The sequence below is a fragment of the Moschus berezovskii genome, chromosome 15, assembly GCF_049115385.1.
Source record: "Moschus berezovskii isolate FMDL1 chromosome 15, NW_MosBer_1.0, whole genome shotgun sequence".
Classification (NCBI taxonomy): Eukaryota; Metazoa; Chordata; class Mammalia; order Artiodactyla; family Moschidae; genus Moschus; species Moschus berezovskii.
Window position 1 is genome coordinate 72446628 of NC_142474.1, and position 242987 is coordinate 72689614.

At 42.5% G+C, this 242987-nt stretch overlaps 4 protein-coding genes and 1 non-coding gene across 8 annotated transcripts; 1 reads left to right on the forward strand and 4 right to left on the reverse strand.

Annotated features, from left to right (window-relative positions):
* Positions 1-12585: 12585 nt before the first annotated feature.
* On the reverse strand, positions 12586-133338 carry TAF3 (TATA-box binding protein associated factor 3). Its single transcript, XM_055427275.2, has 7 exons — positions 132976-133338; positions 127929-128171; positions 45923-47751; positions 38243-38325; positions 18597-18852; positions 15428-15534; positions 12586-14482 (listed from the first exon to the last, which is right to left on the reverse strand). Exons 1-7 carry the CDS (start codon positions 133139-133141, stop codon positions 14368-14370), a joined length of 2799 nt encoding a protein of 932 aa, XP_055283250.2. The 5' UTR covers positions 133142-133338; the 3' UTR covers positions 12586-14367.
* TRNAG-UCC (transfer RNA glycine (anticodon UCC)) lies at positions 15787-15858 on the reverse strand. Its single transcript has one exon. It is a non-coding gene; the product is annotated as a tRNA-Gly (tRNA).
* A 6126-nt stretch (positions 133339-139464) lies between the features above and the next one.
* Positions 139465-154486, reverse strand: ATP5F1C (ATP synthase F1 subunit gamma). Of its 3 annotated transcripts, XM_055427248.2 has the most exons (10): positions 154378-154486; positions 148181-148215; positions 147563-147694; positions 145341-145545; positions 144653-144796; positions 144468-144532; positions 143339-143494; positions 142840-142936; positions 140587-140623; positions 139465-139952 (listed from the first exon to the last, which is right to left on the reverse strand). In XM_055427248.2, the coding sequence occupies exons 1-9, from the start codon at positions 154431-154433 to the stop codon at positions 140617-140619; spliced, it is 897 nt and encodes a 298-aa protein (XP_055283223.1). In that variant the 5' UTR covers positions 154434-154486; the 3' UTR covers positions 139465-139952; positions 140587-140616. The 3 variants fall into 3 exon arrangements, with proteins under 3 accessions (XP_055283223.1, XP_055283233.1, XP_055283240.1); XM_055427258.2 differs by lacking the exon at positions 140587-140623 and having other exon boundaries at positions 154378-154481; XM_055427265.2 differs by lacking the exons at positions 139465-139952; positions 140587-140623 and having other exon boundaries at positions 142836-142936; positions 154378-154481.
* Positions 154487-154644: 158 nt separating this feature from the next.
* Positions 154645-183979, forward strand: KIN (Kin17 DNA and RNA binding protein). 2 transcript variants are annotated; one of them, XM_088844200.1, is made up of 13 exons: positions 154645-154815; positions 158897-158991; positions 161040-161083; positions 161167-161289; positions 162164-162345; positions 163713-163761; positions 164675-164732; positions 167770-167899; positions 170042-170092; positions 170892-170960; positions 172083-172182; positions 173653-173753; positions 178733-183979. In XM_088844200.1, the coding sequence occupies exons 1-13, from the start codon at positions 154702-154704 to the stop codon at positions 178736-178738; spliced, it is 1122 nt and encodes a 373-aa protein (XP_088700326.1). In that variant the 5' UTR covers positions 154645-154701; the 3' UTR covers positions 178739-183979. The 2 variants fall into 2 exon arrangements, with proteins under 2 accessions (XP_088700326.1, XP_055283211.1); XM_055427236.2 differs by lacking the exon at positions 178733-183979 and adding an exon at positions 176808-177891.
* Positions 183818-213709, reverse strand: ITIH2 (inter-alpha-trypsin inhibitor heavy chain 2). Its single transcript, XM_055426120.2, has 21 exons — positions 213626-213709; positions 211465-211539; positions 209573-209605; positions 207095-207264; positions 205246-205350; positions 204214-204376; positions 202738-202845; positions 201968-202096; positions 201546-201662; positions 199509-199677; positions 198451-198576; positions 197608-197789; positions 196451-196636; positions 195962-196101; positions 193221-193390; positions 192621-192758; positions 188796-188909; positions 187968-188166; positions 186812-186984; positions 184905-185016; positions 183818-183974 (listed from the first exon to the last, which is right to left on the reverse strand). Exons 1-21 carry the CDS (start codon positions 213707-213709, stop codon positions 183818-183820), a joined length of 2850 nt encoding a protein of 949 aa, XP_055282095.1.
* Positions 213710-242987: the final 29278 nt, after the last annotated feature.

Genomic DNA, 242987 nt, shown 5'->3' on the forward strand with positions numbered 1-242987 from the left:
CCACACCTTTAAAATGCTGAGGATCCCACATGCCGCAACTAACAGCCAGTGCAATCAAATAAATAAATAAATACTTTTTTTTTTTTTTTTTTAATGCTGAGGGCAAGTCAGCATTTCTTATGGGGTTCCTTGCATACAACACATATAGTACTTCACCCCTGGACCTGCTATCATAACAGACAGTGGTTAGATTTGATGTGTCACTATCTCTGAAACGGAACTAGTTTATTTATAATATTTCAATTCTCGAGCCCAGTGTGAGAGCTACAAGGAACCGGTAGATCTCATGGGACCTCTTCATTTCAAATTGACGGGGCTGAGGCCCTGGGGAGAGTTGGGCACACACTTAGAAAATGAGGCTATGATGTCAGAGCTTCCTGGCTGTGTAGAAGGTCAGAGCTCTGTTGAAGGAGGAGCAAAGAACGTCCACGGTCATGCGTGTCCCAAAGCTGCAGTGATGCCCTAGCGACTGGCCGCCTGTGGTCATCTACATTTTAACTGGTTAAAATTACTTTAAAATTTAAACGTTACTTTAAAAGTTACTTTTTTTTCTTTAAAATTAATATATCTTTTTTATTTCAATTAGTGAGAATTAAAACTAGGGATTCCCTGGTGGTCCCAGTGAGCTGATAAGACTTTGTGTTCTCAGAGCAGGGGATCTGGGTTTGATCCCTGGTTGGGGAACTAGATCCCAAGTGCTGTGCCTCAACTAAAAATCCCACACACCACAACTCGGCTCAGACAAACAAACAAATTTTTTACTAAATAAATATTATTTTAAAGTTAAACAAAATTAAACATTCAGTTCATTAGCTGAAGTAGCTGTGTCTCAAATGCTCCACAACTCATGTGGCGGTGGCCCCTATATTGGACAGAGCAGACGTGAAAAGAAAGACTTAGCCCTCTTCACCGTCTGAGCCAGGAGATAAATGCAGTGACCCTAGAACACAAATGCTTGTGTGCGGGAGAGATTCCTAACCACAAGGGGAAAGGGTGCAATGGCAGATCCTCCACTAGGGGGTGCTCTAGACACCAGAGCACCCTTCTGGCTGTATCACATTCAGAGGGTTCTGAGAAATTCCTCTTGATGAAGAGAAAGTTGAGTTTCCTTCCTTTCAGTTCAGTTCAGTTGCTCAGTCGTGTCCAATTCTTTGCAACCCGTGGACTGCAGCATGCCAGGCTTGCCTGTCCATCACCAACTCCCCGAGCCTACTCAAATCCATTGAGTCAGGGATGCCATCCAACCATCTCATCCTCTGTCGTCCCCTTCTCCTCCTGCCTTCAGTCTTTCCCAGCATCAGGGTCTTTTCAAATGAGTCTGTTCTTCGAATCAAGTGGCCAAAGTGTTGGAGCTTCAGCTTTAGCATCAGTCCTTCCAATGAATATTCAGGCTGACTTCCTTTAACTGGTTGGATCTCCTTGCAGTCCAAAGGACTGTCAAGAGTCTTCTCCAACACCACAGTTCAAAAGCATCAATTCTTCGGTGCTTAGCTTTATGGTTCAACTCTCACATCCATACACGACTACTATAAAAACCATAGCTTTGACTAGATGGACCTTTGTTGGTAAAGTAGTGTCTCTGCTTTTCAATATGCTGTCTAATGGCACCCCACTCCAGTACTCTTGCCTGGAAAATCCCATGGACGGGGAAGGCTGGTTGGCTGCAGTCCATGGGTCGCTAAGAGTCAGACATGACTGAGCAACTTCACTTTCACTTTTTACTTTCATGCATTGGAGAAGGAAATGGCCACCCACTCCAGTGTTCTTGCCTGGAGAATCCCAGGGACGGGAGAGCCTGGTGGGCTTCCGTCTAAGGGGTCGCACAGAGTCGGACACAACTGAAGTGACTTAGCAGCAGCAGCAGCAGGTTGGTCATAGCCTTTCTTCCAAGGAGCAAGCATCTTTTAATTTCATGGCTGCTGTCACCATCTGCAGTGATTTTGGAGCCCCAAAATATAAAGTCTCTCACTGTTTTCATCGTTTCCCCATCTATTTGCCATGAAATGATGGGACCAGATGCTATGATCTTAGTTTTCTGAATGTTGAGTTTTAAACCAACTTTTTCACTTTCCTCTTTCACTTTCATCAAGAGGCTTTTTAGTTCCTCTTCACTTTCTGCCATAAGGGTGGTGTCATCTGCGTATCTGAGGTTATTGATATTTCTCCCAGCAATCTTGATTCCAGCTTGTGCTTCTTCCAGTCCAGTGTTTCTCATGATGTACTCTGCATATAAGTTAAATAAGCAGGGTGATGATATACAGCCTTGACATACTCCTTTCCCAATTTGGAATCAGTCTGTTCCATGTCCAGTTCTAACTGTTGCTTCCTGACCTGCATACAGATTTCTCAGGAGTCAGGTCAGGTGGTTTGCTATTCCCATCTCTTGAAGAATTTTCCAGTTTGTTGTGATCCACACAGTCAAAGGCTTTGGCGTAGTCAATAAAGCAAAAGTAGATGTTTTTCTGGAACTCTCTTGCTTTTTCGATGATGCAGCAGATGTTAGCAATTTGATCTCTGGTTCCTCTGCCTTTTCTAAATCCAGCTTGAACATCTGGAAGCTCATGGTTCACGTACTGCTGAAGCCTGGCTTGGAGAATTTTGCACGTGACTTTGCTAGCGTGTGAGATGAGTGCAGTTGTGTGGTACTTCTGATCCATTTCCTGCACTGAGGCCTGAGGCTGTGCAGGAATGGACAGGTTAAACCATGAGCATGCTGAGTGAGGGTGAAGTCTAGCAACTGCTTGTCCTCTATGATTTATTATTTCATTTTTTTTCTCAAACTTTAAACTTTTTATTTTGTTTTGGGGTATAGCCATTAACAATGCAGTGGTAGTTTCAGGTAAACAGTGAAGGGACTTAACCATCCATATACCTGTATCCATTCTCCCCCAAATCACCCTCCCATCCAGGCTGACACATAACATTGAGCAGAGTTCCCTGTGCTATACAGTAGGTCTTTGTTGGTCATCCATTTTGAATACAGCAGTGTGTACGTGACCTTCCTAAACTCCCTAACTATCCCTTCCCCCAGACAACCATAAGTTTGTTCTCTAAGTCTGCGAGTCTCTGCTTTGTAAGTTCATTTGTGTCATTTCTTTTTAAATTCCACATATAAGGGATGTCTTATGATATTTCTCCTTCTCCGACTTACTTCACTCCGTGTGATTCTCTCTAGGTCCATCCATGTTGCTGTAAATAGCATTATTTCATTTTTAATGGCTGAGTAATATTCCATCGACCATGTGTATCACATCTTCTTTATCCATTTATCTGTTGATGGACATTTAGGTTGCTTCCAAGTCTTGGCTATTTAAATATTGTTGCAATGAACATTGGGGTGCATGAATCTTTTCAGATCATGTTTTTCTTAAGATATATATACCCAGGAGTGGGATTGCAGGGTCATATTGTTTTAGTTTTAGTTCTCTGAGATTGTTCCACGTTAGAATTAGAAAGTGCCAAAGTCAGATCCATTGCACTTTGACTTGCTGTGTATTAATGTCTGTTGTCTAGGCCTGCTGATGGAAGCACACCGCTCCCTCCACCGCCCACCTCTGGGTGCTGTTCAGATGGGTATAAAGTTGAGCTGGAGAAAACAGAGCCTGGGATGAAGTCTCTCTCCTAGTGACCTTCTGTATCCAGAAATCAAATCATTGGATAATAAAATCAAATAATGCCTTGTCCAACTTTCAAACCTTGATTGTAAACCAAGTTTGCCTTTTTAAAATAAAAAAATTGAATTGAAGTATTGTTGGCTTACAACACTGTGTTAGTGTCAGCTACACAGTGAAGAGGTTCAGTTATACATACATGTATATGTTTGGTTCTTTCCAGTATAGTTTGTCAGAAGATATTGAGTAGAATTCCCTGTGCTATACAGTAGGTTCTTGCTGTGTATCTATTTTTATATAGTACTGTGTGTACATGTTAATCCCAAATTCTTATTTTAGTCTTCCTTTTCCTTCCCCTTTGGTAAACATAAGTTTGTTTTCTATCTGTGAGTCTGATTCTGTTTTGTCAACAAGTTTCATTTGTACTATTTTTAGATTCCACATATAAGTGATATCATATAATACTTGTGTTTCTCTGATTTACTTAGTATGATCGTCTCTGGGTCCAACCATGTTGCTGGAAATAGCATTATTCATTCTTTCTTTTATGGCTGAGTAATATTGCATTGTATATGCAGATGACACCACCCTTATGGCAGAAAGTGAAGAAGAACTAAAGAGCCTCTTGCTGAAAGTGAAAGAAGAGAGTGACAAAGTTGGCTTAAAACTAAACATTCAAAAAGCGAAGTTAAAGGCATCTGGTCCCATCACTTCATGGCAAATAGATGGGGAAACAATGGAAACAGTGAGAGACTTTATATTTTGGGGCTCCAAAATCACTGCAGATTGGTGACTACAGCCATGAAATTAAAAGACTCTTGCTCTTTGGAAGAAAAGCTATGACCAACCTAGATAGCATATCGAAAAGCAGAGACATTACTTTGTCAACAAAGGTCCGTCTAGTCAAGGGTATGCTTTATCCAGTGGTCATGTATGGATGAGAGAGTTGGACTATAAAGAAAGCTGAGCGCCAAAGAATTGATGCTTTTGAACTGTGGTGTTGGAGAAGACTCTTGAGAGTCCCTTGGACTGTAAGGAGATCCAACCAGTCCATTCTAAAGGAAATAAGTCCTGGATGTTTATTGGAAGGACTGAAGCTGAAACTGAAGCTCCAATATGTTGGCCACCTGATGCGAAGAACTGACTCTTTGGAAAATACCCTGATGCTGGGAAAGAGGGCAGGAGGAGAAGGGGATGACAGAGGAAGAGATGGTTGGATGGCATCACCAACTCAATGGACAGGAGTTTGAGCAAGCTCCAGGAGATAGTAAAGGAGAGGGAGGCCTGGTGTGCTGCAGTCTGTGGGGTCCCAAAGAGTCAGACATGACTGAGCAACTGAACTGAACCGATGTATGTGTACCACGTCTCTTTATCCATTCCTCTCTTGGTGGATATTTAGGTTGCTTCTGTGTCCTGGCTATTGTGAATAGCGCTCCTGTGAACATAGGGGTGCACGTGTCTTTTTGAATTAAAGCCTTCATATTTTCAGGGTATATGCCCAGGAGTGGGGTTGCTGGCCAAGACCTCTCTTTAATGGGATATCAAGATCCAGAATCTGAGTCTCATAGTAAATCCAGGATTTATATAGCACTGAAAAATTATTGGAAGAGCAAGATAATACCTACTAACAGATTAAAAAACAATTCCTACAATAGATACTATGGCTCCCATTTGTTGAGCTCTTTCCATGTGTTAAATGCTTTGCGTCAGATCTTGTTCAATTTTTGCAATTATCAAAAGAAGACATTCTCATTCTCCTTTGACAGAGAAGGAAGCTGAGATTTAGAGAAATTAAATATTTTATTCTATTTCATTCAGCAGTTGAGCAACACAGCCAGGATTCAAATCCAGATCTCACACACACACAAAATGTGTGCTCTTGGCTACCATCATGCTGCCTAGATTCCTTAAAATTCAGTTAAAGGTCTAAACACGATTTGAAAAAAGACACATAAAGCAGAAAATATGAATTTAATGCATGCAGCTCATCAACCAGTCTGTAAGCTCTCCTGTGGGGGGCCATAGGTCTGGCCAATTCTATTCAATTTCTAAATTCAATTTCATTTCTAAACATTGGTAAAAATACGGTAAGTAAAACATATTGTTATCATACTTCCAACAATATTTGACTTGGATTGTTCTTCCTGGAAGTGAGCTTGATTCCTAGGAGTCAGGGAGGTAATCTGCCCGTGTCACAAGGAAGTTCACCGTGTGGAAGTTCAAATCATCCAAAAATTTCCTCAGGTTATATTTTGATTATTTCTTTTCTTATACTGTTTGGAATGTTGACTAAAAATTTTTTTCTAGCTTTTAGAAAGTGAATTCTCTAGAAGGAGGTTTCTGAATGACCGGTTCCTCTTCTCTCCTTCATTCTCTTACTGCTGACGTGGCTGTTTACAATAAGGCTTCCCTGTTGGCTCAGTGGTAGAGAACCTGCCTGCCAACGCAGGAGACGCGGGTCAATCCCTGGCTCAGGAAGATGCCCTGGAGAAGGGAATGGCAACCCACTCCAGTATTCTTGCCTGGGAAATCCTATGGATGGAGGAGCCTGATGGGCTATACAGTCCATGGGGTTGCAAAGAGTCGAACACAACTTAGCAACTGAACAGCAACTAATGTCAACATTCACAAAAACAAAGAAGGGGCTTAGAATGTCCTGCGTGTAGCCACATCCACACACATCCCCCCAAACACCATTAGGCATCTCCCTGGGCTGCTGGAATACAGAGATGCCCTGAGACACGTCCCTAGAGTTGCAGAGAGAGATGACAGAGAATTACATTAGAGACGCGCTCCACACCTCAGAAATGGATCCAAGCCACAGTGCACAGAAAGATGGCCAGTCCTAACTCCCATTTGACCAAGTTTCGATTATAGGTCCACGAGACCAAGGAACATCACACCATAAGACACTGTCAACCAACACAGACGTCAGACTATGTATAGCATGAGTCCTTGTATATAAAATCCTCAAAAAGGAAAAATGGCATCAAATAAATGGGATGAACACAGAAGTGGGACAGTCAAGAGAGACCCTGATAAACCCAAGGATGGTGGCTCCTCTGTCAGGAGAGAGGGGCGTGGATGTGGGAGCAGAAGCGTAGACTCAGGCTGCTTCCAAGCCCTGCAGCTGTTGTTTAGTCTCCCAGTCACGGCCGACTCTTTGTGACTGCACCGACTGGAGCCCACCAGGCTCCCCCGTCCCTGGGGTTCTCCAGGCTAGAACACTGGAGTGGGTTGCCACTTCCTCCTCCAGGGGATCTTCCCGACCCAGGGACTGAACCCTCATCTCCTGAATCTCTGTAAAAGGCTTATTCCTCATCTGGGAGGCGGCCATCCTGACACCACCTTATAGTCATTTGTTAAAACTCTGCATACGTTTTAACTGTTTTTGTGCTTGTTCCTCTTTAGAATAATAATAAAAAAATCTGAATTGGGAAAAAAGAAAAGCAGTAAGTTAACAAAATTACAACCTTCCCAGGAACTTTCATGCATTGGAGAAGGAAATGGCCACCCACTCCAGTGTTCTTGCCTGGAGAGTCCCAGGGACGGGGGAGCCTGGTGGGCTGCCGTCTATGGTGTCGCACAGAGTCAGACACGACTGAAGCGACTTAGCAACAACAACGTGGTCTCACCAAGGAAGTATGATAAGAGAGGAAAAAACATTTATAAACACCTGTATAGTTTTTTTTTAAAGTATGAGGAAAAACTTTTTTTCCTGAACTTTGAACACTCGGGGGCAATCAGAGCTTCCCAAGGAAGCTGCCGCAGAATGTGTAGAACGCAACTTCCCCGAAGTTCAGCTAACAACCTCTCCAATGTCATTCTCCACAAACACCTCACGCGGAAACGGGCCATGGGTGAGGTTATTAGTATTTTGGTTTCACTTTGGGCAAAGCATAGAACCGAGCTGTAAAAATCTGAAACTGAAAACATTTAGGCGAACCACACGGTGATCTTTCCTGTGACACGGGCAGATTACCTCCCTGACTCCTAGGAATCAAGTTCACTTCCAGGAAGAACAATCCAAGTCAAATTTTGCTGGAAGTATGATAACAATATTTTTGACTTACCATATTCTTACCAATGTGTAGCAATGAAATTGAATTTAGAAATTGAATAGAATTGACCATATCCATGGCCCCCCACTGGAGTGCTTACAGGCTGGTTGATGAGCTGCATGCATTAAATTCATATTTTCTGCTTTATGTGTCTTTTTTCAAATTGTGTTTAGATCTGTAACTGAATGACTACTGATGACTACTTTTATTATAGATTTAAATAAGCCCCAGAATCAGCACATTTTCTTCAAACCATTGAATTTGGCAGTAGTTAACTCATTAAGGCCAATGAGTCTTCAGTTTTGTGTAGTTTTGCTTAAGATTGTTCTATTCTAAACGTTTCACTAATCAAAAATAAGATCAAGCTAAAAAAAACCGAAAAACTCCCTCAAAACTTCAAAAGGTTAACAAAAGCTTGACTAAGTTCCAAGGATATAGTAGGAGGTAATTGCTAAGGGGAAAATGTCTAAAATGATTGCGTTCTGAAAACCCCAGACCTTTATGTCTTGTGGCATCCATCTCTTCACAAAGAAATGCATTTTTTCATATATTGTCAACTCCGCTAGTTTCCAGAATAGTTAATGTAACTGTGCGCTAAGCTTTTCAATATTCTGTTCTAAATATAAACATTTCAAAATATAAAGCTGTGTCCAGATGAAGAGCCACCACAGTCTAAGATGAAGTGGAGGAAGAACTAGCATAGAAGGGGCTTCAGGAGTCAGTGAAATGCGAGTTGATACGCAGACGATTGTGGAGCAAGTACAAAACGGTGGCGGCCTGCTGGCGGAGGCAGACGGAACCTGGGTCTAGCGCACATACGCCACTTTCTGCGCGTTGCCGTTTTCATGAAGTGTGTCCAGCTAACGTTGGACAAACAAATCCAAGTGTTTCCAACTGTCCTTCTAGAAACTAACCTAAAAGCTGAGTGGTCTGGAATGAAAAAAGGTAACCAGTGGTTGTTTGACTACCTCACGTGTAAACTAAATGCTGTGTTTCCCTGATAGGAAGAAGAAAAGGTTCAGCTATTCGCCGGAATATCTGATTCCCAGTGTCACCTCCTGGCCGGCACTTGGGGATTAATAGTTTCTTTAGGTATTCTGGGCCGCGACAAATTCAGGATTCTCAAAGAGTTTCCTAAGAGAATGACCGTTACTATTGTGGAGAGACGTTATTCAGAGCATTATCTGTTTCATTCTTCAGTTGGGACGACTATCTACTTCTAGACTTGGACTTCTAAAGAAGACTGCTATGATCTGGAGAGATTGGCCATAAAACTATTTGTATTGAAAACTTAGCCCGTGTGCCTTTAGTGGACTTCATTCATTAGCATTCTCACCGGCCGGGTTTCCATATCTCAGTGTTCATTTTATACTTTAATTTGGTTACCAGGGCCTTTGTTGAATCGTCCTATTCAAGGGAGAACAAAGGCAGTTGAGGTGATACCGTGGAGTGAGGCAGTATGTTTTATCTTTGCGAAAAGCCCGACAGGGCCAGAGTGCTCCGATGCCCTCTGATTTTCTGCAAGACATTTGGAGCCGCAAATCATCTGAAGGGTAGGGCTCCTCGCTGCACTTCGGTGCAGACACCTTCAGAAGACAAGCAGCTTGCTGGTCAGAGAAATGAGCTTCTTGACCCCGTGCGGGAGGGGAACGTGTCCCACTCCCGCAGGAAACACCCTCTGTGCCTTTGCATCACATTTTCTCAGTCCTGGAAGTTTTTCCAATGCTTGCTGCTCTGTGACCTTCTTCTCCCTCAAAAGTCGAAACCCACTCTCTTTCAACCCTCCTCCACTGTCGGTGGAAATGTAAATTGGCACAGCCGCTGTGGAGAACAGTAGGGAGTTTCCTTGCTGCTGCTGCTGCTAAGTCACTTCAGTCGTGTCCGACTCTGCGTGACCCCATAGACAGAAGCCCACCAGGCTCCCCCGTCCCTGGGATTCTCCAGGCAAGAATACTGGAGTGGGTTGCCATTTCCTTCTCCAATGTGTGAAAGTGAAAAGTGAAAGTGAAGTCGCTCAGTTGTGTCCGACCCTTAGTGACCCCACAGACTGCAGCCTACCAGGCTCCTCCGTCCATGGGATTTTCTAGGCAAGAGTACTGGACTGGCTTGCCATTGCCTTCTCCGGGGAGTTTCCTTAAAACACTAAAAATAGAGCTACCATATGACACTGCAATCCCACTCCTGGGCTCACATCCAGAGAAAAACATGATCCGAAAGGATACGTGCACCCCAATGTTCAATGCATCTCTGTTTACAACAGCCAAGACATGGAAGCAACCTAAATGTCCATCAATAGATGAATGGATAAAGATGTATGTGGTGTGTATATATATATTTCATGTATATATGGAAATGAATACTACTCAGCCGTTAAAAAGAATGAAATAATGTCATTTGCAGCAACATGCATGGACCTAGACAGTGTCATACTGAGTCAAGTAGATCAAAGAGAGGGAGAAATATCTTATGACATCCCTTATATGTGGACTCTAAAAAATGATACAAATGAACTTAAAACACAGAAAGAGACTCACAGACTTAGAGAATGAACTGATGGTTGTGGCGGGTGGGGGAGAAGGGCCAGCAGAGAAGGAACTGATGGTTGTGGCGGGTGGGGGAGAAGGGCCAGCAGAGAATGAACTGATGGTTGTGGCGGGTGGGGGAGAAGGGCCAGCAGAGAATGAACTGATGGTTGTGGCGGGTCGGGGAGAAGGGCCAGCAGAGAATGACCTGATGGTTGTGGCGGGTGGGGGAGAAGGGCCAGCAGAGAATGACCTGATGGTTGTGGCGGGTGGGGGAGAAGGGCCAGCAGAGAATGAACTGATGGTTGTGGCGGGTGGGGGAGAAGGGCCAGCAGAGAAGGAACTGATGGTTGTGGCGGGTGGGGGAGAAGGGCCAGCAGAGAATGAACTGATGGTTGTGGCGGGTGGGGGAGAAGGGCCAGCAGAGAATGAACTGATGGTTGTGGCGGGTCGGGGAGAAGGGCCAGCAGAGAATGAACTGATGGTTGTGGCGGGTGGGGGAGAAGGGCCAGCAGAGAATGACCTGATGGTTGTGGCGGGTGGGGGAGAAGGGCCAGCAGAGAATGAACTGATGGTTGTGGCGGGTGGGGGAGAAGGGCCAGCAGAGAATGAACTGATGGTTGTGGCGGGTGGGGGAGAAGGGCCAGCAGAGAATGACCTGATGGTTGTGGCGGGTGGGGGAGAAGGGCCAGCAGAGAATGAACTGATGGTTGTGGCGGGTGGGGGAGAAGGGCCAGCAGAGAAGGAACTGATGGTTGTGGCGGGTCGGGGAGAAGGGCCAGCAGAGAATGACCTGATGGTTGTGGCGGGTGGGGGAGAAGGGCCAGCAGAGAATGAACTGATGGTTGTGGCGGGTGGGGGAGAAGGGCCAGCAGAGAATGAACTGATGGTTGTGGCGGGTGGGGGAGAAGGGCCAGCAGAGAATGAACTGATGGTTGTGGCGGGTCGGGGAGAAGGGCCAGCAGAGAATGACCTGATGGTTGTGGCGGGTGGGGGAGAAGGGCCAGCAGAGAATGACCTGATGGTTGTGGCGGGTGGGGGAGAAGGGCCAGCAGAGAATGAACTGATGGTTGTGGCGGGTGGGGGAGAAGGGCCAGCAGAGAATGAACTGATGGTTGTGGCGGGTGGGGGAGAAGGGCCAGCAGAGAATGACCTGATGGTTGTGGCGGGTGGGGGAGAAGGGCCAGCAGAGAATGAACTGATGGTTGTGGCGGGTGGGGGAGAAGGGCCAGCAGAGAAGGAACTGATGGTTGTGGCGGGTGGGGGAGAAGGGCCAGCAGAGAAGGAACTGATGGTTGTGGCGGGTCGGGGAGAAGGGCCAGTCAGGCTCTCTGGGATGCACATGCGCACACTGCTGTACTGGAAGTGAATCACCAGCAAGGACCTACTGCACAGTAGAGGGGACTCTGCCCAGTGTTATGTGGCAGCCCGGATGGGAGGAAGCTTGGGGGAGAACGGATACATGCATGTGTACGGTTGAGTCCTTGAGTCCCTTTGCTATTCACCTGAAACTATCACAACATTGTTAATCAGCTATGTCCCAATACGAGATTAAAATTTTTGTTTTTAAAAAGACCAAAAAAAAGCCTTGAATTTTCCAGTCAAAAAAAAAATAAACCCCAAAACCCACTCTCTATTGCATGGGTGCCCTCAAGGTTTTCTCCTGATTAAAACCATCATCTTTCCCAACACAACCCTTCCTCCTCTTGTCCAACACAGGCTTTTCATTTCCCTGTTTAGTTTGACTGCATCAGGGTGAGTGAATTCACCTCCATCCTCTTCGTGGCGTCTGTAAAACTCTTTTTCTTCAGTGCAACTTTATGTGGGGTGATTCAGCCCAGCTTTCTAACTCTGCTTCGGAACACCGGGGTTTTATTCTCTAATCCACATTTCCTTCTGCAGTTTCTTGGACCCCTTTTGGTTGGTGTACGGCTAGCCATCCGGTAGAGACGGAGACCACCAGCCCATTTCACACAGGCCGCTGAACAGTCAGAAGACAGTAACAACTCCGAGTCTCTGGTGACCTGGACTGGATTCAGCTCACTGACCCAGAGGTGAAAGGCTCTGTATTCCATTACTAATCCCCCGAGCTCTTCGGCCCCCTGAAAATGATTCTTTGGTTTTATTATTGCAAAGGCCATTTATAAAATCATGAACTGGATTTAGGAAAGCAACCATGAAATAGCAAAAGACAACGAACTGATTGAAATTCCTTCAGTGTCCTGCGGGCTGAGGTCTCTCAGACAGCGGGACTGGGGGAAAGTTCTATATCGGCACTGTGTTCTGATTTCAGTGGCGTGACCAGCTCACTTAGATGTGGCAAGGTCAGATCCACTGACCATGCCTTGAGGAACTAAATCCTAAGTAAAGAAAATGGAAAAGCCAACTATGAAATAGCCAATAATCCTTTATTTTGCACTTCCCCACCCTCATCCCTCTCCAAAAAGCACTAATGGGGTAGATTCTGTGCCTGTGAAAATATTGTATAAAGTATTTAGGATGATCTCAAATTAATAGAACAAAACCACGTATCTCAACATAGATGCTTTCTTTGTAGGCATAGAAAAATGTTGGCTTCTAGAACAAGGAGGGCAATGAAATACTGCACTCGAGAGGGTGACACTGATCTGCAATTTAACATTCACGGCAGAAAACCTCATTTCTCTAACCACATAATATGTTTTAAAATATGATTAATTCATACACTAATATCAATTTACTTGGCATTTAAAAAAAATCACAATTTCTATTAATATATTTGTATTAGGTTCAAAGCCTATATTCTAGCATTCAAGATATCCATTACACTGGCCCAAGACGGGATTATTTCAATCAAGTAAAAGTCCATATTTATTCCAAAGTTGCTAAAATATGCTAATAAAATTAAATTTGATGTTTTACATTAAAAATAAAATATTTGGTTTATCTCTCAGACATCTATTAACATATAATAAATAGTGGGCAGTATAGTAATATAATAAAGTTTTGTGATACCCTGAAATTTGATGAGTTTTCTTTAAAAAAAAATTGCATAATATACTTCATTTCAGCCTTAAACCACAATATCAATGAACAGATTTGCAGAAATAAAACAATATAAACACAAAATGCTACAGTATTTTTTTTTTTTTTTTTTACTTTCGGGGAATCTACATGTCCTCTGAAACAAAAGGAAGTCAAAGAAATTTACAGAAATAGAAGAGATAACAAAACAATTTCAAATCATAAGCCATAGATTTAAATTGCCTTGTTTTCCTTCCAACTGCTCAGGTCCTCCCCACAGTGTTCTGCGAGGGTTCAGCTCAAGGTAGGTAAGTTTGAACTTACGTATGGCTCTTTTTTTTCCAGCCTTCTTTGCTTATGTACAGCAGTAATTACAGACGTGGCTGAAACCGCAGCGCATTTCACAGAAAGCCAGAATTAAACACGATAAAAAAATTTTAAAAATAACTACTTCATAAATATTTATTATTTACATTAGGGGAGATCTCCTGGTGTGCAGAGTTTTCATACAAGCTGATGAGATGGGTAAGCCATGAGAAGACCACCAGCAGTTTGGAGGAAAGGGCAAAGTCGGGGACGACAGAGAGAGAGAGGACAGGTAAGAGTCAACAAAAACAATTTGCAGAAGAGCCAACAGGACATGATAGAAACCTTTTTCTTAAAAAATATAAGGTATTTCACAAAAAGCCTGAACATTTTACATGTTAGTACTAAAAACAGGGGGTGGGGTGGGGGAAGCTTCATATATTTTTCATCACAAAAATATTTACTGACACTCCCCCTGGAGTTTTCTTTCATGTGATTACGATTATCTGACTACAGAGGGGAGGAGGCTGGAGACACATACAGCCGACCCACGTCACCCTCGGGCACGGTCAGGGCAGGCCACACGCCATCTTCTCAGCTAACACCTTAAGGAAAAGGCCCTGGAGAGAACTGAGGAAAATCGAAAGGAAAGATTATAGTCTTTTTATTATTAATACTTGTCACTGGTAATAGGAAATGGAGGCGAGGCCCCCCAGCGTGAGTTTTCCTCCAGGGGCGACCACGTGGCCCTCGGCCGGGGCCCTCGCAAGGCCCCGGGGGTGGGGGCGCGTTCTGTCCTCAGTCTGGCCGGGCTCGGCGGCCGGGCGATGCGGCGCGGGGCGGGCGGGCACCCCCGCTCCAGGATCAGTGCGCCCGGTGCTTCCGCTTCTTGTGCTTCTTATCCTTCTTCCTGTTGGAGCACTTGGGGCAGAACCACTGCATCTCTTCCGGGGGCGCGGCCATGATCCCCACGCAGGGCCTACACGGGATCCAAGCAAAAGGAGCTTCAGACAAACGGGCTTCAGCGACACACATCTTCTTGTCCTACGTTTTTCAGGAATTTCACATCATTCAATAATCTGTTAGGTTTATGGGATCGATCCCTGGGTTGGGAAGATCCCCTGGAAGAGGGAAAGGCTACCCACTCCAGTATTCTGGCCTGGACAATTCCACGGACTGTATAGTCCATGGGGTCGCAAAGAGTCGGACAGGACTGAGCCACTTTCACTTTCAAGGTGCATTTACCAGATGCCCAAGTCACCAGCTCTGGCGGACAGACACTGCTGCACTCCTGCTGGGTGCGTGGGTGATCACCTTACATGAGCCCCTTCCCCAGGCCCTGCTGGAGACATTAATTAGCTCATTCATCCTTTCAGCCAGAAATAGTCTAATTCTTCTGAGCCATGGCTTTGTTTTTATCTCAGGAATATTGTATAGCATGTGACTAAGTGGATTCCTATCTTTTCATATCTGTTATTTTCAAGATAAAACAGCAAGACTGTTTGCATACACCCTGATGCCGTTCCTTCCGTTAGGGGAAGGCACTGAAGAGCTGTGGAAACCAATCAAGCTGTCCCTTTACTTCTGCACTTTATGGCAATGTTCACGGGGTTCCCTCAGTGTTTCTACAGCTGCTACAGAAAATGACTAACAAGAAAGGGAAGGGAACCAATCCCCTGTATCTCCTTTTCCCTTTCTAAAGAATACGTGAGCTAAGCGACACATCAGAATTTAGGCTGAAGAGTCACAGTCTAAAGACTAATTTTTGCAAACAATACGAACGCCATTCTCTTGGCACAGGGATTCTGCTCCAGATGCTCTTCCTGGGAGACGAGGTGCCCTGGGAGAAGAGCCTGCACGGGCCGGGGCCATGCATGTGCTGAGCCTCTCCGCCCCCCTCCCCCATGTCCCGCAGGGGACTCACCAGTGGTACCAGTCATCACATTCATCACAGCCAATCATGGGGCTCCCATCGTCGGGCTTATTGCAGCCGGGACAGATCCAGATTTGGTTTCCCCACTCGTCTCGGATCTGGGGGGAGCGAAACCAGAGAGGCATTGAGAAAAAAGAAATCCCAAAAAGGGCATGATTACTACACCCTGTGGAGCTAATAAACTGACAAACTAAAAGAACAGACAGAAAAACCCAGGAGCTAACAATTAAAGTTGTGATCATGGTCCTCACTATCCTGGGATCACATGGAATAAAAAATGCTACTAAAAGTTCAATGATAAGACCTTTCTACTTTTTTTTTGCCACGTTGCATGGCTTGCAAGATCTTAGTTCCCTGACCAGGGATTGAACCTGGGCCCTGGCAATGGAAGTGCCGAGTCCTAATCACTAGACCATCAGGGAACTCAAAAGACATTTCTAATGGCTGTTTTAAACTGTCTTTTGAAAGTCATAAAAACAAAACATTTGATAATTATTTCTGTGAGCCATGTGACTTACAGTCACCTTTATCTAAAAAAAATACTGAAACACATAGGTTCTGAATCACTAATGCCTGATACCTCTGAAAGCTACCTAACTCAACTCTGTTGTTCCCTCCATTGCATTCACAGGTCTGGAATTAATAAATACGGCCTATGTGCATATATCGCCTTATTACTTATTAGCCAAACCCTCCTCCTGAACTGGCTGATAAGATCAAGGATATAAAAGAGTTGTTACTAAGTAACTTTCCATTCCCTTTATGACATTTTCAGCAAAGTACAATCAACTAAAGGGCAAATGAAATAAGGGACGCAGGAGGCCAAAGAGCCACACGTTGTCACGTTATTTTGCAACAAATATGCTGTGCTCTGGACTTGACTTAGCAGTTCCAAATAAGAAGCATTCCCAACTGAACCACCTCCTCAAATTCCACATGAACAAGACCAATCTGGAAGAGACAATTCTATGACAGGCTTTCAAAGCCAGCAATAACTAAGAGTTAATTTTTTAAAGTTTTGCTGATCACACAGCATATAATTTTGTTCAGTTGATTTTGCAGGCTGTGGTCTCTCCTGGTACGTTCAGATACAACTCTGACTGGATGTGCAGAAGAAAAACGGGTTTTTGTTTGTGTATGATGGGTGTATGGGAGGCAGAAACGGTTCATTCTAACTCACGGAATTCTAACTATTTTAAGGTCTGCCATTCTGGAAAGTCTCTGCAAGAGCAGACAAGGCTGTAAAGGTTTCCTGAACAAATCTGTGAGCAGTCACATCCCTGACTCGGGCCTAGTCTCCAGTTTCAAGCAGAGAGACCACCAGTCAGCCTGTGCCAGCCGTCTGCGGTGAAGGCCAGCCCAGTACCCCGAGCCCTGAAGCTGCCGTGCATGCCCTGTCCTGCTGCTGATTCTTGAAATTAGGAGGCCGTGACCCTGAGACGTGAGAAATCTGCTACAGTGCCCATCTCCTCGCAGTTTACTAAGCTCTTTCGAAAACACCTGATTTGGTTTCATCCTCCTAAAACAATGCTTGGGTAGGTTAGAAATGGGGAGCCTGGAGCTGAAGGAATGTCAGTGCCAGTTCCAGTGTCACAGATTGGGCAGCAACAAAATCAGCCTGTGTCCTTCCTTCAAATCACAATTTTGTCTTCTGTCTACAAAGTGTCTCTGAGGGGACAGAGGCTTTTCATCTAAGTTGTATATGCAAGTCTGATCTATCTCCAGGGAGCGGACTCAAAAATCCACGGGAGGATCAGATTTTAGAGCTAGAACACACCACAGGGATCACCTTGTCTAACAGTCCCTGGTTACAGCTGAAAAAAATGGAGGTCAAGGAGATCACGCATAAAGTCCTCCCCGACTGACCCATCTTGGGGTGATGTGGCTTCAATTAAACACCTGTGGCAACTGGTCCTTGAATGCACTGATTTAATGACCACAGATCTTTGTACCATGTCTTCCACTGTTGTCTTGAATTGCCAATTTAACATTTTCTCGTTACTATTTCATGTCTTTATATCCTCTCTGAAGACTTCTGAGACTTCCTCCTTATCCTCTGTATCATGATAGTGCCTCAGACACTTAATGATTCATTGAAATTTCCTTTCAAAATGCCCGTATAGAAACGTAATACTTGTGTGATTTGTAACAATGGCAGGAGTCCGAGTCTGTCGCCTCCCAGGCACATCTATTCTGAAAGATCCGCGCCACCACCAGGCCGACACGTCGCAGTCTACACACTCGGTGGCCTCACTGTGTCAGCTCACTGAGGACCGCCGTGTGCCTGAGAGCTTCTTGTCACGTGCTCGTGTGTCACACTACGGAGCCCAAAGAGCCTATTTATTACTCAACTGAATGCAGGGTTTGAGTCAGACCTGATACTACTAAGTAGGGACGAAACATGAGAAAACGGTCTCGTGACAACTGTGTGAATGCATTTGTCAAGGTGAGTTTTCCCACCTGAAGACAGGCTTGGACTCGGGAAGTTCTGTGGTTTACAGGTTCATTTCCTTTCATTCTGCAGGCCCTGATATGTTCTGGACCTCAGCCAGTGAGATACTATAATTAGTGCTCCTGCTCAGAAAGAGCGGCTGGCCCATGAGATGTGTGCACGTCATGCTAATTATTCTCTGAAGTGAATCACTGCTTGTTCAAAAAAGTCAATGAGGAGTTTGACTGTCACTGCTGCTGCTGCTAAGTCACTTCAGTCGTGTCTGACTCTGTGTGACCCCATAGACGGAAGCCCACCAGGCTCCCCCGTCCCTGGGATTCTCCAGGCAAGAACACTGGAGTGGGTTGCCATTTCCTTCTCCATTGACTGTCACTATTCACCTCTATATTTATACACTGACTATGCTAAATATATGTTTATGTGTGTGTGTGTGTGTACAGTTATATTCCAAAACAATGACGAGTAACAAAAACAATGCTCTGACATTATTTATGGAGACTAACTATGCAAACATCCTAACACAATACTTTTCAGGCAAAGGCTTGAAAATGCAATGAACATGCCTTTCCAGTCCTCAAGAATTGCTTCTGAAATCCAATGCTAATACATCTGACACTGCTTTTTTAATTGGAAACATGGTCATGAGCAAAGAGTGAGCTCTTAAGTGACTTTCTCTTAAATGCTCCCCCAAAACAGAAAGCAGCTCACCACGTAAGTGCTGACCGTCTCCGTGACCACACTGCGGACAGGGGCTTTGGAGCTGGCGGCTCCTGAAGCAGCAGGGGCCGGGGCGGGCATCCCCGCGAGGGGTGCGCTGGCCGGGGCCAAGAGGGGCAAAGGCACTGGGGCAGGGGTGACATGCATGGGGGCCGGGGCGGGGGCTGCGGCAGGTGGTGGCGTCTTGGGTCTGTTCAGAGAAGGCGCCGGCTTAGCCTCGGGGGCTGGGACCACTTTGCTGATGACACTGTCAACAAAAGAGAGAGAAGAAAAAATTAAAACACACAGTTGATTCAAGCCAGGTAGCTACAAACATGATGGCACAGTCAGTTGATTCTTCTAGCAGTGAAAGACTTCTCGGAGAGTACAGAGAGAGGCAGAGCTCAGGATGCAAGGCTCTTGCCCAAGCTGCTTCTCCACGATCAGGGGAGGAAGACAGGCTGGGTAGCAGGAAACAGGCAGGGGCTCCAGCTCCTTTCCATGGTCAGAGCTGCCTGCTGCTGCTTCTGAATCAACACTGCCTTCTTCACAGAACCCAAGCTGGGGACGAAGAACTAGACTCAGAACCAGGAGGTTGGAGGTCAAACCCTACGTCTTCCACAGGCTGGGGTGTGACCTAACGCAAGTCATTTAAAAGCACTAGTTGCTGAGCACCTCTAAGCAGTTAGGTGTTATACTAGGTACTTCCCATACACATTACCCCATTCAGTCCTCAGGGCAACTTCAAAGAAGCTGCAGTGACCCTTGTTTTATAAACAAGGAAACAGGAGTAGAGAGAGAAAGGAGTTTGGGTAAATGAGTGGCAGGCTTTGAACTGAGGCCTGCCTATTTGGCCCTCAAATTATTTCTTCTTTTTTTATACAAAGTTCCTTTATTTGGCAGGGGGCAGTATATATCATTTCAAGTATAGAGAAAATGTATTTATTTCTGGTCTTTCTCCTTCTCTCCTCCAGAAGGGTCCACTGGCCCCTGGCTAGCAGGTATGTTTCCATATTTTTGTTCTTTGAATTTTTTCTGCAGATACCCATAAACAGTGCATCCCACTGCTGTTTTAGGCATCTCAAGTATATAAACAATTCACATTATGTTTATCGTTGGTAACAAGCTTTCCTCATTTAGTTTTTTGTAACTGAGATCTAACCAACAGGTAACCTTGTGTAAGTCTCACTGCACAATGCATCCGTTTGACACTTCATATACTCCAATCTGATTACTGCCGTGGCTTCAGCTAATGCCTTTAACACATCATGTCATGTAATTATCATCTCTTTTTTCTGAAGAGGACAGTTTGGATCTAGTGTCTCCCTTACCTTCAAGGCTTGTGAACTGTACCCATGAAAATGGTTTAGCAGTGAAGCCAATGGATGTAAACAGACTGCTGATCAGTTTATGGGGCAATACCTGAGGTCTCAGAAATACCTACCTGAACAAATCTGCTTATTTTCCAATTTAGAGAAATGGCACTTGCATGAAAATAACTAATAAATATAATCCTTCCAAATGCCTATTCCTCCAATTCAATTGAATTACTCTAGTTCAATTAATTACTCCTTTAAATATGGTACATATTGATATATATTTATATATATATATTTCGCATTCAAATTTTCTGAGTAGCAAAAGAAAAAACACTAAAGTGGGTACTCAGTGTTGAAGAGCAAAAATATGTACTAATTTTTTGCTTCCAGAAGATCAGACTGGAGTTCAGTTCAGTTCAGTCGCTCAGTTGTGTCCAACTCTTTGCGACCCCATGGACTGCAGCACGCCAGGCCTCCCTGAAGTGAAGTGAAGTGAAGTGGCTCAGTCGTGTCCAACTCTTTGCGACCCCATGGACTGTAGCCTACCAGGCTCCTCCATCCATGGGATTCTCCAGGCAAGAATACTAGAGTGGGTTGCCATTTCCTTCTCCAGGAGATCTTCCCAACCCAGGGATCGAACCCAGGTCTCCCGCATTGGAGGCAGATACTTTAACCTCTGAGCCACCAGGGAAGCCCCTTATCCATCACCAACTCCCAGAGTTTACTCAAACTCATGTCCATTGAGTCAGTGATGCCATCTAACCACCTCATCCTCTATCGTCCCCTTCTCGGCACACCTTCAATCTTTCCCAGCATCAGGATCTTTTCAAATGAGTCAGTTCTTCACGTCAGGTGGCCAAAGTATTGGAGTTTCAGCTTCAGCATCAGTCCTTCTAATGAATATTCAGGACTGATTTCCTTTAGGATGGATTGGTTGGATCACCTTGCAGTCCAAAGGACTCTCAAGAGTATTCTCCAACACCACAGTTCAAAAGCATCAATTCTTCGCCGTTCTGCTTTCTTTATAGTCCAGCTCTCACATCCATACATGACTACTAGAAAAACCACAACTTTGAGTAGATAGACCTTTGTCGGCAAAGTAATGTCTCTGCTTTTTAATATGCTGTCTATGTTGGTCATAACCCTTCTTCCAAGGAGCAAGCATCTTTTAATTTCATGGCTGCAGTCACCATTGGCAGTGATTTTAGAGCCCAAGAAAATAAAGTCTCTCACTTTTCCCATTGTTTCCCCATCTATTTCCCATGAAGTGATGGGACCAGATGCCATGATCTTAGTTTTCTGAATGCTGAGTTTTAAGCCAACTTTTTCACTCTCCTCTTTCACTTTCATCAAGAGGCTCTTTAGTTCTTCTTCGCTTTCTGCCATAAGGGTGGTGTCATCTGCTTATCTGAGGTTATTGATATTTCTCCCGGCAATCTTGATTCCAGCTTGTGCTTCATCCAGCCCAGCGTTTCTCATGATGTCCTCTGCATATAAGTTAAATAAGCAGGGTGACAATATACAGCCTTGATGTATTCCTTTCCCTATCTGGAATAGGGAATAGTCTATTGTTTCATGTCCAGTTCTAATTGTTGCTTCCTGACCTTCATACAGACTGGTGTTACACAGGCTCTAAAGGGACTTGCCTTTCCTACCTCTTTTGAAATTCGAGGTAATTGGAGGCAGAGTTTTAAGAACAACTGTTTTATTATTGCTTCAATTTTGAACATTATCAAAAAAATAGATAACGGTATCACATGATATAATTTCTCCTCAGTTGTAACACAAACTGTCATCCCTCAACCTAATCTTATCATTGTAAAAATAATTTTGGGTTCCCACTGGTCTTCACTGTCAACCTTTGTGGTTTCCTACTTTCAGACATTGCCTTCTCTGTTCTTCCGGCCCCAGAACTCTATCAGGAGGGAGTTAAAGATCTTCACCAGTCAGCAATTGTGCGCAAACACTGTGAGGCCAGCCATCAGAATCATCATAGTCTGAATGGCAGGCTACTCACTGCTCGAAGTTCACAAGTTCCCCCACAATGGCTCACTTACTTGCCCTTAGAAGCCAAGAGCCATTTTTAAATGGCAACAAAATGATGCCATAGGTAAAATCTACTGTAAGTGCCTCCGTGAATTTTACATCAGTTTTTCAACAGGGAAGTTGTTCGATGTTTTGGAGAAAACTCACTTTGATAAAGCTACAACTTGCTTTTCTTCTTCAGATTTAAACTTCTGATCAGTCTCAGCAATTCTGTGCATCTTTTGAGATACACATGAAACAGATTCCCACAGTGCATTGTAAACTAACCCTTCCTTGCCAAAAAGAGACCACTGGGCTTTCACTATGTATTAGTGTGGTTGTCGTACGAACATTGTTGCATCAGTGTTTATAAGACATCACAATTTTGCTTTCTTACTTTTCCTTTAAAAGTCCCAGAAATACTAGGCCCAAGAGTGGTAGGCTGCCTCCAGCGGCCCCTCCCAACCCTGGGGCAGTCTCTTCACAGCCTGGGTGGGCTCTGACTTGGACGGCTGCTAACGGGCTATTGTGAAACAACTACACGTGATGTCCAGCTAGGTCATGAGAGACACTACAGCATCTTTCTTGCTCTCTTTCAGATCAAGCTCTGGGGAAGCAAGAGGCTAAGTCATGAGGATGCTGAATCTGCCTTAGAAAGAGGCCCGCATGACCAGCCAGTGGGGCCTCCTGCCCACAGACATGTGTGAGCCCACAGGCCATTCTCCAGCCCCGGGGAGGCATCCCGGTGACCGAGGCCCAGGGCAGTGGCTTGATGGAGACTGGAGTCAAAACCACCCCAAATTCCTGACCCACAAGAAACTGGGAAGTAATATATGTTTATGGCTTTAGCTGTTAAGTTTTGGGGTCATTAGTTATGTGGAAATAGAAAATTAATATACCAAGTATTTAATTAGTATTTAATTCATCTCAATTAGGAACAAAAATAAATACCTAGAATTTAGGGGAAATTATGTTTGAGAGCATCAGGACTTAAAACAATGAACTGTAACACAGTCATTTCCATATTTCACATGTGATCAAAAGGAACAAACACCCAAAGACAATTACAAGAACTGGTGTTATGTTGATTCTTCAAATCAGTCATTATCCTCCTCCTTCTTGATCCTTACAGCTCAACTCTGAGTGCTCATATAATTAGCACATAACTGCAAACGGAGTTAATTCCTCAAGCTCATGGCTTGCCTCTTGAATATTTACATCATCTTATCTTGTCATAGCCCAAGTACATACCAAGTGGCAAATATTTTATCTTTTAATTCAGGCATGACCTATTTGAAAAATGAAACAGATTGCATGAGGTAATTAGAGGAAAATATAGCCATTGTAGAGTGTTCCTTTCCAAAGGAGATCCCCAAGTGATTAGACTTCTATTGTCAGATGTTCAAAATCTGTAAAATGGCCTAGAAGGACAAGAGTGCTTAGATAAATTCACAGTATTTTCAGAAAGATAGGCAAAAAGATAATTTAAAAAAGAAACAAAACTGGTGAGGTGTAGGGTCAAGAGGATGAAAGGGGAGCGACGGGATGGAAAGCAAGACTTCTCTGAATACATCTCATTATACAGTCTCAACTTTGGAGGCAAGGAGATGTCTTACATATCCAGAAAGTTTAAGTTACAAAACTGCCTACAAGCAAAAAATAAACAGAAAAGAATGAACCTCAATGTATAACTTGTTGGTGACACAACCAGCCACACACACACACACACATAGTGACTTCAGGAGGACAGTCCTTGAGACTCCTCAAATTCAGCTCCACTCAAGTCTTTTCTGATCCTTCTGGGCTGGAAGTAAACAACCTGAACATCTGGATCAGTTGAGATGTATCTCTTAGAGACTTTCACACTTTCTACCTTCTGTTATGACTGTTTATATCTATCTTCCTGAGAGAAGACACAATATCTGATCCAAATTTGCCACTTGCACAAGTGTATTTCTGACAGTGTTACTATCTATATAATCAAAATTAGTATTTTTCAAATGCAAAATAATTTTTAAAACATGTAAGACCATGAAGGTGTTTTCCAGGACAAGGCCAGGGTTCTTTTGGAAAAAAAAACAAATTACCTGGAGTCAGAACTTGTAAAAGATTTTGTGATGTTAGAAAAGCTTCTGCTTCTCTCCAGCAAAGAAAGGGTGCTTCTATAAGAAAAAGCCAAACCAAATGAAACTGAACGGTCGGGACTGATGAAACCCCAGGACCTCACTTTTAATACTTCTGGGCCGGGAGTCTGCAGAAGAGGATGAGATGCTTTTACATGAAAGTATGCAATTTAACTATAAAAGATGAGCAGGCACTCATTCATTCATTCAGTTCAGTTCAGTTCAGTCGCTCAGTCCTGTCCGACTCTCCGCGACCCCATGAATCACAGCACGCCAGGCGTCCCTGTCCATCACCAACTCCCGGAGTTCACTCAAACTCATGTCCACAGAGTCGGTGATGCCACATTCATTCATTGTAGGGTTAAATAACATCCCAGTTATATGAAAACATTAAAAGCAGGAAGATGATATTCAGTGAACTAGAAAAATGAACAAGATTGTGATTAAGATCTGTGTCTCACGGTAGTGTTGTAATATTCAGTTATGACCAAGGTTGTGCTTGGAAAACCCATCGATACTACTTTAAAATATATTAAAATTTGATAATAGCTGTTGTGTCTTTATGCAAAATGATCATGCTTTACATGAACTTTTACCTTCCTCTGTAAATAGCATGAAAAAAATATATATTTATAGCCTATGCTACATATGTAGATGTATGTTGTTGTTTTAGTCACTAAGTCATGTCTCTCTTGTGACTCCATGGACCGTAGCCCACCAGGCTCCTCTGTCCATGGGACTATCCCGGTAAGAATACTGGAGTGGGTTGCCATTTCCTCCTCCAGGGGATCATCCTGACCCAGGGATCAAACCTGCATCTCTTGCTTAGCAGGCAGATTCTTTACCCTGAGCCAGCAGGGAAGCAGAGAGATAAATACACACATATATATGTACTGCCACCTTTGTGGGCTAAAGAAGCAAAAGGAACTGATTAAAATTCTAAGCACATGATTGAAATACCTGTCCGGTCCTCCCACTTGGGCTTTCTAGCAGGTAACTGGGCAGACTAGGCCGCATCTTGGGGAGAAATCTGAGCTGGAAGGAAAGATTTGAGAATCACCATCGCCTAAATTTGAAAAGAACAAAAAAGAAAATTTAGGGAGAAAGAACAGAGTGGTGGATCAAGGGTAAGAAGAGAAAGTGATCAAAGAAAAACAAGCAATGATGGAGAAAGAGAGCATCGTGTCATGAAAAACAGGGACTAGAGGTTTTCAAAAGGGGCTTGGGGGGAGAAGGTATTGGAAGAACAGGAAGGACGAAGTCTCAGGGCTGCGGCATTGTCTCAGGATGCATTTAATCATTTTAATGAGAAGCTTCAGCAAAGTTTCCAGAGCAGAAACCAGGATGTGGTGAGTTTAGGAATAAAATTGGGGGGGGGGGGGCGGAAAGGGGAGGAATTGGAAGAAAGTCCATATAAGGAATATGTTTTGAAAAGTGAAAATGAGAAGAGGCATCTACCTCACCTGGAGGGGAGGCTGGTGGGCGTGTGTGTGAGGGTTAGGATGGCAGAACCCAAGGGAAGACTCGAGAAGGGAAGAAAAGAAGACACAGATAGGAGGAGGTAACAAAGGGGGTTGGGGGAGGGCAGGGCCAGGAAAGGTGGGGATGGAGAAGGAACGCCTCCTGAAGGTCAGGAGGGAGGCTGGGCTGCCTCCTGGACAAGGCTGAAGGACAAGCCGTGAGGACAGGTGCAGTTCTGGAACCCGGAGGAGTGAATCCAAAGAGGGGTGATGCGGCCAGGCAGTCCCCGCAGCGACGAGTCCCTGAACCCAACCCGTGTGGGTTCTCCGTCACAGAGGTCAGGCAGGGACGCAAGTGTTCCACAAGGAGGCCGGAGCAGGGACAGAGAGGAAGAAACATCACACTGTGCCTCTAAAGTCCCTACGGAAATATTTTAATATTGAAGTGAAAGTGTCAGTTGTTCAGTCGTGTCCGACTCTTTGCAACTCCATGACTGCAGCCCACCAGGATCCTCTGTCCATGGGATTCTCCAGGCAAGAATTGTGGAGTGGGTTGCCATTTCCTTCTCCAGGGGGACTTTCCCAACCCAGGGATCAAACCCAGATCAAAACTCTTCTGCATGGCAGGCAGATTTTTTACCATCTGAGCCAGTCCTATAAAATGACAGGAAGGATAGGATGTGAAGGATTTAAAATTCCTGTGTTGTTGTCGGTAATAAGAAGAATGTTCTCATCAGGAGGCATACATTCTCTTTAAACACTAGAAGTGCAAGTAGTTTGATCTTTAGGGGAAATTATAGGTAAGACACTATCCAAAAGGTTACCATGATATAGCTAAATTACCTCTGCCTGTCACAGGTTAAAGAACATTTAAATTCTGGAAGTTCACATCAGCTTTTTCTAGATAACAAATCTTAAGTACCTTCCTATATTCACTCAATTAGTGATCCTGGACCTTGATAACACGGCAGGGAGGAACTTTCCAACTATCATTCAAATCATATCTAAAAAGGTGGTCATAAATATTTTAAAACCTAAGTGAACTAAATAAGACCTAGACCCATTAAGGATAAGATCTTTTACAACAAATTAAATAAAACAATTTATTGAAGTCTGGACGCAAGATAAGCTAGATTTACTAGCTGACCTTTTATTCATTTAAAGAACAAAATTAGCTCTAATTGCATTAGAATGGAATCCAGTAAATTTTCTCCAGTCTTCTAATGTGGCATCCGTGTAAGGACCGCTGTAATTGTTTACAAGTAAGATGGAAATGCTTTGATTATGATCTTTCCACTTGTTTTACTGAGTAGTAAAAACATTTCCCAAAACCTGAAGCCAGTTTTTCTGACAGCATACTACTTTTTTTTTTTCTCTTGGATACACTTTATCTTTGGTGATAGTCAACAAACTACCATGAGTCAGGGGAAGAAATCAAACTTGGGGATTTCATCTAAACTTTAGCTGGGTAAAAAAGAGAGCGTGCTCTAAGAAGGTCAAGATCCTCCCAGTCTGGAAAATATCAGAAAAGGGCTGAAGACCCGAGCAAGAAAAATGTTAACGACCTGCTTCCTCTTGGAATTATAACTGAGATATATGGGTTTGGGTCTGTTGAATTTATCAATATAAGTACAAAAAGTAGCAAGAATAATGGATACCACCCACAATTTGTGTTCTCATTGTTCAGCTGCTAGGAAATTTCATTTGTCATGGTACCATATTTCACTAGCATTAAAAATAAGTTATTTGCCATAGATTTTAAATACAGTCATTCTTAAGTTTTTTATTCTTATTAATTTTTTGGGGGGTCACTGTTCTTGTTAGATAGCTTCTCATACAGGCAAAATACCTATGAAATGTTTCTGTGTCAGCGGCAAGTTAACCAGGGCAAAACAAAGAAAACTATCAACACTTTTCAATCTTTTTTTTTTTTTAAATCAAAGCAGACAGTTTTACTGCAAGGGAAACACATTAAAAATAGAAGAACAAAAGGCCTTCCAAGTCTGATGGGATGATGGTCTGATGTTCTTGAACTTTATTTCTAAAGGATCATCTTTTTTTTTTTAAACAACAAGCTCCCTTGCTCTGCCTCTTCAGCATGCTTTTATAAAAACATGGACTTGACTGCCTTTCTCTACATAAAAGAAAAGCGTATCAATCGTTTCTGCCTGCCCCTCCCCCTTATTCCAGTGGGAGCACCCTTTTCTGCTTCTGGAACCTACCAGCCCTCTCCAACAGGGTTCCACCCCCTCCCACTGGGGCTGGTTCCAGGATGGAAGCCAACAAGGGGTGCTGTCAAGTCGGGGGCTGGGGGGGTGGGGGGTTCAGCCTATGAGCACAGAAAGAACCACGCTGGCCAAGAGCAACCGGGACCATCTCTGCCTCTACACAGAGGCCAGGCAGAGAAAAAGAAAGTGAGCAGAGTCTTAATGACACTTTTTGAACCTTGGTTAAAGTCACCTTGCCTAAAGTCAAATAAACCACTCTAACCATGGTTTGAGCTAGTCTGATGAGGGTTTCTGTTACTCGCGCCCAGAGTCCTGACTAATAGAAAGCATGAGAAGTGTTTCAGCTGGAGAAGGGAAGACTCTATGAAGCACCTGCACTGCGTGTGCTCCGAGGCGACACCCTTGGACTAGGGGTTGGTCTAAGAAACAGCCAAAGAAAAAAATGCCTTTTATCTGCTGTAAAAGCTGCTATGGAAGATGGCTATTTTGCCATCAGGTTCCTATGGAAATAAAATTTCAAATTTAGCATCTTGAAAAACGCTGTCTCTCCTGAGAAACTAAGGGGTACCTTCTTTTTAAAAAATGTATCTCAATCTGCCCTTATTGCTAGGAAGTCGTGATCATATCTGATGTATAAATTTTCCTTTTTCCTCACCTTGTTCTTGGTTTCCTAGTATTTTCCAGGATCTTTATTTTATGGTCTCTAAGTCTGCAAGGAGATCCAACCAGTCCATTACAAAAGGAGATCGATCCTGGGTGTTCATTGGAAGGACTGATGCTAAAGCTGAAACTCCAATACTTTGGCCACCTCATGCAACGAGTTGACTCACTGGAAAAGACTCTGATGCTGGGAAGGATTGGGGGCAGGAGGAGAAGGGGACGACAGAGAATGAGATGGCTGGATGGCATCACCGACTCGATGGACATGAGTTTGAGTGAATTCCGGGAGTTGGTGATGGACAGGGAGGCCTGGCGTGCTGTGATTCATGGGGTCGCAAAGAGTCGGACAAGACTGAGCGACTGAAGTCACTCTTAAATTTATTTAAACTAGAAAAAAGCTAAATATGAATAAACAACATTTTAAGTGTAGGAAAATATGCTGAAAGTGAGATAAAAATAATTTGCTATTATTTTTCTAAAGAACTTGACACTAAAATACCACTATACACATTTTACCTATTAAATGTCTTTCAGTTAAATTTGGTTACATAAGAACATAAAATGCTTTCTTTAAAAATGCTTTAAATGGTTATTTTTGTAATTGTGCATAGCTATCCTCTATTTCTGGTTGTACTGTCAAAAAGAGTTAATCAGAAAAGTTTGGATCACAGAAAAGACAGCAAATATCTATACTTACATTTTAAAGGTTAGCCATTTATTTTTCAGGATTAATGAGCAAAAAGTTTTAGCTTCCATTTTTATGGTGTATATATAGATAATTTAGAAATTACAACTATTAAGCAGCCTCGGTTCAAGAGGAAGAAGACATATGTATTCCTTTGGCTGATTCATGTTGATGTATGGCAGAAACCAACACAATATTGTAAAGCAATTATCCTTTAATTAAAAATACAATTTTTAAAAAAGAAGCCTCCTCCCAGGCATAAACTAAACTCTATAAACTACAACAAAAAACTGAACTACTTACAGGAAAAGGAAAGCATCCAATTTTCAGCACCTCTGCTAAGAGAGGTCTGATTAATGAAAGAATTTCCTGAATTGTAAGAAATCTGATAATACTCATGGCTATGGTGACAAAGTGTTAGCAGAAGGAAAACTCTAGTTGCCAGCAGTAAAGTGGTCAATGAAAAATACTTTGGCAAATTGTGTGCATTTTGGGAAAAGGATTAAACATGTAACAGAGAGTATCTATTGTGTCCTCTCGGCCAAAAGGAAATTTAGAATTATTAATGGTAATGATATTGTTTTCATGAAAGTGACACAGAACGATTCTGGGTCACCTGACCAAATACAGTATCGGGTATTACCTGGAACAATGACTGAGCACGACTGGATGTGTGTACGCTGTCACTCAGTCATGTCCGACGCCTTGTGACCCTCTGGGCTGTAGCCCACCAGGCTCGTCTGTCCTTGGGATTCTAGGCAAGAGTACTAGAGTGGGTTGCCATTTCCTCCTGCAAGGGATCTTCCTGATGCAGGGACTGAACCTGCGTCTCTTATGTCTTCTGCATTGGCAGATGGGTTCTTTACCACTAGCGTCACTTGGGAAGCCGGCTGGATGTGTGGAGGGGCCCAATTCATTACCCGTCCCTGGCGAGCTCTCTGAGCCAGGGCAGCAGCACCCTGAGAGCAGGACCAGCTCCAAACTTCTCCAGTATAGCAGCCCCACCAACCAGACCAGATGATCCTGCTGGCAGGACAGCCACTCGGCCCCATGCCCCCAAAAGAGCCTCAGGACAGACAGAGAAAAGGACAGACCCACCTCCCCAGCACCAGTGAGAGGAGAGCCTGAAGAGGAATGTGAGGAGGGGAAGACCGCATAATCCCCAACCACCACCGTTACCCTCGAATCTTTATAGACAAGGGCCTTTCCTCTTAATACTCCACCAATACTTTAAGCTGCCTTTTTAAATGAGCTGCTCCTTTAATAGAATTCTGAGCTTTATAAATATAACCACACATTTAATGCTCTGATTGTCTCTCTGACAATCCTGTCTAAGCAGTCCCGCCCCTCAGATGCTCCCTCGTTTACACCACTATGTTCTGTTTATATCCTTCATAGAAATGACTAAATGCATGGACTCCAAAAGTTAGCCCAGTTTTCCTAGGCTTACTCAAAATAAACTGACTCAGTAAATGACAAGACTGGGACAACAAATAACACGGCGACTGTGCTGCCACTTGGCCAGCCCATAGCGCCTCTGATCCCAAGGGACACTCACTGTCCCTTCCGGCACCAAGTCCAGGGGGACATCAACAGCATCCATACGGACCTGACCAATATGACGTTAGGTGCTGCTCCCAGGCCAGCTAAACCTATCTGCTCTCTTGGCTTCAAGGCAAAGCTTGGCCTTTAGGCCAGACTCAGTTACTTATTGATTTACTTGAATGCGTTCTTTCTTCCTGTTCACACCACCCCTGCAAGCTACAGATGCTGAGTCTGTAACTTCTGGATCAGTATTTTAGTTTCCTCTTCAATATAGACTAAGGGGAACTCTGGGTCCTCATTCCTGGGACACCTGTTAAAGGAATCTGAGGTGCTTGGAGAGTCACCTTGAACTTTAACACAATCAGGAGGCGGCACTGGATCCCCACAGACCCTTCAAACCACACTTGGCAGCAGTGTTCAATCAAGGGAGACAAGGGCCCTCTGTCTGGCTTCCAGGAACAATAACAGAGGAGAGAGGAAACAGCCTAACCTCAAAGCACTTTCCTGGATCACGGGTCAGAGGCATCATTTCTTTATATAAGATTTAGAAACTAAATATTGTCCTAGAGATCTTCCAACAAGAGGGTATAATTTGAACCCTGTAAAGTGCTTTCTTTTTCCTATGGTTTCAAAAGACTCTACTCTCTGCCTGTTCTTCAGAAATAAACAACTCCTCCCCCTAGACTATTCAAACCCCCCTTTGAGTCCTAGTCTACTCATTAATTCCACTTCAAAAGAGCATCATTACAGCCCCAGGTGAATACAAACTACATAAAGTCATGTTTATATGAATCTACCGTCTCTTTTCCATCATTACTGCCAAGGAATAAGCCATGATCCCTACACTACAACAATAAAAGATTACTTTTAATTTCATATAATTTTCAAGTGCCATAAAGTGCTATCCTTCTTCTAATTTCTTTCAGCCGGGCCATAAAAAACACACAGTGGGATGGACTGGCCCATGGCCGTAGTTTGTTGACCACTGATTTAGATTTAAAGAACAAAAAACAAACAAAAAGACCCCTCTTCACTGATTATGTTGTATTTTATATAAAACCCTATTGCTCATGGCAATGGGGCTTGCATAACTCAATGAAGCTATGAGCCATGCCATGTAGGGCCACACAAAACAGGTCACAGTGGAGAGTTCTGACAAAACATGGTCCACTGGAGGAGGGGCTGGCAAACCGCTCCAGTATTCATGCCGCTAGGATCCCACGGACAGCATAAAAAGGCAAAAAATATGAGACCAGCAGATGAGCCCCCCAGGAGGGAAGGTGTTCGGTATGCTATGGGGAGGAGTGGAGGGCAATTACTAATAGCTCCAGAAAGAATGAAGCGGCTGGGCCAAAGCAGAAGCAGCGCCCAGCTGTGGACGTGCCTGGTGGTGAGAGTACAGTCCGATGCTGTAAAGAATAATATTGCATATTGTTTATTGCATATTCAGGCCCATGAATCAGGTACGTTGGATATGGCCAAGCAAGAAATGGCAAGAGTGAACATCGATATCTTAGGAATCTGTGAACTAAAAAGGATGAGAATGGGTGAATTTAATTCAGATGACCATTATATCTACTTCTGTGCGCAAGAATCCCTTAAAAGAAATGGAGTAGCCGTCACAGTCAATCAAAGAGTCCAAAATACAGTATCTGGTACAATTTCAAAAGTGACAGAATGATCTTGGTTTGTTTCCAGGGCAAACCATTCAACATAGTAATCCAAGTCTGTGCCCCAACCTCTGATGCTGAAGAACCTCAAGTGGACCAGTTCTGTGAAGACCTACAAGATCTTCTAGAACACCAAAAAAAAAAAAAAAAAAAGATGGCCTTTTCATCATAGGGGACTGGAATGAAAAAGTAGGAAGTTGAGAGATAACTGGAATAACAGGCAAGTTTGGCATTGGAGTACAAAATGAAGAAGAGTGAAGGCTAACAATTTTGCCGAGAGAACACCCTGGTCATAGCAAACAACTTCCAACAACACAAGAGACAACTTTACACATAGACATCATCAGATGGTCAATACTGAAAGCAGATTGATCATTTTGCATCAGTAGTCAGTTCAGTTCAGTCACTCAGTTGTGCCCGACTTTTTGCAACCCCACAGACTGCAGCACACCAGGCTTCCCTGTCCATTATCAACTCCTGGATTATTTTGCATCTTTGCAGCCAAAGATGGGGAAGCTCTATACAGTTAGCAAAAATAAGACCTGAGGCTGACTGTGGCTCAGATCATGAGCTCCTTATTGCAAAATTCAGGCTTAAATTGAAGAATGCAGGGAAAACCACTAGGCCATTTGGGTATGACCTAAATAAAATCCCTTATGATTGTAGTGGAGGTGACAAATAGATTCAAGAGATTAGATCTGGTAAAGAGAGTGCCTGAAAAACTATGGACGGAGGTTTGTAACACTGTACAGGAAGTAGCGATCAAAACCATCCCAAAGAAAAAGAAATGCAAGAAAGCAAAGTGATTGTCTGAGGAAGCTTCACAAACAGCTGAGGAAAGAAGAGAAGTGAAAACCAAGGGAGAAAGGGAAAGAGCTAACCAACTGGATACACAGTTCCAGAGAATAGCAAGGAGAGGTAAGAGGCCTTCGTCAACGAACAATGCAAAGAAATAGAGGAAACCAATAAACTGGGAAAGACCAGAGATCTCTTCAAGAAGCAGAAGAGATTAGGAAGAGGTGGCAAGAATACACAAAAGAACTATACAAAAAATATATCTTAATGACCAGGATAACTATGATTGTGTCGTCACTCACCTAGAGCCAGACATCCTGGAGTGTGAAGTCAAGTGGGTCTTAGGAAGCAATACTACAAAGTTAATGAAGGTGATGGAATTACAAATGAGCTATTTCAGATCCGAAAAGCTGAATTTGTTAAGGTGTTGCCCTCAATATATGAGCAAATTTGGAAAACTCAGCAGTGCTCACAAGCCTGGAAAAGGTCAGTTTTCATTCCAATCCCAAAAAAGGGCAATGCCAAAGAATGTACAAACTACCATACGACTGCACTCATTTCACATGCTAATTTCACATCTCACAAGGTAATGCTCAAACTCCTTCAAGCTATGCCTATGCTTCAGGAGTATGTGAACTGAGACCTTCCAGATGTACAAGCTGGGTTTAGAAAAGGCAGAAGAAGCAAGCGAAGCAACTGACAAAGAATTAATCTCAAAAATATATAAGCAGCTCAAGCAGCTCAATACCAGAAAAATAAACGAACCAATCAAAAAATGGGCCAAAGAACTAAACAGACATTTCTCCAAAGAAGACATACAGATGGCTATCAAACACGTGAAAAGATGCTCAAAATCACTCATTATCAAAGAAATGCATATCAAAACCATAATGAGGTACCATCTCATGCTGGTCAGAATGGCTGCTATCAAAAAGTCTACAAACAATAAATGCCGGAGAGGGTGCGGAGAAAAGGGAACCTTATACTGTTGGTGGGAATGCAAACTAGTACAGCCACTATGAAGAAGAGTGTGGAGATTCCTTAAAAAACAAAACAGAACTGCCATCTGACCCAGCAATCCCACTGCTGGGCATTCACACCCAGGAAACCAGAATTGAAAGACACATATGTACCCTAATGTTCATCGAAGCACTATTTACAATAGCTAGGACATGGAAGCAACCTAGATGTCCATCGGCAGACAAATGGATAAGAAAGCTGTGGTACATATACACAATGGAATATTAACTCAGCTATTAAAAAGAATGCATTTGAATCAGTTCTAATGAGGTGGATGAAACTGGAGCCTATTATACAGAGTGAAGTAAGTCAGAAAGAAAAACACCAATACAGTATATTAATGCATATATATGGAATTTAGAAAGATGGTAATGATGACCCTATATGGCAGGCAGCAAAAGAGACACAGAGATAAAGAACAGATTTTTGGATTCTGTGGGAGAAGGTGAGGGTGGGATGATTTGAGAGAATAGCACTGAAGCATATATGTTACCATATGTGAAATAGATCATCAGTCCAGGTTCGATGCATGAGACAGGGCGCTCAGGGCTGGTGCACTGGGATGACCCTGAGGGATGGTATGGGGAGGGAGGTGGGAGCGGGGTTCAGGATGGAGAACACATGTCTACCCATGCTGATTCATGTCAATGTATGTCAAAAACCACTACAATATTGTAAAGGAATTACCTCCAATTAAAATAAAAGAATTAATTAAAAAAAGATAAAAATCCACCGAAAAAAATTTTTTATTAGGGTATAGTTGATTTACAATGTTGTGTTATCAATATCAATTTCTATTTCTAATATTGATGAATGGAAAAACTGAGAAATCTTGTTCACATAAATAAGCAAACAGAAATGAAAAGTGATTTGTTATAGTAGGGACACTCAATTCTTTGAATTTCTTCTGAATTAAATGCCAAAAATGAAAAAAAGGAAAGGCAGAGGAACCAGAGATCAAATTGTTAACATTCTTTGGATCATGGAGAAAGCAAGGGGATTCCAGGAAAACATCTACTTTAGCTTAACTGACTACACTTCACTGACTCTGCTAAAGTCTCTGACTGTGTGGATCACAAAAAAACTGTAGAAATTCTTAAAGAAAAGAAAATACCAGAAAACCTTACCAGTCTCATTAGAAACTTGTATGTGGGTCAGGAAACAATAGTTAGAACCTTACATGGAACAATTGACTGGTTCAAAATTGGGAAAGGATTACATCAAGGCTGTATACTGTCACCCTCCTTATTTAACTTCTATGCAGAGTACATCATATGAAATGCCGGGCCGGATAAATCACAAGCTGGAATTGAAACTACTGGCAGAAATATCAATAACCTCAGATATGCAGATAATACCACTCCAACGGCAGAAAGCGAAGAGCAACTAAACAGCCTCTTGATGAGGGTGAAAGAGGAAAGTGAAAAAGATGGCTTGAAACTCAACATTCAAAAAACTAAGATCATGGCATCCGATCCCATCACTTCAGGGCAAATAAAAGGGGAAAAAAATAGAAGCAGTGATAGATTTTCTTTTCTTGGGCTCCAAAATCACCATGGATGGTCACTGCAGCCATAAAATTAAAAGATACTTGCTCCCTGAAAGGAAAGTTGTGACAAACCTAGACAGCATATTTAAGAGCAGAAACATCACTTTGCTGACAAAGGTCCATAGAGTCAAAGGTGTGGTTTTTCCTGTAGTCATGTACGGATGTGAGAGCTGGACCATAAAGAAGGCTGAGTGCTGAAGAACTGATGCTTTCGAATTGCAGTGTTGGATAAGACTTAAGAGTCCCTTGGACTGCAAGGAGATCAACCCTGAATATTCATTGGAAGGACTGATGCTGAAGCTGAAGCTCCAAAACTTTGGCTACCTGATGCAGAGAATCAACTCTCTGGAAGACCCTGATGCTGAGAAAGATTGAAGGCAAAAGGAGAAAGGGTAAGCAAAGGATGAGATTGTTGGATTGTATCACTGACTCAATGGACAAGAACCTGAGCAAACTCCAGGAGACAGTGGAGGACAGAGGAGCCTGGCGTGCTGCAATTCATGGGGTCGCAAAGAGTCAGACAGGACTTAGCAACTGAACAACATGTGACTTGGGCCTCTTTCTCTTTCAAGTTTAAAATGCAATATATTTCACTTAATTTATTCCTTTGTTCATTATAAGTATGTATTTCCTTGGGTCTGACTTTGGTCAAATGATTGATTATTCATATGATATGGGAGTTATTTCCCTAAATATCAGAAAGTTCACGTTACATATTATACTTTCAAGGACAATTTGTCCAGACTCTCTGGGTACTATAATTTCCCTAATACTGGACATTCTGTTCCAGAGTCATAGGATCTATTTCTCACAACTTCCAATATCTTAGGTATATGAGTGATTTATCAAGAGGAAAAGGAATTAGTCAACAGAATAACTGAAAGATGCTTAAAGGCAGATGTGACAAATACTACTATCAATGACTTTCTAAAAACCTTACTCCTCTAAAGGAATAAGCAAGCCGAATTTATATGTGTAAGGAAAGGTAAAGTAATGGTGATTTAGGACAAAACTGGAATAAAATATGAATGGGGAGGAGAAAAGTATTGTCCAGAGATAGGTAACAGTATCTTTCCTTCAGAGAAATGAACCCAAGGACAGGATTTCTAAGGAGATGGCAGGTACAGGTGCTTTGGGTGGGTCCCTGTGCTAACTAGCCCTCTGCTCTCTAATGGCCGAGGGACAGGACATGACCACAATTTTTGTAGGGAAGATAGAAGGGCACCAGCACAGTATTTGGTTTAAAAAGAGCTCAATCTATGGTATTTCTGTTCCATTTCCTAAGCTTGTCAGTAACACTACAGCCTACTGTCTGGGTCTCTGCTGGCATAACCAGAACAAGCAATGTGAAAATTATGTAGATAATTTAGGCAAGAAAAGCACTAACCAGATTTTCTTCTTTCAATCTTCAGAAGAACACACACTCTCCTAGAAGGCCACATTTGCCCTACACCATCATTCATTGGAATGACGCTGGACTTTTTCTGTGTTACGTTTGGAATTAACAGAAGCAGTGGCTGCATAAAATACATGCTACACACAAACTCTAAGATGGAACGAATGAAGAGAATGCAAAGCAAACTTACTATTGTCTACTCTACCTACTAAATAAATAAGTTCATGGCTCCTACTTTGATCTTTATGGTTAAAAACTAAATGAAAGTTAAATGCCTTGTAAACCTATTTTCTATATAACATTTGATTGCTTGTGATGTAAACTAATCCATCTTCAGGCTTTACTGGTAAAAAATACAGTTGTAAATCTGTACTCTGACCTTGTAAAATTCACTGAAATGATGCATAGTATGATTTTTAGACGAATGATTTTCAGCATGATTTGCAAAAATAAAAAAGATCAATGTTCATCACCTTATGAGGATCGCATAAGAGCACTGTAAGCCTTAATTCATATCACAAAAATGAATAAAAGAAACAGAGCCAACAAATATACTTTGAAGGATAGGCTGATGTGATGATTCCACGAAATTAAGAAAAAAACCCAGTAAACACCAGGTCTACATTTCCAGTTCTCTCTTAAAAAAAGGGTGGATAATTCAGACTTCAGTTGTCACGGATGCAGTGCTTGACCGAGCTTTTGGCATTATCCTTGTTTTATATGCACATACAGAATAAAACCATGTGCCATCTGAGCAAGAAGAGAACCTTCATTCTTTGTCCTGGTGACAGACAACACACGTTTGAGAACGTTTAATACTACATCCACCTGGATGTAATGTGGGCTGTCAGTCCATTCAATACAGTTTCTTACTTTTCAGGTAATTGGGGCCTCACAAACTAAGCAGAAACAATGTCCTGTATTAAGTCTTTAAAAGAAGAGAAGAACTGGGGCAAGGGGGTTGGGGGTGGGGTGGGTAGAAAGGCTCCTATATGTTGAATAAAGCAGTAAGCATTTACTCTGAGAAAGAAACCAATAAACATTTGAGAATGAAGACTTCTCAAAATAAAGCCTGATTGTACATGTTCACACTGGAAAGATCCGTAGAGTTCTAATCCATTAGGGAAGAGGAATGAAAGTTAAGTCAATCTCTCGCCCTCTACACCGAAACGTCAGTACTTACATCTTGTCTTGGCCAGCTCCAACTCTGAGAGTCAGTCTGGGGATAACGGGGCTTGGGGCTGGGACCACGGGCTCCACTTTGATCTGTTGAAGACAGTACATTACAGTCAATCACACTTTTCTCAACAGCAGTACCACCTCCTTTTTCTCCTACTTCCTCATCCCTACAAACTTGATAGGCTTTTGAGTTTCAAATGTGGCTGAGGTGCTAGAGGTAAAGCTAACGTGGGGCTCTTCTGTTTTCATTTCTCAAAGACTCAGGCATCATGAGAAATTCCCCAAATTTTAAACACTTCAAATATGGGAGCTATTTCTGTATCTGCAAAGTTTTGATTAATTTCTTGGATTTTATTGTCAGAATTTTTAAACAAGAATTGTTGCCTCGGTCATTCAGTGGAACATTTATGTGACTGCCAGACTTAATATATAATAGGAAAAAACTGCAGAAAGAGCTTCATTGTAAGATAAAATTTATGGGTCTTGAAAAACATTAAGCTCATCTTACGTTTATCATGCCACATAAGAAAACTGACACACCCAGTGTAATTACAGCACTGAACTGCTTCATTTTTTGGCTAGTAGAAAAGTGATCTAAAATACTGTAAGAGACAAAACATATTTACTTAGAAAGGATTCATGGTGAAGGCAGTGACTGCTGAGTAAGTTGAAGATACCAGCTCAAATAGTTGAGCTAATAATCAGAAAGGGAACATAGAAATTATCTATGGTATTGAAAGGGCTTCTTCACAATTTCTGACTTGAAGATCCTCTATAGTAAAATCAGTATTTTAAATGAACAAAATGAGAAGAAGCTGGTATCTTCAACTTACTCAGCAGTCACGGCCTTCACCATGAATCCTTTCTAAGTAAATATGTTTTGTCTCTTACAGTATTTTAGATCACTTTTGAACTGCAGTTCAAATTATCATCTGCACCACGGTTTTTCAACAGGGTTTTTACTGGCATTCTCAGTGGGGTGGTTTGCTGTTGAGCGGATGTCCCAGGCACTGCCAGGCGTCAACATCCCTGGCTTGGCAGGAGGACGCTGCTAGTCACTGCGACAACTGGCCCAAACCTCTGATTTATGTATTTCAAGCTCAAGAGAAATTAAGAAAAGAAATTGTGCAGTGGTTCTAAAGGGCAAGGAGTTTATAACACAATCCTCAATATATTGCCATTGGCCAAAAAGTTCATCATGGTTTTTTCCCTACAATATTAAGGAAAAACCCAAAGGAACTTCTGGGTCAACCCAATAGTATCTCACAGAAACAATATATAGCACATTGATCAAATCTACCATTTTTTATATGTTTTAACCTGTCCCTTTCTTGAGTTTTGTTTGTTTTCTGTAAATCCATGGTCCCATCAAGATCTATGACTTTGTTCATTCTCTTGAGCAGTGCATGATACACAGGAAGTACTCAACCAACATCTGTTGAATGAACCACTTATCCTGCAAGCACCCTCAACTCTTTGCCTCTCGGTCATTTCACCATTTGTTCAGGAAAAGTCTGAAATCATTCCCCAGAGCACTAATTTCAAGGAAAAAATTTAAAACTGCTCCAGTTTCTGCCATCAAAACTCCAATGTCATCTGTGCCTTTAAGACTGTCTGCCTATTTGGATTCTCTGCTAAACTAGTTAAGAGTAGAGACCATGCCTGCTCTGTGCATTGCTATTTCCCAGTGCCTGTTGTAGGGTCTGACACATAAGTGCCTAAGATATATTTTAAGAATTGATCGGAAGCAATGATTTAAAACATTTACAGCTTTTAAGACCCATCTCATGATTTCCTTCCCCTTCTGCTCATCAAACCCCACAGGAATAAATGCTGAAACCACTGGGCACAACTGCTTCAATTCCCTACAAATGTCTGCTCCCACAATTACACTGGAGTCCATCTCCTCCAGTCTTTGAAAGAAACTTCCTCCTTATTTGCGGCATCTTCACCTTCTCGGTTCCATTATTTTCCTCTAGCTTTCTAATGCGCTCAACTCTCATTTAAAAACTTCCCTCCCCTTTACCCTCTAGTTAATGACCTCTCACACGTTCTATTCTTCACTTCATCATCTCCATAAATTCACTCCTCACCCAACTTCACTCTACTTTCTGGCCCAACTAAAGCCACTCTTTCTAGACACTCACTCTTCCCTATGTTCCTGTCTATTTCTCCATTGAGATCTTCACCATGCTCCTTCCCTGACCCTAACGAAGTCTTCTTTGCTTGCTGGGTCCTCTCTCTTGTCACTCGACACTGACTTCACTCACATTCATGGATTCAATCGTAAAAGTTTTCACTATGTCATGTCTTCAAAATCATCCTCTCTATACCAGCACTGACTGGAAGTAACACCAGAATATAATGCTGTCTACTGGACATTTTCAACTAAATACTCTGTAAAGATTTCACCACATCTAAATCTTTTCAGTTTCCCCACAAAAACCTGCTCCTCTAAATGGTCTCACTTTTACTCGATTCTTAATCCAGTAGTTTTCTTGAGGCTTCGGGGACCAAAGGTCACTGGGGTGGGGGCAGAGAGAGACTCAAGGAAAAACCTCTGAATTCACTTTCTCTGATTCTTTGAACACAGAGGTCTGTACCTAACACAAACCTGAGAACCAATGGTCTAGCCTGCTTTGTAAACTACTAAGGTTTCTATATTTTTCTCACCATTCTGTTTTACCTCTGGGAAAATAAGTATGTCCCAAGCAAACAAACATTTTTAAAACACTTAATGCTTGCCAGGCATCATTACATCTGGTTATTTTTCAGATGTTCTAATTCAGGTTCTTTAACAAACAGGTGGGGTAGGTATTATGGTTTCCATTTTACAGACAGAATGATCATACATGAAGCAACCATTTTTCTTTTCTGTTTCCTTTTCCTTTTCTGTTTTAAGGTCACAAAAATGGCAAAACTAGGACTGAATACAGTTTTTTTTTTTTTAATTCAGAGAATGAAAAATTATATAAAGTTCCTAAATTTCAATTCTAAAATATTTTAGGGTCTCACACATACACTCATAAGTGATGCTAGTATTAGAAGTAATATTCCATATTCCTTTAACCCACAATACTATTATTGAAACCCCTTAAGCTTTATTAAGAAAATAAAGCTGTTTGCCCTATCTTTTAAAAAATCTTCTTTAGTATCACTATGCTTCTCACTTTCCTCGGGTCCATTCCTATTACCACACTGCACAATAATTCCAACTTACCTGCACGGCACTTCACCAAGCGTGTCCCATACACACAATCCCACGTGATTTCCGTAACTCTCTAGGGTAAGTGTGGAAGGAATTATTACTCACATGTAACTGAGGGCTCAGAAGGATTGAGTGGTTTGGCCAGAGTTACAAAGTTAGTAAGTAAATGACTGAAATTCAGTTCTCTGCCCCCAAATTCATCCTCTGTTTCACCACACTATTTGTGACTCTTTGCCACATATTTTGGGACTTTTTTTTCTGGTAATGCTGACATCCTACACGGAACTATTCAGTTTCTTTGTCAATGTCTTTTATGATGAGCAACATGTACTTGTGAGATGGCTAGGGTAGACTGTAAAATACAGTTTTTTCTCCTATGGAAAACTAATTAGCTTATATGGAAACAGAGATGAATGTTGGCCTCACCTCCATTCAACTGAACTTGCTGGCTTTTTGAGGCTGACTGCAATGACTTGGCAGGATAAAAAGAATCAAGGCATGGTCTTTTTACAACCTACTATTTTTAAAAAAGTTAAATGATACAATATGTGAAAGCAAAAGGAAACAAAAATGCAGAGCTATTTTAAGAGTCGGATTAAAAATGGTATAAATGTGCCCTGAGGACAAGAGATATTTAGCAAAACTGCTGAATTAATGAACGACTCAGAACCTGTTACCTCGGCTCAAAGTTTTCCCTGTAATTAGGGTGACTACCCCATCCATAAAGAGCTTTGACAGCAAAAGCAGGAGCTGTTATTTACACCATGTAACAGGTGTAAACTGGATTGTCCCAGGCAAGCCAGGACATATGGCAACCCTACTGAAAAACAGTTACTTTCATTTCATTCTTAAAGAGGTTAAAGCAGATTTAACTGGAAGATAAAGCTCAAGCAAGCCTAGAAAAAGACTAATAAGGATGCTAACAATGTCGACAGAGGAAGCACACTTTCTAAATAAAAATTTCTCTCCAGACTTTTGTTCACACTGACTTTATCTGAGCGGCCGCCCAGATAAAAACACAGGGACGTTTCCTACAATCATGCAATGACTTCTCATGTGCCCATCCCGTGGCAATCAACACACTGGATGACAATGGCTTCGATTTCTTGAACAGCAAGACTGACGCCATCTTTTAAGGGCATGAAGCCAAAATCCAGGGGAAAGAGGAGCTTGTAAGGGTTAAAATAAAAGAAGAGTACTTTAGAGTGATGCTGAGAATTGGGGCGCGTGGAAGAGCATTTACAGTGGATTACTAAGCTTCCCAATTCACTAAAGAAGCAAAGTCCAGTAATATAAGACTCCTTTGTAGCTAACTAAAAATACATTGTCAGTGGATTTGTCCAGTTTTATGTATAAGCAATACTTCTTTCACCTGAACTAATACTAGTAGTCATATAAGCCCCTTATTGCCATGTGCTGCATTTTTTTTGCTAATCTTCAAGGATTTAGCTTCTTTGCCACATACCTCAGGGCACCAACTGATAAAGCTCTAACTCTCCATTTTTCCAGGACACCAGCAGTGCGGCCTTGCAAAAAATGAAAATCGCTCAAGAGATTTAAAGGGGAAATTTATTTTTAAAATCCTGACTTGAAGCAAAGAGGTGGATTTTTAAAAAGCTTATCTATAAAGAATCAGTTTAAATTTAAATTCTATCTTGGAACTCTTTCATGCATTCCAGCTTTAAAGTTTATCTTCTGACAGGGACTTTCTGCAAAGGTAATGGGCAGCTTTGTCAATATAATCTGGCCAAGTTTTTACTTTCTATTTTTTTAATGTTAAACTTCTTTCATTAAACACACACACACACACACACACCCCTATATATGTGTGCCACTGGCAGCAAGTTCAGCCAGCACCGGTTCAGATATCTATCTATGCTAATATATAAGAAAAGACCCCGAAATAGTATGTGGAAAGCTGAATTTAATAACCTAAAATTTTAGATGATCAACTATGTCAACTGGTAACCATTCTGCTGTCTTTCTTAACAATGAAGGTCTTTACATTATTTCCATTCAGAAACATAGTCTAGCTAACACTGATAAACTGTTTAAAATATTAAACAGATGGTCAGAAGATCTACGGTTGTGGTTAGGTATATAAAAAGCGGGATCCAGTGGGGACAATGAAACAGGATTCAGGCTCTCAGTAATCGTGCCTCCATAGCCTTGAGCGTGGGCTTCAGGAAGCACCTATAAACTCAAACAGACTCATTTAACATGAAGTTACTAATTTATTTGTGGAACAGACAGTTATAAGAAACAGGAAGGGAATATTCCCCCCTTCTTACTGAGGTTAGATTTTATTTACTGAAAGCCCCTCATTTCACTAGTTTGTCATGAAAGCTGATGCAAACATGATGGAAATGAGTCAACAGTCTCCTTACACCAGAATGGAAAGACGCCAGGGACCTTCTGTCAAGAGGCGTGAACCGGGGAGACCACTCTTCAACCCCTCAGTCTGATATGTGCGTAGAAGTAAGATAACGAGAGTACAGTGAGCGCAGCAGGCTGCCCGGGAACGTGGTGAGGACAGCACCCACTGGCACCCACGTTGCCCAGGTGCCCAAGCTCATAGGCTGGAAAGGTCAGGGTGGGAACTCGGGCTTAACTCCAAAGACAGCAACGTTTATTAATTTTAAGGCCCTGATGGCTGATTTTGATAAGTTTTTATCTTTAAAAACTGCTCCATAACCATCAAAACTGATACAAGTACCTGATTACCTCTGTTAGATGAAATATGTGTGGCTTGTAACTGAGCCTCCAACCACGATGGTCTGAGGAACTGGTCCTTCCCAAAGGCAGGGGTCGTTTTGCCAGGTAACCTGACGCGCTTTACTCAAGTCACAGTGGCCACTGAAACCCCACCATAGACTTTTCAGGCCTGAGATGGTGATGAAAGCAACCGTACTCTTGATCTGCTAAGGGCTGCTCTGCCAAGTTACTACATACCTAATGGACAAGCAGCTAACTGCTGTAAACATTTCAAAATGGGAAGTCAAGTTTGTGTGTAAAGGACCTGGTTCTTGCTGGCTGTGACCTCAATCCTGGACAAGTTGCTCAGGCTGTTTATCATCCATAAACATAAACATCCATAAACATGAGACATGTTTATGTCTTATCCATAAATGTTGATAACAATACCCACCGGACCCATGTCACATGGATGTCAGGGGAGAAACTAAGGCACGTGGAAGTGCTTTAAAATCTTCCAGGTACCATGGAAAAATAATGCAATAATAAAGCAATGTCAAAAATGGCCAAAAAAAAATTGGATTTCTGTGTCTTGTTAACCTGTTCATGTTCAGTTATTAATTTCAGAATTTCCACTCTGCTTCTTTATATTTTAGAATAATAGCCAAGGGGAACAGAGAAAGAATAAAATTAGGCAGGAAAATGTGAGATTATCCTGGTTAGCTCATCAGCTAAACTAATTTTCCCAGTTAAGTCTGAAATGAATAATCAGTGCAAAAGTATGGATTATGGAGCTCATGTAGGTCAAATACAGCATACTTTACCATGTGGGAAATATTACTGGGTATGATTTTGCAGCCAACCTCAAAGAGGGATGCTCCCAGAGGGCAGGGAGAGGATCTTTGAGGGTCTGCAATGTATGGCAGCAGGAATACTTGGACACTTTTTAAGCAAGTTTAAAAGAAATTGTCTAATCAACCAGTCAAGCACTGTAATGCAAAGAATGGTGGGGGAGAGCAAAGCTATCAAGGCAGAGGTCACACCCTGTGCCACAGGGCTCCAGGTCCTTCCTACTACAAACTGCAGGATGTGACAATACATTGATTTCTTAGACTGTGTTCTATGGAAGCCTGAGCTATTTACATGGAGAATATTCAGCATTAGTTTCTCCCCACTAACCAGGCTATAAGATGAGCTAGATACTCAAGAGACGTGTCCTCATCTTATCAGAGCAGAAAACAGAAGGATAAGCCATGTTACAGAAAGTAGAAGACAGACAGGCATGATACGTCCTGCAGTTTGTAGCAGGAAGGACCTCGAGCCCTGTGGCACCTTGCCGTCCTCTTAGGAGGGCAGGGCCATGGTTTCACCCGCTCTGAGAAAACACGGTGCTGCCTTTTCCAGGCATCTACTATTTGGGTACAGATTGGTATGCAGCAGACTTGATAATTACAAAAAAAGAAAATACTATTTACAATTGAAAAGATTACGGATCTTTTTAAACTAGCCAGAGATTAGTGTGGCTAACAGAGATATGACAGCCTGTGGATCAGATTCCTCTCAAACTATGAATTTTGAACGTTTTCTGGTGTATGGCGGGGCAGGGCAGGGGAGGGGGAAGGCTGATGACAGGTTTATGGGTTTGAGAATTAAAATTAAATTTTGTAAACACATTACAGACCAGCTTCCAGTTAAGCCGCGGGTGATTTACACCCGGAACAGGCCCCACCTGCGCGCTCCACCAGGACAGGGCTCAAAGGGGGCCGGAGGTAGAGTGCTTACTTTCTCGTGCTTGTGCCTCTCCTTCTCCTTCTCCCTCTTCTCTCTCTCGCGCCTCTCTTTCTCCCTCTCCTTCTCCTTCTTCTCTTTCTCCTTCTCCTTCTCTTTCTTTTTCTTCTTCTCCTTTTTGTCCTTCTTCCTCTCCTTCTCCTTGGGCTTCTCCTTCTCCTCGAAGAGTTTCTCGGGGAGCACGGGCGTCAGCGAGGGCAGCACGGCCGTGATGCGCATGGCGGCGGCGGGGCTGAACAGGGGCAGCGCCACGTCCTTGGGGGGCAGGACCAGCGGGGCCGGGGCGGCCTTCAGCTTCTCCTCGCGGCCCTTCTCTTTCGCTTTCTCTTTGTCCCGCTTCTCTCTGTCCTTTTTGCCCTTTTCTCGGTCTTTTTTCTTGTCTTTGTGCTTCTCCTTTTCCTTCCGCACAATCCCATCTTTCAACCTGGCTTTTGGATCCACATCTTCAAACTCTCTTATCTTAAACTTGTAGGGATCGGCCTCTTCGTCTTTGAGAAAGTCCTTCCAGGGATACTTGGCTTCCTTGCTGGCCTCCCTGTCTTTCTCCTTCTCCTTCCCTTTCTCCTTCTCTTTGCTTTTCTCCTTGCTTTTGTCCCGGTCCCTCTCCCTATCTCGCTGCTTCTCTTTCTTCTTCATCTTCGTCTTCAGTTCCTTTTTCAACTTCTTTTTGACGTCCAGGGAGGCCGGCGGTTTGGGTTTCTCCTCATACACCTTGTGCGAGGGCTCGGGGGTGGGAGGAGAGACCGAAGGGGAGGAAATGTAAGGGAAGCTGGGGGGCATGCTGGGAGGGGTCCCCATCTTGGCCTTCCGAACCACCTCGTCGATGGACGCGTCCATTGTCCATGAATTGTCCGAACTTGAAGTTCCACCTGAAAGAGGCAGAGGGGTGGACCCGGACTTGGGGAAATTATTGGAGGAGGTGGAGGCTTTGGGGGTAGCAGATTCTGAACCTGAAATTCTCTTAGGGCTGGTAAAAATATCTCCTTCTGATTCGGACCCAGAAGAGAACTCGAAAGGATCGGGCTCGCGTTCTGCGCAAGCCCGTGCGATCACGGCATCGATGGAGTCGTCGATGGTCTTGTCGGTAACGACAGCCTTTCTGATCTGACTCTCACTGTTCAGTCTCCCAGGATCAGGCAGTGTCTGTAACTGTTTCACCTGGATAGTCTCTTTACTGATTTTCTCACTTATTGTGGCTGAAGGAGTCCTGTTGGGTGTGTCAGGTCTGACAGGTACTTGGGGAATGTGAGTCATGACCTTGGGGCTCTTGGGGCTCTTGGGGCTCTTGGAACGTCCAGGAGATTTCTTTTCTTTGGATATGGTTTTTGGAGACCGAATAGGACTTCCGACCATGGCTGGTGACGGAATCATTTTGGGTGATTTCGTCTTTTGTCCTGGAGAACTGGTTTTAGTCTTTGTTTTGGGTGTAAACGACTTTGCTTCCAATGGTTTTGCGGTTGGCATCTGTGATTTTGCCACCGGAGCTAACATTGGCGGCTCTGGTGACGGAGGAGCTGGGTCCGTGCTGTCCTGGGTGTGGACGGGGGACAGCATGGGAGGGATCTTCTGGGGGTTCAGCGAGCTGAGCGGCTCTCGAGCCTCCAGTAACACCACGTCCAGGGCATCCCCCTTGGTGCTCAGCAGGCGTGGCCGCTTCATCGCGGGCATTTCTTCAGCTTCGGGACTGTCCAGAGGCCTCTTACCCAAGAAGTTCTCATCATTAATAACCTCCTCCTCCTCGAGCTCGTCGTCTTCTTCCAAGGGGACCTGCATGGCTTCCGCTGATGTGCCTCCATCGGTGGGCACCTGCTCCTCTTCTTCTTCTGGGGAAGGAAGAAAAAAGGAGTGTTATCAGAATATATATATTTAAAAAATACCCTAAGGAAAAAAAAACAATGCTTCAAACATGAGTTCTAGGAAAGAAAGGAAATTATTGGCAGTTAGAGAATAGAGTGGTTAAGTTTTCTAGGACCTTCCTAACACACATGCTGTCTTTGAGGAGGGGCAACCAGCAATGGGAGACGCACGAACTGTTTTCCTTTTGAGCAACGTGGCCCTAAGTGCAGGATCTGAAGTCTGCTAAGGATTCCTTTTGCCGTCTGCTTCCTTAATTCTCTTCCTAACTTGACTAAGTACTGCCTTGCTCTTTTTCTCTTCCTCTTGTGTGCATGCACACACCCCCCTCTAAAAACCAAGAGACAGGTTAGCATGTAAACTACTAACCTCAGAAATGACAGAAAAGAATACTTTTTTAATAGTTCATACGCTACTTCTTTTCCCGTCTGCTGACTTAAGGACAGCCATTTTGAGAAGTTGTGTGCTGACATGGAAGACACTAGGCTTGGCCTTAGAAGTTTCCACAGGCGTTCAGGCGTTGCAGAGCAATGGGCCCGAGGCAGTCTCTCAGCCTCTTGGAGGCTATTTTCTGACCTCTCAAAAAGGGCTAACGTTACCTGCCCTGCCAACCTGACCAAGCTGTCATGGGGTTAGATTCTTTCCTTCTGCACATATTAACTAAGCATCTACCATGCACGATATGATAAAGGCTGAAAGGGCTGGTGGAGGAAGTCAGGAATAAACCACGACCTAAAAGACCTTACAGTTCAGCAGGAGACACCATGTAGGTGGACTGCATGTAGACAGTGATCAGGACCATAAGACAAAGCCTCATAGCAGCTAAAATGAGAAACAGATTACCTCCATGTCAAAGATCTGACGAATGAGGTAGTGTTTTGGATATTTGGAGACTGGGAATGGATAAGTACAGGATGAAGGAACAGATGATGCAGAGATGGGGGGGGGGGCATAAGGAAATGGTATAAGAACCTCAGAAAGTATTAGAAAAATTTATGATGGCTGCTTACATTTAAGTGAAAAAATTTTCTTAACATAATGCTTGATTCAAAGTGGGTCTCCAAAGCTAGAGAGGTTCATTCCAGTTCTGTTATTTTAATGTTTAATTTTCATTTTTTTATTTCAAATCCCTATTAACTTGTATGCATCTAGAAGCTTTGTGTAGTTTAGAGGAATATAAATGAATTATAAAAATACTTAAAAACACACATGCTTCTTTTTATTAATTTAATTTACAAATATTTTATGCTTAAAGATTTTATAAGAAAGCTTCAATGGTGGCATCAAAATTAATCAAAATGGAAGAGGGAATTTTGCTGGAAGAGAAAGACTTAAGCTTCAATAAGAACAGGAAAAGTGTGAAAATATTTATAACAGTTTTCTGAATTAGAAACAGATACACAACAGAGAGTGCAATTGCACGCAAGGCATAAAGCATAACAATGAATGAATACCTGTAAAACCACCACCCAGCTTCAAGAAGACAACCCTAGCAGCGCCACCGAGACACCCCTTGGGTACTTTCTGATGGATGCTCTCCTTTCTCCACTCCACCCCATTCCAGGTAACTCCTCTTCTTTTTACTGTCCTTCCCTTGTTTCCTGTACAGTTTTACCACATTTGTATGCAGTGACTTGTTTTTGAGCTTTATGTAAGTGGTATCATACTATAATATCTTTCAGCTTTTTTTCCCCCCAACATTATGTTTCTGGGCATCTCCTATGTCCATGCAGGTAGCTGTAGTCAGTTCATTTTCACTGTTGCAAAAATGTACCATGCTTATTTATCCATTCTCCTGGTATTGAAAGTTTTCCACTTGAGCAAATATATTTTATTTTTAAAATATTACAAAGTGCAAACAAATGAATACAACTGATCTAGCTTATGCTTGTTCAAACACAGACTTAATTGATGATTCTGTATAATTAGTATCTGGTTTTCTATTACATGAGTTATTTTAATTCTGTGGTCTAAGAGTCTGGAATAAGATAAATCTGTAATAACTAATGAATGGTTTATTCTCTACTGTCACCCAAACCCCCTCTTGCAGATTAATTTCAGCTTGATTACAGGTAAATTGCAATGAAGTACTCATTGTGTATATGTGTATAATGAGCACAATTCACAAAAAATCTGGAAAATACCCTAAAAGTGGTTTTTAGCATTTTCCTACACTTATCCATGAAAACAGCTTTATTATAAAATAGCATATGGTTAACAGAAGTTTAATATTACAAGATACCTGATCTTTTGACATGTTACTACACAAAGGTATAAAAAAAATAGTATAAAAAAATTGAGTCACAACTCTTTCTAATTTAACACAAATACAGATACAAGAACAGAAGCTGTGCTCCAGAGTCAAACAGGTGCTGTTACTTGATGTGAGAAGTATTTTAAAGATTTTTTTATTTCCAGAGGACTAAGAACTCACTTTCTACTGTTTAAAAATGTTTAGAGGGACTCTTATGTATCCATGTGACAAACAAATATTTGGGGGAAAAAAAACAGTTCAAGGAAAACTACTGTGACATTTAAAATAAGTTCTTTTTGACTTCTCAGTGCTTCAGGTCCTTGATCCAGAAGATGGGGACACCCTACTATTGCTTATCTTGTGAGGACAGTGAAAAGTAATTGTTAACTACAGTTGGGTAAGTATTCAAACCACTAAATAATAACAATGAACAATAATAGAGATATACCTTTTAAAATTGACTTTACAATCCTTTTGAGAAGATTTAAAAAGAAAGCAAAAAAACAGCTCTCCTCACTATAATCTCTCTAAGACCACATAACAGGGCAAGTCCGGAGTTAGCATCTACAGGTCAAGTGGACAATCACTGCAGTCATCTGCCCTAATAACTCTATCCTACAGTGAGAGCGGTCTGGAGCTGTTGGGGAGACCCTGGAAGGATAACAGGAATTTTACTCAAGGAGGCTAGTTCTGCGGAAGTGTTACGGTCATGCTGCCAAAGGTAGGACAAGAAATCATTTACAAAACTGGTGTTTCCCTTCCTGCTTATGCTAAGATTTGCTAAAGGTAACAGTGATGACTTTTGATCTGATTATTCTTTGTGAGAGCGTTTACTCAAAATGCTGATATGTGTTATAATTGACTACTAGTACTGTCATTCATCAAAGACTACCATAAATTATGATGTAAGTCCTTTACTTCTAAGAGGAAAAAAAGGCCATAAAAAAATGACATATGAAGAACAACATAGAAACCAGGGTAGGAACCCCTATTTTTTTTTTAATGTTAAATTACTGGGAGAGATTCATGTCCACTACCAAGAACCTTACTCTTCATATAAATTCACTAAAATGTATGAACACTATAATCTAATCTAAGTAAAAACCTGACATATTAAGAAGTAACTTATTCTGTCAAACGTTGTCCATATATAACAATACTTTTTCATTAGTCAAAAAGGGAACAATAGGCAATAATATGAGTGATTCAGCACAAATTTATCTGCACAGTTAGAAATATCATTTAAAATATATTTAATTGGTAGCAGAATATTACAACACGCAGAAAAAGACGGAGTTAGAGATAATCTCTCTTTAAACAATCAATGATCTCAAGTCAACATCTGATTGTGAAAATTTTTCAACTTGAAATAATTTCAAACTGATGGAAAAGTTCTAAGTGTTACAAATTACTCACAAATAGATTTTACCCATATTTACCAAATCAATATTTTGCTAATGCAGAACAACTGTCAGATTCTTTTAATGATATGGAAGAAAACAGATGGATCTATATTGATGTGCACTGTTTTAAAAATTCCACAGATATTAAGAGAAGTCGGGGAGATACTACAAACACCACTCCAACTTCCTTCATTGATGACACAAATAAATAATCCACACTTCCTACATTTCCCAGGGGAGTGACAAGCAAAACCTGCTTCTTCACCAAACTTCTCTGCGGCCGCCTTTTGGGTCTAACACATGCAAGTATACCTGCCCCCCAGGTGGCTCAGTGGTAAAGAACCCGCCTGCCAATGCAGGAGATCAGGGTTCAATTCCTGGTTTGGGAAGATGCCCTGGTAGTAGGGTATGATTGATTACCCACTTCAGTATTCTTGCCTGGGAAATTCCATGGACAGAGGAGGCTGGCAGGCTACAATCCACAGAATCATAAGAGCCTGACATGACTGAATGACTAACACACTTCTAAGTTATTAAAAATATTGATTCAGAATACCTTGTTTTTTTTTAAGAAAAATCTTTTAAACCAGAATAATAAATGCCTTTAAAGACATACTATAATTTTAAAAACTGATGGATGTTAGGAAATTGTTTGCATGGGCATGAAAGGTTTTTATCTCATTAACTATACAGAGGCGTGATCTCAAGCAGAAAATATACTTGTGCTTCTGAACTTTATAAGGACAATAAAATGCTACCTGTACATCTCACCAAAAACTAAATGTACTTAAAACTAGATTTGTTGTAATTTTTTAGAAATGTACATGCAGAAATTAATTTCTAGCAGCAATGACACAAACTTTCCCACTGTCTAATTAATAAATTAATAGCAGAGTGAAGCTGTTTTCATAATAGATATGAAAAGATGCCTTTAAACTGGACGCTTTTCAGAAAACGTATTTCTATGTGTTAGGCATGTCTATTACAACCAGCTGGAGTGACTCACCACTACTTACGCTCTTTCATTCACTCCTCACTCACCACTCATTTATTCGTTCACCTTCCAAGTGCCTTGTGAACACCAGGAGAGAAAGCACCACGTTAGGTCCTAGGAACACACAGTCAAATGAGACGTGACTTCCTGTCCTGAAGAAGCCATCACATGTGTGGCCATTGATTCAAGTGCCGTGGCAGGCACTGGCATACGGTACACAAGCTGTCACATCCAGGGACGTGGGAACAGAAACCCCAAGGTCCACCAGAGAGGAAGCCTGATGGAAACTGCCCCTGCCTGTTTCCAGAGCCACAACTTGACCTAGCACAGCCCACTGACTTTCTCAGACCTGAGTCTCCCCACCTGCAAAATATAAGATTGACATCTGACTCCTGCTTCGAAGAACTGAAGATTTCTAATATTACGGCCATCTCCACGTGCAGGGGGGTGCTCTACAAGGCAGGACAGAGCCCTTTCTGCCCCTAAATATCTCTCTGATCACACGCCTCAGAGCTTGGCATTCTGACCACTTGATCCACGTCTTGGATAAGGGCTGTATTTTTTAAAATGCTGCTGCCAGAATATTTTTAAGGCTGTAAATCTGACAAATGATTGAGTCTATGCTACTTTTTGAGGTAAGGAGACTCTGAATAAGTGAAAGTTCAGTGAAGCGATTTGATGGAATGCTGAGGATGGAGAGGGTCTGGTACGGAGGGTGCCCTGAGGAGGGCCAGGCTCTAGCGGGATGCCATGGGGCAAGGACAAAGACCTTGGGCAGCTGGAGAATGACAGGCAGACACGGGACACCTTGGAAATGCAGGAAGAGCAGCAGCATTAAAAACACCCAGTCCAGCCAACATTTTCTCTCAGTTCCAAATGAGGCCAAAAAAATTTTTGCATCCCATCTGTCTCTTCATAAGATACTTTAAAAATTGTCCTGTCTATAACATGACTGAAATTAGACCCTTTGAAACACAGCTCAACATGTATGAGTGGGTAGGTATTTTCAAAAACAAGCTATTTACCTGAAAAAGAAATGAAATTACTAGCAAAGACAAGACAATTAGGCCATGACAATTCATACAGTACAACCAATCAATAACACAATAAATTAATAGCAGAGTGAAGCTGATGCATTACAAATCCCTATATGTACACTGACCTGCAGAAAAGCACTTTTTTCACTAACATTTGGCGCAATAAAAAACTAAAATGCTATATAAGCAGGCCAACCTGAAATGACACCTGGTATTATAAATGGCCTAATCTATATGTTAATAGTGCTGTATCACATAACTGCAGCGAGGCCAAGATAACAGTATGACTTTGGGGTTTCTATGGCTACACCCTGGGCGAGCGCGCCTGAGAGGGCTGGCTGCTGACACCACACGGGCGCTGTGAGTGCTTCTTCTGGGTTATTTATGATATGATTTATGATAACAACAACATCTCCTATTTTCTCTCCTCCTCAGATACAATAAATTGCTATCGTTAATCACCCTTCTTGGTGCAACTATGATTATAACAGCATAATAGGGCCTAGCTATGGTAATATTGTGGATTTTTTTTTTTGAAAGAAATAAATACAAGGAGATCTCTTCAGACAACGTCAATATCTCTAATATTTTAATCATCTGCCTTTAAGTCTTTCAGAATAAATTCTATTACAACTAAGATTCCACATCCCAGGATGTAAGCCTTTCATGCAGATCAAATCCATGATCGAGCCCCACACATTCACAAGTCACTCCCACCAGGACATTCTTCTACTCAAGACAGTAAGACTACGCACAGGGTATGGAATCCTTTCCGAGACAGATGATGGCAGTTGTTGCTCTCCTGTAGCAATGAGGCTAATCTTACTGCTGATTCTCCATCCCCAGAGCTAGTCAAACAAGGCAAATCAGCCAGTAGTCTATCAGAAGGGAAAAGACAGAGAATAGAAACTCTGCCATCATGTAGACATGTGTGACTTGCCTTTGCCCACCACTGGTGGTGTGGTTGCTTAGTCTTTCTGAATTTCTGTTTCCTTTCTTGCCCACTCCAGGCAACAGTCAGCACTGCCTCTTTGGCTTCTGAGTATCAGAGGGATCCCTTCCTCCCTGCCCCAATGCCCTTTCTATGGGTGACTCTAGGTCTCGGCAGGAGGTGGAGCCTACTTGATCTGGGTGGCTGTATGACTTGCTCTGGCTGATGAATCAGAGTTGGCAACAGTAACACAAGCAGAGGACTGAAAACCACTTGCAGACTGGGGCTTGTCCTCCTGCTGCTCCTGGGAGACCTGCAAACCCCTAGTGCGAATGAGCCTGGGTTAGACTCTGGGAGGTGAGAAATGCATTGCTCAGAGCCCCAGTCACACCCGTCAGACATACAAGGGAGGCCATCGATCACCAGCTGATGGCAAAAGTATATCCAGGCCCAGCAGAAGAACCGCACTGCTGAGCCAACCCCAAATGCCAACTCGCAGGATTATGAGTGAGTAAACAGTTGCAATTTTAAGCCACTAATCTCTGAGGTAGCTTGCCACAGAGCAACATGTTAACTATGTGTTCACACGAACAGTAGATTTGTGTGATCTGTGGTGGTTATGTTCTTCAAAGGGGCTGCAAATACTAAATCAGTGAAAACTGAACCACTGTTCCCAGAGGAAATACAAGGCCAGGTTCCTCAGAGGCTCTGGTCACATTTCTGACAGCAGATCAATATGTAATCTTGCTTCATGTGTGTTTCTGTCTAAAGGCATCTCATTTAATATATATGTGGATTCACTCACAGTGAGCTCACTGCCAACAGCTCTGTAACCATGACTGCATGGAGCTGCTCTGTTCTCACCATATAGCACATCACAGCCCTCTTGCATGTGGGAACGCCAGCCAGCATCCTGCCTGGGGGCCACTTTGGAGAGCAGAATCACCAACAAGCCAAAAACGCGAGAAGCATGGCAACAAACAGACTGCGAAAGTACATCTGTTGACATTCTGAGTTGAAATAAGAAGGCAGGGTGTCGCCATGTGTGGACTCAGTTAGAAACGTGCACAACCCAAATGTCCTGCCAGCCGTGCACCTGCCCATGAATGACCGGAAAAACAGTGGTGGTGGAGGTGAACACAGGAGGGCAGTAGGGTAAGGAGAGTGTCACGAGATAAAGACTATTTCATTCATTCCTTCCTTCCTTTACCCAGCAGATGTTTATTATGATCAATATACAGCAGGCCACACGGACCTAAGTAAACAAAAGACAAGGTTTCCCTTCCCAGAGACTTTACATGTTGGTAGAGTGGATAGGCAACTAATAAGTATAAACAATATTTCATAGTGATTAAGTGCTCAGAAGTTCATAAAACAGGATCACATGTCTGGGGAGGGAAAGGTCTATTTTAGACAGAACATTCACTGAGGAAGTGACATATTGGCTGAGACCAGATTCCTGAGAAAATAACAATTTCCTAGCCCACTCAGGGGGAAATATGTTAAAGGACTAGTCAGATTTAACACAACCACACTCAATAGAAAATGAATTATTATATGAAATTACACACATGTAAAAAGTCACTGAGCTTGCATATCAGCACTGCTTTCCCAGTTTACACAGTGAAGCACACAGACACGTGCCAGAGGCCAACATACTTAAAGAAAGTGGATCAAGAAAGGACGTTTATCCTTGGGATGACACCTCACTCTACTTTGCACAGCTTGCTACCATTAAAATAAAGTAAAAAATAACAACTACATTTAAGCAGTTGATGATTGATGCTATGCTTTTACATTGCGCAGGCTTCTAGGTGTGGAGTATATGTGCTTTCAACCAAACCTTTATTCTAATGCAGGGTTGTCCTTGTGCTCTAAATGACCTTGACAAAATTCTGGAAGAAATATCCCAAGACCTGGGGCTCTGAAGCTATTTTAGAATTAGCTCTGAATAATTGTCCCACAATATGAGTTTCTTGATTAATTGCTTCAGATAAGGTCTCCTTTTCGTCGCCGGCCTCCAGTGGCTCCCTCTAGTTCCCATAATCACTTTTGTCTCATTCTTCTGAACCCTGGAAGGCCAAGAGAAAAATCAGAGATACACCAATTCCATTACTCGAGAATTAGCTAAGAGATAACCCTTTGTATTCCATTACTGACCATTATTTGAGTAATTATTCAGTAACTACCATACGTCTGAAAGATGCACTAATTGTTTTCTGAGGCTCACTGCTGCTCTGCACCAGACAAATTGTGAATGTCATGTTCTTTAACCCCAGAAATCTACATTTGGGTCACAGGAGAAAAATGGCTAGTAACTTGGACTGGATTTCCTTTTTCTTGGATTTCTTTCACTACCTGAAAAAGAAAAGCTGAAACAAGAACAATTAGTCTGCTGAAGGTCTTACTGACTAAATAGAAAATTAGGACTCTATTTTTGACCAGATTTCTGTCTTGCAAGAGTCAGATTTCTGCATAATTTAGACAGAAAATTGGCAGGGGATGGCTGTTCCATCTAGTTTCAGCAAAATTAGTATTCAGCCACCTGAATTTTTGGCAGCATTCCAGTATATTTATCCAAAGCAATAAGTAGACAGAGAACAAATGAAAATTAACAATCATGCCTAAATAAGTTAGTTTCTCTCTTTACCTCTGTTTTCTCTCACACACATCAACATAAAAAAAAAAGTGAATAACTTTAAAAGCATATTTCATGAATGGATTCACAGTCTTGTGTTCTCCCCTTAGTATCAAATGCAGACAGAACAAGAAAATCCACCCAATTTTCAAAGTACAAAGAACGCGAGGATGGTCAACAGACTTAAATGTAGTCCTCAAAGGGGGAATGGGTCATTTTTCACTGCTTATTCTCCAAACAAAGCACATCGGTTACGTCAGCTCCTGGTTACCCTTACTAACAGATGGGAATAACAGAGACAGTGATTCCAAACTCACTAGAAACTGTTCTGGAATGCATCCTGAAGAAAGCTGAAAACCCAAAGAACTCATGTTTGCTTTCCTTTGTTTCTTCTAGAACTCTAGTAGGCACCAGGAAAAAAAACAATCAAAAAACCCAAGAGGCACAAACCATGTGTTTAATTTACCAAGCATGTACCATCTGCAAGCTTTGAGCTCAGAGAAAACTGGAAAGTGTCTGAGTTTGGCAGCTCAGAGATGCCCCCGGAAGTGAGCAGGGTGATGGGTGGCATGAAGACTGGTGGAAGGTCTGGAAGCCACGTGGAAAAGGTCAGCAAAAGGGGCGCTTCCCTTCACCAGCTTGCCATGCACCGACTACACACCAGGCCCCAAGTGCTAAGGACTGAAGTGAAATATGGGAAAGGTACAAGCTGAGAAACACATGCATCATTCAGAACAAGACAGTGTGCGATAATGAAACATAAGCAGAGTGCTAAGGCTCTCAGAAAAACAGTAAGAGCTGCACCATCCAGCGGAAAGTAAATGTGAGCGGACCAGAGGGAGGAGGGCTGCTTGGGGCAGTGGCCACCGAGGCTGCAGCCGGTGAGTCCGTGCAGAGAAGACCTGCCTGCCAGCCCCGCCTCTCCCACCTCCCACTCTCTCCACCTCTCTGAAGCCATCAGAGAGTTACTTGGAAGCCTGTATTTGTCAGACTGCGATCCAGAAGAAGAACCAGGAGGTGAGCCTGACATTTGGTTTTTGGCTCCAGGAGCCTAGAAAAGCCACAGTCCAGAGCCTGGGCACAATACGTAGCAGGCTCGTGGGACAAAAAGAACAAAACCTAACTGACACGTGGTCTCAGCAGAACCCCAAGAGCCACTGTGTTGAGAACAGACTTGGGGGGGGACGGGGGGATACAGGGGCACAGAGAAAAGCTGGGTGGCAATCGTGGTGGCCCGGGGGTGGGGGAATGACTGGGGCCTGAGTCAGGTGATGGAGACCATGACAGGTGGTCACAGTCCTGTGAGAGAAGAAAGAAGTTTCTAGAAGTGTCTTTGGAGGGGGGCAGCAAACGGAAGGGGGTGCATAATGTTTCTAAACATTTTCAGTTAGCTGCCAGGATTTGAGAATCCAGAAATGCCAAGAAAATAAAAACCTAAAGATCTAAATGTTCTGCCTTTCCAAAAACATCAGATTTAGAGCCCTACAGCCTCATCCCCATGAGGCTATAACCCACTATAACCTCATCCCCACGGGGCCACCTCACGGTCACCATACCCGAGCTTCTCTCGGGATCTCCACCTGCAGCCCCCACTGGGAAGCCTGGAACAGACTGGCCCCCAAGATAGTCTCGGTTGGCATAACCTAGGACTTGGTTAGAATCCTTGAAGTTTCCTCTAGAACCTGGTTTAACTAAAGAAAGACAAAGCTTAGGGTTTATAGGCACATCAACACAAATATCCTGTTCACATCAACACGGTCCTGTTATCTATGTGAAACAACGTAATACAAACACATAAATACACTAAAAAATGTTTCTGGCTGAAAAATAAGTGCTATAATTTTAGGCTGAAAAAAATCCCTGAACTCCCAGAGATGAGTCTTATAAATATGCCAATGAAATCCAATTAAAGCAAATGGATTAAAAATATATTTGATAATAAAATGTTTACCTTAAAGTATCTCTTCAGATAAGTAATATTTGTTGACTCACTGAACATGGGAAACCCTACAGAGAACTATAAAAGGCAATGTATGTATCACCATGGATGTCTGAGGCTGACTCCTTTTCTCTGACTCTCAAAGGGATTTCTTCCAAATCAGAATTATGAATTATAAGAACGTAACTAATAGAGCACTACAGAACTTAATAAAAATGTCAATCTGCCACCTTTTGAAATATAACTAAAGAGGAGTCATACAACACAACCCCATTTGTGAAGAAACTGACCTCAGAGCAAATGTTCCCGACTCTTTGAAGCTATACTCAATGTGATACTTTTGGGGGAAGTGACAAGATGTAATTGAAATGGACCTATTTAAAAACAAAAAAATGTTCTAAAGTTAAATGTTATTTAAGAAAGCAGGAACACAGGGCGACGTTCCTCATATACTGTTGTCTTTCTTCTTCACTGTTTACAAATATGTTCACAATCCTTCTCGATCACGAAACACCCAAGATCTCAAAAACTCAGACAACAAGCATTTCCCAGCCCCAAGAAATTCAGTCGAGCAGGGAAGACACACAAGAAAATGAGAGCTCAGGGAAGCTAGGGAACCATCAGAGTACAGAAGAGGGTGCTCAGTCCTTCGTCAAATCACTCCAAAAAAGGAGTTTTTCCCTGATTATTCCAGTTCACTACTTATTTACTCTTCAACTCTTATCCTAAGTGCCCCAACAACTTGCCTGAAATGCCCTTCGCTGGTTCCTTGTAACTTGCTCACCTCTCACTACAGAGAATCCTCTTTCTGCCCGCCCTCTAGATGAGTAAAGGCTGATCACGCTTCCTTTTTTCTGAAATTCTCTTTTGTTATATTCAGTTCAACTTCAGTTTAACAAATACTAACTTATATCTGGCAGCCTCTTTGAGAAGGCAGGGACTATCTAGTAATCCCTCTGTATCTTGTACCTCTAACTGCCCATGAAGTTTTGACAACAAAGGAAGTAAGTATTGTTGCCTGATGGTCTAGGATCAGCTGGCAAAATTAAACTGCAGGATGTACAATGTTGTCATCATCTAAGATTTGAAAACATGGGCTCTTAATCTTCCATTTTGAAGACTTCAAGTTATAATTACCATCTTATGTTTTAGAACCACCATGATAATCCATGTTCTATTTATTTATAAAGTCTTCTTGTAATTAGAAATGCGGAATAACTGAGGGTGTGCTCTGATGGTCTATGAGAACTTAGCTTGGGAGCTGAAATTCCCTGGACCCAAGCCCACAGTGAATCACAGCTTCAAGATACTTGAAGATCCACAGAAGGTCTCTCCCAGGGTGAGAAAGGGGACTCTGTTGTAAATGAACTTTAGAGTCAACAGAAACATAAACAGCATAGTGATTAAGAACAGAATTATTGGGGTTCGAGGCCCAAGTCTGCCACGGATTAGCAGCAGCACCTGACTTCTTCATGCTCTGGTTCATCATCAGTAAAATGGTAATGATAATAAAACCAACTATGAGTTACTGTGAGAAGCAAAATAAATGCAACAATTCATGATACATAATAAATGCTCGATACATTTTAACTTATATGAGTTACTAGGTGAATTAATCAAGCATAACACCTAAATTAAAAAAAAAAGAAGAAAACCAAAAACCAGCAGAAGAGCCAGGCGATGCTACTGTTAATATGTGCTGGTGATGCACACGTTAGGCTTCCATGCTATTAACATATCTGCGGTGCTACCACAGAGACACAGCTCTGGAAAGGGAAAGTTGTGGGGTTTCTAAAGATAAAGACCTCTTTCCCTGGTAGAGATATTAACATATTGCATGTGCTACAAAAATACAACCCACATATTTTCCTGAGCTAATGGTACAGTATTAAGAAAATGGATATCAGCATTACGCACATTTATAATATTACTACCTATAAAATTAATTATTCAAAATTACTTTTCTAGACGAACTTTGTTTCTTAGGGAATATGTGACCTTCACAACCCATTCAATGATGGTCAAGAATCAGTTACACATAATTCAAGTAGGTACATATTTGCCCATTTTTTTCCTTTTCTATCTACTGCTGCTGCTGCTACTGCTGCTGCTAAGTCACTTCAGTCGTGTCCGACTCTGTGTGACCCCATAGACAGAAGCCCACCAGGCTCCCCCGTCCCTGGCATTCTCCAGGCAAGAACACTGGAGTGGGTTGCCATTTCCTTCTCCAACTCCTACCTAAAAATCTTGCCTATGTAACTGTTAGCCTTTTAGGATTTCTCTTAAGCTATATCCTTTATATTTACACAGAAATTTAATTTCTTACTTGGGTTTATCATTCTGGGTGATATTTTTACAATGGGTTTATTTTTCCCTTTTCCCGTCTTTTTTTTTTTTTTGCGTCTTATTATTTTAGACCACTAAGAAATTAAGCCCAACTCTTAAATGAATATAAACAGTATTCTATACTCTTCTTATTTATTGGTAACGTATTGTTTAAATAATATAGGTTTATTATTTCAGAAAAGTAGAAAACACAGATAAGCAATGTGGAACATCAAAACAAAACAAAGCAAAACAAAATGCCACACATAATCCTAAATCCCAGAGGAACCACTTCCTTGTGTTCGTCTTAATTCACACAGTCATCCTTAACTGGAAAGGACTGAATTGATAACAATTATAGAGACTGGAAGAATGTGATCAAAAATAGAGAAGAAATTTACATCTCTCAATTAATGAAAATGAAGAGATTCTTGTAGTTCTAGTTACAGGAAGACTTGTCTCAACATAAAACATTTTCCAATCAATAAGAGATTGTGGAAGAAGGCAGTCAAAAACAAGAGAAAAAAATTTATATCTCTCAATTAATGAAAATGAAGACAATTTTGTAGTTCTAGTTACAGGAAGACCTATCTTGGTACAAAACATTTTCTAATGTTTAGAAATTAATTCCTTCTGAGTGGAATAAAATGCAGAAAGAGAAAAATCTGAAAGGCAAAAAAAAAAACAAACAAAAACCCCAAAAAGCCTCCCTTAACTATGAACTGCAGAACAAATGCAGTTTTATTAAATTCAAGTTTATAAGAATTTTGCTTATGGTAACTAAAGACTGCTTATGATAACTAAACATTTCAAACAGTGCAAACAAATGGGAAACTCTAAAAAACAATTCTCCTTTGGAGATGAAGATTTTATCATAAGCACATGCCTTCAACTACATGGTGTAACCTATTTTATAATATGCCTACTTCTCTAGAGGTCAAGCATCCAAAAAAAAAAAAAGAAAGAAAAATCCTGATTTTCTAGATTTTCCAGACAGTTCTCTGAACCTGAAAACAAAAGCTACTAAATAATAACTACCTGCCAAAAAGATTATTTGCATTTCCTGATAAGACAAAGGGAGCCAGTCTTGGGCTATTACCCAGATAACTGTGGGTAGGCAGGTCTACAAAAGCCATTAGAATGTTAGTTTTTATCTGTTCTAAGTCTCAGTTATTACCACAAAGGCAGTTCCACAGGCTTTACTTGTCTACATAGGAATTACACCAATTAGTATTCATAATGACATCCTTGAGTCAGCAGGTGAAGTATGTTTGGATGGAGTACTCCAGTATTAAGAAATTAAAACAATGCATAATACAATTTCGAAATGTCCATGATGCATTCAAATGGCATTTCTGACACAAAAGTAAAATTTCATGGAAAATTCATTTATGGAACCCCCCCTCCAAATACCTAAATTCAGGTCAAGGGTAATTCTGTTGTGTATAACTATTTTAATTAGCTCATTTGACAGCTACTGAGTGTTTCCTGTACCCTGGGTGGGCACTGTTCTAGGTGTTGGGGACCCTGTGAAGAAGTCAAGGACACACGTGGAGTCTTGACTGGCCAGGGACCCATGGGGTCACACACATGAGGAAACATGAACTTCTCTGTTCAACTTTGAGAGCCGAACACAATTCCTCCAAAGATCAATAAAGAACTACAATTCTCGGCAATTAATTATACATTTAAGAAGTTAAAATGAATCAACATAAGAGATGCTTTACCCCAAGGTTCACGGGGAGCTTGCTAGGTTGCCAATATTAGTTCATACCTCTGTGATCTCCTTGGGGGGTACAATTGGGTGCCCTATGCATTCAAACAAGTTAATTCTGAAAAAATTATTTATCTAGTTTGAGTGAAACAATACTAAGATAAGCAGCAGGAAACTAAATCGACACGATTACTCAAAAAGCAGAATCTTTAGCAAGCTATGATTCCTCAACAGCCTACCTTTTCAGTGAGATTTGGACATACTTGTGTCCTTCGGTAGAATGAAACTAACGAGACAACTAGAAAACTAGGATTTCTCCTCAAAGTTTTAATTCTGATTTCCCTCCTCTTCACCCTTTGCCCCCCCATAGACAGGTGCACTGGGGTACAAGGTTGTGGGTGTTTTTCTTTTACACTCTCCAATCTTTCTTTAATGCTGTGCATATTTAAAAAGAAAAAAAAATAACCTGAATAGAGTTTTAAAGAACACTTCATCGCTTACAGGGTCACCACCAAGAGAGTACACTTTGCACTTCCACCAAAACAAATGACTTTGGTGTTGAAAAAGGTTAAAGAGAAAGGAAGTAGACATAGTCCCATGAAGATGTGTGAATGACCTACATGCTTGACTTCTATGTTTGTTATGGTTTGATAGGCAGGTCACTGGGCTTAACGACGGAGGCTAGAAGGGAATTTTAAATTCCTGAATGATAAACGAACACAGACACTAAGGCAGACCAGTTTCCTGACTGGACCAAGTGCTTAAGACTGCTTGGATGTACTTGAAAATCAGAACATGCTAGCAGAAAAAGTGTCACTTTCTTCAGTGTTTTTATACCAATATATTTTCTCATCAAGTCAGCACAAAATGAAACAAACTTCATGTACAAGAAAACCAGCTTTGGCTTCTCCATCCCTCCTTGTCTCTCAAACACCCTTGCACAAAGTACAAAATAGTAATTAATAAACACTAAACATGAGCTACTCAAACTTCCTCACAATGACAGAGAAAGGAATTTTTTAAATAAAATTATAGCCTAAATATTGTGAACTGCATAGTTCAACTGTCCTAGTGTTTCTATCAAATTTCATAAACTTCAAGTATGAAATATACTTTATATCTTGGAGTGGTCCTTTATTTTTAAAATGAAAGCAAACAGTTTGTTATTACATCACATCAAATGTTAGCTTTATAGATTTCTTGTTTGAGATATCTAACCTTGGCTTTGTATAAAGGACCAATCACATGTGCAAAACTTTAATTCTCCTCCCAATTATTCAAATACAATGAACTATCAACTATAGTAGTATTTGTATAGTGAATAAAAAAAACTGGGGAAGACGGTCCACACTTTATTTATATTTAAAGTAGGAAGGTGTTCCTTAAAAATACATTTTATCATGCATCAACTACTGTATTTAATTCAGGATGAACATCAAGTCAACAAGGGACTAATGTGACAACTAGAGGTGGAAGAAAAAAGACAAGATTTGTTTTTACTACACAGAAAACACAGTAATACTAACTCCAAAAATAAGAAGAAAGTCAGAAGAAAATAATGAAGCTCATTCAGACTGCTTTAAACATAAAGATGTGGTAAACACGAGAAAAATTAAAATTAGTTTTCATGCAAGTAATATTACAGATTATAGTAATAAACAAAGCCCTCCTCCAAAGTACACAGGAGTCCATTTTCATGACATACACACATAGAACCCATGACAAAGAGGTTAATAAACAGACACATAAACCATATATTATTACTTAAGATGTGACATGAAGCAATTTTCAATTACATCTGATACTCTGCTCTTGCAGACTCTTTATTTTGGTTCATACAGCGTGAATCAAGGATATAAAATGTCAGCCTTCAACCTGAACTGTTTTGCTGTTGGAGATTTCTGTCATAATAATAATAGGATTTAGACAAAGATGCTCTTTTTAATGATTTGGATTTACTCACATAGAAAGAAAAAACTTTTAATAAAGGTAGTATGAGGAAATAACTGTTGGATAGGCTGACCAGAAATCTTATATGAAGATTTACACATATTTAAAGAACCTAATGTTACTAAGTGGTTTAAACGTATATGCTAGGAGATACAAGTTTCCTAATAAACCTTTTATGACAGAACAATACACTGCTCCAATTATGAATTTTAATCTGCTTTTGTTTTCTCTAAAGTGATATATGGCTGAGATAAAATGAACTGGTTTCTTAATGTTTCAAGGAGTAGCAGTATTATTCTAGAATACTGCTTTAAAACAGAACTTTTCTTATGTACCAGTAATATAAAACTGGCAGTTGTTTGGTCACTAGGTAGTGTCCGACTCTGCAACCCCCTGGACTGCAGCACGCCAGCCTTTCCTGTCCTTCCCTATGGACAATAAGTAATCAAAATATACACTGAAACAGGAATAACTAAGTAATAAACCATGATCAGGGGATTGCTAGTCATCTGCTTTAAAAAGTGATTATTTAAGTGAGGATAGAGAACAATTGCTTTGAATCAACAAGTCTTCCTTGCCTGGCACAGTCTTTATCTCAGTTATGTTGTACTTTTATCCAAAAAGTACTTGACATAAAAACACCAAGCTGGCTATTACTAATCACTACACTGTCATTTATAATGTCTTGGTGATTCGTATATTATTTTAAATTGGATACTGAGGCATCTGTTTGATATCTGGAGTACTACCTGATTATCATCTACAGTCTCCTAAAGAGGAGAGACATCTGGAGAAATTAAAGGATGAAATTAAATAGTACAATTATCACACTTGAAAAATTGCACAAGTTTAAAACACAAATCGGTCCTCACCTGATTCCAGAAAAAGCAGTAAATATATCCACCATATTGGGACCCCAATTCAAATCTAGTCCAAAACCATTCAACAATTAACATTAGTTCAATGACAGTTTATTTAATAAGCAGAAAAAAATTTCAAGCAGGAAGACGTATCAATACTCAATTATAGCCTGGAGAAATCTGACAAGGTTCCAGGGACAAATATTCCTTGTAAAAATTCTTTGAGTTTGAATGAAGAGTTGAACTTACTAAGTAAACAGATCACCATTTTTAAAGAGAAAAAAATAAAACATATATAAACACAAATATATTTCAACACAAGCTTGACAAAAATTTGACTGTGATTTCCTGGGAGATGGAAAACTATACTTTATACAGTTCAGTACGTCTATTACCTGGCATGAGATCTTTAAATGTTTACTGAATTAAGAGAAGCATGGTCTTTGCTTCGCTCTGGCATTTCAGTTCTTGATCCATAGGATAACGTCCAAATTAGAAAATAAAATTCACTTTCAAAAAAACCAAAAATTTATCTTTTAAACTTCTAAAATATTCAACTAACAATAGTATTGGCCATAGAGCTGAAAACTCAAGATGTTTTCATCTTGAAATGTAAACTTACAAAAAAAAAGAACTATAAAACCTTTACCTGAACTCTTCTTGGTAGTAAGACGGCAAGCCACAGTAAAAAATATTCCACATCTTCATTTATACACACAAATCTATTTATAAGTACAGCAAAAGTGTCGTGAGACAATACTTGCCCTCACTCTGAGTGCAGAATTCTATAAAAAAACTTTAATGTGTTTTCAACCCACTAAACTGATTTAACAATCATTAATGAGTCATGACCTGAAGCTGGAAAAACTGCTCAGTTCGTCTGAGAAAGGTTTTCTAAAAGGGGGGAGGTGTCTAAGGGAACTGATGTGGGTTTTAGCTTTGAACAGAATATTTTGGATAAGTAACAGAATATTAAGTAGGAATTTTTAAAGCCAGTAGGGCAGTAACCTCAAGCGTGGTAGTCTGAATACTCTTAATTTTTAGAAACTAAATAATGTGGAAAGGATAGAAAAACTACCTTATAAATAAAACTACCCTTACTGTCCTGCTTCAATAAGGTATGTCTTTTATTAGTTTAGATTTCCAAGAGGAACAGTGTGCATTATTAACAAGACCAAGAAAGAATGAAGAAATGCAGAATGTCCAAGATAGCTTCTGACCTAAAAAAGAGCTCCTGAGAATTATCTGGGGATTCCAACTTCCCTCAAACAGAATACCACTAATATCCTCCAGATTGTCTGGCCCAAGCCCTTGCCATCTCAAGAAGATGTTTACATTACAGCTGGGTTCAAATGCAAGGTCAGTTAGCTTTAAGATTTGGGAAACCACCAAGAGCTTTTTAGCTGCAGCATAAATCACTGCTAACAAAATTATTAAGTTTCTAGATTGACAAAAACAGTTGCACTCTAATTCAGTGCTACCATGTTTCATTAAAATATATGGCGAAAAGATAAGCTTTATTTCAAAATGTTTTACCTGCAAATCAAAAGGCTTTTCAGGTTGAGCCATATTATGTTAAAGAAGGACAACAATTAACTGTGATTTTTATCTCCCTTCTGCCTTCAAAAACGCCAGTTTATGTCAAGTAAACAAGATAAGGCATTTATATTGTACAAATGCAGACTTGTTCTTTAGAAATTGTTTCTGTGAATAATACAGAGTAGACACCAGGAGATTATTTTCTATTTCATTATACGCTACACAAAAATCAATATGACTTTATTGGGGATAAGATGGCTAGGAATGCATTTTATCATTTATATCTCAGAACAAAATGGACAGCATGAAAACCTCAACATTGTAAACAGAGATTGGGATCATGCAATTCCCACAGCATTCATCTGGTGGGGGAGCAAACCCAACAAATGACCCGAGTATTATATAGATATATATGTGTGTATGTGTGTATATATATATGAACATAAGCATATACATGTTTTAAATATGTATATGTATTTAGGATAACGTTAATAAATGAACAAACCATTATCAAGTACAAGCAAGAACTGGAAATGCTTAAAATGCCTTTCTCTGTACATGTAGGGGGGAAACGTCACGCAGCACTGCTCTAACTCCAAACCCCACTGGGTTCTATATATGCATCATCTCTAAATCTTAAGTACAGGCAAGCCTGGATGTATCCCCATTTTACAGGTGAAAACTCTGAGGCTGGGGAAGGCCCTATGACTTGCTCGCATGTACAATTAATCCAAGAAGCAGCAGGTCCACGTACTCTGCCCGACGGAAGCAGGACCACGGAGTTCCTGGTGGGGCCGCCCCCCGCTTCCCTCCACGCTCAAGACCGTCCACCTCGCTGGGGCCAGGCGCAGAAGAGACAAACCCCACAAGGAGCCCATCGTCAAGCAAGACAATCAGCTCCCCAGCTCGGGATGGAAGCACGGCTAACGCCTCACAGGACACCCCCGTTACCTCCGCCTCCTTCCACCCCTGAAGCCGAGCCTCCCCGGGTGTCCGTCCATCGTCACCTGGCCGCTCGCTCTCGGGCGGCTCTCCGGCCCCATCTGGCCAGACTCTGCGCCTCCGAGGCTCAAACCCCGTCACAAGCAGAGGCCCCTGTGGGACCAGGGTCTTCTGCCAAGGCTTCCCCGAGCTTTCTGTGGAATCCCAGGGGACACCGCGCCCATGATGGCCATTGCAACTGGTGCCATCTTCTCTCCCTGGACTGCACGCCAGCTGTCCCCGGTGAGCCGGGCCCCTTCCCTCATCCTGCTCCCCCCCATCCTCCCCCTCTGCCCTGCTCCCCGCGGAGCAGCATCATGACTGCTTTCCAGAGTGCTCATCCCTGGCCCAAGGAGTTAGTCCTCCTCGTTTTGGGGAGATTCTCATCCCCGCTCTATTATCTCCACCTCTATTCAAGTGACCCAAGTAACATCCATGTAATGCTTTCAACGGCGGAATGACAAGATCGGCACCCCATGCGCCCCATCCTGGTGGGCTGCTGCCCGACTGCGTAGAGCCTCGCCTGTAACCGGAGGACGACGGCGGGGTCTGACCCACTAGAGACCCCCACCAACGCTGTCCACCCCCCTTCCCAGGTCGGCCTCCTCAGACCACACCTGAACTGCAGCTGCAGGCTCTCGACTCCCCACTCACTGTTGCATCATCACACTCACCTGGCCAAACCCCATCCCTGCTTACAGCCAACTCCTCACTCACCCCCAGCCTCCACCCAGCCGGCTTCATCTGGACCCTCTCTGGACATGGACCCATTCATGGCAAATGGGCCCCCCCGCACTGCCTGGCATTCCTGCACTCCTCCAGCTCTTCCTCTCTCCCACCCCCTTGGAGAGTGCGCCATGCCTTTGCCTGTTTCTTCAGCCTGCCCCGTCCCCCTACTGCCTCCCCAGCTCTCACTCTGCTGTGTCGCCAGGGGAGCAACCAGCACCCCCTCCTCCGCAGCCAGCTGGTGTGCTCTGGGCCTATGCTCCTCCACTTATGCTCCCTTGCCACCACCAACCGACTTCTCTCCAGCAGATCTTTCCTAGGAGCGAACACTCTGCCATCTCCCATCAGAAACACAAAATAAAACTAACAGAAGGACCTTCCTCGGGCCTGCCACCCTCCCATGTGTCTGCTGCCCTGTCTACACCCTTTGAAATCCCCCTGCTGGCTGTCTCTACTACTCACCTCCCACCTGCTCTACAAGCTCCTCCAATCAGACTTTCATCCCTACTCGGGATGAACCACCCAAACCACTCTGGTCAAGGCCAACAACAGCCTCTGTTCTGCCAAATCCAATGATCCACTTTCAGTTTTCATCTTAGGTAATTTCTCAGGAGTAGTTCCTTTCCAAATGCCATTTTCCTCATTGGCATCCGAGTCTTCTCCTCACACCCTCACCCAGTCCATGAGCGGGCCACTCCACCAGCTCCAACTGCTTCTCCTGCTGCCTGCTGACAGCCTCCTCATCTGACCCCACCTGCTAGTCTCCTAACAGCAGCCAGAGTGATCTCACCAAAGCGCAAATGAGATGATGTTCCCCTCCCGCCGCATGGGAACATCATCTCCCTCCCTTGATCAAAACTGCCTTTAAATTAGAAGAGATCCAGACTCTTTCTTGGGGCTTCCCCAGTGGCTCAGTGGTAAGAGAATTCGCCTGCAATGCAGGAGTTGCAGGAGACTAGGGTTCGATCCTGGGTCAGGAAGACGCTCTTCAGGAAGGCATGGCAACCCACTCCTGTACTCTTGTCTGGAGAATCCCATGGACAGAGGAGCCTGGCGGGCTACAGTCTATGAGGTCGCAAAGAGTCAGACAGGACTGAGCAACTGAGCACACACAAAGGATACGAAGGAACTAAGACTTCAAGGTTCCTGTTCTCAATATTTCTGTATAATAATACATTTCAATGTATTTGGAATATATGCAATTACATTTTGAGTTTTACTAGAAAACTCTCTCATGTAGGGAAAATTGTATTAGAAGATAACAAATGTAAATCATATCACCATGCTACTCAGTGAGCTTCCCAGGTGGCTCAGTGGTAAAGAATCCACCTGTCCCTGCAACTACACTCGGGAGATGAGGTTTTGATCCCCACCTCAGGTAGTTCCCTTGGAGGAAGAAATGGCGACTCACTCCAGTATTCTGGCTTGGAAAATCCCATGGACAGAGGAGTCTGGTGGGCTTCAGTCTATGGGGCTGCAAAGAGTCAGATGCAACTCAGCACATGATGAGATGGTGGCTTACCAGCCTCTCCACTCCCACCTCTCCACGTTCAGCTCCTACCACCCGTTCCAGGCTCTGCGCTGCCACAGGCTACCGCATTATTCTAGAAGGCGTGCCCGTCTCCGGTGAGGCCACAGCAAGCACCTGTGCTGCACCCTCGGCTTGAAATGTTATACCTCAAATGCACATGTGGCGGGAGGGGAACATCCGCCAGGATAGTCTCCTCAGGTCTGCTCTGATGCCACCCTGACGGCTCCATTCAAAGTGTCGTCTCTCCAGATTCCCCGTCCTCATCCCCTTTCCTTCTTTGCTTCATTCTTTTCACAGTACTTACTACTATCTGGTGGTGGTGTTTAGTCCCTCAGTCATGTCTGACTCTTTGCAACCCCATGGACTGCAGCCCGCCAGGCTCCTCCGTCCATGAGATTTTCCAGGCAAGAATACTGGAGCAGGTTGCCATTTTCCTTCCCCATACTACCATCTGAAATTCTGTCAACTATCTCTTTAGTTACTTTAAATTAGTCCATCTCTCCAACTAAAATGCCGGCAGAACTAGTACGTGAAGCTGGTATGTTTTGTTCACGGATGCACTTGTCTGCGGGTGGAGCACACAGCTGGGATGCAGCGAGCATCTGTTGAGTCACTGCACTCTGTCAGCAGTGGGGGGCTGAGAGCCCAGGCACTTATCATGCGGAACCCTAAGCTTCCTAGGATACAACACGCTACCTGTATTTCTCAAGAAAATTAGACAAATATAAACCCAATTCACTTACTTTTTGTCAATCAACTTACTTCAAAACTATGTATTATGTTTTAAGATACAGGATATGTCTCGAACAGTAAACAAAACAGAAAAGCAGGAGTTTTGAAAAAAAGAAAACTACATACACTCGTGAGTTGGTTTAAAGCTACGAGATACATGACAGTTCGAATGTATAAACACAAGAGTAAAACTGAATTTAAAAGATTCCTTTAACTGCAGTTAAACTTAGAGTCACAAATTAAATTAGCATACTGCAAAATCTCACCTGATATGAAAGACATGCCTTTCATCAGCTCAGCTGGCTTAGAGATTACTTTAAATAGAAAATTATGTAACAGACATGGTGTTCATTATTAAAACAAACTACCTAAACTGAGATACACGTAGATATATCAACAGATATACTTAGGTTTTCAGAATTAATCCAGTTCTTATATTCTTAGAATTAATTAATGTCTTCTATTTATTACATGTTATAGCTACAGTCCACATAGGACTGATGGGCTGAAGCTGAGTGATGGTTCCATGAAGTTAATTAATTATACTATTCTACTTGAAACTTCCCATAACGAAAACCTTTTTAAAGTTTTTGAATATTCCACACTTAGTTTCTGTGTGTATGCAACTGAAAAACATGGTCAAGAGTGGAATATCTACTTTAATTACCTGAAGAAAAAGACATCATGAAATGATCCATCAACAATGGAAACTGTAATAGCTAGGTGACTGACAGCCAGGTTTCTATTTTGTGTGGTGTTTTGACAAGTAACTACTGGGGAGTTTCCAAACCGAACACTTTGGAGTTAAGTGAAGGGACCACACTGGGACGATTTACGAAGCAGTCACTCACTCTGACACAGCAGACACAGAGGACCGCTCAGACGCTCAGCAAGACCGGGGCTTTACAAGCTATGCCGCATTCATAAACTCAGGGTGACACAGGTCTTTGGGAGCCTAAAAAGTCGTCACCCTATACCCTACCAGGAATTTACGGGTGACAGTGCGAGCAACTGTGGCCTTTCCTGGGATGGGAGCTCAATGTGCTCTGATCTTCCAGTCTTCAAGGAAAGATCTAAAAAAAAGTTATGTGGTGTGGAAAAAATTATCCAATTTAAAAATTCTGGCAACAAAAGAACAGAACTTTTAAACATTTTTTAAACATACGTGTAAGTCCACCTAAACACATCTGTGGGATGAATGAAAATTATGCCCCACCTAAGAAAGTACGCATTATTCCTGGTTTGAACTTACAGATGGTATATTTTTAAAATTCTGACCTGGCTCATGATTCCACATACAAACAGATATTTAAATTCAGGTCAGAATCCACCAAATTATTCCGAGCTCTTGGGTAGTAGTCAGGCTAATGTTCCTGAAAAGTCATTTTAACTTAATACTCAGAGTTATTATACTCAGAAACATGCTTAAAATTCACAAAGTATGGCAGTAATTTCAAAATTCCTGATATTTAGGAATTTTTATGCTGCAGTAGTTACTACTACCTATTTGCAACACGTCGTACCATATATGCAATATATATATATTTTTATTAGATACATTCTGCCAAGTAAAGCAGAAGAAATTCAGTGGGTACAAACGGTAAATGCTCAGCAACAGGAGATTAGGGCCCCGGGGGCTCAATGGAATGATTACCACCACAAAGTGCAATGAGCACAGGCTCTAGTGTCCTAAAGGTGCTGTGATTTAGTCACTCAGTCGTGTCCGACTCGCGTGACCCCATGGACTGCAGCCCACCAGGCTCCTCTGTCCATGGGATTTCCCAGGCAAGAACACTGCAGTGGGTTGCCATTTCCTTCTCCAGAGGATCTTTTTGATTCAAGGATCAAACCCGGTCTCCTGCATTGGCAGGCAGATCCTTTACCACTGAGCCACCAGGGAAGCCCAGTGTCATAAAGACCTGGGTTCAGATCCTGCCTCTGCCAATTCCCAGCTGATTCCTCTTTTCAAATGAGGACATCCTCACCTGCTTGGCAGTGGTAATTCTCTTCACTGTTAAGAGAATTAAATGTGACCCAATAAAGCGCCTGGCATATGTTAGGGTATTAAATCATACTAGTTTCCTTTTGCCCTAAATTTGCAGTCATCAACCACAAATATTTCTAAAACTTAATTCATCACCCTTTCTATATAAATGGATTGTCATCCCATCTCATTTCCCATAATTTTAATCATTTTTTGAAATTCATTTGTTAGCCAATGCAGCAGTTTATCCAGGCCAGGGAAGCTCCTGGTGGAACCAGAGCTGTTCATTTACCATTTGTGGCTGTTCATTTGCGGCTCCAAGAGGTGGGGAGTAATGGGGAGCCAAGTCCTGAAAGTGGGGAACACAGCTCTACCCACAGGCTTTTTGTAAACTACCTACAACTCCTGAGGAGGACCAGCAATTCTCAAACCTCAGCATGTAACCAGAACGCTTTTAAAAAGCACAGATCCTGGGCTCCCAGGAGATTCTGGTTCAGTAGGTCTGGAAGGAGGCCCTTGAACTTGAACTTCTAAAAAGCTCCAGGAGATGCTGCTACTGCTGGCAGGTGGACCAGGCTTTGTCTAGACCACCAGACATTCCAGACAACAGGCATCGGAGGAAGAGAGGAGGCCACAGCCATGGCTAAGAAGTAACACATATGCTCAGATTCTTTTCAACGCAAGGCAAGTGATGTAAAAATGTAACCCCGAAGCACAGGTCTCAGCTGTGGTTTCCCTAATCCCACCACCAGTAGCACTTGTGAACTTGTTAGAAACAAAAATTCTTGAGCCTATCCCAGAGCCACTCACTCATAAACTCTGGGGTTAGCCCCCAGAAATCTGAGCTTTAATAGGTCTTCTAAGTGATTCTGACCTAAGCTAAAGTGGAAGGACCCCTGCTCTATTCAGTTGCCCATAACCACTTCCAACAGAATACTTCCAAGTTCATCCTTCTTACATTTCAGGTTTCCATGTCAGCATTTGCTGAAGAAAGGGACCTGTGATTTGAACAATGTTGGATATTCACTCCATATAGTTCTGTGCTCCGTGACTCTGAAAGCACTGGGAGGCCTGGAAGCTTCATGGCTATTTTCCTCCAGTAGCTCTTGGCAATGCTGAAGTAGAAAAGAAGGTTGCCATGAATTTGGGGATGAAGACGATGGTGGTGTACAGATGACATTTATCAGGTACTACTCTAAAAGACCTTTACATTTATGAACCCATTTAATCTTCATGGCCACCCCGTGAAATAGCTATTGTGAGAATTTAGAGTATTAAAAGCTACTAACACTTAAAAACCAGGACATTTCTGGTTTCTGTTTTTAAAACTGAAAAGCTTGACGATGCAGGGCTTGCATTCCTGCCTGAGGATAATCAGCTGGGCGGAGCAGTGGCCTCCCCGCAGCTGCCTTCAATAGGAAAGGCGCCCTCGGGTTCAAAGGTCCCGCCCCCCACCCGCAGGCTCCTTCCCCAAGTCCTCAACTCCTGGTCCGGAAAGGCAGGAGTCTGTGGCACCTGCTTTGGGGAATAAAAGAGGGGACTGGGATGGCGAAGCAGAGGGAAGAGTGGAGTTAAGGCTGGAAACGGGGAAAGGCTTTGACAGGGACTCACCTACACGTGCGGGCACAGGGCAAATCCCAGGTGGCGCTGGCTCACTGGCATTGTTAAGCCCCAACTATCTGCTGAGCCCTCGCCTTTTAGCAGTTCAAGTACTTCTCCAACTTTTGATTACTGTAGAACTCACTTCACCGGCTCCCTCCCTGCAAACTTTTCTAGCTTCAATCCAACCTCCACTCTGCCTTCAGAGAGCTCTTTCTAAAACACAAATCTCATCACTTTGCTTTCTTGCCCAAAACCCTTCCACACTGTTATAACATCCGCTTTCACACAAAGACACGGAACCATCTCTGTGATGAGAAAGTGTACTGGGGAGATACATGTATTAAAAGGACGCATGTGGAACAGCTCTAATTGTCCCTTACAACCTGATTCTCACCTTCTTCCTGGGCACCTGCAGTGGTCCAGCTGGGGAAGCCGGGTGGAGGGGAGGGTTGAGCGGTGTGAACAGCAGGGTGATACCATCGGGGTCACTGCTGAGTCAAAGCAGCCCCGCTGGACTCGGGGAAACCCAGCTGGCAGTGACCCAGCTTCCCCCCTTGTGGACTGGGGCACTTCTCTTAGGAGATGGCCCAGTGACACGGTGGCAAGAACCCAAGTTCCCCAAGGACTTCGGGGAAGACAGCTGTCCTGTGGGCCTAGACCAGCCACGCTGGGAGCGGTGGGGGCTGAACTCCTGTCTTATTTAAGCCACTGTTTATTTGGCCTTTTTATGACTGCAGCTTAACCTTAATCTTAATGAATACAATTTGATATGTGTTTTTTTTCTAACGTAGACTTTCAACCCTTTTAGAAAACAAGTCAATGATAAACTCAAGGTCCTAGGTTCTAAAAAAAAAAATATTCTATGATCCCCAAAGTTAGAAAACACTAATACACCACCCAAACTCACAAAAATAATTAACCTGCTGAATATTCTGGAAAAAGAAAAGGAGTTGGTAGAAGAAAGATACCCACAGGGCTTCTTTCCCAGCTAGGAGTTAGCCTGACTGCGATTTATTTTCTAATTTAAAATGTAAAGCAAAGCAGAATCCAACAACACGGAGAAACTGTGGGGAACAGAAAAGTAGGATTCCCTCCCTGAAAAGAGGCAGAGGGAGACCTGGCAGCCGTGTGAAACAGCACCTCTCGGGAAGAAAGTGGGCAGCTCCAGGAACTTACTGCATCTCCCCCGCTGAGGTGTGATCAGCTCGTAGCAGCCAACACACAGGATAAGGCACCGCACGGTGACGCCGCAAACTGCCCACTTAACCTGCGGAAGACCGCTTCACTGTTCTGTCTACCTGTGGTTCAGCTGCGTCAGTATTTACCAAACTTCTGCTACTTGTACGTTACCTTTATAATTTTTTTTATAACATTGGTATGACACGTGAATTACTACCCCTTTATTTCTCTCAAAATTTGGCTAGTTTTTGACTTGTGTGTGTGCTCAGCTGTGTCTGACTCTTTGTGACCCCACGGACTGTAACCTACCAGACTCTTCTGTCCACGGGATTCTCCAGACAAGAACACTGGAGTGAGTGGGTCGTCATTCCCTTCTTCAGCAGATCTTCTGACCCAGTGGTCAAACCTGTGTCTCTCACGTCTCCTGCACTGGCAGGCGGGTTCTTTACCAGTAGTGTCCGAACTTATGTACCCATTTTATCCTTGTCATAAACAATAACACCTGTGAAATCACCCAATCCTGTGTTAATTATATTTTTGTAGTATATGTTAAAATACAAAAAATAAACATTCATTCGTCACCTGTCATAACCTTGCTTGCCAGCAGGGATATACACACACACTCTGAAGCACTGGATTCAGACAATCTCAGGAGCATGGCAACTGTCCTCTAGGTGGGGTCCCAGCAACAGACCCCGGAAGGACCCCGGGCCTCCTGGTGTCCAGAGCACTAAGGCGACAGCACAACAGCCAGAGGTGCAGACATACCTCCTTCCGCTTTATCCCCAGAGCTTTCACGTGCGCTGGCACCCGCGCATGCCAGAGCCTGGGTTCAGAGCACAAAGCCTGCGAACAGCTATTCCAGCTACCCGAGTCTACAGAAGGCTAAGCCGGTTGGCCCAAGGAGCACTTTTCTGCCCAGAGACAGTCACCTAAATCCAGCCCAGGATGCACGGGAGAAAAGCCCAGAGTCCCAGAAAGGCTGGACCGCACATGAGCAGTGTCAGTTACGAAACATGCTGCCAGGCTGGGGGTGCAAACAGCCACAAGAGATCAACAAGAGAATACGATGTCCTTGTCGGTGCCACCCCGGTTCCACACGGCAAATAAACAGCAACGCAGCAGAAATCTTCAGGTTTTCCCAAAACGGCCACCTTTCTAAATCCTTCAACATTTTACTGGTTTTTTCAAAGTTTACCTCTGAAAGGAGAAGGGAGCTTCAGAGTGGTAATCTTAATGGGCAAACATCAAGTTCTCCCACTGACCAGGAATCGTGCTGCTGTGGTTAAACCTGTCTCTGATGGCTCTGTCAGAAAGGACATCAACTGAACCAGGCCTGCTCTCTTTAAACGTGGGCATTATTAGATGTTGTGTGAGTTCTACTTCTGGGTGATGTGCCTGTGATAGAGAGGAATCTTACCACCCAACATTCAAATTAAAGACAAGACACTGTGAAACAGTAACTTCAGAAGGAAAAGTTAAAGGAGAGTTGAGTGGAAAGAGGAATTAGACAAGAGAAGAAAAGCAATGCACGTACTTACTTTCTAAAAAAAAAAAAAAAAAAATTAATGTAACTGTTACTGGCCTTAGTTGATCAGGTGGAAAATTTTTCATGCTATGACATGTTTGGAATGTTCTGATATGAAATACTAATTTAGGAATTTTTCTGATTATTCCCAATAGATCTGACAGGTTAACTCTGTTAAACACTAAACACTCAAAATAACTGGGCTCAAGGCACATGGCACAGTGAGTCTAACATATAACCTTAGCCCCTGAATGCACAGATTATGGGAAAGAAGCTGAGGATCCAATGATACCAGCCATCTGAACAGCTACACTCAACGCTGTTTTCCACTCAAGCCCGATTTCAAAGGAAAGTCGTTCTCAATGGTTGGCTGGTCAAAAACAACATTAAGTAGCAAGCACTAAAAAGTTAATTGAATGTTTGCCAGAAAGAGTATGGCTCGTTTTTTGTGCTGGATAATTAATTTCTTTGTTTTTATAAGAATTTTAAAGAGTGACCAACATGCACCCCGTGGGTAATTAACTTCACTCAAACAGACTTCTCACTTTTGTGGCATGGGCCTCAGTGTGGAAACACTCCAAGGATGGTTTTGTTTCAAAATTTTGCATCTTCTAGTATTTTTTCTTCTTTACCTCAAGGCTATACATTTAGTGTAATATTCAGATTCCATTACAAATAGCTTTTAATAATATCACTGACAGTACACGCCTAAGTAAATCCCCATAAAGAAAACAGGTTTTAGAATATGAGGCATTCTTAAGTAAATTATAATCAAATGTAACAATCTTAGTAACTTTATATGTGCAAGCCAAAAATTCATTTGGGGATTATTGGTCTGGGTCTTAAAAAAAAAATCTGAACATCTGGAAAGTTTCCGTAAGCCTGCTGAAAGAAATTATAAATATTTATATACACTACTACTTTATGAAGCATGACTTTAAGAAATCATTTTAAAGATTAACAGGGCATCCTAAATGTGAATTATTTTGTGATGAATTTGCTATGATTTAACAAATTATGATTTCTTCCTGAGGATAAAATTCACATGCTCCCAATCAAAATCTTTATTTTGTTAATATTAATTCTTAAGAGAAAAAGAACTTCTGTAAAACAGAATAAGTTAAAAACAAACAAGACCCTACGACAAGTAGGTGTACCTTCCCTATGAAATCTCCCTAAAAATTGGGGTCACTGCTTCTTAAATACATCCTACGCGTGACCGTTTCTACAAAAATGTTTCTCAGTTGTAGTAACTCAAAGAACCTGAACCACTTCATAACTTTCTATTTTCTGAGACTGAATCTCAGTAGACACAACACACGTTTTCATGGTGCCTGCGTTGTAATATTTGTGCCTGTTTCCTGGTTCCTCTTAAGAGTCACACAATAAGCAGCTGGCTGACCACCTCGCTGTTCACCCATCCGGGTGGCTGCATATAAAACAGTCATCCATCTTATCTGTAACATCCTAGCTCCCCCAATCAATCAAAATCCCTAGAAATGATGCAGTATTCTAGGTATTTTGTCACTCACATGACTGTGAGACAAAAACCTCTATTAAAAGCGTAATCCATCAACACCTGTATATGAAGCTACTGGACTCTTCATGTTTTCTGGGCTTTTAAATTTTTTTCTTTTAAAGATTATAAGGCTTACTTTAGCCATTAGAAATAATGGGAGGAACGGGAAGCAGTGGCTAAATTAAAACCCTTAAGTAAAGGCAAGAGTGCAGAGATGATTGGCCAAGTTACCCAATCAGTGGATTTTTCACTCTGGCATCCCCAGTGGCTCAGGAGTAAAGAATCTGTCTGCCAACGCAGGAGATGTGGGTCAGATTCCTGCGTTGGGAAGATCCCCTGAGAAGGAAATGGCAACCCACTCCAGTATTCTTGCCTGGAGAATCCCCATGAACAGAGAAGCCTGGTGGGCTACAGGCCATAGGGTCTGAAAGAGTTGGAACAACTTAGTGACAAAACAACAACAAACTTAACATCATTATGCAAATACTATCTACTCCTCTCCAAAATATTTCAACAGACAATTAATGGGGAGGCAAACAAAGAAGCAGTGATATAAGTAGATGCCAGTTTTTATGTCAATTGAAGAAAATGAATGGAAAAAACAACCCTAATTATAGGTACTTTTCTTTTAAGATTACCAAAACTCCATCTAGAAAGACATGATACAAATGACCTTACCTACAAACAGACGCAGAATCACAGACTTAGAGAATGGGCTTATGGTTGCTGGGGATTGGGAAGGGATAGAGGGAAAGGATAGTTAGGGAGTTTGGATGGACTTGTACACACTCTGATCTTTAAAATGGATAACCAACAAGGACCTCTTGTGCAGCACATGGAACTCTGCTCAGTGTTATGTGGCAGCCTGGATGGGAGGGGAGCTTAGGGGAGAATGGATATACGTATATGTATGGCTCGGTGCCTTAGCTGTCCACGTGAAACTATCACAACATTGTTAAACAGCTACACTCCTATACAAAATAAAAAGTTAAAAATAAAATAGCTAAAATTCCACAATCTGCCGGCAGTCGGGGGTGAGGGGAATCACTGTTAATATAATTAGGGTTTTCATTTTCTTTTACTATTTTCTACTCATATTTAACTGAAATCACACTAAAGAGTTTGCACACTATTTTTACATAACATTACAGCCCAGAGCATGTTCCTACCACTGGATGTTTAGTTTTCCCTCCATTTTTTCTCTCTGTTTCTTAGTGTTCAACATCGACAGAACTGGGGAGCATCCTGAGGCCACAGACTGCCCCTCCGGTCTGGCTCCCCAGCGTTAGTACACTACTGCACACGGAACAGACATTTACGTTTGTTGGCTTAGAAAGGAACCACGCTGTAACCTGGTCCTCTGTGATGAAAAACTGAGCTTTATAGTGGAAGCAAGATCAACACTCATGATTGAACCCTCAAAGGAGAGTCGATTCGTTGCACCAGGTGGCCAGAGTATTGGTGCTCCAGCACCAGTCCTCCCAGCGGATATTCAGGGTTGACCCCCTTTAGGATGGACAGGTCTGGTCTCCGTGCTGCCCGGGGACGCTCATCAGGCTCAGTAAGCGCTAACTGACTGATCCAATGAGTAGAGACAGGTCTCCTGGAGATGGGCTCCAGGGGAAAGCTCTGGTCAACAGCAAACCGCGCCTCCATGTCCACCAGCTCAGCGTTCACCGGCCACCCAGGGACCGGCACACTGCTCGTGCTAGGGAGACGGGGCACCTCTTCTCCCCCAGCCAACCCCAGGCAGCACTGAGACGTGACACACGGGCAACAACGACCTGGTGGCTTCTGTTTCTCGGTCTTGTCATTTTCTGCCTTTCTACCATTTTCTACCTCTGTGGCCATTTTCTTCTTCTTTGCACTTATGATCAAGTGCATTCCTTGAGGGCTAAGGCCCTCTATGGACAGTAGGGACAGTATTTATAACACTGAACAGTGTATACTGGTTAGGCGAAGAAGAAGTTCGTGAAATATGCAACATTCCCAAGTCAAATATCGAGAGTAATCGCAGCTGTGGATTGCATTCCATTGTCTTCATTGGAACAGCTAATAGTCAACTGAGAGTTTACAAGACAACATAAAAATGGAAAAGGGAAAGGAGGATTTTAGGCCTAGTAAATTTAAATGTGCAATTCCTTTGGTAATACAGGGCAGGAGATTATGACTGGAGAGAAGATATGTATTTTGAGCTTAGTACCTACTCTGCTGGCAACAGCATTCAGTTACAGATAGAAGAAGACTAAGCCTTGCTTCCTTCTGTTTTTCTTCAAGGGTTCCTTGGAGAAGGATGATTAAAGAGATATGGCGTACACAGAAATATTGAAAGAGGTGACACTGTAATTATGAGAATGAATTTCTATAAGAAAACTGCTATTAAGGAGTAACAATATCTGATAAAACGTTGACCTGGGCAAAAGGGAGGTAGGAAGCTGAAGCTGGACGAGGAGGAGGTGGAGATAACCTTGGATACACACATCAGATAGGTCAGGACGGCGCTGGGAGTCAGGGCGTCAATGAGGAGGAAATGGCAGCAATCGGAGCGGAAGATGGCCAGGAAAGAGGCGGCCACAGGAATGACAAAGAGTGACAAATGCAATCAACGGTATGAAGGGAAACAAGCAGCCGAGGCACAAAGGCCAGATGAGACACCAAAGCGCAGAGGAAAGTACCTGAGAAGGTGAAGTTCGGTCTAGTAAAGCCAGCTCCTAGCTCTGTAGGGGTTCTGATGGGTCACCTCACAGGACAACCTGCTGCAACCTACACATCATGTGGCTCCTCCCTACTTCTCACATGTTTATCAAGTCTTAAAGAGCACAGACCTTTCAAGTGACAAATTCAAAACCACAGATAAGACACTTCTCCCCATGGAAGTGCAGTGTTAATTGCTCAGTCGTGTCCAACTCTTTGCGAGCCCATGGACTGTGGCCCACCAGGCTCCTCTGTCCATGGAATTCTCCAGGCAAGAACACTGGAGTGGGTTGTCATTTCCTTCTCCAGGGGAATCTTCCTGGCCCAGGGGTCAGTTCGCCTGCATGCAGGCAGATTCTTTACCATCTGAGCCACCTTCAGTGTTAAGCAACAAAGCTTTCTTTCTGTAATTTAGCCCTTGATGGTTTTCTCTGAAAGCAATTAGTAATATACATCTCAAGTGCTCCAAGACTGTATTTTAAAGCCTATTCTTAAAATAAAATTTAATATATTGAAATAATATAATGAAGAATTACTTCCATTTTCAGTTCAGTTCAGTCACTTAGTAGTGTCCAACTCTTTGCAACCCCATGAATCACAGCACGCCAGGCCTCCCTGTCCATCACCAACTCCCGGAGTTCACTCAAACTCATGTCCATAGAGTCGGTGATGCCATCCAGCCATCTTCTCTGTCGTCCCCATCTCCTCCTGCCCCCAATCCCTCCCAGTATCAGACTCTTTTCCAGTGAGTCAACTCATCCCATGAGGTGCCCAAAGTATTGGAGTTTCAGCTTCAGCATCAGTCCTTCCAATGAACACCCAGGATTGATCTCTTTTAGAATGGACTGGTTGGATCTCCTTGCAGTCCAAGGGACTCTCAAGAGTCTTCTCCAGCACCACAGTTCAAAAGCATCAGTTCTTCGGCGATCAGCTTTCTCAGCTTCTTAGACATTTCAAAGAAAAGATGGGTAACTGACCAACTGAAGATCACCCAAGAGACACAAAGGCTGTTGGGATTCTTCTCAAAAGAACCTAAATTTTATAGCAGAACTGATAATTACAGGTGAAAATTTTTTTGTTTTAATAATCTGATAATATATTCTATTTTACCATGTTAAGATTTAATATTTTAACATAGTTTTAAAATTTATGAAATATTTTGTGCTTCTTTTAAAAAAACATCACTTTTTACTGTAGCTGAAGAAAAACTAAAGCAATTAAGTTTTCTTCTGCTTTTTTCATCTATTTTATATTCGTAAATTTTTTTCAATCAAGTAGAATAAAGCAAACAAAATTAATGGTGTTTTCTTATAAAAGTGGTATCTGAAAAACGAGTGAAAAGTCCCCCAAGTTGAAAACTCAGGAGCTGATACACACTGTCTGTACTGCAGATGCTTACAGACAGAATATGCTGAATTTGATTACTGATATATTTAGTTCAGCTCAATTAATTAGTTCTTAGCCAAGCAAGCCCTTACAAAATAGATTAAGGTCCACAGAAAACCCAAAACTCTTCCAGAGAAAAGGGGCAAAATAAGCATTTACAATGTATATCTGAATTTTGTAATAAATAAAGTTGTATACATGGAAATTGCTTAATAAATATTTAATGACTGAATGATTAAACATCCAGGTTTTGAAGCTAAATTGTTAAAAGAGGAAAATCTCTTCTTTGTTAATATGAAAATTGGTTATAAGTTAACTATCAGCAAAAGTCATTCACTGTTACAATTTATACGCATACTGTAAGACCACATAACACCATTGTGCTTGAGTTAACAAGCAAAGTAGCTATTCCATTTATACTGGCAATGTTCCACAAACAACAGAGCTAAGTCCAGTAGATACAACATTTTCAAAATGCATGTAAACTATTTAGATGAATTCTTTCTGCTGACAGTCCCCAGGGAGAAAAAGAGAAAATGATGTGTTTTACCCTAAGAGCTCAAAGCCCTCTTGGGAGGTAATTCAATTGAAATTTTACATTCAGTCTAGCCAGGCAGTGATAAACAGATGCTTGAATTAGCTGCCATATACCATAATCAAATATCTTAAGGAGAAAACTTTCTAACAAAAATACAGAGAAGAGGGTGAAGAGAAAAAGAAGAGGGGAAGAAAATATTTTTTTAAGCTTACTGCTATTTTTAGGGGAAAAAAACTGTTTTTCTAACTACTTCTGTAAGTAGTATACCATAAGAACCAACAATGCCTTTCAATACATTTACTGGTTAGTTCACAGCATGGGGCCAGTTAGCTCACAAATAATCAGAAATAACTAAACTTATACTAAGTTTTTTGAAATTGATATAATTTGCTGATTTTTTAATGGTTACGTGTACAAAATGTAACTTGTATCTGTGTCTTTTACAATAAGCATCTTCCAATCTTTGCTGAAAGTAACCTGTGGTACAAATAGTAAATAAATAAATGATGAAAGCTTAAAATTCATTCAAAAAATTACTCCCATGTATCAAAATGGGCAAAACCATAAAAGCAGCTAAAAAAACACAAATTATGACTAGCAACTAACCAAAGAAAGATCACTTCATCTCTATCAAAAGTCCGCAACCTTCATTTAAGTGACTCACTAGATTAACTAATACTCTTCATTTTTTTCTTTAAACCATATCCGCTGACACTCCCCGTCTGTAGAGAGCACGTAGCGAGTAAAGCCTGGAGCTACTCTCCACCAGTCACTTACAATATTTACAAACATTAGTCCCCACTAGTTGACCTATGTGTTTATCAAAATCAGTTGTGCTGTTCTCAAACTAGTGCCTGCCAGTTATACTTGTTATTGCAGCTAGGTTACTTAATTAAATATTAACCAAGGAGATATGAATGCAAAAAAGTGACTAGTTTCTAATGAAAATTAAATCAAAACGGTTCAGAAAGACTCAATATAGACTCATCAGTGGAGGGGAAATGTCTGTTGATGTAAGTGTGGGCAGGGATTTAAAAAATAAACTAGAAGGATTAGAAGTTAAAAATCTAGACGGATTCTACACTGATTGCTTTGTAAGTTTTTAAAGTTCTAACTTCAGTTTAAAGAAAGTGACACTGGAGATCACAGATGATGTACAAGAGGGGGTTTGATGCACAAAAAGACATGTTAAATTCCAACCAGAAAAGCAACAGTCGATGAGCCTTGACCCCCACTGAGAGACACAGGTGGAGGGACATTTATATGTCTCAGCTCAATACCGAGTGCTAAGGTTCTCACACGTCAATCTTGTCTTTTAAACAATTCTCCGCTTTGACTTCTTTTCTGTGATGAACTGACCAACTGAGGTCTGATAAGAGCTTCTCTAGGCTCAGCTGGGACCTGGAGCGCAGACGCAGAAGCTCGCTTGCAAGCGATAAGGGACCAGCACAGTCACGGGGACAGGATGCTCCCAGCTCCCAGCCAGGCCTGGCCAGCAAGGAGAGGTCAAAGAGAACTTGAAAGGGGTTAAAGCCTAAAAAGGATATAGAAGTTCAGCAGGCAGATAGGCAGAGGAGGAGGTCTCTGAAGCAGAGGAAACCAAGGCGGGCAGGTGAGAGACCCCCGAGCATTGCAGGCTGGCAAGGAAAGGGCAGAGGAGGGGTGTGGAGAAGGAGGCTGGTCCTACCCGCCATGGAGAAGCCTGTGATTTTTATCAGCAAGGCAAAATAATGTGAAGAACTGTAAGCAGAGCAGTAACTAGATCTCTGTTACAGAAATACTGCTCGGGCCCAGGATGGTGGACAGAGGAAGCAGGAAGGGTAACTGCGAAATCAGAACTGGCCCTTGGGGTCACAGAAGAATGTGGACTTAATGTTGAGGAGGCAGAACTGGTAAGAATTCAAGAGAGAGGTGATGAGAACAGTGAGAAAGAAAAGCTGTCAGAGGACCCTACAGGCATCCACCAGGGGGATGAGAAAGAAGATGGTGGCCCCTGAAGCATGGACATGCGGGGAGACCCAGAAAGAAGGGGTGTGCTCCTTGGCCTGGAGGAAGTTAAAGAAGGGCTTCAAACGTCTGTCTTAAAATGGGAGAGATCTGAGAGTGTCTGCAGGCAGGGGAAGCGGGGCAGGAAGGAGCTGGAAACATGAGGTGATGAGATGCAGAGCAATGGACCCAATGCTGGCCAGGTGGGCCAGATCACTGCGACGGCAGGGTCATTCTACAGTATGGACTCGGGTGCCTAGAAACCCCTAGTTTAAAAAGCCCCCCAAGTTATTCTATTGTTGCTCTGTGGAATGGAGCTGGAACCACTGGCCGAGAGCTTGGATGCAAGACTTCAACGCTCTGTTTTCAACTCAATCATTTCCTCTGACGTTCTGTTTTAAATGGCCAATTAAAATTATAAAGAATCTTAATTTTAACCTAAGGGTACAATCAGGTATCTCCCTCTCTAATCCTTAACTCTGCGCTTATCAGCCCCAATTCTAGCGTGGACTGAAAAGCCTTTCTTGAGGTTTCTTCTCAGACTTCAGATGATTCAGCATCAAAACACTCCCGGGGTTCTTATCTGTTTCAGTCCCAGGCAGTCAATTCATCTTCCTAAACAGTTCACAGTCATCTCGGGGAAAAGTCTTAGGTTGCATTTTCATCTGCTCTGCTCTCTGATCCTCCTGCTTCCTTTCCCTCTGAGCAGCAGAAGTGGGGAAAGAAAAAAGAAAAGAGAGAGAGACAGGAAGAGGAAGAAGAGCTGTACACGCCGTCTTTTCACCGTGAGGAGAAAGCCTTTCTTGACTCTGCGATCACAAAACGTTCTCTCCACACCCGCCACAATTTGTAAGCGCAGTTCCACGTCAGCCTCAGAGCGGCACTGTCTGACACAGGACAGCACATCCCAGGGGAACTTCATTTTTCCAGCACCCCCTTCACAGTGGGAGCTGTCCAGAAATGGCTTTAGATCCTGTTCCCCTAACCATTTCCTCCACCAGCTTGCCTTCCTGACACGAAAGAGAACGTTTCAGGCAAAATTTAAGTGAAGTTGCTGTCATGTCCGACTCTTTGCGACTCCCATGGACTGTAGCCTACCAGGCTCTTCCATCCATGGAATTTTCCAGGCAAGAGTACTGGAGTGGATTGCCATTTCCTTCTCCATGGGGTCTTCTTGACCCAGGGATCGAACCCAGGTCTCCTGCATTGCAGGCAGACGCTTTATTGTCTGAGCCACCAGGGAAGCACCATTTAAAGGCAAAATTTAAAGATACTCCTAAAGAAGTTATTTAAAATAATTTCAATGTGAGATGACTCTGGTCTGTATATTATTTTCCTATTCATGTCAGGAATATAAGTTTTGCTTCCTGATTAAGACTGACAGAAGTTACCCGAGAGCAGAGAGCAGGCTGTAAGTGTCGGAAGTACAGAGAATACTGGGGTAAGATGAGGATGAACACTTACTGGCCGTCTGGTGTGTGCTACGGTGGATACATGAGGCCTCAATTTGCTTTTACGACCACCCTGTGAGACCTGCTGACACTCATCTTGCTGATAAGGAAACGAGTTCACAGGGCTTGAGAGAGTCATCCAGCTACTGAGGGGCCAGGTCAGGATTCTCATAGACCTCTCCAAGTGCCAAGCCCACACTTTTCTTTGACATATGGTGAGGAAATATCTATTTTCAGACTAAAAAAAAATTAACAGGATTCTACAGAAGGGTGAGATAAAGGAAAGAGGCAGGAGAAAGAAAAGAATCCACTTGAGAAACAGAAGAGGGACCTGAGGTCCAGGTGACGCCAAGACCCCAGGATCTGGGGAGGGAAGCGGACAGCATCGGGTGGGAAGGGTGGTTGGTCATGTGGAGAGTGGCCGACTTGTCCTAGAGCACCAACATGCAGAAGATCTGGCCTCGAAGGGATTCTTCAAATCTAAAACCCCGATGACAGGTCATCAAAAACAACCACCTGGGGCAGCGCCCATGAAAGTGCTCAGCTCAAAGAGCCTCCCTGTGGCCGCTAAGCAATAACCCTCCAGCCCTCCAAGGAACTTCTGAACACAAACTCTTGACTATATACCTTCAAACAAAATATTAAACAAGTGAAGTAATCGTGAATAAAAGCTGAAATCTAGTTAGGAGGACTGTTTTTCATATAGCTGTGCTAAGTCACTCAGTCGTGTCTGACTCTTCGCCACCCCATGGACTGTGGCCCACCAGGCTCCTCTGTCCATGGGATTTTCCAGGCAAGAATACTGGAGTGGGTGGCCACCTCCTCCTCCAGAGGATCTTCCCGAGCCAGGGATCGAACCCTTGTCTCCTGCACTGGCAGGTGAATTCTTCCACTGAGCCACCTGGGAGGCCCACATTGCATACTCTAGAGTTGAACAAATACGAGAATAAACTCGGTTTTGGAGCCAACTTGGAGCTGGGAGTATAAACTTCTGCTCTTACTACCTATGAAGAGAGAATTATAGGAACCAGATACAGATGTGTGTGCAGGACTCTGGAGAAACAGCTGGTTCTTGAGCTAGAGCTGGGAAGTACAAGAAGAGATGGATCATGGTATTGGGCCAGAGAGCAAGGAAGTGCTCTGAGAATGATGGTGATGGTGGTGGTTTAGTCACTAAGTTGTGTCTGACTCTTGCCATCCAATGGACTTCAGCCTGCCAGGCTCCTCTGTCCATGGGATTTTCCAGGCAAGAATACTGGAGAGGGTTGCCATTTCCTCCTCCAGGGGATCTTCCCGACCCAAGAACTGAACCCAGGTCTCCTGCATTGCAGGCAGATTCTTTACCAACTGAGCTATGAAGGAAGTCCTCCAAGAATGATGGGAACATGTTAAAGAACACCAACGCAGCTTGAGAGGCTCACATGGGCCAAACCAGAGAGGATTTAAGCACCAAAATAAATAACCATTGACTAAATTAGAAATTCACAAGTGTACACTGATATAAATACATGAATAAATAAGTGGGAAAGAAGGAAAAATCTCCCTTAGCATAGAACGCCAACTAATAAATGTAGAAGGATGGATTAGAAATTTACCATCTAGCAACTCTGACGGTAATAACTGGTCCTAGTAAAAATCATCAGTGGGCACTAAAAGTGGTGAATAGAATATCTGCATCATTTCAAAGCATCTCCCCACAAGAGTGTTAGCAACAACAGAGAAAAAAAATAATAACTTGACAGTGGAGAGACCTGGCTGACACCATCTTAACCAAGGAAAGTCAAAATGGAATCAACACCGCTGAGCTCACACGGCCCACAAGAAGAACACACCACCACTTCCATGGGGTTCCGGACAAAAACACATCACTGGAACCTCATAAGGAAACTGTGATTCCTAACTGGACGCTGGACCAGACATTCTCCTTTCCTTTTGCTACAGGGGATACTGTTGGGACAAGTGATATAATTGAATATGGCCTATAAATCAGATGATAGCATTATATCAACAGTAATTTCCTGATTCTGATGACTGTATTGTGGTTACATATCAGAAACCCCCCACCTTTTTTTTTTTTTTTAAGGAAATACACACCAAAATATTTAATGGGAAAAGGGCATCTTGTTGGCACCTTACTTTCAAATGGTTCAGGAAAAGACAAAAAAAAACATGTGTGTGTGTGTATACACACAAATAGAATGATACAGTAAATGAGCTAAGATGTTAATGTTTTGGGAATATGAATGAAGAATACAGGGGATTCTTTGTGCTGTTTTTACAAGTTTCTGTAAGTCTGAAAGGATCTCCAAGTAAAACAAAATCATCTTGCATATTAAAGCAGCTGCTGCTTAATATTTTTGCAAGAACCTCAAGTGCTCTCTTGGGCAGTTCCTGGACCCACCAGTGGCCCCCCGCTCCTCCTACCAGCCTGGGCCATGAACCATTGCCTCTTCAGACAACTGTACCTGTTAGATAGTTCCTCCTTACACTGAGGCACAGTCTATGCCCTGGGTATTTTTCACCCCTCAAACCTACGTGCCTTTCCCTGTGGTTACAATCTTTTTCCCCCTAAATTATTTCAAAGGCTTCCTACCATCTTTAGGTTTAATGGTACCATGTTCTTTTTTAAAGACCAAACTTCTTACTCTCATTTTCTTGCTTCTGAAGATTGTTTTCTCAGTCTCTTAATATTATTTCTTCTACTGCAAAATGAAGTAGATGGACTAGATGGCCTGTCAGATCCTATCACAAGACTGTGAATTTCTTAGAGCAAGGGCTGTGCAGTGTGCCTGGCACTGACACGTGGTAAGTGTGAGTGCATGTGTTGGAGCAGGCAAACCATCAAACCCAACACGCTAAGACCAATGGTTGGCTGACATGCTTCGGTAAGTAGATCTCTGCACAATGCCAACTATATCTAATTTTTCAAAAGCTGAATACAAAAACACCTTTAAATGTTTAATTGCTTCCCTGAAACCCAGTAAAATATATAATGCACCCACCACTTTAGGATTTGCTGGGGGAAATTGAGGGCAAGAGAAGAGGGCAAGAGAGGATGAGATGGTTGGATGGCATCGCAGACTCAATGAGTCTGAGCAAACTCCAGGAGACGGTGAAGCACAGGGAAGCCTGGTGTGCTGCAGTCCAGGGGTCACAACAGTTGGACATGACTTAGCGACTGAAAAACAACCACTTTAGGAAACAGCTGTGTCTGTGAAAACGTGTGGATTAATCAACCTGCTCGATTTCCAGTTTTGAGCACACTGTACCCAATCGATGGCTGTTCAACTGACCTCACTACTTCTTTCCATTATTCAACCTGTGGCACACCTGTGAAGTTACAGGAACAGCCCACAGGAAAGACGATCAACATTTAATATATACAGTCCCTAGTGATGGTATTTCTGCTTAAGAATCACAAAATGCTGTTCTGTAATTAAAAATAAACCAAAAAAATAGTCATCTAGGGCAGAGGAGTTACACAGTGAATTAGATTTAAAGCTCGAACTAGAACTCAACCTAAGGTGTCCTGGTCAGAGTTCCTTCTGTCATATCTCATCTCTCTGCCAACTTGACCCTGGAATGCTTCCTTGAGGCTAGGTTTTTCATTTACATTTAAACACCCAGTTGTTAGTCTATAATGCTTTGAAGGACCTCTTTAGAAACTGGGCGTTGTCTTGCTCTTTTTATTTATAAAATGTATAAACAAATATCTGATATAAAAGATGTAAAGTTTAAGCTTTATCGCTAAATAAGTATTTTCTAATCAATCTGTATATAAAAATATATGGGGTTCCTCTAAGGCTTCTATGGGTTTCCCCGGTGGCTCAGATGGTAAAGAATCACCCACAATGCGGGAGACCTGGGTTTGATCCCTGGGTTGGGAAGATTCCCTGGAGAAGGAAATGGCAGCCCACTCCAGTATTCTTGCCTGGAAAATCCCATGGACAGAGGAGCCTGATAGGCTACAGTCCATGGGGTCACAAAGAATCGTACTTCACTTTCACTTTAAGGCTTCTATATCTAATTTTTTAAAACTTTAAAAGTTAGAGATCATTTTCATTGCTATATAATATTCTACACTATATTTATCCATTCCACTGTCAGTAGGACTTCAAATCTGCTTTTTCGTATTTGTTACTTTCTAGCGACTTCACTTTCACTTTTCACTTTCTACTTTCACACATTGGAGAGGGAAATGGCAACCCACTCCAGTGTTCTTGCCTGGAGAATCCCAGGGACGGGGGAGCCTGGTGGGCTTCCGTCTATGGGGTCACACAGAGTCGGACACGACTGAAGTGACTCAGCAGCAGCAGCAGCAGCATTACTTTCTTATAGAAGACTCCTAGAGTTGTAGAAGCCCTATGCATCACAAAACCAAGATCTGCTCCTGGGTACATCCACACGATGAAATGTCTTACATTCTTTTTAAAGGGAATCTTTTAGAATAACAGATAGCCTTGGAAAGCCAGAAGCATAATACCTCGGACCTACCGTTTTGCAGTCCAGTGACACGTAGTATGCACTCATGTCTACTGAATAAATGCCACGTTGGAAAGTACAGTAAAAGTCACTGAAGGGAAACCGTGACAAGATGACAGAAACATCAGCTCAGATATATTTCATATTTGAATTGTCATCACACTGTGGGAACTACCTCTCTAGCTAGTCCCTTCTCAACATACCCGGTGTGTAAGAGGCATCTGAAGGGGACAGAGGGACACTGAACTTATCGTGTAGTTTTAAAAAGTGAAATAAGAACCAAGAAACTTCATTCTATCATCTCTATTTGTCACTAGCTTTAAAGACTTCATTACTATGGGCCTGAACCACCTTATTTTTTTACACTGAAGGACTGTAATCTCCGAGTCTCATCAGCTCTACGATTCTGAGACACTCTCACTGTAAGATAACAAGAATAAATGAAATATATTTCTATTTTTTTTATTAAAAGAGTATTTGAAAATTCTAATAAAGATTGAGAAAAAGGGGACGACAGACGATGAGATGGTTGAATGGCATCACCAACTCAATGGACATGGGTTTGGGTGGACTCCAGGAGTTGGCGATGGACAGGGAGGCCTGGTGTGCTGCAGTTCATGGTGTCGCAGAGTCGGACACAACTGAGCGACTGAACTGAATAATACATTATGGTATAATATTGTATTCTCATTCATATTCTGAATATTTAGGAATTAAGTAAACAAGTAATTTAATTTTTTTAATGTGTCTAAAGAACAGAGCAAGAAATTCCAACTTAAAAACTTTTGCTGACAATTCTGGGCTAGTAAGTGTGTCCACCGACTACTGAAAGTTTTTTAAACCAAGAAATTAATCATGTAAAAAACATTCCAAGGTGGAAAAAAAGAAAAAGACCTCCTAGGTATCTATACCCTTACTGCCCACTCAATCTCTACCAATGAATTCTAAAGTTACAAATTCAGGTATCTTTAAAAAACTTATAAATTCAGGATTAATTACTCCTAAAGACTCTTAAAGACTGACAACTTTCTCATTTTTCTATAAGATTCTCAACAAAGTTTGCAGTTACAAAAAGGGAGTAACAAGCAGTAAACTGTAAAAAAAAAAAATCACAAGAGGAGAAAATAAACATCAGATGTGGAGTCTCCATTAAAAAAAACACGTAGTGAGCAGATAGGAAAGTGAGCAATTTGGGTAAAGGAAGTTCAAAAAGAGATTTGAAAATCAGGGTGACAGTTTTATTTAGATTTGCTGAAGATAAAGGAAGCCAGCCAAAGCAGAAGTGATAGGTGAGCCACATTGTCCTATTTCCAGCACCAGAAACAGTCTGGAGGCAGAACTGGGTACACACTGAAGTTTAAGCATCTATGAGGGAGCTGAGAAAAACAGTTTCAATAGGTGGCAGAAAAGTTAAAATGCGGATCAAGAGTTCAGTAAAATAACTGATTTTGGCTCTGTATTTCAAAGGTAAAGAAAGTAACCAACAGGCTCTATGACTTTTAAGACAATACATTAATACTTACAAATGAGCTAATTACAACTAACTGCACAGAATGTGACGTAACAGTTAATAACACCCACGGGCTCGTGCACAGACCCCACGCGCAGGGACCGAGACCTCACCGGCTCCTCTCTGCCGTGCGCACAATTAGCGCACTGCTGACAACAGCATGTCAGTAGCTACTGTGACCATAAACACGCTGTTCCTTCAAACATAATCCTTACGAAACCAACAGGAAAACTTTCCAAAAGTGATCTGCGCTTCAAAACACCCATTTCATTCAAAAGTAAAACATCTCTAGATGACAGTTCATGATTAAATTTAGAGACGACAAAGTCCACAGTCAGGAATATGCAGACCCCTGAACACTGCACGTAAGGCACATTTTTTTTGGTAACAATTTTTTGAATTAGAAGTAAAGCACTTTACATTATTTTGGAAAATTAACCCTGAGCAACAGTCTCCTCTTTCTCTTGTTGAAATTTTCTATGTTTTGACTATAAGGAAACAAAGAAAAGAAAACTATCCATCATTTCACCAACTAACTTATACACATGTAACATTTACCTTTTAGTCATTAGGGGTCTCCCTTCGTGATACAGAAGACACAAACGATAAATAAGGAGGAAGGAAAAGAAAGAAGACTTTCTTTTGTAAATACAGATTTGAAAGTTTAAGAGAAATAGGAGATTACTATTGCTTGTTTGGAGTTTGATTATATTCTGTCCGTAAAACAGTCCTATGAGGGAGGGGAACTTATTTGCTTTTGAAACCAAGTTTGCTTTTACTGCCTCCTGATTAAAGCAGAATTCACACAGGGTCCTCCACGAAGAGAAGTAAAAACCTGTACTTTTTGCAGTGCACTTTTCTGCTGGTAGATAAGGATTTCTTCTTTACTCTCTTCTGTTTGGAGTAATTAGACACCAGAGGTGGGGGGAGAGTGGGCAAATTCACTAAATTATATATATTTAAAAAGGACCATTGTTCTATTTCTTAAGGCTCTGACTTTGTTCATAATGCATTCGGACCACCCTACAAAGGTAACTGTTGAAGAGCCGTCAACTTCTATTTCACATGACTGCCCCCGCCCCACCAGGAACGCCAGCAGTGTCCTGGTTCCACTGAGCCTCCAACCGAGACCGTCTGCCCTCGGTGGAGATGGCCAAAGCTTCCTCCGCTCGTCTGGGTCTTCTCTCTGTTATAACACAATCTGCATCAGCCAGCAATAAAATAAATCGACCTACCGTTGATGGAAATGTGTCATTATTCAGCCAGAAAGAGAAATGGCTAAGTAGGTGGAAATGTAGACCCATATTAGAAAGATTAATACACGTGAATCTCCAAGACCATCATTTATAGGAACTTTCAAAGAAAACGGTTACAGTTTCCAGAAACGGTGCCAGATGTTTATATTACCTTCAATTTAAATGGTTAAATAAATAAACGGTGTGTGAAGTAGGAGAAGGGGAAAAGGGAAGAGGGGCCGATTATGACAGCATAGCGTTTTTTATTTACTACCGTGTAAATACCGATGGGTAAATAATACCTAAAACCAGCGGGAAGGCTGTTTTCAGTCTCCTTATTTCAATTAACGGCTCAGATAAGCAAGAGTCATTTAAAACAAGGAATACTTACAAATCAGTACCTTTAACTGAGGGCTAAAGGAAAAACAGTGCATTTTGGAGAATTAAGAAATGTAAACACGAGCAGGGACGGCGTAATCCCAACCTATAAAACCCAAGCAGTTACTGAAGAGGGAAAGGAACCAGAGTTCAGTTTATATAGCTTCTTTAGCATGTGTGTCCTCAGTAGTTCAGGGTATCTGTAGGCAAGCAATCTGGGGGAAAGTTTTGAGAAATCTGCACCTTAGGAGAAAATTCCCTCAATCAACATTTCTCCCAACACTGTGGTGCTATTTCCACAGAAAATTAATTGAAAAAAGCAACAAGACAAACATATCCTTTTAGAGCCTTTATTTTCTAATATATTCATGAACACGTGTCATAAAATTATTCCTCTGAGTAACACAGAAGACAAAAAAATACTTTTTGTCTTTCAACATATGAGCTCATACCTAGGTGTGAAAAGAAGTGTCAAAATCATGAAATACCATCACCTCTGGTAAGGTAAGGTTTCTTTTTTCCTACCACCAAGCAACCAGACATCTGATGTATACAGGAAAGCCCAGGGGTAAGGGACATATAACTTTATAAAAACAATTATCTTAACAGGTATACCCAATTAATACTCATAGTTTATAAATGGATTGTAATATTTATTCTTTTGCATTTCTTATAAAAAAATATTAGCCTGTAAAACTTCATCAGTACAGGTTTAAATGTAGGGCAATTAAGGATTTCTAAAAACATTAATCTGTTCTCAGTTTCTTTTCTTTAAAATGCCTATAAAATTAATTGCACTCCTGAGCTCCATACAAATAAATAAAAATAGTAAGAGGTATATTTTCTATGACAAGCTCACAAGCTTTAAAAATTCATTAAGAGCTTGGCAATAATATTTTCAGAGCATTTTACTATTACATATCGATCCTAATGCACTTGACTTATCTGGAGAGATAAAACTTATCTTGACCTTGCTGAATACAAATAGCCTCGACTAAAACCTGTGATGGCCTCTCTGGGGGAAAACACAGCGACAGTCATTACCGAGAGGACACAGGAACTGCGAGCACGCTGCACAAACGCTGCCACAAAACGCAAACTCTTTACTCTCACTGTGGCCATAAGAAGTGAGAAAACAATAGCTCTGTATCTACGAATAATTAAGCGCTGAGTTACTTTCTTTAACTGACTTGACATATTTTAGGTTCCTGGCAAGAATCTGGTACAGTTTCTATATATTCTTCTGTCATGTGACTGCTTTTTCAAAATACCTGGTCCAGTCTGCCTCACGATGCACCTAAAGCCCAGAGCTTGGGACTGATGGGAGGAAGGGAGAAGACTCCAAAATCCTCCTCTGCCAACTTCTATAATGTCAGAGACATTTAGGGGAAATGACAGAGAGCCTGCTCAAGGTGCATTTCAATTTTCAGCTCACACTTGATTCCAATTCCACCAAAATATTCTAAAATTCTAATGCAGTGACTAATGAATAAAACGTATTTCTAATTTTTTTTTTTAATTACATGGTAGCTCCCCTCAACCATCTTCCTCCTCTCTCAAATTTTACCCCTGCAATTTTACTGTCAGGGTGAATGGCTAAGTCAACATTAAATCACCTATTCAGTTTTTCAAAGTCTGTGTTACACAAAGTAAGCCAATGCAAGTCCTTTTTCACCTTTAAAATAGAGGCCTGTTTTGAGATTAAACACAATTTCAACAGTCGATTACACCCTTAACTAGAGTATTAAAGTTTTAAAAAATACAAAAAAATTCCTTGAAGAAAATGCTAGTTAATTCCAGAATATCACATGGCTGCCAATTAGAGACTCAAAAATATACTAAACCATTAAGATTTCTAATTCTCAAATACTTTCCTTTTACAAACATTAAAGTATAGAATAAAATTAATTTCAAGCACATGAAAGTTTTACTACTTTTTTAAGTTCCTGAAAAATATACCACTAGTAATCTACAATTTGATTTCAAATAAGGTCCCTGTTTGTTTTAAGCGACTTTAGGGTTTATGGATAAATTATGATTTTATGACTCACAGCCCTGACATAACTTCAAATTCAGTCCTGGGTTTCCTCTAACCTCCCTGCCCCCATAGGCAGCCAGGCAGCAAATGCACACTGACTGTCATTTTATGTAACATTTATGTTCCCTTAAGAAAGAGAGAAGTAACTTTAATTGTGCTTTAATATTCACTATTTTACCAACTAAATATCTATATCAACAGTGTTTAATTTTAAGGAGGAATGAAAAAGAAATTACATAGAGAAGTGGCTAAGTAGATGAGTGGTTTCTTAAAGCAGCACAGTAATGCTGATCCACTCCTTAAAACCCTGCAAGAATGCCTTGTCCGCTATTATTACTCAGAGCACCTGAACCTAAGACGTTATGACTATGGCACATTAACTCTGCTATTTCTCAAGACAGAACCAGGTATTTTAAACGTTCCCTATCGAACAATTTGCTCCGAGCACCTAAATACAACACTGTGATTTTATATATTTCCATCTACAATATTGCTTGGTGCTGATAAACCACAATACAACTTTCTGTGTTTTAATAGGCGACAGTTTTTGGCACTGGCTATAGAACAGTTCAGACTTAAAAAAAAAAAAAACCACCATCCACAAACTCTGCCACAAAGAATAAGGCTCCATTGCTAATTATACAGGGAACTGATTTTAATTACACAGAGAACATTACTTTTAAAAACACTTTCCAAACGCAAAAGCAGATGGGGGAGTTTGTGAAGCAATAAAACGCCTCTACTGCAGTACAACAGTGCCCTCTACTGGTATGTGTTAAACTTTGCAAAGAAAAAAAAGTTAAAAACTAAAGCCGTAAAGAGAACAGACTGATTACTGAAAATTTTGCTGCTTTAACACAAATAAATTCTATTTGTGCCACATCAATATTTAACTTTATATTTTAAAAGCTTCTTGATGAAATTTAGAGTTTTAAAATAACTAAATTTAAGAAGTATGACTTACAACGATACCATCTGAGTAAAAGACAGTTTTCTAAAAAAATGATGAATAAATATTAAAAATATGTGGGGACTTCCCTGTTGATCCAGTGGTTAAGACTGCTCTCCCAGTGTAGGGGGCCTGGGTTCAACCCCTGGTCAGGGAACTAGATTCCACATGCCGAGGGAAGTAACACCCAGCATAGCCAAATAAAAGTAAAAAACAAAACATTTGGATCATCCATAAATAATATTTCTTAACGTAAGACTTGCGTATTTAGCAGAAGAAACTAAATTTTCACTCACTAACTGCATAAGTTTTACTTGACTCTGTCCATCAAGCATAAAATGTCTTAATATCAAGGTAGCAGTAGTTATTTGTAATACTTATTTGTAATAAACTTATAGTCAGAGAACATTTATTTCCTGTACTTATTTCTTTTAACCAGCTACTGTTTCTGTAAGAATACCCTTGGTTTCAGCAACAATTAACAATCTATGTTTACTTAGCACATGGATCTCAATAACAAAGTATCATTACTATTACAGTTCTTGCGTTTGAAGTAAAAACTCAACCATGTATGAAATCTGATTTCCAAGAAACCACAATATGAGACTTAAACTACACGGTTCTTTACAATTTTTGAATCTTACATTTTACAAATCTTACATTTGGAAGATAGAAAACCTTAAAAAAATAAAGTGTAAGGACAAGCACATTCAACTTACCTCAGTGTATTAATATTACAACTTTAATCTCTAGCAAAAATAAACTATTCCTTGTGTCTAGAACTGAAGAAACTTTCCTGTTGTCTTTCCTTTTAAACAGTTTATTTCTATTACAGATACACACAATCTAAGTTGTGGAAACTACTTTAAAAAACAGTTCAAGAACTTCTAACTGTATAGGAAATTGACTTGCTTTACATAACATGAAACTCTGACCGTCAAGAAAGGTGATGCCCAGGATACAGTCTCAGCAACTTAAATCCAGCCAGCAGTGGGGACGGGACACAGGAAGGGTCAGAACAAGGCAACTACACTCAGGAAACTCAGGCAGGTGTGGGGTAAAGCTTTTGGTGGGGGCGGCAGGGAGGGTTGTTGAGAGGTCCAAGAAACAGACTTGGAGGAAAGAAGGAAAAGGCAGAAATGTGTCAAGTTCTGCTACTGGACAGGGGTTAAAACTCAAAGTGAAAGGGTTTGGTTGGTAGTTTAACTAGTTACCATCCTGACTCTTCTTCAACAAAAGACCCACATGTCTCAGCAGCAGTTAATTTTCAATTTTATAATGGACGTCAACAGAAAAAATATAAATTACTTTATAAGCATCGCTTTTATAATCAACTACCAAAAAGTATGTTCCGTTAGGAAAGAAACTGTATTCAAACTGACCACTGGACAAGAAGAAACAGAAATAATTATGAAAACAGCAGAGACTTACATTAGACGTGAAAATGGAGGGAGTATATCCTGAAGGACCTGAGGATTTTTTTAAAGGATATACTTCCTGAAAGAGTCAGAACTGGTGTGTCCTTAAAGCACAACAGTACAATAATGACCATTAAGACCTTCACAATTAAAGAAAGAGTTATGAATTACAAAAAGGAAAGGACCCACCCAGTCGATCACTCTTGGGATCAGAGTTTTACAGTTCCTACTCCTGAGTTCAAAGTTATACCTCATTTAACATTCAAGAGAAAAGAGCAAGTCGCCCTTTTCTGATACCTGTATTACTATGTGTATAATACTACAGACCATCTGCCATTTCTCCCCATGATCTTTAAAAAAGAAAAAAGGATGTGCATATGAAATCCCTAAATTTAAACATTTGTAAAGTGGAGTCAAACACAGTCTACCCAAGAATTTAAATTCCTGAAAATTATTTCTTTGGGCTGACCAAAACTCAGAACAGGCATGGATAAGAAGAGGCAATTTACGATGAAAAGAAGACAAACAGGTCACAAACAGGTCACTGTTAATCAAAGGCATGTAAGATATAGCCATTTTTCACCACTCTGGCAAAGAGCAAAAATAACTCCCATGATGGAGGCCAAGTGACAGGGACAAAGTGGACCCGTGCTAAGAGAAGACACTGGGGTTACCTCACTGGAAGGCAATTTGGAACATGTATCCTTAAACATGTGGCAACCCTTTAACTGATCCAGCGATGCTGCTCTAGAAATTTTCTCTTGAGGAAATTATTAGAAAGTGCAGATAGATATGTGACCGAAGGTGTTCTTGAAAGCAGTTAAGATGGTGAAAAATCCTAAACAACCTAAGGGTTACCACAAGGACTGATGGCAGACCTATACAGGGCAATACTGCAATAATGTCAGCTTCCACCAGAACAGAGCTACAGACACAGAAAGACATGCTTAATGGAGTTGAGAGTGGGAGGGAGACCAAATCAGAACACAGGACAATGGTGTGATCTTACTCTGGGAAAAAAGGAACCCCAACACTTTGGCCACCTCATGCGACAAGCTGACTCACTGGAAAAGACTCTGATGCTGGGAAAGGTTGGCAGCGGGAGGTGACGGGGACGACAGAGAATGAGATGGCTGGATGGCATCACCGACTCGATGGACATGAGTTTGAGTGAACTTCAGGAGCTGGTGATGGACAGGGAGACCTGGCGTGCTGTGATTCATGGGGTCGCAAAGGGTCGGACACGACTGGGCGACTGAACTGAACTGAAAGACTATACACATATACACACACCCAGGGGGAAAAGCCAGGCGGGTCCCATCGTGAAATGTGATGATAAGTGATGCCTCTTTTTTTTATATGGATTTTAAATTCTTTCTGAAATTAGTGTCTTTCTTATTTAATAAAGTTTTTATTTTTAAAATTCAAGTAGGACATTAGAGTAGAATGTGAAATCTTCAATTAACAAACAAAATAGGGGAGTCATTCTACAATGTGCTGGTTTATACTCTGAACTCTAAAACCAATGATCTGAATTCTTATCTTGGAAGGATCTTTCTAGAAGATGATACGGGGTTAAGATTAAAACACATGAATTCTGAAGTCACATCTTCGATTTAAATCCTACCTCTGCATTTCCTAACTGTGTGATCTTAGGACATTTCTTAAGGTTCTCAAAGTTGATTTTTCATCTGAAAAATAAGAATATTAATACTTGCCTTATGGACTTTACTATTATGGCTTCCCTGGTAGTTCAAAAGGTAAAGAATCTGCCTGAGATGCAGGAGACCTGGGTTTGATCCCTGAATTGGGAAGATCCCCAAGAGAAGGGAATGGCTACCCGCTCCAGTATTCTCGCTTAGAGAATTCCATGGACAGAGGAGCCTGGCAGACTATAGTCCATGGGATCACATAGAGTTGGACACGATGGAGCGACTAACACTATGGATTATGAGTAAATAGATAACAAAATTATAATGATTACTAGTTACATGATTGTTGATTGCTCAGTATTGTCTAGGGCCCAGAAGACAGGACACTAAGACCTTTACACAGACTACATCATTTCATCTTCTCCACTTCCCGTGAGGTAGGAACGATTTGTGGTGTATATTTCACATATGAGGAAATGAGACTTGGAACATTAAAGCAACTCATCCAATGAAATGGCTATGAAGATCTGAAGAATTTGAACCCAAGACTGTGTGCCTACAAAGCTTATGGTTTTACCTACCATGTTGTACACCTCCACCCCTCAACAGTCACGCTAGCTGCGCTACTGTTGTTTTTACTACTTCTGCTGACTGACATTTTCTATTATTTTACTTCAGAATATTTCACTTGTCAAACAATAAAATTCCAACTCTGTTGTGACTAACACACCAAACTTCCCCCCTGTTCAGAGCTGTGCAAGACCATACCCCTGACCTTTAAACTTCCAGTAGCCACCCTTCCTCCTCCACGTGGAATGAGCATGTTCTTCAAATTCTCTATATATTCTCAAACACCATGGATCTGGTAACGGTAAACCCATTTCCCGGCTGATTCAGAACAAGGGTGTGATTTTTAAATGAGTCAGGAAATACCTGTTTTTAAGCTCAAATTTAAACACTGGATTTCAGCCTTAGCATCAGCAGAATAATTCTCGAAGAAGGGACTAAGAACTAGTTCCTTACTCTAAAATATAAAATGGCTTTTAAATGCACACTTGAAATCATATCTCTAAACTGCATTCCTCTCTTTGGGATTTAGACTGCATATTGATCTAAACCCGAATTTATCTCTGAGATCTGGAGTTCCCATCTCGGGCAGATTACATCTTAGAGTGCACAATTAATAACTCTTTCTGGCCCTCCTCCTCCGCATCAGCCTGCTGCCTTGAACGCTGCAGGGTTTTCTTCAAAATCGCTTCCAAATGGGCTTTCCAGGTTCTCCTCCGACTCATCTGTTAACTCCAGCCTTCTCTATAGCTCTTTCTTTCTAATAACTTGAAACTCTTCGATGGGTTCCCACTGCACTTAGAGTCCTGTTTCTTCTCCCCGCATGCCATATCGGGACTGAGCCTAGCCACATGTTCTAGCCTACTCCCTCTCAGAGGCACTGGGTCTGGAAAACAACCCCAGTCTTACTTCCGCCTTCTGGCAGCAGCTCGCTCCCTGACCTGCAACCTCTTCCCTGACCGTCACCAGGGAGCGAAGGACGCCGCCCGACGCCCCAGGGCAGGCCAGGGTCTCCCCGCTTCCTTTCAATCTCTGCACAGAGGACATGTGCACTGCACCTCCTCGTTTCTCCTGTGCTGTCAGCACGTATGAGGTGGGACCCCAGCGCCAGGACGTGGGACCCTCCGCCTGTTCTATTTGCTGCCACATGCTTAGTGTTCAGCATGGTGACGGTGTGCAGGAGACGTCTGGTGAAAAAATTATGTTCGTTTTCCAAGTTCACTAACCATAAACGTGACACATACACACTGCCAGCTTCCCTGGTGGCTCAGTGATAAAGAATCTGCCTGCAATGCAGGAGACCGGGGACTGATCCCTGGGCTGGGAAGATCCCCCGGAAGCTCTCTTGCCTGGAGGACCCCATGGACAGAGGAGCCTGGCAGGCTGCAGTCCACTGGGTGGCACAGAGTTGGACACGACTGAGTGACTAAGCAGCAGCAGCAGCATGCACGCAGACGGAACTTAGAAAATACAGAGGGACATTTTAAAAATGATTTTACATTCCAAACAAAACTGCTTTGGCTATTTTGGCATGTCCATCACGAGAAGGACTCAGGAGTTCTGAGCTAGTAATTGGGAAAGAGTGGGAGGCTGTGCTGTGAGGGAACGTCGAGGCAGGGCAGCACCTGTGCAGGAAATGAGGGTGGTAAAATAGGGTCACAGTTGCTTTTATCTGCATAAACTAATGCTGAGAAGAGAGACATAAAAGGGAGGCCCTGCAGCGAGCAGAAGGGAACGAAATGGAGAGAGGAAGCCAGCCGAGAGCCCTACTCAGTGCGCGCTGCCTTACGCTGTTCTGATTTTTGAGCTAAGTGACAAACACCTTTGCTAACCTTCCTATTTGCTTTTCACTCTTGCCTGTGAGAAGCCCTCCGTCTAGGTGAACCCCATCGCCACCTTCCACGGGCTTGCAACTGAACTGTGAGACACAGCGACACAGCGAAAGCCAAACAGCGCAGGCAGGCCTGTTCCACTGCCAGTCTCCAACCAGGCCTGGCGCCAGCTCAGCCGTCAAGCCGTGCCCTTCTGGTCGGCCTGCTCTCCTTCTCTCTGAACCACTGGTTATGCCTCCTCCGCCCTGCTCTGCCTTCCGACTCTCGCTCCTGACTGTCCAGTCTCTGCTCATCACTCAGAAGCTCATGATTGGGTACTCCTCCCTGAACCCCTCTCCAAACCTAGGAATCTCCCTGCATTTCTACCAGACTCTCTTGTAACAGGGGAGTAAAGTCTTATCAAAGGTCTTATCGCCACACATCCATGGTCAGCTGATTTTCAACAAAGCACTTGAGGCAATTCAATAAAGAATGGGTTACTTTTCAACAAATGATGCAATAAAACAGTATATCCATATGCCCCAGGGGAAAAAAAACCCCACAAAACAAAGCAAAACCATCTCAACCTATTTTCACTCTACATACAAAAATTAACTCAAAATGGATCACAAACCTAAAAGTAAAACCTAAATCTATAAAACTTGTAGAAGGAAACATGAAAAAATCTTTGAGATCCTGAGATAGGCAAGGACTTCACAAGATAGAAAAAGTACAAATCATTTTTCAAAAAAGATAAGATGGACTTCATCAAAATTTGAAACGCCTGATCCCTGACAGACATGGTTAATAAAACGAAAAAACAAAGGGTGAGAGAAAATATTTGCCCTCCAAAATGTTCATGTCCCTACACAAAAACCTACACATGGATGTTCATAACAGTTCTAATCATACTTGCCAAAACCTTTTCTAAAGGGTCCATCAATTGGTGAATGGATAAATAAATGGTAGCATATTCATTATAAGAAATACAGCTCAGCAATAAAAATACGGCTACTGGTAAGTATAAAAGGGATGAATCACAACAGCATTATGCCAAGTAAAAGAAGACAAACCCAAAACGTTACACAATGCACTATCCCATGTATAATGTTCTAGAAAAGGAAAAATCACAGGACTAGAACACAGGGCAGTGACAGTAGGGAGGGATGCCAGGGTGGGGTTTGGAAGGAAGGGAGGAAATTACAAAGCGATATGAGAAACTTACTGGGATGATTTGCATTTTAAAAAAATTATCTTGAAAAGTCTGGGGAAATGGTTGTACGCAGCAGCAGCATAATTTTGGTATCTCTCTGAACCTCCACATGAAAACAGCGGAACCATGAGATAGCAAAATCAGAAACCCATAATAATATTTACAAGAAAACTAAGGGGTATCCCCAACAATTCCAAAATACAAGCAGATGTGGACAAGAATACAAGAAACAGAAGACCTATTTATCATCAGCATGTTATGGAAAAAACAGAAGCAAGCAACAGAGCCTTGGACTTAACCTGAGAAATAACCAACAGACATTCACGGGAAAGTGCAGGGGCCACGCTGAGAACAGCGGCTAAAACTTCAGGGGTGCTGGTCACTCCAGACCAGACCAGTCCCCGAGCCCTGCGGTGAAGTCTGGGCACCCTCCCAGCACAGGGCCCTGAAATCAGGAGAACCTCCGAGGGCTGGTACCAGAACTGGAACAGAACAGGGACAACAGAGATGAAGGAAAGACGAAGGCAGACAAGATGGACGAGGAGAAGCAGCGAGGGGAGCTCAGAAATCAAGCTGCAGGATTTCTGAACACTGCGTGCAGAGACCAAAAGAGGGCGCCCTGGGAAGATAGAAAAGCCATCTGAACCAAGTCCTCTCCTAAGAAAACGAACCTCAACAAAAATGAGCATCCTAGAACTACCAAGGTCAAAATCCATGCAAAGCTACTACAGCAGAAAAGGGAGAAACAGATTAACACCCCACTGAAAATGAAAGAAAAACTGGAAAACATATGGAAAAAAGACAAACAGTTCAGCACTGAAACATACTATTTAAAAACAAGCTAAGGAACGTTTGGAAAATTATATAAGCTATGAAAACAAAAACATAAAGGAGAATTAGAAAAATTCAGAAACGAGATGATAGAAGCAAGACACTTCAAATTTTAAATTTTAGAAATAAAAACCAAAAAATAAAAAGGGCAAATAAACTCTGAAGAGAAACAGAAAGTGAAAAGGAAAATTCTAAAATCAAGTAGTTAAAAGGTCAGAAAGAATTAAGAAGAAAAGACAAATAATGGTGAAAGGCAAAAAAGCCCCACCATACAGCTAACAATAAGTCTTGAAAAAGAAAACCAAACTAAAGGAATAGAACCAACACAAAGACTTCAAGAAAAATTTCCTGAAGATTTTAACTGCATATTTAAAGAGGACAAGATGTACCTGAGAACATCAACCAGAACAACCAATGCCAAGATATTCTGATAAAATCAGTAGACTTCTTAGAAAAACAAAAACAAACAAAAAATCCTCTGAATGTCTAAGTAAAAAGAATAAAATATTTTTTAAAAGAAACATACAAGACCAGAATTGACAGGCTAACCCAAGAGCAAGGAGCACTCCAGCGCCCAGACTGTGGTTCTGAAATATCATTTCCAAAGAGAAAAACTGCTGCTTGGAGTTCAACTTCCAGGAACGGCAGAACAGCATGAGCCAGACAAGACTTCCCCAGGTAACAACTGGGGACTCTGTATTTTCTGCTCAATTTCACTGTGAAGCTAAAACTGTTTTAAAAAATAAAGCCTTTTTTTTTGTAATGCCGTGTAAAACAGCATCAAATATGTGAAATATTTATTCACTTTTATAAACACAAGTTTACAAAATATGTATAAGAGCTCTGTACACTGAAAACTACAAAACTCCACTGAGAAAAACTAAAGAAGGTCTAAACAAAAGGAGAGCTAACCCATGTCAGTGATCAGAAAGCTCAACAGGATTAAGATTTCAATTCTCTCCAAACTGGTCTACAGACCTGATGCAGTCCCAACACAAATTCCAGCAGTGTTTCATGTAGAAATTTATAGGCTGATCCTAAATTTCATATGGGAAAGCAAAAAAGTCTAGTGTCAAGTACTATAAAGCATCTGAAATGCTACTCTACTTTCAACCAAGAAAAACAAAAGCAAAAGGAATGAAACACAAGTGGCATATGAATTTCCTTCCGTCTCCTTACCTCATTGTCAACCGAGGACGGCCTCAAGTTCCTGTCTCTCTCGAGGGCAAAGGCGTGGCAGGAGGAGTGGGTGAGTGAATGAGGTGAACAGCAGGCAGTGTCATCTCACGGATGTGGCACCAGGAAGTGGGGAAGTCGGAATAGGGGTCCTGTTATCCTCACAGCCCAGGAAAAGCCCATAATCACGGCTGCCCTCCGGAACCCAGAAACCACACGGCAGGACCTGAAGACAGGATGTGTATGGATGGAAAAGGGCTCTGATTTTCAACGAGGTGTTCCAGAGAGTCTTGAGGTGACGTGTGAATGAAGAACTGAAGAAGGTGAGGACGCAAGCAGGACACACATACACAGTCGCGTGTATACACACAGTCACACACACTCACATACACACACATAGCAAAGGCGCTGGTGTCATCCCCACTGACAAGCCTCAGGTCACTGACCTTAAACAAGAGCGAAAGCACGGCAAATTCCAGGCTTTCAGAATCCCTATGCATCCCTGACTAATCCTGTACACTTGTCTGATACGAGATTAATTAAGAGACAATTAAAAACAGACACATGGTGAGTCCCATAAGACCAGCTCTCAGACTTGGCTCTGCCACTTGAGAAAGGATCTAACTTCTCCGGGCCTCAGTTTTTCACCTAAAATGAGGACTGAAGACTGACCTTACAGTGATGCTCTGAGGATTAAACAGATGCTGTGTTTGAGGGGATGACCGCTGTGAACACATGGTGGATGCTCAGAACAAGCTGGCCAGTTCCTAGCTGTCCAACAGAAACTCGACTTCCGGCTCCGCTCACAAAGCAGACACACAAGAGTGCTGCTGCAACAAGGTGATGCTGCCGACAGACCACACCTCACGATCAAGTGCCTGAAGGCACCGCAGGTCAGAGTCTTACCACAACAAACCACAGGTGACTGTGTGAAGTCCGCGTGACGGCTGGTGTTCTGCTGTCATCTTTCTTGAAACAAGTGGGCTACAAGGCTTCGGCCACTGTCCATCAGACAGTATTTTCAGTAGAAGACACAAGGAAGGGAGGGGGTAAATCTACTTCTCTGTGAAGTCAGTAACTGCAGCCTGTTTTCGTTGTTTGGGGAGGCAGAGAAGAGGCTGCTTAGGGTTCACCCCTTTCTATCTGAGGATACCTCTCTCCATCCTGAAGAGAAATGCTTCCAGACAAGCAGCAAAGCCAGGGCCGTAACTCTGCATACGCTTTCCCACTTTCTGTCCTACAAGCAAAGCTGTATCTTGGATGATCTAATCAAGCCAACAGGCAAACAAAAGTGAAGAATAAATGCTGTAATGTATCAGCGCATATAAGGATGATGATAATGATGTTGATATTAAAACAAATAAAGAGCTGGGTGCTTGACTAGGTTCTAAGCACTATTCTCATTATGCTACTTGCATTAAACTCTCATTAACCCTACAGTAACTTCTATTAACAAAAGACGTATCTGAGGGTCAAAAGAAACAAAAAGATAGAACTCAGTTAATAAGCTAAGACTTTTCAACATAACGCAGTGAGGCCCATGTGAGAAACTTCAAACTCCTAGTTCCATGTTCCAGTCTGCCAAGACATTGGAAAAATAAAGTCTGGAGTCTTCCTAAATAGTCAGGAACGACCAGAGCTTATGAAAAACTAGTTAAGTATATATCCAAGAATAAATCAATGTTGTTAATGATATTGACTCTAGCCCAGTTGATGTGGGAGAAAAAATATCACCTGCCACATTAGCAAAACAAAGGATGCTGCAGCTGTCAAGCCATCAGCCACTGTGACGGCCTGCCCATGCACCTTGAGGTGATCCTTTAGGATGGAGAAAAGCAGGATGCTGGCCCTAGACAGTCAAGGTGCACCTTCAAAGGAATGATTTCAAGGAGGCCAGACTCTCACATCTTCCCATACGCAGAAAAGCACTAAATTTATTAACTCAAGACATCTGGTTTTCTTTAATTGACATCTTTTGATGTTCGCACTACCTACATATCTTGGATTCTCCCTTACCGCTTAGGAAAGGTTGCGTAGAGCAACCTGAGAAGCTGTTTTCTGGGTTTAAGTCCTCAGAAAATCTTACATAAATGATTAGGTCATGCAGGAGGTTCTAAGGTACCAAGTGCTGGGAAGAAAAACTGAATGTAAATTCAGTGAAAGAACTAGAATCCAAATCCAAATTATACAAAATTACTGGAAATCTCTAGTAATATCACTCATTTCTTTGATGATTTGTAAACCAGCACCTTTAGGATAAAGATAAAGAGTTCACGATTCTACCATTAAAATTCTTTGGGGAAAGACTGTTTTTAACGGCCAGGTCAGTTACTATTGAAAGAGGAGTTCTTCTATGAGGTGACAGGATATAAGGCAGTTATATAATCTCACATCCCCATTTGTAATAAAATAGAGCTCAACAGTTAATACGCTGACGCATTTAAACCTATTCGTAATGTGTCAACCCCATAAATCCTCAAATTCCACTCTTCCCTACTCCCACCTCCCCCCAAAATAATTCAACTGAAAAGTAGATAAAGTTTCTGAAAAATCCCTAAGGTTGGTAGGAAAAAAAAAACAACATATTTCAGAAATGCTGAAAAGGTCCCGGGGGTGTGGTATGGCTCAAAATCAGAGTATTCCCCTAATGAATTTAGAAAACTAATAGTAGTTTCGTGATTTCTCTAATTTTCGCCTAGGTTTTCTTTCTTAACCTTAACAAAACAGAGCTTAAGGTGCTGAGGTAAACAGTCATGCAAAAAGCTACGAGAAAGCTCAGAGCTTTCCTTGGATGATATTCATACCCGTGTGAAAGAAAAAAAGTCATTATTCCTCTCAAATCAAAATACAATTCCCCTTTCATGAAATAACTCACAAATAGGATGAAGAATTCAAGCAACATAAAATCAAAATGCCTTTTAAAACTCTAGAACTAGTCTGAGTGGAGTCCTGTGACGGTCCCCCAAATGATACCCTATCCAGTGTCCACTTCGACGTCCCGAAGACTCGCCGGCACCAAGGCGCTGACTCTCTCTCTGGGAGTACCCGGTGCTGCCCCGCAGGCACCCTGCCAGCTTCTCCTCTGATTCCAGACAACTTGCTCCCTGATAGACTGCCTGTGAGAGCAGTGGTGAGAATCAGCTCAAGTCTGCTAATGGAATAAAACGATGTATCCATGATAGGAGAGACACCATTTCAGAAGAAAGTTTAGACGGCTGGCTGAAGAGTCTGCATTTTCATTAATCCTTATTTTTTTTTTCTTTATCTTCCTTACTTTCTTCCACATTTACTTATTTTAGGCACCAGCATGACCACCCAAATAATACCGCCTTAGAAACAAAGTGCCTACTTGCTCTGATTGTTACTCAAACAGAAAGAGGAGCGGATCTGATTCCATTAAGAAGTAAATCCAGAAGAAATTTTAGAACATTAACAGGGGAATTTCTAGTTCTCATAGTCCTTTTGGGATGGAACAGTAATATCGTTATCATAATATACTAAATACAAAGCAGGATCTATCTTCCTTCCAGGGAGCTAAAAGTTCAAGAGAGTTCTTTTGGGTTTTAGGGCCTTAGTTATATATATATACATACATACATATAGATCAATGTCCCTCACTCTGAGAGTGACATGGCCACTTGGTTTTCAGAAGGATTTATCACTTTACAAAGGATAAAGAACAAGTATCCTTTAAGTAGGGAACATTCTGGCTTTCTTTTAAATTTTATTTTTAAAAATTTGAGTGACATTTTTTTCCAGATATACACCTCTTGGAAAAAGGGAGAAAATTAAATTAATTAAATTAAAATCAGATCATATAAACTTGTGACTGATTAAATTATATAAAAACAAATGTAATGAATGACTTAAAATTCATCACTCCGAATCACGTTCTTCTTTGAGGTACTTACATCTACTGCACCTGCTTAATGAAAACATTATTAATAACATTAGTCACCAGCTCTCTTCCCCAACATCACATCTCTTTAGTGCTTGAAACCAGCCATGGTGGGAGTATGAAAGTGAAAGTGAAAGTTGGCTCAGTCGTGTCTGACTCTTTGCAACCCCATGGACTATAGCCTGCCAGGCTCCTCTGTCCATGGAACTCTCCCAGCAAGAATACTGGAGTGGGTAGCCATTCCGTTTTCCAGGGGATCTTCCTAAACCAGGGATGATCCCAGGTCTCCATCATGGAAATAGGTAAACATCATAAAACATAGAAAGATTTCTGTTAATTGTCTAGACTTAGGAAGATGATGGAGAAAGTGCTGAAAATACAGATTAGCACAAACAAATGGGAAAATATTCTTCCAGCATTTAAAAACCAGTATCCAACTCAGCAATGGAGTCTTTCCTGTTACTAACAAATGAGCCAAGTTTCAACACATATTATTTGCTTCACTTTTGTCTTCCTTGTTAATATAAGGGAAAACATCAGCCATGCATGTTGGAACTATACCCACTAGGCAGCTGCACCTGTAGTTTGGTTATGGATATGGAAGTTTAGCAAAAATTGAGAGCATTCAGTAAAACTAGATGACTATATAGAACTTACAACTAAGAGTCTTATTTTTTATCATTATTTGCAAATGGTGTACTACACATTTTTATGTTAGGAAAATGTATGATAAGTCTGAATGCATATATATGCATTCTTTTCTTTTCTCTTCCTTCCTTCCTTTTTTTGGAAGAGGTTATGAAACATCTGTCAGAACACCAGTGAGTGGGACCGTCTCTAAGCTGGCCTCTGAGCCCTTCTGATTCTAGCCATCTTTGATAACTTGCTGCCAACTGTATAATGTTCCAGGCTGCTCTGTAGACGTACTGCCCCAGACTCGGAAACAGCCATTTTTCTGAGGCACCCTGGCTTTCAGAGACTCCACCAGAAGCCACCCAGGATGCTCCTTTCCAGAGTTCCCTACCCAACCTCCTCCCCCTGCCTCCACCCCTCCATCACCACTCCGGACCAGTCACGCTCACCTCCAGGGCAAAGCCACCAGACATGCACTCCTTGGAAGGCTTTGCACTATTTCTCTGCTGAAGGCTCTTTCCCCAGATGTCTTGCACAGCTACCTCCCTCGCTTCCTTAACATCTTCTCTTCGATGTCCCTTTATCAGTGATGTCTACCTGGCTACCATAGTTTTAATTTCAACTATCTTCCCAGCCCTAGCATTTTCATTACTCCTCATAATGCCCTATTTTTTTCTCATAGTACTTATCCCCTTTCAAGAATACTATATAATTTGTTTTTCTTATTTCCTCTCTATTCTACCCACTAAAGTATAAAATCAAATCCCTTACGATTATACAGTGGAAGTGAGAAACAGATTCAAGGGATTAGGTCTGACAGAAAGAGTGCCTGATGAACTATGGACAGAGGTTAGTGACACTGCACAGGAGACATGGATCAAGACCATCCCCATGGAAAAGAAATGCAAAAAAGCAAAATGGCTGTCTGAGGAGGCCTTACAAATAGCTATGAACAAAAGAGAAGCAAAAAGCAAAGGAGAAAAGGAAAGATATACCCATTTGAATGCAGAGTTCCAAAGAATAGCAAGGAGAGATAAGAAAGCCTTCCTCAGCAATTAGTGCAAAGAAATAAAGGAAAACAATAGAATGAAAAAGACTAGAGATCTCTTCAAGAAAATCAGAAATACCAAGGGAACACTTCATGCAAAGATGGGCTCGATAAAGGACAGAAATGGTATGGACCTAACAGAAGCAAAAGATATTAAGAAGAGGTGGCAAGAATACACAGAAGAACTACACAAAACAGATCTTCATGATCCAGATAATCATGATGGTGTGATCACTCACCCAGAGTCAGACATCCTGGAATGCGAAGTCAAGTGGGCCTTAGGAAGCAGCACTACCAACAAAGCTAGTGGAGGTGATGGAATTCCAGTTGAGCTATTTCAAATCCTGAAAGATGATGCTGTGAAAGTGCTGCACTCAATATGCCAGCAAACTTGGAAAACTCAGCAGTGGCCACAGGACTAGAACAGGTCAGTCTTCATTCCAATCCCAAAGAAAGGCAATGCCAAAGAATGCTCAAACTACCGCACAATTGCACTCATCTCAAATGCTAGTAAAGTTCAAAATTCTCCAAGCCAGGCTTCAACAGTACATGAACCATGAACTTCCAGAAAAGGCTAAGGAACCAGGGTCAGGAAGCAGCAGTTAGACCTGGACATGGAACAACAGACTGGTTCCAAATAGGAAAAGGAGTACGTCAAGGCTGTATATTGTCACCCTGCTTATTTAACTTATATGCAGAGTACATCATGAGGAATGTTGGGCTGGAAGAAGCACAAGCTGGAATTAAGAATCAATAACCTCAGATATGCAGATGACACCACCTTTATGGCAGAAAGAAGAAGAAGCCTCTTGATGAAAGTGAAAGAGGAGAGTGGAAAAGTTGGCTGAAAGCTCAACATTCAGAAAACTAAGATCATGGCAACTGGTCCCATCACTTCATGGGAAATAGATGGAGTAACAGTGGAAACAGTGTCAGACTTTATTTTTGGGAGCTCCAGAATCACTGCGGATGCTGATTGCAGCCATGAAATTAAAAGACACTTACTCCTTGGAAGGAAAGTTATGACCAACCTAGACAGCATATTAAAAAGCAGAGACATTACTTTGCCAACAAAGGTCCATCTAGTCAAGGCTATGGTTTTTCCCGTGGTCATGTATGGATGTGAGAGTTGGACTGTGAAGAAAGCTGATCGCCGAAGAATTGATGCTTTTGAACTGTGGTGTTGGAGAAGACTCTTGAGAGTCCCTTGGACTGCAAGGAGATCCAACCAGTCCATTCTAAAGGAGATCAATCCTGGGTTTCATTGGAAGGATTGATGCTAAAGCTGAAACTCCAATACTTTGGCCACCTCATGCAACGAGTTGACTCACTGGAAAAGACTCTGATGCTGGGAAAGGTTGGGGGCGGGAGGAGAAGGGGACAACCAAGAATGAGATGGCTGGATGGCATCACCGACTCTGTGGACATGAGTTTGAGTGAACTCCAGGAGTTGGTGATGGACAGGGAGGCCTGGCGTGCTGTGATTCATGGGGTCGCGGAGAGTCGGACACGACTGAGCGACTGAACTGAACTGAACTGAACTGAACTCCTTGGGAGAAAAGTAATGACCAACCTAGGCAGCATATTAAAAAACAGAGACATTACTTTGCCAACAAAGGTCCATCTAGTTAAGGCTATGGTTTTTCCAGTAGTCATGTATGGATGTGCGAGTTGGACTATAAGGAAAGCTGAGTGTCAAAGAACTGATGCTTTTGAACTGTGGTGTTGGAGAAGACTTGAGAGTCCCTTGGACTGCGAGAAGATCAAACCAGTTCATCCTAAAGGAAATCAGTCTTGGGTGTTCATTGGAAGGACTAATGTTGAAGCTGAAACCTGATGCAAACAACCAACTCATTTGAAAAGACCCTGATGCTGGGAAAGATTGAAGGTGGGAGGAGAAGGGGATGACAGAGGATGAGATGGTTGGATGGCATCACCGACTCAATGGACATGAGTTTGAGTGAACTCCGGGAGTTGTTGATGGACAGGGAGGCCTGGCGTGCTGCAGTCCATGGGGTCGCAAAGAGTCGGACATGACTGAGCGACTGAACTGAACTGAAAGCATAAAATCCACAAGGACGAAAACTATTGTCTGTTCCGCTCACACGTATTTTCTGTGTTCACTGGCACACACAATCACTAAGTACATGCTAAATGAATTCAGTAAGTGAATATGTATTACAAGGCCAATATTTTACATAGTATCCATTTTTAACTTTAAATCAATGTCTGTATGGATATTGCCTCCAGCGTGACTCCCTGAATTAATAGCATGAGCTGCCCTACAATTCCAAAATATAATGAATGCTCATTCATGAGAGCAAATCAATGAAAGGAGTAGTAACCATCAAGTGTGCTCCTCAACTAAAACATTGTACAGATTTAATCTACAGGTACATCCCTGCAAACAGAAAATAACACCGGGTTTCACTGTCAGCTGAGCAATTCATCCTGGCTCAGACAGGATTCATCCGGAGATGTGGATCCTGAAGTCAGTAGCTTGATGGTTCCCAATCATTTCTAAATAATGCCCTCCTTTTTAACGACAAAAGATATCATGAATGCCCACAACAACATAGCTGTAATGTTAGTATACACTAATTAGGGAAATGCTCAGTTCTGTCTGCCTCTTTGCGACCCCATGGACTGTAGCCCCGCAGGCTCCTCTGTCCATGGGATTCTCCAGGCAAGAATACTGGAGTGGGCTGCCATTCCTACTCCAGGGCATCTTCCCAACACAGGGATTGAACTTACATCTCCTACATCTCCTGCACTGCAGGTGGATTCTACACCACTGAGCCACCTGGAGAGCCCTCTTAGGGAAATATGTAATAACAAAAGACTATGAACTAAATGAAATTGTATGTTATTAACCACAACTACTGTTCTACACACTAAAAATATAGTTACATTATATGTCCAGATAAGTTCTTTTGCTTAGGCTACATAGGATGCTTCACGCTCAGCTCAGGCAATAACCTCAAGTCTTCCCAGAAGTCCACCATCAACAGGGTTAAATTAGTGGCATAAAGTAACCAAAAGCTTCATTATGGATATTTGAACCTTATAAACGGGAACATCACAGTAATACAATTTAAGCATAAAAAAATGAGCTCAACTTAAAGAAACAAAGAAAAAAACCAGTCCTCTGGAGTCAGACTTTGGATCCCCCAGTTACTAGTGTGTGATCTTAAAAGTTTCCTACCACCCCTACACCTCAGTTTGCTCATCTACAGAAAAAGGACCAACACCAGCTCTTAATCCTCAGGCAGGGCTACGATGAGGATGAAAGAAGGCAGTATGTGGAAGCCCCTCAGAAGAGTGTGCGGCACCTCACTCAGGGCATCTAAGTGCTGCTGTTTCTCGCCAAGTTCCATCAAATCCAGCACTCAGGCCCTTGTCCCTCAGAGTCTGAGATCAACTCGCCATGTGCGTCACCTTTTTGCTACTAAAATTTAGAAAGACAAGGTTGAAAAAAAAGATCTCAAGAGAAAACAAACCCTTCCATGAACATCTGTGGAAAGCTTGAACATCTGTTAAACTATAAACACATGTACACTGATAGGTTCTGCGGCCACGGTGGGTTAAACACCACTTTGGCGGGTGCAACAATTGCACAGTATTTGTAAGAAGACTTACGATGTGTACCATATAGACACGTAAAGATACAGAATTCTTTACCATTAAAAAAAAAATTTCCCAGAGCATTTTTGGTAACACCAAAGAGGACAGTTCTAAACAATCCTTTTCTTCCCAACAAAGCAGCTTTAATAATAATGAATTCACTCCCAGCCTTCACTGGAGGCTGAACTTTCAGAAACCCTTTAAAGGCAAAACTAAGTGTATCCCTGTTTCATACTGAATGTGCAATAGGATATGAAGCAGCTCTCAGGGGACCCAGCAAGGTCTGTGCACTGACAACTCAATGCCTGCTGAGAGGGGCCCCAACACGCAGGCAACGGTCAACTGCAGACAGAATCTTCCCACCTACAGCTCAGGCCCCTTCAAAGTTAATCTGAACACACTGGACAGGAGAGGAAACGAAAAGTGAGCTTTTCTCCTCTCCCGTGGCCCTGGGACTTCCTGAGCTTTCCTTTCCAATGCTGATTGGCCCAGGACTACTGCTTCCTTCCAACTATTCCCAATTGTGTCTGTCAAGATATAATTAGGGCTGCACTCTAAAGAGAAGTGCTCAAATGTAACAGCGCCATTAAATCCGACAAATGTTTCTGACTTTCACCCTCAGGATAGCAGGAAAAATAGCTATTACCATTTGACATCTTGGCTCAGTGGAAGCCTTCATATTTTTAAGCCACTTTATACATAATTTGCAGAAATATAAGTAAAAGCAGAGTGAAAACAAGGCAAAAAATGTTGCTAGCTCTGCGTTTATTTCTGATTTGTCTAATAATTGTGAAATGTTAGTTTTTTCTCTTTTCCAAGTGGAAAATGAAAAATTTTGCATTTTCAACTGCGTTCAATTAAACCTAAAAGTTGGCTAGAACGATGCTTCCAGTCTTCTTAATTACATTCTTGAAAACAGAATACACAATTAGAAAATGGCCCCAAAATTAGAAAAATGAAAGGTGACAATTTATTTCACTATTGGATCATCCTTATCTAGGTGATTTCATCATTCCATTTTACTAGCATATTTACATTTCATATTCTTCCATTTTTAAGCATATTTGGGAATAACTGATGAGTAATGATGAGTCATAATAAAATAACACCTATGATGATTAAAAGCAAGATGTTTCAAAATACAGAAAATATGATCCATAAGATCCCATATTGTAACTTAAATTTATACAAGGGTGCAATGGACCCATATGGTAATGGCAAGGCAGAAGGAGTTTTATTCAACTAAAAAATTAAATAAATTTTCTCTTTGTGCTTTTGACAACCTCTAAGAAAGAATAAAAACCATGAAATGCCAATCCTTCCAAATAAAAAGAACTGCTCAAAACTCAAAACCAAAAATTGGAGCTAATAAATTCTAACAATATCCCAAAGGTTAAGAACACTTTTTCTCAAATTGTGTTAAATGTTAATACCAGAATAATTTAAAATTTTAAATGTAAATAATATCACCTATTAAGTTAGAAACACTGTTTTAAATGAAAGATGGAATAAAATGGATATCTCATATTACTAGTAGTACTGTAAATTAATACAATATTTTTAGAGGAATTTCATTAAAATTTTTTAACTTCATAGTCTTAACTCAGTAATCAAATTTTCAAAAGTCAATCAGAAATAATCTGAAATACTGAGAAAACTGTATGAATAAAAACATGTATTACAGTGATATTCGTGTAAGTTAAAACTTAAAAGAGGCCTAAATCTTCAAGACGAAGGGGTGTCCCATCACACAGTCACTTAAAATGACAGTTAAAGGGAATTCCTGGGTGGTCCAGTGGTTAGGACCACTTCACACCCTTATTGAGTAGGGCCTGGGTTCGATCCCTGGTTGGGGAACTAAAAATCCCACAAGCCTGTGGTACAGCCAAAATAACTTATAAATAAAATAAAATGATGGTTATAAAGACTATCCAGCAACATGGAACAAGTAATACTCTTCATCTTTCATCTCAGACGAGACCTCTCAACCATCACTCTATAGCTCAACAGCTAACTGCTATGGGGCAGATACTCCAAGAAAGCACCACAAATCAAAATCTCTGACAAACCAGCAGCATCTCCACACCCCCATCCTACTAACACAACAACAGAATGACAAACCCACACCAAATCCCCTGAATCTATCATGTACATTTCCTGTTCACGCTGACATCTGCCACCATCCCCAAATAAAAACTACTTGATGGCTAGCACATAGTAGGTGAGTTAATTAAATGAAAAAGTACAGTATATAAAATTTTATGCTGTAATTAGCCTATGTTAAATGGTCACAGGTAAACACACACACACTTTGAGGACTACATCATAGTAACAGTTGTAACATGTTACATAACCACGTTTCAGTCGGAGGTTATTTTTTTTTAGTTCCCAATTTTTACCTAAAAACAGAAGTGTTCCCCACCATTTAAAATACATTAATACAAATGTATTTTATTCTAAATTTTTAAAAATAGACTTTGAAATTCAATTCCAGTGAGACCTCTAGCATACTGGTATAAAAATCATCATAAAATGATGATCATAAAAGCATCATAAAATGGTAACTTCTTTTGGAAAGCAGTGTGCAATATCAAAAGCCATACATGTGTATATACCTTTGATCTAAGAACTCCTCCCTTGGGAATTTATCATAAAAAATAATATAAAAGAAAAATACCTACAAAGACACTTGAGATGAAATTATAATACTTAAAAACAGTAAAAGTCTCTAAAATTAAAGAGATTGGTTGAGTAAATTATGGTGTATTCTTTTAAAAAAAAGTAAATATAAAAATAAGAACTAGGAAAAAAGATGACAGAATGTTAAGTTTAAAAGCAGAATATAAATAATGTTGAATTAAGAAGAGTTATTTTTTCAGGTCTCTATTAGAGAGCTTTAATTTTTATTTTTTTAAATTATGAAAGTATGATAACACATTTACAGGAGACTTGGAAAATACAGAACAAGGTTACATATAGTTCCACTCTATATTACAATTATTTTTTAAGTAGATAAATTAAGATTTTTAGTTGGAGTTTTAATACCAAACTTTCAAAAATTAACAGAACGAATATACAGAGAAGTAGAAGGATATAGTAAACCTGAAACACATTGTGACCCAATTCAACATAATTAAGATTTACACAATTTTCAAACAACAGTAAGATACGAATTGTATTAACTATGTCAATTAACCAAAACTTCTCTTCATAAATGAAAAATGGGTGGATACATAAGGGGAAAGTGAAAATGGGGAAAATATGCCCACATTAAAAGTTACCTTCTAATGGGACTTTGAAGATGTTTAAAAATCAAAACAGAGGGAAAGGTAGATACAGATAATTTCAAATTTTTTACAAGAAAAGCTGGAGTTTCAGAAAGGATAAATAATATAGGACTTTGCTAAATGATAAAAAGAAATCTTGGCCAAATGCAAAAGTTTCCTTAAAGAAAACAAATAGTCAATATATTCATGTGTAACTGCTCTAACAAAGTTCCAGAGACATTAAATTACTAACAATGCTGTTGTCTTTATTTCTAAAACAAGCCACCTATGGTTTAAGTTATAAGATTTTTCTTAAGACTTTTTCTTTAAACTTTGGGGGGCATTTAATTGGATATAAAACATTAACAGAAAAGGAAAGAGTGCCACCTACTGAACTGTAATCCCTTCCACAGGAAAAAAGAAATCAATATTCTTATTTAGACTGCCTAGTTTAAAGTCTCTACCAGGAATAAAATGATCCTTCCTCTGATGGCACCACCAGTCAGACCATCACCTTCACCTTGGATGACCAAGTTCACCCAGACTCTTCTCTCTCAAAGCAACCCTCCGCCCTCACCATCACCATATCCTGGCCACTTAAAACACAGCCATCACGTCCTTCATTCCTTACAGCATAATTTGAAATCATAATTTGAAATCATATATAAATATTAGTCTAGTTTTTCTCCCACCCCCTCTTAGATTAGAAACTCTAGGAAGGCAAAGTTGGCTCTTTCTGGAGACACACCCCTGTATCTCCCGAAATAAGCAGTTTGCCTGGCAGACAGTAAGCTCTTCATAGCTATTTGATAAATAAATGAAAATACGATTCTGAATTTTCTTTAGCACCAATGGTACAAGATCGATATACCACCATTGTAAGTGAAGCAAATAACTATTCTATCTGAAATAGAAAAGTATTATTCTATCTGAAACAGAAAAGCTCCATGCAGCCATAGCAGCTAATTAGTTAAATAAAATGCAATTACTGCACTGTCACAGATAAGATTCGAATTCAACAAAGCAAAAGAGAATAAATCCTAATTTACGACAAAAGCACTCACACTGGGGTCTTAGTCCAAGTCAGCCATGTAACATCTATTGCCCTATTCACCTCTCAAGCTCTCCCTCCGTTACGTATGGGAAATTTTCCAAGAAATTTAACTGTGGATATTAGAAACTTTTGAAATTTCGAAAATTTTATTAAAATCAACAAAATATTTTTCTATCATGGAAGGGAGAAACAGACAAATGTGGTGGTTAAGGTATATAAAATACCAAATGCTTAATTTTCCTAAGGCATTAGATACTCTGCTTATTTAGAAGCACACAAACTATTTTACTTTATCATTGCAAGTGTGCTCTTATTTTTATAAATCCAGACAGATTAATGGAAAAACATTTCAACCAGGAAGAGAATTCTGGCCTGGTCCACTGTACAGTGGAGTCCATCATAGCTATGTGTGCTGGAATCTCTTCTCTCCACTCTGAAATATATGCACCTCTATTTAAGGCCTGAATGCAAAGCTGGAGACACCCATATATTTTAAAACTCTTAACTCAAAAACTTACACTATAGGTACAAACCCACATCTGTCTTGCCAGAGGCAGGAAAATGAAGTCTGATCAGTCCTTATAGATCCTTGCTGCAAATTTCAAAGAAGCACACTGAACTGCACCATTGATAGTACAGAGTACATAGCAAATTCAGACTGCAGGAAATCCTAAAAGTCCAACACCCCAGGCTCCTCAACAAATACAATGCATTGTAAGAGGGGAAAAGGAGTAGGTGGGGGCAGGGAATTAGAAGCCGGGCCTCTAGATTAAAAGAAACTTAAAAGATACGAAACGCTGGGCTGGAGGAAGCACAAGCTGGAATCAAGATTACTGGGAGAAATATCAATAACCTCAGATATGCAGATGACACCACCCTCATGGCAGAAAGTGAAGAGGAACTAAAGAGCCTCTTGAAAGTGAAAGAGGAGAGTGAAAAAGTTGGCTTAAAGCTCAACATTCAGATAACTAAGATCATGGCATCTGGCCCCATCACTTCATGGCAGATAGATGGGAAACAGTGGAAACAGTGGCTGACTTTATTTTTCTGGGCTCCAAAATCACTGCAGATGGTGATTGCAGCCATGAAATTAAAAGACGCTTACTCCTTGGAAGGAAAGTTATGACCAACCTAGACAGTATATTAAAAAGCAGAGACATTATTTTGCCAACAAAGGTCCGACTAGTCAAGGCTATGGTTTTTCCAGTGGTCATGTATGGATGTGAGAGTTGGACTATAAAGAAGGCTGAGTGCCGAAGAATTGATGCTTTTGAACTGTGGTGTTGGAGAAGACTCTTGAGAGTCCCTTGGACTGCAAGGAGATCCAACCAGTCCATCCTAAAGGAGATCAGTCCTGGGTGTTCACTGGAAGGACTGATGTTGAAGCTGAAACTCCAATACTTTGGCCACTTGATGCGAAGAGCTGACTCATTAGAAAAGACCCTGATGCTGGGAAAGATTGAGGGCAGGAAGAGAAGGGGATGACAGAGGATGAGATGGTTGGATGGCACTACTGACTCGATGAACATGGGTTTGGGTGGACTCTGGGAGTTGGTGATGGACAGGGAGGCCTGGCGTGCTGTGATTCATGGGGTCGCAAAGAGTCGGACACGACTGAGCGACTCAACTGAACTGAAAAGATACGAGAAGTTTAAAAACAAAAATCGTGGTGGATGTGAAAAGAAATTAAAAGTATCTAGGGATACACATTTGACTGATAAAACTATTAAGAAAAACAAAGCAAATGTAAAGTAATAAAAAAGAAAAACAAAGCAGTATTCCCTATAATAAAGCGAGAAGAGTGGAAAAGAGAGGGGTGGGCACAAAGCGGGGCTCTGGAGTGGTTAGTAAAATTCTGGGTACTGAAATGGGAGGTGGTCAAAAGGTATTTGTTGTTTAGTTGCTAAGCCGACTAAGCCGACCCTTTTGCGACCCCATGGACTATAGCCCTCCAGGCTCCTCTGTCCATGGGATTCTCCAGGCAAGAATACTATAAAGTGGGGAGCCACTCCCTTCTCCAGGGGATCTTCCCAACCCAGCAATCGAACCTGCATTTCCTGAACTGGCAGGCAGATTCTTTACCAGGGAAGCCCTTTATAAAGGTATTTGCTTTGTAATAATTCACTAAGTTATACCTACTCCTCCAAAAAAACAGATCAGTAAATAAGGATGAACACTGCCTTTAAGTCAACTAGTCAGGTGCTACTTGGTGATCTCAATGAGAGCGACTTCAAGAGAAGGATGGAGGAAGTCAGACAGCAGCAACTTCAGAGACAAATGGTGGGAACTGAAGTGGACACACATCCTTGAGTCAAAACATTTCTTATTAAGAAACCTAGAAGGAGTCATCGGAGAAGGCAATGGCAACCCACTCCAGTACTCTTGCCTGGAAAATGCCATGGACAGAAGAGCCTGGTAGGCTGTGGTCCATGGGGTTGCTAAGGGTCGGACACAACTAAGCGACTTCACTTTCCCTTTTCACTTTCATGCACTGGAGAAGGAAATGGCAACCCACTCCAGTGTTCTTGCCTGGAGAATCCCAGGGACGGCGAAGCCTGGTGGGCTGCCATGTATGGGGTTGCACAGAGTCGGACACTACTGAAGCGATTTAGCAGCAGCAGCAGCAGGAGTCACACCTTAAACACATTTCTCTTGGCAAATGAGAGTATGAGGAAAATGAGGAAGACCTTTTGTTTTATACTTTTTTTTTTCAACATGCTTGTGTTACTTTTAAAAATTATTTTGAACCTATAAATGTTTATTTTTGAAAGTGCTTCATAAAATTAAGCCCTGAGAGAAGAGACAAATGGAGAAGAATTTCAAATAATTTCTGCAGGGGAGTTTAATTTGTGGAAATATTCTACTTTAAAGGGGGGGGAAGTATAACTCCCTACTCCTTAACAGTGGTCTACGCACAGGGGATCCTTTCCAAAGGTGACAGTGTGGGAAGAGGGAAAAGAGGGTACCTTCAGAATGGATATACCGAGAAACACCACCTCTGCCACGTGACCACGGTCAGCATCAACAGTGATCAATCACATTGATAGGATGCACCTTTAATAAGATACGATGAAAATGGCACTTCACAACTGTGGTCTTCCTCCCCCAAAACCTGTCACTCCAGTGCAATTATGAGAAAAGCCTGACAAATTCCAACAGAGGGGCATCTATATACCTCTGACCAATACATCTCAAAACTGTCACAGTCATCAGAAATGGAAAGTTTGAAAACTGTCAGAGTCAACAAGAGCCTAAGAAGACACGACAACTAAAGTCACGGGCATACAATACAGATGGAACAGAAAAAGGGTATTAGGTAAAAACTAAGGATAATGGACATTAATAAATAATATATCAATGTTGGTTCATTAACCGTAATAAACATCCCATAGTAATATATTAATATTACATGAAACTGGGTACAGGATTTTCCTATAAATCTAAATCTATTCAAAGAAAGTTAACTTAAAAATTTGTAAAAAACCCTAAAAGTAGCAACATCACAGTATCTTGACCAAGTTTCCGAGTTTGAGGTTGTTAAGTTTCCTGCAGTAAGTAAAGCAGAGTAAATGGTTTCCATTTCTTTTTTCCTTCTGGACTATTACGGACCAATCAACAGATCACCTAGAAGACCAGTGATCTATTGAGCATACTTTTGAGAACCGAACAATGACTCTGGAAGAGAATGCTACTTTTTCATGCATTCCTTGGCAAACAAAACAGAAAAGAAAAGTATGTTACTGTTGTGAATCTGAAAATACATATGGTGGGCTGGCAGGTGGGTAGTGTTCCTGGGTAAAACACACTGGGTACTGGCTATCAGAACTGTAACAGTCTGTGCAAGATATGCATCTATCATATCCTTTCAAAAAGGTTTCACTTGTAAACACATAATGAGTTATAACAGGTAGGAATTCGTCTCTCATGTTCTCCCACCCCATCTTCACATAGCTGACAGTCAGAGAGCTCCTCCATCAAGCACACACCCCAGCCCAGCTATTAAGTCTGTCTCCTTAGCCCCTGCTGCTGCTAAGTCACTTCAGTTGTGTCCAACCCTGTGTGACCCCACAGACGGCAGCCCACCAGGCTCACCCATCCCTGGGATTCTCCCGGCAAGAACACTGGAGTGTTAAAAACATTAACACTGTTTTAGATTTATTCTTATTGTTGAGTCACTTCCTCAAATGTATATTGTCCTTCAAGGGAAAGGAAATTCCTCAAGAGTGAAGCAGCAGGATGGGAAGGGGACCAACATGCGTATTATGTGTTGCACACTGTCCTATTTCACATGAATGTCTTACAGGATCTCTCCCCTAGTCCTCACCACCACTCTCGTGGCAGGAATCAAATCCCTGCCTTATGGACGATGGAAATGACACTGGGAAAGGTAAAGCAACTTTGGGAGACTGTAAACTCAGAAAGTAACTGAGTCACAGCTGAATGGCTCCATGAAGCCCTGCTTTCTCCACAGTTCCCCAACCAGCGGCCGAACGCACACCCTCTGCACTGGAAGGCGAAGTCTTAACCACTGGACCACCAGAGGGAGTCCCACGCTCTTTTTTTTTGACGGAAACCAGGCTGAAAGATTGATAAGAGGGTAGCTTTGCTAGTAAGATTTTATGACCAAAGCCTGACCATGCCTGTGGCTCTTAGGAAAACAAAACAAAAAACTTGGTGAACAGATGTTATTATCAAAGTTGCTCACGTCTGTACCACACTGTGCGCCGCTAACCAGAATACTAGATACCTTCTAACGTGCTGTGCCGGTGGAAAAAAAGACTTCAGGTTGTAAATGACTTACTAAGCTGACTTGTGTGGCTGTATTAAAAAATGGGTAACCACAGGACTGTATTTTACATTCTTTTCCCTGAATAACTACTCTTGCCTGGAAAACCATGGATGGAGGAACCTGGTGGGCTACAGTCCATGGGGCCGCAAAGAGTTGGACACAACTGAGCGACTTCACTTCACTTCACTTTCCCTAAATAAAAGGTTTTAATAAGCATCTTATTGTACTGCCTATCATTACTATATCCTTATGAACAATATGCACATTATAGGAATCAGCAATATTTCTGCGCCAGAAAATCTACAAGTGTTCGCTGGAAAAAGAAATGGTCAAGGCTTACGCTATTTTCCTCCTAGAATGTCTCTAATTTTTATTGCAGAAACTTCAAATAACATAAGATTCTTCTTTTGCTTCAAATAATCCACAAGAGAAATTAAAAAATGTACTACCATAATTTCAGAGAGCAGTCAGTAGCTAAAATCACTGAATCATTTTTCACTCTCCTTCACTACCCAGTACAAATCTGCTATCTTAGCTACATTTCCTTGGCAGTATTTAAACATGATTACCATATCACTTTGAGAGAATTTCATTGTGTATAATTTGCGTGCCATAAAAACGAAACAAGAAGGTTAAGCATAGACTATAATCAAAGTCCTAGCTTTCATTCTGAGTCGTGAGCTCATCAGGGCTTATTACAATATTAAAAATAATTAACTCTCCAAATTAATAAATGCAGGCCATGCAATGACCAGAGAGGAACCTGTGTGTGAGCCAGGAAGTGAGATTAATTGAACCTGAATTCAAAAAAAAAAAAAAATTTAAACAATCTAACTACTAAACAGGAGGTTGAACAGGAGGTAAAATGATATGAAAGCTACAAAACAGAGTTAGAAAGCTCCAAAGTACATAGAGAAAATGGACTGTATAACTCTATATGGAGACAACAGTAGTTCCAGCTCAAACACATGCCAACTGATAACAAACACAGTCTTGCTGTTACACTTTACCAGTGTCTGACTCGCTGAAATGACACTCGTATCACTCTGAGAATCACTAATGTGCCACTTACTTACAACACTGTCTTTCCTTCAGGTTCCTCCTACGTAATGCCTTCCATTTTCTCCCAGCATTTGATGACCATTCATGTTTTCTTAGCACAATTTCAAATTCTGTGTACTTCTAAGTAGCATTTTAAGCATACTTGTATACTTCTAAATGGCATTTCATCTAAAAAAAATTTCAGAGCCATACAAAGACTATTCTTAAAGTACAAGAGGACACATCACAGACTAACTTAATGCTACTTTCATGAAGAGGAGTTTTTTTCAATACAGTTAGTACCAGGTCTCGGCCCAAGAAACCCTCCTTTGAGGATGTTAATATTGAAATTCATTTGTTATTAAAGTAAATATATGCTTAGAAAAGCTGTAACAAATATAAGTTTCTAAGATCAAGAACACAGACATAGGGAATGAGGGGTTTAAACAGAACGCCTTTACACAGGGGGTTACAAACAGTAAGACATTCTCCAAGGTAATAAAGGTTACAAATACAAATACATTCAAAGGTGGGAAGGAGACAGATTCTTAGCAGCTACTGAGGAACACTGGGAATGACTGATTTCCAAGTGTGAAGATTTCCAAGCTGTGCTGTTAATGTACCGTTAGTCAGGAAAGGAAGACAAACAAGGAACTTCTATAGGCAAGACCCTACAAACAATGCTTAATTCAACTCTGTTCAAGAACACCTACTGAAGGCATGCTTTTATCACATTTACTGGTGAAACTGACTGCTGCCTTCAGTCAGGATTAAATCTCTAAGAACTTTAAGCAGAAAAGGGCTAAGCTGTCAAGTAGAGTCTTTTTCCAAGGGACTCAAACCAGAAAGCTATGACAGTTTTCCATGTCTAAACTGATCCTCAAACAATATAGAATTACCATATGATCCAGCAATTCCTCTTCTGAGCATAGACCCCAAGAACTGAAAAGCAGGGCATCAAGTATTTGCAATGTTCATAGCAGTATTATTCACAACAGCCAAAAGGTAGAAACAACCCAAGCAGCCATCAATAAATGGATGCTTAATATGCACAATGAGGTACAGTTCAGCCTTTAAAAGGAGGGACATTTTGACACTTGGTACAACATGGATGAATCTTGAAGACATTATGCCAAGTGAAGCAAGCCAGATAAACAGATATGTAAAATCCCACTTACATGAAATACCTAGAGCAGTCAAATTTGCAGACAGAAAATAGAATGATGGCTTCCAGGGGCTGAGGGGAGGGGGCAATGAGAAGTTATTGTTCAGTGGTTACAGAGTTAGAGACGAAAATGTTCTGGAGATGAACAGCTGTGCTGGTAGCATAACAGTGTCAATGTACTTAAAGCCACTGAACTGCACATTAACAAAAAAGTTATAAAGTTATTTGTGCCATCATTTGCATTATCCTGAAGCACATCTATAGTTTTAGAATTTTAAAAAAGAAAGAAATTGCAACTTTTCCATTTTTTAACAAGAAAAAATGTTTTGTATCTGCATTAGAGACCACAAATTACATACGTATCTCTTTAGAATCTTAGTGAACCTAGAAGATCAACATGTAAAATCATGCAGGAAAAAAGGAACTCTTCAAGGATTGACTATGCCTGAGAAGGTATTATTTTGCAATAAAAATTCTGTATGACAAAACATAAATATTTCTACTCATCATAAAGATACAGATAAATCTACACAATATTAGTGAATGTTCACCCACGTTTCCAGTATCATCCAACTCACGTCTACAGTAAGTGGGGAGAACCACCCCAATTTTATGCTTCAAAGCTTTTCTCATTTACTGAATATCCCATTCTCATTTACTATGTCTCCTGACAGGCTTCTCTCTGAGGTCACCTTCAGTTCTCCCCTACTTAAAATTTACAAAGGAAATTAATGCCTTGATTCCAGGGCTCTGCCTGCTGAGGCCGGCTGCAAGTTTGTTGCCTTAAAGGTTAGAACAATTTGTAAGTAATATTAAAATATTTTTATGGCATTTCCAGAATTTATATGTTAGCATAACATTTTATACAAGTTAGAAAACCTAAGCAGATTAAAAACCCATTAAAATAGTTACAAATACATGAGCAAGAAACAAAAACCCCCACAAACCTTCTTGAGAAGACACAATGGGTGGCATGTAATCAGGGATGTACTCTTTTCTTTCTTCTGCATCTTTACTTCCGGGTTGAGGAAACTGAAGAACATTGTTCTTGCTAACGGGAAATGAAGGGATCTGATGTGGGAAAGTGACGGGTTCAATATTGTGGATATAGTCTTCTAGTTCGTGAAGACTAACCCCCATGAGTTGGAAGGCTTCACCAACATCATCCAAAATTGGGTCTGTCCGGCCATCTGAAACAAAAGTCAAAAGCAGAATAAATGAGTTTAAGAAAATTCCATGAATATCTTTTAAAGCAGTAAGAAAAAAGTATTAGGTAAATATGCAGCTCAGAAACAAATATACTATACACTTGCTGCTGCTGCTGCTAAGTCACTTCAGTCGTGTCCAACTCTGTGCGACCCCATAGATGGCAACCACCAGGCCCTGCCATCCCTGGGATTCTCCAGGCAAGAACACTGGAGTGGGTTGCCATTTCCTTCTCCAATGCATGAAAGTGAAAAGTGAAAGTGAAGTCCCTCAGTCGTGTCCGACTCTTCACAACCCCATGGACTGCAGCCTTCCAGGCTCCTCCATCCATGGGATTTTCCAGGCAGGCAAGAGTACTGGAGTGGGGTGCCATTGCCTTCTCCTACTATATACTTAGGACTCAGTTAAAGAGTTGAATAGAGTTTCAACAGAACATCATATTTTTTAAAGATCAGAAAGCTGACTCTGAAAGTCAATTTAAATACAATCTGATAACCAGCCAGAACACCACAGACAATTCACACTAACAACCAGCCAGTACAGAACTAATGTCAAAAGTAACTCAAGGATGGTCAACAGCACCTGGAACACTGGCTGACACAAGGTAAAGGTTGCTATTATTTTTTATCAAATATGTAGAATGCTGAGCTAGGTAAATGTCCATTCTATTTTCGCTGTTAGTGATACAATGCTGGAAACTACAACAGTGGTTGGCATACAGCTGGCACTCCATAAACATCTGCTGAATGATTATACCACTAAATCAATTTTTTTTAAATCTACAAAATGTGTTGAAAGGACTTAGATCATACAGGTCATTTAAATATACATTTTAAATGTATTTAGAAGATACTATATAAAATGGGTAGAGATAAACCGATAAAGCATTAGATATAGTGAGATTCTCTTTCGAAAAAGAGGTTCCTTCTCTGACCTGCCCTTTGCAGAACTTAAGGTCTCTACATCTTTTAAAACTTCTATGTAAATTCCAGTTCCAGATTTCTGACAGTCTATTTCTTTCTTTTTTTAGTGTAATCTCCGATAATCATATCAAATTCAGTTTGCCTGAAATTAAATCATGATGTAAAATGGAAAAGAACAATATACAGTTTGCAAAAACTAGACATGCTTGCTCACACCCATTCAGAAAACTTCTGGAAAGATACACATTCAACTTTAACAGGTTACAGGGCTGAAAGCAGCAGACGGGGAAGGGAAGCACTGAAGCATGAGACTCGCATCTAACTTCAAGAATGTTGTAGTCTGAATTTCTGTACAAGCACAGGTTACTTCTATGATGCATAAAAAAGAATACAGAAAATGAATACCTGTTCTTCCCCTTAACGACAGGCAGGCATTTTCAACTCTCTTAAAAGCACTACTCTTTTCTTACTCTAGACAGATGTGCTCCTCTTGAATTCCTCCACATTTGTGCAGTTCAGCCCAAGACCTTCCACTCCTTCCCCCGCACCATCCTTGCTGGCCCTGGCTTTCAGCACTTCTCCTTTCCCTCTGTTCCCACTCTCCCCATCTCATCACTGCTTCAAGCCCTCCCCAGTGCACCTCTAGTGCGTTTCACCGACAGCGCAACCCTCTTCAAGCATCACTTTCAGCACCCCACACCCCGCACACAGTGTGCAGTGTCTCCTGCCTCTACCTGTGAAGTCCGTCCCTTACCTGATTTCTCTCCATTTAACACTCTTCTCTAGCACCTTCCAAATGACCTGGTTACATATGCCAAGCTGGTCGCCTCACTGAATCCCACTTTGTCATCTCAGGTTATGCTTTTCTTCTACCTGGCGTGCTCCCCACCTCGCACCACTGTTGTGTGTCGCGCTTCAACTTAAACCTCGTCTTCCCTGCGAAGCCGGCCCTGGAGCCCAGAGTGCGCGAGCGTTTCTCCGCCTCTGTATTCCTTCTGCAGTTACTGCCGATACCGTGCACTACTTTCAGTGTATACACACAATGTATAGCAGAGTGCATCCGGAAACTTCTGCTCCTGAGTGCTTTGGTAAATTGTTACCTTTGGAAAATTTTTAAATATACTATTTGTTGAATTAATAGTAACTTCCGATACTTACTTTACTGAAAGAGCATCTTTTTAAACAGGAGCAAATGCCATCATTTTGTTTTTACTGACATTTCCACACCCTTGTATACGCCTTATGGGCAGGAATTATGCCTAAGTAATCCTACGTCTCCCTCAGGTAGCACAAACATAAATGGTGCTCAATAAACGCTGCGTCAGAAAGACGAAAGAAATAAAGAAACAGAAGACAAGATTGCATAGCGGGGACCTGACCTTACAGAATTCCAGTCTGAAATAAGAACAGTGGAGAAAAAAGAACGTCTGTAACCAGTTAAGTATACCAGGAAGTAGCATTTTTGAAAAGTCACCAAATCACAATGGGGAGTAATGAACCTGATCATCCTATTCTCACTAAAAGTAAGACAATCATTACAGAGACTGGGTAATTATCAACGAGGTTCACATGAAGGCAAAACAAGGCTCATGCGATGACTCTAGAATACCTGGTTGCTCGCAGTGCCAGCACCTATCTGGTTCTGTGTGAGTCAGGAAAGGCAAGTATGTATTCTGGGGATATTTTGACCTAAAGGTACAGAACATCCATCCTCATTTAGGGAATTTGGGAGCAAAAAATATAACCGGGACCATGCATACCGTAACAGTAAACTCAGTCAAGGGCCAGGAAGGGAGGAGGGAGGAAAAAGCAGCAGAAGCAGCGAGCAGCGTGCTGGTGGTGCATGAGCAAGATGACACTGAATGAGAGCCACTCGGCAGCTTCAAGTCGAGTGGCTACAGAGGCAAGCGGTCCCAAAAGACACACCTTCAAAACTCAAAAATTTAAATGGCTAAATAGTTATCATGGTAGCGGCTTATCAGTTCAGTTATTTATTCAACAAGTATCTCCTGGATGCCTATTATATTATGGCACTGTACTAGGTTACTGAATACAGATACAATAAACTTGTCTCCTGGGGAGGGAAGAGGAGAGGGTGAGAGACACACACAGATGATTACAAAATAAGGCATTCAGGGACTTCCACCGACTAAGACTCCGAGCTCCTAACGCAGGGGGCCCAGGTTCCATCCTTGATTAGGGAACTAGGTCCCAAAAGCCTCAATGAAGATCCAAGATCCCGCGTGCCGCCACTAAGACTCAGCACAGCCAAATAAATAAATGTATTTAAAAAACAAACAAGATGTTCAGTTAACAAGGCAGAAATATGCACAGAATTATGAGAAGACATATGATGAGTTTCCTAAAGCAAATGATAAGTGAATCTCAAAAGAGAAGTCATACTATCCGTGGACAGGGGGCGAAGGACACGCTAGGAAACAGCATGCAGGCAGGAATGGTGGGCTTAAAGTATTTCAGGAAAAGCAAGTTGCATGGCTGCAGATTGAGGGTGACAGGACAGCAGAAGATAAGAAAATGTGAACTCACAAAGGAAAGCGCGTGCTGCTAGAGAGCTCAGATTTCCAGCCTGTAACTAAGTGGAATATTTTTAAGAATGACACAATCAGGTTTGTGTTATGGCGTGACTAACAGGTTATTCTGATAGCACTGTGGAAGTTGGAATGAAACTTGGGACCTAAGAAGTAAAGTGTATCCATGTGTGTCAATTTTTCAGTGGAGTAACCACCTTAACAAAACAAAATGTTCCGTGAAACACTTCACTCAGTTCTGCAGCTTACCACCTGAAAAATAATGCCCTGAAACTTCAGTGAGGGTCAGTTCCCTCTCCACACATAGACTTCCCATCAATGAGAGGATGTGTTGCACCTATTAGATATTCCAACTGTGTAAATGCCACCAGCTATAGATACTCCTGGGGCTTCCCTGGTGGCCCCGTGGTAAAGAATCCGCCAGCTAAGGCAGGAGACTGTCAGTTTGGTCACTGGCCCGGGGAAGATCCCCTGGAGAAGGAAATGGCAAACCACTTCAGTCTTCTTGCCTGGGAAACCCCATGGAGAGGGGAGTTTGGTGGGACGCAGCCCACAGAGTCGCTAAAGAGTCAGACACGACTTAGCCACTAAAGAACAGATACTACCAGATACTCGCTTAAAAACCATCTGCTGTAGCCCGGACTACCTGGGGAACCTTGTAAACTGCCTATGATCTCTCTACCACACTCTGATAACCACTGACATAAAAATACAGACGAGGAGGAAATCAATTGAGATGCAAGTGAAAGTGAACATAAGTGAAACTGACCAAGTTGGCAGAGATGCTGTCCGTGAAACGAACAGAAACAAAGAAGAGGCCGTGTCCCTAACGGAGCAGAGCTGTCAACGAGTCTGTGTTGTCAGGAGCTGAAGAACGGCCAGGCTTGTAAGAAACGGCCGGTAGACGGAGCGCCTGTGACAACTAGTTGTAGCAGTTTGCGGGCAAGGGGAGGGAAAAGACCAAACTAACACAGGCTGTAAGGCGTTCTGGAGGGGGTTCTGCACGCTGCCAAAGGAGACGATGATTAAGGCCGATGTTCAGATCAGAGAGGAGGGCAGAGGGTGTGGAGCTGGGAGCGGGGCCCCGGCTCCTGCTGCACGCGGGATAAGTTAGCGGCTGGCGAAGAGGCAGCAGAGGGATGACTCGAGTTTCCAGGGGCAGTGGGAGCGGAGGAGCGTCAGGGGCCGAGAAGACAGCCGATCGCGGGGTGGGGGCGGAGGGCCAACACCTCCCGGACGCCGGGAGGGCACAGGGGAGCGCGGAGGTGTCACTCGTGACCGGCCAGGCAGCCTCCCGTACCCAGCCCGGTACTCACACAGCTCCGAGTACCGGTGGCAGCCCCGTCCCAGCTGCTGCAGGTAGCGCTGCAGCACGTCCGTGAGAAGGTGGCAGGCGCTCAGTTGCACCGAGTCCCAGCCCAGCGCCTGGCAGATCTGCGCCACCGAGACCCTCAACAACGACCTGGAGTAACTCTCGCACATCCCGCTCCGTGGACTCCACCGCAGTGCGTGCCGCCACTTCTCACCACCTCCGCCGCCCAGCCTTAGCAGGGCCCCCGATTCATCCTCCAGGGCCTCCGCGGCGGGGAAATCGTCCCCCCCCCCCGACCCCCGGCGACCACCTCAAAGCCTCGGCAGCACGGAGCGCGCCAGCCTGAGAGCCGCCATTTTGGACTCGCTCCGCCTCCCGCTGGATGGTCGCCGGGGCGAGGCAGCACTAGCCGAGTGCGGAGCGGGCCGATGCGGAAGCTCCGCCCCGTTGTAGCGGAGCGATGGTCCCGGTGTTGACTCTCGGGCCTGGAAGGATGCAGGAAACGGCGGCGCGGGGCGCAGGTGAGGGATGCGCCGGGGAGGCAGGTGCCTCGGCCTCCTGGGGTACTCGCTCGGAGGGGACCGGGGAGGGCACCGACTGTGGTTCTGGGCCCGAAGAAGGAGCCAGGACGTGGGCGTTAGAGAGAAGTAGGAACCCGAGAGGCTGTGAGTGCAAGGGTGGGATTTAGGGGCGTGGAAACTTCCAGTCGCGGATCTGATCAGGCCTCTGCTAAAAAAAATAAAAAAATAAAAAATCTGTTTACCATGGTATAGATTAAATCAGGTCCAAGCTGTTAATCATGTCATTCGAAACCCTTCACAATAGGGCGGGGTGTAAGGTGTGGCCTGTGTGGCGCTGACCACCGGCTTCAATTTAAGGGGGACAGCAGAAAACGTAATGATAATTACTAGTATTTTAACACAGTTATTTAAAAATCCGAGCTACTACCCTGCCCCTTTCCTGTCTCGGGTCACCTCTTTCAAATCGCAGCCCTGGTTCCAATAAAATTTTATTTACAAGAACGGATGGCATGCTGGTGGGCGAGAGTTTGCCAGTGTTCCCTTCACTGGCGTCTAGGATCTGTCAAAGGAAGAGAGGACTCAGTTGCCTCCGGAGGTCAAAGTCCTTAAATCAAGCTGGGTGTATGAAGAACTGTTGCCTGCCCTAGATTCCCCGCTCCAGGTAAGGGCTACTAGATCTTAAGGAGCTGCAGGAAGTCGGGGTTTTGTGATCAGTAGCTCGATCAATATTTTTAACTATTGAGAATATATTTTTTTTAAATTATTTATTTATTTATTTGGCTGAGTTGGGTCTTGATTGCGGTGTGTGGGCTTCTCTTTGAGGTGGCTTCTCGTTGCAGAGCACAGGCTCAAGGTGCACTGGCTTCAGTACTTGTGACTCCAGGGCTCTAGAGAGTGGGCTCATGGGCTCAGTTGCTTTTTGGCATCTGGAATCTTCCCGAACCAGGGATCAAAGCCCCGTCCCCAGCACTGGCAGGCAAATTCTTATTCACTGTACATGCCACCAGGGAAGTCCTGGGAATACATTTGCAAGCCAAACTAATCCCACATTTAAGCTAGATTCAGCCTATAGGAAGCCAGGCTGAATTGACTCACCTACTCCATCTTTACCCGTTTTTGCTTTTTTCTTGTAAAAGCTTCTGGAGTGTTCCTTCCTCCCCTGCCCTCCTGTCTATGCTGTGTTCCTCTGTTGTTGCACCTATCACGGTGCATTTAGTATTTGAGTTCGTTTGCCTCTCCAATACACTGTGAGTTGCTCCATGACTCTGCCTTCTCCTTATAGGGACCATTCCAGAACTTTGAACATAATATTCAATTTTTTTAAAGTCCCAGTAAATCAACAGAATGGAAAATATGATACTGCAGCTAAATGACAACCTGCAGACAATGAGCAATTTAGTAGGCGGCAGGGTGCCTTTATTTTTCTCCACTGACATTTCTATCTCCAAGATTATCAAGGACCTTCTGGATGCTAAATATCTGGGACACTTCAGTCCCATCCTTGCTTGACCATTTTGTAGCCGTTTGATAATGTTGAACACTATCTTAATTTTGAAACTCTTGGATCTCATGACACCCTACTCTCTTCTGTTCCTTTAATACTTCTGGAAATTCCTTTTACATCTCTTATATTGCCTCTTTGTGTGTTTCAACCCCTTAATCTTTTATTTTGGAGATTTTCAAATCTATAGAAACACTGAAACAGAAGTACAAACACAGGTACACACATCACCTAGATTCACCAATTGTAAATATTTTGCCTCATTTACTATATATACCCATACATATAGAACTTTTTTTTTTTCAGAATAGTTTGAAAATAAATTGTAAACATCTTGACGTTTAACCCAGAAATACTCCAGCATGTATCTCCCCAGAGAAGAACATTCCCCTCCGTAATCGTGTGTCATGAATTCAGTTCTCCAGTTCTTAGGTGGAGATTGACTTACAGGTTTTCCAAGTGCTCCTAGGGTCTATACCTGTACAAGGAAAGGGGTTTCCAATGCACTTTTCAGAGGGACCTCAGGCAATCCCATAGGGAGCTCTAACTCGGGATTGACCCTTCACCTCTGTCCTGAGTTTGAACAAAGGGGCTGGACCTTTATATTCCCATTTTAGCAAATCATTACCTGAGGAGAGCATGTGATATGAGACAATTCCAGGGAACACAGAAGCCTTCAGTCCTTCAGGGGCATGGGCAGTGCTTTAAGATAGCCTGTACTGTAGTAGTACCTTCTGGCTGCCGTAACTCAGACTGGGTCATTTATCAACACTTCTCACAGTTCTGGAGGGCTGGAAGTCTGAGATCAGGGTGCAGCATGATCGGGTGAGGGCCCTCTCCTGGGGCACAGAATTCTCAGGTTGTATCCTCACAAGGTGGGAGGAGCCAGGGAGCTCTGTTGGATCTCTTTTATTACAGCATTAATCTCATTAATGAGGGCTACACTCTCCTGACCTTCTCAAAGTCCCCACCTTATAACACCATCACATTGGGCATCAGTTATTGTAAAATATTGGCTGCATTCTCTGTGCTTTGTATTATATCTTTGTGTTTTATTTCATACTTGGCAGTTTGTCCCCCTGAATCCCTTTCCCCTATTTTGCCCCTCCCCCAACCCCTGGGCTTCCCGGATGGCTCATTGATAAAGAACCCACCTGCCGATAAAGGAGACAGATTCAATCCCTGGGTTGGGATTGAATTTCCTTCCTGGAGAAGGAAATGGCAACCCACTTCTGTATTCTTGCCTAGGAAATCCCATGGACAGGGGAGCCTGGCAGGCTACTGTCCGAGGGATGGCAGAGTTGGACATAACTGAGCAACGGAGTGTGCACACACACCAACTTCTTTAAGTCTTTAAGTGTACCACTGCCTTCTGCCTCCCCCGACCCCCAGTGGAAGTGAAGGTGAAGGTCGTTCAGTCATGTCCGACTCTTTGCAACCCCATGGACTATACAGTCCATGGAATTCTCCAGGCCAGAATAATAGTGGAGTAGGTAGCCTTTCCCTTCTCCAGGGGATATTCCCGACCCAGGGATCAAACCCAGGTCTCCCACATTGCAGCCTGATTCTTTTACCAGCTGAACCACAAGGGAAGCCCAAGAATACTGGAGTGAGTAGCCTATCCCTTCTCCAGCGGATCTTCTCAACCCAGGACTCAAACTGGAGTCTCCTGCATTGCAGGCAGATTCTTTACCAACTGAGCTATCAGGGAAGCCCTGTTACGTCAGTTTAACCAGTCTGAAAAATCTGTCCTCCGCCTTTCCACTACCATAGTTCTTACCCAGAAGCCAAGGAACCAGCGTGGGGGTTGTACCAACCTGCACATTCGGGATCCACCTCGTGCCTGGGTGCTCTTTGTGTTCCACCTACCACTTCCAAGGCAGTCTTTGTGGTGGCCGAGGGGCTAAGCCAGCTCCCAAGTCCTGCCCTAGTATCCGCTCCCTCAAACCCTTCCTGTGAGCACGGTCCCAAGTCAGACCCGCCCCCACTCCCGAGGTGTATTCTGAGACAGATCTCAGAAGCAGGGTCTGAGATGGAGACTAGTGTAGGGGTGCTCTTGAGATCACTGCCTGGATGAAGGGAAAGAGTCCGGCTGGGGAGGGAGATGCTGAGTTGCAGCCTACCCTCAGGAAAGACCTCAGCAAACCCCAGAGAGCTTTACAACTATCCTGAGCTCAGGCAAGGGGGCATGGCTTTAGTTCCACGGTGATCAGGCCGTGGGTGTGGGCTGCCCGGGAGTGGGGCCATGATCGTGGGCAAGGTGGTCTCCAGCTGAGGCAATTCCAATGAGCTTTGACAGCTGAGGGCTGCATGCTGCCAGAATTCTCAGAAGCTAAGGGAATACTTTCAGTCCAGCTGAAGGGAGGATCCTTGAAGTGTATCTCAATTTCCATTATCCCACCATCCAACTATCACATACAACAAACACAAGATTGATACAGTAACCTGACCCAAAGTGAAGTGCAATGTCTTTTCTAGCTTTTTTTTTTTTTAAATCTCTGATCTATTCAAGACTTATTCAGTGCACTTAGTTCTTTTTTTTTTTGTCGTGCCAAGTGGCTTATAGGTTAGTCAATCCCAACCAGGGATCAAACCCAGTTCCAAGGCAGTGAAAGCCACTAGAGTCCTAACCACTGGACCACAAGCAAATTCGTTTTCCTCTTAGTAAGGCCAATCCTACCAGTTGTTTGTCTTTTGCTTGCTGGTTTTTTGTTTGGTCTCTCATGACATTTACTTTATCGCAAAGTCCAGGACAGTTATCTTAATAGGATGTCCCACAGTCTTTTATTAGTTTAATACAAGGATCTTCCTCACTGCCCTTTAATACCCATCCCAGCCTTCCTATTACTCCCCTATATCTCTGATAACTATTCTCCACTCCTAAAATTTTGTCATATAAAAAGTGCTATATACATGGAATCATATTGTATATCTTTCAGAATGCTCACTGTAATTCACCTAAGTTATGGTAAACTGAGCTTTTTCAACTCATTTTTTTAAAGTGGGTTTTGTCTGATTTGTGGATGTTTTAAAAAATACAACTATCTTCAAATTTCATTTGTATTGCAAATGTCTTCCCTATTTTGATAATTAATTTTAATAAAGCCTGATTGTCCATCTTTAATTTTTTTTGCCACGGGACATGTGGGATCCTAGTTCCCCAACCAAGGATGGAACCCTGGCCCCCTGAAGGAGAACCACGTAGTCTTAACCTCTGGATCGCCAGGGAAGTCCTCCTCATTGGGGGTTTTTTTACCTGGTGCCTCAGATGGTAAAGAATCTGCCTGCAATGCAAGAGACCTGGGTTCGATTCCTAGGTCGGGAAGATCCCCTGGAGAAGGGAATGGCAACCCACTCCAGTATTCCTGCCTGGAGAATTCCATGGACAGAGGAGCCTGGCAGGCTACAGTCCATGGGGTCACAGAGAGCTGGACATGACTGAGTGACAAACACTTTTCACTATACCCAAAAGCCTTACTTTTTTTTTCTCATTATCTGTCTTTGCTCCAGACTGTAAGCTCCTATAGAGCAGTAATTATTATTATCATCTTATCTTCAGAATTTAAGAGTGCTAACACACAGAACATCAGTAAACACGATGATCACTTAAATGTATCAGGTAACATTTAAACAGCTACAGCACTCATCCCACATCATATTCTAAGTATTTTGCAAATATTGATTCATGTAGTCCTCATAACAACCCTATGAGGTAAGTCCTATTTTAATCATTTTATAGATGATAAAACTGAAAGACTGACTCACCCAAGGTCACACAGCTGGTAAGGGCTGAACTAGGATTCTAACCCAATTTGCCCCAAAGTTTATGCTCCATGTTAAGAGCTTGTGGAAAAACCCAAATGCACTTTTTTGGCCAACCCAATACACAGTCTGAGTCATTGATCATCCCACTTCCAATTAAGTACACAGAAGTATTCATTCAAATATACAGAGACTTGCTCTAAGATGCTTATTAACAATCATCGTGGCAACATTTCAGAGCAACACAGGTAGAGACCTAAGTTTTCAGAGGAAAACAAGTGTCACAAAAACTCAGAAATCAAAAGGTTCTTAAAACATTTCAGAAAAGCTAGAAAATGACACTGAGATTCTGTTCAGTTTATCTTCCTCTGGCAACCTTCTTCTTAATGGTTTTAAAAGAGTAATATAAAGTGCTGATGATGGGCTTTATGTATATTTTTTATAGTTATGTAGTCTTCTGTAATTCCTGTATTACTTCTGCAATTAAAAAAAACCCTAAAAAAGTTAAAGTGTTAGTCGCTCAGTCATGTCTGACTCTTTGCAAGCTGAATGTATGTATGTAGCCCTACATCCTCTTAAACTAGGAAAAAATCCCAACATTTTGGCAGGGCCACCTCGTTCTGTACAATAGCTCAGGTGCCCAAAGTTAATGGCTATCTAAATGTCAATGTGAAGTGAACATCCTACTGAAATGTTTTTCAGTCCTTGGTAAAGATTTAAACATTTATTTAGAGTCAATCTGTCCCTGGAATTGTCCACCCTCTATGTAAGAAACAGTGAATGACTCGGACATGGCACTGCTGCCTTGCACTGGTAGTCCTGAGGGTGACAAGCAGGGAGGCCTAGGCTGGGGGTGTGCCTGGCACCTCTTCCTTCCACTCGACCCCTCAGAAGCCAGGCTTTCCGTGGCTGTTAGGAGGAAACCAAAAAAACTGCAAGAGCCTCTTCAACTAGCTTCTTACTAAGAAATTTTAATACAAGTATGTTAATATTTTGAAGTGTTTTAAGATCTCATTGTGAAAATGGTTTTTCTTATATAATAATAATAAAAAAGTGATTTTATGTTGAGTCATTTATTGTAAGATAATTTACAAATATCTTGCTGTCTTTAGTAATCTGAACAATGGACCAACAAATTCTTCTGACAAGGACAGCAGTAAGCTAAAAACAAAATCAGCTTGCTGAATTCTTCTTTACCTGAAAAATAAAAGTATACAACAAATAAAAATCAAACAGTTTTTTTTGGGGGGGGGGAATTAAACATGTCAAGAGATAATATGTATGTAAGGTGGGACTTGAAGAACTGACTCTACATAATAAACTGTTACTCTACACTAGTGGTTCTCAAGTTTTGGTCTAGGGACCCTTTCATGGGATCTGTGAGGGAAAACTAATTTCCAGAACAGTGCTGCTTGCCTGTTTCATTCTCAAGAGTACACGGTGGAGTTTTCCAGAACCTACGTGACGAGCAATGTCAGAACAGGATGAAGAGAGAAATAGAGAGAACGGAGCTGTCTTCTGCGGAGTCAGCCATCAAGGGGTTCTGAGACCAGCAAGTCTGAGAACCACTGTTCCTCACCAGCCTGTTTTTAGTACTGCAAGGGAATGCTGATTCTTTATCCTTGTAGTTTATTCAGTATATTTAAGAAAGGAAAAAAAAAGACCCCTAGCATCAGCCATGTGCTCCCAGGAGCTGACTGCTGCTCTAATGGCCGGCCAGTCTCATCTCCCAAGAAATCAGTTTCCCTGTTGCCGAATTAGTTTCAATTCTCTCTGACTCGGTTTCTTTTCTGATGGGATAGGGTGAGGGTGTGAAATATTATCACTTTACCTCTTGTCTGAGGATGAAACTTGATTTTCATTAGTCCCTGGGTTATTATATTAGAAGAAAAACACAAACAGAAAACAATCAGGTCAGGAAACAATCCATGCTGGTTAATTACGTACAATTTCCAACTAGAAAAGCCCATTTCCTCATTCACTACCTTTAGAGTATCACATAAATACTTACCAAAAGAGTCCCTTGAAACAGTCACTAATTGTTAGGAAACATTACAGACCTGAATCTGGTTAAAGTAATAAAACCATGTTCATGCAAGTAGGCAGGACTATGAAAGCATACTTTAAATCACAACTTTGCTATAAGTAGTATATAAGTTTTTTTTTTTTAATTTAAGCTAGCAACTAACACTTGGCACCTCAAATATGGTTTACTCATGCCTTTTATTACCAAATAGCCAAATGTGTTTGTATTAAATACTAGTCTTTAAGCAGAAGAGCTGATAGGTTACAGAGCATGCAAGTTCATTTCATATAAATAATCCATTGTGAGGATTATTATGGTTTGCACAGCTAACCTTTAATAAAGTATTTAGTCTGCCTTTCTAGAAAGTGAAAACTGAATAGTCAATGTCCAGTTATTTGAACTGTTATTAAAATTCTGTCTTCGTGTCCCCATCTCCTTCTCATTTCTCTGCATTTGGTACTTTCAGTCAGGTCCCCACATTCCTAATCAAGAGCTGGGTCCTCCACTCTGCAAACTGCTGTAGCCTCCATTTATTCTGAGCATCCATTCCTCTTTCCCCTGGCTCTCTGCATCTCATAGCCCCCAGACCTTCAGAGTGCAGTTCTTTCCCCCAGGCCTCAAGGAGGACATGAATAATACACCTGCTTAAACCCATACTAGCTCCCATGTCATAGAAAACAACTGTGTTGCAGGGAAAGCATCTTAACCATGTCTATCAAGCTAGTAAGTGGCAGGACCACTCATCACTGCCTGGACTCTGATGCTAACAGAGCAGCAGTGACCAGGAGGACAGATGGCTTAAATTCAGGCTTGAAAGCAAAATAAAAGAAGGAAGGCTGTTTAGGACAGCAGAGCTGATGCAACCAACACTGACAAAACTGTCTCAATCAGTTTATGTGTGTCTCTGGAATCCTGCCCATTTCCATCCTCCAGAGACAAAAAGGACCAACTTCTATGTCACCTTAGCAATGAACCTTTCCCTTAATCTTAAACCTGGACACACGTATTCATATATTCAGTAAAGTGTTATTTCTGTCTCTAAAATTCCAGTTCTTAATATACTCACGGCACATCATTCATTCACTCCACAAATATTTACTGAGGAAGCACATGCCAGGTGATGAAGCTACAAAAGTGAATCAGACACAGTCCCTCTCAAGCCACAGGACACAAACCTAAGGGCAGTTCCTAGTACAATGGTAAGTGTGATGGAGGAAAACACGGGAAATAGCCCCACTCACACCACAAAGGAGGGTTTTCTGGAGGAAAGGAGTCCCCCAGCTCCGTTATGAAGCACCAACAGAAGTCAGTCAGGTGGAGAATTAAGGGTGCGGGGGAAAAAAGAATGACATTTTGGGGAAAAGCATGTGCCACTTAAAAAATGAGGCATAAAGGGGAGAAAGTCCAGGGATATTTAGCAGAGAGTAAGACTGAGAGAACTTGGTGACCAACTAGCAGGAGGGGAGAGAGAAGGAGTCAAAGATAGCTTCCTCCACATTTCATCTCGGCACCGCTGTCTACGTTTTCTTACCCTATTAGGATGTAAATGCCTTGGGACAAAGGATCCCACCCTTTAGCACTGTGTGAGGCATGTAATGGCTGTTCAATGTAATCATTTCTTATAGATTTCCCATTACTGTAACCCTGGTTACAAACATAAACTATCTAGCTAAACCTTAGCTAAAAATCTAAGACATTTTCTTGAGGAAAGCAGTATTTTAAGAACTATCAAAGGACAGTACTGATACAGAAAACTTAGTTAAAAACGTCCTGACCCTACTACTATTCAATAATTTACAGATTTATATAAAACCAAACCGAAAACCAGTAACTCATAAACAGCCTGAAATGTTTCAACTGAAACAATCAAAAATACTCTAGAGATCTCATTTTCATCAAATCTTTATATTCTAAGATTAAGGAAATAAGATTAAGCAGTGGATCATTTTTTTTCTGTAACAGACCAAAAAATGGGAGGGGAGAATGGGGACATAAACATGCGTTAAACGAGCAGGCACTATGAGACAAGAACGCTGAAGGCAACGCTCAGTTACTTACAGAGCTGCAGCACCAGAAATGATTTCTATGAGCTCCTTGGTGATGACAGCTTGGCGGGTGCGATTGAATGTCAGAGTCAATTTGTCAATCATTTCAGCTATAAACAAAACAGAAAATTAGACGACAAGATCTAAAACCAGAAAAGATACCTTGCTCACTAACTCATTCATGAGATATAAGTTGTTTAGTTCAAAAATAAGATTCTGTCTCCTTTGAGGTACTATAACTGGCCTCTTGAAAAATGTTATAGAGATGTTTTTTGTGTGTGTCTTCCAAGAATTAAAGTACTTGCACACTTACTTCCTACCAAGTAAGATGTTACTTCCTTTAAGGAGAAGAATATAATTTTTTCTACCCTCACAGGATCAGTGGCAGAGCCCAGGGCCAGACCCCAGCTCTCCTGCTCCTCTTTCAGAATTGCTAACACCCTTTGACATAAGCGAGGGCCTCCACGCAGCCTCAGCAAAAGAACGCCCTCAGGACTGTGCTGGGCACTTACAAGCATTCTTGCTGGCGTTGTCCATGGCCGTCATCCTGGCGCTCTGCTCACTCGTGGTGGACTCCTTCAGGGAGTAGTAGATGATGTTGGCCAGGCTGTATTCCTGGTAATTCCGCAGCACATCAGCATCAATGTCATCGTAGATACTCATGCTCTCTGTTGAAATGCAAAGACTGATTTAATCAAGAAGCTTCCTGGTGCAAAAATCCTTTATAATCACAGAGAAGTCAATGTGAGACTGGTTAAAAGACACAGCTCTAAAAGCTTCATCTATTTTCATACTATAGCTTATAGCAGATTTTCAGTAAAACATGATGTGTAAACAAAGCACTTGGTATTCTACTTCAAATGCTTAACTTCACAAAACCCAAGAGGCCAACATTTAAAGTAACAGCCCTACATTTCACAGGTATAAAGCCTCTGGAGAGCATCTAGCAGAGTGCCCTGGACTAAAGTCAGGGACCGTGTTTTTCAACAGAGAAATTAAGGAGAGAAATAAGACTTGTATAGTATGACATAAAAATCCCAACTCAACCATGTGGTTATTTGAGAAACCTGACAGTGTCAGGACAATGGGGGAGGGAAAGTTTTTCTGAGAATTCCAGTCGAAGAGTTAGAGGCTGCTCTGCATTTCAGCAATTAGGCAGCAGAAATTTAGCAGCACATCCAAAAAGTCTTCATTAGGATAAAATGAGACAGGGCTGCATTTCCTTGACTTAAGATGCAGAGGATCATGTAACTCCTATTTTATATACCATGAAGAAATAAAGTAACACAGTCAATTAAAAATGATGTGCTACCGAATGCTAGAAGCACCTCAATTTTAGAGACATTAAAAAGTGTACCTCTTAGAATAGAAATATAATATGTAGGAGAGGAAAATGAAATTGGTTCCTGAGTATTATTTCCAGAATGCTTCACTGAGCAATGATGACTTTCATATATAATGTTGGCCCCCAATGGATATTTATACAATGAATGTTTTATGGTTTCATGGAAGCTGCTAATAGATGGTGATAGAAACAGCTCAACATTTTTGTTACTGCTGAAAAAAAGCCACCCTGATAAATACTGTTTTCCTCAATCTGCAAATCTCTCATTTCATACTCGTCATACAAGATATACTTACCAGCACTTGAAATGGTGTCAAGGGAAAAGATGGGCTTTTCTTCTGTCTTGTAGGAGATGACAGACCTAGAAATGGCAAAAACTAATGTAAATTCCAAGACTGTAATTTCACACTATTAAGGAGACATTTACTCAATTGAAAAAAATCTGAACATAAAAAAGCTTGGATTTCGACAGTTTTCTTGCCTGAATCGGTTAAAGATGATAGACCCTTCATCAAATTCATATCCAGAATTTAACAGCTCAAGGGCAATGACCGATGCATCACCAAAGGTAGGGGGTCTCCTCCCCACTTCTTTGAATGTCACCAGAAACTGGTCAGAATGCGTCCTATGAGAAAACGAAGAAATCACATATAACGGCTGAGTGGAATACTTCTGCACAGGGAACAAGGCAAAAACACTCTATGAATCAAGTGTTTTTTGAGTGGAGAACGTGGTGTTCACTGAATTAAGGTGCCCCCTACCTTATTGTGATCACCTGTCCTTCAGCACCTGCCCAGAACTGAGGACTCACATCAGCCTTTCTCGCCTTATATCTCTCTGCCTTTACTCCTCTCCTGCCAATTTTAATTAACTGTTATTCATTTCTGGCATTTCCAGACTGTGACAACTCCTCAGAGTCCTCATAGCTTCTGACACTCCTATTGTATTCCATTTATGGTTTGGAAGAAGGAGAAGTAAATGACAAGTAAAAAACAAGGGAAATCTACACATTCTAAGATATCCTGGAACAAAACTTGAAACAAAACAAAGCTTCTCCACGTGTATAAAATGGCAATCAAAAAGACACCTTGCTTAAATAAATTATCAAAGCAAACTGCCCTTTACTCACACCTGCAGCCTTCTACATAAACAACATATATTTATATTACCTGTGAAGTATACTCCTGATTTTATCACCAACTCCAATAATCTTAACTTCTTTTCCGGCTGCTGCAAGGTTGGCCGCCTCACTTTTTATCTGTTTAGCAACCGAGGAGTGAATAGCACCACAGAGCCCTCGGTCTGAGGACACACCGATAATGAGGTGCTTCTTCTTGTCTTCAGGAGTCTTAATATCAGCCTTTTCATACAGAGCTTTAAAAAAAAAGGTGTAATTACACTAAATACAGCAATAACCCCTAATTTACAAAATGATGCCTTAATTTATCAAGTATCTTTGCACTTATTTCATTTACAAAGAGACTGAAAAACATAAAGGTCTAAGTCTCTATTAAGAGGTCCCTAAACACCAAGTTATCTTAAGTACTGACTAAAAGAAATCACTAGTACAAAGAGCTTATAAAGAGGCCAGACTTAGAAAAGTGACAACTTATCTAGATTTACCAACTTTTTAAATAATTAAAATCTTCAGAGTACAACCAAGAAAGCAGAAAGTAAATATTTACTGAGCTGTTCATATAATCTGCACAGCAAGCTTTTATGAAAACTACTGACATTAAAATGATGGATGCCATTTCATTTTGGGTGTTACTTTTAACAGCCTCACTTTGTTGGGTCTGGTCTTCAAAGAAGCAGAAGCCAAGAGAGATTGAAACAGGGTTCAATACATGGATTTTTACTGGGAAAATGCCTGAGAGAAGACACAGGAAGGAGGTCAGAAGAGCCATCACACCGTGATGCCTGTCTGACCAGTGGGAAGAAAGGTGAGGAGGCAGGTTCCTGGCTGCAGAGCAGTTGAGGGAAAGCTCAGCAAGGCTGCCAGGGAGGCCCAGGTCTCCACAGAACATGCAGCCTGAGCACCCCACCTGTCAGGAGGAGCTCATGGGAAGCATGTCTTGGGTGCAAACACAGGACAGCAGCTGTGCTCTCTAGTTGCAAACTGCATCCTCATGGCTGCCACATTCCCCCACTTCAATGAAATTCCTATTATCCTTCTTCAGTTAGAGCAGGGACTCTCAAATTTCAATACCTGAGAACCCTCCATAAAAGGAAGAGAAAGGTACATGCTCAACTCTACAGTTCAGGGAAGTGAAGAGAATATTCCTTTTAAGTCTCTTTTTATGTTTTATATTGTACAGCATAAAAAAATAAAATTCCTATTTAAAGTTCTTAAAATATTTTAAAGATTAGCCATTTAATAACCAGCAGTTAGTATTTTTTCAGTATGAAGAACTTAGAAGTTGACTGGCAGCCTAGACTTGAATTTTTAATATTATACCACAAATATTCTAATTAGATATCCAAGTCAATTTCTTTATTAAGCCTGGCAGAGAACAGGACTCATAAGAGCAAACGGTGTTGTTAAAGATGGCTAAAACCTAACAGAACAAGTCTATGCTATACTTGCTAAGTGAAACTAAATACAGTATTTTTATTTTTTAAAAAGTCTTTATCGATTCTGTTACAATATTGTTTCTGTCCAATGTTTTGGTTTCTTGGCCATGAGGCATGTGAGATCTAAGCTCCCTGACCAGGGATTGAACATGCACCCCTTGCACGGAAGGTGAAGTCTTAATCACCGGACTGCCAGGGAGGTCCCAATATGGCATTTTCAAAGCAAGGAGTCATTTCGACTGAAGCATGGTGTGACTATCATTTTCATTAGCAGTATGAATGCATGCTCAAGAAATATAAACACAAGAAAACTACTGCAGAAAGTAATTTCTAACATAGATTAATACACAGATAATACAGATATATCTTTTTTCCTCCTTTACAGCTGACCTTTCAGTACTCCGTCCATGTACTCAGTCATACCTATGACCGCTAAAATTCCACTGCAGGGTACCCCCACCCCAATCTGCAGTCCTAAAAGATCACATCACACTGTATCAGGATAAAATCAAGTATCTGAGTCTGATGCACTAAACACCACGTTCTTTCGATGGCATACTTAATTATCTGGGAACAATCTTTCAGAGCACTTTAAAAGAGAGGTGAACACATACAGTGATGAAGAGACAGGCTTGGATGCCAAGCCACGCAGGTAGAGTTACGACTGTACTGGACTTGGGTCTTCTCCTCTGCAAAGTGGGGGCTCCAACAGTGCCAACTGCACAGGGCTGCCATGACAGGTGAGTGCCTATAACTGCTCAGGACAGTGATCTCTAACTTAAAAGGCCTTTGTAAGCTGACTGCACGCTTCTCTTACCCAAGGACCCCACTCCATACACTCGGGCTGGTTTCAGCTCCCTCTCAGCGCGGGCGTATTTCGCTGCTGCTACCATTTTCATAGACTTGGTAATCTTCTGGATGTTTTTGATTGATTTTAGTCGCCTGGTAACTGAAAAACGGAAGTGCTGTGTTAAGACAAAGGAGTTATGATGTCATTTGTGAATTTATGGAAACATTTTCCTAAACTGCAAGGTAGAATAACCAGCAGTTAGACCATCTTCCAAACTAGGCTTAAGAGTAGAGTACCAGAAATCAGACCGTGTGCTCTCCGGGCAGTGAGCAAAAAGCAGCAGTGTAACAGTACACTATGCACGTAAAACATTAAATGGTATTGAAAATGGCTTCCAACCAGAAACGAGTTCCATAACACTGACACGCCACACAGAGTGCAGCTGTTTCTGTCATCATTCTGCAGACAACAGAAGCACAACCACCACGCGTCGCCTCACAGTGGTGTTTTCAAAGCCACAGACACACGACAGATTCATTGTCCACTTTAACCAAATACGTAAATAGGCTAAAGCAGCACACTTTCAAAAGTATTTTTGTCAAAATTTCGTTTTTCTTAATTCACATATTGAGATAAAGTACTTACTATCTTTCAAAGTTGCCATATTTCGAACTTGGATCCTGAAAATAAAGATGGCAAAAAATTTTTTTCAGTTTTTTGGGAAAAAGCTCCAGAAACTTCCAAAGTTAATATATGGACTTAAAGAGTAGACCATAAAGAAACTATCAAATATAAGACTCTGGATATATATAAACCCCCTAATACGGATACCAAGCCCTGTTTCAAAGGTCTCATTCTAGTTGCCCTAACATAAAGCTTCCACTGAGGTCACTCGGCATTCACACAGGCTCTTATTTCCGACTCCATGTCTTAGCCTATATTGTTTCCATGACAGACAAGTCCTTCCCCTTGTTAGGCTATCCAATTATTCTTAAACTCAAGGTCAGCCACTTCTAAAAACAATTGCTCAGTTCCCAAGCAAGTTCCTGACTTGCTCATTTCACCAATAAATAACATAACACTTCAGGGTCAATCAACATTCTAACATGACCACATGTGTCAAAGTAGAATTTAAAAACCAGTTCTTAACTGTTGCAACTCAATCCAGTGAGCTGTTATGGAGCAGATACTCTGCTCCAGGACTTGGTCTCTGACCATAAGAAGCATACTATTATCTCATAAACAAGATTCATGCAAACTTAAGCCTTACATAAATTTTACATTAAATATTTTTCTAGTCTTTAAAGCGCTAACACATAAAAGTCAAAAAATAAAACAGTTAAACATAAATATGAGAGGATCTTCCCCTTACTGGTGAAGACAACATGTTATCAAACATACATCATCTTTCAGCTCTTAAATCCATCAAGCACCTGTTGGCCTGGAAAACGCTAAGGAAGAACTGAGGAATCTATATATTGTGCATAAAGGAGGGCCTTAGGGCATTCCAAGGAACTGTATGCAGTTTTGAAGCTGGAGACACGGCTTGGGTTCAATTCAGTCGCTCAGTCGTGTCTGACTCTTTGCGACCCCATGAATCACAGCACGCCAGGCCTCCCTGTCCATCACCAACTCCTGGAGTTCACTCAAACTCACGTCCACAGAGTTGGTGATGCCTTCCAGCCACCTCATTCTCTGTCGTCCCCTTCTCCTCCTGCCCCCAATCCCTCCCAGCATCAGTCTTTTCCAGTGAGTCAACTCGTCGCATGAGGTGGTCAAAGTATTGGAGCTTCAGCTTTAGCATCAGTCCTTCCAACGAACACCCAGGACTGATCTCCTTTCGAATGGACTGGTTGGATTTTCTTGCAGTCCAAGGGACTCACAAGTTTCTCCAACACCACAGTTCAAAAGCATCAGTGCTTCGGCGATCAGCTTTCTTCACAGTCCAACTCTCACATCCATACATAACCACTGGAAAAACCATAGCCTTGACTAGACGGACCTTGGTTGGCAAAGTAATGTCTCTGCTTTTTAATATGCTGTCTAGGTTGGTCATAACTTTCCTTCCAAGGAGGAAGCATCTTTTAATTTCATGGCTGCAATCAGCATCCACAGTGATTTTGGAGCCCCCAAAAATAAAGTCTGCCACTGTTTCCACTGTTTCCCCATCTATTTGCCATGAAGTGATGGGACCAGATGCCATGATCTTCGTTTTCTGACTGTTGAGCTTCAAGCCAACCTTTTCACTCTCCTCTTTCACTTTCATCAAGAGGCTTTTGAGTTCCTCTTCACTTTCTACCAGAAGGGTGATGTCATCTGCATATCTGAGGCTATTGATATTTCTCCTGAAAATCTTGATTCCAGCTTGTGCTTCCTCCAGCCCAGTGTTCCTCATGATTTACTCTGCATTTAAGTTAAATAAGCAGGGTGACAATATACAACCTTGACGTACTACTTTTCCTATTTGGAACCAGTCTGTTGTTCCATGTCCAGTTCTAACTGTTGCTTCTTGACCTGCATATAGGTTTCTCAAGAGGCAGGTCAGGTGGTCTGGTATTCCCATCTCTTTCAGAATGTTCCACAGTTTATTGTGATCCACACAGTCAAAGGCTTTGGCATAGTCAATAAAGCAGAAATAGATGTTTTTCTGGAACTCTCTTGCTTTCTCCATGATCCAGCGGATGTTGGCAATTTGATATCTGGTTCCTCTGCCTTTTCTAAAACCAGCTTGAACATCTGGAAGTTCATGGTTCATGTATTGCTGAAGCCTGGCTTGGAGAATTTTGAGCATGACTTTACTAGGGTGTGAGATGAGTGCAACTGTGCGGTAGTCTGAGCATTCTTTGGCATTGCCTTTCCTTGTTAGTAAGTTTAAATATTATTTTATAGGTAGTGGGGAAATGATGAAACTTAAGTACCTCAGATGGCAATGAAAAGCACAGAGTAATACTGAGTCTTGATAACACAGAGGCCACAGAACAAGCTGCTTGCAGTTTCCAGACAAGAGAAGGCAAGAACCTGGACCAAGAGATTGGCTAAGCAATGGGAGAGCAAGCTGACCCAAAGGTTTCTAACTTCATGACCTGGTGGACAGTGCTGTCATTTAACCAAGACAGAAAAGCTGGGTAGGGGGGGATTCTCACTTGTGATAATGAATTTTGAATGTGATATTGTACAAAATACTACGGGACCAGGTGGAAATGTGCTACAGGTCTGGGGAAAATATGAAGTATTTTGAGATTAGAGACAGACTTGACAGGTTAACTATCAACAGACATGATGGTTGATGCCTCCCCCAAGAAAAATTAAAATAGAAAAACAAAATAAAAAGAGTTGATCTGAGCTCTCTTTAGGGAGAGCTTGCTCTACTGAATATCGTTATTGCAAATGAGAAGATAAAGGAAGTTCTGAATCAGCTGTGTGTCCCAGAAAATTGTCTCATGTCCTGAGAAATCGTCAGGAGATTATCCAAGAAACCGGAAACTTATCCAGTACAATGAAGGGCAAATTGCACAGACAGATAGCGGACTGCCATGATCTCGAAATGATCACATGGCAGTGTGAGAAAAACTGAAGGAGCCAGTACAGGATGGTGTCTGCGAGATTCACTGCTGATAGACTGGAAGAATTTTAAAGGAGTGTATAATGCTGACTAACATAAAAATTCCACTAATTCCTGAGGAAAAGAAAATTATGAAGTATCTGCAATTTGAATACTGAATGCCGGGGTGAAAGTCCAACCCCTGGCTCTCCACCAAGTGATTTCCAGAACTTTACTACCATCCACGATCCGTCATTAGGCTTCTACCTTCGCACATTAGTTTATATAGATAAAACATGTTTGTACAAATTCATTTTCATTTTTCAGTGGATACATCTGGGTCCCCACAAGCATTTCTCCCACTACCCTCACTTCTTTACAAACAATGACTCATTTAATCCTCACACCAATCCAACGAATGGGGCACTACATTGCCCCCATTTAACAGATGAGGAAACGGCAGAGACACTGAGTGACCTGCACGAGGCCACACAGCGAGGTAGTAGGATTCAAAGCCGGGCAGTTTGGCACCACTCCATCTGGTATACTACACACGGCTGCCTCACGCTTTTCACATTTTAAAGTAAATATCTGCTATCTCAGTTTCAGGTGAAGGCCTGCCTTCTCTGCCCTGAAACGCCTTCTCCCTTCCTTTTCAACATCTACATTTCCACTTTTGGCCATTGGTTTCCTAATATAAAATAGTTCCATTTTAGAGAAGGTGGAACACTGAGAAATAGAAACATATTTTCCCTCTGACACAGAAAAATCAGAAACTCCCTCCCCAACCAAATTTCTTATTTCCATTTTCTTAAATGAGCTTTTTAAAAAAGGTTTTAATTTTCAAAAATTTAGTTGTTATTTTACTGACACCCTGCTGCTGCTAAGTCACTTCAGTCGTGTCCGACTCTGTGCGACCCCATAGACGGAAGCCCACCAGGCTCCCCCGTCCCTGGGATTCTCCAGGCAAGAACACTGGAGTGGGTTGCCATTTCCTTATGCAATGTGTGAAAGTGAAAGTGAAGTCGCTCAGTCGTATCCGACCCTTAGCGACCCCACGGACTGCAGCCTACCAGGCTCCTCCATCCATGGGATTTTCCAGGCAAGAGTACTGGAGTGGCTTGCCATTGCCTTCTCCGTAGTGACACCCTACACAATAAAATACTTGTAACTTACCATTCAGTTAATATTAGTATGCTAACGTCTCTGGAACAATGACAAACTGCACATTAACCTAAACAGAACCAAGGACATGCCTCTTCCTGGTTCTATAAAGGCAAAGGTGTACTTCCTTTTCAGATTAATTCTGTGGAGTATGAAACATTAAGACGGCTTTAATTGCTGAATTCAAAAGGCAATCACAGTGACTAAGAAATGGCAGGAACAAAATAGACACCAGGCATCCAGAGTGATGGAATATGTCCATCCAAAAAAAGGAAGAGGACAGAGTCTGCTCTCCAAGGTGGAACACTGATGTCTGATGAATATTCACAACCTACCGATCTGATGAAGGTCAGGACTTCCACATGTATTTGCTGACGGGGGTTCCAGTTTAAGCTCCCTGCCTCCCACAGTAGTTATCATAGACAGAAAGTGAAAGTGAAGCCACTCAGCTGCAACCGACTCTTCGCGACCCCATGGACCTACCACTCTCCTCCATCCACTGGATATTCCAGGCAAGAGTACTGGAGTGGGTTGCCATTTCCTTCTCCATCTCAGACAGAGCACACTCAAATGATCCCTTACTAAAGGATCCTCAAATGATCTCACAGATTTTTAAAAAGTGATTTTGTACAGTTAAAGATAGAATATTTTGTACTCATTTCAGAAACTGTCCATTTTTAAAAAGATCAACTTGGCTGACTTAAAGTTCTAAAAATATTTACAGGTTACATTCAAGCACAGCAAGATGGGAAGGAAGGAAGGAGAGTTGACATTTGCAGACCACTGCTGCATGTCAGACACACTGTCCTACAAACTTCATCAGGACCATATCTGTGTCTTCTTCACATCTTAGCACTTTGCCCAGCGTCAACTTGGTGCTGGGCAAGCACCCAACATGTGTGCCGAGTGATGAAGAAATGGGGCAACCTATGAGTGAGACTCCAACTAAGGTGACTCCTGAATCCCCATGAATCCTCTTTTCAACATTACGGGAAGGAAAATTTGACTTCCACTGCAAACCCACTAACATCTGTGTGTAGGTTTTCCACATCAAATTTAATTACTTCATTACCCTGAAAATCTTTCATCAATTATTTGAGTAATGAAAACATACCTATTTTAATTAATGCATTAGAGTCCCTTCTCATAAATTAGGATACACACATCTAATGCTGTGGCTTCTTAGAATTCTCCTATACTGTAAAACCAAGTAATTGCTAAAACACACAGTCGACAGCTAACAATCCCCTTAGCACCCTATCTGCAATCCTTCCAGACTGCCTAGCTTCAAAACATTTCATCCTATTACAGAGCACCACCTCAAACCAACATTTATCTGCCTACTGCCAGGCCTTCTAACATGCCTTTTTCTGGGGATGGAGGAGAAACCAGTGTTTATTAAAATCCCTAAAAATTGCATAGCAATGAACAGATGACGCTTACAAGTCCGTTTATCTCCTCCTCCTCGGGACCTTATGATGACGTCATGACCTTGCAGGGCTAACGGTTTCGAGATAGTGACGTTGTCTTTCCCTTCCTCGCCTTAATATTTTTAAGGTCCCTTTTGCAGCCCACGAGTGCACTTATTTCATTCACCAGTGCCCAGCAAGGTGCCTGCTGCAGAATCACGTGCTCAACACGGGCTGGGAGTCACTGCCCTCTGCACCGCAGGGTTTCAAAAGGCGTCAAGGACAAAAGCATATCTGAACCTTCGCTGGACCTTCCCTGGGGCCCTCCCCAGCCCCCGCCCTCCAAAGGCCTCCCCGAGGCCCGTCGCCTGGCGAGCAGCAGAGGCTTCCGAAGCGTCTAGTTAGTCGCTAAAGAGATCCAAGGCCGCTCTGCAATTGACTGGGCCCAAGGTCCACTCCCGAGGTCCCTGACGACCACTCCTCTCGGCCCTCACCCAGCCCCGGCCCGTCTCAGGAGACGAGGCGCCACCTCGCCGTCTCCGCTGCCCTCGCGCGCCCTTCTCTGTTCCGAGTGCCTCTTGCAGCCGGGCTGCCCGGGCCTCCGCGGGACCGGGGCCTGGCCAGCCCTGAGATCCCGGTTCCGTCCCACTCGCCTCCCCACTCGCTTCCCCTACCCGAGCCCTCCCACCCCGCGCAACCCTCTCGTCCCCGCTGCGACCTGCCATTACCATTGTGGCTGCACGGTCCAGGCCGAGAGGCCAGCGACGCCCGCCCGAGAGAACATGGTGGCGCCGGCCCTGCTGAAGGTCGGTCAGACAGGCCTCACCGCGCGTGCGCGGAAGCTGCGTTACGCGCCCCGCCCACCCGCTGTCTCCGAGTCTCGCTTCTTCCCGCCGGCCTGAGGGAAGCCTCGCGAGTGTCCGGCGCCCAGCTTCCCGAGGCCCCACCTCCTTCCGACTGGCGGGTGGTATTTGTCCCGCCGACTCCCTCTTGCCCGGTTCCGCTTCCGGTCGTCTAGGCGCAGGCCCTGGAAGGTTGTTGTGGTGGTCGCGATGGGGAAGTCAGATTTTCTCACCCCGAAGGCTATCGCCAACAGGATCAAGTCCAAGGGGCTTCAGAAGCTTCGGTGGTATTGCCAGATGTGCCAGAAGCAGTGCCGGGACGAGGTAAGCGGGCGCGGGGTGGCCCAGCGGGACCCCACGGGGGATGCAGGCTGAGGTGCCAGACGCCGCGGCGACCGCCTGGGTCTCCCGCCCCCAGGCGTGGGGGCTGCGCAGGGCGAGCCCGGGACTCCACTCAGGAGGGCTGTCCTTCCCTTCAACCCCCCGTCCTGGCGGGGAAGCCGGCTTTGGACACCTCCTTCCTCCCCAGTCTGATCACCCCCAAAACAGTAAAGAATGAAAAGGTTATAACCCCAAAAGGAATAAAGAATGAAAAGATTATGACCCCAAAAGGAATAAAGAATGAAAAGGTTTTGCAGCCCCCTTGAGAAGCGACGTCAGTCAGGCTGTCATGATGAGCCTTGCGGCGCTGGACGCCCTGGAGTAACAACACCCGTCTCAGACTTGGCTTGGCTCTTAGACATAATCAGGATACAGACCAGAACTAAGCCCTTGCAAGCTAGTCACCTAACAAGCCTTTGTCGAGCGCCTCCGACGTGCCAGGTCTGGGATGTCTTCTGCAGGTGAGATGTGGACTCTGGAGTCAGAACAAGGAGGCGGAGCTGTGTTCCCTTAACAAGTTACTTGCTTTCTCTCCACCTGTTTACTTATCTGAAAAGTAAGACAAGTAATTATCCGTTCTTGTGAGACTGTTTGAGTTTTAAATGAGTGAGTTACGTGCAAAGTGGCTGAGGGGCAGATATTGAGAAGCTTTGTAGACTGTGCTGTGGAGCACTTTTTTCCCATTATTTAGGTGGATGATAAAAGCACCTGGGAAAATTGACAGCAGGCTAGTGACGGGATCCTACTTTTCTCTGGATGTTGAATTGGGTAGGAAAGGAAGAACACTGGACACTTGGAATAACGTAATCCAGTGTTTCTGCAAGTGAGGGTGAGATACTTTAGATGGGACTCTCGTTGAATGACAGTGATAAGTTTTTCTCTTTCATTTCCCTTTGGTTCTCTTTACTACTACTCATGGTAGAATTCTCACACAGAAAACTAGTCCAGGGAAATCCATATACCCTTTACCCAGATTTAGCATTTTAAGTATTTTGCTGTGTCCTTTTCCCTGAAATATTTTAAAGTAAATTACAAACATCAGGATATTTCACTTCTAAATGTTTAAATCAATTCAGTTCAGTCGCTTAGTCATCTCCGACTCTTTGCGGCCCCATGGACTGCAGCACGCCAGCCCTCCCTGTCCATCGCCAACTCCCAGAGTTTACTGAAACTCATGTCCATTGAGTCGGTGATGCCATCCAACCATCTCATCCTCTGTCGTCCCCTTCTCCTGCCTTCAATCTTTCCCAGCATCCGGATCTTTTCCAGTGAGTCAGATCTTCCCATCAGGTGGCCAAAGTACTGGAGTTTCAGCTTCAGCATCAGTCCTTCCAATGAATATTCAGGACTGATCTCCTTTAGGATGGGCTTGTTGGATCTCCTTGCAGTCCAAGGGACTCTTAGGAGTCTTCTCCAACACCACAGTTCAAAAGCATCAGTTCTTCAGCGCTCAGCTTTCTTTATAGTCCAACTCTCACATCCATACACGACTACTGGAAAAAGAATAGCTTTGACTAGACAGATCTTTGCTGGCAAAGTAATGTCTCTGCTTTTTAATATGCTGTCTAGGTTGGTCATAACTTTCCTTCCAAGGAGTAAGTGTCTTTTAATTTCATGGCTGCAATCACCATCTGCAGTGATTTTGGAGCCCCAAAAAATAAAGTCAGCCACTGTTTCCACTGTTTGCCCATCTAATTGCCATGAAGTGATGGGACCAGATGCTATGATCTTCGTTTTTTGAATGTTGAGTTTTTAAGTCAGCTTTTTCACTCTCTTCTTTCACTTTCATAAAGGGGCTCTTTAGTTCTTCGCTTTCTGCAAAGGGTGATGTCATCTGCATAAGGGTGGTGTCATCTGCATATCTGAGGTTATTGATAGTTCTCCTGACAGTCTTGATTCCAGTTTGTGCTTCATCCATTTAAACTCCAGAAATGTTTAAATATGCTCCTTTAAAATATTATGATATTTTTCTACAGTCACAATATAGGTCATGATACATAACCAAATTAATAAAAGTTTCTTTGAGACTTCTTTGGTAGCCCAGTGGTAGGGAATCCTTTCAATGCAGGGGACACAGGTTCAATCCCTGGTTGGGGGACTAAGAGCCCACGTGCCACGGAGCAGCTAAACCCATGCACCACAATCACTGAGCCCCCACGCCCTGGGGTCCACGTGCCTGTGATTAGAGAGTACATGAGCCACATGGAAAAATACATCCCATATGCTGCTACTCTAAGACCCAGTGCAGTCAAATAAATAATTTCTGTGTATCACCTGGCATCATCACATTTTCTCAGTTATTCCCATGAATGCTCTATAAAACGTTTTTTTTGGCATAAAGAACTGTATTCAGTGTCCTGTGATAAACCATAATGAAAAAGAATGTAAGTGTATGTATAACTGAATCACTTTGCTGCACAGTGGAAATTAACACATTGTAAATCAACTATACCTCAATAAAATAAAAATAAAAGCAAAAAACCCAGTTATTTTTAAACCAAGATCCTGTCAAAAGCAATTCATTGGATTTAGTTATTAGAACTTTTTTAAAAAATAGACTAATTCTTAGAGCAGTTTCAGGTTCACAGCAAAAATGAAGTCCATTTCTTGAAAGATACAAAGATCTCTCTTATCCACCCTGCCCTCAATATGTACAGCCTTCCAGACCGTCAGCGTGGTGCAGCAGATTGTCACTTTTGTGACAGTCAATGAGGCGATTCAGGCATCATTAACTCCGAAGTGCATAGTTTGTATTAGAGTTCACTCTTAGTGTTGAGCATTCTGTGGGTTTGGACAAACGTATAGTGACTAATATCCACCATTATAGTGTCATACAGAATAGTTCCACTGCCCTAAAGTTCTCAGTGGTGTGCTATATTGGGACTTTTAACTCTCTCTCAGTTTTAAATTTGAGACAGAGCACCTTTCCTTCCCTCTATTTGTTTTTCTTGACATTGACTTGAAGAGACTAGGCCAGTAGTGATCCTGGAGGATTCCCTTTTAACCATTACATTTGCTTGTGGTTGTCTTTTGTCTTCTTTCTCTAACCCTTGTAGTTTCTGTAAACTGGGTCCTGGCAAAAATTGTGTAGGCGTCTGTGGATGACTAAAGATTAGGAAGCTGCTCTAAGCAAGACTGAGGTTGAACTCAGGACAGTGGGAAGAGGGTTGAGCAGAGGGACCGGGTGAGTCATTAGGAGGGCTGAGCAGACATGGCGCTGTGGAGGTGGAGGCCCCTGGAGTGCAGCCTTCCTGTGTCCTGGACTGGGTGCGGGGTCAGGACGGCGCTGTTCCCGAGATGGGGAGACAGAGGAGAGACACTTTCTCGTGTCTCCTACTAGTGAAGAGTTAGGTTCAGATGTTAAGCAGCGTAGATACAAAGCCAAAACTTGTATTTTTTTTTTAATCATCTGAGGAATATACAGATTTAGTATGATAAATATTGTATATAATACAAATAATATCTTTTGGGTAATGAGCTAAAGTATAGGAGTAAAGTATAGGAAAGTGAATGAAAATATAATAGTTTTCCTAATGGAAATTCACTAATGACCAGTTTTACTTCGTTATATTCCTCAAAATGCTTGCTTAACACTTTGTATGAAGTAGGTGCCCAGTAGCAATTTGTTAGAGTCAAACATGAAATCACTCTTCGTTACTGTGCCCTGTAATGTTTCTTACTAATGTCTGTTTTCTGAAGCGCCATTTTTCTGTCTCTTTAATCTTCTGGGATTCTTTGATTAGCAAGGTTGCACAACTCAGCTTTATAAAGTTTTTTTTTTTAAAAGAAAACAACAGGGTACTACAGCCAGTGACTTGATTATTTTTTATAATTTATCATCAAAGAGCAGTTATTTATGGTTTAATTTCTTATTAATTTATTAATAAGTATTAATAATGTTACTTATTAAATTATTTTCTATTTGTTAAACTTTTTATTAAATTATTGTTATTTATTATTAATTTAATTAAATACTTTTAATGACCTAGATCAGAATTTAACTACTGTCTTTGTATTTTTATAGAATGGCTTTAAGTGTCATTGTATGTCTGAATCTCATCAGAGACAGCTGTTGCTGGCTTCAGAGAATCCTCAGCAGTTCATGGATTATTTTTCAGAGTAAGTAGCTCAACACCATCTTTATCTCATAAGCTTTATTCAGTTGGATATTTAAGAGATGCTTAATAGTTTATATATTGGAGGATCTGTTTATTCCTTACAAATTAATGTGATAGCTACATTAACTTTGTGCTCCGTTTTTGTCTTTTGACAACTTCTCGTTGTGTGGAATTCTTGAAAAAAAAGTATTTCTCATGATTCAGTCTTTCCTTCCTTCCACATCAAACATAATGAAAAACTGTCTTTCATTCTAAAACAGCCGTGGCTGAGAGCACAGCTCTGGAATCAGATTGCCTGAGTTTTAAGTCCTTCAAACCTGGGCTCTCCACTCAGGAGCTGAGTGACTCTGGCTGAACTTCCAGAGTTTATCTGTAGATATTGTATCTTCTCAAGTATTGTCTTTCCTTCATAGGGTTTATGTGAAGATTCAGTTCAGGTCAGTTGCTTAGTCGTGTCTGACTCTTTGCGACCCCATAGACTGCAGCATGCCAGGCTTCCCTGTCCTTCACCAACTCCCGAAGCTTGCTCAAACTCATGTCCATCCAGTCAGTGATGCCATCCAACCATCTCCTCCTCTGTCGTCCCCTTCTCCTCCTGCCTTCAATCTTTCCAGCATCAGGGTCTTTTTCAAAAGCGTTAATTCTTCGGCGCTCAGCTTTCTTTATGGTCCAGCTCTCATATAGGTGAAGATTAAATGAGTTAATATTTTGTAAGTGTTTAGAAGAATGTCCAGTACTTGATTAATATTAACTGTTAATTAATATTATTATTATTATTTCAGTACACAGGTATTCTGAAATTCTGAACAGTGATACGTTTTATTATGCAGTGTCATAACATCATTCTCATTAATGCCAGTCAGTGCTGTCAGAAACACCTTTAAGTATTAGGAAGTGTGTCAGACTCATGGTGGTAGATACTAGTTTACCAAAATTTCCGTTTTTGCTTGGAAGCTCAGATTTTTTATTGGCAACAAATATTGTCGGTTGTTTTCCTTGATGTAACAGGTTCATTTTTTTATTTTTGAGAAGAATATGTACTGAATATTTAATTTGAAATAACTGTTGTCTACCTGTCTGTCACTTCTTAAATACCAAGTGATGCTTTCTTGTTTCTGTGCTGGTTGGGGTTGGGAGCAGCCTTCTTTTCCTTTTCATCTGTAAAAATTCTATTTGTGCTTCACCACCCAGATGAAAGATTGCCTCTGCCTCCTGGAATCTCCCTCAAGGCTTCACATGATATCTTATTACATCTCTTTTTCAGGTTAGCTTAGCCAAGCAATAGTTTAGCTTCTGTTATGGTTATGATGGTTCTGCTAGGTTGTGACCTCAGTGAGGATTTATATCTTACTCACCTATGTTTCAGAGAAGGCAATGGCACCCCACTGCAGTACTCTTCCCTGGAAAATCCCATGGACGGAGGAGCCTGGTGGGCTGCAGTCCATGGGGTCGCTAAGAGTAGGACATGACTGAGCGACTTCACTTTCACTTTCATGCATTGGAGAAGGAAATGGCAACCCACTCCAGTGCTCTTGCCTGGAGAATCCCAGGGACGGCGGAGCCTGGTCGGCTGCCGTGTATGGGGTCACACAGAGTCGGACACGACTGAAGCGAGTTAGCAGCAGCAGCAGCAGCACCTATGTTTATCTGGCACTTAACATTGTGCTTAGCTCAGAGGAACACATTAAGTGCCAACTTCATATGGAAAAGGCAGTTTTGTTATTGATAGAATGGGGTTATTACACCACATTCACTGAGACTTGATGAAGCATGAAACTTCATGAAGAACCCTCTCCAGAGACCCATGGTCACCTTGTGCCTGCTTCACCAAGACAAAGTTTCCAAGCCAACTTTTAACTTTAATTCTTGAAAGCTATAATCTTTCAGGAGTCTTCCCTTGTTCAGTGTTTAAAGGTTCACAACAGATGTTCACATAGATATTTCATATATCATTTGCTCATGCAGACTGTATGATGGCTTAAATTTCAGGACGATGATGTTGTATATTTGTAGAAATTACTTTAACGCTTTCCCTTCTTGCTTTCTTAGGGAATTCCGAAATGACTTCCTCGAACTTCTCAGGAGACGCTTTGGTAAGCACCTTCAGTCTTGTGCACACAGTGCCTTTGTGATCTTCTATCTGCTCAGGGTCTGCTGTGTTGTACTTTGTTCTCAGGCACCAAGCGGGTTCACAACAACATTGTTTACAACGAGTACATCAGTCACCGGGAGCACATCCACATGAACGCCACGCAGTGGGAGACACTGACGGACTTCACCAAGTGGCTGGGCAGAGAGGGTGAGAGCAGGACGCGGCGCGAGCAGCCACCCCACGGCTGCACTGTGGTCCTGTGTCCCCTGCGCCGGTCGCTCGGTTGTGTCTGACTCTTTGTGACCCCGTGGATGGTAGTCCGCTAGATTCCTCTGTCCACTTTCTGTGTAAATTTATGGAAAAGAGGTTGAGTAGGGCAGTTAGAAACTAGTGGAAAGGAGTGACTCCTCCAGGGTTGCTTTTTTGCACTGCGGGTGTGTAAGGGCGTCTGGAGCCGTTCTCTTGATCATGCCAAGATTTATCACTGAAGCATCCACTCGTTAGGTTGAATATCAGTACCTGTCCTCTTCCAGTTTTTTCCCCCCACATTCATTTCCCCCCACTTTCACAAACTCTTGTTAAGGCAGTTTTTAAATTTGCTCCCTCTTTTCCCATTTCGAATAGGATAAAAAGTTCAGGAAAAGAAAAGAGGAAGAAATTTTTTTTATTGTTGTATTACTTATTCATTGTGTTTCTTTATTCCATTTTTGGGGGACGTTTTCTGCTAGTGAAGTCAGCAGGAATATCATGTACTCAGTGGATATTAAATGCCATAATTACTAAGCAGGATAATCCGTTTTTTAATGTTTTCCTTGTTTAAATGTGTTGGCGCAGCCTAGTCAAAAACCAAAACAATATTTTTTTCTATTTAAAAATATTAGAGAGAAAGTATTCCAATTAATATCTAAATGTCAGTAACTGTAAATATGGAAAATTCGCATACTGTATGAATTTGTGTATTTGAACATGTTTGAATGAGTGTACTTGAATGAAGGAGTAATTACTGCAGACAGATCACATTTATATTTGCTTTCAGCTTTGATTTTGTACAAAATTAATAGTATTGGTTACTTTTTTAAAGGTTTGTGCAAAGTGGATGAGACACCAAAAGGCTGGTATATTCAGTATATAGATAGGGACCCTGAAACAATCCGCCGGCAGCTGGAACTAGAGAAAAAGAAGAAGCAGGACCTCGATGATGAAGAAAAAACTGCCAAATTTATTCAAGAACAAGTAAGAAGAGGTCTGGAAGGAAAAGAGCAGGTGGGCATCATCCAGAGAAGCAACAGACAAAGGTCTGAAGAAGCACAATCACTTATTTGTTTACGCCTTGAACCTCATTTTGTAGGAGAAAGTGTGTGGCCTAGTATAAAAGCCCAGGTTGTGGAGTGGAGACAAACCTGGGTCACTTCCTGACTTCACGTGCTTTTGTAACTGTGTAATCTTCTAAACCTGTTTCCTCATCCCTAAAATAGAGTCAGTACCTAAAGTTGAAGACGTGAACAGGTCAGTCCAACTAATTGTAGCTAATGCAGTGCTGGGGAAGACCACAGTGTGTGGGAACACAGAGGGCTGGCACCCGCTCCAGCCTGGGGTGATGCAAGAACATTTAAAGGTAGATACAGCCCCTAGGCTGAGGAGTCTGGAGAAGTCACTGGGTCAAACCCAGGTGCACAGGGAGGGAAGGGATGATAAAGTTGTTTCAGGCGTTAGAATAACTAGATGGAGGTGTTTATTTCAGCAGATAGTTATGGGTCCCCTTTGTGTGCTGGGCGTTCTTATAGGCACTGGGGATACAGTAGTGGAGAGAAGGTGAAAACCCCTGCCTTGGAGGAGCTTGCACACTAGACGTGTGTGAGAGCAGGAAAACACAGCCTAGCGTGTGTGTGAAACCACTAGCCACTGAGTATTGTTAACAGCTTCTTATTGTGATGCAGCATGCGTTAAGTGTATGGCGTGTATGAATCTTACAGTTACACGTCCATCAACTTTTACGTATGTATGTGTCTTTAGATGAATGGATGGGTTGATCAAACTATAGATAAGTAGATGGTCCATGTGGCACCACCCAGATGAACATATTAAACATTTCCAGTATCCTAGAAGGTTCCCTCATGCCCATTCCTCACCAGTATACCTTGTCCCCAGAGAAGGAGGCACTGTTCCCACACACTATTATTCATTGTTGGTTAGTTTAACCTGTCTTTGAGCTCTGAAAGGATGGAATCATCCAGTATGTTGTCTTTTTTCTTTATGTATTCATTCTTTCATTTATTTTTATTGATGGTATTTGTGTCTGGCTTCCTTAGCTCAACGTAACATTCTGTGTGTGTCGTTCACCATGTCCTTTCCTATTAGTGCTTCTTTCTCTTTTTGGTTGATGTGTAACATTCCATTTTATGAATATAACAGTTTGTTTATCCATTCTCCTGTTGAGAAGCCTGTGGCTTGTTTCCAGCTCCTCCCACACCTCGCATAGGCTGTCTTTATTGGAAGATGTTTACAATACATGTAATCTCTTATTTAGTACCTTAACTGTTTTAGATAGTGAGTTATAATTTAGAGCTCTTGAATATTGTTAGTAAATGCACTGTGAACAAAACCTTCAGACTCTTTTTTTTTTTTTTAAGGAAGTCCCTGTTTTTACGGAATTAAGCAGAGAAAATGATGAAGAAAAAGGTACTTTTCTTCCTGTTTGAAAATGGATGCTTTTATATTGGCCCTGCCAAATACTAGCAACATGTTTGGGAACAGGACATATTACCTGGACTGCTTTATTCTCATTAGTAAAATGAAAAGGTCATAACAATGAATTAGATGGAATGCCTTCAGCAACAAATAACCAGACTGAGAAAAATTAGCCTCAATGGTAAGGAAGTACTTTGCCATACCACGACTCCAATTCCTAGAGATAGAGTGGTTCTGGATGTCACACTGTCAGCAACTGGACATAAGGTGGCTGCCAGCACTCCAGCCATCATATGCAGATCCAGCCTGTCCAGAGGAAAATAGAGAGCCTGTTTCTCTTCTGGAGTCCCCTGTGAGCAAGTAAGCTTTTCCTAGAAGACCTTCTACCTAGCAGCAGACTTCCTTTTGAATGTCATTGGTCAGACTGTATCTCGTGTCCACCTCAAAAACAGTTACTGGGAAAGGAAATGGAATGATTTTGATAAAGAATCATACTTATTCCCTCCCACAGGTCCAACCTCCTAGTCCCATCCCCTTGGGTGTTAGGTTTTCAACTTTTGGATTTGGGAGAGGACACACCCCTTCAGACCATAGCATCCTCCAAGCGTATGTGTGAGGCCTTCAGACACCCAAACAAAATGGGATTTCTGTTACCAAGGGGAGAGGGGAGGCAGAGTGGGAAAGGGGCCAAGGCACATGCTCTATCCAGTGAAGGTCTCTCCCTGCTCTGTAAGCACCACTTCAGTATATTTTTCAGGAGTTTATGATCTCTGGGTAGGAGCATTCCAGCTCTCATTTATTCAAAATGTCCATGAATTTCTGTGTGGCTTCTTTGTGGTATTTACCTGATGTTTTGCTAGAATTTTCCCCAAATATATATCAAATACTAGTTCTTTTCTTCCAGTTACATTTAATCTGAATAAAGGAGCCTGCAGTTCAGGAGCAGCATCTTCCAAGTCAAGGTGAGCCACATGGACAGGTATCTTAGAACTTGAGAGTTTGGGTGGAATGTTGATAACTACTTAAAAGGTGCAGGATTGTGAGTTATTTTTTCTAGTTCTTTTTCATCTCTTTTTGTTTTGTTTAATGGTTGATTGATTTTTTTCTTAGAAACTTTTTTTCTTATTTGTCTGTGATGAGCTGATTCTGTTTTTTGAGGAAAGGCTCATTTTTTTATTAAAATGTTTCACATGGTAAACATTTACTTCTCCCTGACTTCTCCACTCAATGGTTCTTTCTGTGCTATGGCAGTATTTATTTTTTTTATCATAGCTTGCTGTGTTAGCTGGGGTATATACACTTTTTGTTTTACCTGCTCTATTATGATTTTCTGAGAACAGAGACTTAACTTCTCCAGCTGTCTCCTTAGTGCCTGGTAAGGTATAAATGTGCTAGTAGACACTCAGTAGCAATTGCCTTCCCTTCTAAAGGGTGTGGTACTGAGCCGGAGCCGACCAGCCTTTTCTGTGAAGGGCCACATAGTGAGTATGTTAAACTTGGTTGGCTGTGTGTCTGTCACCACTTCACTTAACTGTGCTATCAGACTGAGGAAGCAGCCACAGACAGTGCGTGAGCGAATGAGCCCAGCTGTGTTCCAGTTGGCTCTCATTCATAAAAGCCGACAGTAGACTGGATCTGGCCTCAGACTGTCATGTATCAAGCCCTGGGATGGCCCGTGGTCAGGTGTCTGTGTCTGCCCTTCATGCTCTCTTTTCTCAAGGGCCTCGTGTGTTCCATCAGATATGCGCGTGCTGCCTGTTGTGTGCGGTGCACTCAGCTTTAGTCATGGAGGTTTAAGGACGGATAGGATTTTCAGGAGGACACTGGTGTCTGGTGGAATTTATCTTTTGAGCTGGGTCATATTTGCTATTTTCCTTCATATTCTACGTAATGCTTATTTCTGTGCTGTGCTTAGTCACTCAGTCTTGTCCGACTCTTTGCAACCCCATTGACTGTAGCCCACCGGGCCCTTCTGTCCATGGGGATTCTCCAGACAAGAATATTGCAGTGGGTTGCCATTTCCTTCTGCAGGAGATCTTCCCAACCCAGGGATCAAACCCAGGTTTCCCGCATTGCAGGCAGATTCTTTTTCTGAATCACCAGGGAAGCCCGATTTAACCTAACTCAGTTTTTTGTTTTGGGAGAGGGTTTTTTGTTGTTGTTGTTGGCTGTTTTGTTTTGTTTTGTTTTTTTTGGTTGATCACAATGGTATATAATTCAGTGGCATTAAGTAGATTCACACTGTGGTACATCCATCTCCATAACTTTCCATCACCCCACACTGAAACTCTGCACTCTAACAAATAGCCCCCCACTGCCCCTCCCCTCCGTCCCTGGTTGCCTTTGTTCTGCTCACCTGTCTTTATGGATCTGAGCAGAATCGTACAGTATTTGTCTGTTCGTGTCTGGCTTCTTTCACGTAGCACAACATCTTCAAGGTGTCTCCATGTCTTGGCTTGGGTCAGCGTTTCTTTGTTCTTTAGTCTTGATGGAAATGTCCCCTTGTGCGTGTCGACCGCATTTTGTTCACCCAGCCATCCATCGTGAGCGTTTGAGTTGTTTTCACCTTTTGGTGCTTGTGGTTAATGCTCTTCTGAACGTCAGTGTACAAATATCTGTTCACATTCCTGCTTTCAGTTCCTTTGGCTGTTTATCCAGAAGTGGATTTGCTGGATTATATGGTCATTCTCTGTTTAATTTTTAAAAGGTTTTCCACAACAGCTGTACCATCTTACCTTCCTACCAGCATTGGCACAAGGGGCTCCAGTTTCTCCACATCCTTGCGAACATTTGTTATTTTCTGTGTTTTTTTTTAATAGTAGCAGCCTAATGAGTGTGTTTCATTTTGGTTTTGATTCGCATTTCCCTAATGATTAGTGATGGTAAGGATCTTTTCATGAACTTTTTGGCCATTTATAATCTTTGGAGAATCACTTATTGCCCATTTTTTAACTGGGTTTGTTTATTATTCAGCTTAGTTTTAAGAAAAAGTAACAGCTTTAGTACAACTCAGTTTCATTTTTTGTAAATATGACAAAATAATTAATTAGACTGGTAGGGTTCAGTGAGTCAGCAAATATTAATGGAGCATGTATTTGAGTCACAACATAGTTACTACTACTTTACAGGGGGGGAAATATATATATATATGTAGTCTCTCCCCTCCTGTGAGAGAGGAATCATATATACAAAGCGTTTTATATGAGGTGGAGTGGGGTGCCTGCCCCAAAGTGCTCTGGCAGTTCAAAAAAGGACACGATCCATGAAGTCTCATGAAGAATGGATCTTAAAGAATTTTGACAAATGGAAATAAATGGAGAGACTATTTTAGGTACAAAGAGGCATGTGCAGAATTACAGAGGCTTGTGGACAGGCATGGCTCAGTCAATAGCAAATTGTTCAGAATGACGAGTATACACAGTAAATCGGGGATGGTGTTCAGGGGCCAGTGGTGACAGTTGTATAGTAGCACTCGAAAGTTGAGAATGTGTGCTGTGAAGACTTCAGGCAATCAGGAGTAATACAAAAATTCATACTGAATTTTGAAATCTTTGTTTTAAAAAAGTGGAACCAACAGCAATGTGCTGGACTTCTGCTGGCCGTTTTACAAACCTCTCACCTGGTTGATCCTTGCAGTCCAACTAGAGTTGGCCCACTTTACAATCCACGTTTATAGCTGGGGAACTGGGACGTAGGGAAAATTGCTCAGGGTCCTAGCAGAAGTAGAAAGAAACCCTCATGGCCCCAGCCCTGAGGCTGATGCTCTCGTCCATGGCTGGGTCACACAGGTAGAGTGGCACTGACTTGGGCCGGGGACAGGAAGGGCTCCATGTTCTCAGGGTGCTCCCAGTCCTATACATGAGGGACATGCCTGTCATTGTTTTGACTAATCTGCAGTTAACCGTGTTTAACAGGCTCCTTCTGTGTTGTTCCTTTTACCGTTATAAAGCCTGCACCTTTGCACAGTTTTTGTTAACAGCGCATTCCTCTTCCCCTCAGTTCTTTGGGACCAAGTGCCCTGAAAACAATTGGGACTGCAGCATCAGTGAAGCGGAAGGAGTCCTCCCAGAGCTTGGCTCCATCAAAGGAGAAGAAGAAGAAGAAGTCTGCCCTCGATGAAATCATGGAGGTGAGCTTTATGAACTGCTTGTCCACTCCAGCTATTCAGTGAACACAATGTGATTCCAACCAAGGAGGGTTAAACAGTTTCACCAATTATGAGATTAATACAAAGGGAGGAAAATGTACTCAGGCCAGATTAGGGGCGAAGAGCCCAGATGCAATTCCATCTGAGTGGAGCCGGAACCTATCCCTAGATAGGTGCCTCAGCTGCTGTCAGCAGAACTCTTCCTGAAATTGTGGTCAGTAGATTTTGTTTAGAAGGACCATCGTGGTGTTTGACGCCAGAAATAAAAGCTATGCTCACCTTTGGTGGCTCAGAAAATTGGCATCCTCCAGGGATCTCTTCTGTGGCCTCTTAACTTCCACTTAACACCTCCTAGCTGGGAAGAGAACATTTAGACATATTTTTAATTTGATTAAACCAGATAGCCAAATTTATGTGATATCATTGAAAACCTGTGATTATCTGACTTAGAGCTATACTTCTGCTTTAAATTTACCTGAAATTCTGGAGTTGTTCTACAGAAGGTTCTTAATATATGCCTAAATACACGTTTTTCCCTTTCACCCTCACCACCTTCCCTGATCAAAAAATTTATGAAATTTTCAAGTTATTTATGAAGAGAACGAATAAATGGGTACAGTTCAGTTCAGTTCAGTCGCTCAGTCGTGTCCAACTCATTGCGACCCCGTGAATCACAGCACGCCAGGCCTCCCTGTCCATCACCAAATCCCGGAGTTCACTCAAACTCATGTCCATCAAGTCGGTGATGCCATCCAGCCATCTCATTCTCTGTCGTCCCCGTCTCCTCCCACCCCCAATCCCTCCTAGCAGTGAGTCAACTCATCACATGAGGTGGCCAAAGTATTGGAGTTTCAGCTTTAGCATCAGTCCTTCCAATGAACACCCAGGATTGATCTCTGATTATTTTCCCTCTTAACATCATTTCCTCTGGGCTCAACCTTTTTCCTTCATTTGCGAAGGGATAGGAGGAAACTGGTCTTCTCTATTATTGGAAAAACACAAAATTCAGGGCGGTCAGTACAGCTTAAAGTATAACATATTGCATGTACACTGTGAGATGTGTCCATTCTAGCATTCAACCCATGCAGAGTTGCTGTTATGTGCTGGGCATCTTGCAGAGTCCTGCGTGTGTGGAGTAGGGAGAAAAACATGGACCCTGCGTGTCTTGGAGCTTTTGCTCTAGCAAAGAAGATATCCCAGACAAAGTGAACCAGTGGATGAGTAATTACAAAATGTGAAGCCCTAAGGAGATCTGAAGGCAGGGAGTGGGGAGACAGTTTGTTCCTAGCTGAGGTGGGGAAGATCTCTACTTCAGCCTCGGAAGGGAAGATCCACGTGGCTGGAGCCCAGTGAGCACCAGAGTGGTGGCATCTGGCGTTAGAGAAAGGGCAGCTCCGCAGAAGTCTTAGAGCCCATTTCGAATTTAATTAAGTGAAACAGAAAGCTGGATCTACCTGCTTAGAATATAACATGCCCAGTTTATAGAGTATTCTTTGTTCATATTGGGAAGTCAGCAGAATTAAAATGAAGTTTCAAATCAACCAAAGAATGGCATTGTTCGTTCCCTTTGACAGTTGATACTTAGGGTTAACTAAGCAGTTGAGAGAGAAAAAGGTGTGAGCTGCAGTTCTGCTGGTGGTCAGCACGTTTCCTTTTGGTCACCCTTTTGTTTGCATCTCTCCTGGTTGTGTTTTCCTTCTCCTTTATTTGACAGCTTTATCATCCTTGTCAAACAGGGAAGCTCCTTTCTGTCATCAAACTGTATACCCAAGCATAATGCTAGATTGGTCCATAAGAGTTACATTTTTACCCCTGAAAACATCACCTGTTTTCCTTCCCATGACAGTCTGGGGAAGGAAGGAGGGGTGGGACTGTGTGATGTCAGGCAGCCTCACAGTTTGACTTGATAGAGGCTGTTTATGTTTATCTTCTTGGTCAGTTGATTTGCCTGTTGCTTATTTTCAATCAAAAATAAATTGCAGAAAATGTTTATCAGAGCTTGCACATTATATCACTCTTCTGTGAAGTGTGTTTTATGGAGTTCTTTTGCTAAATAGAATGTTATTAGAAATAAACTGAATATTTTAAAGAGGTAACTGTTTGAATGTCTCCTGTGTCCTTCAGATTGAAGAGGAGAAGAAAAGAACTGCACGGACAGATTACTGGCTGCAACCTGTATGTATCCCACTGGGCCTTCTTACATCTAAGTGTGCTCTTACGTGTGTGCTAAGGTGATACAGTTGTGTCCAGCTCTTTGCGACCCAATGGATAGTAGCCTGCCAGGCTCCTCTGCCCATGGGATTCTCCAGGCAAGAATACTGGAATGGGCTGCCATGCCCTCCTCCAAGGGATCTCCCTGACCCAGGGATCAAACCCATGTCTCCTGTGTCTCCTGAATTGCAGGTGGATTCTTTACCACTGAGCCCAGTGTTCTTAAGTGAATGATTTAAATGGCCTTTGATATAAATGGCTAAATTTCTTAAATATCTGTCACCTTGGAGATACATTTATAACTTTAATGACTCGTCTGTGCATCTGCTCTGTAAAATCCTGGTTGTACCTTTGTTGGAGGGTGGCTTCCTGTTCTTGAGTTTAATGCCAAAGTTTTGGAAGGACCCCTTGAATTTAAGCCTAGAATTATTTTCTGTTTTTGCTGTTTGTGAAAGACCTAGACTAGTTGAGATTGGTAGGGAGAAGTGCTAGATTTCAGGGAACCTTCACTGTGGAAATCAGCCATGAGATATGCATTTTTTCCTCTTTGTAACCAACTGTGTTGAGTTAGAAAGAAGAAATGAAAGATTACTACGAAAATGTCTTGCCATTGTGCTGGGAAGGCTTCCAACTCCAAAGGGTCTTATTTAGACATCAGTTAACATTTTACTATGATTTTTTTTTTGTGAAAATGGTTTAAAATGTAGGATCAAAAGAGGAAAAGTAATTTATATTGTTTCTTCCATCTTTTTTTTTTTTCTAGGAAATCATAGTGAAAATTATAACCAAAAAACTTGGAGAGAAGTATCATAAGAAGAAGGGGATCGTAAAGGTACGACTGAAGTTAGGGGTGGAATTTGGGAAAGGAGCTGGTGGGGGGCTGAGCAAAGCCATCTTGATACTCCTCAAAAACCAAGTCCTAGCAGCAGAAGCAGTATGTCTAAGGTTTTTGATGGCTGACTGCACAATGGTTGGAGAAATATTCTGTTTGCAGCCATAGTATAAACTGTGGTTTGCTTTCTTACTGGAACAAATAGTATAGGTGCCCACGGCCATGTCTTAAAACAGTCTTTGGGACTCTATGGGAGAGGGTGAGGGTGGGATGATTTGGGAGAATGGCATTGAAACACGTATGTTGTCATATGTGAAACGAATCACTAGTTCAGGGTCAATGCATGTTATAGGATGCTCGGGGCTGGCATGCGGGGATGACCCAGAGGGGGAGGATAAAGGGAGGTGGGAGGGGGGTTCAGGAGGGGGAACTTATGTAAACCCGGGGCAAATTCATATCAATGTATGGCAAAACCAACCAATATAATATTGTAAAATAATTTGCCTCCAATAAAAAATAACTACAAAAAAAAAAAATTAAAAAAAAAAAAAAAAACTTCAGCGAGTACATCTTATGCATTCCCATTGTTGTTGACAGGCAACGTAATTGTGCCCTAGAGTTCCAAGGAGGACTTCCTTGTGTTTAACCTGAGAGGCCTATCTTGATTGCCCTAGGATTTTAAAATTTTAAAATCAGCTCTCTAGTCTTTTTCTTTCTTCTGCTTTCCCTAAGTATAGTTTCGTGCTAGCAGCCAGCCCTTGTGCCTGCATAAATTGCCCTCCTAATGTATTTAAACAACTGAGGGACTGAACTGAATGTATTTAAACAAGGCAGAATTGTTCCTTTCGCTATATGTCTTGAAGGCTTATTCTAAGATCGCCAGCCTTTCCCTTCCAAGTGAAAACCTCAACTAAACTTTGAATTGAACTCTTTAAGGACCATAGCCTGATCATATATGGCTTCTAGAAAATAAACTCCATTGATATTAATAGAAGGAGTTACTCTTAAAACAAGTTGCTCTTACTCTTTGATTAGAATTTCGTTTGTTTTCATTTATTTCTGTCCTTGGACTTCATATCGGCATCTCTCTTCTGTTACAAAAGTGTTGGTTTTACATGACAGGAAGTAATTGACAAATACACAGCTGTCGTAAAGATGATTGACTCTGGAGACAAGCTGAAACTTGACCAGACTCATCTAGAGACAGTCATTCCAGCACCAGGTAAATCACTCTGCAGACCCTTTAATACGTATACCATGGAAATAAGTGATTCCATTCCTACTGGACATTACTCAATAGTTCCAGATATGAGTTTCCTCTTTAGAAAAATGTAATCGCCTATTATAACCAGCTCCTGTTTGACTTGGTGATGAGGATGTTTACCAATCCTCTGAGGAAGCTGTTTTGTGGCATGAATAAATTTTCCCTTCCTAGAATCTATTTGTTTTTTTTTTTCCCCAGAAGCAAATCATAGATATATCTAGATAAAATCAATCGTGTTAGGATGATTATTAATGCCTTTGCTTAGCCATTTGAGATAGTAAAGTAAAAGTTAGTGTTATTTTGCTTTTCTGTTCCTTAACCATCTTACACATTTCTAGTGTAAATGCCACTGTGGTTAGGTTGTCTGCCTCTGACCCAAAACCCTTCATGGTATTATCATTGCTGGCACAGTGATAATGTTAGTCTCTCAAACTTGGGTTTATCAGATCAGATCCTGTTATTCTTTCTCCCTAAAACAAAATTCATTTTATGGATTAGGAATTTCGGACTTTTGTTTCAAAAGCTTTAGTGAGGTGTAACTGACATAAACTGCATCTGTATATAAGGTATATAATTTGATAAGTTACAGCACATACCTACTCCCATGAAAACCATCACTACCATCACATTAATGAATGTATCCATCACCCCCCGCAAAATTTCCCCATTTCCTTCATAACCCTTTGCTCCCTGCTGTCTCCCCTCTCCCCAAGGCAGCCACTAGTCTGCATTCCATCATATAGATTAGCTCTTATTTTTCTAGAATTTTATATAAGTAAAATCATATCATGTGTCCCGTGTTTCTGTCTGGCTTCTCTCACTAAGCACATTCATCCATTATTCTGGATTCATCCACCAGAATAATGTGTGCATCTGTACTCTATTCCGTTTTACTGCTGAGTATTTCATTATGTGGACATGCCAGCCTCTATCCAGTCACCTACCGATGGAAACTGGGGTTGTTTAAAGTTCTTGGCCATTATAAATAAAACTGCTACATGAACATTCATATACAGATCTTTATATAGATATAAGATTTCTTTTCTGAGAAAATTCTTAGAGATAGAATGGTTCAGTAGGCATTCGTTTACATTTTTATGAAACTAACAACCATCTTGTGATTTTAAAAAGAGACAAAGTAAGCTGAATTTTTTTCTGGTTATTTATGGGCTCTGGGCATCCCCTTCAAGAACCTTATGCTCTTTGGTCTTGAATTAAAACATCCCTTAGCAAATAAGTGGAAAAAATGAGGAGTCTGATAATGTGATGGTGATCAAAGTATCTACAAACTGTACTTTAGAATCATACAGATAATAAATGATTAAGAACTTGCATTGTGTTGATGCAATGCAATTATGTTTGGCTGTAAGAAAGTAGAAGAAAGTGGCATTTTCTTTGTATTAAGTGTTAACTCTTTTTCTGTTACAGGAAAAAGAATCCTCGTTTTAAATGGAGGCTACAGAGGAAATGAAGGCACCCTAGAATCCATCAATGAGAAGACTTTTTCTGCTACTGTAGTCATTGAAACTGTGAGTATGTTTACAGAAAGACAAATTTCAAGATGCTCTTAAAATGTGCCATGGTTTTTGTCATTGATTTGGTGTTTTACGAGTTTGGGTGTTCTGTTTGTATTCTCTCCTGTTTGGAAATGTGTAAGGTTCCCCCCCCACCGCTGCCCCGCCCCTTATTTTTAAGAGTTTTTTGATGTGGAACATTTTTAAAAGTCTTTACTTAATTTGTTGCACTATTGCTTCTGTTTTATGTTTTGTTTTTTTTGGCTACAAGGCACGTGGGATCTGGGCTTCCCTGATACCTCAGTTGGTAAAGAATCCACCTGCAATGCAGGAGTGAAAGTGAAGTCGCTCAATCATGTCCGACTCTTTGCGACACCATGGACAGTAATTTACCAGGCTCCTTCGTCCATGGGATTTTCCAGGCACAAATACTAGAGTAGGTTGCCATTTCCTTCTGCAGGAGATCTTCCCGACCCAGGGACTGAACCCAGGTCTCCCACATTGTAGGCAGACACTTTACCGTCTGAGCCACCAGGGAAGTCCTGGTGGCAATGCAGAAGACCCCAGTTCAATTCCTAGGTTGGGAAGATCCTCTAGAGAAGGGATAGGTTACCTACTCCAGTATTCTTGGGCTTCCCTTGTGGCTCAGCTGGTAAAGAATCTGCCTGCAGTATGGGAGACCTGAGTTCGATCCTTGAGTTGAGAAGATCCCCTAGAGAAGGGAAAGGCTAGTCATTCCAGTATTCTGGCCTGGAGAATTCCATGGACTAGTCCATGGGATCTCAAAGAGTCAGATGTGACTGAATTTCACTTCATGTAGGGTCTTAGCTCCCCAACCAGGGATCGAACCCACAGCCCCTGCCTTGGAAGAGGGTTTCTTAACCACTGGGCCACCAGGGAAGTCCCTGTATAAGCCTGTTTTCTTTAATAACTGACATTGCTGAAGCAGTTTAAGCAGTTTATCTTCTGATTACAAAAGAAATACCATACATACTTGTCTTTATCTGTTCACACTTCTATAACAAAATACCATAGACCAGGGTGACTTTAGAAACAACAGAAATTTACTCCTCACGTTCTGGAGGCCAGAAGTTTAACACCAAGGTTCAGGCAGAGCTGGGTGTCTGCTGAGGGTCTGTGTCCTGGGGCGGGGAGCTCTCTGGGGTCCCTTTTAGGGGCACTAATCCCATCCTCAAGGGCTCTGCCCTTGTGAGCTCATCACCTCCTAACACCATCACATTTTAATGTATTGAATCAATTTGGAGTGGGACACAAACAATACTGCAGCAATACTCTTGTATAAAAGCTGAAAATTACAATTTAATATAAATACTTTAAAAAAATTGCCCATAAGCCTCCAGGCAAATGATAACCTCCATTAATATTTTGTCTGTTTTTTCCACCGTCTTTGTATTTTATAAAATTGGTTATAATATATATAGTTTTGTATCCCAGTTTTTTCCCCCTCATATCTAATATAAACTTAATCTGCCAGAGTGTAATTAGTGAGGAATGTATAGTCATGATTAACGGGGGAAAGCCACAGAGATCAATAATTTTTCAGTGTTCTTCCTTCTTTCATAAAGGATTTAAGGTAGGCAAGATCAATAAAGGAATCAATTTACAGGAATTTAATAAAGGATCAATTTACAGGAATTTAAGTAAAATTGCTAATTCATTTAGAGTTGGTTCACTGACAGTTCTGCTCACAAGAGTGAGACCTGACCTGTCTTCAAAGGAAGGATCTGAGACTGGGTTTTAGATCCTCACACTGCTGCACCGTGTCATCGTTATCACAGCAGCATGACGGGCTGCGTGTGGAGGGTGCGTGGCCTGGGCGAGCCCCGTGCCACCCCTGTCCCGTGGGCTGCGTGTGGAGGGTGTGTGGCCTGCGCGAGCCCCGTGTCACTCCTGTCCCGTGGGCTGCGTGTGGAGGGTGCGTGGCCTGCGCGAGCCCCGTGTCACTCCTGTCCCGTGGGCTGCGTGTGGAGGGTGCGTGGCCTAGGCGAGCCCCGTGTCACTCCTGTCTGTGGGCTGCGTGTGGAGGGTGCGTGGCCTGGGCGAGCCCCGTGTCACTCCTGTCCCATGGACTGCGTGTGGAGGGTGCATATAGAAGGCTGCATGTGGAGAGTGCATGGCCTGGGCGAGCCCCGTGCCACCCTGTCCGTAGGCTGCACGTTTAGGGTGCGTGGCCTGGGCGAGCCCTGTGCCACCCTGTCCATGGGCTGCGTGTGGAGGGTGCATGGCCTGGGCGAGCCCTGTGTCACTCCTGTCCCATGGGCTGCGTATGGAGGGTGCATTTAGAAGGCTGCATGTGGAGGGTGTGTGGGCTGGACAAGCCCTGTGCCACCCCTGTCTGTGGGCTGCGTGTGGAGGGTGCGTGGCCTGGGCGAGCCCTGTGTCACTCCTGTCCCATGGGCTGCGTGTGGAGGGTGCATTTAGAAGGCTGCATGTGGAGGGTGTGTGGGCTGGACAAGCCCTGTGCCACCCCTGTCTGTGGGCTGCGTGTGGAGGGTGCATGGCCTGGGCGAGCCCCGTGCCACCCCTGTCTATGGGCTGCGTGTGGAGGGTGCGTGGCCTGGGCGAGCCCTGTGTCACTCCTGTCCCATGGGCTGCGTGTGGAGGGTGCATTTAGAAGGCTGCATGTGGAGGGTGTGTGGGCTGGACAAGCCCTGTGCCACCCCTGTCTGTGGGCTGCGTGTGGAGGGTGCATGGCCTGGGTGAGCCCCGTGCCACTCCTGTCCGTTCCGTGGGCTGGAGCGCCGTCTCACACCACGCCTGACCAGGGGGTGTGGGAGGGGGACAGGAGGTACTGACTAGCCAGCAGGTCTCCAGCACAGCATCTATTGGTAACGCATCCCACCCAGCATGAAGGAAACACGACCAGTTCCTGCCGAGGACGCCATAGGGTATTTTTTAAAAATTCAGAGTCATGAAAAACTGTCAGCCACCTTAGTGGTGTCTTAGGGATGTGAAAAGGCACATTGGCATCCTGAAGCACATGTCCTTTTCTTGTCTTGTAAGTTCATGTGTGTTTTTAACCACTTCTTCAATTATTTTAATTTGTAGGGCCCTTTAAAAGGACGCAGAGTTGAAGGAATTCAATACGAAGACATTTCTAAACTTGCCTGAGTTTGAAAATTTTTTAGCATCACATTAAAATCTTAAAGCATCAAATTGGTGTTCACCAAGACATTACAAGACTCTACTGTGTTAGGGTGTTTCTTTTGTATAAAACAAATGGATTTATTTAAATATTACTGTAGTTGTTTAGTCTAACTTATAGAAAAATCTAATTATGTCTCGTGAAGTATCAAAATTATGTAATTTTGTCCTTGTTGTTTTTGTTCTTTTGTAATACTTCCTTGATTTTTTAATCTATGTTAAAAGAATATTATTGTAAAGTGTTGGATATAGGACAGTGTAGAACTATTGTAGAACAAATCCTTCATATAACCTAAATTTGTATTTTCATCAGTAAAGTAGTAAAGTTGGATGTAATATAATTACATTTTTAGGAGTCAAACTATGAATAGAATATCTTTGTTGAGATTTAATTCACCCACTATACAATTTCACCCATTTAAAGTGGACATTTCAGTGGTTTTTAGAATATTTACAAAGTTGTTTGAAAATCATCATTGTCTAATTTGAGAATTTTCATCTCCTCAAAAGTAACCCAGGATCTATAGTCACTCCAGACTACTGGCAACCACTAATCTGCTTTCCATCTCTGTGAATTTGCCTGTCTTGGACATTTCACAGAAGTGGAATCATACGGTATGTGGTCTTTTATGACTAGCTTCTTACACAAAGCGTAGTGTTTTCAAGGGTTATCCATGTTGTCGCATGGGTCACTACCTCGTTTTCATTCAACAGTCATCTTTTGTATGGATATATAACACATTTTTTAAAAACTATTCTTGAGTTGATGGAATTGGATTGCTTCCGCTTTGAGGCGATTATGGATGACGCTGCTGTGAACACGCGTGTACGAGACTTTTTGTGGTCCTGCATTTTGAGATCCTGGGATTGGAGTCACTGTGTCACCCTGTCACTCACTCACGGTATACTGTGTCTAACAATTGAAGAGCCATTTCCATACGGAACGGCTCTCCCTGATTATGGTGCAGAAATAAAACATGATGCTTTTCACAGGCCTCCCCCAAATCTCTAAGTTTGGAATCAACTCAGTAGTTTGCTTCACAGAAAAAAGTTTTGTCCCTACCTCTCACATTGTCTTCTCCAACATCTTCCTGAAATTATCGCAAAATAAAGTAGCGTTATTGAGGTTACATTTTATTTTTTAAAAATCAAGTAGAATTGTTTTCCCTATAAGGTTTGAAAGGCCAGTATGGTTATATTAAGCAGAGTAACTGCAGACACCTAAAATCAAGTCTTATATTGACCTTTTTTTTTCTTTTTCTTTTTTTGGCTGCACCAGACAGCTTGCAAAATCTTAGTTCCCCAACCAGAAATCGAACCCCAGCCCCTGTGTAGTACAGAGTCCTGACCGCTGGACCACCAGGGAATTCCCTGACTTTTCTTTTTAAAACGTTGTAAGCTATTATTCTTTTTGAAAAATAGACTTTCTTTTTTAGAGCAGTTTTAGGTTCGCAGCAAAATTGAGCAGAATTGATGAACCTCCGCTGACCTGTCATCATCACTCAAAGTCCATGGTTTACATTAGGGTTCCCTCTTGGTGCTGTACATTCTGTGGGCTTGGACAAATTTGTGATGACATGCATCCACCATTATGGTACCGTACGAAATAGTTTCATTGTCTGAAAATCCACCTACTCATTTCCCTCCCTCCCCTACCTCCATCAGTCACTGATCTTTTCACTGTCTGCACAGTTTTGATCTCTCCAGAATGCCATCGTTGGACTCATACAGTATGTAAGCCTTTGCAGACTGGCTTCTTTTACTTAGTAACTAACGTGTTAAGTTTCCTCTGTGCATTTCTCACGACATGGTGGCTCATTTCTTTTTAGTGCTGAAGAATGTCACAGAATCTGGATGCACCACAGTTTACTTAGCCATTCACCTACTGAAGGACATCTAGGTTGCTTCCAAGTTTTGTCAGCTATGAATAAAGATGCTGTAAACCTCCATGTGTAGATTTTTGTGTAAACATAAGTTTTCAGCTCATTTGGGTAAATACCAAGGAGCGTGGTTACTGCATTGAGTGGTAAGAGTGACTTCCAAAGTCGCTGTTCCATCCTGCATTCCTACAGGCAATGAATGAGCGTTCCTGTTGCTCCACAGCGTCACCAGCATTTGGTGTTGTCTTGATTTTGACGATTCTAATAGGTGTGAAATAGTAGTATTTCATTGTTTTAATTTGCAATCCCTAACAACATACGATGTTGAGCATCTTTCTATATGTTTATTTGCCATCGGTATGTCTCCTTTGGTGAGTTGTCTAGTCAAGTCTTCTACCATTTTTAAATTGGGTCATTCACTTCCTTACTGTTGAGTTTCAAGAGTTCTTTGTATATTTTGGATGACAGTCTTATACCAGATATGATTTTTGAAAGTATTTTCTCTCAGTTTGTGGCTTCTCAGTTTTTGGAAGACTATTCTTTTTCACAGTCTTACTTGGGGTCATATAAAATTATTGGCATTGGTATCTTAGGAAACCTAATTCCTTGAGGTTTCTTCATTAGAAATGCCATTGGGTCCCATTGCTCTATTTGCTCATTTTCCCCTTATGTACTTCTTTAATTACTTTTTTATTTTGCTTTTTTGGCTGTGCCCCATGGCTTGTGGGATCTTAGTTCCCCAACCAGAGATGGAACCTGGGCCCCCTGCATTGGAAGAGCTGAGTCCTAACCACTGGGCCACTAAGGAGGTTTCCTACCCTTATGTGCTTCTAACTGCCTGTCAGTTTTTGCTGACATCTTTGAGTAAATTTATTCAACAAACATTTACTAAGTGCCTCTACAAGTAAACCATTGCAATAAGTGCTGGAGATAAAAGGGTGAGAAGCAGGTATAGGCCCAAGGTGGGTATAGCATAGGAACTGACAACATTCAGTGAATTGATACTCAAATGAAATGATTGGCTGATTGATCTGGAATAGCTGCTTAAAAACCTGCCCTGACTTTGCTGTCCCTCAGTGAGAAATAACCGCTGCCAGCATACACCTCAGTTCCTACTCTGTTAAAATGGGGTCTTAGGATTCAAACATAGGGCAGCTTTCATCGTAACATCACCATTAGGTAGACTGAAGTGCTCCTGAAATGTTAACTGAGTAATTGAATCATATGCCATTAAAGGAAACATCCTTGATTTTCCTTCCTCTTACAGTGGTTATTTCAGAAAAACTCACCCATATAGACTTTGCCAGTGTGAAAAAATGTTTGTTTGTTTTTTTGTTTGTCTGACCAGGAATCAAACCCAGGCCCCAGGAGCCAAGTTTAAACCACTGGACCACCAGGGAGTTCCCTGAAAAAGTGTTAAGGAAAGAATAAAAAATACTATTACAGCATATAGGCATTTTTATGTATCTAGCCATCCAGGTAAACTTCTACTTCGCTCTTACAGGGTCTTTAGGGTCATTTATATGTCTTTCAGATGGGATAAGGCTGAAGAGAAGATTCCTCTTTTGGTATTAAGTGATCCTTTAAAGGAAATAGAAGGATTTGCATAAGACCTCATACCCTTAGGTACTAAAATAACTTACTGATTCATTGTTCATTTTTTTTAATTTTTATTTTTATTGGAGGCTAATTATTTTACAATATTATATTGGTTGGTTTTGCCATACATTGACATGAATCTGCCCCGAGTGTACATGAGTTCCCCCTCCCCGAGGAAACCAGAATTGAAAGAGACACATGTACTCCAGTGTTCATCACAGCACTGTTTATAATAGCTAGGACATGGAAGCAACCTAGATGTCCATCTGCAGATGAATGGATAAGAAAGCTTTGGTACATATACACAATGGAGTATTATTCAGCCATTAAAAAGAATGCATTTGAACCAGTTCTAATGAGGTGGATGAAACTAGAGCCTATTATACAGAGTGAAGTAAGCCAGAAAGAAAAACACCAATACAATATACTAACGCATATATATGGAATTTAGAAAGATGCAAATCATTGTTCATTTTTACTGCACACTGAGACACTTTAACTCCCCTCCCCCCTTTTAAAAAGTTGTTTCTTTGTATTACCAATATTCCAAGTCTAAGAAACCTTGTTTAATTTTCAGTAATTGAACAACACAAATTTACCACAGGTATAATCTGAACCCAGTGTCTGCTTTTTCTCAAAGGGTTTCAGTTCTGACAATAAGACATAGGTATCTAATTGGTTTAACTAGGTTGATACTTAGGAAAAGCATTGAAGTCTGGCTACCTTTGTCTGAAAGATGGATATATCTGACAAATACTAGCCCGTATTGGGCTTCTCAGGTGGCACTAGTGGGAAAGAACCTGCCTGCCGATGCAGGAAATGCAAGAGACACAGGTTCAATCCCTGGGTTGGGAAGATCCCCTGGAGGAGGGCATGGCAACCCACTCCAGTATTCTCACCTGGAGAATCTCATGGACAGAGGAGCCAGGTGGCTGCAGCTGATGAGGTCACAAAGAGGTGGACGTGACAAGCAACTTAGCGTGCACACACAGAGCCCTGTCCTACCCCAGCTCTGGTGTGGTGGTGGTTTAGCTGCTAAATTGTGTCTGACTCTTTTGTGACCCCATAGGCTGTAGCTCCTCTGTCCATGGGATTTCCCAGGCAAGAATTCTGGAGTGGGCTGCCATTTCCTTCTCCAGGGGATCTTCCTGACCCAGGGATCAAACCTGCATCTCCTGGATCACCTGCATTGGCAGGAAGATTCTTTACCACCAAGCCACATACAGAATTAAATATTGACCAGTTACCAGTGGGTTCCAAGGTGCTTCATCAAATAAACAAACGTAGATATTACCAAGCTGTTTTTCTGCATCGCTGAGAGCACAGTATACTTTCAGAGGCTAGTCAAGAGGCAGTGGCATAGTTCCTTTCTTTCCAATGAGTCTCATTTATTTGGTGTCTTTTGAAATTCAAAACTGATTATTATAATTCAAAATTAATTATATAGAGAAGGCATTTTTCTAGTCTCAAGAGGGTCACATGAGTAGTATTAATAAGATTATTTTTATAGGCAATTTTAAAATACCAGCTATTAATAGAAGTTTTGATAACGTTTAAGGTTTTGATAACATGGGTTCAATTTTAAATCTAGTTTCTTTTTCTATGACTGTGTTGCTGAATACACTGCATGTAAATCTACACCCCAAGATTTTCATAATTGTTTTTAAACTACTGAGCACATGTAAAATACTAGGACTAGAAATAACCTTATATAGCTAAAGTAGTGGTTTTAGAGCAAAAATTTTTTACAAAGTAGCCATGATAAGAACCCACTTAGTAGATTTTTTTAAAAAATCATAGGTGGCATAGGTGACCAGTTTTTATAGATGAATGAAACTAAAAGGCAATACTGTTTACCTCTTCAGCACTGAGGTTATCTTTAGGTTACAGTAATAATCACATACATTTCATATTTTGCAATTATGTGCAAAGATAATCACCTGCTTTCTCAAATACTGGTTGAATACCTCCAAAAAAGTAGCTTTGTCTACTTTCTAAAATGAAAACTGGTTTTTGCCAAATTATACAGAGAAAGCTTCACAAAAATGTAATTTAAATTTTTTTCTAAAATGCAATTTTATCACTTAGGCCTTTGAACACATACCCATTTTCAGAATAGATTTAAAGGAAGATTATAAGCAAAGGAAATTACAGAATGACAATAGATCAGATTTGGACCAGCCTCGGAGAAGGCAATGGCAAGCCACTCCAGTACTCTTGCCTGGAAAATCGTATGGACAGAGGAGCCTGATGGGCTGCAGTCCATGGGGTCGATACTAGTCTGAGCGACTTCACTTTCACTTTTCACTTTCACACATTGGAGAAGGAAATGGCAGCCCACTCCAATGTTCTTGCCTGGAGAATCCCAGGGACGGCGGAGCCTGGTCGGCTGCCATCTATGAGGTGGCACAGAGTCGGACACGACTGAAGCGACTTAGCAGCAGTAGCAGCCATAATCACATGAGCCAATTCCTTACAACAGAGCTCTTCAACTTGAGCCTTGAGCAACACAGGTATGAACTGCATGGATTTTTTAAAAACCAAATATAGTACTTATATTTTCAATTTACAGATCTTTAAATGAACTAAGTGTGAGGAGAAGTTTGTGTCAGATTAAAGATCACACTACATGAAATCAAAAGAACTAGTGTTTGAGTCCTGGTTCATTCCAAACTGTTTCCATCTCCTTCCCTTGGGTGAGTCAGATGTCAATTCCTTTGTTTTTGAGACAGAGATAAAAGTTTGTGGGTTTTTGACTGTGGGATTTTGGCAGCCCCAAGCCCCACATTGTTCAAGGGCCAACAGTATATGTATGTGAGTGTATAGTGTGTGTATATATGTATATATGATGCAGCCATCCCACCAGTTCTCTTTCTCAGGAGAACCCTGACTAATATAGTCTTCCTGGACTAAGAAGGGTCTCTGAGGCCAGTACCACGGAGGGAAGTTTGATTAAGCATGATGGACTATCATAGGTATCTTAGCAAGGTTGGGTGACAGATTTATATATATATATGTATATAACTACAAAACAATTAAGGTAAGTGACTTCTTATTCAAAGTTCACCAGATAACCTCATAATTGAACTTCCTGTGTAACTGACCACCTAAAAATATATTCAGTTGTAAAGCCGAGGACCTGACACTCAACCATAGTGACGTCCTCCCAGTAAATGCCGAACCCAGGACTCTGTCCAGATGGTGGCTTGACTCGCCAAAGCAGCTTTCCTCTGCGCTTCAATTAACACAAATTCTCATCTGGAAACAACATCCTAAAACTTCTTGGCAAAGCATTTATTTTCTTCAGCTGGGTTAATAGGTTTTATCAACCACCTTGGTGTCTGGTTAGGTTCTGATTATTCAAACTCAAGAATGACTACAAAGGTGGCAGGAAAAAAAAAAAAAACTTTATTTTTTTACCCAGAATTTCCCCAGCTATAAACTTTTAGGTCGTCTGAGGAAGCTATAGAGCTGAGGCACAAAGTAATCCTTGTAATGCCCGTCAATGAAGCCCTTCCCACTGTTGTGCACAAACCAACAGGGAACATCCGTTCCAAACACTCTGTCCGTCCGGTAATCCTTCTGCAGGCCCCTGCGAGAAAACGTGAGCGTGGTTAGGCGGGGCCCGCCCGCACATCCAGAAAAGAGACACGCTCTCCCTCTCTGCTTTTTGCCCGCTTCTAGCACCATCTCTGGGCTTCCCAGTTGGCTTGGTGGTAAAGAACCCACTTGCCAATGCAGGAGATACCGGAGACTCAGGTTCCATCCCTGGGTCGGGAAGATCCCAAGGAAATGGCAACCACTCCAATATCCCTGCCTGGAAAATTCCATGGACAGAGGAGCCTGGCTGGCTACGTCTATGGGGTCGCAAAGAGTTGACGCACCTGAGTACACACGCAGCACTGTATCTGCTAACACCCCTCCCAGCCCCATTCCCCAAGTCGTACAAAATAACAGTCTGGGAGTTGGTTTAGAAAGAGAATAAGCAGCGTGTCCTTAGAAATTCAAATAACCTGTATAGAGATTGACTGGTATAGTCCCAGGAAAGTAAGGAGTACAAATTCACTTTCTTTTTTTCTTGTTTTTCACCTTCTACTTTGGCAGAGGGGAGGCCCAAGGATTTAGGGCCAGTCTTCTTTCTGGTCATGGGGCACACAAAGGCAAGGAAGCAGTGAGAACTGGCTGGCGGCTGTGTTCTCAAGGTCAGCTAGGGATAGTATAAGTCTCCAGATTAGCTCAAAGCAAGGAAGAAGCTGCCAGATTTAGCAAATAAGAACACAGGATGTCAGGGACTTCCCTTGCGCCTTCATGCCGGGGGCGCAGTTTCCATCCCTGGTAAGGGAACTAAGACCCCACAGGGCATGGCCAAAAAAAAAAAAAAAAGGATAAATAAAAACAGGATGCCAGTTAAATTTGAACTTCAGATAAACACAACTAATGTGTTTACCTCTTCTATTTTGCCCCGTGAGTCCAATCCTCACAGAAGCCCCTTCGGTTCCCGTCTTATGCATCTGAGACCTACCTGGTGACAACCAGCTTTTGTCCCTTCACCTCCATGCTGGCCTCTGGCTTCTCAGGGTCCTTTCCCGGTCGCTCGTTGAAGACATGGATCTTTGGCTCATTCATGAACTGGCCTATGAGACAAGGTCTAGATGTTTATTTACATGCAACTCAAGGGGCGACAAAAGGGCAAGCTGGTCATGTGATCCGAGCTGCATTTGGGTCCCTCTCAGACTTTCTGGCGGAGAAGGCAATGGCAAGCCACTCCAGTACTATTGCCTAGAAAATCCCATGGATGGAGGAGCCTGGTAGGCTGCAGTCCGTGGGGTTGCCAAGGGTCGGACACGACTGAGCAACTTCACTTTCACTTTTCACTTTCACACATTGGAGAAGGAAAGGCAACCCACTCCAGTGTTCTTGCCTGGAGAATCCCAGGGACAGGGGAGCCTGGTGGGCTTCCGTCTATGGGGTCACACAGAGTCGGACACGACTGAAGCGACTTAGCAGCAGCAGCATTATATTACGGTCCATGCTTTTCTGCATTCAATAGCAGTATTTTCAGACTGAAGTGACTTAGCAGCAGCAGACTTTCTGGGATAGAAACGTGTTGAGAGGAAACAGATTCAGATGGAAAGGGGTGGGTCGTTCCTGAGGGCAGACCTATACTGCTCACCTTGCGGTCATTAGACAATGAGGCTGATCAACTGGACCCTAAGTAAACGCGAATGCCCTGAAGGTCAGCGCCTGAGAGCACTGCTCAAACTGAAAAAACAAAGCTGGTTCATGATGCTACTTGTTCAGTCGTGTCCGACTCTTTGTGACCCCATGGACTGCAGCACACCAGGCCTCCCTGTCCCTCACCATCTCCTGGAGTTTGCTCATGTCCATTGAGATGCTGATGCCATCCAACCATCTCCTCCTCTGTTACCCTCTTCTCCTCTTGCCCTCAGTCCTTCCCAGCATCAGGGTCTTTTCCAGTGAGTCAGCTCGCATCAGGTGGCCAAAGTTTAAATTGCCATAGTTCCTTACAAAGTAGGGAAGGTTTACCTGGACGCCCTGTGCATTATCGCAGACTTCCTAAGCCAGTTCACTTTTCTGCAGTGAGAAAAAAATCTCCAGCATAAAATTTAAAGTGTGTTCATCTGTTCTCTTTATCTGCCCAGTTGGTGATGAAAGCCCAGCCCTGGGAAAACCTTGTCTGGAGCAGCAAACAGTCCTGGCTATGGCATGACTGAGTCGCCCTGCACTGCTTTGTTAGAGGAATCGTGTTTTATTCTCTGTATCTTATGATGTTTGATATCTTAAACACTCCATCTACCCCTCCCTAGGAAAGCCAACTATGAAAGATAGCAAAGGACTCAGCCAGGAGCCCACCTGGAATCTTCAAATGAACCAAGCCAGAGCCCGACCTCTCTGGCCTGTGAGACCCAGAGGAGTCATTCCTGGGCCAGGTACCATGCAAGGAAAGACATCCTGTAGCCTAACGCCTGCTGCAATTAGCAAGCCAACCAACCCCACACCACCTACTCTGTCTTTAACGCCTGCTGCAATTAGCAAGCCAACCAACCCCACACCACCTACTCTGTCTTGTCTCTGCCACAGAGTAAAGGTTCTAGCCCAGACCTTGTTTCTGCTTCTGGTTCCTGACCCATATCTGGCTTGCTCCCCATGGCCCTGCATGGCGAGATGCGCTTTGTGTTTCTATGGAAACTGTGAACAGTGGCAAACATGGCGCTCTCTCAGTGACACTGAACTCTTTCTGTGTCGCTCAGGCACCTTCATAAATTAAGACCCAGGTGCAGAGTGTGGGCCCTCCTGAAGCCTCCACTCCACACCTGTCACTCTTCAACATGCTAACCTTGAGGCAAAGTTGCTTAAGACCTAGGGTGGTCGGTCCCACACCAGCCAGACGGGCCAGGGACACTTTACCTATCAGCCCGTGCACATTAGGAGAAAACTTGTTCATGGGGGGGATGTAGATCCCCAAAAAGTCGACATTGATCGGGTGCTTCTTCCAAACGCGATGAAGTAAAACAGAGAAGAACATCTCTTTATCCAGGGTGATAGTGACAGTTTTCTCTTTCTTCACAGAGACAAGCACCCTAGTGGGAAGGCAGAAAGGAATTAATGACACAGCACTGTAAAACAATTATCCTCCAATTCCTGGTTCCATCCCTGGGTTGGGAAGATCCCCTGGAAAAGGAAATGGCCACCCACTCCAGTATTCTTGCCTGGGGAATTCCATGGACAGAGGACCCTGGTGGGCTGCAGTCCACGCAGTCACAAAGAGTCAGACACAACTGAGCGACTTTCACTTCACTCAAAAATTTTAAAAAAGGAATGAATGTTTCTAGAACTGACTTGTTTTATTTTTTTTTTTAAAACACTAATTTAATATTTATTTGGCTGCCCTGGGTCTTAGTTACAGCTTGCAGGATCTGAGATCTCTGTTGAGGTATGTGGAATCTCTCAGTTGCAGCATGTAGCCTCTAGTTCCCTGACCAGGGATTAAATGCACGCCCCCTGCATTGGGAGAGTGAAGTCCCTAGAACTTGACTCATTTAGCAAATCATTCCTCTCCCACCCCTAACATGATGTCACTCTCCCCAGTACAACCGCCCCCCCCCCCGCCCCACCCCAGTTTTCTAAGAGCTTTAAAACGTTTTCATCACAGAATGTTGATGTGTCTCCTAGCACTGGAATTCTGTCAGTGTATACGTTTCTGTATCAACAATGAACAGATACTCATGGGAAGATATTACTCATAAGACACCGTCCCAGTTTTTCAGAGCATGCTCTGACACGGCTGGCTGGCTTTCAGCTGACGGCTTCATTCACTGGTTCAACGTGTCCTTATTGAGTCCTTACTGTACGCCAGGTGCTAGGCTACTGCTGAGACACACCGTGACCAAAACACAGACTCTACTGCCAGGAGCAGGGGAAGGAAGGAGCACAATTTTTTCTGAACCTCAGCTTCCTCACATTTAAAATGATGATTTTGAGTTCTCTGTGTCACGGACATCTGGGTTTGTTGATGGGATCGTGGGTCAAGGCCACATCTGAGTCCAGATGTAACCGTACTTGCCTCTGATTAAGCACGTGGGCCGTGTCAGACCAGGACAAGACGGATGTTCGGGAGCCCCCACTCAGGGAGATGCTCTCCGTGCTGATTTCTACCTTCACATCTTCACGTTGGAAATAAAATCCCAGTTTCCCAAAATAGGTGCTGAGTTTTTTATTCTTGGGCTTCTTGGCACCAACAAGCTGTCCGTTGACCAAAATCCCTGCAGGAAAAGAAACAAGTTTTATCTGTCCCATGTGCTAATTTTTTTTTTTTTGGGCACATGTGGGCACGATAACTCAAACTTATAAAACGTGACAACATGGGAAATCATTGTTTTATTTTGCTTCAGGATTTACACACCATTTTTTCCTTTGTAATTTTCATTTTACAATTTTTTATTGTTTAAATGAATTATATCACAACAAGTTCTGCTAGTTTATACTCAGAGTATTGTATCTATAATAGTTCAAACAGGAATATATTTATAATTAATTTCTTACTATCAGAGCTTGAAAAATATGCTGTGCTATACTCAGTTATGTCCAACTCTCTGCAACGCTATGGACTATAGCACTCCAGGATCCTCTGTCCGTGGAATTTTTTCCAGGCAAGAATACTGGAGTGGGTTGCCATTTCCTCCTCCAGGGGATCTCCCTGACCCAGGGATCAAACCCGACTCTCCTGCATTGGCAGGTGGGTTCTTTACCACTGCACCACCTAGGAAGTCCTACATATAATATATAAAACACTTGTATTAAGGTGGGAAAGAAAGAAAGCCAGATAAAAACAATAGTAAAGAATGACTGTGACCTAGTAGTCAAATTCAAATATAGTATATTTTTATCTTACCTAATTCTGGATCAGAAACAAGATTGAGGATTTTTCCAGGTTCTGAGTCAATATTGAAACAAATATTCTTTTGGCTTTTTGGTAGGTAGATGATGAAGTGTGGGTCATTTTCAACTGGAAAATATACAAAGAAAATGAAACTAAGAAAAATCATACAAAAGAAGATTATTTTGAACAGTATTTTATTGCCAGATGTCTTTAATTTCACAAGAACAAATGTGTATTGGGCTTCTATTATAAGCCAGGTACTCTTCCAGACACCAGGAACCCAGGGTCCAAGCACTGGCCCCTCCTCATGGAGCTGCCTTCAAGTTTTAGGTTATGTACAAAGTGGATACTCACTCTGTAGCCAAGCCATATGTTCTTGGCTAGAGAGAAAAATGAATAAGAAAGACATAAGGGGGACTTTCCTGGTGATCCAGTGACTAAGAATCTGCCCTCCCAATGCAGGGGACCCGGGTTCTATCCTTGGTTGGGAAACTATATTCCACATGCTGCAACTAAGACCCTGTACAGTCACATAAATAAATAATAAAAAATGTAAAAAAGAAAGACATAAGGAAGAAGAAACACACACACTATATATACATACTACATATGCACTACATATATATATATGCATAGGAGAAGGAGGCGGCAGAGGATGAGATGGTTAGATAGCATCACTGACTCAACGGGCATGAATTTGAGCAAACTCCAGGAGATAGTGACGGACAGAGGAGCCTGGCAGGCTATAGTCCATGGGGCCACAAAGAGTTGGACATGACTTAGTGACTGAAAAGCAACATATGTGTGTATACAGTGAATGTTTATATAGATAAAGTACCTGTATTTTTAAATAGTTATATGCAGTGCATAAAAATAAAAAAGACATATTACCTATTGGCATACAAATCAGTCTTGATCAATTCCAAGAGCAATCAAGGATCAAGCTGTTTCCAAGAAAGTACTCCTTCGTTACTAGACACCATTATTTTGACTGATCTTTTTTGTTTGTTTGTTTAACCATTCAACAAATATTTAGTGAGGAAAAAACAATATGTGCAAAGCTTTGAATTAGGCAATATTTGGAGTAGCTATAAAAGTCGTGGTCCCTACCTTCAAGAGAGGAACAATTTAATGGCGTGACAAAGATTCTCTCTTTGAATAAACTCAGGTTTCCCTGAACTCTTCAAGTTCAACCTCAAATTCTGGACCTCTGTGTTCATCTCTGCATTGTCTAATTTTAGCAAAAATCCTACTAAGGAGGTTTAGCTAGAATCCTCCACCCTCTAAATCTGATCGCCTTTGTATCTTAATCAGGTTCCTCCCCTCCTCTGTCCCCCCACTAGGTTAGGTCTGATCACTCGGCCTACCTTCAGCAAGAATCCTGTTGAAGTGAAGTGAAAGTTGCTCAGTTGTGTCCAACTCTTTGCAACCCCATGGACTATACAGTCCATAGAATTCTCTAGGCAAGAATACTGGAGTGAGTAGCCTTTCCCTTCTCCAGGGTATCTTCCCAACCCAGGGATCGAACCCAGGTCTCCCACATTGTGGGCAGATACTTTACCAGCTGAGCCACAAGGGAAGCCCAGGAATACTGGAGTGGGTAGCCTATCCCTTCTCCAGTGGATCTTCCCGACCCAGGAAATTGAACTGGTGTCTTCTGCATTGCAGGCAGATTCTTTACCAACTGAGCTACCAGGGAAGCCCTGTTAGGTCAGTTAAACCAGACCTCCCCTCCCACTGATGTTTCCTCTTAGTAATCTTCCATCCACTGACCCTGTTTTTGTCCATAAACGCCCAGTTTCCCACGGTGTGTTCAGACTGAGTCCAAACTCCATACCCCACTACAATACCCCAATGCAGTGGTACCTACATCCCCTTGAATAATACCTTCCTTACCGTGCTTTCACAAATGTCAGAATAATCTTTTTCCTTTAACAGAATATCGTTTTTACTTTGATGAAGGCAGACCCAAGCACTCATATGAGATGGAATAAAGTAAACGATAGAAAAATGACCCAAGCACAACGTTCTGGGACGGAAGATGAAAGGATGATCAATTCCACTCAGGCAAGTGCAGAAGGACCTTATGAAAGGGTGGGCGGAGACTTCCCTGGTGGGTGAGAGGTTGAGAGTCTGTGCTTCCACAGCAGGGAGCGTGGGTTTGATCCCTGGTTGATGGCAGGGGATACTAAGATCCTGCATACCATGGTGTGGCCAAAAAGAGAAAACAATTCAAAGAGTTGGCTTTTGAACTAAGTCTTGAAGGTGGGAGAAGACTGGTAGGTAAAAGACACGAGAGCGAGAGATTTCATCCGAGTGGACAGAATGTGGAAAGGTATGGAGGGAGAGAAGCTGATGATGTGTTTGGAGAGTAACTCAAGGTACCTGGAGAATGGGTTTTGATAAGACCAAGAATGTAGGTCGTAGAGACCATGGACCGCCATGCTACAGAACAGACCTTTATTCTGTTGGGGAGCTTTTAAAGGTTTTGGAGAATAAATGTAATATGATTTGACCCCATTTTAGTGGGTTAGCCAAAGAGTTCATTCAGGTTTTTTGTATGATGTTATAGGAAAACCCAAATGAGCTTTTTGGCCAACCCAATATTACAATTACTGGTCTCGGTATGAATTAAGTATCAGAAAGTACACACAGGAAGATCATTTAGTAGCTAAGATAGCAGTCATTCGAGCAAGAAATGTTAAACATTAAAATTAAACCACAGAACCAAGTCCTAGCTCTAGATTTTTGAACACTGAGCAAAACTAGGATTTTCAAATACACTTAAAATTGAGCAAGCAAATAACAAACAGTCCTGCAAATGATGTGATGATAATGCAGTTTTATGGGCTACTCAGGTGGCTTCCAGTAGCCACGTATGGATGTGAGAGCTGGACTATAAAGAAAGCTGAGCGCCAAAGAATTGATGCTTTTGAACTATGGTGTTGGAGAAGATTCTTGCGAGTCACTTAGACTGCAAGAAGATCAAACCAGTCAATCCTAAAGGAGATCAGTCCTGAATATTCATTGGAAGGACTGATGTTGAAGCTGAAACTCCAATACTTTGGCCACCTGATGCAAAGAGCTGACTCATTTGAAAAGACTCTGATGCTGGGAAAGATTGAAGGCAGGAGGAGAAGGGGACGACAGAGGATGAGATTGTTGGATGGCATCACTGACTCGATGGACATGAGTTTGGGTAAACTCTGGGAGTTGGTGATGGACAGGGAGGCCTGGCGTGCTGTAGTTCATGGGGTCACAAAGAGTCAGACACAATTGAGTGACTGAACTGAACTGAACAGGTAGCTCACTGGTAAAAAATGTGCCTGCTGATGGAGGATAGGCAGGAGATGCAGGTTCCATCTCATGGTCAAGATCCCCTGGAGAAGGAAATAGCAACCCACTCCAGTATTCTTGCCTGGGAAATCCCATAGACAGAGGGGCCTGGCGGGTTATACTCCATAGGGTTGCAAACAGTGGGACACAATTTAGCCACTAAACAATAACAACAGTGCAATTCTACAGGAAAGAAAATTCAAGTATTTTTGATCCTAAGATGGATAGCTTCTCGTCTTTGATAATAACACCTGTTTATTGAGTGGCTATTACATGCTAGCTCTTTAAAGATGGTTTCACATTTCATCAACAACCCAGTCATGTATAGAATCATGATGCCTGTTTTCACAATAAAGGAAGTGAAGGGCAGACTGTTAAGTAATGCAAGTTCACGTGAGTGTCATGAACAATCTCCAAAGAGAATGTCTTTTCCACGGATACCCGTCGGCCCTCCCCACACGAGAGGTGCCCTCTTCCACCCCAGAGGGTTCATCCTCTTACCTCTCATCACATGTGGAGGAGGGGTTGACTCAAGCACGCGACCGCCGACAGCAGGCATTGTGATCACTGGCGCTGGCGAAGGACTGACCCAAGATGGGACTGAATTTGAGCTCACTTTGCTGCCGTGATACAGGGCACCTGCGCGGAGAACACTGTGTCCATTAGTTTCCGGGTTTACTCTTCCATAGAAGCTGCTTATAATTTTAAGAATCGGGTTTATGCAGACCAACGCCAGCGGTTCTCAGCTCGGTTTTTCTAGAATTACTTTTATTCCTGAGTTCTCTCTCTTTCAGCTCCATGTGTCATCATGGATGAAATTTGTTGTAACTGTTTAAAGAAGGTGAGAATTTTTTAATGCTGATTTAAACAATGTGTGAGGGGAGTACACAGATTTTCAGAATTCCTTCGGAAGACAAGTGAGCAAACATTGTTCGACGACAGCAGCGATAAACTGTCACCGAAGTCAACTGGCAGGAAGGTCACCTGGGGACACAGGACTGGGAGGAGGAGACGGCTGGCCGTGGAGAGAGGACGGGAGGGAGGACCTTGCTGCAGGATAAGAAGACTGACCGGAATACTTCCCCAGGAAGGGAGACTCACCTGAACAGCAGGGATGGTCCTGCGGAGGGGAGTCTGCTAGCATGCGCTCGTCCCCGGCGTCATTCTCAATCACCATCGCCGTGAGGGGCGTCACTATGTGGTGGTCCAGAGACATCTGCAGGATCGTCTTTGTGATTTTCCTTTTCACGGCAGCTGTAGGAGCCAGGCTCCTGTGTTCAGGAAACAGAGACATAGGACAGCATCACAAGACCCAACTCTGCCACTTCTGGCATCAACCAGGACTCTGGGGGACATGAGGGAAAACAGAACGAGCTAGCTGAAGCTTAGTATTTTACCTAGTTATGTAGCCTCAAAAAAAAAATCTTCTTTTATTTTTTAACTGGTGAAAAATTGCTTTACTATGCTGTGTTTGTTACTGCGTACACCAAAGAGAATCAGTCACAACGATATTAATATATATATATATCCCCTCCCTTTTGAGCCTCCCTCTTGGAATTTTTTAAACAGATTATGATTTTTTTTTTTTTACTGAAGTACAGTTGATTTACACTGTTATTTTCTTTGTTTTGATGGATCTCAAATTTATTTTTATGAGTGTTCCTCATTTAATTAGCAATAACAACAAAAATATATGTTTTTTTTTATTAACAAGACTTGTCCTTATGACAGTCATTGTTTTTTTTGAGTTTTCTGGAAATTATTTTTATTCTTTTTCAATGTACTTTTTAACTGGCGTATAATTGCTTTACAATGTCGTCTTAGTTTCTGCTGTATAGCAAAGTTATTCAGTTATACATACAAATATACATATATATATGTATACATTCTTTTTTAAATTATTCTTTTCCATGATGGTTTATTATAGGATACTAAATATAGTTCTCTGTGCCATACAGTAGGACCTTGTTGTTTATCCATTTGATATAGAAGAGGTTACATCTGCTGGCCCCAACCTCCAAACTCCTCTTCCGTCCCCACCCTCCGATCCCCCTTGGTAACCACACAGCCAAACAGACTATTTTTCAGAGCAGTTTTATAGTCACAGTGAAACTGAGCAGAGCGTAGAGATTTTATATCTCCTCCCTGCCCCTCCCGTACCCGGCAGCCTCCCCCATCTCAGCATCTCCCATTAGAAGAGGCGCATGTGTCAAACTGATACATCTACGTCCACACGCCATCCTCACGCAACGTCCATAGCTGACATTAGGGCTCATGCTTGTGCCGTGCATTCTGTGGGTCTGGACAAATGTATAATGACAGGTACCCCTCATTACAGTGTCAAGCAGAGTAGTTTCCCTGTTGTAACCCCCAACCCCCCTGCAACCTTCCTGTTCCCCATGTGCTGACCACCACTGATTCGTTTAAGGGATTGTTTTTTTTTAAAAAAAGTCAATATTTAACTTCAGCATCAATTTGCTATATACCTTTAAATTACCCAGTTGCCTTTGTAAAGGGGAGGAGACGTTGCTCACCCACTCTGAAGCCACAGCTTACAATCTTGTGTCTGTTTTATAATCTTATTGACATCACAGATTTTCTGAGAATAGTTATACAACTATATTTCATTTTCCCCAACTCCATTCAGACCAGTCTGATCCCCCTTCCCAAGAATCTGATCAAATAGGTGGAGGGGACTGAGGAACACTCATGTTCCTCTCCAAAGACAGGCCCCATCCCCACCCCATAATCCTGATACAGGTGGTCAAAGAAACATACATTGCTCTAGAGACATAGTTGTTGTATTGGAGCATTTGAACACCAGTCGGCCGAGAAGACAGCGATGAAACAGTATCTATAGGAAGCCCTCAGGTGATATCAGAATTGCATAACCTTAAATTTCTCTTTGGGCATTAATCTATCTTCAGGAGTGAATGCAAATGAATTCATGATACCCACTGCAATGAGATGGATGAACCTCACAGACATCATATGGAGTGCAAGAAGCCAGAAACAAAAGAATACAGTTTGTATCGTTATAAGAAATTTTGTCATAGACAGCTAATAGTGACAGATGTCAGAAGAGTGATTTCTACTCAAGGCGAGAGGTAGGTGATGCTGGGAAAGGTTGGGGGCGGGAGGAGAAGGGGACGACGGAGAATGAGATGGCTGGATGGCATCGCCGACTCTGTGGACATGGGTTTGAGTGAACTCCGGGAGTTGGTGATGGACGGGGAGGCCTGGCATGCTGTGATTCATGGGGTCGGAGAGTCGGACACGACTGAATTGAACTGAACTGAACTGAATGAGAAAGAATGAAGCAGACCTCAGAGGTGAAAGAAGTGCTCTGGAGCTGGATCCAGTACCGATGACGTGGGGACGCAGTTAAAATTCATCAAACTGTGCATTTTAAATGAATGCACATCACACGCTTTACTGTATGCTTGTTATCCATCAAGAAAAAAAGAGTGAACCCAGCTTTAGTTAAAAGTGCTTGCATCCACGCATGCCAAGTTACTTTAGTCGTGTCCGACTCTTTGTGACCCTATGGACTGTAGCCTGCCAGGCTCCTCTCTCCATGGGATTCTCCAGGCAAAAATGCTGGAGTAGGTTGCCAACCCAGAGATTGAACCCACGTCTCTTATGTCTCCTGCATTTGCACGTGAGTTCTTAACCACTAGTGCCATCTGGGAAGCCCCAAAAGTGCTTGAAACCAGTGGAAATGAATACTCCAAACCCCGAAATAATTTGCTGCCTTTCTTGGTTCCAAACTCTTTTTGTCTGTGACGTCAAATAACCTTGGCAAACCTTTTGCAAATCCCTGTGGCATATGGTCTTCTTACCGTTCAGCTAGAAGTTGGTTGATGGTCAGATAGGCCCACAATTTCTTGGTGAAATCAGGATCTGCATGCTTGTCCTTGGATAGAAAATCCTCCAAGCCATCCATCTCAGCCAGGGTTTCCAAGACTAACTCTGCATTGGCCTGGATGATGGAAGGACACCAGGGGAGTGGAATTGTACTTAAGCAGTTCACATTTTCCAAAGGACCTATGTGAGTGAGTCAGGGTAGGAGGGAACTTGCAGGAGGATGCAAAATAATCCAAAAGAACACACAAGAGGAAGTAAGTGCCAACCTCTGGGGTCTGGGCTTGGATTTCAGAAGAAAAAGGTAAGGATTTACACCATAGTTGGGAAGATGGCACAGGTATTCTCAGGAACTTCCCTTTCACTTTTTGCTTTTTGCTAAGTGGTTCTCGAAATTCTATCAGCCTGTTAATATACAAGATGTACCCAGGAGACAATTAATATTTTTAGAATTAAAGCAAAAGTACCGAAGTCGCAGTGATAATGCTCTGTAACTGCCCCAGTTTCTCAGGGTCCACTTTTCCAGCCACCACGATCTCTGAGCCTCCAAAATAGTTATGGAAACTGTTCTGAGTGACATCTGTGACTGACTCTTGGGGATAGTTAAACTGAACATTCCGGAGCAAGGGAGTTGAGACCTGGTTGTAGAATTTCTACAATTCATTAAAAAAAAAAAGAGAAACAGAGAAATTATTATTTTCACACTACATTACAAAACTGAAGCATTTTTCTCTGAGACTCTTCAAGTGCTTAGTATTCTTCAAAGATCTCTGTGGAAAGCTATGGAAAATTCTCATAATTATTACATGAACTGAAATAGAGACGACCAGGGCTTGTGAAGAAGATTACAAGAGCTCAAGATCAAGAGCCCAGCACTTTTTCTTTCTGTTATGATGAGCATGAAAAGCTCATGGGCACTCCTAATAAGAAGTCATCTGGGTAGATAGCCCTGAATTAGAACCTGTCTCTTACCTGTCCCCAGGTTTATGTACAGTACCTCCTATTGATACATGGTACTTGGTACCAACAGAGGGTAGGGTAAAATATATTCTCCTTAATCTTTTTTTGGTCCATTTAGTCAAAATAAACAAGTGATGCATACATATCCTTTATATTTAAGGAAATGAACAGGCTACAGTTTGCTTTGTGTTGTATATAAAAAGTTGATTTCCAAGATGCCAATATACTTTTCCTTTTTTTAAAAAAAATTTTCTTGGCATGTAGGTTAGTTCCCCAACTAGGGATTGAACTTGCACCCCTTTCATTGAAAGCACAGAGTTTTAACCCCTGGACTACCAGGGAAGTCCCAATGCCAATGTAGTTTCAAGGAAAAGCAGTTCCCGTGACAAGCAGCCGGACTGGAGAGATTCAACTTTGATGGTGCTTCCCAAGACGTGTTCAGGGACTAGGGACCTTTGTACCCATCAACTACTGCCTCTCATCTCACTGTTACTGCAGATATACAAGTGGGGGCGGGTGCATGAGAAAGGAACTGAACACTAACATAGCTGAAATAATGACAATTTTTACTTGAATTGAGCCATCTTCTTTTAGGCATCAGATATTGCTAGCTGAATGATTTCGAGTGAACCGTGACCAAAAAGGGAACAGAAAACAAAGTCACCTTGAGTTGGACAGAAGTGTCCTGGTTCCCGTAAATCCTTTGTGCGATTCCACGGTTGTCATTGGAGAGTCTCTTTAAAAAGTCATAGTCCACATCAAATCCTATCCCCAAACTGAACAAGGAGATGTTGTCTCGTATGTTCTGCTTCACATTCTTCTGGATTTTTGACAATTTCAGTTCGCCTAAAGTTGATTTGGACAGGAAGGAAGGGAATGAGGAGGCAATGGCACAAAGTTGTGGGAACATCCATGGAAGGCGGTTTGGCAAAATTCGTCCAAATTAAAAATGCAGTTACACTTCGATGTAGTTGCATTGAGGAGATAAGACACTGCACTAGTATGTATCAGCCAACCTCATAGCATAGACTCAAATGCACGTTTCCCCAGATTGCGGAGGTGAAGCTGAGGCATTCAGCATCCCCCTCCCAAACATCGAGGCTGTTTTAAGTGGGGTGAGTGTTTCAGGGTCAAACGAACTCTTCTTTTAGGAAGCATGGGTTTAAACTGGTTTAGCACTGTCTCTATGCTCAGTTGCGTCCGACTCTTTGCAAGCCCACAGACTGTAGCCCGCCAGCCTCCTCTGCCCATGGGATTTCCCAGGCAAGAATACTAGAGTAGGTTTGCCATTTCCTGATCCAGGGGATCTTCCGGACCCAGGGATTGAACTTGTGTCTCTTGCATCTCCTGAATTGACAGGCCGATTCTATACCACTGTGCCACTTGGGAAGCCCAAGCTGGTTTAGACACTCAGGCAAATGCCATTCAAGTTCCCATTTTAAGCCAGTCATGTTCCCAAGAAACAACAGTAAAGATATGTATCACTAAAAATGGAAGGGGTGCTTACCTACTGTTGGATCCCCATCAGACACCAAGATGATCAGCGAGACAGAGTTGGGGTCCAGCATTCCCAAGTTATTGGCTTCATTCAAAATAAAGATGGCTCGCAGCAGGGCTTCGTTGATATTTGTGCCTGGGAAAGCCAGAGAACGTGCTCACTGTTCTGTTATGTACTCCGATTTGCCACGGAAACAACCACGTCCTGGGCCCAGGTTCACCTGTCTGGGGTGACTCACATGCAGTTCATTCAGTATCACATCATCCGACTGCTCTCCAAATTTTACCCAGGCCGGAGTAAAATATTCACTTCGTATTAACAGTGAACAGTTCCCTTAGAGATGAATAGCCCTTTTGAAGCACCAGTCATTTTGTTAACCACCAACTGAAGTTGCCTATTGAGCCTTGCTGACATACTTGGATACTGTTCTGCAGACAATTGTGTGTTATTCTATGTGTTTTTTCCCCTTTTTCAAATTGAAGTTTAGTTGACATACAATGCTGTGTTAATTTCTGCTGTAGAGCAAAGTAATTCGGTCATATATATATAATATACATTCTTTGTTGTGTTCTTTTCCGTTATGGCTTATCACAGGATATTGAATATAGTGCCCTGTGCTATACAACAGGCCTTGTTGTTTATCCGTTCTATAGATAACAGCTTGCATCTGTTAATGCCAAACTCTCAATCCATCCCTGCCCCACCCCGCTTCCCCTTGGCAATCACAAGTCTCTTCTCTATGTCTGAGTCCGTTTTGTAGATAAGTTCATTTATGTCATATTTTAGTGACACCACATGGTATTTGTTTTCCTCTTACTTTGTGATTCATAAAGCTAGTGTGACTTATTGACACCATTTTCTGAGGACAGAATGCTTAAAAGTGTGTGTGGGATGGAGTATGCGTTATGCTTTCACCACAAACTTAGTATGCATTGAAACTAAATGTATTATTAAGGCAAAGACCACGGGGGTAAGGAGTCATATTTCTCAACTGATTCTCATATTTCTCAGGACTCCACTGAATGCTGTGGGAGTTTCTTACTGGGCTTTAGGCTAAACCCGCTCACCTCCGCTGGGCTGGATTTTCTCAATGTACTTCTTGGCATCTGCAACCTGTGTTTTAGTAGCTGAGACTAAATCGTTTCTCCAGGTTCGAACATTGTGGTTGAAATCAACCACGGAGAAATGGTCTTCAGTTCGCAGGTCATCCAAAATGGTCTTCATTGCTTCTACCGTCTATTTCGAGAGAGAATGGAGAAGGGTCTTACTACATACTCTCTAAACTTAAGAAGAAACGAGGAAGCCCAATCATTCATCATTTTAAGCACTGGCTTAAGCTAAGGTTCTCCCACAAGCCTCGTAAATCCACCTCTGTCAACACAGATCTACCACTCGTCTATTCCGAACATGTATTGTCTGCATTTTGATACTGAAAGTTTTACTGTCGTGTTTTGTCATGCATGACCAGGCTCACCAGCCTGACTTTACACTGAGAATCCTGAGCCTCAGGTGTCCCCTTTGTGGTGCCTGAAAATCAAATATATTTCTCAAGTCCCTCTACTCAGCCTTCTCATACATTAATTCCTGCTTCTCATCTTCAGACCACCACCACTTCCTCTCTCAGCTGATGACCAGCCTGCTTGATGTGTCATGTCCACGGTGTGTGTAACAGTCATCTCAAACTTCAGTGATGAATTAAGTGCCTGACACAAGACAGGTGCTTAATAATTCTTAAATGAGGGAAGGAAGGAACAATTAAACTGTTGCATTAGGGCTGCTGCTGCTGCTGCTGCTGAGTTACTTCAGTTGTGTCCAACTCTGTGTGACCCCATAGACGGAAGCCCACCAGGCTCCCCCGTCCCTGGGATTCTCCAGGCAAGAACACTGGAGTGGGTTGCCATTTCCTTCTCCAATGTGTGAAAGTGAAAAGTGAAAGTGAAGTCGCTCAGTCGTGTCCGACCCTCAGCGACCCCATGGACTGCAGCCTCAGTGGTTCTCAAATGAGGATAATTTTCTCCCCAGGGGACATTTGACAATGTCTGAAGACATGAGCAACTGAACAGAACTGAACTGAAGACACCTTTGTAAGTGTGGAGGGGGAGACCACCTTTTTTCTCATTCTTTTTTTTTTTTTTACTTTGAATTTTATTTATTTATTTTTGGCCATGCTGTGCCTTTGTTGCTGTGCGCAGGCTTTCTCTCGATGCAGTGCGCAGGCTTAGTTGCCTCGCGGCACGTGGGTCTTCCCAGATCAGGGATCAAACCCATGTCTCCTGCACTGCAAGGCAGATTCTTAGCCATTCTTAGCCACTGGACCACCAGGGAGGCCCTCTGAAGGTATCTCTGACTGTCCTGACTGGGAGGGTGAGTTCCGTGGCACCTAGTGAATACATGTTGCTAAGCATCCTGCAGCGTACAGTGTGGTCCCACGGTACAGGGTCCATCAGCCTCAAAGGTCACAAGTGCCACTGCTGAGAACCTGGTGACAGAGAAAGTCTTTTCCGTCTTTAGGGTCCTAGAACAGCAGTGAACACTCCAAGTCTTTTCCGTCTTTAGGGTCCTAGAACAGCAGTGAACACTTGGGTGGTCATAAATGATTGTTGAATGAACGGAGATTCACGGGTTGGTTCACACTAGTTGAATGGGTGGATTGATGAGTAAAATAAGGAATGTCCTTGTTCACAACCGCACCTATACCATTAACACTGAAGGAGCCCATGCGGAACTCCAAACTGGAAGACATGAGACGGAATGATCACCCTCAAGGAATTACAACATAATTAGAAAAACTGTGCATTAAGCGTTTTCAAAGTTATTCACGCACAATGGCAAGATATTAGTCTAAAATGTCATGCAGGAGAACCAAAGGAATATGAAGCAGAAGCCTGAGCAGAGTGACAAGAGGTTATACGGAGGCGAAATTTTTCGAAAAGGCGAGTTTTGAGATAAATTTCTCCTGTTCAGAAGTCACCCAGCCTGTGTTCCTTTGTGAGCAGCCTGAACTAAGACTAGCTCTGGGGGGAAGCAGCCTCGAACAGCTGCATCATGAGGCGATCAGAGAAGGCAGGGAACCCTGGGTACCACTGCAACCCAGGGCTACTCACCTGTTTCATTTTAATCCCCCACATTGAGCCGCTAACGTCAATGACAAACAGGATGTTTTTGGGAATTGGGTCCATGTTCTCAGGAGCAAAGAAGTGGACAAAATATCCATTAAATACCTGAAAAGCAGGACATATTGGTGAGCCAGACCATTACCAGTGTCTGGCATGGAGGAGGACGAGGGTCTGGGGCCTGAGAGGGAAGAGGAGACCACGGGGAGCAGGAGGCATGACGGTCGTAAAGAAGAGAACAGAGGCTTGGCTCCATCCATCTCTCCCTGCTTCCTGCGCCCGCTCCGTCCTTTTCTGAAAGGGCCCAGCCTCTCCGCAGTTTACCTCCCAGGGCACTTCTCTGGGGGTTTATTCAACAAGAAACAGATCTTCGGCTCTGGCAGGGCTGGCCCCTGGGTGTTGTTTGCACCCACCTGAAGTTCTCCGACCTTCTCCTCCCTGTTCACATCGTACATCACCACCAGCTCGCCGTCGACCATCGTCTCTGAGCAGTCGAGGCACTTTCTCTGTTGTGCTACCGTGGGCTTGAAGGCAACGTGTGCCTGGAAAGAGCAGTGGTGTCAGAGCCCGGGCTCTGCTCCCTCCCCATCCAGGGGGAACACCTTCTCATGCACACAGGGGAAGGTCCAGGGCCACTCTGCACCCAGGCAGCATCAGTGGTCCTTAGAGGGGCATCTAGCAGCCTTCAGTGCTGTTGGCCAGGCTTCAGTCCTTTATAAGAGATTCGAAGAATTCCTCCCTCCCTCTCATCCCCACCCCATGGAAGAAATGGCCACTAGCTCTAGAAAGAGTTGGCAAAAGGTTCTTAAAGGACTTTGACCCCTCCAAAGGTGGTTAGTATTGGCCATTAAGGCAGAGAGAATTAAGCTGAGTATCTCTCGCAGTGATTAAGGAAAATTCTCTAAATATTAGGTGAAGACTGTCTTTTAGCTACCGGTCCAGGGGATGACTTGGGGGATATGGGCTTCAAAATGGACAGACACTGGTCACAATGCAATGAAACAATTGGTTTTGTTCTGTATGTCCCGTGGGAGGCCCTAGACTTTGCTCAGGGATCACAGTTCCTTCCTAGGTTCCCTGAGCTCAGCACCTGACAACTTTTGCATCCTCTAGAGCAGAGAGGGAGAGGAGAACCCGTGAACCCGTGGCCACTCAGACTCTGTCACATCACTGCTTGTGGTACCTTCTGGTGTCCTTTAGATACAACGGGAACGCCATCAAAATTCCCATCAAATGTGTCCAGAACATGAAGAGATCTCAGTCCTTGAGGTTCAATAATCCACACGTCTACCTAGAAGTGGGAAAGTTACTTAAAGCATTAAAACATCTTTCAAGACTTTTTGAGCAAGAAATACGATTATCAATTCTAAGTCCTCTGCTGTTCTTTTCCTCTCTGGGATCTCCCAAAGATGACCTGGCATGGCTCCACCATCCCTTCTGTAAGTTCTTTAAATTCTCTGTGATATGATGCAGCTCACCAGAGAGGCTTAAAGACCCTCTGGGCAAGTTAGTGCTCCCTTTCTATTGCTTCATTTCTCTGGAATTTAATTCTCCTTCTACTCCATCCCATGCCATTTCATTCTTATTTATAAGAAAATTTTACATGATCCATTAATCCCCTTGAATCTTCTTCATCTACAGACAATTTACAACCTGCCTGCTTCACCCTCGTCTGTGTCAAACAGAGACCAGGTGAATTGTGTTCTTCCCTGGGTTTCTTCCGGCCGGTCCTCCTCTGCCTCTTACACAAATGTTCGCATGATGTTAACAAGTTTCGAGCCAAGAAAAGAGCAGCTCAGTTCTCAAGGCAAGAGGGGAAGACTAGAGCAGAAGTGAGTTCAAGTTGCCCTGCACAGGCACTGCTCTCCAGGTGATGAGAGTTGGGGTGCAACGGGGGGAATGTGGAGCAGACAAACTCAACCTTTGCTGACCTCCTATGATTAGCCACCTATTTCCATAAGCTCATCGCACTTGGAACCAAGGCATCTAAGATGGGACTCTTTTCACAGATGAGAAAATTGAGGCTCAGCATTAGTTGGAAGGTCAGTGTAGAGGGTTGAATGGTCCCCCCACCCCACCCCCAACCAAAGGCATGTCTACATTAAATCTTTGGAAGCTGAAACTGCTACCTGATTTGGAAAAAGGATCTTTGCGGATACAGTAAAGGATCTTGAGATGTGATCATCCTGAACTACCCAGTGGGCCTGAAATCCAATGACAAATGTTCTTACGAGAGCAGAGGGAGATTTGAGACACTCAGAGGAGGAGGCGATGTGATCAGGGAGGCATAGGTATGAATGACGGGCCACGAGGCCACAAGTCAAGGAATGCCAGCCTCTTCCAGACCACAGAAGCAGGAAGGGACAGACCCTCCCCAAGAGCCCTGCCAACACCTTGACTTCAGTCCCCGCCCCCAGAACTGTGTAAGAAGACATCTCTGTTGTCATAAGTCCCCTTTGTGCAATCGTTTGCTACAGCAGCCACAGGAAATTGACACAGCAAATAAGGAGATGAGCTAGCCTTGAAATGTGTAAGGAAGCGGCACTTCCTTCCTCCAAACCCAGAGTCAATTTCCATACATCACCCTGTCCTGCAGTGTCACATGGCGTGGAACACCACGAAGAGATGACGAACAGAAAGCACAGGGGTCAGGGCTCACCTCCAGGTGCTTGGCCAGTCGTCCTGGCTTGAGGTGGAGTCTGTGCTCGTAGGACCCCAGCTTCCTCCACTTCACTTCCTGGTAATGAAGTTCAAACTGCACCTTTGCTCCGGGGGCGATGCTCACTTCGGTTTTGAAGTCCTCCATATCGAGCGCTCTGCTCCTAAAGATGTGAGCCCGCCCACATAAGTCATCACATGTAGAATCTACGCAGAGGGCGTCCAGGCTGCCCTGGGATAGCCACCTGCTCATTGCTTAGGAGAACGAATGATAGGTCCAGGAGAGATAACGGCAACTTCTAGGTCAATTTCCTTCCACTAGCCTGGAATTCCCCTCCCCTCTCCTACCTGATCTTTTCCTTGCAGAGCTTCTTACAGAACTGAGTGTCATCTGCAAAGAGCTACTGGTTACTGATCCCCTGTTACCCGCCAGGACATCGACACATATCATTGCTATTATAGCCACTCTAAAAGATGGACACCAAGACCTTCATTCAGCACGTGATGACAAATGAGGTTCACAAAGGGTAAGGAACCCACTTGAGATCTCATGCAAGTCAGTTGTAGGGTTGGAACTCAGTCCCAGTTTAGATGATCCGAAGGACAGCACACCTTTCCCTACCGTTGGTAAGGCTCATTCTAGGGATTCTTTACATTTTTGAAAGTCTTCATAAAGAAGACATCTATTATTTCAAATTGAATACGTATTTCCAGCACTAATGCCTTATTTACTCCCGTACGCACCAAGTCCAATGTGATCACTCATCTTGAAGTGTTTATGGTTTTAAAGAGAAAACAGCAGGGTTGTCAAAAGAGGGTGATTTGAGCCTTAGGAGAAACAGCGATTTTTTAAAAAATTAAATGGTAAACAAGCAAGGTGAGATTGTGGGTAATCGGATCATGTGGGATCAGGGAAGGATCACAAACAAGTGGCCTGGCAGAGAAGGACACGCTTCTCTGCCTTCCTGGGGGCCAGCTTGCTGTGGAGGGAATGGGCTTGAGCACAGGCAGCGATGGACGGGCCTGCCCTTACCTCACCAGTCCTGCCGTCTTGCCTTTCGCTCTCGCCTGTGCGTAGAGGGCTCGGCCCACGGTTTTCTCCTTAACAGAACTAGTAAAAGTCGTGCCATCCACAGTCCTAAAAAGTGACACGGGCCACAGTTGGTCTGGATAGAAGCACAACGAACAAACAAGCCAACAGCCCAACCAGGTGGATGTAGTGAATTATTTATCATTTTGCACCTGGAAGGAACTTTCAAGTAGAGAGACATTTGCATGTTTCATAAAAGGAGTTCCTTTATCTGATAGTGTGATTTCAGATAGATGAGGTAGGCTCCTGTACTAGAAGCTTTCTCTCCCATATTGTTACTTGTCTTTAAGATGCTTCTCCCCCAGTGTTCACAGCAGCACTATTTACAACAGCCAAGACATGCAAGCAACCTAAGTGTCCACCAACAGAGGAACGGATAAAGAAGATGTGGTACATATACACACTGGAATACTACTCAGCCATGAAAAAGAACGAAATAATGGCATTTGCAGCAACATGGATGGACTCAGAAATTACCAAACTAAGTGAAGTAAGTCAGACAGAGAAAGACAAACATCACATAATATTTCTTATATATGGAATCCCCTCCCCCCAAATTGATACAAATGAACTTATTTACAAAACAGAAACAGACTTCAAAAATAAACATATGGTTATCAAAGGGGAAATGTGAAGGGGAAGTGATAAATTAGGAGTTTGGGATTAACACACACACACACACCACTATATATAAAATAAGTAACAATGACCTACTGTATAGCACAGGGAACTTTACTCAATATTCTGTAATAACGTATATGGGAAAAGGATCTTCAAAACGATGGACATATGTAGTTGTATAACTGGATCACTTTGCTGTACACCTGAATTAACACAACATTGTAGGTCAACTATACTCCAAGGCAAAATTTTTAAAAATGTTTCTTCATTTCCCAGGTTTACCCTTTGGATTAAGGGTTGTTCTCCTGGGCATCCCTTTGGAATGACAAATGTGCCTAGGGCTGTGATTGATAAACCACTAGCTATCTGGCTGATGTGGCTTATAGGATCATTCTTCCATGTATTAAGGATCCTTCAGGGGTGCAAAAGAGCAAAGAAAGACGGAGGAAAGTGCTGATCGATCCCTGCCAAGTTTGTGTCTCTCTTTCTAACATCTCCCCGGGGGACTCTGTCCTCTCTTGTCATCTCTGTCTCTACCTACCTTACTCTTCGCTTGCTGTCACCTAATGTGTCCCAACAATGATTAGTTAGAACAGTCTGATGAGAGTTTTTGAAGCAAAATAGAACATATGGCCTCTCCCTAAGGAAGTGGGAGATTACTGCCATAGAAACAGGCTTAAGGATGTTTTCACTCAACAGAAAAGAAAAGCAAATCCTTTGCAAATTCTGTTACTCTGAACAGAAGCAAATTATTGGGTCCCATCCTAAGATGACTCAATGTCCAGTAGGTCCACAGCTCTGAAAACGAGAACCCCTGGAATTGCTGCCTACCAGGGTCTACTCTGGGCTTCCCTGGTGATTTACGTGGTAAAGAATTCGCCTGCCAACGCAGGAGACTCAGGTTCAGTCCTTAGTTCAGGAAGATCCCCTGGAGGAGGAAATGGCAACCTGCTCCAGCATTCTTGCCTGGGAAATCCCATTGTCAAAGGAGCCTGGTGGGCTACAGTCCATAGGGTAGCAGGGAGTCAGATAAAACTTAGCAATTAAACAACGACAAAGATGCTGGGTATGGAGCCACGAGACGTTGAGGCACTAAAGGTTCACTCTGGGAGGGGTGTGATTCTGTGAGCAGAACATATCCAGTTTCCGGTTCTGAGTGGGAGTTACTCACATGGAGAAGTTGGAGATGAAGGCTCCTTTGGGAATCTGCACGTCAAACACGACATTTTGAGGCTTTGGAGAGTGGTTCACCACTTTGGTCTGGATAACAGTGTTGGCCACTCGAGAAGTAATAGTAGACTGGACTTTATAACTATAAAGAGTCACTTGATCAACATCTTCCTGAAATCGGCAAGAAAAGACAACTGTACTCTGAGAAAAATAACAGAACTTCACTGCATATTTGATGATAACAATACAAAATTTCTAAGGCATCATTAAGCATATAACTCAGCTCTTACTAAGCATTCTCCTAAATTCTTGGGCTATCCTGCAGGCAGAAGCTCACTTTTAAGAAATCTTGCGATGCCTCTCCAGTGCTGTGAGTCTATTAACAATGATTCTGAAAGTGAGGATATGAGGAGGAAATGGTTGTGGGGAAGCAAGATTGGATTATGAAAGTGCAGGAAATAACTCTGAACACAGGGCCAGAGGGCAGGAAAGGATGCGGGTGTGCAGTGTAGAAGGGGGACCCAGGCACTTCCAGGGGTACAGTGGGGTAGAACACACAGGCGGTCCCCAAAGCCCCACACTGCTCCCTCCCTTCTTGAACCTCATCTATTGCAATTTCACCTTTTTCCAGTCCTCCTGTTGTTTCCCAAATCAAAACAAACTATGAGATATAGTTTGAACAGGAGAGGTAGGCTTCTTTGGTGGCTCAGATGGTAAAGAACCTGCCTGCAGTGCAACAGACCCAGGTCCGCTATGGGTCGGGAAGATCTCCTGGAGAAGAGAATGGCCACCCACTCCAGTACTCTTGCCTGGAGAGTCCCGTGAACAGAGGGCTACAGTCCATGGGGTCACAAAGACCCCAGACATAACTGAGCGACTGAGCATGCACAAGAATGCTGATGGATACGAGTGAAGAGCAGAACATCTCGCAGAGGGCATTTTGATGCGCTGACTGGCCCAGCACTCTGGACCCAGTTCCCAGCCCTTCTCCACTGATTGAAGGCAGTTCCAGTATCCACATGCTCAAAGACAAAGCTCTGAAAACACGCATCTTTTAGGAGAAAGCAATGGCAGGCCACTCCAGTACTCTTGCCTAGAGAATCCCATGGATGGAGGAGCCTGGTAAGCTGCAGTCCATGGGGTCGCTAAGGGTCGGACACGACTGAGCGACTTCACTTTCACTTTTCACTTTCACACATTGGAGAAGGAAATGGCAACCCACTCCAGTGTTCTTGCCTGGAGAATCCCAGGGAAGGGGGAGCCTGGTGGGCTTCCGTCTATGGGGTCACACAGAGTCGGACACGACTGAAGTGACTTAGCAGCAGCAGTAGCAGCATAAACTGCCAGGATTGTGGCAGTGATGGGACCCACTGGTTTCTGCTTTTTTTTTTTTTTTCAAAGCGTTTTACTTATTTCAATAGTAGGTGTCATTTTCCCCAAACTTCATCATCCAAGATTAAATCTTTCAACTCGTTAACATCCAGCTCACCTCAAGCAAAGATAAAACCCAGGCTTTCTGTGTTTCCTCCCCCTTAACCCAGAGCTTCTCACAGCTGCTGTCTGTTCAGACCATGAAGCCAAGGAAACAACTTTCCTTTTGATGTCTTCCTGCCACAGGAGGAGCTACAGTAAGTTGCCTATATACATACGGACGTTCGAGGTGCAGCTGCAGACTTTCAAAGATGCGAACGAGCGTCTGGTTCCAGCAAGGAACCGGAACGTGTGCCATCAACATCAGACATGAGTGAAACTGCACTTTGCCCTCCGTCTCCTGTGGCTGAGACCCTTCAGCCGCACCATCTCCCACCCCTCTCCCTCCTCCATCAGTAACTCCTCTGTCCTGTTCACTCCACGCCAGCCCCTGGATGCCTTGTACTGTACCACTGTACTTCTCAAGGTACTGTACTGTCCAATTAAAAATGTTATTTTTTGTGTCAGTTTTTTTATGTATTATTTGTATGAAAAGTATTCTAAACCTACTACAGTGCAGCCACATATAGCTGATTGTGTTGGTTGTGTACTTAGGTTAACTTTGTTGGACGGACAGACTCACTCTTGGAATGCGACTGGTTTGTGTGTAGGGGACTTGCAGTACACCACACAGCTCAGGGAATCGGGCCATTTCATGTTTAAGACTGCCTTTTCCACACTCACTTTAAATCAAAACCATTATGTTGGAATCAATATATAGTTTTTATTCCAAAACAAAAGAACCTGTGCTGTTGGCAAAACTTGCCAAAGTAAAGAAAAGGAACGTTTTCAGCTCCGGGGACATCTCTCCTGGTTGCTTACACACTCCACCCTCTCATGCTCAATTTTAGACACACTTCCAAACAGAATTGGGCAAACAGGTATTTCGAAAGTCAGGTAAACGCTCTTGGTGCTGAAGACAAAGGAGGCAGCCGTATTGATTTCTCGATAATAGGTAACAGAAAAGTCATTCAGACATCAATTTTTAACAAAATCAAAGTACACTTACCGTCCTTTCTCCAGATTCTCCAGAAATACTTCTCTGTGAAAGGAAATTGGATAAAATCATTCTTCAGAAGCGTGTTGCTTTTTACCTTGAGAGCAAAACTGTTTTCTCTCAGTCAAGAAGTATTTTCTCCTTGCATACTGAGCTCTGATTCATTCACTGGAACCAAGACATAGCTATCAAATATTCTTGAATGCTGGTCTCCCCCTGGTGTGCTTCCGTGAATGAGAGTCTGTGTCTCAGCTGTCTTTGGTGGCATGCCCATCATTCTCTGATACAATGTTAAAACCAATGTTTTTAAATGAAAACATTCAACTGAGTCATGCTGAGTACCACAGATCACATTTATCCTGTAAAAACCACCTCATTAATACAAATAAAAACATCTGTTTGTCTGGGTGTTTTCATAGCAGCAGAATTCCTTCCTTCAAACCCAGACAGTGGGAGAGCATGTCTGTCTCTTCCATTAGACGCAGCAACATGGGAGCTGAAACGCATGTGTCTTCTTGTTGGCGTAGCCCCTGAGTTAAAGATGGTAATTGGCAGATGGAAAATTCTGCATTCTAACTGCCGTGCTAGAGATTTATCCACACGAATGACTGTCCTGTGGCATGGAAAGCGGGCTGCCTTTACAGCGATGGGTGAGCGTTTAGTGTCAGACGGATTTTAAAGTAATAATTCAGATGTGGGTTAGTAGAGCTTAGCTTGCCTGCTTTGGGGTGAGCTGAGATTTTAGGGGGTGTTATATGACATAGTAAGGCCAACACTCGCCTTCTTTTAGACTTTTTTTTTTTTCAATTGAAGCAAGGTTGATTTACAATGCTGTGTTAGTTTCAGATGTACAGCAAAGTGATTCAGTTATTTCTACATATCTATTTTTGTCAGATTATTTTCCCTTATAGGTTATTACAAAACACTGAGTATATTTCTCTGTGCTATATAAGTCCTTGCTGGTTATCTATTTTCTTTTCTGGCCATGCTGCACGGCTTCCAGGATCTTAGTTCCCCAACAAGGGATTGAACCCGTGCCCCCTGCAGTGGAAGAACAGAGTCCTAACCACTAGACAGCCAGGGAACTCCTGGTTATCTATTTTAAATACAGCAGTGTGTATCGGTTAATCCCAACCTCCTAACTTATCCCTCTCCCCCTTTTCTCTTTGGTAACTATGAGTTTGTTTTCTATGTCCCTGGGTCTTTTTCAGATCTTTGAATGCAGTTCTCAACAGCTCTTTAAGTTTTGTCTTTTAGATGAAGACCCTGATGTGAGGATTAACCTATGGGGTTTCTGTTTTTTACTCTTAAATCTTTTTCATGTGGACCATTTTTAAAGTCTTCATTGAATTTGTTATGATATTTTTCTGTACTATGTTTTGGTTTTCTGGCCGCAAGGCATGTGGGGTCTTAGCTCCCGCACCAGGGATTGAACCCACACGCCCTGCACTGGAAGGTGAACTATTAACAACTGGAGATGGCCTCCAGCGTGGCTAGGTTCCCTGTGCTCTCTCAGTGGCTCCCCAAGACAGTAATGACCGTGACCCGTGGAGGAGCATGTGTGGCCCCACGAGGAAGTCACAAAATGTGTCCTCCTAGGAGGAAATTCTTCCATATATGACAGTAACACCATCCCATAATCTTAAGCTTTGAAGAAAATACGTAGCCATGTATTGTTTAAGCAAACAACATGACCACTGCATTCAGAGATGGACAGTCATGTGGAGGTTTCCCTTCATTTCAGCTGAACTGTGTTTCTCCTGAGCATAATAACTGGACTCTTTGCTGCTAAGAAAAACAAGCTCTTGAGAAAATGCAGCAAAAAGCATCTCAGTCCTCTTCTTATTTTTTCATTCATGATCTCTTGCACTTCTTTTCCCTTTTGGAACTGAGGTTTACTGTACCTGATACCTCCGATTCTCTGGCACAGACTGGAATTTGCCTGGAGCCAACTCCACATGGTCTCCATAGTCTGCAAACTTAAAACAAATCAGGATGTTTATTTCCATCAATGAAAAAAAGGCAGCTGGTGACAGGAAAACAGTATTTAATATATTATTTTGTCTTGTTTTCCATATTTCTGTGCAATCTCATTTTTTTCATATAATGTATTTTTTTAAAAGATTAAGAGCTGATTTACAATGTTTCAGGTGTGCAATAAAGTGATTCAGTTATATATACACACATATATCTACCCTCTTTGAGATTCTTTTCCATTATAGGTTGACTATTACAATATATTGAATATAGTTCCTATGCTACACAGTACGTCCTTGTTATGTATTTTATACATAGTAGTGTGTATCTGCTAATCCCAAACCCCTAATTTATCCCTCTCCCCTTTTCCCTTTGGTAACCAAAAGTTGTTTTCTCTGTCTGTTACAATGATTTCTTTAATCTATTTGTTTGCTGGTTATATCTCGGAGGTGAGTAACTAGGAGTTAATATCTCCAAACTTGGTGGATGCAGGAATTCATTTTTCACTTTGCCTGAAGATGACAGGGAGGCACCTGGGGGAAGTGTTGCGTAGATCTTAGCAGCATCAGAAGAGTCTAATAAGATGTTTGAAATGTCGCTATGAAAGGAATGCCAGTAAGTGACTGCAAAGCACAAGAGCCTTTGGAAATCCTGCCTCCAATTCCCGGCTCCATCAATGAGGCTTCCGACACACTCTGGTGGTTTCTAAAGTGTTGGAAAATATGATAGTTTCTAGGCAGACAGAGTGATTTTTTTTTCTTGCAAATATGCCATCTTGTTCTTTGGCATTTGTGTACATAATCCACCCTGTAAGTATCACAGGCCGCTGCATCTTCCAGGATATTCCCAGAATACATGTGACTTTTCTAGTATCAGAATAGCTCTTCTATGACTTTCAGCCCAAGACTTTCATCACTCTGAGGATGATCAAGGGTCTGAAGGGAAGACCTTGAGCTCCTTGGGAATAATTCCTATACTCTGCCCGCTGACTCATCCATCTTCCCCTTTAACAGGAACATTAAATGCCCTTAACTTGGAAATCATTGTTCACTTAGGTATGACAAACAACAGTCCTTTTTAATTTTTTGGCTGTTCTGGGTCTTAGTTGCGGCATACAAGGTCCAGTTCCGTGACCAGGGATCAAACCGAGGGCCCGTGCATTGGGAGCTCAGAATCTTAGCCACTGGATCATCAGCTGTTTGTTGCTGTTCAGTCACTAAGTCATGCCCGACTCTTTGCAACCGCATGGACTGCAGCACACCAGGCTTCTCTATCTTTCACTGTCTCCCAGAGTTTGCTCAAATTTATGTCCATTGAGTCAGTAGTGCCATTCAACCATCACGTCCTCTGCTGCCCCTTTCTCCTTTTGCCTTCAATCTTTCCCAGCATCAGGGTCTTCTCCAGTGAGTCGGGGAAGTCCCTAAACGATAATGCTTTGAAAATGACTTTTCTTATACTCTTATGTAAAAGAGTAATAATGGTACTTCATAATAATAGTTATGAGAGCTAATAATTATCAAGTTCTTGCTCAGGTTCGCACTGTGCTGGGTAGTTTACGAATGTCACTTAAACCTTATAACCATCCTTTGGATCAGATCCATTAATATCCCCAGTTTTTCAGGCAAGGAGGGGCAGCTGTACTCCATAAATGCTACACTACTGGGCCAGTCCATGAACTCAGTTCTCATGAAAAGCCCATTGATGCTTTAAAGGATAAATACACATTTGACTAATTCTAATGCGAACACTTCTACTCAGATGAACTTTACCATAAATTTCCAACCCTCACAGGATACAGTCTTTGAACAGCAACAGGTAACAGGCCTCCCTGGTGGCTCAGATGGTAAAGAATTCACCTGCAATGCAGGAGACGCGGCTTCAATCCCTGGGTCGGGAAAACCCCCTGGAGAAGGGAAGGGCTACCCACTCCAGGATTCTTGCCTGGAGAATCCCATGGACAGAGGAGGCTGGTGGGCCATGGTCCATGTGGTGGCAAAGAGTCAGACACAACTGAGCGACTAACACAACACTCCATTTACCAAACTAGCACAGGGGGCCTACAGCAAGGAGTCTTCCGGAAGTACTTACTTCTGAAAGTCCGTTGGTGGGGATTTCAAAGCCTCTCAATTCAGTAAGCAAGAAGCAGAGGAAAAAGCACGTGAGCCCCTTCATTGTACTGGGTGCCTCTGCCCAGCTCTCAGGAGGAGCCCTGTGTCCCCTGAACCACGATCAGAGAGGGACAGCAGAGCAGTATAGTTGGGCTTTAAAAAGATGAAAAGAGAAGATAGCTCTCAAACTTTGCTCCAAACAAATATTTGTTCTGGAGTTCAAACTTAAGCTCTGGGGGTGGATCAGATGCCCAGAGGTTATTCAAACAGCCAAGCCAGAGGCAGTCCCTGGGCTGTGAGAGTACGTCAGGGTCAGATGGATGTGCGGTTTTTTTTTTTTTTTCCCCTTCTGCTGAATCAAAGAGCTCTAAAGGTCAGTGTCATCTTCTTTGAAAGACCAGGTGAGGAACTTTCCCAAGAAATTGAGTCAGATGGGAAAAACCTAAAGATAAAAAGTTTCTGGAAACAGAATCCTTTGGTTTAAATGAAAGCTGGAGGAATTTAGGAAAAGGAGGAGAAGAAACTCCAGAGTTTCTGATCAAAGCATTCATGAGCAGTGCTTTTTTCCCTCTCCCTTTGATAACCAAGAACCTATTTCATGAAAGAACTGGGTGAGAAGCAGTGTGGGAGGCACACCCTTTAGCGAGGAAGCTTCGGGAACTTCTTTGATGAAGAGAACAGAGTCTGTTCCCACTGATTCTGGTCAACCTCACTCAGGTCAGTGGAAAGTCAGCTCCCCCTAGTCCCAGAACCGGGGACAGTCAGGCTGGAATCCCTTCCTGCTCACGGTCAGGAATTCTGATAACAGTGATAACTAGGATTCATGACGTTCTCTGTGGTATCGATCTCTTTTACTCGCATCAACTTTAGCCCTTTACTTTTCAGCTATGAGAGAGCCATATCAGGTGTGTACTACATTTATCTGCATTCGCAATGGAGGAAAAGAAGATTCGGTAATTGATTCCCCATCTCACAGTCAGCAAGTGGGGACTTGATTCAAGTTCGAGATTCAAGATGCAGTAGGTGCCGGGGGAGGTGCCCTGGGTTCCCTCCCTGGGATCGGGGTTCCGGGTGTGAATTTAGACTAAAGTTTACCTGTGGTCCCCAAGCTGGGTGACCAGTCTATTTGATGAAACTTTTTCTTGAGCCTCTACTCTAGACGTCTGCTTGCACACAGTCAGGCTGTGGACCCCAGTCTGGCCAGCTCCCATGTCTTTTTTGGCAGTTTCCTTCACCAGGATGGAACTACCGCCTTTCTGTCCAAAGTTGTTTGATCCAGCACCTGATCAAGGAGCTGCTGCTGAAATAACTTCTACTCTCTAAAAGTTCACTCACACAAGGGAACTTGCACCCACATGAAAACAGGAAGTCTGTGACGACCCATGTGACCTGTGATGTAGGACTGTTTCCACTAGATCAGTACTGACCAGACTCGGCTGGCTTCTACGGACCTGACACTCATCATGTGGATTACAGTGAACCCAGGACAAACAGATCACTTTTCTGAGATTGTCTTCTGGTTTGCTTTAAAGGGACATGGCTTAAAGTTTATTTCAAAAATAAGGCAAGTGGAAAGAGAAAATCAAAAACCATGCCAAAGAAGATAAACGGACATTAAAATAACACAAGATGATCTTTCAGTTCAGTTCAGTCTCTCAGTCGTGTCTGACTCTTTGCGACCCCTTGAATCACAGCACGCCAGGCCTCCCTGTCCATCACCAACTCCCGGAGTTCACTCAAACTCACGTCCATCGAGTCGGTGATGCCCTCCAGCCATCTCATCTCCAGTAGCATACTGGGCACCTACCGACCTGGGGAATTCCTCATTCAGTATCCTATCATTTTGCCTTTTGATACTGTTCATGGGGTTCTCAAGGCAAGTATACTGAAGTGGGTTGCCATTCCCTTCTCCAGTGGACCACATTCTGTCAGACCTCTCCACCATGACCCGTCTGTCTTGGGTGGCCCCACACGGCATGGCTTAGTTTCATTGAGTTAGACAGGGCTGTGGTCCATATGATCAGATCAACTAGTTTTCTGTGATTATGATTTCAGTGTGTCTGCCCTCTGATGCCCCCTCGCAATACCTACCGTCTTATTTGGGTTTCTCTTATCTCTTCACAGCTGCTCCAGCAAAGCGCAGATCTTTAAAAAACTACAAATTTGTTAAATCCAAGCACATGCCCAAAATAACTGGGAGTGTTGCTTCGAATGTACTATAAATGCAAGTGGATTAAATTTATCTGTAGGATTATGAAGTTACTGATTTTTTTTTAAATGTTCAACTGTATGCTGTCTCTAAGATTTACATTTTATCTCCAAGGGACAAAAGCAGACTGAAAGTTGAGATTGCATTAAAATCTATCTTATTTTTTCTAAATACTTGAAAATGGGGGTTACAAAGTTGGTATTGGGTTAAGACAGACGTTATAGCAAATAATAATAAAAGAAAGAAGAGAATTAAATCTAAGATTATTAACTGTGTGCACATTGTTGTGAAGTGCCTCTCTCTAGAAATCGTTCATCTAGCAAAACTAAAACCCTGTCCCCAGTAAACAATAATTCCTCATTCTGCCTCCCCCCAGCTCCTGGCAACCACCATTCTTCTTGTTTTTTTATGAGTATGATTACCTTACATACCTCGTGTAAGTGGAATCATCCAGCATTTGTCCTTTTGTGCCTGGCTTATTTAACTTAGCATATCGTCCTCAAGGTGTATTCATGTTGTCGTCTAGGTCAGGATTTCCTTCTTTGTTTATCAGACTTCCCTGGCAGTCCAAGTGGTTAAGACTTTGCCTTCCAAAGCAGATTCGATCCCTGGTCAGGGAGCTAAGATCCAAAAAAAGCCAAAACGTCAAACAGAAGCAATATTGTAACAAATTTAATAAAGACATCAAAAAAATGGGCCACATAAAAAAAGGCTGAATATAATCATCTACTGTAGGTAAATATCACATTTTATTTATCCATTCATCCTGCCATGAACATTTGGCTTGCTTCCATTAAACAAGTATATTTTAAATTTTTCTCGGTAATATTTCACAATTAAACATTTAAAAAACAATTTAAAGAGCAAAGAAAATCGATTCCAAATCAGTTAAAAATATTTTCAGCAAGGAATATAGGTAACCTTAGCAAAACAATCACTCGTTTTACATGCCTCCTAATTCTGTTTAAGTAAAATAGAGGTCTAAGCTAATGAGATAAATCTATCCGTTGAAGACAGAGCAGCATTTCCTGTGAGTGAAGATGGTGTGGGGTCGGGTCCCAGATAGTTCTGATTTTGTTTTGTTAAGCATGTACTGCATGACTTCGGTAGTGAGTTTACACACATACGCCCCCCTGCCCCCCCAAATGCTTGGTCTCAGCTAAGAGTGAAGGTGGTAAGCATTTCTGGGAACATACCAGTTGATCTGATTCCACTTCCTCTCCATTCCCACTGTCATTACATTCATTACTTTTCTGGAACGCTAGCAGTGTTCTCTAGAGGATGTCTCGGCTACTGTTTCTGAATCCATCACCCTCACACCATGGCTGAACGCAGCACCCAGGTGCCGCTCTGAAGCAGTTACTCCCTGCTCCAGAGTCTCCACTATCTTCCTATAGGAGGTCCAGCCAAGAGTGATTTCACAGTGGTCAATGCACTACCTTCAGCCTGACCTCCAGGTGACCTACACACCACAAAGTGAAAATCACTCAGTTGTGTTCGACTCTTTTTGACCTCATGGACTATATAGTCCATGGAATTCTCCAGGCCAGAATACTGGAGTGGATAGCCTTTCCCTTCTCCAGGGGATCTTCCCAACCCAGGGACTGAACCCAGGTCTCCCGCATTGCAGGTGGATTCTTTACTAGCTGAGCCATTAGGGAAGCCCAGGAATACTGCAGTGGGTAGCCTATTCCTTCTCCAGTGGATCTTCCCAACCCAGGAATCAAACTGGGGTCTCCTGCATTGCAGGCAGATTCTTTACCAACTGAGCTACCAGGGAAGCCCTACACACCACAAAGCCAGACGATTCACTCACCTCCAAACCTTTCATCCAAGGGCTTCCCCGACACAGCTCCCTTTGCCTTCAATTCCCACCTTCTCCTCCAATGTCCATCTATCAGCATCACATCCCCCTTTCAAAGGTCATCTTCACGTGACTTCTGTCACCAGCATGCTGCAAATTCGTCTGGCTGACATTCATCACTCATGTCATTGGGGGCATATTTGCAGCACACAACTCTGGGACCTGCTACATTTTCTCAAGCGCAGAGACCACACACACCTTCATCCACTGCTTTTTACAGAGAAAGACAAATACCATATGATATCACTTATATGTGGAATCTAAACTATGACACAAATGAATTTGTCTACAAACAGAAACTGACTCAGAGACGCAGAAAACAGACTCGTGGTCACCAAGGGGAAAAAGGAAGGGATGGATTGGGAGCTTGGGATCAGCAGATGCAAACTATGACCTATAGAATGGATAAACATCAAGGTCCTATGTAGAGCACAGGGAACTATATTCAATATCCTGTGATAAATCATAATGGAAAAGAATAGGAAAAAGAATATATATATATATATATATATGTATAACCAAATCACCTTGCTATACAGCAGAAACTAATGCAACACTGTAAATCAACTATAGTTCAATAAACTAAACTAAAAATCCCAGGCTCTGTAGATAGCCTACGATGTGCCTGGCACTGTGTACGATATTCACCACAGTGCCTTTGAACATAACTGACCCTTAATATCAACACTGACTTGAACCACTCTTGGAAGGTGATCTGGCCCAAAAGTAATAACTCTTTCCTTTCATACATTGTCCTTTTCAAAATATTTTTGCATCAGGCTATTTAGTTCCCAATAATGGAACATGATTGCTCAGTCGTGTCCAACTCTTTGTGACACCAAGGACTGTAGCCCACCAGGCTCCTCTGTCCATGAGAGATTTCCCAGGCAGGAATATTGGAGTGGGCTGCCATTTCCTCCTCGAGGGGATTTTTCCCGACTCAGGTATGGAACCCAAGTCTCCTGCATTAGCAGGCAGATTCTTTACCACTGAGCCACATGGGAAACCCCAATGGAGCATGACACCGTCTTCAAAATCTACAGTCTGTTTCTTACCAGATTAGTGACCGCAGCAGGAGATTTCCTCTCCCTGTAAATCAGTTTCTTCACCGGTAAAATGGGGCGATACCATCATCTCATAGTGCAGCAGGGAGGAAGAGCAGACCAAGAATGAACGAGATTAGGTGCTGGCACAGAGCGAGTGGCTGTCCTGTGCTTGCGTCACTGCTGCTGCTGTTCTAAACGGCAAAAGAAAACCCAGCTGGAACGCAAAATACAGTCACAGAGCATGTAATAGAGTGGCCTGTACGTTTCTGCCCAGGTTTTCCCTTCGGCCTTAGAAACTGCACGGTGCTATACTGTCTGGGAAGGGTATCTTCTGGACGCTGGAAGTGAGAAAACCTCCTTCCCTCCGTTGGAGGCAGGCTGGGCTGGGGGAGCTCCCAGCCAAGTGGGTGCCTCAACCCAGCCCTCACAGAAAAGTGCCATCACAGCTTTGCATCCTCCGCTGAGATAATGACTATTCAGACCTTACTGCATGTTTTGCAAACATAAGTATGAGTTCCAAAATTCTGGCCCCTTCCATTGATCAGTTCCTGTTGATGACTGTAATCTGGTATTTGAAACGACCTTAGGAGTGACTTCTCTTTAACTTTTCACTTTCATGCATTGGAGAAGGAAATGGCAACCCACTCCAGTGTTCTTGCCAGGAGAATCCCATGGACAGAGGAGCCTGGTGGGCTGCAGTCCATGGGGTCGCGAAGAGTTGGACACAACTGAGCGACTTCACTTTCACTTTCACTTAGGACAAGTCAAGCTAAGAGCAGCTGGAGCCAGGCTTCTTTTAACGCTGATGACCTATCTCCAAATTCCAAGGTCATGTAAAAAAACCCCACCACGTTTGATCTCTCTTGCCATCCAGAAGTGCCAGGTTCCCTACCAGGGCAGGTGTGTACGCAGGTCATGGGGTCCTGCACCTGGGCTCCTTCCACTAGCCTTGGGCCTGGGTGGCTGTCACTGGTGAATGGAAGGTATCCATTGGTACCTTCCATTGGTACTTACACAGTCTCGATTTATAGCATGGAAATCGCTATCACAAATGCTGCAGGAATATTCACTTCCATAGATGTGAGAATTGGAAGGAAATCTAAGAGAAAAAAGTTTCAGTACATTTCATAATGTTTAAATAAAAGAATAACTCATTTATTGTCCAATGAGAATTCTCAGGAATATCAATACACTTGGGTTTGTGGCTCTGAGTGTAAGTTTTGGTGGCTTAGACAAGGGTGTCGTGATAACTATCACACAATTATAAAATCCAGTTTTAGTTCTACTGTTGTGAAGAGTATACTTTTAAAAGTCTAAAGTCAAAAGGTGATATAACTTACAAATAGCTGTATCTGACCCTTACCTCCTTCTTCAGATGGGGTGTGATATGGACCAGGTCTGCTTTCTATACATATTTGAACTTAGATGCCTTCTTTATCATAGTCAGGTTATTTTGCATTAGGTTCTTCAAGGATTATTTTTTTTTAATTTCTCAAGATGCTACTCTATCATTCTGTCACGTTTTTTTCTTCTCAAAAGATATATCCATCTGAATGCAGAGTTCAAAGAATAGCAAGGAGAGATAAGACAGCCTTCCTAAGTGAATAATGAAAAGAAAGAGAGGAAAACAATAGAATGGGAAAGCCTAGAGACCTCTTCAAGAAAATTAGAGAAACCAGGGGAACATTTCATGCAAAGATGGACACAATAAAGGACAGAAATGGTATGGACCTAACAGAAGCAGAAGATATTAAGAAGAGGTGGCAAGAATACACAGGAGAACTGTGCAAAAAAGATCTTCATGACCCAGATAACCATGATGGTGTGATCACTCACCTGGAGCCAGACATCCTGGAATGCGAAGTCAAGTGGGCCTTAGGAAGCATCACTACGAACAAAGCTAGTGGAGGTGATGGAATTCCAGCTGAGCTTTTTCAAATCCTGAAAGATGATGCTTGGAAAGTGCTGCACTCAATATGCCAGCAAATTTGGAAAACTCAGCGGTGGCCACAGGACTGGAAAAGGTCAGTTTCCATTCCAATCCCAAAGAAAGGCAATGCCAAAGAATGTTCAAATTACCACGCAATTGCACTCATCTCACACACTAGCAAAATAATGCTCAAAATTCTCCAAGCAAGGCTTCAACAGTACATGAACTGAGAACTTTCAGATGTTCAACCTGGATTTAGAAAAGGCAGAAGAACCAGAGATCAAATTGCCAACATCTGTTGGATCATAGAAAAAGCAAGAGAATTCCAGAAGAATATCTATTGCTTCTTTATTGACTATGCTAAAGCCTTTGACTGTGTGGATTACAACACCTGTGAAAAATTCTTAAAGAGATGGGAATAGCAGACCTCCTTACCTGCCTCCTGAGAAACCTGTATCCAGGTCAAGAAGCAACAGTTAGAACTGGACTTGGAACAATAGACTGGTTCTAAATTGAGAAAGGAGTATGTCAAGGCTGTATACTGTCACCCTGCTTATTTAACTTACATGAAGAATACATCATGCGAAATGCCAGGCTGAATGAAGCACAAGCTGGAACCAAGATTGCTGCAGTCCCTGGGGTCACAAAGAGTCATACATGACTGAGTGACCAAACAAGAACAAGCATAGGTGTGGGTTACTGTAATTTTGGGACAGAACATAAAGAAATTTCAGAAGAAAAATGTTAGAAATTGGATAAAGCTTACATGAGCCAAAAATACAAAGTTAGAGTGTGTGACGCTTCATATTTTAAAAAAAATTTTTCATTTTAATTGGAGTATAGTTGATTTACAATGTTGTGTTGTTCAGTTGCTCAGTCATGTCCAACTCTTTGCAACCCCATGGACTGTAGCACGCCAGGCTTCCCTGTCCTTCACCATCTCCTGGAGTTTGCTCAAATTCATGTCCATTGAGTCAGTGATGCCATCCAACCATCTCATCCTCTGTCATCCCCTTCTCCTCCTACCTTCAATCTTTCCCAGCATCAGGGTCTTTTCCAATGAGCCAGTTCTTCGCATCAGGTGGCCAAAGTATTGCAGCTTCAGATTCAGCATCAGTCCTTCCTATGAACATTCAGGACTGATCTCCTTTAGGATTGACTGGTTTGATCTCCTTGCAGGCCAAGGATTTCTCAAGAGTCTTCTCCAACACCACAGCTCAAAAGCGTCAGTTCTTTGGTGCTCAACCTTCTTTATGGTCCAACTCTCACACAATGATGTTGTGTTAGTTGGAGGTACACGGCAGAATGATTCAATTATCTGATTCTTTTCTAGATTATTTTCCCATAAAGTTATTACAGAGTACTGAGTAGAGTTCCCTGTGCTATACAGTAGGAATAAATCAAGAGATCCCAACACCAAAACGCACATTTTAAACTATGTCTGGGGGACTTCCCTAGTGGTTCACTGATTAAGACTCTGTGCTTCTAATGCAGGAAGCTTGGGTTCAATCCGTGGTTAGGAAACTAAGATCCCACATGCTGCACTTCCCCCTGCCCCTAAATATTAGTCTTTGTTTAAAAAATAAAATCAAATAAAAATAAAACTATGTCTGGAGCACATGGGAAACATGAAGAACACTAGGCCTGCAGTCAGGGAAAGCAGGGCGATGCCAACCAGGAGTTTACTCACCTGGGCTTTGCCTTGGAATGGGGCCATCAGCCAGAAGGAGGAGCACGAGCAATGGAGTCAGAGGGAGATAAACCCGGGAGGAACGTGGTGGCAACAAGGCTGCACGGCACTAATTCAAATTACCCATGTCTTGGCCCAGACTAAGGGCCAAGGGAACCAAAAGAAGCTTCAGAGAAATAGCTTGTAAATGATTCCCATTGGGTTCCCTCAACTGCCAAAAAAGAAGACATTTAGATGCTCTACATTATAGGTTTCGGAGCTTGAGGTTGACTTTATTTTTATTTATTTATTTTAATAAAGTTTTTTTCAACATGGACCATTTTCAGTGTCTTTACTGAATTTGTTACAATACTCTTTCTGTTTGGTGTTTTGGTTTTTTGAGGTATGTGGGATCTTAGTTCCCCAGCCAGGGATCGAACCTGCAGCCCCAGAATTGGAAGATGAAGTCTCAACCACTGGACCACCATGGAAGCCCCTTAAGGTTGATTTTATTTTGAAAAAATTAAAAAAAAAAAGCCTGAGTGAATGAAGCCATTATAAAGAGGGTTTAATAACTCTTGAAAAGGGAGCAGTCTGACAAGATTCTGTGTGGAAGAGGTTTGATGACTAAAGCTCCCTAGATTCCGCAGGACAGGAATAGGGTGGGAGGCACACAGGGTGATGAATCAGAATGGGATTCAGGGGGTGGATGGACAAGAGAAGGCAAAGCAGGCCAGCCTGAGCTCCGAAGTCCTACGAGGTGGGTGTGCAGGAGGCCGAAGGGGGATCTGAAGACCACGGGAAGTTATGAGCACTGTAAAGACCTTCTCAAGGGTCAGGAAGCATGAGGGACCAAGACACTTTTAGGTGCGTGCTGGTGTAGGCTAGAGGCCAAATCAGAGGTGAGGGCCCAAGCCTGGCCAGGCACTGAAGGGCCATCTCACCTATCAGCAGAGCCAAGGGCTGGTAACACACACACAATCCATTAACATGATCATATATCATAACCTAACTCTCCCCTTTGATTTGTGACTTCGTGGAAGGCAAAGGGCCATTTCCTGCCCTGCCTAAAGGATTGCTGATTATACAGTGCTTGATCAAACTAACTTCAGTTCTTTTTAACCCAATGTTTCTACACTGGAGACCCAGATTTCTTAAAAGCACAAATGGATTCTAACATGCTTATCATGGACAAGGTGGAAAATGAAAACGAATGAGCTTCCAAGCCTTCACTACAGAACCTGTTGTTTGAACAAACCCAAGCAGAAAAGCTCTGATGAGTAGATTCATGTTAACATGAAAGAACAGATTTTGTGGTGAGAAAAAGAATTGTAAAACTCACTGAACCTGTTCAAATAAAAGAAACTTGATGTAGAAGGGAATTAGCAGCAAAGGGGGTGCTAACTCTATGACATAATGGAAATATCATGACTATATCATGACCGTGGTATGATTATACAGCTCTATATATTTGTCAAAATTTATCTAACTACATACTTAAAATCGGTGAATTGTATTGAATACACATTGCTGTTGTTCTTTAGTCTCTCAGTCATTTCTGACTCTTTGCGACCCCATGGACTGTAGCCCAACAGGCTCCTTCATCCATGAGAGTTCCCAGGCAAGAACACTGGAGTGGTTTACCATTTGCTTCTCCTGTATATACATTATGCCTCAGTAATAACGCTGATTGAAAAAACAAAACAAACAAATATATACTTGAAGTAGACGTGAATGAAATGCTGGACAAAATTTGAGACAAAAAGTTGTTGGAAAGGGTGCCTAATATTTTTGGAAGACAGGTTAAGAATTCAAAGACATCCTAATAGGCAAAAGTAAATTGCAGTAAAGCGCCAGGGCATTCTCCAGTGTAGACTCTACCCGGAAAATTGCATTCAGTTCTGAACGAAATAGCGTGAGGGACTCTAAGAAATTAGAGGTAAACCACTGGACGGTAGTCAAGATTGTTAGAGATTTGAAAACTGGGTCATATGGGAGCATAATGCTATACATAGTTTAGGGAAAGAGCTGCACAAAAATGAGAAGATAGAGTGGGTAGGACAGCATCCAAGTTTGAAGCCCCCTGGCCAAAAAGGAGGTTCATTATGGGGTTATAGTTCAATGTAGATACCCAAGCAGAACAGAGGGAAAATTCAGAAGCCAGGCAAAGAATCTGTAAGCTGGATGGAGCTGGGCAGGCAGCCAATCTCTGTGTCAGGAACATGAAGAAGACCAACCCTGCTGGGAGGCTGTGGTGGAGAGAATGGAAAAGTGAGGAAGAGTACATTAGATGTTTATGTCTGGAAATGACATATGTCATTTCCGTCCACAGTTCACTGGCCAGAGGAAGGCACACAGCCAGGCTTCATTTCAGTGGGGCTGGGAAAGGCAGTCTTTCTCAGGGCTCAGATGGTAAAGAATCCGCCTGCAATGCAGGAGATCTGGGTTCAGTCCCTGGGTTGGGGAGATCCCCTGGAGAAGGGTATGCCTACTCACTCCAGTATTCTTGCCTGGAAAATTCCACGGACAGAGGAGTTTAGTGGGCCCCAGTCCACGGGGTCACAGAGATTTGGGCACCACTGAGTGACTAAAACTTTCACTTTCTATGCCAGGAAGTAGGAGGAAGCTGGGTTTTGGTACCAAAAAAACCCAGCAGAGGAAAGGTAGAACTGAGACTAGGGGTTCAGCAAGATGATAAAATAGATGCTTATAAGAATGAGACATAAGATTTGCAGAAATGTGGGGAGGCCCTTGTACCATGCATGGACCAGCACGTTCAAACAGCCTTTACACCAACAGCAAAGGTGCACAGCTGACAAGAGATGAGCAGGCCTCAGGAATTTGCATTTTCCATCGTGCCCTGCCGTGCCCATAGGCACCCAGCAGCACTGCTGACTTTGCCAGAAGCCCCTACATCGCATAGTGAAGGAAGGAAGTCTCTGAGATCCTATGATAAGCAGGGTGGTCTCTTCTAGGACACGTGGTGGGGGCGTAGTGTTTTCAGTACAAAGCTGCTGTGCAGAATCAGGAAAGGCGGGCACCGGGCTGGGAGAGTCTGAAAGAATGATTTTAGAGCGGTTACTTATTAGGGGAAAGATTCTGGTTTTATTCAAAGTTTCTGTCTTTACTGTGATTCCTAAGTCTATCCAAAGTGGCTTTTAGATGGTGTGGGTCTGCAAATTCAAGTCAGTAAATCACTGGAAAACCCCCTGCTACTGGGAAAGATTGAAGGCAAAAGGAGAAGGGAGCGACAGAGGATTAGATGGTTAGACAGCATCACCGACTCAATGGACATGAATTTGAGCAAACAGGAGATAGTGGAGGACAGGAAAGGCTGGCATGCTGCAGCCCACGGGGTCCTAAGGAGTCAGACGAGGCTACGCGATTGAACAAATCACTGGAAATGTTTTTTGTGTAATTCCACTAGATGGCGCAAGGTGCTCACCTATTTTGAGCTGATACAACCATCCTTGGAGAAGACTCTTGAGAGTCCCATGGACTGCAAGGAGATCAAACCAGTCAATCCTAAAGGAAACCGATCCTGAATATTCATCAGAAGGACTGACGCTGAAGCTCCAATACTTTGGCCACCTGGTGTGAAGTGCTGACTCATAAGAAAAGACCCTGATGCTGGGAGTTTCAGCTTCAGCATCAGTCCTTCCAATGAATATTCAGGACTGATTTCCTTTAGGATTGGCAAGTTGAATCTCCTTGCAGTTCAAGGGACTCTCAAGAGTCTTCTTCAACACCACAGTTCAAAAGCATCAATTCTTCAGCATTCAGCCTTCTTTATAGTCCAACTGTCACATACATGACTATTGGAAAAACCATAGCTTTGACTAGACAGACCTTTGTTGGCAAAGTAATATCTCTGCTTTTTAATATGCTGTCTAGGTTGGTCATAGTTTTACTTCCAAGGAGCAAGTGTCTTTTAATTTCATGGCGCAGTCACCATCTGCAGTGATTTTGGAGCCCAAGAAAATAAAGTCTGTCACTGTTTCCATGGTTCCCCCTTCTATTTGCCATGAAGTGATGGGACCGGATGCCATGATCTTAGTTTTCCGAATGTTGAGCTTTAAGCCAACTTTTTCACTTTCATCAAGAGACTCTTTAGTTCTTCACTTTCTGCCATAAGGGTGGTGTCATCTGCATATCTGAGGTTATTGATATTTCTCCTGACAATCTTCATTCCAGCTTGTGCTTCCTCCAGACCGGCATTTCACATGGTATACTCTGCATATAAGTTAAATAAGCAGGGTGACAATACACAACCTTGACATACTCCTTTCCCTATTTGGAATCAGTCTGTTGTTTCACGTCCAGTTCTAATTGTTGCTTCTTGACCTGCATACAGATTTCTCAGGAGGCAGATAAGGAGGTCTGCTATTCCCATCTCTTTAAGAATTTTTCACAGTTTGTTGTGATCCACACAGTCAAAGGCTTTGGCGTAGTCAATAAAACAGAAGTAGATGTTTTTCTGGAACTCTCTTGCTTTTTTCTATGATCCAACAGATGTTGGCAATTTGATCTCTGGTTCCTGTGCCTTTTCTAAAACCAGCTTGAACATCTGGAATTTCATGGTTCACGTACTGTTGAAGCCTTCCTTGGAGAATTTTGAGCATTACTTTGCTAGTGTGTGAAATGAGGGCAATTGTGCGGTAGTTTGAACATTCTTTGGCATTGGCTGAAACTCCAATCCCATTATCCCAAAGAAAGGGAATGCCAAAGAATGCTCAAACTACCGAACAATTGCACTCATCCCACACGCTAGTAAAGTCATGCTCAAAATTCTCCAAGCCAGGCTTCAGCAATTTGTGAACCGTGAACTCCCAGATGTTCAAGCAGGTTTTAGAAAAGGCAGAGGCACCAGAGATCAAATTGCCAACATCCGCTGGATCATGGAGAAAGCAAGAGAGTTCCAGAAAAACATCTATTTCTGCTTCATTGACTATGCCAAAACCTTTGACTGTGTGGATCACAATAAACTGTGAAAAATTCTGAAAGAGATGGGAATACCAGACTACCTGACCTGCCTCTTGAGGAACCTGTATGCAGGTCAGGAAGCAACAGTCAGAACTGTACATGGAACAACAGACTGGTTCCAAAGAGGAAAAGGAGTGTGTCAAGGCTGTATATTGTCACCTTGCTTATTTAACTTATATGCAGAGTACATCATGAGGAACGCTGGGCTGGAAGAAGCACAAGCTGGAATCAAGACTGCTGGGAGAAATATCAGTAATCTCAGATATGCTGATGACACTACCCTATGGCAGAAAGTGAAGAGGAACTCAAAAGCCTCTTGATGAAAGTGAAAGAGGAGAGTGAAAAGGTTGGCTTGAAGCTTAACATTCAGAAAACAAAGATCATGGCATCTGGTCCCATCACTTCATGGGAAATAGATGGGGAAACAGTGAAAACAGTGTCAGACTTCATTTTTTTGGGTTCCAAAATCACTGCAGATGCTGATTGCAGCCATGAAATTAAAAGACGCTTACTCCTTGGAAGGAAAGTTATGACCAACCTAGATAGCATATTAAAAAGCAGAGACATTACTTTGCCAACCAAGGTCCGTCTAGTCAAGGCTATGGTTTTTCCCGTGGTCATGTATGGATGTGAGAGTTGGACAGTGAAGAAAGCTGATCGCCAAAGAATTGATGTTTTTGAACTGTGGTGCTGGAGAAGACTCTTGAGAGTCCCTTGTACCGCAAGGAGATCCAACCAGTCCATCCTAAGGGAGATTGATCCTGGGTGTTCATTGGAAGGACTGATGCTAAAGCTGAAACTGCAATACTTTGGCCACCTCATGCGACGAGTTGACTCACTGGAAAAGACTCTGATGCTGGGAAAGGTTGGGGGCGGGAGGAGAAGGGGACGACCGAGAATGAGATGGCTGGATGGCATCACCGACTCTGTGGACATGAGTTTGAGTGAACTTCGTGAGTTGGTGATGGACAGGGAGGCCTGGCGTGCTGTGATTCATGGGGTCGCGGAGAGTCGGACACGACTGAGCGACTGAACTGAACTGAACTGAAACTCCAATACTTTGGTTGAAACTCCAATAATTTGGCCACCTGATGGGAAGAACTGACTCATTGGAAAAGATCCTGATGCTGGGAAAGATTGAAGGCAAGAGGAGAAGGGGACGACAGAAGATGATATGGTTGGATGGCATTACCGATGCAATGGACATGAGTTTGAACAAGCTTCAGGAGTTGGTGATGGACAGGGAAGCCTGGTGTGCTGCAGTCCGTGGGGTCACAAAGAATTGGAAACAACTGAGACTGAACTGATGCTGGGGAAGACTGAAGGCAGGAAAAGAGGATGACAGACGACGAGATGATTGGATGGCATCCCCGACTCAGCGCACATGAGTTTGAGCACACTCCGGGAGATGGTGAAGAGTCGTGTGAGACGAGTCAGACATGACTGAGCGACAACATTGGTCCTTGTGGGTTTCCTCGCTGGCCCGGCGGTAAGGAGTCTGCCTGCAATGCAAGAGACACAAGTTCGATCCCTGGGTCAGGAAGATCCCCTGGAGAAGGAAATGGCGACCCTTCCAGTATTCTTGCCTGGGAAATCCCATGGACAGAAAAGCCTGGTGGGCCCCTGTCCATGAGGTCAAAAAAAAAAAAAAAAAAGAGTCAGACATGACCTAGAGACTAAATGGTAACAACAAAATGGTCCTCGTGCAAAATAGGGGACCAAGAACTTCAAAGTAAAACATTGTCCAGGCAGTAGGTAGACAGGAACTCCTGTGTCATTCTGGAATAATCACAGGAGCTCTATTTTAGTGGCATTGCATAGTCATACACCTAATATCACCAGAGTCAACTATGCAGCATTCCCTTCAAAAACACTGGCTTCACAACACATTAAAGCTACTGATTCTGACATACAACACATAAAACTCATGAATACAGAAGACAGATTCACTTCTAAGTCTTATTCAGAAGCTGCACTTATGAAATGGAAGCAGTGGATAATTATGTACTATAAATAATCAGCCGGTCGAGCAAGCGGCATTCACGAAATACCTTCTATACACCAGTATCCTGACTGAGGCGGGGGTGGGGGGAGAACTCTGGGAGGGGGCTGGTTTGGTTTCCCTTCTGAACAGGCTGCTGGCAAGCTTTCCCAGGGCTTCCCAGGTGGTGCTAATGGTAAAGAACTCGCCTGCCAATGCAGGAGACGTAAGAGACTGTGGTTCGATCCCTGGGTCAGTAAGATCCCCTGGAAGAGGAAATGGCTACCCACTCCAGTCTCCTCTTGCCTGGAGAAGGCCAAGGACAGGGGAGCCTGGCGGGCTACCGTCCATGGGGTCGCGAAGAGTCAAGAGTACTGAAGTGACTTAGCCTGCACTCCTCTGGGGTTACCTCCAGGTGCAAGTGCCTTGGCAGAGGCCTGTCTGTCCTGAAGATGCTCAGTGGCTGATTCAACTGCTGGCCTCCTGCCTTGTGGTCCCTCCACTGGGTCCTGTTGAGTGTCTCTCTGTGCATGGAAAGCAAGTGACCCCAGGACAGTGCCTCCAAGGGATGCCCATCTACTCCTGAGAATGTGCACGGATCACATATAGTTGACCCCTCAGTCTGCCCTCTCCCCTCATAGATGGCTTCAGCCAGCTTCTTGGGGTGGGGAGGTGCCAGAGCCCCCCAGCAACCTTCCCCCAAAGAGATCCCTGACCTCAGTCTTTCCAGCATTGGCCCTGGAGGAGGTGATGGCTGAGGGGGCACAGAACTGGGGTGGGGACCCATCTCCCTAAGACCCGCCTGGGGGCAGCACACATTTTGCAGCATGGTACGATGTACCATTTTGTTCTTGATCTTGGGGTGTCTGCAGAAAGAGCCTTTGTAGAAGACACGTCTCTCTCCTCTCTCCTTGGAAGTGCAAAGCACAGGCTTTGGGTTGTTTCTGTCGTTCAATCACTCAGTTGTGTCCGACTCTTTGTGACCCCATGGACTGGAGCTTGCCAGTCCTCTGTCCACGAGATTCTCCAGGCAAGAACACTGGAGTGGGTTGGCATTAGCTTCTCCAGGGGATCTTCCTGACCCAGGGACTGAATCTGTGTCTCCTGCACTGGCAGATGGATTCTTTACTGCTGAGCGATCAGGGAGGGTGCCAAGGAAGCATTCTGACGGTGTAGTAGGATAAATAAGAGCCCCAAAGATCTTCAGATCTGAATCCCCAGGACCCGTGAATATGTAACTTACCTAGCAAAAGGGATTTTGCAGACAAGATTAAGGGATCTTGAGATGAGGACATTATCCCAGGTCATCTGGGTGGACCCGAGGTGATCCCTGGGATCCCTATAAGACAAAATAAAGGACGATGGGTGAGGGTCATGGAGGAGGCATGAAGCTGGAACCAGAGGCTGGAGGGATGTGGGCCTGTGAGTCAAGGCAGCCCCATGCACCCCCGGAATCTGGAGAAGACAAGGAAACAATTCTCCCCCTCAGTCCCAGGAGAAATACAGCCCTGTCCACCCATTTTTAGACTTCAGACTCCCAGAACTTCAAGAAGCTGCGTTTTCGTCATTAAAACCACTAAGTTTGTGGTCATCTATCACAGCAGCCACAGGAAACCAGTCCAGATGTTCATGGAACATCCATCAGGGATAATCATCATTGCTGCATAATACAAACGTGTGCAATAGTAACTCAGTCGTGTCTGACTCTTTGTGAGCCCTCTGTCCATAGGATTCTCAAGGCAAGAATACTGGAATAGATTGCCAATTCCTTCTCCAGTAATACAAATACCTCATAGCAAATGATACTTCCCTGTTGTGATGACATTATCTCAACAAGAGTCTTGGTACACGGGGGATATAATGGTATTCCTATTGAAAAATTGGTAAAATCATGGCAGTATAAAAATAAAAAGGAGAGTCCATTCCAAGATCATAGTACATAATCAGTGGCATTTTCAATGCTGTATTTCATGACTTTAAAAATTTAGAGTGTAGCAAAGATGGCTTCCCTGATGGCTCAGCTGGTTAAGAAGCCGCCTGCAATTTGGGAGACCTGGCTTCGATCTTTGATTTGGGAAGATCCCCTGGAGAAGGGAACAGCTGCCCACACCAGTATTCTGGCCTGGAGAATTCCATGGACTGTGTAGTCCATGGGGTCGCAAAGAGTAGGATATGACTGACCGACTTTCACTTTCACTTCAAAGATGGAATGGTCAACGAGAGCACAGAAGTCTTTTGAGGAAATACCAGCTATGGAGCCATTCTGAGGGTCAGATAGTCACGGATTTATGACTTCTTCAGTTCAGTTCAGTTCAGTTTAGTCGCTCAGTTGTGTCCGACTCTTTGTGACCCCATGAATCACAGCACGCCAGGCCTCCCTGTCCATCACCAACTCCCAGAGTTCACTCAAACTCATGTCCATCGAGTCAGTGATGCCATCCAGCCATCTCATTCTCTGTCGTCCCCTTCTCCTCCTGCCCCCAATCCCTCCCAGCATCAGAGTCTTTTCCAGTGAGTCAACTCATTGCATGAAGTGGCCAAAGTATTGGAGTTTCAGCTTTAGCATCAGTCCTTCCAATGAACACCCAGGATTGATCTCCCCCAGAATGGACTGGTTGGATCTCCTTGCGGTACAAGGGACTCTCAAGAGTCTTCTCCAGCACCACAGTTCAAAAGCATCAATTCTTCGGCAATCAGCTTTCTTCACCGTCCAACTCTCACATCCATACATGACCACGGGAAAAACCATAGCCTTGACTAGTTGGACCTTTGTTGGCAAAGTAATATCTCTGCTTTTTAATATGCTATCTAGGTTGGTCATAACTTTCCTTTGAAGGAGCAAGCGTCTTTTAATTTCATGGCTGCAATCAGCATCTGCAGTGATTTTGGAGCCCCAAAAAGTAAAGTCTGACACTGTTTCCATTGTTTCCCCATCTATTTCCCATGAAGTGATGGGACCAGATGTCATGATCTTTGTTTTCTGAATGTTGAGCTTCAAGCCAACCTTTTCACTCTCCTCTTTCACTTTCATCAAGAGGCTTTTGAGTTCCTCTTCACTTTCTGCCATAAGGGTGGTGTCATCTGCATATCTGAGGTTATTGATATTTCTCCCGGCAATCTTGATTCCAGCTTGTGCTTCTTCCAGCCCAGCGTTCCTCATGATGTACTCTGCATATAAATTAAATAAGCAGGGTGACAATATACAGCCTTGACATACTCCTTTTCCTATTTGGAACCAGTCTGTTGTTCCATGTACAGTTCTAACTGTTGCTTCCTGACCTGCATACAGGTTTCTCAAGAGGCAGGTCAGGTGGTCTGGGATTCCCATCTCTTTCAGAATGTTCCACAGTTTATTGTGATCCACACAGTCAAAGGCTTTGGCATAGTCAATGAAGCAGAAATAGATGTTTTTCTGGAACTCTCTTGCTTTCTCCATGATCCAGCGGATGTTGGCAATTTGATCTCTGGTGCCTCTGCCTTTTCTAAAACCTGCTTGAACATCTGGGAGTTCACGGTTCACAAATTGCTGAAGCCTGGCTTGGAGAATTTTGAGCATGACTTTACTAGCGTGTGAGATGAGTGCAATTGTTTGGTAGTTTGAGCATTCTTTGGCATTGCCTTTCTTTGGGATTGGAATGAAGACTGACCTGTTCCAGTCCTGTGGCCACTGCTGAGTTTTCCAAATTTGCTGGCATATTGAGTGCAGCACTTTCACAGCATCATCTTTCAAGATTTGAAATAGTTCAACTGGAATTCCATCACCTCCACTAGCTTTGTTAGTAGTGATGCTTTCTAAGGCCCACTTGACTTCACATTCCAAGAGGTCTGGCTCCAGGTGAGTGATCACACCATCGTGATTATCTTGGTCATGAAGATCTTTTTTGTACAGTTCTTCTGTGTATTCTTGCCACCTCTTCTTAATATCTTCTGCTTCTGTTAGGTCCATACCATTTCTCTCCTTTATCGAGCCCATCTTTGCATGAAATGTTCCCTTGATAGCTCTAATTTTCTTGAAGAGATCTCTTGTTTTTCCTGTTCTGTTGTTTCCCTCTATTTCTTTGCATTGATCGCTGAGGAAGGCTTTCTTATCTCTCCTTGCTATTCTTTGGAACTCTGCATTCAGATGCTTATATCTTTCCTTTTCTCCTTTGCTTTTCACTTCTCTTCTTTTCACAGCTATTTGTAAGGCCTCCTCAGACAGCCATTTTGCTTTTTTGCATTTCTTTTCCATGGGAATGGTCTTGGTCCCTGTCTCCTGTAAATGTCACAGACTTCCGTCCAGAGTTCACCAGGCACTCTATCTATCAGATCTAGTCCCTTAAATCTATTTCTCACTTCCACTGTATAATCATAAGGGATTTGATTTAGGTCATATCTGAATGGTCTAGTGGTTTTCCCTACTTTCTTCAATTTCAGTCTGAATTTGGCAATAAGGAGTTCATGATGTGAGCCACAGTCAGCTCCTGGTCTTGTTTTTGCTAACTGTATAGAGCTTCTCCATCTTTGACTGCAAAGAATATAATCAATCTGATTTCGGTGTTGACCATCTGGTGATGTCCATGTGTAGAGTCTTCTCTTGTGTTGTTGGAAGAGGGTGTTTGCTATGACCAGTGCGTTCTCTTGGCAAAACTCTAGCTCCACCATTTCCAACTCTGTCCCCTGGCGAAGGATCTCGCCATCCTGAAGTCACCTTTTTATCTGTGTGTTAGAGATTGCCCTGAGGAAGAAAGAAGCCATGGCGTGTACAACACTCAGCGTGAACTGGCAAGTGGTTGCATTAAGTAAGGCAAGTTGGGTGTACCTCTTGTATTCAGTTACAAAGTTTTCTGAGCAAGACTCATGTGAGAATCATGAGTCTTAGCATGATACTGGTATTTCATTTAAATGATGGTAAAAGCATGACTATATTTATTAAACATACTCCACTAGAAAGATAAATGACATAATCAGTGGCAGAGCTAAGAAATGACCCCATATAGTAGGATTTCATTGGCCAACGGTGTTCTCTATTAGATACGACATCATGCCTCATTGATAAGAGTAAGCCAAGAAAGAATGATTTTGTTCATTTTTGATAAGAAAGATCACAAATAAAGGTGGTGACTATGGTAAGAGGGGGGCGTCCCTGGTGGCTCAGAGGTAAAGAATCTGCCTGCAGTGCAGCAGACCTGTGTTCTTTCCCTTGGTCGGAAGATCCCCTGGAGAAGAAAATGGGTACCCACTCCAGTACTCTTACTTGGAGAATCCCATGGACAGAGGAGCCTGGCAGGCTACAGTTCATGGGGTCGCAAAGAGTCGGACATGACTGAGGGACTAACACTTTCACTTTCAATGGTAAAAGGAGGTACAAGATGACCACACCCCACACACACAGATGAACAGCAGGAAAACAACTTCCCTTCTCTCCCTACCTTCTCCTCCACCTAGAGTCCCAAAGACATAGGGTACAATAAACTTTCCTTTTTAACTTTTGTTTTGAGATGATTATGGATTCACAAGAAGTTGTAAAAATAATACATCAGGTCCATGTACCTTCCACTTGACTTCTCTGTTGGTAACACCTCACATAATTGTAGCATAAGGTCAAAATCAGGGAAATTGTCTTTGGTCCAACCCGCAGACTTGCTCAGATTTCACCAGTTTTATATGCATGTGTGTGTGTGTGTAGTTAATTCTATGCAATTTTATCACATGTGTAGACTTGTGTAACCACCACCACAGTCGATACAGGACAGTTTCATCACCCCAAAGATGTCCCTGGAATTGTTAGCCTGTATAGTTACTGCCTCCATCCCTCCATCCCTCCCTGTATCCCTAAACCCTGGCAACCAGATGGGATGATGCAAGTGCCAACATGAACAGATATACCAGGAAGCTCAGGTTGCTGTAACAAAATCCCACAGATTGGGGGCTTAAACCACAGAAGTTAATTCTCAAATACTTGAGCCTGGAAGTCCAAGATCAAGGTGTCAGCTCATTCGGTTCCAGGTATGGGTTCTCTTCTTGGAATAAAGATAGTCACCTTCTCACTCTGTCCTCAAAAGGTGGAGAGACGGTTCTGGTGTCTCCTCCTCTTTTTATAAGGACACTAATCCCATTATGGAAGCCCCACCCTTATGACCTCATCTCGCACTGATCACCTCCCAAAGGCCCCAACTCCAATTACCATCTCACTGGGGGTTAGGACTCCAACATATGAATTTTAGGTGGACGCAAACATTCAATCCAAAACACAGGTGATGACTGAGGACCAGTGGCTCCTCCCTGTCTATTTCCTAATGACTTTATGTAACTTAGGACCCAGCCAACAGAGAGGAAGAAAGGCAAAAACCCTAAATTGACTAAGAAAACAATGACAATTTTAAAGATCCCCATGCATGGTTTGGGGGGCTTCCCAGGTGGCTCAGTGGTAAAGAATCCACCTGCCAATGCAGGAGACATGGGTTCTATCTCTGGGTAGGGAATATCCCCTGGAGAAGGAAATGGCAACCCACTCCAGTATTTGTGCCTGGGAAATCCCATGGACAGAGGAGCCTTGTGGGCTACAGTCCAAGGGGGTCACAAAAGGGTTGGACACAACTTAGTATCTAAACAACAACAATGCATGGTTTATCGTGAACAGGCAAGAGTGAAGTCCATTCTACACAGGAGGATGGGAACTCAGTATGGAGGTAACTCTGAGATATGGGGGACAGGATTACATATTTGGTTCAGTGAGTGTGCACCTGTGAGAGTCATACCTGTGGCACGTGTTACACAGACAAGAAAATTTCTCCCTCACCAGCCAGGCAACAAGCCTGTGAGCCTCGGAGAAAGAACTCGATGACAGCTCTGTTGTTAAGTTTTGATTTCAGGGAGCGTGATCTATCTCTTGGCATCAACCACAAAACCAACACTCTTTTGCTTGAGTCAAAACCCTTCCAAAGAGACACCTGCAGCTTTCAGTGAAGGTCTCTGGACATCTCCCAAGCTCTTTCTGGAAAGGATCTGGCAGGTCGTCAGGGAGAAAACACATGCTGCGGATGAACTCCAAGCTTTGTGGGCTTCTCCATCCTCCATGCCTCAAGACAAAGAAAAAGCCAGGTGGGGCACTCACAGTCGGGCACCAAGGCAGGCTGTGTTGCTGCATCAGCGAAGCCTCTGTGCTGTTGCAAGTCTTCTGTGGTCCTAGGCTAAACCCCAGAAAAGTAGGACACCTCTTGTGGTTCTAGGCGTCCTTCTAAAAGATAAGTTGTTGTTCAGTCGCTCAGTCGTGTCTGACTCTTTGAGACCCCAAGGACTGCAGCGCGCCAGGCTTCCCTGTCCTTTACTATCTTCCAGAGTTTGCTCAAACTCACGTCCATTTAGTCGGTGATGCTGTCAAACCATCTCATCCTCTGTCGTCCCCTTCTCTGCCTGCCCTCAATCTTTCCTAGCATCCGGGTCTTTTCCAAAAGATAAGAGTAATTTCTAACTTTTGACTGAGCTTGTTCGATGTTTAGTGAGCACTTCTATAAGAACACACCATTGCTCAACCAACAAATGTTTCTTCAGAACCATTTGCATGGCTTTGATATACGCGTTAATGCAAATGCAGGAAAGGAAAGGCAGCATCTACAGCTAATGCTGAAGAATGAGGGGCTGGCTTTGATTTTTTCCTTTGATTTTTTTGTGTGAGTGTATGCATTTCAGGAAATAAGCAAAACTCACGTTCACTGTGCCTCTGGATGACCTCAGGAATATTAAAAAAAATGTATGACTACCTATAATCCTTAACATTTTCCAAAGGTTAAAAAATGATATAAATGAACTTGTTTACAAAACAGAAAAAGATTCACAGAATTTGAAAACAAAGTTATGGTTATCAAAAGGGATAAACTAGAAGTTTGGAATTAAGATACCCATATATATACATCAAATAGATAACCAACAGGGACCTACTGTATAGCACAGGGAATTCTACTCAATACTCTGTAATGACCGAAACGGGAAAAGAATCTAAAAATGAATATACATATAACTGAATCACTTAGCAGAAACTGACACAACACTGTAAATCAACTGTACGCCAATAAAACAATTTTCTTAAAGAGAACAAGACTCAGAAAGATGAAGGTGAGTAGCTGAGATGGAACTCAGCCCCTGCTGACCCCAAGTCTGAATTTAAGAAGACACTGCTCTGATAGTTTTCCTTCCACGTCATACATACCTTGAAAGCACTAAGTTAAAAATGAACTGATCTCACTCTACACCACAAGGAACGATACTCAATATCCTATGATAAACCAAAATGGAAAAGAATGTGGAAAAGAGTACAACTGACTGACTCACTTTGCTGTATAGCAGAAACTAACGCATTGTAAATCAACTAGACTTCAATAAAATGAATTTTTAAAAAGTATACGTGTTCTTCTCAAATGCGTGCATGCATCACATGAAATGTTTATTGAGCCTAATTTACACCGAGAATTTCGTAGCTGTGTAAATATTTCCATCAGAATCCTAAACAAGGTGAGCAACCGATCAAGACAGCATCTGGCAACAAGCCACTTCATTCAACTCTGATGGTTTATTAAGAACAACTTACTTGATTTATCACTGGTTACTCACTTTTACATGGCTGCATTGAAATTTCAAGTTTATTTGATTTGCAGTTGTACTTTTTGCTTATATTAGGTTAGATCACTTACATTTATCAAGCAGCAAAAATTACTTTTTAAAGTTTTATTAAAGTGAAAGACTTGTTCAAAAAAGCATGTTTAACTACTCACTCTATAGTATTAATAACAGCAGTAAGTCTGGGTCACTGAAATAGAAGTGATTTTTATCCCACCTAGGCACACGGTACCATGTTTGTGGGGGGTGCAGGCAGAATTTTGGAATCATCTGGGCGTGTTTTCCTCTCAGCGCCTTCCTGAGGCTCTGGTTCACTACCTCTTCCACCCACCCCATTCTCCCCAATATATATATGGCCCCCTGGGAACATACTCTTCTCACCCTTCACCCCAAGGACCCAGAGAGACACCATCACTGATGGAGTGACAAAAATCTTGAAGTAAAGGGCAGTTCTTTTGAAAAGCTAGCTCGATGGGAAAATTTGGCAGATTTGCACTTGGAGACTACTAGCTCAAGAACATTCTACAGGTAACTCCCCAAACTTGGACCTTTCCCCCAGCTCTTTGTGAATTTTCCACGATGTCTAAAGCCTTTTCCACGCTTGCACCCTCTCCTTCTTCTGTCTCCTGAACACCCTGTCTTCTCCATCTGGCTTTCAAGTCTGATTCATGCAAAAAATAATTTTTTCTTCCTCCCCGAAGCCTTCTCTAATTATCCTAGACCACAGTCACAATCTCACCCTCCTCTCCACTTAGCATCTCACCCTTGAGCTCAAACTACACTGTTAGTTCCAGCTTCATATCTAAATGGTTAAATTCTTCCAGGATCATGTCCGTTCCGTTCGGTCGCTCAGTCGTGTCCGACTCTTTGCAACCCCGTGGACTGTAGCCTGCCAGGCTTCTCCGTCCATGGGATTCTCCAGGCAAGAATACTGGAGTGGGTTACCATCTCCTTCTCCAGGGGATCTTCCCGACCCAGGGATCGAACCCGGGTCTCCCGCATTGGAGGCAGATGCTTTAACCTCTGAGCCACCAGGGAAGCCGAGGATCATGTCAAGAACTCCTGTTATATCACGGCACACAGCTAGCACAGGGTTTATGACACAGATACACATTCTTCCAATCCATCAAACACACTGCATGTCGATTCTATTCCAGGCAGACTGGAACAGAGATTCCAGGGGATATTTTTATATTCCAGGGGATATAAAAATGAGCCTGAGACAATCCTTGCCCACGAGCAAATCAAATCTAGGGTCTCAAATGTGTAAGCAGAAAATTCAAATAGAATATGCTGTGCTACACTTCATGAGTGTTGACATACTTAGCAAATCATCAATCCAAAGAAATAGGAAAACTGTATTCTCTGCTTCCTCTCTCACAAATCTCTCTGGGTAAGAGTCACCATCTGTAAACTAGGTGAAAATTGGCTTTAACCAACTCTGGGTGATAGGGAAGGACAGAGAAGCCTGGCGTGCTGCAGTCCATGGGATTGCAAAGAATCAGACATGACTTAGCAACTGAACAACACCCATATGACTCCCAAGATACCAAGGGCCCCTGAGAAATCGTGGAGGCAAAGCCAAAAGGAATCCATTTTCTCCTCCTGTTTTTTTTTTTTTTTTTATTAAAAAGAAAAAAAAAAGGTCACTAAAAAGAAGAAACTGTCATGAGTACGCAAAGCTGTCAAGGGTTCAGGAGAAACACAAGGCCATATAAGCAGATAAAAAGGTGAGTTGGAGGAGGTGGGAAAGGGCTGGCCCGGAATAGACCAATGGCCTTGCAGATGTTCAGAAAGAAACTTGGGTAAGGGGGGCTCTGTGGGGAGGCGTGGAGGAGGAGCTTGAATATCAGAGCAGCGAAAAGAAACCAATGGCAGAGCCTGTCTTCCCTCTTCAGTCTCTGCCCTGGCTACACTGGCCAGGCCTATCCACTGGTGGTTTCGCATGGGGGACCAGAGGAAAGCCCCTAACTCCAATGAGCCTGATTCTAAAATCCTGGAACCCTTGCCCCATCCTTTAGTCACCCTCGGGAGCCACTTCCTGGCAAGAGCCGGCACAGGGGCCTCCCTGACCAGCAGATCCTCTTCACTCTTGTACTAAGACACCCTTGCTGCTGAGCCCTGCACCCAGACCGTTGTCTGTGAACACATGGGTCCTGACTGGAGCTCTGTGTCTAACTGGAGAATGGGCCCTGCAAACCCCTTACAGGTCTCATTGGAAAAATCAGGACTGGGTTTTAGGTCTTTTCCAGCTTTGAGTTTCTCTGAGCTCGGTGATTTCACACAGTAAAACCAGTAACTCCTGGCATCAAAGGACATATGTGTGGGGATACCTCGGCTCCTTTGAAGGGGGATCATTAATTTATTCATCCTGACTGATAAGGCTAATAGAAATAATCACCTATGTTTATGGAGAGTTTTGGAAACCTTTCACTGGGTTTTATTTGTATGACACCTGCCTAGGTTTAAAGACTATCTCCATCTGGTCACACAGATGCTCTGATATCACTCAGAAGCTTAGGAAGTTCTGTAAATACTGGGAAGTTCAGAAACTCTCAAGTTGTGTAGCTAGAAAGGGACCAAGTTCAGAATACAGTCCAGCAGTCTTTCTCCAGCACAGCTAGCTCCCTGCCCCACCAGGCCTCTTGTCCCCTAATTCCATTCATCAAATGCTCCTTAAAGGCTAGGCGTGCATTGAGCACAATGTTAGAATTTGTGGAAGAAAACTTGGGGCCCTCCAGAAAGTTCTGATCCCTTAGGTCAAAGGTGCCATAAAACCAATGTAACAAAGAACCAGCACCACCACCTATAGTAGAATTGCAGAGTCCTAGCAGATGGAGTGGAAAAGGCAATGGCAACCCACTCCAGCACTCTTGCCTGGACAATCCCATGGATGGAGGAGCCTGGTAGGCTGCAGTCCATGGGGTCACCAAGAGTCGGACACGACTGAGCGACTTCACTTTCACTTTTCACTTTCACGCATTGGAGAAGGAAATGGCAACCCACTCCAGTGTTCTTGCCTGGAGAATCCCAGGGATGGGGGAGCCTGGTGGGCTACCCTCTATGGGGTCGCACAGAGTTGGACACGACTGAAGCGACTTAGCAGCAGCAGCAGATGGAGAAAAGAGAACTCATTTCCCTTGACGACTTGACCTCTGCAGAAACCAGCTGGGACACAATGGGACAAAGGGCAGATATAAGGTCAAAAAAAAAAAAAAAAACCAACAAAACAAGAGTTGAGTAGGAGAGGGGAGAAGAGAAAGACCAAGACAAGTTCCCCAGTGTTGCTGGAGGACTGATAGATTGGAATAACAGTAGCTGTTATTGTTTACTTTCAAATAAACCAGTTTTGTCCAAATTCAACTTTCAGTTTTTAAGCAGGCATTTACTTTTGGAGGCAAGGAGGTGGTGGGGGCAAAATTCCAGAAGATTTGGGGTTCTCCTCCTTCGTATCATTTTACTTTATTCTATTATTTTTCTCCCCCTTAGTTTTAAAATGAGGAAGGGACTGCACATACTTTGCATGCTGCTAAGTTTCTAAGTGTGCCCAGGATGCATCTGTAATTCATGGTTAGTAAAGAACTAAGAACCAAAACCCTCTGACTTACTTCAAGGTTCTCCTTTACCGGTGCTTTTGTTGTGGAAACCTTGTTGGACCAGCTACTGTCACTCCATGGTGGAGGCATGTTTTTTTAATTAGGCCGTGGATAGGCTATTACATGTTTAATTGCTAACGACAATGATTTTCCTTCCATTTGTTTCACCAAAACAACACTCCCCCCACCCCTTAATGTCTTTGTTTAACAATCAACATTTCAACAAGAGAAAACAAAATATTTTAAAAAGAGATACTGCCATAAGCTAACACACCCATTGTTTTCATTCTTCCCTAGTTCTGATGTCCACTCATATGTATTTTTACCTAAGTAAACTCATACTTTTGATATGGTTATGTGATCTGATTTTTCCTTTAAATTATGCTGTAAACATTTTTTCTGTTTCCATGGACTTTATGATCGCTGTTTAATAGCTGCATAATATTCCACAGGACGGATGTTCTTTTGAGTTAACCATTTCCCTGTTTTTGGCCTCTGAGATGGATGCCAACTTATTACTCAGTGTATTGATTTAGAAGGGATTTTTACAGAGACATAAAAAATGTCTTAAGGTGAAGAATTCAGGAGATGCATGATGGTAAAAGTTGCATGATAATGTGAACGTACTTAATGCCACCAAACTGTACAGGTATATAGGGTTAAAATAGTACTTTGTATTTTATGTGATTTTTATCACGACAAGGAGAAGGCAATGGCAACCCACTTCAGTACTCTTGCCTGAAAAACCCCATGGACGGAGGAGCCTGGTAGGCTGCAGTCCATGGGGTCGCCAAGAGTCAGACACGACCGAGTGACTTCACTTTCACTTTTCACTTTCATGCATTGGAGAAGGAAATGGCAACCCACTCCAGTGTTCCTGCCTGGAGAATCCCAGGGACGGCAGAGCCTGGTGGGCTGCTGTCTATGGGGTTGCACAGAGTTGAACACGACTGAAGCGACTTAGCAGCAGCAGTATCACGACAAAAAAAAAATTTTTAAGTGTCTTTGAGGTGATTGCCTTTTGGAAACAAGCAGCTCCAGATCACTGTGCATCTGCCAGGTACAAAGATGGAGCCCAGAGTCTAAAAGGCGGGTGGATGAATGGTTGGCAGATTATTAATACTTCATCCTATGACAGGACAGAAACATGGCCAATAGTATGTAACTATGATAACAGTGACATTCATTTTTATGATTAATAACCAAAAAAATCAGAAGTACTACGACGTGTTGCCAACTCTAGTTTCCTCCTTTCTGTTCCCTTATGCCAGTGCCATATAAAAGGGGACCACATTGCCGGTACTTTCTGCGTTATACCACTTAGCATTCCCTCAACTGGGCTTGTAAACATCAGTGCTGGATGTCAAGGGGAATGCACTATTTTCCCAGAAGGTCTCCTGATGCCTTCAGGTGGCAGGTGTGGGAATGGTGGTGGTGCACATAGCAGGTGGGAGGTGGTATATACTGGA

Bases quoted from the DNA above. Each gene is read 5' to 3' on its own strand.
- ATP5F1C (XM_055427248.2), bottom strand. From the start codon at position 154,433: ATGTTCTCTCGGGCGGGCGTCGCTGGCCTCTCGGCCTGGACCGTGCAG. The intron at 147,695-148,180 runs GTAAGTACTTTA...TCCGTTTTTCAG, and splicing joins TATGGCAACTTTGAAAGATA to TTACCAGGCGACTAAAATCA. The intron at 145,546-147,562 runs GTAAGAGAAGCG...TTTTTTTTAAAG, and splicing joins GTATGGAGTGGGGTCCTTGG to CTCTGTATGAAAAGGCTGAT.
- ITIH2 (XM_055426120.2), bottom strand. From the start codon at position 213,709: ATGAAGGGGCTCACGTGCTTTTTCCTCTGCTTCTTGCTTACTGAATTG. The intron at 207,265-209,572 runs GTAAGTGTACTT...TGCCGATTTCAG, and splicing joins GAGAATCTGGAGAAAGGACG to GAAGATGTTGATCAAGTGAC. The intron at 197,790-198,450 runs GTAAGCACCCCT...AATCAACTTTAG, and splicing joins TGATGGGGATCCAACAGTAG to GCGAACTGAAATTGTCAAAA.
- TAF3 (XM_055427275.2), bottom strand. From the start codon at position 133,141: ATGTGCGAGAGTTACTCCAGGTCGTTGTTGAGGGTCTCGGTGGCGCAG. The intron at 128,172-132,975 runs GTGAGTACCGGG...CTTTTGTTTCAG, and splicing joins CCACCGGTACTCGGAGCTGT to ATGGCCGGACAGACCCAATT. The intron at 38,326-45,922 runs GTAAGCACTCTA...TGTCTTCAACAG, and splicing joins AGAGGCACAAGCACGAGAAA to ATCAAAGTGGAGCCCGTGGT.
- KIN (XM_055427236.2), top strand. From the start codon at position 154,702: ATGGGGAAGTCAGATTTTCTCACCCCGAAGGCTATCGCCAACAGGATC. The intron at 154,816-158,896 runs GTAAGCGGGCGC...GTATTTTTATAG, and splicing joins AGAAGCAGTGCCGGGACGAG to AATGGCTTTAAGTGTCATTG. The intron at 163,762-164,674 runs GTACTTTTCTTC...CTTTTCTTCCAG, and splicing joins AGAAAATGATGAAGAAAAAG to TTACATTTAATCTGAATAAA.